The sequence below is a fragment of the Podarcis liolepis genome (assembly GCF_965112155.1).
Source record: "Podarcis liolepis genome assembly, chromosome: Z".
Classification (NCBI taxonomy): Eukaryota; Metazoa; Chordata; class Lepidosauria; order Squamata; family Lacertidae; genus Podarcis; species Podarcis liolepis.
The window spans coordinates 38,503,618-38,790,528 of NC_139570.1; the positions used below are offsets into that span (position 1 = coordinate 38,503,618).

Consider the following 286,911-nt stretch of genomic DNA (forward strand, 5'->3'; position numbering starts at 1 on the left):
CTCCTCTTGTCAAGGATGCTTTCCTGTGGCTTCCAGTTCTCAGTTGTTTACCTCTTGCAAAGATAAATGTTGCTTCTCAGAGTCCCATTCAGAAATGCCAGGAAATGTCAAGAGGATTGCTTTAATAATCCTCCCTCTATTTCTATTTCTATTGTTTATGTGTGAGTACCAAAGTGAACATAGCTGGAACTGCTCCACCCATGTGCAAGAGGGGAAGGCTCAGCAAGGGCCCAAGATTCATAGATACAACAAAATCTGGTGGGTGGGTTGGGGACAAAAAAACAACAACCCAATGAGGCCTAAGTGTGCTCAGCGGCTACAGAATGCTGACTGACAGAAGGGTGGTGGAAAACACGGGGGATGGAATAGAGTATCCTAGAGGAGATCATAATTGGCTGCTGGAGCCCTCGGCAAGAACGCTCCACACTGTTTTTTGGTAGACACACATTTCCCCAATAGAATTAAAACTGGAGGTGTGCTTTTTATACTTGGAAATAGTTTACAAGTGTAGAAGAAGCAACTACCAACACTCAAAGGGCATGCTGTTTTTCTGCATGACTCTCTAACCTAGGTGTGCCTCCAGATTGGAAGGCATACACAGGCATTATGAAGAGACCATGTCATGCTTGTCACTTTCATTAATGATGTTGATGCTTGGGGGGAGTGAGGAAATGAGTTTATTTGCTGGATCTCCCCACTGGAAGTGTTTAGTCAGTTATACCCAGTCCCAAAAATATGTAGAAGCAATTTGACTTTGGCAAAAGCTGATTGGCCTGCCCTGCTTCCTGCGACTCATGCAGAGATCTAACCAACAGATTCCTGTGTGGTTGGGTCTATCTGCCGCTTTGGGTTTTTAAATATTTTTTAATACTAATTTATTTCTCAGGGTGCGCTCACACACACAGTTTGGGAATTGGCGTTTTAAAACAAGTTGTTTTCTGTGCTGTAGGATCTTTGGATTCCTTACTTCATCATCACAACAGATATCACTGCCTCAGCAATGAGAGTCCACACAGATGGTAAGTATATCTGTGAAGGGCTCACAGTGCTTGTCTCATTTAAAGCAGCTGGACCCTTGGACCACTTTCCCACTGTACTTACAGCATAGGTTTGAAGTTCCCACAGATGCATTCAAGGGCTGGGTCTCGGGCTATGTTGGCTATGTTCTCTCCCCACTATCAGAGGCAGTGCGTCTCTGAATGTCAGTTGCCAGGAATCACAAGTGGGGAAAGCTGCTGTTGCACTCAAGAAGTGGGGCTGGTTGGGTTAGAGAGGAGCAGTTTGGCTGCTGCTGCTTTTCCTTCAAAGAAGATGGATCCTTTCTCTGACTTCCCCCCTGCCAGGCTGCCTGTGGCGGTACATCCGGGCCAGCATGTCACTTTCCGGCTACTTGCCCCCCCTCTGCGATCCAAAAGACGGGCATCTTCTGATGGACGGAGGCTACATCAACAACCTCCCAGGTACTGATGTAACTGCAACCTATTTTCTGCTTATTTGCAGCCGGATCCTACTTCTAGCCCCAACCCCTGAATTTATTTGGGGGGGGGGTTGCAACTCGTGGAGACATAAATTCAAATTTTGAGACTTACATATGGTGGGAAGAGAAGATCAAACTGTACAGAGGCTCTAATTGCTTCCTTTTTTAAAGCTGCCTGGTTCAGTGTGTTGGCTTTGTGTCTCTGCTGATCCCCAACACCCCAAATATTTGTGATAGGTGTCCCCTTTAACTTTCACCCACCCAGTCTTTTCAGAAACAAGTTTGCAGCCAGGGAAATGAGAGCAGGTTCCTGAATGAGATTGAAGACTCTGAGTAAGGAGCGCAGCTGCACACAAAACACACACACACACACACACACACACAAGTTGAGTGTGGTACCTGTTCCCCTCCAGCCCAAGGATGCTTCCTTGCCCAGTTCTCTGACTCAGAGGACTCCCATCACAGAAGCCTCAGTACAACCAGAGTTTCCCACGGGCACCAGCTTGGCCACTGTGAGAACAGGATGCTGGACTGAATGGGCCATTGGCTTGATCCAGGAGGGCTCTTTTTGTGTTCAGAGTCTTCCCCATGCCATCTTACTGGAGCAGGATAGGCCCCCTTTACCATCAAAAGGCACCTTTCAACGAAGGCAGGGTTTGCAGCTGGGACCGAACTGCTGCTCCTTTATAAGGCTCAGCCTAAAGTCGGCTATTGTTGATGTATTCAAAACCCTATGAAAGAAGGTTAGCCAACGGAAAAACTGTGTGTTTATGTGAGAGATTGGCTCTAGATCATTTAGTGAACTTTATGATTGAGTGGGGATTCAAATGCAGGGTCCCCTTGTTCCTATTCCAACACTCTAACCCAGCCATCACCAACACACCAGTCATTGTTGGTCTGCAACTCCCACCAATGCCCACTAGTACAGCCAATGGTCAGGGGTTGATGGGAGTTGTAGTCCAGTAACATATGGAGGGCTACTGAAGTTCCCAATCTCTCCCTATGGGCTCCCTCTCTTTCCCTGTTTTATCGTCACAACAAACCTTGTGGGGTGGGTTAGGCAGAGTGATTGTCCCAATGGTGCATGCTATGAGCTTCATGTGTCCAAGTGAATATTTGAACCCAGGTCTCTGCATTACCAGTCTGACACTTTCATCACACCAGCCCTCAACTTGGTTGTGGTTAAGAGGAATAAATAGCAATGCTGAGTGCTCTTGAAACATGCCAGTATGGAAGCATCTAAAATTAATACTTTTTTTAGTGTTTCCTCCTTTTTATATAAAACTCAATTCCCACCCCACTCTGAAAAATGGAGCAGGGAAAGGGAGGGTACAAGTAGGCTTATCCAAATGTCTCCTGACCGCTCACAGTGATGTTCCAGGTACAACATACCCTGGTAGCCTTTAAACCCTGCTGAGCATCTTCTCCACCAAGTGGAATCGAAAATGACATACCTGTCACGATTTTGTGGGCCTCTTTCACTTCGCTGTTCCTCTTGTCTTCTCACCCTCGCCTCCCTGAGGGATACTGAGTCACTGTTCTCTGCAAAGGGCCTTTTCTTTCTCCCGTCAGGAGGAGAAATGCTTTTTCATGTTTGGGTTTAGAAGTGAATTACTGGAACAAAGAAGACCTATAAATTACCCTAATTCTGCTGAGAGGGAAAGAATCTTCTGAGAGCATTTTGGAAGGTAAAATTGCCCTCCTTGGAGCAGCGCCCACAAATGTCCAGCGTGGATGATGTGTGGCAAAGACCCTGCCAGAAATAATGAACTCATGCCAAGCAGTAGGCTGCCCAGAAAGCAGAGTAGAAGGTGTTCTAGGAAGGGGGCAGGGTATGGTAGAGAGCAGGGGATGATTCTTTGTTTTTGTCACCTTGACAGCGGATGTTGCTAGGTCTATGGGGGCAAAGGTGGTCATTGCCATTGATGTGGGGAGCAGGGATGAGACAAACCTCACCAATTATGGCGACGCACTCTCTGGCTGGTGGCTGCTGTGGAAGCGGTGGAACCCCTTGGTGGAGAAAGTGAAGGTATTCCTAGGATAGAATTGCCCCTAAATAGCTGCTAGCCCAATCATCTGTGGCAACTTGTGGTTGATTCCAGGGGATCAGGTAAAGGTTTGGTGGGGGCTTTTTTAGTGTTATACCTGGAAAGGTTTTTAACAGCCTGAAAGAGAACTATGCCTTTTAATTTTCCCAACACAGATTTGGGCTGGTTGTTATAATTTCTTTCTGAGCTAGTGACCATTTGTGATAATATATTTGCAAGGCTGCATTAGAGTTCACAATGACCCTTCAAAGCTTTGATTGCACAGATGGAAAATAAGGCCATACATGCTGTTTTCCTCCACACCATGCCATGATGAGGCCAGACAGACATGGTTGTAGCCTGTGTATGTTGTGCCATGGCACTAAATATCTGACAGAGTAGCCATGTCTTCACTACCCACCCACACAAGCCAGTTTCAAACCTGCTTTAAATGTCATGGCTCCATGCCTAGAGTTGCAGTCCTCTGAGAATTACTTTCATTAAAGGGATTAAGGCTCTACCATGACAAATCCTGTGTAGATAAACTGCAACACCCATCATCCACAGCAGGTATAGCCAGGAATGACTGGTTGTTGTTTGGCAACATCTGGAGGGCTGATGTTCTCTATGCCTGATTTATAGCACACTCACTAAACAAATTCCCAGGGTTTGGGGTATGGGAGGTTATAGAAGTTAGAATTTTGGTCAGCCAAGATGGGTGGTGCTGCCCATTCTCTTGTGGGAGCTTAATGATATTTGACGTTTTTGGCAGGTGCTGAACATGGCCGAGATCCAGACCCGGCTTGCCTACGTGTGCTGTGTCCGGCAGCTGGAGATGGTCAAGAGCAGCGAATACTGCGAATACATCCGGCCACCCATCGATCGCTATGGCACCTTGGACTTCGGGAAGTTTGATGAAATCTGTGTGCGTTGGGGTCAGAGGAAGCTAAGGCAGTGGGGGAGAGGGGTGCCTTCTTGGCTTGGGGGCCTCAAATTACTTGCTTGTCACAAGATTCCCCCCCCCCCCCCCCGTATATCATGCCTTTTTAGTTTATTAGCCTGATGAGAGGGAATGCCCCCGCTTTTTATTTTAAAGTGATCTTTAAAGTAACCCCAAGGATCAGGATTAAAATTCTTTAAATAGATTAATCCAATAAAACCAGTCTTAATAGCTGAAAAACATTCCAGTGAGAAACTTGTCAGCAACCAGTTATAAAAAATGGAGCTATTTTGAATTCATCAAAGAGCCATCAGCAAGCATTGGAGCCACCCCACGTCCCAGTCCCATGCAAAAGGGGCTTATAGCAACAGGCTTGTGAGCAAGAGTCTTTGCAACAGAGACCTTTTTCTTCTTAACATAGTTCAGCAACACATTTCAGAAGAGCCATGAGGCAAATGGACTCCATTTCTGTCCTCTGGGGCTGCCACAGGAAACCATCTTAGCTACAGTGGCTGATGGTTTCCTTCCTTCCTTCCTTCCTTCCTTCCTTCCTTCCTTCCTTCCTTCCAGGAGGTGGGCTATCAACACGGGAGAACAGTATTTAATGTCTGGTGCAGGAGTGGTGTCCTGGACAAGATGCTGAAGGACAGACAGGAACTCTGCAAATCCAAGCTTCCAGGAGTGAGTATCCCAGTGGCTCTTCCTAGCGTCCTTTTTCAAATTATTGCTCCCCTAACATGATTGCTTCGCAAAGCTCATAGTGGTTTTATGGCAGAGGGTTTGTTTGTTTTTAAATATGCCTCTTGGGTCCTCTGGAGAGAAGATCCTGGATTGCAGTGGTGACTGGCACCCCTTGAGAGTGGTAGTGTGGAAGGCAGGGAGACCAACAGTAGGTGGAGCCAGCCACTGATTGGCTGTAAGTAAGAAGGCAGGCAGGTGAGGGCTGATTGTGGTTGGTGGGGCAATGCCCCATTCACTTTAACAGACCAGTTTCACCTGCTGGACCATGTCACTGATTGCCTTAAGAGCCTGTGCTGAACCAACGCACTAACACATCCCTGACTTACAAAGCCAGTGTGGTGCAGTGGTGTTAGAGTGTGAGGCTAGGACCTGGGAGACCCGGGTTCAAATCCCCACTCGTCCATAAAGGTCACTGTGTGACCTTGGGACTGTCATTGCCTCCCAGCCTAAGCTACCTCCCAGGGTTGTTGTGGTAATTAAATGAGGAAGGGGAGAAGTCCTTGGAGAAAAAAGGTGGGACATAAAAGGAGTATGTATGTATGTATGTATGTATGTATGTATGTATGTATGTAAGTAAATAAATAAATAAATAAATAAATAAATAAATAAATAAATGTTATCACAGTCATCTAATTGCAAGCTACCTTCTGACATGGTCTTGTTTTGAAAAACAGGCAGAGATTCAGAGTAAACAAACAAATAAATTCTTCTTTGTGTATTCTGCACTATCTCCAGAGGCTTACAGCAAGTAGCAATAGATTGTGTTTAGAATGATGGGTGGGGTGGGGTGGAGATCTCATTTTAAAACTGAGTTTTTAAAATACAAAAGATAAATACCTCACCCTTCTCTTGATTTAGCTACAGGTCTTCCCTGCAGAACTCAGGGCTCTGAATCTCCATAGGGAGCTGCACGCTTGAGAGGCTGCTGTTGAGAGCATCTGGCTTTACGCACCTCCGTTAATTGAACATGGTGCACAGGAGGTGCTGTGAAGAGAGAGCTTTCATTTGATCTCTTTCAGTCATGGTAGGATAAAGTAGACAGGGAAAGAGGCTGATGCCCCAAGTGATCTAATTTTCTCTGTGGGTTAGAGTAGCCTAACCCATTGAAAGCACATGGCTTCCCCCCGAAGAATCATGAGCTGTAGTTTACTCCCCAGAGAACTACAGTTCCCAACACCCTTAACCTACAGTTTGCAGGATTCTTTGGGGAAAGCAATGTGCTTTAAATGTATGGTGCATATTTGCACCATATCTCAGTGAGGCTTGAATGTCTTGTGGATTCTCCACTCTTCCACCCCGTCTCTCCATAACTGCTTCTGGGTTTAGGGAACATAATTATTTAAGTGATTGCAGCATCTCCTGTGTGCTTCCCTCTCTGCCGGTTGTGACTCATCCAGTTGCCAGGGGTCTCCTGCAAGCTCAGCCTCCTGCCACCCCTTTGACTGTTAAGAGCAGGCCCCAGACAGAGTGCCATGGAAATGAAATGGAGACCTGGAAAGTCACCCAATATACAACTAGCTACACACACCAGCAGGGAAATGGGGGCTGCCTTGCACCGGAGCTGATTCAGTGGCAGCTGGTTCCACTGGCTGTGTGTTGTAGGGCATGGCATAATTAATGCTAAAAATAAGTTCCATGCCCAATCAGATTTTTATCCCAAGAAATGCTTAATTTTATAACACATTGTTCACATTGAGCAACTTTGTAAAATTTATCTTACCTTGCATCATTTATCTTGAATAGTTAAGGGAAGGAGGGGCAAGGCCTTAGAGCCCTAGTCTCTAGGGATCTCTTTGAGCTACCCTTTGGCTTCTGAAATGGCTTATCTTCACAGCCATGAGATCTAGAAAGTTGCTCCTTTTTTATAAAGGAGATGTTAGAACCTGCTGCGCTGGGTTCTCAGGTAGATGAGAATCTGCTTTCAATCTCCCATGTCTTCTACATCAAAGAAGTAAAAATGTCGTGACTTCTTCAGAATTGCTGAATAACACAGCCCTGGATGCAGTGCATGAATGTTGACAATCCAATATAAATTTAGTGGCAACTCAAACCTAGATATGTAAAATATATTCTCCTCCCCCACACCCTTCATGCTTGTTTTCAATTTTTTTTATATGTGCAAGCGAATGCCGTTGACTGTCAGCATTCCCCGGCATCCCTCTGAGTTCTTGACAGTGAACAATGTGCCCTGGATTGGAGTGTTGAGTCACCACATTTTGAATGTCCGCTGTAATACGGAGATAACATATCTCATTAAAGGACCTGCCCTTTGTGGCAGGGGATTGATCTCACTGCCTCGTGGCTCAGTTCAATAGCTCTCAGCCAGCCAGCGGAGTGGCCTCTGTAACTATTTTTAAGATTTAGTGACTCTTGGGCTGGCAGCCTTTAATTAATGCTCCTACAACCAGATGTTCCCTTCCTCCGCTGCAGGGCATCTGATCCTGGCCCTCTGGCATTGCCATGGCTCTGTGTGGCTTGGCTCAAGCGCTCCCAGTCTCCTAGATAGGGGCAGAGGAGCAGCTTGGTCAGGAGTACAGCCTTCACCCAACCTGGTGCCCTCCAGATGTTTCAGCTTGCAACTCCTATCCCTTGTGCCTTGCACCCGAAGCATCCTAGTGAGCTCGTAGCAGATGACATTTTTCACGTATCACTTTCAGTCTCCTAGTCCCTGCACTGCCCCAGCCCTCCCTGTTAGGCTTCGTTTTCCAGCATGAGGTTGAGCATGCTATTATAGGGGGCGGGGAATATATTCGTATGAGGCCTTCCCCCAGGTGCCTCCTCTGAGGGAGGTTCAGAGGGTTTATCATCTTATTTTCATTTCTTGCCTTTATATCAAACCTTATTCTCCAAGGCACTCAGGGTGTCATCCAGCGTTCTCCGCTCTCTTCATTTAATCCCCACAACAACCCTGTGAGGTGGGTGCAGCTGAGAGGCGGTGACTGCCTCAAGGTCACCCTCGGTGAGCTTCATGACAGAGTGGGAACCCTGGTCTCCCAAGTCCTAGTCCAGCTGCACCATCACTGGCTCTCACACTGGGTTGCAACAAGGGGAAGGGCCTTTTCAGTTGTGGCTCCCCTGCCTGTAGAACACTCTCTCCAGGGAGGTCAGTGTGGCGCTATCCCAAACACCTTTTTGGCTCCAGGTGAAACCTCTTGTCTCACAAGCACTTGACACATCATAATACTTTGCTGCCTGTTGATGCTGTTGTTTTTGCTGCTGCTTTATCAGCTTCAGGCTTTCTTCGGGATATTTTTTTTGTTATTTCATTGTAATGCAGTGCTCTTTCCTTGCAATCTTATGTCATGCTTTCTGCTTTTAAAATTCTGAAAGCTGCTTGGAGGCTCTTCACGTGTGTCAAGCGACTAATAAATTGAATTAATAACAATAAAGAACGTAATGGATGAAGACACCCTTGGCGGTGGCAGCATGAACAACTGCCAGCGGGCAGAGGGCAGCTGCACTCAGGTGCACTTTGGGAGCTTCCTCTTTGGGGCATCTAGTTGGCCACTGTGCGAACAGGATGCTTGATGAGACGGGCCACTGGCCTGACCCAGAAGCCAGGCTCTTCTTAAGCATCCATCTCTTCTTTTCCAGGTAGTGACCTGTCCCACAACTTCTTTCACAGACCTGGCGGAAATTGTCTCCCGAATTGAGCCAGTCAAGGCTGTCATTGTGGATGGTGAGTTGCGGGTGGGAATCATGGCTGCACCAAAACCCAAAACTTCAGTTCCTTTCTTTGTTGTGTTTGTTGCTCAAGGATCCTCAGGAAATCTGTTCATGTTTTTAGGGGGAGGGTTGAGGCAGGTGGGCGATGCCCACCCACGTAGCCCTTGGGTTCCTGCTTTTCCTGCTGTCCCCTCCCCCACAGGTGACCCAGCCATCTTGCCGCTTGAGATGAAACAGGAATTGCCACCTCCCAGCCCACTAAACTGCACCTGACTTCCACCCCCAGCCCTTGCCAAGCTCAGTGGGAGCCAGGGTGCACCTCAAAGTGTTGCCATTCATTTGGCAGGGAAGACAAGTGGCAATGCCACACACTGGAACACCTTCCTCTTGGTGGCAGTGGAAGCAGTTGGGCAGGCAGAGGGCTGCCTCTTGTGCTTCCTTCACCTGAGGCAGGTGCTTCACCCCACATCATGGGGAAACCATATGTGCCTTCCCCCACCTCTGGGCTGAATGAGTCTCTCCCCCTTACCTGCCTTCTGTTCAGATGAGTCCGACTATCAGACGGAGTATGAGGAGGAAGTTCTCGGCAGCCACAAGGACGACTATGTCAATTTCCTGAGCAACCACACTGAAGACGACTCCGACTCCGTAAGAGCTCCCCTGGGCCCTACTGGTTTGGCCACTGTCTTCCCATAATGCAGTGGAGCCAATACAAGAGGGAGGCGGAGCTTATCTTGCCAAAAGGGGTCTTAGACATCATTACTTGACTAGAAGGCTTCCACTGGCTCCTCAGTTGCAAGGGAAAAAATACTCTGTAAACATTCAGGGGTAATCTTTATTTTATATCTTATAACATGTTCTAGGAGTGGGATTCAGAGATGGAAAGGGTAGAATTCTGTTCCTGTTATGCTGCTTTGTGACCTTTAGAGCTGTGAAGACACACTTGCTACTGTGTGAGCTATATCTAGTGAAAAACTACACACACACGCACACCGCTCTAAACCTATAAGGAGTAGAGGCAACAGTAGGGTAGCTCAGATGTGGCTGCATTTACCTTTGCAATTATGAGGACTAGAAACTAATGTGTACCTATGAGAGGTGTTCTTTTTTTACAAAAATGAAATCTGCAATTGTGGGCTGCTTGAAGTACCTTCCCAGTGACTAGAGGCTGAAGCAAGTTTTTTTGAACTTGGTAAAAGATATCTGACAGAGAAACATGATAGAGATGGTAGGTGTTATGTGTAGTATGTGGCGAGAGACAGAAGTTTTTTCCCCTTCTCCCTCTCTCCAAATAATTCTACCCTGCATCACCCACTGAACACAGGTTGATATAACAGCTAGAAAATTCAGGATGCTGACCTAGATTGGGGCCAGGGAGCTGCCTTGCGTTGAGAAATTTATTCTGTCAGGGGCAACATACCTGGGATGCTCATGGGCAGAGGCAAAAGTAGGCCACCTTTGTACCACCACCCTGCGCTTTCTCTCTCCCTCTCCCTCTCCCTCTCCCCGCCCCTCTCTGTGCTCTGCTCCCCTGTGCTGTGCTAGGAGAAAGAGGCCTCTCTTTCTCCCCACTCAGCAAAGAAACACTGCCCCTTCTCCTCCTCTGGCAAGTTGCTTGGCTCTGGCAGGGTAAGACCAAGCAATAGAGCTTTGGCAGGGAGACCACTTCCCAGGTGAGAATGTCAAATGAGCCAGGTTCAGCAGCTCCTCACTCTTGGTGGGGGGGATGTGATCCAGCAGGGTTCTGCTTTTTACAGTCTTAACGATGCCAAATTGCACACAGCACACTCCCAAGAAGCTCAAGAGGCATACAGCTCATGCTTGCTCCTCCCCCTTACATCTGAGCTTTTGGCCCTGGACGGCAGAGCCCAGAGGGGAGCCCATTGTCAGTGACCTCTGGGGCCTAACAGTGTGAGTGAAAACCTTTTGTCTTCTTTTCTTGCTCCTAGCAGGACCAAGAAGTCCGGCGCAGAAAACGTATCAGCATCATCAGCCAGGACAGCCAAGGAAGCAGTGGTACCGAGCTGAGCTGAGCTGAGCTGCTTTGGGGGGCTCCCAAGTGGCTCAGGAAATCCTTTCCCATTCATTACAAAGCCTCCTCTCTTTGCCATTACAACGCTTCCTTGTTCTGAGATGAAAGTGGTGCCTTTTTTTCTTTCTTTCTTGCCTAAACCCAGCATGGGTAGCAAGAGTGAAAGGGCTCCTGACCATGGCTAAACTCTCCCCTTCCACCATTTCTCAAATGCAGCTCTCCAGAAACCTTTCACCAGCAGCTTGGCCCAAACAGATCCCAGGGCAGCACTGAATTCCTGCAGGCTGGGCGTGTGGAGTGAACAGTGCATTTTGTATGCCTGTTTGTCCTGTGAACAAGATGGCGATAGCAGAGAGAAAGCGAGTGTGCATGTCTGTATTTTTAAAGGGTGGGTGGAGAAGTGGGTTTCAGCACTCTTAAATTATTGTTCACCCCCCCCCCCATTTAGTTCTTGAACCAGCATCTGCAATGGGAGGGAGGGCGTGTGTGAAAGGTTTTGCCAGCAATTAGTAAGAAGCCTAAATGTTAGCATGCAGAATGAGTCTGGATGTTCCTTGCTCGACTCCGACATGGTGTGAAAACAAGACCATCTGTTGGGAGCTGTGTTGCCCAGCAGTGGTTGTGGCAAGCAGTCTCGCTAAGAAGACGCCACCGATTGAGACGCCTTAACTGGTCCTGCTCTCCACAGCAGAGCAGGGAGAAGGACTTTTCTTGCCCTTCTGCCTTTCTCTGAAGCTCCGTCTGGGAGTCCTTGGCTGACTTGACACTTGCGGCATTTCCACACAGAGGGGGGCACTCCTGCCTCTGGCCATCTGGACAACCTTGTTCCATCTTAGCAATGTTGGGCTGTCTTGTTGCTCTGTGTGTTCAGATGTTTTTTTAAAAAATAAAAATCCAACAACTTGAACCTCTTTTGTGCTGTTGGCCAAATTCACTCTCTGCCCTGAGCCTCGGCTGGCAAGGCATGTTGGTGGAGAGGGGGTGTCTCTGTGGGTTAAGGTGGTATAATATATTATGGGGGTTGCTGTTAAGGGCTCTTGCACAGCTCCTGATCATTGGGCTTCCACAGGAGAACCTCCCAAAGGGCTGTGTCCCACCTTAAAGGAAATGAAGAGGAGAAGGACTTATTCCCTCTTGCCTCAGGCACCAACTTACTCTGAGCCAGCCCCTTTGTGGGTAGATATAGCTTGCCTCATTTATTCACTCCCCCACCCCATCCCGGTTCACTCCGCATCCCTATCACTATTCTGTGAGGTTGGCCAGTTCTGAGCAAGGGTGACCAGCCCCAAACTTAAACAGCAAGCATTGTAGCCAAGCAGAAATTTGAATTCTCATCTTCTCAATTTAATTCCTGTGTTCATGCTTCCACATCACACTGGCCCTCATTACTTTTGGAAACTGTGGAGCAGGGGTGGGGCTGGGGAGTTCTTGGAGCATCAGAGGGAGAAACTGTGGTCACCTGCTCTTCCAAGAGACACTGAATGCTGCTCTTACCTGCTGGTTATAAGAGTCTACGTGCCCGTGGACTGTCTTGCCAGAGTGGTGTATGCTCTGGTTGTCTCCTGCTTGGACTACTGCAATGCGCTCTATGTGGGGCTACCTTTGAAGATGACCCAGAAACTACAACTAATCCAGAATGCGGCAGCTAGACTGGTGACTGAGGGCGGCCGCCGAGACCACATAACACCGATCTTGAAAGACATACATTGGCTCCCAGTACGTTTCCAAGCACAATTCAAAGTGTTGGTGCTGACCTTTAAAGCCCTAAACGGCCTCGGTCCAGTATACCTGAAGGAGAGTCTCCACCCCCATTGTTCTGTCCGGATACTGAGGTCCAGCACCAAGGGCCTTCTGGTGGTTCCCTCACTGCAAGAAGCTAAGCTACAGGGAACCAGGCAGAGGGCCTTCTCGGTAGCGACACCAGCCCTGTGGAACGCCCTCCCATCAGATGTCAAAGAGATAAACAACTACCTGACATTTATTTATTTATTTATTTATTTATTTATTTATTTATTTTATAAAATATTTATTGCAAATTTTAATCAAAATAAAGGTTAACAAACATACATACTGCCATCACAAGAAGAAATATCAACTACCTGACATTTAGAAGACAAATGGTCAGGGAAGTTTTTAATGTGTAACATTTTTATGTATTTTTAATCTTTGTTGGAAGCCACCCAGAGTGGCTGGGGAAACCCAGCCAGATGGGCGGGGTACAAATAATAAATTACTATTACTACTAAAGATACAAATAGAAGCATGTAATATGGGCATAGCCAGGGGGTGCAGTTGCCCCTACCTATATCAAGTAAATAAATAAAAATACTTAACTAACTGGTGCCAATTGCATTGTAGATAACTGAGTTCCACACACCCAAACATAAAAACTGCCCGCCCCCAATAAATCTTGGCTATGCCCATGGCATGTAAAGAGGAACTGCAAAAGCAAATTAAGGCAAATTAACCCTGGAGAATAAAAATTCCTCTATTCCCAAAGCATGCAGTTGCCATGCTGCCCAGTGGGAAAGGGTGCTCTCTCTTTGTAGCTGACAACCTGCCTCACCTGAGCCTGAGAAAGAAGCTCCAGAGGGTGGGGAGTGAACCAAATTATGCAGTGGTGGAAATAATATCCCAGCTTCTACCTTTCTTTTCCCCTCTCCAGTTTGCTACACGGATGGCACAATCTGCCTCCACCTTTAGGTGCGCTAAACACATTAGTAAAATGCTATTTCCATACACTGCTTTGTTGGGGGCCTTCAGCATGAGAAGCTATGTCAGGCTGCAAAGTCATCTGTCTGTCACCTTTTCAAGACTGCAATACCCTGCCCTCAACACAGAAAAAGGCAACTGAAATGATCAAGGCGATGGAGCGACTCCCCGTCTCCCATGAGAAAACGTTGCAGTGTTTTGAGGCAACATGATATAAGTTTATAAAATGATGTGTGGTGTAGAAAGAGTGGAGAGAGAAAAGTTTTGGTTCCTCTCCCTTAACACTGGAACTTGTGAGCACCCAGTGAAGCTGGATGTTGGAAGATTCAGAACAGATAAAAGAAAACACCTGCCTTACTTCTTCATGCAACGTATAGTTAAAACTATGGAACGTGTTCCAGCAGGAGGCCGTGATGCCCACCAACTTTGGAGGGCTTTAAAACAAATTGGGACACCTCCATGGAGGGTAATAAGCTTGTCAGTTGCTACTAGCCATAATGGTTATGCTCTGACTCTTGGGAAGCAGTAATACTTCAGAAGATCAGTTGCTGGAAGCAGTGGCGTAGCGTGGGGGGTGCCAGGGGTGCCGGCCGCACCGGGCGCAACATCTGGGGGGGGCGCGAGTCCAGAGGGCCCAGCCGCGTCGTACCCTGCCCCCTAGCTCCCCCCGTCCTCCCTCCTCCTCCGAGATCCCTCCAAACCTCCAAACTCAGCGCGCGCGATCCACCCCCTCCGCCGAGTTTACTTCCCCTGTTCCCCAGGCTCTGCCGATCCGCGGGCGGCGACCCGAGGAAGCGGGGAAAGCGCCGTGCCTTGGGTGGAGGGGCGCAGCAAGATGCCCGCCTGCCCCCGGCCATGAGCCCGGCCCGCTCGCCTTCCCCGCCTCTCTGCCCTGCCCAGCCGGCAAGCACGGAGGGAGGGCGGAGAGGCTCGGAGCGCGCCGGTAGCCAACGACAACAACGGGGAGTAGAAGGCAGCAAGCGCCGGCAGGCGGCGGCGGCGGAGCGGGTGGCCGTAGCCTCCTGGCGCCGATGGGCGAGCAAGAGGCGGGCGAGAAGCCCGGGCCCGGCGTGCCCGGCCCCCCGGACGGGGTGGCCGGCGGAGAGCGCCCCCACGCCGGGGCCGGGCGGCGACGCCGAGGAGCCGTGCACGCTCTGAGCAGGCTGGCGCGGCGCCTCTTGCAAACTTTGCACGGCGCCCGGCAGCAGCAGCAGCAGCAGAAGGCGCTGAGCCCGAGGACGACGAGGGCGGCTTCAAGCGCCCGCCCGGGCCCGAGCGCGAGAGAGGCCAAGCCAGCGGAGAAAATTTGGAGAAAATTCTCAGAGTGGAATGTGAAACAAAAATGTCTCAACACTGAACCTTAAAATGTGGCATGCGGTGGTATAAGGAAGGGGCTAGATTCAGCCCCTGATTCAGCCCCTGAAGATGATGACATACTCTCACCTTCAGACTTACGGTATTTCCAAATTAATCATACTGAAGTTCATTTAAAATTCCTGTTTTATGTTGGATGCAAAAAAGGTTTGGGTAAGGAGAATGGTGGTGGAAAGACGATGTGCTGGGCAATGTTGGGTGGTGGGTTTGAGCCCCACATTGGGCAAAATATTCCTGCATTGCAAGGCTTTAAACTAGCTGACCCTCACGGTCCTTTCCAATTCTACAATTCTGTGGTTCTGTGGAAAAATGCTGGGGCAGCCACGTCCTCACTCAATGATGGCAGCATCAAGACAGTTGCTTACTTATGGTACATCTTGAATGTGCCATCATAGCTCTAACGCCACAAAAAACCCAAAACCCCCCAGTAAGGCTCACTTTTGTGGTGCCTTAAATGCAACTTGGTGGCGCCTCAAATGCATCACTGTGGTGTCTGTTCACACACACGTATCAATGGGCCTTCTCAGTGGTGTCTCCACACAGTGGCGTAGCGTGGGGGGTGCAGGGGGGGGGCGGCCGCACCGGGCGCAACATCTGGGGGGGGGTACGCTCGCACTCGCAGCTCTCTGCCCCTACCTAAATCCACGGGTTAGGGGGCGCAAATTACTTGCCTTGCCCCGGGTGCTGACAACCCACGCTACGCCACTGGCTGGAAGCCACAGGAGGAGATAGTTGCTCTTCTTTCATGTCCATTGTGGGCTTCCCATTGTTGCATCTGGCTGGCTCCTGTGAGAACAGGATGCTGCACTAGATGGACCACTGGCCTGATCCAGCAGAGCTCTTCTTATGTTCTTGTCATTGGCTCTGACTCCTGCTCTTCAGGCTCCCTGCCTTCTGTGCTACCAGACTCAAGGTGCACCGGTCACTACTGCAGCCATCCCTACGTGGCACCAGCCAGCTTGACTTAGGGGAAGGTTCTGTTCTGCCCTCTGATGCATTTAATCGGGACGTGAGTGAAATCTATCCATATTCAGAGACTGTGCCAGTGTCCCAACTCATCCATCTGTTTCTTTAGGGTGGGAAGAAATGTCACATTTGAATTCCATCTCCCCATTGCCTACACACTGATAATCTCTGAAGTACCATATTCTTTGTGAAAACACACACATACTCACATACACAATGTTCCCCTGCTGTTCAGCATTTGAAGACTTCCGGTTTCGTCAAGCTGCACCATAGAAGCGTTTCATCCCACGCAAGACACCACACAACCTTGCTATGCTGCCTATGAGCATGTAACATGATGCACCTGTAAGCATATCTTCATGAGGACCAGAAACCTGTTTAAATTTAAATACACATGCACATAAACACATTTCAGAAAACTGATCTCTTCCTCCATCCACCATTGCCTTATATAGTCTAAAGCCGGGGTAGACCAAGGTGGTGCCCTCTATATGTTGCTGGACTGTAGTTCTCATCATCCTTCATGCCAGCTGGGACTGTTGAGATCTGTAGTCCAGCAACACCTGGGGGGCACCCCTCCCCTAAACTAATAAATTCACTGCAGGTGTGGGGAGCCTGTGGCCTTCCAGATGTTGCTGAACTACAATGCCCATCATCGTGGGCCATTGGTCATGCTTGCCTGTGGCTTATGGGAGTTGTGGTTCAGCAACATCTGGAGGCAGCTCTTCATTTTAACATATTTGGCTTTCCTCTTCTACCATTTCTAATAATCAAAGATGTCAACATGAGAGATTCCTGGTGGTTGTTTTTTAAAAAACAAACAAACACACATTCCAGTTTGTTGGTATCTTTTTGTTGCCTCCAGCACTCTGCAATTAATAATTTTGCTGCAGTCATTACATTTTAAAATGATTCCCACGTCCTCTTGTCTTAATATATCCTCAAGGAGATCCATCAAAACAATGTTGACATCCAGTGCCCATTATCCTTTTAATTTCATTGGGAGGTTTATTAATGTTGCTGGCAATGAAAAGCCAGCTATGTCAGGGCTCAGTGACCTCTTTCCTTGTCTTTCAAGCTGATTGAACCCAATATGAGCAGCCAAAGCAGGGGTGGGGAACCTTATCCATCCCGAGGGGCCACATTCCCTTCTGGGGGCCGCATGCCAGGGGTGGGTGGGACTAGAGGCAAAAGTGGGCAGAGCAACAAATACAGATTTTACTTTGTACAATAGGCTGCTTTAACAAACACACACACACACACACACACACACACACACACACAAAAGACCTCTGTCCTGGCAAATGAAGGACAAGTCCCAGCCAGGCCGGAAACACTAAAGGAAAGTGCGAAGCAAGACTGGTGAGAGGTGTGGTCTGGGGAGGGGCCTGAGAACCAGACAGAGAGACCCGAAGGGCTGCATTTGGCTTCTAGGCCTGAGGTATTCCCCATCCCTGTGACCACAGCAGGACGCCTCTTTAAATTTTTAAGAAAATAAAATGGAATTTGCTAATCCTGAGCTGATCACTTTCTCTGCAGGGGCTTCTATTAGGGAAGAAAGGGGCAATACCATCTAATTGCAAATCAATTTGTTGTTGTTCTGTTGTTAGGCAGAAGCAGGTGGAACAAAGAATGCGAAGTTTCCCTTTTGTACAGTAGGCTAGTTTCTACAGACACGCACATGTCTCTGTCCTTTGTCCAGGCAGCGAGAAGCATTATCAGAGCTCAGGGACAAATTCCAGGTATGCGAAACCTCTCAGTGCATGGCAAGGCTTATAACCACTGTGATATGGCGACAATTTTGAAGAAAACATAACTTTGCTTATCTGTCACGACCACCGTTTGCAAACGGTTTCTCTTACCCTCCTCCTCCTCTTCCTCCTCCCCTCCACCCTCTCATCCTCTGAAGGACTGAGATCAAGTTAATTGCTCCGTTGGCCGTTCTCCCCTGGAGAGCCGAAGCGGAGCTTGAAAACCGGGAAAGTGAAAAGAAATATAAGGAACGCCAGACAGGAGGAGGGGCTGGTACTCTTCCAGGCCATCCTGCCAATTTTAGAGGGCGAGAGATGTTTACGTTCTTGTCCAGAAGAGGCATAAAACAGTAGGGTTGCCAACTGACCAGAAAAACCATGTGGTTCGTTCGAGGTGCTCTGCCTCCGACACCAGCTCAATGGGCAAAAAAGTCAGTGCCCGGAGCCTGGAGCTCCAACATTTGGTTTGAGGTTCAAGCTCTATCACGTAGGACTTGTGTGGGCACATTACTGTCTGCCAGACCTTGGTCCCCAATCTGCAAAATGGGTGTATAATGGAGTCCTGTTTCGTGTGGGCTGAGAAGAACAGAGACTCCCGCCTGCGATAAATTGGGCGAGCAAGGTTCCTTTGGTTTTTAAAAACAAAGACTTCAAAGCTTGTGCAAAGGGCAGAAATTCATTAGGGAAAGCTTTTGCAGATAGAAGCCTTTGCCCTTTGAATTTCTGCCGAACATGCCATGGTAAAGTTAAAGGCACAGGGACCTTTGTGAAAATGATGGCAGCAATTAGAGCCTACCTTTCATTATCCTAGCATAGAAGATCAAAATGGCTTTGAGTGGAGAACGGGATGTCCAGGTGGCAGAATTCACAAGGTTCTGTCCACGAGGCTGTCACATTCTACCTGTTCTGCCTTGGCCCCGCCCTCTGGCCCCACCCACCCGATTTTTGGCAACCCGACCTTGTGAGACCACTCGCTCCCCTTGACCCATCTCTCTGTATCATCGCTGTTCTCTTCCCCCAACGCCGAAACAACCCAGAAAATCACAACATGCAGAGTAAACAGACGCACATTTCCCTGATTGGCATAATTCCCTCCCAATTATGATATTTGGGTGTCTGCTAATGAGCGGGTTTGGAGCACAGCCGCGTCTCAGCCCTTGATTGATCGATCGTGCCGCCTCGCTGGGAACGAGAGAGGGGGGGGTCGTCTTGGGGGAACATCTGCTCAGGGGGCGTGAAGCCTGATCAGCGGGCGGGGATCTATTTGTCTGAAAACTTCGGCTGTGACTGGCAGGTAGCAATGCGGATGCTCTGGTGGTTGTCGTCGTCCCGAATAAGCGATTCAAAGAAACAAAAGTCCCCCTTGCAGCCACTTTGCTGAAGTTTAATTGGGCCGAATCTGGTCCATAGGATCCAACTCCTTGGGGCCGAAGGGGCCTCGCCGGGACCCCCCAAAGTTGATGAGCATTGCGTTCAAATTACCTCACCTCACCTCCCCCTTTATTCAAGGCACCCCTGATCTGGTCAGTGCTGAAGGCAGCCTGAAAAGGTCCATGCAATGCCATATCGTATTATCAGGTTGGCACAGGTTTCCTCAGGCAGCTCCCTTCTTCTGTTGGTGGGGTCCTGGCTAGGCCAGGTGCCAGCGGTCAGCTAGGTCAGACACTGGCTGAGAGTCCAAGGGCTTGGAAGCCCCACCACCACCAGCCCTGGCTAGCCACACCACCGTTCACTGACCTCTGTGCCACCATAGATCAGACCACCAGTCCGCTTAGCACAGTCTAATTTATTTGTTGTTGGAAGATTCAGGACAGATAAAATGAAGTAGTAGTAATAGTAGTAGTAGTAGTAGTAGTAGTAACAACAACAACAACAACAACAACAACAACAACAACAACAACAACAATAATAATAAATTATTATTTATACCCTGCCCATGTTGCTGAGTTTCCCCAGCCACTCTGGACAGCTTCCAATCAAGTGCTAAAAACAATACAGCATTAAATATTAAAAACTTCCCTAAACAGGGCTGCCTTCAGATGTCTCTTAAAGAGAAGATAGATGCTTATTTCCTTCACATCTGAAGGGAGGGCGTTCCACAGGGTGGGTGCCACTACCAAGAAGGCCCTCTGCCTGGTTCCCTGTAACCTCACTTCTCGCAATGAGGGAACTGCCAGAAGGCCCTTGGCACGGAATCTCACACAGTGCATAGTGAAACCGCATTGGTGGCGGTAATGGACCACCAACGTGGATGGCTTTAAAAGAGGATTACTGTAGACCAGTTTTTGGAGAAGAGGGCTGTTGATGGCTACTAGCCATGATGGCGAAGCTCTCCCTCCACAGTCCTGGGCAGCAGTGCTTCTGAATGCCAGCTGCTGGAGACTGCAGGAGAGTAGACTGCTCTTGTGCTCAGGTCCTGCTTGCTGGTTTCCCGTAAGGAGCATCTGGCTGGCCACTGTGAGAACAGGATGCTAGATGGGCCATTGGCCTCACCCAGCAGGCTCTCCTTATGTTATTATTTTCTATTCTGACCGGTACTCTGTCACCAAGACTAGGCTTGCCATACAGAAACAGAGAGAGAGAGAGAGAGAGAGAGAGAGAGAGAGAGAGAGAGAGAGAGAGAGAGAGAGATAGCAAATACTTTTGTAAACCAAGAAAATCTTTAATAAAAATACATTTTTAAAAAATAAGCTAGCTTTGGCATTTGTTACAAGACTAGAAGCTTTATTGCTAGGCATTGCAGGTCAAAAAAAGTGGGGAAAAAACTATTTATGCTAGAACAGCGGCTTTCCAAAAATGGAAAGAGGACAAGATACCAACAAAAGAAGAATGGCAAGTAAAACTAATGGAATATGCTGAAAAGGCAAAGCTCACTGGAAAACTTAGAGACAAGGACAACAGAGACTTTTAAAAAAGACTGGGAACCATTTATGATGTACTTACAGAAACTGTGACAGGGACGCGGGTGGCGCTGTGGGTAAAACCTCAGCGCCTAGGACTTGCCGATTGCATGGTCGGCGGTTCAAATCCCCGCGGCGGGGTGTGTGCCTGTCGTTCGGTCCCAGTGCCTGCCAACCTAGCAGTTCAAAAGCACCCCCGTGTGCAAGTAGATAAATAGGGACCGCTTACCAGCGGGAAAGTAAACGGCATTCCGTGTGCTGCGCTGGATCGCCAGATGCAGCTTGTCATGCTGGCCACGTGACCCGGAAGTGTCTGCGGACAGCGCTGGCTCCCGGCCTATAGAGTGAGATGAGCGCACAACTCTAGAGTCTGTCAAGACTGGCCCGTACGGGCAGGGGTACCTTTACCTTTACCTACAGAAACTGTAAAGAAGTGGACTCACTAGCAGGGTTTGACTAAGCACTTACAATTCAGCAAACAAGCATAAAAATTAAGAGGCAATAAGTGGGAAAATAATCAAACGTAAGATGTAATTCTGGAAAATATGGTATAAAAATGACAATAATGCAATAACATTTAGCTAAAAGAATACAAAGTTAAGGCAGAACAAAACAAACAGGAGAAACTGATATTTAAAGAACCAGAAGAGGAAGTTGAGGGAAGTCAGGGGAGGAGTGGGGGGGGGAGAGATTGGGACTTGTATATGTCCCCCCCCCCCGTGATAATGATGATTGTGTTGAAGTCAAAATGTAAAACTTAATAAAAATTATATAATAATTTATAATTATATTATAATTATCTAATAAAAATAAAAAAACCAGCTTTGGGTTAGGTTCCCCCCCCAAAAAAAACCAATTTGGGGTTGTTCCCCCCAAAAAGCTATGGGTTCACCATGTTTAAACAATAATTTATTTAAAGTTTATATATAGGGACACGGGTGGTGCTGTGGACTTGCTAGGCAAGAGCCTAGGACTTGCTGATCAGAAGATTGGCGGTTCGAATCCCTGTGATGGGGTGAGCTCCCGTTGCTTGCCAACCTAGGTCCCTGCTCCTGCCAACCCAGCAGTTCAAAAGCATGTCAAAGTGCAAGTAGATAAATAGGTACTGCTCTGCTGGGAAGGTAAACGGCGTTTCCGTGCGCTGCTCTGGTTTGCCAGAAGTGGCTTAGTCATGCTGGCCACATGACCCGGAAGCTGTACGCTGGCTCCCTCGGCCAATAAAGCGAGATGAGCAACCCTAGAGTCGGTCACGACTGGACCTAATGGTCAGGGGTCCCTTTACCTTTATATATGTGTGTATATATATATATATATATATATATATATATATATATATATATAGGTTTTGGTGTCTTCGGGTGTCTTCCCGTGTAAGAGTTGGGGTGTCTAGGCGACGTTTCGACGAGGTCTCACTCGTCATCTTCAGGCTGGTGCTTTCGGCTTCTTGTTACTGGAACAGAGCAGGATCTCAGTGTTTGAGTTCCTATAAATACTGTTGAGGGGGTGTGGTGTATAGCCTCCAACGTTCTGGGCAGAGAGGAAGTTCCCAGGTTAGTGTGCCTTTTCTTCTTTTGTTCCTTAATTACTTGAGGGATATCTTGAGTGATTTCTTGAGTGATATTCTGAGTACCACTTAGGTGGGTCATTAAGTGTGGATTAGTTGCTAAAGCTTTCGTGTCTTGACCTCTTGAGCTTGTGAAGAGTTTTTCTGAGAAGATGGCTGTACTGCACTTAGTTGTGCTCTGGCTTGGCTTCGTGTATAGGGGCGAGCTGTGGTTTTGTGCCCTGTGCCAGCCAGATCTGTGTAGGGATTGCAGGGGGGTGCAGCATCCGGAGGTGCTACTATGGTTTGGCTACTGGATGGTGTCTGTAATTTATCTGTGGAGAGGGTCTGGGTTTGGGTCTGGTGTGGTTGATTGGTGATGGCGTTCTGTGTGCCTCTGGTTCTGGTGTCGGTTTTTGTGGGGAGGGCTAATTTCCAGATGTCTGGCAGGCGGGACGTGTCATCACGCTTGTTCATGTTGTGAGGGTGTTTCTCTATCTCGATGGCTTCCATGATTATTCTCTTGTGGTGATGTTCCATGTTAAAGAGCAATTTGGAATCTGCAAAACTAATTTCGTGTCCTGTTTCTTTCATGTGTTGGAAAAGAGAGGAAGTTTTTTCTTCTTTTTTGACGGCATTCTTGTGTTCTGCGATACGTGCATTTATTCGTCTGTTTGTTTGTCCAATGTACGTGGCTGGGCAGACTTTGCAGGGTATTTCATAGACCCCTTGGTTTTCCAACTGGATTTTATCTTTGGGGTTTCTGAGGATATTGGCTATTTTTTGGTTGGTGCAAAAGGCTGTTTTGACAAATAAACTCCGTAGCCAAGACTCTCATCTCCAGAACCAAACGCCTGACTGACAAAGACCACTTGACAACTGAGTTACAGAATCTCTCAAATGTGTTAATCGCCAATGGATACCAGCAAAACAGGGTTACGAAGCTAATCCAAAAAGAAACACCCCCCAAAAACCAAGACACAGAAGAAAACAATGGCATGGCCCTCCTTCCTTATATCAAGGGCACTACAGATAAAATTAGCAAAATCCTCCATAAACACAATATCAAAACAGCCTTTTGCACCAACCAAAAAATAGCCAATATCCTCAGAAACCCCAAAGATAAAATCCAGTTGGAAAACCAAGGGGTCTATGAAATACCCTGCAAAGTCTGCCCAGCCACGTACATTGGACAAACAAACAGACGAATAAATGCACGTATCGCAGAACACAAGAATGCCGTCAAAAAAGAAGAAAAAACTTCCTCTCTTTTCCAACACATGAAAGAAACAGGACACGAAATTAATTTTGCAGATTCCAAATTGCTCTTTAACATGGAACATCACCACAAGAGAATAATCATGGAAGCCATCGAGATAGAGAAACACCCTCACAACATGAACAAGCGTGATGACACGTCCCGCCTGCCAGACATCTGGAAATTAGCCCTCCCCACAAAAACCGACACCAGAACCAGAGGCACACAGAACGCCATCACCAATCAACCACACCAGACCCAAACCCAGACCCTCTCCACAGATAAATTACAGACACCATCCAGTAGCCAAACCATAGTGGCACCTCCGGATGCTGCACCCCCCTGCAATCCCTACACAGATCTGGCTGGCACAGGGCACAAAACCACAGCTCGCCCCTATACACGAAGCCAAGCCAGAGCACAACTAAGTGCAGTACAGCCATCTTCTCAGAAAAACTCTTCACAAGCTCAAGAGGTCAAGACACGAAAGCTTTAGCAACTAATCCACACTTAATGACCCACCTAAGTGGTACTCAGAATATCACTCAAGAAATCACTCAAGATATCCCTCAAGTAATTAAGGAACAAAAGAAGAAAAGGCACACTAACCTGGGAACTTCCTCTCTGCCCAGAACGTTGGAGGCTATACACCACACCCCCTCAACAGTATTTATAGGAACTCAAACACTGAGATCCTGCTCTGTTCCAGTAACAAGAAGCCGAAAGCACCAGCCTGAAGATGACGAGTGAGACCTCGTCGAAACGTCGCCTAGACACCCCAACTCTTACACGGGAAGACACCCGAAGACACCAAAACCTACATTCCTGTACCCGTGAAAATCTACGAAAGCATATATATATATATATATATATATATATATATATATAGTCTGAATGTATGTCAAAAGATTAATTAAAAATGTGGTATCAGACTGGGAAATTTTTATAGAAATATATTCTTATTTTTCATTTTATGTGCAATTGCTGAACTAGATATAATTTGTAATATGAGGACAATACTGCATCAAGGTTGCGGACAGGACTGAGCCCCTCAGCACGTAACACCTCAGCTCAGAGGCCTGCACTGGTTGCTGATTTGCTACTGGGCCAAGTTCAAGGTGTTACTATTAGAATATAAAGCCCTTAACAACCTGGGACTAGTTAGCCGGAGAGGTTGCCTTTCCCCACATGTGCCCACTCAACTGCTTTGACCCACATGTGCCCACTCAACTGCTTTGACCTGCAGAATTGGCCCTACTACGGGTGCCGCCACATAATAACTGTTCCACATTTGTAAGAAATCGATAGGTGGCAGCACCTATTGACAATCAGGCAGGTGCCTCACTGTTACTCGTTTTGGAGCCTGCATAAAACGTTATTGCTTAGACAAGCCTACCCAGATATGTAGAATGTTTTAATTTTTGTTTAGCTTATCACTGATTTTAATTATTATTTGACTGTTTTAAACTGCTTTTTTAAAAAATGTTTTTACAGATAGTCTCTCTTTTCATAAACTCTTTAAGGGTTTGTTTGTTATTGACAATCAAGCAGTATGAAATAAATAATATGATTAGTAAATAACATGAATTAACTTTAAAAATATTTTATCTATTTCTGCATCTATCTATATACAGTATTAGCAAGTGCCCTTCCTGTTAGAACCTAAAAATAAAATATTTTTTTGATCCATTAATGGAGCTCTTAGTTTTTCTGTGCAACAACTCAGAAACCAATTGTTTTATGTTTGTTTGTTGGGAAACTAAAATATCCTGCACTGATCATTCTGTATGAAAGCAAAGGCAGGTGTGTTTGGTTTTCTTTGGGGCTCTCCCTCTTTGCACAAAGGGGAGGATCCAAATCACATCTCCTCTGGCTGTCTTGGACACTTCCCATGGGATCTTTTGTTTAGCTCTGATGTGCACCCGAGATGTTTTAGCTGGGAAAATGTGAAGACTGTGAAAATGTGGCATGCAAAAGGGACAACTGTGTGTGCTGCACACAATTGATTGGGTGATGTGCTGCTGCTCCCTTGATTCATCAACCTATTGGCCTGCTTAGAGATATGTTGATTTCTATTTATGACAGTGATCATAGAATTGTAGAGTTGGAAGGGATATCAAGGGTTCTCTAGTCCAACCCCCTGCAATGCAGGGATCTCAAGTAAAGCCTCTACAACAGATGGCCATCCAACCTCTGCTTAAAAACCTCCAAGGTCCATTCCACTGCTAAACAACTCTTACTGCCAGAAAGTTCTTCCTGATGTTTAGTCGAAATCTTATTTGTTGAAACTTAAAGCCATTGGTTTGAGTCCTACTCTCCCGAGCAGGAGAAGACAAGCTTGCTCCATCTCCCCTGGGACAGCTCTTGAGGTATATTCGAAGATGGCTATCACATCTCTTTCCCAGGCTAAACATACCGAACTCCCCCAACCTTTCTTCTCAAGGTGTGGTTTCCAGACCCTTGGGCATCTTGGCTGTTCTCCTCTGCACATGTTCCAGCTTATCTAGTTGCAAGTTTGGGGAAGGAGTGGACAGGAGCCAAAAGTTCATGGGGTCAAGATTACCGTGGAAGAAGAGTCTGTCATGGTGGGCACAGGGAGATTACAGATAAACAGCCCACAATGAGTGAAACAGGGAGCTCTTATCCCTCCAGACTGTGCCCCTTGGGACTAGTTGGGTGGAAGGCAGATAAAGTGGTGACACTGAGACTGAGGAGGAAGAAGAAGGAGAAAGCCAGGGCTATCTACCTGGACCGGTTTAACGTAAGAAGGCAGGTGGGTGGGAGCTGGCTGAGAACATTCTGAGGTTGGTGGGGCAGTGCCTAACCTCATCAGCTTTGAGCAAATCAGGACAAGCGCTCCACAGCGCCAAATTACCTGCAACTGGGGTGTGGTGGTGGATATGGGTGAGCATATGGCTTTGAGACAAATAAGACTCTCTGGAGGAGAAGTGTGTGTGTTTGAATAAGAGAGCAGGCTGCTTCGTTCTGTGAGGAAACGCAGCACATGAGAAGCTGATCAGAGGGTGAATAATTTATTTTTGCGTGAGAATACAGTGGAGAGACCTGACCCTCACACTCTTCTATTTCTATCCAGTGGTTTAATCCTTTTACAGAGGTCATGAAACTGTACTGGGGCTGCTGCACTTCAGGCTGTGAATGGGGGCTCTCATGAGGGATACATCCACGTCTCCAAATACAAGCGCTCCCTGCACATAGAAAAGCAGCAGAATGCAGCACTGTACAGTTAAAGAGACTTGCTAATCTGCACTAACAGCCATACTTCACATTTTCATATAATGTTTTGAGAGTATTCAAACCACATACTTGGTGATGCAACCAATAAGATTATAAGCAAGTCTTTGTATGTGCAATCCATTGAGGGGGGTTGTCTATGTTACTGTGGTAAGAGAATTCTTTGTCCCCCATAAATCCTACAAATTGGATGACTTTGCAGAATGTCAATGCTTTCTCTTAATTGCATAACTTAGACTGGTTTTGCTAGCATAATTGGGAAGGGAGAAGGAGCCAGGAGTCTTATTCAGCCATATTGCTTTCAGATATATATTTGCAGCCTTAAGGACTGGAACTTTGTCCCTGGTTTTGAAAAAAGCTGAGATTTTTCAGGCTGAAGAAGTAGTCCCCTATCCTGTGACTTTTTTCTCCCGCAGCGGTGAAGAACCAAGGCTTTATCCCACCCCCGTGTGTATGATTTGTGGTAGCCCACAGTTTAATGAAGTGGAGCAGAGAGTGTCAAAGCCAGTTTCTGTTGCTGGCAGTGCTGAAGAAAGAACTGAAAGAATGACTCTTTGCATGTTCACAGGGGTACTCTTCCCTGTATAAAGACTTTTCGTGCAGCCTAGGGTGATGAGCCTAGGACCTTCTGCATGCAAAGCAGATGTTCCACCACTGAGCTACGATGCTAGTTCAGTGCTTGGATGTAGTCAGTGAGGGCGCCTATCTAAGAGACGGCATTGTCCTTTGCACAGGACCAAAGTCGGTCTAGCTTTATTTAATTCAAGCATGCATCTCCTCAGGGGCACCGCGACTGCCTTGCCGCCAACGCACCCAGCCGGCTCGGAGCTTCCGCGTTGAGCCAGGATCCTCGGATCCCAATATCACTCGGCCGCCTCCTGTCAAGGTGGTGCCAGGGCACTCTGCACAACCTCAGAAACACTCCACCGATCCCACTGCCGGCGCTTTCCCTCCCTGCTCCAGAGCCTCCCCAAATATAGGCATGGCAGAGCCTGGGCTTCCTGCACCCCGCCCCGCCAGGTCTCTCCTGTGGCGCCCGAGCCGCAGTCAATGAGCAGCCGCGATGCGCGCCGAGGGGCGGCTAGTCGTGGCGGCGGCTCCTCCTCCGGCTCCTCCTCCTCCAGCGACACTCGCAGGGGTCTGCCTGGGAGGAGGCGGACTCCGCTCGGCCCGCCGAGGCAGCAGCAGCAGCCGAGATCGCAGCCTATCCCCAGAGTTGGGGGTGGGGGTCGGCATGGGCGGTGGTGGCAGCGGCAGTGGCGGATCCGCGCGGCGGTGGCGGCGATGAGCTTCGAGGAGGACGATGGGCACGGCCGTCTCCAAACGCCGCTCGCTCCGCAACGAGGCCGTGGCGTCGGTGGCGGCCAAAGTCAGGTGAATCCGAGCTCGGGTTCTTATTTGGGGAAAGGAGGGGGCGAGATCGGGATGCAAAGCGAAGGAGCAAGCTAGCCCTAAAGAAAGAAACCTAGCGGGGCGCTCTGAGGCCGTGCGTAAAAAGGCGGCGCGTAAAAGAAGAGCTGCGGGCGCAATGATGGTGATGGTCGAGGGATGGGGGGGGGGACGAGGGGGTCATCTCTTTCTCTCCGACCCTCGTTACTCTAGCGAGAGATTGAATCCTGCACAGGGTGGAGTTGGGGTCGTGGGTGCAAAAAGCAAGGAGTGTGCAAAAGAGTGAGCGTGGAGGAATTTGATACAGTCTCCGCGTCGTGCATGGATGAACATTTATGGCAAGGGAGGTTTGGGGTGAAGGGGCAAAAAGAAACACACCGGGCGCGTGTCTGTGCAAGTACCAAGAGACCAGGTTGGAAGGGGCGCGCGCCTGGGATCGTGCAAGGGCTGGGAAAGAAGAGCGAGCGTGCAAGGGAGACGTGCGTGTTTCCAGAGGAGCACGTCGGTGTCTTGTTCCGCGCTCGGAGGAGCTCGCCCGCCTCTGATTGACGTCAGAGGCTGGGGAGGGGGAGGGTGCACAGTGGGAAGGGGTCTGCCACAAACCCGGATTCTGTATTTCCTTTCTGACTGCTGGATCGGGGCTTTGGAGTATGCTGGATCGGAACGCTGCGCTCCTTCGATGCTCCTACCCATCGCTGTACGGATTTTGTCAGAAAGCGGCAGGCCTGGTGTTCTGTGCCCTGCTACACCTAGGGGAGAGGGGTCTGGAACATTTCAGCTGTTCTCTCCAACAAAACTCCCCACCACCACCAAATTGTGTGGTCTGAGATGAAGTAAAAACATCACCATGTGCCAAGTTTTCACACAGAGAGAAACACACATACTGTACCTCTAGCACTTTTCCTTCCGGCAGTGCAGACAGCCTATCCCTGGTGTGCTGCATCTTCTCAGCCTGCCAAAAGTGTCTGCTGTTGAGCGTGGAGGGTAGGAGGACAGCGCTGCTGCTGCTGCTGAACCCCCGCCTTTAGTCTCCCACCATGCCAGTGAGCCAGAAGTGCTAACTCTGTATTTTTAGTCCGGCTGGCGCTGGGTTGAAATAGCAGATGACGTGAGGTGCGAAGTGTTTTGGCATGCTGCCCAGCCGTGGACCACTTTTTCTTTTTCTTTTGGCAAAGGCTCAAAGAGCCCACGGCTGCCCTGGTGAACTTCCAAGCTCTGGGAATGCAGCAATGATGTTGTGGGGGGACGGGGGGGGGGACGGGACCGGCAAGCTGCCTGCCTGCGCAGTGGTGACTTTGCCTCCGCAGCTGTTTAACTTCTTAGCCTTGGAAGATGCTCTCTGCTTGTCTTGGACGATCTCTCTCTGGTAGCCGCGTGCTGACCAAGAAAAGTGAGCCTTTGGGGAGGGGCCTCGTCACTGTGTTGTGTTTTGCACCTAACGTGCTCCTGTTCCTTAGCGCCAGATGAAGGAGCATATGCGGCTTTTGTTTTCTACTGGCGACACTAAACCAAGGAGAATTGCAAGCATCACAGAGGATGTTTAAAATGTAGTGACGCCTTCAGACTGCCGGTATTTGTGGGAGGGATCCCAGCACGTATACCGGAAGTTTAGGTTTGTGCATTTAAAATGAAATTAAGCGGTCTTCTACCCTAGTGCAACAAATCCACTTAAAAGAAATCGCAGACTTTGGTTGTTTGGAAAGTGAATGGGAAGTGCATTGAAAAGTGTGAAGTGAACAAATGATTGATGGGAAGACATCCCGTCTGCAAAGTGGGACAAATGCCCAATAAACAGGTTCCCTGGAGATGCCCAAACTCCCTACTGTTAATTTAACCTTACTGAAAAATTGAAATTATTTTCCCTTTAAACAAAAAACCCAAACCACACACTTTTGCAAGAGACATTTAGTGTGGTTAATTTTGATTGGTGTCATTTTACAGAGTGAGGTGACGGGGAAAGGATAAGCAGCAGGTTCTGATTGTGGGGAAAGGACCTCTTTGGAAACAGAAGGAAGAACCCGTGAGACAGACTTTCCAGAAGAACGGGCAGAACTCTTGTTCATGAGCAGGGTTCGCAAACAGGAGTGCATGGACCACTGGTGATCTACCACTGTGTCCCCGTTAAATATTCACGTTGATTTCTTAACGTATTTGTATTGCTTCATTTATTTCTTAGATTGTAGGACAAGAGAATACAATTTGAATTCTGTAGAATGTGAATTGTATTTTGCCAATAATAATAATAATAATAATAATAATGAATTTATACACTGCCCTTCAACTGAAGATCACAAATGAAACAAAATATATGAAAGAAAAGGAGCAATAATTTTAAAAAGAAATCACGTAGCATCTAGCACCAGCAAGCACGACAGAAATTGTAGTAAGTGGTCTTTGGATTTTCAAGTTGTCCATGGGGGAAAAGAAGATTGGGAACCACTGGTCCAGAGGGTGGGTTGGATCCTGTGGGAGCCTTTTTCCGACAGACTCCAGGGTGCTGATCAAGGTGACCCTTGAGTTTCTGCCCATCTTCAAAATTCTAGGCTATGCTTTCTACATTAAGCTGTGAGATAGGATGCTGGTCATGAACAGGAATAACCTGACTCCAACCCACCAAGAGCAGGGATACTTTATTCATTTTACTTTGAGCACAGGATTTGGTACAGGGGTGTAAAATTTTCAAACTACATAGAACCTTTGTTTGCATTCAGACCCAGTTCCCAGCCTTTGTTATTTTGGCAACAGTCTTTCAAAGATCTTAGGAGTGTTTACTTGAAATCTCAGGAGCTGAGGCAAAGGGACGGGGGGTGTGTGTGTGTGTGTGTGTGTGTGTGTGTGTGTGTGTGTGGATCTCAGAGGTTTCCCCTCTTCTCTTTTAACAAGCAGAAGAAATGGTTCCAAATTAGCAAATGTGCTAGATATTACAGATTCTCCCATTTCTGAATGACTCCTTTTTCTCAGTGCGGATTTGACCCGACCCTGCTCCTGAGATTAAGTGCTGCAAGCCTGCCCTCAGAACAATGAGGACTAGAATGCTAGTTTGCTTAAGCATTGACACTTTGCACTGTGTTTCCAAAAAGCACTGGTCCAGATTGCATAGATGCAGACACAACTGCAAAGCATTTTACTGAATCACTAAAATAAGGTAATTTTAAAGAACAACTGTGGGAGGCTTAGTTTGACTCAGGGAGAGAATGTACAGTTGCTGTTATTACCAGTATTAAGCGTTCATTAGGAATAAAGTTAAGACAAGACTATTTCGTAAAACAAACATACCAAAATGATTTTTTTTCTGTGCCTTGGGAGGTGTCACAAATCCATGTGGTCTAGACCCATAGGTGATCAGGGGGTGCATGTATTAACAAGTGGATCTTTGTATTTGGCTCCCCTGCATGCTCTTATTAGATTCCGTAAGTCTTTCAGCCAGCTCTATGTCCCAGAGCTCTGTGGGAGATTTGCTGGCTTTATGAAGCACTGCCTAATCTATAGATCTCAGCAGAGCTTTCCTGCTGACAAATGGACAATAATTTTCTCACTTAGAGGCTGGTGATGCTGAAATTGTGAGAGGTGTGTGTGTGTGAAGCTTTTGGGCTGCTGGAATAGCTCAATTGGTAGAGCACAAGACTATTAATCTCAAGGTTGTGGGTTTACTAAAGACTCTGTTTTGTGTTGATGTCAAATAAGCCCCACCAACTTAGTGGACAACAGTAGTCCTTCAGCGATTGAGCTGGGACATAAGGGTTTGGGTGGTCCCTGGCGTTCAGGGCGTTGTAAATTAACGGAAGGCCCTTGAACCTGGCTCAGGAGTTGATGGGCAGCCAGTGTAGCTGTTTTCATAATGGTGTGCCACGTTCTCAGCTAGATTCCCCCTCCAGCAGCCTGACTGCCACCTTCTGCATCACCTGGAGCTCCCACACCAGGCCCAAGGGCAGCTCCACATAGAGCCCCTTGCAGTAATCCAGCCTCAAGGTTACCAACTCATGGACTGCAGTGGTCAGGTTATTCGTGTCCGGGAATGGCCACAGCTTCACTTCTCTACCATTTCCTCAGCAGTTTGCAATTAAACACACACACACACACACACACACACACTGTGAAGACATGGCAGCCGATTTCTCCTGACAGACCTGTTTGCGTCCCATTTTGCCTTATGCGCATTTTTGCAAAGCATCTTCCTCTAATATAATGTAGTATTGTACATGTTATTTTGACTATTTTTTGCTGTTTCATGTGCATATTATGCTGGCATCTGTGTTTTTGTACACATGACTTGGCCAGAGAATTGCATTGCAAAATTCGGATAAGGGGTGAATTCTGAAGAGTGGCGTCTGTTTCAGTTTGCAAGCTGTTTCAGAAAGTGTTAATTAGGTAGGTTTGTCCTTGAATGCAAACTGAATCAAATCTTTCTTATCTGATATACAGGGTTCTGGACCAGATGGGCCGCTGGCCTGATCCAGCAGGCTCTTATTAATACCCCCCATCCCTACCAGAGATAAATACATCTCTGTAGGCTGCTGGTATCTGAGATGCTCAAAACCACAGCTCAAAGTCTCTGGGTTTCTTCCGAGAAGCTCTTAATTTCAGTCCCAGAGCACCTGACCCAGCTCTTCCCAAGATGGTTAATTAAGCTCTCTGCAACTTTCATTCTTGGCCTGGATCCTTGTAAACAACTGCAACACCCGTTTCAACAGGGGATGTCTCTGAACGCCATCCGTTAGTATAGCTTTCCTGCTGTTCTGTTCTGTTTTGGCTGGAACGGTTTAACATTCGCAACTGTTCTATCTGTCTTTAGAACTGCGATATACCAGTAACTGTGTGACCTGTCCTGGAACCTTAATGGGTGAAGGATGGTGGGAGGAAATCTTACAAATACAACAAATGAAATAAATACCCAATTGGTACAATGTGCTGTGCTGAACATAGTGGTGGTGGAGACACTTCTCCGATTTATTTCCTGCAGACCTAAAATGAGGAGAGGCCAATGGGGCAAGACCATAGCTCATTGGTAGAGCACCTGCTTTGCATGCAGAAGGTCCCAGGTTCAATCCCTAGCATCTCCAGGTAGGGCTGGAAAAATACACCCTGAATGAAAGAAACCCTGGAGCTGCCAGTCAGTGTAGACAATACAGAGCTGGATGGACCAAGGGTCTGACTCAGCATGAGGCAGCTTCCGATGTCTGTCTCTTCCTCGATTTACAAACTGCATATCTGAAGCATGTGAATAGGTGTAAGTAAACCTTGGCTCTGATTTAAATGGATCAAATCAGGGAGGGATGAAAGTATTTGGATCATTTTCAGACATGTCTCCTGCCCCTCATTGAAGGAATAGGTATGTAAGGTGGCAGAGAGAGCAGAGGATGGAAATATTTGGGAGTTGCTGCTTCGGTCAGCTTTTCAAAGTTTTCAGATTTTTATTGAGGACAACAAAGAAAATGGATGTTTTGCAGCTTTCTGCTCTAAGACAGATTTATCTCTTCTCTCCCCAGCTCCCACTCAAATCTGGAGCTACTGGAATTTTGAAAGTGTCTTCTAAAAAGTTCAATTTCCTTTCTATGAGCCACCAAAGACTGTGGCAACTAGTTAAGTGTTCGTGGTGATTGGTGTAAGTGTATGAGTTGTGACCGACTCTGGGGTTGTGGTGCTCATCTCGCTTTACTGGCCATGGGAGCCGGTGTACAGCTTCCAGGTCATGTGGCCAGCGTGACTAAGCCGCTTCTGGCGAACCAGAGCAGCACACGGAAATGCTGTTCACCTTCCTGCTAGAGCGGTACCTATTTATCTACTTGCACTTTGACGTGCTTTTGAACTGCCAGGTTGGCAGGAGCAGGGACCGAGCAACGGGAGCTCACCCCGTTGCGAGGATTCGAATCGCCGACCTTCTGATCAGTAAGTCCAAGAGGCTCAGTGGTTTAACCCATAGCGCCACCCGCGTCCCCATGTATGTAGTATGTATGTATTAAAAAAATAAAAAATAGATAAATATTATATGAACCAGTTGACAGTGGAGAAGACTTAGAAGGCAATGAACTCTACTTTGTTTGTGGGGTTGAACTGGATGACTTTTAGGGTTTCCTTCCAACTCTCTCTTTCTAAACGTGCATACACAGAAGTGATGTCATCAGTGTGGCATGGGAAAAAAGAGTGCTAAAGCTGCATAGATACTATACACCTAAAGCACACCAGTTCCCCCAAAGAATCCTGGGAGCTGGGATGGTAGGGGTAAACAGCTGTTCCTAGGATCCTATTTCCAGCGGGGCTTATGAATCATCTAGAAGTCTTCCTTGAGAACAAGGGTCCCTCTGGAGGTATTTGCTGGCTCTCTTCCAAAGACGGTGTGGGTGGAATCTTGGTCATCCTTATATTAAGTGCAGTGCATATTTCATGCCATATTAATTAACATATTAATTTGATTTCACCCGATTTGGGTGATGGGTGAGAAGAGATGGTCCAAAGCTCTGATATATTCTGGCTGTGTCGAATAGGGTTTTGTGTGTGTATGTCCACAGATACCTTTGGGGTTTCAAATTGCTCCTGCATAGGTTTGGGTGACTTCCACGTCAAAAGAATAGAAAAGGAATGTATAAGATGCTGTAATTGGGCAGAGTACTGATTTTAATGTCAAAATGCAGTACTTGCCAACCTGACGCCCTCCTGGTGCTTTGGGCAACGATTCCCATCAGCCCCAGCCAGCACACCTGGCACTCTTCAGAGGTTATGAACTACAGTTCCCAGGCTGGAGATTGATGGGGTGGAGGTTGACAAAGTCTGTTCTAATATTACTGCTGCTGCTTAATTATTTTTATTATTTTAAATTGTGATAGTTTTATTTAGTTTTTAACTGTGGTATTTGTATGTTGTTACAAATGTGTTTAATTTATAATTGTTGCAGCATTGCAATAAAGTATTTCCCTTCCCTGAAATGTGTTTAAACAAATGGTAAATACGCCCACAAAAATAACTTGCCTGCAATGTATTTATTAACTACTTGCCTGCTGTGAGCTGGAGCAGGAACGGATGGAGAGATACATTTGAATATTGGGTACCAAGGAAGGGGTGATGTGACTCATCCTTCCTCTGCCAGTGTCTTCACTCACTTGCATGTGCATTTCTGGCAGCGGATGGCTACCAGGCCAGTTCTTAAATGCAAGGCTGCTGTTATAGAAAAATAGGCTCCTATGTTCTTGGCATTCAGGGTGCAGCAGGAGAAAGGACAGATGGGTTTAAGCAGGAGAAGAGATGGAGGATAAGGCTATGTTCCACCTTCACTGTCAGAGGCAGTATGCTGCTGACTGCCAGTTGCTGGGAATTATGTTTGGGGAGAGTTGCAGTTGTGCTCAGGTGTTGCTTGTGGACTTCCCTTTGGGGCATTGGGTTGGTCATTGTGAGTACAGGATGCAAGGCTAGGTGGGTCTCTTGCCTGATCCAGCAGGTCCTTCTTATATTCTTCTTCTTATATTCTGATTCCTCTGTCCTTCATCTATCCATCCAGATGCAGGGATGAGCACTAACTTTAAAAGGGGATTTGATAAATTCATGAAGAGTAAGGCTATCAGTTGTTAGCAACCCTGATGGCTGTGCTCTCCCTTGGAGGCAGTAACGCTTCTGAATACCAGCTGCTGGAAACTGCAGGAGGGGAGGGGGCTCTTGCACTCATCACCTGCTTGAGAACCTTCTGGAGAATCCCAGCTGGCCACAGTGAGAGCAGGCTGCTGGGTGATGCTAGGCCTTCGGCCTGATTCAGCAGGGCTCTTCCTATATTCCTGGGAGAGCTTTGAGGGTGGCAGAGTTGGAGGAGTAAAGGTCACCAACCAAAGAGTTGGAAGAGATCATGGTGGAGAATTCCCCCTTCCATCCAGTTAGGTTGAATTGGCTGGTAACCCCCTCCCTGCAATGCCCACCCTGTGCATTTGCTTTCCTTGCTCTTCTAGCATGCAGCATGGCTCACTTGCTTGAGCCATTGAGAAAGATTTTCTCTCCATGAACTTGCTTCCGAGATGAGCCTGGGGTGTGTTTTATATCCCACCTTGCTTTCAAATTGCTTGTGGTGCTTCCAGAGTGGCTTCTGTGGCCCTCCCTCTTCTTCTCCCATCCCCACAACAAAACTGTGAAGTAGCTTAGGGTCTGGGATGTGGGTTAAACCACTGAGCCTAGGACTTGCAGATCAGAAGGTCGACGATTCAAATCCCTGCGACGGGGTGAGGTCCCATTGCTCAGTCCCTGCTCCTGCCAACCTAGCAGTTCGAAAGCACGTCAAAGTGCAAGTAGATAAATAGGTACCACTCCGGCGGGAAGGTAAACGGTGTTTCCATGCGCTGCTCTGGTTCACCAGAGGAGGCTTAGTCATGCTGGCCATGTGACCCGGAAGCTGTACGCCGGCTCCCTCGGCCAATAAAGTGAGATGAGCGCCGCAACCCCAGAGTCCGCCACGACTGGACCTAATGGTCAGGGGTCCCTTTACCTTTACCTAGCTTAGGGTCAGAGAGACCACGACTGGCCCAAAGGTCGTCTTTCATGACCAAGTGGGGATTTGAATCCTGGTCCTCCAAGTCCTATCCCAACAACTCCACTCTGACTCTCTCCCTGGGCAGTGAGTGCCTTGTGTGAGGATTTCTCAGATGCGGAAGCTTACGTTTTCCTATTTGTTTGCCGCGGTAGTAGCAAACAATTCCTTCTCACGGCTTATTCGCTGGTCTACGGGCAGCATCAGACTCTCACGCCCATTTTCAGGCTCCTATATGTTTGGGGTTTTTACTTGCTTGTAACAGGGAATGCCACATGCAGGCAAACTCTGGATTCCAGAAGGTTAACCGCATGTCTGAAATCCACCCCACCCGCGTCATTACATGCCCTCTGTGGCTTCTGGTCTTTGCCTTGAGCTGCTGTGCTTTCAGGCGTGCAGCGCCAGCGCTCAGTAACGAACCTGCCTCCCGCTTGCTGCGTTATAACTGCATCGGTTGCATCGGAATCTCGGCGCTTTGGGTGCCTCTTCGGTCGCCTTTTGCACACCTGCTCCATCCAAATGGTTCTTTCCTTAACTTCACTGCCTTAGCTGCTTCCTTCAAGTGCGGCAGTGAGGAACCTCGGAGCTGAGGGGCGGGCGTCGCTGGAGTGTTCCCCCCTCTGCTGCAGAGACGGGGCTGCTGTGTAGTCTTTCTGGAAGTCTGGATAGAGAGATGCTCCGCAAAGCAGAAGCCACTTTTGCCCAAGTCACGGCTCTGGCGTAATAAAGAGCTGGGGAGGAAGCCCTGTCTTCTGCATGATTTCCACCCACATTGCTTTAGAGACGCAACCGCGGTCGGTACTGACACCACCAGCAGCCCCGGAGGTCAATGGGACAAATTGCAGAGGGCGAATAAAGAACACAGAGGTCGAACGGGTGTCAAAAAGGGCTGGGGGCGGGAGAAAAGTGCACAAAATTTAATCAGGCTAATTAATTTAATTGAATTAGCCACCTTTGTCACTATTGTTAATTTCTGTGAACAGAAGTTGGATTACCACGGTTGCATCATTGCCATACTTGCCTGCATTGGAGATGAGTGGCTTACCTGTACACAGCATATGGGAAATAAATAAAAAAGCTGAAAGGAAGCTAAGTGCATGAGCATGTACAGAGTGCACATCCCTTGTCCAATACAGCAGTGTTCTCATATCCTGCTGCTTTCTTGCTTTAAAAAAAGTGTGTAGCTGCAGAGTTGTTTTGCTTCCTTTTTTAAAATTTAATGCATCCTAGTAATGTGGTTGACAATTAATAAATGCATTTATTTATGTATTGATATATCTGGACTTTATTTCATTTGCATTCCTGAGTTTGGGGTTGATACACAATTTTATAAGCTCTTTAAGAGATCAATTAAAATCAGATGTCATCAAAGTCCTGCTTTAGAATACTTCAGTCTATCTACCAAGCTCTAATAGGTTTCTGACTATTCTTAATGTTTATGGCTATTTATTTATTTATTATTTTTATTGCATTTATATCCCACCTTTTCCTCCAAGATGTTCAAGGTGGTGTACATGATTCTCCCCCTCCGAATTCCCACAACAACCCTGTGAGGTAGGTTAGGAAATTCCCAGCCTCCCTGCCATGTGACTTTCAGCTTATTCATGTTTTACTGTATTTGATTTATCTTGCTCTCAGAATGGGTTCCAGCACTGGATTTGTGTGTTCTTGTGTTAAAATGTCACACGGGCAACAGTCACTCTCTACATATCCTAGAAACTTTGATGACATATCAAAAATGATCTGGATGGCACTTTTAATTTTTGTATCTGTTTTTTTTAAAATTGCATTTATATTACACTTTCCCCCCAAGGAAAGGCAGTGCAGGTGGTTCTCCCCATCCCTTTTATCTTCACAACAATACTGTTAGGCTGAGAGAGACAGTAACAGTCCCAAGTTCATCCACTGATTTGAAACCCTGGGCTGGGTCTGGACACATCATAGAAGCGTTTCAGTTACGCATTGTAAATTTAAACAGGGAAAAACGAGACTCCGCAGCGCCACCTGGTGGCACAGTGTTATATCTCATATACTGTACAACACATATAAATTGCTTTTTCTTTCCCAATTTAGCAGAGTCCCTGGGTTCTTGTCTCTGTGTGCTATCACTGTATAAAAAGGGTTTGTGCAGAGAGCATGTGCCAGTACTTCCAGGTAGAAGTTGAGTGAATCACTGCTGGCTACGTCACAAGTTTTTGTTTTTGTTTTGCAACATGTACGTGATGTTGCCATCCTGCACTTCTAAAAATGTTTTCATCCAGATTTCTCCTTGCTGCAGAAAATCCAATATGCAAAAATAACCGATTATCATGACCACAGCTGCTGCGGGTGTGGAAGCACATTAGTGCATTTTTGCAAGCTGGAAGGGAGTGTTGTCACATGCGTGGTGACATTTCAGTGGTGGTCACGATTGCTATCATGGTTGCCAGAGAATTCCAACAAAAACAGAAAAGGAAGTGGGAATCACTATAGGTCTACTGGTTCATCTATGGTTAGGAACAGCAATCAGTTAAAAAATGCAATCAGTAGACACAGATCTCACTATCCGAACACAATGCATGATCACGAAAACGTTTGTTAGGGGAGCATTCGCATAGCAAGTCAACAATTCTCATTGATTCCTATGGCAAAATTCCTAATGTGTTTTGGGCCATGTTGGCTGGCAACTAACAATTCCTTTATTTCTACATTGTTTTTTCCAATCAGAGCAGTCAGCATTGGTCTAGATGGGCTCTAGTGAACTGAGTCTGCATAAGCAGCTTCACACATTTAAGTCTAGGATCTGCCGATCAGAAGGTCAGTGGTTCGAATCCTCATGATGGGGTGAGCTCCCGTTGCTTGGTCCTAGCTCCTGCCAGCCTAGCAGTTCAAAAGCACGTCAAAGTGCAAGTAGATAAATAGGTACCGCTCCGGCGGGAAGGTAAACAGCATTTCTGTGCGCTGTTCTGGTTCGCCACATGACCCGGAAGCTGTGCGCCAGCTCCCTTGGCCAATAAAGCGAGATGAGCGCCACAACCCCAGAGTCAGCCACGACTGGACCCAATGGTCAGGGGTCCCTTTACCTAATGCTCTTCCCAGTGCGGTCTGCCAGGAGTCTTCCCTGACATCTTTTCAGCACCAGTTGACCTCCCCACCCCTGGCTTTCGATTAGACTGAAAAGATGTTGCTTTTGTCATTAGTGTGCTGCCAAAGGTTTCTGTGGCTGTTATAGGGGGTTGCTTTGGTTTGTGTGTGGCTGTACAAGCACACATTGACAGTACATTTAACCCCCCCTAAAAAAAAAGAATACCAGGAACTGTATTCCACAGTTAGTAAAGGTAAAGGTAAAGGAACCCCTGACTACTAGGTCCAGTCGTGACTGACTTTGGGGTTGCGGCGCTCATCTCGCTTTATTGGCTGAGGGAGCCGGCGTACAGCTTCCGGGTCATGTGGCTAGCATGACACAGTTACAGGGCTACAATTCCCAGAGCCCATAAACTACAGTTCCCAATATTCTTCTTTTGAGGAAGGGATAATATGCTTTAAACGTGATTTAAATGTACACAGCCTTGGTTTTCAATTGTGTTGTCAGTCACTGGTAGACCTTCGGGGAACTCACCACTAACAAGCCTAACAAGTAAGAAGAAGGACATAAGAAGAGCCTGCAGGATCAGGCCAGTGCCCCATTTAGTCCAGCATCCTGTTCTCACTTGCAGTATGTATGTTCGTGTGTGCTAGGCTCCATCCCTTAGCCCTGGCTGAGCCAGTTGTTGTTTAATGTTGCTAGAGAGAGGCATTATCGCTTATGTATGAAAGGTCAGGATGCAACCCTGTGACATGGACAAAGGAGGACCATTTTCATTTTTTAATTTTTATTTTTGCAAAGCTCTGGGTTTGCAAATTGCCAGTTAATGTTTTGAAATCGTTGTATTTCCAAAGAACGTCACCCAGACAAAAGCCTCGTCTCTGAGCACAGCCTGGTTGATGATGGTGAAGGACTTTGTTGGGCTGGACGCCAAGTTCTCAGGCTGTCTCTGTTTTTCTCCCTCTCTTGCTTTACTTTGTCTGTTAATGGAGCTGCTGGCCAGTGTGCCTACCTGCAGGGACCAAGCACGTTTAGCAAGGGAGTCAAAACAAATCTGAGTGAGAGCTCGAGAGGTCAGGCATATGACCAGAAAGCCGTCTCATCAGTTAGGGTGGACAAACCATCAATTTCACTTTCCGTTTCTCACTTTCCTAATTGTTAGCATCACATTTCAGTATCAACTAGCAATTAATTTTTGTTTTTAATTCTCATGGGACTCTTTCTCTCCCCAGCAACATTATTTGGAGCAAAATTCTAACACAGTGGTACCTTGGTTTTAGAACAGCTTAGTTTATGAACAACTTGTATTAAGAACGCTGCAAACCCAGAAGTAGGTGTTCTGGTTTGTGAACTTTGCCTTGGAATAAGAACATGTTTCGCTTACTGTTGAGTGTGTTCCATTTGTAAATTGAGTCCCCCACTGCTCCCTGTTGAGTCTGTCGGCTGCTGAGTCCTGAGCACCCACACAACACAGAGGTGATATTTGGAGCTTTTGTTTTTGCAATTTTTTTGCATTTTTGTTTGTGTGGCTTTTTTCAGTTTTTTGACTGTGACTTGTTCTTCGTTTTGTGGGACTGACTTGTGACTGTGGCTTGTGACTTTGTTTTCGTGACTGTGTGGAACCCAGTTCAGCTACTGATTGATTGATTGTGTGACTGCAGAAATGGAACCCAGCTCTGAAAAACAAATAACGTGCACATAAGAAAAATAATAATTTTATTTTTTATCATCTACAATATTGTCTTATTTATTTTATAGTACAGTTCACTGATTATTGCTTTCATTTTATGGATCAATGATCTTGTTAGATAGTAAAATTCATGTTAAATTGCTGTTTTAGGGTTTTTTAAAGTCTGGACTTGATTAATCCATTTTGCAATACTTTCTATGGGAAAGCGCGCCTTGCTTTTGGAACGATTTGGTCTTGGAATAGACTTCCGGAACGGATTAAGTTTGGGAACCAAGGTACCACTATAGATCTGTACAAAACTGGACCAACAAATGCAAAACTCTTACCATCAAATATGTAATGGTCACTGATGTCTTTAATGATGCTGTCTCCATAGTTTACCAAAAAAATGTACTAAGAATAAGGAGTCAAAATTCTCACTATTTTATTATTCTGTGATATCTGATTATGGCCTTCCAGGTTATTATTTTTAATTTATCAGTTGATAAGTTGTGGAAGGCATATACCCATTTCTATATGCAGTTTTGCCTAATATACCCATTTTTGCATGCATTTCACTAATACAATGCATTTTGGGGTATATTATTTTTGCATACAGAATCCATTTTTATCCATATTCTCACCTAACATGCCTTTTTGTACCCCAATATGGCTGGAGAACTGTATTCCTAAATTCAGAGAAATGTTGGTTTGCATATTGTTTTGAGCAGTACAGTCTTAGAACAGTTTGCAAATGCAAACCAGCTTTCTTTCACCATGCTTGCCTTCTGGCTTACCTTAGGCAGAAACCCATTTTGCTGCAACATTTTGGAGCAAGCCCATACCCTCAAACCTTCTTGGTTTAAGAAAAACAACAAGTGAGGAGCCCAGTTCTGAAAAACAAGGATAGCAGAACTGGGTGTTCTCACACTATTTGCAAAAGAAAACCTGCCAGGAAAACCACACTCCAGAAAGCTAAATAGAGCAACCAAGCAAATAGGAAGGAGGAGTTAAGTGACCCAGTCAGTCCTCCTTTCATCTCCATGGCAGTTGAAATTGACCATTCTCTAGTTAATGTCAACTGCTTAACCGCTTGGCTGCAAAATGTCCCAGGTTCAGTTCCTGGAATCTCCAGATATGGCTGAGGACATGGGTGTAGCCAGAATTTTTGTTAAGGGGGGGTAGGCCTTTTGTTTAGGGGGACAGAACCTCAGTTTGCTATGTATTTTTATGTATCTTATGATTTTAATCATTTATTTTAAAATATTGATTTATTCAAATCGTCAAATCATTTCAAAAATCATCAAATCATTTCAAAAACCATCATTCAAATCATCGATTTCAAAAAATCATAATCCTCAAATTCAAAATATAGTGGGACCTCGGGTTACCTACGCTTCAGGTTACAGATGCTTCAGGTTATAGACTCCGCTAACCCAGAAATAGTACCTCGGGTTAAGAACTTTGCTTCAGGATGAAAACAGAAATTGGGCGGCAGCGGTGTGGTGGCATTAGCTAAAATGGTACCTCAGGTTAAGAACAGTTTCAGGTTAAGAACAGACCTCCGGAATGAATTAAGTTCTTAACCCGAGGTACCTCTGTAATCATGATGAAAACCACTGATTTCAAAACAATCATGATTCAAAAACATTGATTCTAGAATCAGCATGATTTAGATCACTGATTTCAAAAATAACAGTGATTAAAATCATTTATTTCAAAATAACGATGATTTAAAATGATTGATTTTTTAAAAATATTGATTTAAAAATCCCCTTGGCTATGCTCACGACTAGGAGAGATACCCTAGGGAGCTGCTACCAAGGCATGTGGGTCAGTTGTCTTACACAGTAAAAGGCATCCACCTAGGGGCCCTTGAGCCTTCGGCAAATAGCTGTATTGCCGTCCTCCCCACCTCACCCCCCCCCCCAAATCTGTGACACAGTCGAGGTTGCTTGTACAGGAAGATGCCTCCTCATGGCTGGGCAGGATGCCTGCACTGGTCTCTGCCTGGAAGCTGCCCCAAGGACCACTTTGTTCCCACTCTTGCAGCAGGTCTCAGCAGAGTCCTTCCAAGGGCAAAGCAGCTGGGGGATGACGATGCTCCAGGTGTTGTGGGAGGGTACCAATGCCTGATACTGTAGGTGAATATTGCATGCCTGGCGAACTCCTAGGTACACCTCTGCAGCCACCTGTGTTCATAAAAAGCATCTATAGCTCAGTGGTTAGAACATCTGCCTCACATGTGGAAGGCCCAGGTGCATTGGACGAGTGGTCTGACTCTGTACAGGGAAGCTTCCTGTAGTCCTATCTAATCCATCCCATTATTCAGAACAATGAGGGCTAGAATCTTTCTTCATTTTCATAGCTTCCTGGTAGAGCACATGCTTTACATACAAAAAGTCCTCAGCGTGACTGGGAAAGACTCCTGGGGAGTTGCTGCCAGCCAGTGTAGGCAGTATTGAGCTGGGTGGACGAATTTTCTGTATGCTGCTTCCTAATGCAACTGCAGAAGGTCCGAGATAAAAATGCATCACTAGTTTAAAATGTTGTGGGCAGGAAAGAGTGTGAAAAATCAGCTGCTAGTCAGAGGAGACACTACAGGGCTACCTGAAAGAATGGCCTGACCTGGTGCAAGACAGGTTTCCTATTCATTATCACCAGTGGTGGACCAGTCCATCTGATTCATCTACATGTTGTCTGTAGAGACTGTGGAAGCATTTTGAAATCCTAAGTGCTGACATTCACATTGTTTTGCGCACATTACTTGCCTGGTGACCCGCATTGCAAAATGAAGAGAAGGACAAAATTCCGAAGGATGGTTTTGCTTCAGTATGCTTATGGTTTTGGAAAGCGTACTTTAAGTAGGCTCTCCTTCAAATGCAAACTGAATCAGATTTCTCCTTTAAATCTTAGTTCAGCAAGAGCCCTAAATCCGCTTTATTTGCAGCACTTGGGTTTTCCAGTATGTGATTGAATCCCACCTGCAAAATAGTGACACCCTGGATGTGCCCTCCAACTGCCTCAGCTGGATTTCCATCTCTGTCACCGTCCTTTGGGTTATGACTGGAGAAGGTGCAAGCTTTTAGCTGGTGGAATTTTCCAGTGGGAAACGACTCTCTTTTTCTCCCCCTGGGCTGTGAAAGAGCCTCTACATAGTCCTTCGAGAGATGGCGCAGCACACTTCTGCAGTCAAGCATGCTTGAAAAGGACAGAACAAAAGGTGCCCTTGAGCATAGATGGTTCAGCGCAGTGCTGTGGCAAAGAGGTAGCATCTTCTCCTTGATGCGTTCAGTGATGGTGGCAGGGAAGGATCGAGTTGGTTCTCTGGGATTGCCCTTACCAGATCTATCTGTTTTGGTTTGAAGCCTGGAAGTGACGTCCCTCTGATCCACATCTACACCCTGCACCTAACCTACCTCACAGGGTTGTTGTGAGGATAAAATCAGGAGGAGAACTATGTAGCCAACTTCGGCTCCTTGAGATGGGATGTAAATATAATAAATAGCATTTTTGTACCACGCTAAGAGTCATGGAGAATCCTGAAAACTGTACTGGTGACCTCTACAGTTGCAAGCCCAACTTAACAAACCACAGTTCCCAGGACTCTCTGTATGTTAAAGTGATATAAGAATGCTTGACCTCTGTATATCACTGGACTACAACTCCCATCATTCCTGACCATGGACCATTCTGGCTGGGGCCAATAGTATTCATAGCCCAGCAATTTCCAGAGGGCACTCTGTTGGCTTCCCCTGCTTTAGGTTTTCTTGGTACAGGTCCTGGATGACACAATTGTGATTGTGCGGCAGAGTGGATGACTCATTTTTCTAAGAGGCTGCAGTTTTGGAATAGCTAGGGACTAGTCTCTCTCTCAGTTTCTCTGTCATTTCCCACCCCCTCTCTCTCTTACACTTTGGGTGATCCGCAGCCAATTGACAGAGGTGCTTTGCCCATCACATCAATGAACCGCATCTTGCACTTACCCCCCCCCCCATTAATACAGAATGCAAGAGTCCCCCGATGTTGGACTACAACTCCCACAATCCCTAGCTAGCAGGACCAGTGGGTCAGGGATGATGGGATGTTGTAGTCCAACAACATCTAGAGACCCAAGGTTGAGAAAGGCATTCTTGGATCCAAATGAAAGCAGGCGAGTCTGATTTCCTGACATTGCTGTTTGTTCATTTTTATCTAAAAGCAGCTGTGAGTTGTGACAGAGAGAGCAGTCTCTCACCGGAACAGAGGTACTGGGAGGAGAATAACTTAACCTTTCTGCCTGTGTGGTTTCCACAGTCTGCCTATCCCCCACTTCTAAGTTGCTTTTTTGCCACCCAACATACAGGTATATTCCTCCACTATTAGGATAATGGCAGCTTTGAGGTGTGTGAGTCAAAGAGTGAGTGGCTTCTCTTTGTGGGTTGTGGGTGGGGATTTCCCTCATTTTTATGAGGGTGACAAAACACTTTGGAGCTGGATTTTGCTAGTTTGCTTTGCTAACAAACTCTCTCTCTCTCTCTCTTTCTCCCCTTTCCCCTCTTTCTCTCCACCATTTTGTGCTTCTGCACACCTGACAATTTGAAGAGCGGCGAGGGCTTTTGGAGATTATCTCTCTCAGAACCATCCGGAAGGCCAGAATGGTTCAGGTAGGAGGATGTGTTGATTTTTATGTTATACTCATGTTTAAAATTATTTATAGGCTACGTGAGGCACATTTTCCAAAAGAGCCCTGTCAAGGTTGTTTGTGTGGGTGTGGTATTGTTCAAAATATTTAATTTAATTTATTTATTTCATGCAATTTATAAGCTGCTTGATTGTAAACAAAAACAAAACCTCAAAGCAATTTACAAAAAGGATAAAACATATGTTTGAAAGTGGGCAGGTAATATGATCTGAAATTTCAGAAGGAAGATTCAGAAGGCTGAATATGTTTCCATTGTCAGGACATGGGGCTTTACTATCTTATGAACATCAGAAATGCCCTGCTGGAAATGTCTGAACTCAAAGTCAGAACAGCTGTCCATCTTCAGATCCTGGACTCCAAATTTCTTTTCACACTGGAGAAAAAGAAAGCTGGCATCTTTAACTCAGGTTCTCATATGCTCCTTTCCTTCCAGATCACCTGCTTGCTGAATCCTACGTTGGGCAGGAGGACTCCCCAGATATGCACCAGGGAGCCCAGAACAAGCGCCGCCTTTCCCTCATTTCTGACGGCAAATTCGAACGCAGCTTCTCAGAGGAGCGTGGCGAGAAGCTGGCAGGCGAGGGGCCCAAACCACGGGTCTACACTATCTCCGGAGAGAGGCCTATGCTCTCCCAGCACCAGAGTGAGAGCATGGAGCTGGTGGTCATCAAAGGGGCTGAGGCTGAGGAGGAAGAGGAGGAAGACTGCTCCCAGGGCCAGCCTCTCCAGAATGCGGTCAGCTCCCACAACATTGGGAGGCACTGCAAAGGGAGCTGGGCAAGCAGCCGCCAGGTCTCCAAGGAGTGCCCCGGCTGCACCCACCTGGCTGCTCCTTCCCAGCACGCCTTTGACATAGAGCATCCTCACCCCCACCACCCCCATCACCACCACCACCACCACCAGGCCGGCGAGACTGGCTGGCGCCGGAAAAAGCTGGAGAGAATGTATAGCATTGACCGTGTGTCAGGTTAGTAACGGAATAAAAGAAATCAATATAGAAAGGCCTGTGCTCTTGTCTTCAACAGTGGGTAGTCTGATTTCCCTGGGAAAAATGTGGGTGGGGTGACACCCAGCTCCTGTAGCCAGTGTGGTGTAGTGGTTAAGAGCAGTGGACTCGTAATCTGGTGAACCGGGTTCACTTCCCCGCTCCTCCACATGCAGCTGCTGGGTGACCTTGGGCCAGTCACACTTCTCTGAAGTCTCTCAGCCTCACTCATCTCACAGAGTGTTTGTTGTGGGGGAGGAAGGGAAAGGAGAATGTTAGCTGCTTTGAGACTCCTTAGGGTAGTGATAAAGCAGGATACCAAATCCAAACTCTTCTTATTCCTTGCAGCTAGCAATTGGAGGGTGAGACAGTTTCTGAAAGTGGAGGTTCCACTTATCATTTACACTGCTGCTCCACTTACTTTTGGCTCTTGCTCCACCCACTGCAGGCATGTGGCCCCCAGAAGGTTTGCTAGGAAAGGAAATGTGGCCCTCGGTCTGAAAAAGGTTCCCCAGCCCTGTCACCTAGGATTTAGCTCCACGCCTAGTTAGATGTTGTGATCTGCATTATGGTTGGATGGCTGACAACTCTCTGGTTTTGTTTATTAAATGATAAAGTAATGTACAAGTCATGAAAATTCTGTGGCGGGTAACTTAGTAAAGGAAGGGTACTGGTGGAACAAATAGCAAAGTGCCTGTTACAGAGTTTTAATTAATTTTGGATTCTGAAGCTCTGTAGTCAAAGGATAAGAACATAAGGAAAGACTGGCTGCTAGAATAGGTTAGTGGGGCATCTAACATCCTGTTCTCACAGTAGCCAGATGCCCATTATGGAAAGCCCCAAACAGGAGCTGAGTCCAATAGCACTCTCCCACTTGCGAACCCAAGGAACTGGTATTCAGAGGAATACTGGCTCCCTTGGTGAAAGGGGAACAAAGCCATTGTGGCTAGTATCAGGTTCATATGGGGAGATCTTTCAGGTATCCTGGGCTCAAGCTACAGAGCCAGCATTGCTAATAACCATTGATAGATCTGTCTTTCTCCATGAAGCTCTCTAATCCGCTTTGAAAGCTTAATGAGGCTGAAGTCCATCACCATCTTTTCGTTCTCCTGCTGTCTGAAGTGTTTTCTTTTGTCTGTCCTACTTAATTTCATCAGATGATCTGCTCTTCCTTTCATTCCATGATAACTCTGGTGAGGGAAAAACATATCTCTTTATGCTTTGTCCACACCATGCGTATTGAACTTCAATCGTGTTCCCTCTTTTCCCAGGACTGAATTCTCATTGCTGTGACTGCTTACCTCTCTTGCAGATGATGTCCCCATCAGAACTTGGTTTCCCAAAGAGAACCTCTTCACTTTTCAAACAGCTACAACAACTATGCAAGCGTAAGTTAGAAAACTGGTTGGCTGGGCATGGAGGAGAGCATGTAAAATGTCTGCATGCTCATTCACTTAACCAGCCATTCTTCTGGGTTCACATAGCATTGTTATAACAGAGACATCAAGCTGCCTTATCTGAGCCAAGCCACTGATCCATCACATTCAGTATTGTCTACAATAACCCACAGCGGCTCCCTAGGCTTTCGGAAGCAGAGCCTCTCTCCTAGCCTTACCAGGGGATTGAACCTGGGAATCTTCTGCATGCAAAGTATATGCTCTGCTGCTGCAATTCATTTAAGAGAGAGAGCAAGGTTCTAGTCCTCATGGTTCTGAATGCAGGGCTGAATTAAACAGGAACACTGGAAGCCTTCCCTTCATGCTTGCTCAACACAGCTTCTTTTGCATGAAATATATTGCCCTTCTTTCTCTCAGTGGCTTCATCTCCACATACATGTTTATATGTGTACATTTTTGCACTCTTTGAAAATGGCCACAGCTACAGCTTTAGTAGAGTCCCATGAGCATGACTTTGTGCTAAATTCACACTTTTAAACTGCCTCATCTTATTAACTTATGAAGGCATGGTAGGGACCTGAGACTTTGCCTCAGTGTTGGTGGAGCCACAGCTTTGGAAGGTCACACTTCGAAAATGTTTTGTTTTTATTTATTTATAATCATTTGGTGTCAGGTTAAAAACACACGCACACACATGGAGCTGCTGTCTATCTGCAGAGCATGACAATACATTACGTTTTTATGTATATAGGAATATATGTATACACCCACCCACCCACCAACCAACCCCACCTTGCTACTGCAGAAAAGTTCAGCTTGTATTTCTTCACTAATATATATTTTCTCTCACTCTTTCTCTCTGCCTCCCCTCTGCTTTTCGTGGGACCATCAGCATCTCGTAAGTACAGCTGCTACCACCCCACAAATTTGTAGCCCCATTTTGACCCATGTTTGTTGGCATCTTTGGGTAAAACCCCCACATTTCCCCGGTATCTTGTCCATATTTGGATGCACAAAAAGGTGACAAGGGCCTTCCAGCCTTCCACCTATTTTTCTTTGAATATGATGTTGTTCCCAGGGTCTCAGCAGTGGAAGACTCAATCATCAAAGATTTAAACCCAGCCAGCAAGCATCTAGCAGCTTGCGTATTCATCCAACCCTCCTCTCTGTTTTCTCCTTTGTTCTTTTTATGATTTTGTTTTTATACCTGTGATCCGTTCTAGGAGACTGGGGGTGGAGAGAATCCCTGACCATGCATCCTTGTAACCTCTTGGTTAGGGAGATGGGGAACCTTTGGCCCAGCTCCCAAGAAGCCACACCTGGAGGGTCACAGGTTCCTCTTCCCTGTTCTAGGTTATTTGTAATGCAGATGGGAAGAATGGGCAGCGGGGGTGCAGGGTGTTGAGGCATGGCAAATGACAAGAGAGAAGTCGCCTTACTTAAAATACTCAGCAAACTGAATTTTTGTGGCCCCCCTCCCCAAGAAAGGCCTCTGCCTCAGACATTTCATTGTTAAGGTCCAATTTTTCAGTGTCATTTCTGAAGCTTTCTTCTCTTTTATCCTCTAGGGGTTAGGAGGTAACCATTAAATTATTGCTCGTTCCTTCTCTGAATGCTGTTCGCACAGTAGGCAGTGCAAAACCTTCCTTTACTGATATTGTGGGTTCCATGGTAGGGGGAACATAACTAGAGGGAGTTAGCCCATGATAGGGGAGTGCAGAATGTTAGGCTGCTGCCAATTTATCCGTTCTGGACATAGTCCTTTTTCTCCAGGCTCTTACGATATGCCACCTCCTGATCTATTTTCCTCCCCCTCCCCAAAAAAACTCAGTGTGTGACATACACTCAACATTCCTCCTGATCTATTTTGCCCCTCCCAAAAAAACACCAGTGCATGGTATACACTCAACATCTCTTCCTAATCTATCTCCCAGTGCAAAACAGGGTATGATACATTCAACATCCCTATTTGCTCCTTCAGCCTCTCTCCCAACTTGTTTGTAGTTCATTTTGTGGCTTGCGTCTCCTTCCTCTTCCTCAAGAGGTTTGCCTCTTGATTGGGAGTCTGCGCTCTCCCTTGTCCTGTGTTGCTGTCCCCCCTCAATGTCGTCTCCCAGTTTCGAAGCTGTTGTAGTTTGGTTTTAATGCCTTAAAACTGGTTTCCCAGGGCATTCAGGGGCTACGCGGAGAGGAAGAGGCGGAAGCGGGAGAATGATTCTGCGGCTCTGATCCAGAGGTACGAGGGCGACTCCTCCTCGCACGAGTTCAATCCTTGCCTTGTTGCATGGGCCACCTGCAAGGGGCATCGGCATTGCTTTTGAAAAAAATAAATGCTGGCAGCGAGATGTTTCAGATGCTGGTACAGAGAACCGAAGAAGCTGATGGCAGTCAATTGGGCAGGTTCTTTGTTCTTAACAGGGCACAGTCCCTCTGAAAGCAAACTTGGCAAGAGCTTGAAGGCCAAATATTTACTAATGTGGTTTGGTTCCATCATGCAGGACTCGTCACTGATTTTCTGTCCTCCCAGCAAATAGAGATAACTAAACACGGGGTGGGGACCTTTTTCAGCCCAAGGGCCACATTACCTTTGGGGAAAACCTCCTAAGGATCACATTCCACTGGTGAGCAGGTCCAAGGCAAAAGTAGGCAAGACAACAAATGCAAATTTTACTTTGTACAAGAGCCTAGTTTCTACTCACACCACCTCTCTATCATCCATCCAGGCAAGCAAGAAGCAAGATCAGAATTCAAGGCAGGGCCAGCCCACCCACGAAGCAAGATGAGATGACTGCCTCTTGTGGCAGGTTCCATAGGAGCAGCAGAACTGGCCCCCAAGGAATCATTGCCTGTTGCCACAATGGTGGCAACAATAGCTGTAGTGCACTCCTCTGAGGCCAGCTCAGCCTCCTCTTTGGCAGTCTCCCTCACCCCCCCCCCCCCATAGCAGCCTCTTGGCAAATTGGAGGCCTTGCTAGGCTCCTTCAACCCTTGTTCCTGATGTAGATCTTCACCCACCTCTTCTTCACTGGCTGTGGGGAGGCACTATGTTGTAGTTCGCCTCAGGTGCCAAAGTGTCTTGGTCCAGCCCTGATTCAAGGACACATTCCATCCACACATAAACACACAAGGAGGGCACAGAGCAGGGTCAGTGACGGGTGTTTTCTAGGGAGAGTCCCAAGGCTTGGAAGGCCACGTTTGGCTTTTAGTCCTGAGGTTAGAATCAGAACTTTGCACTGAAAGAGGGAAGGCAACCCCTCCCAAATAGGCCCACACAAAGAGGGCTAAATGTTTTGTGTTAGGGTAGTGTTCAAAGTCCTTTGCATACATTAACTCCACAATTGTTACAATAACCTACTAAGGCAGATAGTTGTTATTTTACCTCCCAGTCCTGCAGACTGGAAGACTGAGGCTGAGTGAGCATGAGACTTACTGTGGCTGAGGTAAGATTTGGAGAGGGGGATGTTCCAGTTCACACTTGTGATCTCCAGCCCTTCTCTAAAAGGAGGGGAACCACATATACTCCTAGGCTTTGCCAAGTTTGCTTTTGCTGGGTGAAGTGGGGAAATGGTGAAGAAGAAGGAAAAGTTGGAGGGAGTCAACCTTTGCAAGAGATGTCCTGTTAAGAAGGCTGTTGTGTTGTACAGTTCCATCTTGGAAAAGTTGGGACGCCTCCCAGCGAAGTGGTTGTACTCTGGACTTGAGCCAACCTGAGATGCGAATTTCCCTGCTTTGTTTTTCTGGTTGCGGGAGAAGGTGGCTGAGTGCATGTTGCTGCGTGGGGCTTTTTTTCCAGCAGGTTCGTCTGCCGTCTGGCACCCTCTCCTGGAGCTTCGCAAGGGCAGACCTTGCAGGCGGTTGAATGTGGTTCCCATCTTGGGTTGATGCTGCCAGTTTCCCAGGCTGGCCTGGTCTTTCCTGCTGCCTCGTCTTGGCAAGATCCTGCGCTGCAGTCCTAAGCAAACCCCCCCCTCCATCCCTGATCCTTTTGCTTAGAAATTGTTGCATGTTCAAGGGGAATAAATGCTTTTCTCCCACCCCCTTTGGTGCTAGGCTGGCCTGCTCACTCTCCTTGGCTCAGAAGGAGAAGCTTGGTGCCAGCAAATTTTGGTCTCTTGATGTGGTGCCCAGTCTGGCAGGGCGAGGGACTCATTTCAAGCTGCTTTCTTTGGTAATCAAACAGTGGCTTTTTGCTGCAGCAAGATTAGGGGGGGCCTTGCTTGAGGCTGGCTGAGGAACTGGGTGTGGTGGTGGCTTATTCTCTTGAGAAATTGTGGGGCAGGGGAGCAAAGCTCTTCATGCTACTACTCCACATGAGGACAGGATCCTGTGCCAAAAGACACCATTGTCACAGGAAGGGAAACAAGCTACTAGTGAAGTGGGGGGTGGTGTAGCTTTCATTTTTTCATTCTTTGGGGCATTTTGAGAGGCCAAGGGTAGTGCTTTGATTGCAGTGATGCCCCCTTGCCCAGTTTCTGTAGTCTCTGCGGCAGAAATGGCTTCCTGTATGGCTGCCTTACACTACAGTGTTAAAGAACACTGGGGGTGGGGAGAGAGATTAAATGTTTGTGGCTCTGTCAATGGAGGGGAGATTTTTAGGGGGAAGGTGCAACACCCTCCTCTCTATGGAGGGTGGATGAGTGTAGAGGAAAAGAGACATAGAAAGCCTCCCCCCGCACCATGTTCTCTAGGTCCTTGCGCCGTGCCCTGTTTTTGTCCACGGTGGGACATTGCCTTTCCTTGAGGGCTTTGGTGGCAGCTCATAGCTCCCCATTGGTCTGAGGGCCCCACCCCTGGCCTAATGTGTGTGTTCCGTGCCTCCTGCTGGGTCCAGCAATGGGCCTGTGAGTGTCTCCATGGCAACCAGGCCTAGTGTGGATGGAGTCAGTGGTTGGGCTTTGTGTGATCTTGGAAGATGAGTTTCTGTTCTCTTTCATACAAACGCACACGGAATCCTTTCTGTGACTGAAATCCGTTCTTTGTGCTTGGGTTGCTAAATACTCCCACCCACTCACCCCTTGTATATAGTGAAAGAATTCCTGCACTATTATAGAGTGATTAATTGACTGGAGGAACTTTTATCCAACTTCATGGGAGGGCAGAATGGAGCCTGGGCTGTGTTTGTGGCTGGCTGGCTGGCTAGTTGACTGGTCAGCTGGGGTGAATTCAATGCCACCCCTACCCCCCTCCTCACTCACTCTGTTCAGTTTGTTTTAGAGCCAAAATGCAGCTTTTTCACATAACTGCACCATTCAATGATTTGCTTTGCCATTTGGCGTTGTACATACAGTCTCTTTTGAAATCTAAATTTGTTTTAAAAACTCCTGTCTCACCCATCTGCCTTAAAGGCCAGGGTGTGGGTTACAGCAATAAATACATTTTTTAAAATAATAATAATAATAAAGATTATCAAAGAAATAAGAGCAGAATTTGCCAAGGCCAAAGAAGTGCTAGACTAGGTTTCTTTTTACGCTCTTGGTTTTAAAATAAAATTTGTGGGGGAATGGAAAAAGAAATAAAAATATTTAAAATCAACTATACATCAAAATAGGGCCATCTGTAAGTCTACCGCAATCCATTTTGAAAAACCTGATGGAAAAGGCAGGTTTTCAGCTGGTGCCTAAAAACAATACTGATATAAATCAGATGTTACACAATAAATCAGATGTTACACAATTACATTTAATTATCCTTAACTAATAATTCTTTTCATAGTATTTCTTGTAATATTTCAAATAAACCACCTAGCGTAATCTGTTCATCACAATTACTTTTCAAATATTTCATATATTTACTCCATCCCCAGAATTCTTTTGGGGGAAGTCATGACTATTTAAATTGGTATCATACTGGTATAAAATATATGTTGTGAATGTAGATTTTCATGGCTGCAATTTACATTAGCTACAATCTCTGGACTGTTGCTCTTTCATCTTCCTCATTCAGCTCTATGTACTTTTGAAGGAAGAAAATGCTAACCAGCCCCACTACCACATCACCAAGAGTCCAATTAATATGTGTGTACGACACTCAGAGACTTAGTGGGTGTCAAGAGAAGACATCCAGGGTGCTATGGGCACCGTATTGTTGGCCCCCTTCATTTTAGATTCTGGTTTGAGCAATGGATTTGTATTTGGATTACGTGGCCTTCAAGATGTCCTTCCGAGTTCTATGAAAATGAATGAAATTCTAAGCATGGTTTGTCCAAGAATATTTGCCCACTTTAATTTTAGCTCTAAGCTGTTGGGCCCGTTCTGAGTTTGGAGCTCTGTGGTTGTTTGCTAACAAGCAAAGGCAAAATTATTATTTCTCCTTCCAGAAGGAAAACCAGCTCTTAATTATACATGCCTTGCTGGATCAAACAGAAGGTCCACCTGCTTGCAATGGTGGGGTGTGAAAGCACCAGTTGGCCCCCTGTTGGAGCCCCTGGATCTGGGGCTCAAAGATATGGATGTGCCTCTACTACCTTTGGAGAAATGCCTGTTAATTCTGTTCAGCATTCCATAGAAAATAACTTCATAGATGTTTCCTATTTTGGATTTTCAGAGGCTCTTTGCAAATAAACTGGCCATGAATAGATTTTTGCCCTACATTTATACAGATTTACTTGGTAGAAGAGGAGGCTGGTTCATTTGGGCAAAGGGGACACTGCACCACCAACGTCAGTCTATCTCCAACCAACTCCCTCCTGCCTGCCTTCTTACTTCCAACCAGTCCTGGTTGTAAGCTCTGCCTCTCAATGTCCTCCTCTGTAGTCCCGGTGTTGACCTTGTAGGGAGTAAAATGTGGGAGGATTGGGGGGACATCAGAAGTAATGGTTATGCCTGCCATTGGTCTGGCGCCATCTACTGTTAGACTTCCTGCCTTCCACCCTTCTGGTCCCAGTGGGCACTAGCCTCCTCTGTCTGGTAGAGTTCCACATTTCTAATGCCTGATAACAGGTAACCTTTGTGCCTGATTTATTTTGCTTTTGTTTATTTCATGAACAGTTTATATTTATGTGTCTTGTTTTCTGAAGATTCTGGGATGCCATGCCCACAGTAGCAATGTGCTATTGGGTACAGTCCAAGGCACCATGGGCATAGCCAAGGGGAAGTTGGGGGAAGTTGCTCCCACCAAATCAAGTAAATCAATAAAAATACTTAACTGAGGTTCGGCACACACCCCGCCTCAACATAAATCCTGGCTACGCCCATGCAAACTACTTTGATGCCCAAAGCAGAAAATTCAAAATGGTGCTTTACCCTTAGTGTTTTTAAAAATGTTGTTGGGGGCAAGTGCCTGGCAGTGTGTGACAAATAGGGCTAACTCTGATTGGGGTGCCAAAAATATATTCTTTCTCCCCCTACCGACAATCCATAGTGTGTTCATTTCAGTCTCAATTACGGTGCAGGCTATGAAAATTCTTCCTTCTCTCCCTGGACTTTGAAGAAGACCCTGCATTTTTGAAGCTGTGGTAAATGCCACAGGAGATGTACTCCCATGACGGACTTCAAATTTCTTTTTCTAGGTCATATCCCTTATGGGCATTTTAGTCCCTGAGAGAGAAAATCCAAATCCTCTTCTCTTTCTTCCCAAGGTGGTAACAACCTAATAATTACTCCCTGTAATAGCGAACTTTGTGGTGAGGGCCGGCAGAAATTTGAATCGGGGCCCACTGAGAAACAAGGAGTTACGTATCAGCATTCTCGAGGGAATGCATTTACCCCTCCGCAATCACAAGAAACTTTTTTTAAAAACCTAAGAGGGTAAAAAAGAGGGGGTTCTTTTGGGAGGAAGGATGAGATATAAATCTAAAAAATAAATCGACAAACAAAACACATGATTGGCATCCGTTGGAAGTTGTGTGTTGGGAGTGAGGTGGGTGTGCATAAAATGGGGATGGGGTGGGGGGAGAACGACCTTCTTCAGCTGCTTATAGCTGTGTTCCCAAACTTTTCCCCTCACAGACCACTTGAAGATTGCTTAGGGTGTCAGCAAATCCATTAGGTTGCATACACACCGTACATTTAAAGCATATGCCTTTCCCCCAAAGAATTCTGGAACCTGGAGTTTGTTAAGGGTGCTGGGGGGCTTGTCGCTCTGTGAGGGTTGAACTACAGCACCCAGGATTCTTTGGGAGAAGCCATGTGCTTTAAGTGCATGGCATGTATGCTATATGATTTTTAAAATTTTATTTTTACAGACGTGCCGCTGACCACCTGAATGAAGCTCATGGACCACTCTTGGTCCATAAATCACAGTTTGGAAACTCTGGTTTATAGTATTGGAGAAGGGTATGTCTGACTGGCTGGAACCTAAACGAGAGCACACCTCTGTTTGGCTGTAAGGGCAAACTGCAAGCTTTTTTGCTGCAGACCCGACTTGTACATTCAAATAATTTACAGTTGGCTACCCTTCAGTGGTACTCCCAAATCTCCTGCCTGAGGTGAGCATCCTCTCCCTGCAAGCTAAAATTGCGCCTCTGGGCTTCTTTATGCCATTACTGAGCCAGAATCACAACACTCATTTAAAGTAGTATTGTCATAACACTCATGGCTTCCCCAAATAACCTTAAGAACTGTCATTTGTGAAAAGCTGCTGGGACTTCTTAGGAGAGGACTACAATACCCAGAGTCCCCTGGGAAGAGGGATTGAATCATAGATCATAGAACTGTAGTTGGAAGGGACCCCGAGAGTCATCGTCCAACCCACTGCATTGCAGGAATCTCAGCTAAAGCATTCATGACAGATGGCCATCCAATGTCTGCTTAGAAACCTCCAAGGAAGGAGAGTCCACACCACTTTCCAAGGGAGTCTGTTTCACTGTTAAAGTGCATTCAGTTTTGTGGAAAACGATCCAAAGAGTAACCATGACGGTTTTGGGAGGGCATTTCAGAGCCACATGAAAGGCCATGCACTCTACTTTCTTTGGACAAGAGCTCCAAATCCTTCCGCCAGTAAGGCATAAAGCATCCTACAGGGAATAATTTTCAGTAGAAAAGCTCCACTTGGGTTAAGGGCTCAGAAACCCTTCTCTCCTGCATTACTGCTATTCCTTTTCAAATTTCAACCTTGGCATTTGCATGGAATAAGCATTAAGAATCATCCCAAAAATTATAATTGTGGAACAGTGTTCTGCCAGCAATGGAATTCAGAGCAGGTTTTCCCTTACTTAGCAAACACTTCTGCACTGGATTCCTAAAGACAGATGTAGCAATGGCAACCCCCAAGTGGCAACTGTGAATGTAAACATTCTGGGGCAAGTTGTGGCCAAATGGTGCACTTTCAACTTACCACCACTTGACATCCCTGCAAGATACATTCAGATTTTGCTCCCAAGATGTTAGCTCACATGTTCTCATGAACAGTTGCTGCTCCGGATGTGATTTGTTTATGTTTCGATGAGCATTTATTCAGGATCCTGAGCAATTCCAATAGTGGTGTAGACATACTTTTATTTTATTTTTAAAATAATGGTTCTGTTTTGCAAATTGCAGCTCCCTAAAAAAACAAAACGGCTACCAATTCCTTCTGTGTCATTGCTACAGTATATACTTGGAAAGAAGGTGATAAATGTTGAAATCAGATAAACAATGAGTAAAACAGCTATCTGATATCACCCCTTCCAAAATCTGCATGGGTCATTGAGAACATGAATTCTCAAGAGAAGTATTTACAAAAGTTAGGAACAGAAACTGTATTGTGTCAAATTGATTAGGGCCACATTCACACCACACATTTAAAAGCTACTATGACTTCTCCCGGGATGCGGGTGGCGCTGTGGGTTAAACCACAGAGCCTAGGACTTGCTGATCAGAAGGTCGGCAGTTCGAATCCCTGCGACGGGGTGAGCTCCCATTGCTCGGTCCCAGCTCCTGCCAACCTAGCAGTTCGAAAGCGCGTCAAAGTGCAAGTAGATAAATAGGTACCACTCTGGCGGGAAGGTAAACGACGTTTCCGTGCGCTGCTCTGATTTGTCATGCTGGCCATGTGACCTGGAAGCTGTACGCCGGCTCCCTCGGCCAATAAAGTGAGATGAGCGCCGCAACCCCAGAGTCGGTCACGACTAGACCTAATGGTCAGGGGTCCCTTATGACTTCTCTCAATGAATTCTGGGAGCTGTAGTTTGCTATGGGTGCTGAGAGTTGTTAGGAAATCTCTCTTCCCCCCTTGTTATGTACTGAGTTGAATAGGATCCAAACTGCAGCAGTCTGATTGGTCCTAGAACAATAGGATCCAAATTGCAGCAGTCTGATTGGTCCAAGAACAATGCAGCAGTATGATTGGTTGGCAGGAACCACCCAATCATGCTCCAGATATAAGTGAATTCACAACCTGATTGGCTTACAGTAGAATTCCAGAATTAACCAATCATGTGCAGCCCATTGTGTAAATAATGTATATAAAGCAGATACTTTGAGGGGACTTTCTTCATTCCTCCTCACCACTATGAGCTGAATAAAGAGCATGAAATCCACTCTCGACTCTGAGTATATTTCACTGGCGACGAAGTATATTTCACCCCTCATGGAGCTCACTAGAAAGAGGGATTGACTGTTAAACCACTGTGGGAATTGTAGCACTGGAAGGGAAACTGGGATCTTCTAACAACTCTCAGCACCCTTAACAAAGTACAGCTCCCAGAATTGTTTCGAGGGAAACCATGACTGTTTAAAGTGGTATCTTAGTACTTTAGATGTGTGGTGTGAACATGGCGTCGATGTAGTTTGCCCTCTTGCATTCCGTTTATCATGCATCACTCTTTCCATGAGCGCATAACGCCAAACATGCTTCTGCCAATATGCAATTAAAACACTAGAAGATGTATTCCAGCCTCCAGCTATGGTTGATCTAGCTACGTCAATAGGAAGTTAATAAGATACTCAGGGAGCTGTTTAGTGCAAAGATTCCTTGCTTTTTTTCTGTGGCTGATCTCCACTCCACAAAAAAAACACACACCTCCAAATCTCTTTCTATATACAGCTTGATGTATTTACCACCATGGTACCTTCTGGGAAATGGCCCACATCACAGTCTTCTTGGCTCCTCAGTATTGACCACCTTCTCTTTGTTCTGCTTCTTCCAGAAACTTCAGGAAGCATCTGCGGATGGTGGGGAGCCGCCGCATGAAGGCGCAGAGTGAGTGAGGGGATGGAGGTGGTGCAGGGTGTGCTGTGTTGAATCACGTCCCGGAGCCCTAGATCTCCTAGACTGGGGAAGCAGAGGGGAATCTGTGGCCTTCCAAATGCTGTTGGACTCACAACTCCCTGCAAGCCAGCAGGGCTCAACAGTCAAGGGTGTTGGGAGTTGCTAGCTTAGCAAAACCTGGAGGGCCATAGAAGTTCCCTGCCCCTGCCCCAGAGAGCTGCACTTGCCTTGCTTCACTTTCCCCCCCTGTGCCTCGCTTTCTCATCCAGACCGATCCATGAATGTAGCCTCGTTCACCTGTACTAGCTGTTCTCGTTCACCTGTACTAGCTGTTACAGAGTGTGCCTAAAGAGCATGAGATTGTGAGCCAGGGCGGTGTGGTGGTTTTTCTTTTGGCTGGTCGTATAGAAAGCTGTGATAATTTAGTCCCTTATTGCCATTATTTAATTTTTTTAGCCTTTGCCGAGCGCCGAGAGAGGAGCTTCAGCCGGTCCTGGAGCGACCCCACTCCCATTAAGCCCGAAAACCTCAATGATTCCCGAGAAAGTACGTTCCTTTGTTGTGTCCTCGATGAACCTCCCCTCTCGTTCCCTACCTTCCAAAACCCAAAGTCAAACTGGTTTGGCATGGGCTTAGTCACTGGGCCATCCGTGTGAACAATTCCAACTAACCTTTAGGTTTCCCCAGAATCCTGTTCTGTCTGATTTGCTGTGGGGATTAAGCTGTGATGCTGCTGTCTTAGGGTGTTTAAATTTGCTGGTCTGTGTGTGAGTTGCAGAGGGCGGCCTCTCACAACAGCTAGAATGGAGGTGAGAGAGTGTCTGTCTCTCTGAGCTTCCTTGTAAGCGGGTTCTGCTTGGGGACAGGTCAAGGGTCCCAGGTTCAGGCCCCAGCTCCTCCTATTCAGAATCATGAGAACTGAAGAATAATGATTCAGTGACAGTGTGTCTACTTTGCATTCAGAAGGTCCAAAGGCCCCCAGCAACTCTAGGTTGGGTTGATACACACATTCTTCCTCTAATCCTGGATAGCCACTGCCAATCAGTGTAGAGAATATTGAGCTACGTAGGCAGACCAATGGTCTGATGTGTTGTAAGGCAGGCAGCTATGCTCTTATTTGGTAAGGGCTGTAGCTCAGGGGCTGAGGTACCTGGTTCAATCTCTGGCATCTCCAGGTAGGGAACCCGGCACATGGCCTTCTCGGTAGTGGCGCCCGCCCTGTGGAATGCCCTCCTATTAGATGTCAAGGAAATAAACACCTATCTGACTTTTAGAAGACATCTGAAGGCAGCCCTGTTTAGGGAAGTTTTTTAATAGTTGATGTTTTGTTGTGCTTTTAATATTCTGTTGGGAACTGCCCAGAGTGGCTGGGGAAACCCAGCCAGATGGGCAAGGTATAAATAATAAAATTATTATGATTGTTGTTGTTATTGTTACTGTTATTATTAGGACTTGTAGTGTCCCCTGAAAGGAAATCCTGGAAAGCAGCTGCCAGTTGGTGTAAACAGTAATGAGCTAGACGGCCCAATAGAACAGACCGTTTCTATGAGGCCAAGGTTACCTGCACAGCCTGCTTTCATTTTCTTCCCACCTGAGAGCTGAAAAGAGGCTGGAGCTAGATAGGACACCAAAAACATGCAGCCTTGCCTCTTGTTATTTGTTCTTTATTTATTAACCCATCCTCCATCTGGGGAACCTTTGATTGTACAGTTGTACAGACAATCCTCATTTTGCGCTGGGGCTACAGAGCGCACATCAACCCATTCTGACTCCACTCCACCCCTTTTCATGACATCTTTATGGTGCTTTGGGGCTACTTCCAGGTTTGGTGCCATGATGTGCAATCACACATCATTCAGATGCGCCTAAGCCGGGAATTGGTAGTTCATCAACAACTCCCATCATCCTCCCATTCAGTGTTGGCCATGATGTCAGGAGCTGATGGCACGCAAAGCCCAACAACCTCTGGAGGACCAAAGGCTCCCCAGCCCCGGTATATAGAGATAGCAAGAGGTATCACACATAATATAAGCAAACCACACAATAAAATTATAATACCACAAAACTTTGCATCAGAGTAAATAGAGACAGCTAAGTACAGTATCAATGGCAGTAGAGTAAAAACCTTTTTAGATGCTCAAGTGGTTCTTCCACTCCTCAATTAATTTCCACAAGTACCCTACAAGGTAGGTGAGCTGGCCCAGGGTCACCTAGTGAGCTTCATGCTTGAGTGTGGGATTCGAACCCTGGTATCCCAGGTCTTAGTCTGAAACTCTAACCACTACATCACACTAGCTATCATTGTGATGATAGCAGTGCCAGTCAGAGTGACAAGGGGAGACCATTCCACCAATGAACCTCTGTGGTATCACCACTTTATTCATTTATAAGATTTCTTACTTGCCTTTCATCCTATGCTCCTAGAGTGGCTTGCAATTTTAATATATAGGTATAAAAACAGATCAAAAGAGTTAAAGATTTTAAAGAAGTTTGAAACATTCCAACTGGAACAGAACAGTATGAATTCAACTCAAGATTATGGGTTCCTCAAAGCAAAGGAATCTTAGTTGTCAAAGACCAGAGCAAAGAGTTTCATCTTCAGCAAATGGTGAAAGCTCTGTGACAAAGGTTATAATACTTTTATTACTTAATAAATTTATATCCCCCCCAGAAGCCCAGGGCAGTAAACAGATTTAAAGATGAAAACAAAGCAAAACAAAACACATTCTGATTAAAGCATTCTAAAGACAATTACACCTAAAACATTCTAGAAGCAAATAGAATTAAAAACATCCATCCATCCAGTGATCTTGAAGATACCAGAAACAGTATTCTTCAGCCACCAAACACCTGTGTAGACAGGAATGTTTCAAATCATTCCTGGAAGTTAATAATGCTGGAGACAGATGCCCCTCTCTAAGGGAGGACATTCCACAAAGGGGAAACCACCACTGAAAAGGTCTATTCATGTGTCGGTGTCAACCGGTCAAGTCCAAGATGATGGACACCTCTGTATGGGGAGGGAGTTCCACCACAAGGGAGCTTCCACAGAGAAAGCTCTCACCCATGCCGTCATCCCACATGCTTCTGAGGAGCCGTCTCTAAAGATTAACCCTGCTGTAAGCCCCCTAGGAAGTCCTTGGTATTAGGCAATGTGGAAAAGACGCAAACTAAGTAAGGCAGGAAGATAAGCATCCTTGAATTGGGTTCAAAGGGGAATGCTCAGCCAACATAACTCTTTCAGAATCTGCATCCTAAAGGCAGCAACCAGCCTCTGATGTTTTGGTCTCCCCTTTTTACAGTTTCGACAGCAGGCATCTTCCGGGCTTCATCTCTGATCATCTGTTGGGGCCTCTTAATTGCTGGTCTGATCATGTGAGGAAGGAGGCCAATGTGCATGTGGGCCCCTTCTTAACCAGGACACTTTAGAACATTGTATGTGTGTTTTCATGTGCATAAGGACCCCTCTGCAATGCTTCTCCCTCTGTATCTCACAGGCCATGAGCTCCAGGATTCTTGCTGTGCACTTGACAAGGGTGTTGACTTGAACTGGGAGGCAGAGAAAGAGCTTGAGGCTGCAGCCTGCAGCGGGGAAGACTTCATCCCACCCAAGATCATGGTGAGCAATACCCAAAAAGCAGTACGGGCAGCTGCCAAGGGCAGAAGTGGGGAACGATTATCAGTACAAGGGCCACATCCCATCACAGGAAAACTTTGGGGGTACACATGCCAGCAGTCCAAGAGGCAAAAGTGGGCAGAGCAGTGGAGGGAAAAAATCATTTTTGCTAGACACACTCAGAGATGCTCACCCCTCTGTGTCCTCCAGGCAGGCAGGAGGCATGATCTCAGCTAGGCAAAAGCCTTATTCAAGGAAACAGTGAAGCAGGGCCAATGAGGGGTATGAGCTGAGGAGACAAGTGGTTGTGGGGTTGTCCTGTAGAATAAAGAATTAACCAGTTCAGGCCTCCATATATGGGATGTGGCCCTTGTCCATTGCCCCTGCCACTCCCCACCTCCCTTCGGTGCCCATTTTAATTGTCTCTCCTTCTTTCTTTCTCCTTCAATTTTTCCAGCTCATTTCCTCCAAGGTGCCCAAAGCTGAGTATGTTCCGACGATCATCCGCCGGGATGACCAGTCCATTATCCCCATCCTCTATGTAAGTCATAGCACAAGACCTCAATGGTCCATTCCATCTTAGTAATTTTCTGAAGTGGCATCACTTCGCCAAGTGCCAGAAAGCGTATATTGAGGAATTCCCTCCCAAGGGAGGTTAGTCTGGTCAGAAAGGTCTTTGGAACCTAAGGAGCAGGCAGTGCTGATCACTGGGCTGCTGTCAGGGCAAACCATGACAAATTGCTGGTTCCAAATGTGTTCTGATGTATTTTAACATTGTTTTCAATTAGTCTGGTTGTGTCGTTTTGCATTTTATAATGTAGCGTTTAAATGTTGTAAGCTGCGTTGAATTCCAACTTGGGAGAAAGGCAGGTTATAAATCCATCAAATAATAATAATAATAATAATAATAATAATAATAATAATAATAATAATAATAATAATATATCTCTTTTAGGGAGATTCCCGGTAAAGCTAAACCAATCATCTGCACTCTATGCTGATTCTATTATTATAACATTTTATCACGCTGTTCTATGTTATTTGAATCTCCATGCTGTTGGCTGTTTCTGAGTTCTATTTTGGTTGGAGAGTGGGATAGAAGTATCTCAAATCCATAAATAAATTGTAGGCAGAAGATTGGTGGAAGATCACATTAAACGTGGGCATTGACTGATAGTTTATGGGAGAACTCGGCCAGTACAGTGGTTGTTTTCCTTCTCTTCCTGGATTATTCCCATGTGACAGAGGTTGGAAACGTTAGCTGTAAAGAAGAGTCTGTGCTGTTACTAATAAATAAATAATATTCCATCAGTGGCATGTTACAGCATAGCACGAGCAAATATAATAATAATAATAATAATAATAATAATAATAATAATAATAATAATAATAGCAGGGCATGCTCAAAATTCAACTCTTTTTTGGCTCTATACCAGAGGTAGCTTAAATAATAATAATAGTAGTAGTAGTAGTAGTAGTAGTAATTTTATTATTTGTATCCCACTCATCTGACTAGCCACTTGGATGGTTTTAAAAGAGGATTGGATAAATTCATGGAAGAAAATGCCATCAATGGCTGCTAACTACAAGTGCTTCTGAATACTAGTTGCTGGAAATCAGAGGAAGGGAGAGTGCTCCTGTTCTCAGGTCCTACTTATGGGTTTCTGGTTAGCCACTGTGGGATCAGAATGCTGCACCAGACGGGCCATTGGCCTGATCCAGCAGGGCCCTTCTTATGTTCCAACTCATTAAAAAAGTTAGTATCACTTTTTTTCTGCCTAGCACAATGCGCTTTGTGCCTTTCTGATGGATTGAAATGTGGTGTGTTTTTAAAATAAAAAAGCAATGCCTCTCTGTTTGTTTGCTTCCAGGATCACGAGCATGCCACCTTTGATGATATTTTGGGTACGTGAGTGTTTGGTAATTAAGCTGAATTGAACGGGACTGGGACTGGTGGGTGGGTGACATTGTGCCCTGAGACAAATGGCTAGAACCTTTGCTTCACTGTTAGTTCTGAATGCAAGACAAAGGTTTCTTCACAACGCACTGGCTCCAAAGGAAGCTCATCTCTAGAGAAAAGGGGAAGGAAGGGCTGGGGTGCCTTTTGCTGGCCTCCTTCTAATCTTCTTAGGCCTGATGGACTGCAATCCCCTTCAGCCTCAGTCAGCACAGAGGGTTTTAAAAGAGGAGCAGACAATCAACCAACTTCTCTGTTGTGGCCAATGACCAATACAGTGGTACCTCTGGTTACGAATGCGTCTGGTTACAAATGCTTCAGGATACGAGCTCCGCTAACCCGGAAGTAGCTGTTCCTGGTTGCGAACTTTGCCTCAGGATGTGAACGGAAATCTCACGCCAGAGGCGCATGCACAACGGGAAGCCCCATTAGCAAAAGCACGCCTCAGGATAAGAACGGTTGCAGCTTAAGAACAGACCTCCGGAACGAATTAAGTTTGTAACCAGAGGTACCACTGTATTCAGAAAGAAACTTTTTACATGCATATACAAAGTAATGCAAAGCAAAATAGAAAACCATAGCAGTCAAATTACTAGTAAATGCATTGTGTTATAAAATGCTGGGTGCAAAAAAAATATGAAATTATAAGTTTGTTAAAATTAATTCCTGGCAAATTTTACATGCAGGAGAACATTAGCCACCCTCGAAGAGGTGAATGGATATGTTCTGATCTGGAAGCATAAGATGCATCTGATCATCCTGGCAATTTCTGTAAAAAGAGTTCGGTAAAAAATCTTAGGTACCGTATTTTCCGTCCTATAGGGCGCACCGGCCCATAGGACGCACCTCATTTTTTGGGGGGGGAAAATGAATAAAAAAAAATTATTTCCCCCCCCCCAGCCGCGGCTGCTGCCCCAAGCCTTGCGCACACCCGCCCGTGCTTTGGGCTGCAGGCTGCCGCCCCAAGCCTCTCGCGCCCGACGGGACCTCCTGCCAGGCGCGCGAGGCTTGCGGACACTCACCCGAAGCACGGGGAGCCCTCCGGAGGGGGGGCGAGAGGGGTCGGTGTGCACCGATGCCTCTTGCTCTCCAGGCTTCAGCGAAAGCCTGCATTCGCCCCATAGGACGCACACACATTTCCCCTTCATTTTTGGAGGGGGAAAAGTGCTCCCTATGGGGCAAAAAATACGGTATATCATGATAAAAAGAACTCTGCATAAGAACTCAAGTTATCAATTTTACCTCTACAGATTTGCAGGGGTATTTATGCTGACATTTCTTTAACCTCCCCTCCAGACCTGCTGACGGAAAAACATTTAAATGCACCACAGAAAATGCTTTACTTCACACAGCACATAGTTAAACCATGGAACTCACTCCCACCGGAAGCAGTGATGTATTTAAAAGAGAACTGGACAGATTCATGGAGAAGAAGGCTATCAGTGGCCATTAGCCATGATGGCTTTGCTTTGCCTCCATTTGCCAGAGGCAGCAATTATTCAGAATACCTGTTGCTGGAACTCACAGGAGGGTAGAATTCTGCTCTTGTGCTCAGGTCCTGCTTTTGGGCTTCCCAATGGGGAATCTGGTTGGTCGCTGTGGGAACAGGATGCTGGACTAGATGGGTCATTGGCCTGATCCAGTAGGACTGCCATTAAGTTCTTATGGACCAGCCCTTTGATTCCACCATGATGGTGATATCTGCACCTTGGTCAAAGCCTTTTCCTGCATGCTGTACATGTCTTATATACCCTTCTCTTCCCTCCCTGCCCCCCACCTGCCCCTTCCCTTTCTTCCATAGAGGAAATTGAGAAGAAGCTGAACATCTACCGGAAGGGCTGCAAAATCTGGAAGATGCTGATTTTTTGTCAGGTATATAAATGCCCCCTGGTCGTTCCTTTCCTTCCCAAATTTTGGATTCACTTACCACTGCCTCATTCACAACTTTCCCCCAGCCCTTCCCCCTATTGGCTTGTTCTCAAGAAGCTGGACTGAAGAAGTCCTTTCAGCCCGAGGGCCAGATTTCCTTCTGGCCAGCCTTCTGAGGGCCACATGACAGTGGTAGGCTGGGCCAGTGGCAAATGTGGGCGGAGCAATGAATCACAATTTTGCCTTTGTGCAGTAGGCTAGTTTTCTACAGAGATTGACATACACACACTCCTTTCTGCCCTCCATCAGGGCAGGCAAAAGGCGTGAACAGGGTTCAAGGACACATTGCAGCCAGGCAAACACACTCAGGGGAGGGGACAGTGAGGGGTGTGGCCTGGAGTGAGTTCTGAGGGCCAGATGGGGCGTGTGGAGGGCTGCATTCACCCCCCTGGGCTTGAGGTCCCCCATCCCATCATAAACTCCCCTCTCTGCTTCACCCTCCCAATTTTTGAGAGATGCTAGACTGCACAGCACCATCTTCCAGGTCTGTTCCCTCCCCTTGGCAACCACCAACAACAGATTTTTTTCCTGGAGCCTCCATTTTTGTTGGTGCTGATTCATGAAGGAGGTTGGAAAGTCTATACTTAACCCCCACCGGACTGCCACCTCCAAAGGCCTAGAAAATGTGTCATGTTTCTTAAGCACTCTGGCTTAATCAGGACTGGCTATTCTCATTATTATCTTCTAAATGTCAAAGCCCTTGTTTGTGTGTTGCCTGGTCCACCTCCTTATCCTTTTTCAATTGTACGATGTTGAAATTTCCAGAACAAAGCAGAGTACACAAAAGGCCTGGAGTTTTCACATTTCCACCCCATCAGACACACGCCCAATACCTGTGGGCGTTCTCTTGTTCAGCAATACCTTCTTCTCTGGGCATATTTGGAGTTTTATTGGTCCGCATTCACACTGTACATTTAAAGCACAATGATACCACTTTGAACAGTCATGGCTTTCCACAAAGGATTCTGGGAGCTAGAGTTAATTAAGTGGTATGAGTGTTGTTAGGAGACCCCTTGCTTCCCTCACAGAGCTCCTGTTCCTGAAGTGGTTTTACAATCAGCCCCACATTCCTGGAATGTCAACTTTTCCTCTGAAATTATTTGCAATATAGAGATCTGTTAAAATGTAATCAGTGAAGCCTGTAACATGTAATCAGTGAAGCCTGTAACATGGGGTGCACTTTCAAGTAAGTGAACCCTGCTGAACTCAAGCGGGGCTTGTTTCTGCATAAACATTAGCAGAATTTCAGTGTTAAATCACTGGAAAGCAAGGCCTTTAAGAATGATAGTTGACTGATTGTATGGTTTTTTTAATTGATTAATTTGCATGTTCAAACAAAAGTTCTAAAGCAACAGAAGACACACTTCCTTTGCCTTTTGAGGATGCAAGCAGCAGCTTAGTAGAGGTGTTTTCTCTTTTGTGAGAGAGCAGGGGGAAGCCTCTTCTAAGACCGCATTTGCACCATGCCATTAAAGCTCTATGATATCACTTTCAACTGTCATCACCCCCCCCCCAAGAATTTTGGGAGCTCTAGTTTGTCCAGGGTGCTCGGAGTTGTTAGGAAACTCCAATTTCCCTCACAGCTACAATCCCCAGAGTGGTTTAACAATCAGTGCTTCCCAGAGAACTCTGGGAATTGCAGCTCCGTGAAGAGAACAGGGGGTCTCCTATTCAGCTTTTAGTAGGGTGTGGGGGGGTAGGATTTGTCCACTGAAAGATGAATACTTTTAATAATTAATGGTTCTTTTATTTATTTGTTTGATGCATTATGTATGTTTTTATAATGGTAAGTCACTTTGAGACGTTTTTGTTGCAAGCAGCAAATAAGTGTAATGAATAATAAGTGCCTCCCGTTAGGTGAAGCTGGCCAAATAATAAAGGAAAAGCAGTAACTGCAACAGCTCTACTGCAGCACACGCAGGCTGTTTCTCCAGACTCTGCCTCTTTTCCCCCTGCAGGGCGGTCCAGGCCACTTGTACCTTCTGAAGAATAAAGTTGCAACCTTTGCAAAAGTGGAGAAGGAGGAAGACATGATCTAGTGAGTGAGAGGATCCTGGGCTTTTTGCTTGTTTCTCATTTGGGAGCCACAGCTATGTGTATCCTGCATGTGTGGAACTTTGGACTAAAGTTTCAACATCTCAGCATTCACTGTGAACTATACTGAGACCAGCTGGTATAGGGCAGTATATAAATTCTAATAATAACAACAATATAGTTTCCACTTCTTAGGGCTGCAGAAAATTGCCCGTCCATTTTGGCTGTCTGAAATCTCTACATGTGCACAGCAATGTGCACAGGGTTTTGCATTTGGAATCTGGAGAAGCTTCCAGATTGTTGTTGATTGGGAGAAAGCAAGCTTTCATGACTTCCAGTAGAACTCTCCCCTCCTGAGTAGCAAAATAGAATCGTAGAACTGGAAGGGAATCCAAGGATCACCTAGACCAACCTCCTGCAGCGCATTAAACAGCATAAAATAAATAAGCAAATACATTCATGTTTGTGGGATTTATGTATGGATCGCTGCATTCAGATCTCTCTGGTGCAGAATCTGGGATGTGTTAGCCCAGAACCAATCAACCTTGGCTGAATGTCTTACATGGTTTTTGTCCTACCCTTCAAACACATTTATTTATTTAAAATCTTTCTACCCCACTCTTCTCCATAGAAGATGATCCCAGAGCGAGCTACAGATTGATTGCCCATAAAATAAAACTCATTGCCAATAAAAATACATAGCCAACAAAAACACACACCAAGTAACACATCAATACTAAAATCATAACAGCACAACTGAGCAAACCTCAAAGCAGCAAGCATAGAGGCCAGTGAATCACTCACAGGCCCAAGTGAATAATTAAGCCTTTATTTATTGGTGCTGAAAGAGCAGGCACCAATCAGTTCTGGGATGGAGCACTTGGGAGACAACAGTAGCTCTGTGAGCTTTGTAGAGGTTTGAACCCAGATGCTTAGCCAGTGGTGGAGCTTCATGCTCCAACACCAGGGGCAGAGAGCAGGTGGGGGCGTGGCTGGCGCATGTCCCGGGGTGTGTGGTGCGCGTCCTGGGGGTGTGGCACCCAGTGGGGGGGGCAGCCATGATGGCACCCCACCAGGATCGTGATGCCGGGGGCGGTACGCTCCCCCCGCCCCCCTCTTCCTCCGCCAATGGGCTTAGCCTGACGATCTAATCACTGCACCACACTACCTCTCTGTTATATGCCAAAGCTTGACGTTACCTGGGGGTTGAGGTAGGGGAAGGTTAGCATCAATCTGTGCTGTTTGGGGCTGTTGGGAGTTGTAGTCCAAAGTGCCTGGAGGATGCCAGCTGGCCAAAGGCTGGTGCAACTAGTGGGTAAAGACTTCAGCAGACCAGGCACCAGTGAATGATCTGCAAAAGTGGACATGAGAGGGAAACAACTATTTGCATTCAGAGGTGAAACAGTGGGTTTAAACAGGGGTTCCCAAATTCCACTGGGTGGTCAGTGGAATTACTAAGAGGCAAGGGGTTGGAAGGGCAATGCTGATGGCATAATGACTATCAAACTTTGAAAAACTGGTGTCACTGGATCAAGTTCATCAATTTTGTTGAATTAATTAAACTAGATAGTTTTCATTGGATTTTGAATAAACGTGCAATTAATTGCTGCTGTTTAGGATTTTTGTTTGTTTGTTATTATCTTCCTGAGTGGGTTGTGAATCACTGGGTTAAGGCATGGGTGGGAAAACCTTTTTGATCCAGTGAGCCAAATATTGATATCCTGCCACCCCAGCAGACCAGCTTTGACCACTCAGCTGTTGATCATCTGTCATCACTCTGGTGCCAGGTGGGTGGTCCTTTGCACCTGTCAATAGAGTTGACCCACTGGGGGAGGCAGGGGAAATACCACGCAAAGTGGGACTGAACTCCCCACCAATCCTGTTTTGCATGAACGTTATTGAAAGTGGGAACACGTATAACTGCCCCAATACCAACATAAGCACAAATCATTGTGAACACACCACAAAAAAGGAGGGCTCCCAAAATGGACTGCCCACACATGCTTTTGGTCATAGAATTGTCCAACCCTCTGCAATGCAGGAATCTCAGCTAAAGCTTAAAAACCTCCAAGGAAGGAAAGTTCACAGCCTCCCAAGGAAGGTTTCAGTGTGTTTTGTGTTGGTGGTGGGTGTCTCTGAGCCCAGGCATGGTGGGGGCAAGTTCCATTCGCCTGCACTTCACACATTAGGCAACCAGCCAGCCAGGAAAGGTCATGTGGCAATTGACAGGACCCCTCTGTGACTGACTAACGGGTTCTTCCATCTTCTCTCCCCCCCCCCCCAGTTTCTGGAAGCGGCTGGGCCACCTGATGAGCAAGCTGAACCCGGAGCCAAACGTCATTCACATAATGGGGTGCTACGTGCTTGGGAACCACAATGGAGAGAAGGTGAGGCCTGCTACCTTGTTCCCCAGAGAGGCTCCAGGTGGCTCCAGCACAGTGTTGGGGAACCTGTTTCAACCTCTGAGGGCCACATTTCACTGAGAAACCCACAGGCCAGTGGTGGGTGGAACCAAAGGAAAAAATTGGGTGGGGCAATAGATGTGATTTGTACCTCTGCACAGTAAGCCACATCCCAGCTATGCAAATCAGTTACTACATGTGCACACACATGTAGTATTCCATCCTCCCTTCAAAGCAAGCAAGAAGCATGACAACAGTTTACAACAGTTTACATCCCAGATAGGCAAAAGTTTCCATGGAGCATGCAGGCCAGGCCTGGTGGGGAGTGGGCATGTCCAGGGAGAGTTCCAAGAGCCGGATAGAGAGCTCTAGAGGGCCGCTCTAGCAGTTCTCATCCAGCTCTGTCCTCTGTGCTGTTCTTTTCTGGAAATAACTTCTCAAAGTCTTCCTGTCTGATATCACAGTAGTGAAACATACTGGGTAGTGGGGAAGAGCCATGGCTCAATGGCAGAGCATCTGCTTTGCATGCAGAAGGTCCTAGGTTCAATCTCCAATGGCATCTTTTGGTAGTGCTAGGAAACGCCTTAAACCCTGCTGACAGTCAGTGTAGACCATACTGGGCTAGATGGGCTGGTGGCCTGGCTTAGTATAAGGCAGATTCCTGTGCTCCAACAGCCGTGGGCCCTGGCAAGAAGCTGTGCAATTGGCAGCTGCCCAAGGCTGCCAACTGCAAACAGTGACCCTGGCCAGAAATCAGTGATTATGAAGCTCCTTTGCCTTTCAGCTGTTCCAAAATCTGAAGAATCTGATGAACCCCTGTCGGGTTACTTTTGAATCTCCTCTCGAACTCTCTGCTCAAGGTAGGTTGCTCTGTTGCTTGGTGTGGGGGCTGATTCCAGAGTCCTCTGGGAAGGGGGGCTTATTGTTGAACTTTTCTGGGAATTGTAGCTCATTGAAGACAAATGGGGAATCTCCCTAACAGTTCTCAGCACCTTTAACAAACTACAGTTCCCAGGATCCTTTGGGGGAAACCATAACTGTTTAAAGTGGCATAGCAGAGCTACAAATGTTTAGTTTGCAGATAGGGCCATGAAATGTGGACTCCAAGGGGTTACACCAACATAGTTTCCATAGACGTTGACCTAACCTTGCTACGTGGTATTGACTCGGCCTTCTCTGTGTTGTGTTTCCAGGGAAGCAAATGATCGAGACTTACTTCGATTTCCGCCTTTACCGCCTCTGGAAGACCCGCCAGCACTCCAAGCTTTTGGATTACGATGACATCTTGTGAGCCAAGCGAGCAGTGGCTGAGAGTGGGTTGGTTTTATTGGAGTCCCAAGTGTCGTGCAGAGGGAAAGAGAGAGACCTTTTCGCAGGCACAGGGGAGGCCTTAGGCGCCCCGTCTGGGGTGGTAGTTTGTGCTGCAGAGCAAAACAGGAGTGTTGTCAGAACGTCGGGAGACTTGGAGAGTGCAGCCTGCTTACCTGGAGTGCAGTGTCTGATGGAGGGAGCGCTGTTGGAACAGGACAGGATAGGAATATCCTCATGGAACTGAGCTGATTTTTTGATCACAAAGGGCCAAACTCCATTGCAGGTCCTTTTTAAACAGACATTCCAAGCTCAGGTTTTCTTAACTACAAAAACTCAACTGATCATCTTTTATTCCCCCGCCCCCTTCTTCTCGTGCTACCAGAATGGGGGAAGCATCGCCTGTGTGCAATGCCTTGTGGTTTCATGTGCGGATGTTGCCTCTTCTTTCACAGGCAAAGGAACACCATGCTCAACCCTGCGTGCTTTTGAGATGTGAGGTCTGAAATGGTCCGAAATGGATTAAAGGAAGTTCAGGCTTTAAAATCTTGTCCATTTTAATAGGATATATATACATATATATGTATATGTGTTTGTGCGTGTATGCATACACACACACGCACACACACACACTTTTTATATGAATAGAGGGAATATTTAATTAGCTAATGCTGTAAACACACATCAGTAACTAATAGATGAGATATTTTTGGTCTGCTTGAAAATATATTTGAAATAGGAATATATCTTCTGTAGACATATATATATATATATATATGTAATCACCAGCAGGATGGTTTTCTCACGCTTTTTTCTTGCAGACCTGCATGTCTGCTGTTACTTGGTTTCCAGGTTAGCTGTGGAGGGACACTTTTCAACTGTGGGCTCTCTTAAGAGGGTCAAGGTGTCCTTTCAAGCAAATTTCTGATTTGCAGCTTGGCGAAATGTTCTTTTGCCAGCCGTTTTTTTTTTTCCTTTAGATATACAACAACATGGCCAAGAAGGATCTTGGTCTGTTTCCGCAAGTAGATATATTGCAAACTAGAAATGAATAGCCATCTTTCGAAAGACTCTCTCTTGCTGCACTTAACCTAGTTGTTTGGGTTTTTTCTCTCTCTGAAAGATGGCTGCTGTATAAGGAATCGGGGAAATGTCTGCTGGAACAGCTTAGTTACAGAGGGAATGTCATCTGCTTGTGTATGGTTCAGAATTTCAACATAGGGATATGGTGTCCCTTTCTCCCCCCCCCCCCTTCTTTTGCACAGAGAAGGGAATTTGCTGGTAGCAAACTGGCTCTTACCACATACTGGGCTTGTCTATTATCTGTGATTGATCGTAGTTTGGATGATCCAGACCTGTGCTTATTTACCTTTTGGAAGAAGTGCTGTGACATAGCCACGTTTTAGGTTTTTTGTGGTCCTCCTACCTGTTCAGGTGATATGAATACCTGAGGAACCTGCACTTTGTGACAAAGGTGTAGTCTCCCTGGTTATTTTGGGTGGAATTTCCTGGTCTTACTTCTTTCCATGAAGCGAAGTACTTTGGAAGCACTCAGCTGGCCTCCCCTATTTTTCTTAGTTTCTAAGAAGATTGTGAAGTGAAAACAAGTATATATGCACTATAAATCTTTCTTGTGGTAAAATGAAAACCCCACTTTAACAAGTCCACCACCCCATGTTCTCCATTGTTGTGATGGTCTCCATGCACCCTTGCTATCTGTACCATTGCCAGGGCAGATGACGGAACCGCAACCCTCACTGTCTGCCCATATTAATGCTACAAAAGCTGTTCAGAGAAGCGGCATTAACGAGAGCATCCCAGGTAGCAAGAGAGTGCTGTTGTATAATCCACACTGTTCAAATGGCAATGGGTGTTTTAGATTTTGGAATTTTCCTGTTTCAATCATAAAGAATTTTTAAAATATTTTTCTTTTTAAAAAAACAAACCTGAAGGGTTTTTCTTGTTTTTGTAAATCTGTACAGCAACTGTATTCTACAACCTGTCATTTTATCTGTCAGTGGCAATCCTTCACTGAGAACCGCACACAGGAGAACATAAATTTCAATATTGCGCTGGGGGGAAAGATCCAAGTGAGGGAATTTGTGGATTTTTTTTTTTGTGTGTGTGTGTGTGTGTGAGTGTGTGTGAGTGTGTGCGCCCCCCAAAAAAACCCCTAATCATCAAAAGATCTGAAGCTGAAGTGGGAAAGTAGTTGGAAATAACTATTCAAAAACAAAAGTTAGACAGTTTAGGAAAAACATAAACTCAAGACTGTTTAACCCACACAGTTGGCTCATTGCTGTTTGTTATGCAAAGCAGGGGACAAGGCTTTGATTCTATTTTTTGATTTTCACAGACACTGTCGAGCAAATACTTAACTAAGCAAAGGACTATTTTTTCTTTAAAAGGGGTGAGGGGGTGGGGAGTGGGAAGTTTTACCATCTTAGCTGTGCCACTAGGTGGCAACCAAGCACTTTTTCCCTAGCGCAAAGCCTCTGCGTAGAGGTGAGGGTAGTGGCAGCAGTTTGGTGGGATGGGGACCGCTTCATACATGATGCTCTTCACACACAGGAAATCTCAGCGTGAGAGAAAGCTGAGTACAGAACCTGCGTTGTGCTGTATGTCGCAGATCAGGCAGCCAGCATGGCATCTGCCTGGTCCATAAAAAAATTTTGGCACAAGGAAATCACACTTGAAGAATTGTATCACAGGGAAACAGAATAAAGGTCTGTCTGATCCAGCAGTCAATCTCCCAGCACCCACCCCTTGAATGACCCTGCAGAGAAGCTCGTAAGCAGGGTGTACAATGGAGGAGGCAGCCACTGCAACTTCACCTCTAGTATCCAAATATCTATGGTAGACTGCTTGCAAACATGGAGGCTCTCTTTTTAGTCCTCGTGGCCGATAACCACTGATAGACTTGGCCTCCATAAATCTGTCTAGGTCAGGATGGTCCAAGTAGGCTGCAAGGGCACTTTGACACAGAAATCACAGGCCACACACTGCCCTTGCCATACAGAGCGGTGAGGAGGCCAAAATTTGACACACACACACACACACCCTTAGCATTTGCACTGCCTTCCCAAAGATGGCTAACTGGGGGTCCTAGAGCTAGGAAAGCACTTACTAGGCTTTGGGAAGGAGGCAGGAGAACTCTAGTACCCTGTCAGAGTAGTCATACTTCCTACCCAAAGCCGGGTGGGCTTTGGGAAGGCAGCAGAGTACTGGCGGGGGGGGGGGGGAGCACCGAATGTTGCCATAGGCCACCCAGAAAGGCAGACCGCACATTGGACCATCCTGGTCCAGCAGTGAAGCAAGCTGATCAGGTGCCTGGGGCGGTGCCCCAGGGCCAGGGCGAGCTGGGGCAGGACGCTCCACGGGGCCTCAGAGAAGTCTGCCTGCCTCCTCCCACTCAGCTGCCCTACAGCTGGGGAGGAGGCAGTGGGCGGACTGTTTGGGGCAGAGTGGAGCCTGCGGGCACCCAAGCCACTGCGTCACTCCCAGGAGAGATGCGTGGCTTGGGCGTGCTGCAGGCCCCACTGTGAGCACCGCCCAGCATTTTGTCACCCCCCTCAGTGGTGACACCCGGGGCAGCCTGCCCCCACTGCAGCCCCGTTCCTTTGCCCCTGCCCTGGTCTAGTTCCTTTAAAAAAAGAATTTAAGCCCTGCCTTCTAGCTGTTTCCAGCTTCATGTGACAGTTGTATGTTCTGATTTCCCAGATCTTAATGTAGGGGAGAGTTGTGGGTGTGTAACAGCCCTTAGAGACGCCTGCTCTCTCTCTCTCTCTCTCTCTCTCTCTCTCTCTCTCTCTCTCTCTCTCTGTGTGTGTGTGTGTGTGTGTGTGTGTGCTGTAGAGTTATGCCATTGGAAGGGTCTCGTCAGAGCCAATGCTTTTCTTTGAGAACCACCCAGGAGAGGGATGCATTGATATCCCTCCCTGAGTACCTTGCTCTATCCATGAACCTCTACTCTTATTTGCGGTAAGAAAGTGTTTCCTTATGTTGTAACCAGATCTACCTCCCTGTAGTTCAAAGCCATCGGCTCATCATTTTCTTGGAGGATGTGGTGAACAGACACTCGTCCTCATTTCTGCCAGTCTCTTACATAGCCCTACTTTTAACACTTTGTCCCTTCAAACGTGCTCACCCACTTCAAGCTTCCCTTGATCCAGTTTGCCTTCTGCAAAAGATCCCTTTGCAATCTATCGGTCAGCATATCCTTCCTGAAGTCTGTGAATCTGGGGCCAAATTCAGTATTCCTCTCCCCAAAAATTCTTTCTACTGGCACTCTTTTTTTAGCCCTCCTTTTGGCCACTGCACACTGGAAGCGTTTTGTTAAAAAGGATGGGAGCAGGGTTCTAGCCCTCGAGGATGGGATGATAAGGTTGCTACTTCTCAGGCCGTGCTCAGTGATTAGAACTGAGGGAGAGGTGGTTTTTCAGGCCATGTGGCCTCCTTGCATAGCTTTTGTTCCCCTTTGTGTGCAGTGAAAACAGGATGCTGTAAAATACAAACACTGAGAAACAGTACATCATCCATGTGGTTTGCAAAATCCAGCTTTCCTTGAGCAGAATACAATGTCACCTCTTTGCAGAACTGATTTTTATTTAATGAATGTAAAGTTCAAAAACAAGTCTATTGATTGATGGTGTGAGAAGCCACAACAGCACCATTTAAACACTCCCATGTTTACAGGACTATTTGCCAAGAACCCTGAATTAAAAATAGTAAACGGCCTTATGCTGTGTCAGACCATAGATCCATCCAGCTCAGTATTGTCTATGCCAGTCTTTCTCAACCTTGGGTCACCAGATGCTGTTGGACTACAACTTCCATCATCACTGGCCCTGTTAACTAGGGATGATGGGAGTTGTAGTCCAACAACTTCTGAGGACCTCAGGTTGAGAAAAGCTATACTGACTGGCAGTGGCTCTCTAGGGTTTCAGACAGAGTCTTTCCCAGCCCTGTCTTGGAGATGCTGGGGATTGAATTTGGAACCTTTAGCATGCAAGGCAGATGGTCTAGGACTGAGCTACCACCCTTTCCCAAAAGCACGGTCCTGCCCATGCATCTTTTTCAGATGCACCACTGCCTGATCTATGATCCCTTTCAGTACTTGTTACTCATTTAAATATAATCTTTACAGAACGTAAAATGCCTGCAAATCTTCAATCATTGATGCAAAGAACTACCGTATTTTTTGCACCATAACACTCACTTTTTTCCTCCTAGAAAGTAAGGGGAAATGTCTGTGTGTCTTATGGAGCGAATGCCTGCGGGTGGCGGGGGGGAATCTGCTGCAGTCGTGAGCAGAGGATCCATGGTTCCCCTTCCTTCCCTCCTCCGTGGTTACAAAGCATGGATCCACATGGATCCTCAGGATTTTTGCATTGGGCTACTCCAAACTCACTGTCAAACTCACTGTCAGATCACATGTCTGTGGCCACAGCATGAACCACAAAAATCATATATCCACTATTTCATTTAGAATATTTTTTTTCTTGTTTTCTTCCTCTAAAAACTATGTGCGTGTTATGGTCTGGTGCGTGTTATAGAGCGAAAAATACGGTAATTCTTTGTGCTTCAGAATAAATACTTAGAGCCCCACACTATGCATTTGAATATTTCATGAAAGACATACCCTTTAGTGAAAAGAGAAGCAAGGCAAATCAGAAGGTCTCTGAGAAGTCAGGTCTTTATCTGCCTCCTTCCACTCTGCACTATAAAGTGGCATTGGTGGACTTCCTTGTGCAGGGAATGCTATGGAAATATGGGAACTCATATAAGGAGATGCTGTTACTAGGTAGGGTACTTTCCTATTTTAAAAGTAATGCTTTCTCTTGTGATGCAGTTTCAGCACCACCACCCTGCATGACATGAATCTGGTACAGCCACCATAATTCTTGTGGGTTTTTTAGTACCAGCAGTGGTCAGTTTGGAGCACCATGTGGACATAGGGCTGATGGGGATACATCCTGTCATCTTCTGGGAGGACTTTGGTAAATCTACAGTAGCCCCATTCACTGCAGTGATCCTGGGCTTTCTCTGAAATTCCCTCTTAGCAAGGCAGAAGAAAAAATTATCTTGCACAACTGCCTCTTAATGCAAACCAAGCAAAATCAGAATGTTCTGGGAAAGAGATGAGTGTCCAACCATTGCTTCCCACTTCTTTGCTCCTGCAAAATATATACATGCCTTTGTGACATAAGTAACACCCCAGCTTAAGTCAGACCACTGGTCTGCCTAATTCTGAATGCCCTCAGTTTCCCAAGTTTCTCAAGCAGAGAAGTCTTTCCTAGTTCTACTTCTGAAAATGTCAGGAACTGAATTTGGAATCTTCGGCATGGGAAGATGTTTTCCTCACTGAGCTATAACAAATTACCATTCAATACAGTCAACTGCATTCTTCCCAGTGCCCCATTGTGTTTCTGCGCTTCAGTTCTGGAAGTCCCCAAGCAGAAGGTGGCCTCAATGTGGACACAATTCTGTTTGGGCACCATGTACCTCAGTTTTTGAGCTTCTGGCATGGAAAAATTGTGTACGGCAAGGAGTGCACTGCATTCTAAAGCCATGAACCTCTGAATTTTGTCCCAAACCTAATCCTTAAAAAAAATAAAATGAAATAACTGATTAGCTGACATGGTGGCATTTTATCCTCACTTCATTGCTCATTACAATTGGCAATTTGTACTGTTCACTGAAGACCAGGACTGTACTGGGGTTGCATTAGAACTTACCTATTCCAGTATACAGCAATAACACATCAGGTGGGTCTCCTGTGACAATAACCCCATTCTTTCTGGCCCTTGGTCTTCTCCAAGGAAGTCCATTTTGTGAGGCCCATGCCATGTCTTACCATCTTGATCTCCAGGATCATTCTCTCTGTTGAGCATAAATAGCATCCTGGCTCCGATGTAGCTATGAGCCTCAAGCTTTGGACAGGGGAAATATTATATTTGGCCAGATTCCTAGACTTTTGGATGGGCATGTGCCAAATTCTGTGGTTACTGTTAGCTTGTTTTGCAGCCTTGCCATTTTTTTGGTGCAAAAAGGGATGATTGGGTTGGTCTGAGCATCTATAGTGCTCTCCACAGTGGGTTGTAGAGTGACACTGAGGCCTGGGATAGAAAAAAGATGCTATATGTCAAGGGCATTTCACCAATATGACAGTTAGCTAAATGTCTTCACAATGTCCCAATTTGGAGGGTAACTAGAAAGTTGGATTGATGCAAACTAGTGGCACTGATAGATTTCGTCTTATCACAAAGGATGCTGTGTTGGTGAATAGATTCAGTTTTTGTTTTTCACAAACAAGTGGATAGTATTACCTGTCCTGCATAATCTGAAGGAGATATTTGTTGACTGGGGGAGGCATACAGAAGACATTCAGTGTGGTGTAGTGCTCACCACTGCAGGTAATGACCAGGGAGTCCCTCATTCAAATTCTTACTTGGCTATGAAACTTATTGAATGACCTTGGGCCAGTGACTATATCTCAGCCTAACCTACCTCACAGGGTTGTTGTGAGGATAAAATTGTGTGCTTAAAGGCAGAAGAACCTTGGGTGCTGCTCTGAGTTTTGTTTTTAGAAAGGGCCATATAAAAATGTAACATAAATACAGAAGAGCAAAGCAAGCTCTAGCTTCTTGTGTCTAATTCCCCCAGTGAGAGAGATATTTGGAACATCACAGATGAAGCTCCTGAAACTGGAAAGCTTTTGAGTGTTGGAACTGGGCTGCTTTTTAGTTTTCTGTTATGCTTTTGGTAAAAGACACAGGCTGTGATACATTTAAAGGACAGAGAACGAACTCTGCATTTAGGAATTGCTACTTTCAACACAGCTGCTTCCATTGCAGAAGAAACTTGCCTCCTCTGCAGTGGGAGATGCTAAAACAGAAGTGCAAGGGTAGACAGCAGGGTGCCCTCATTTTCTTGTTTGACCACAACACCCATCAGTCCCTCCCATCATGGCCTGTGGTCAGGATGGTGAGAGCTGCCTCCCATAGCATTATGTGCAGTTCTCTCTGTAGCAGCCGCCGACCTCAGGAGTATAGGGTGAGGTTTGTGAGCATAAGAATTATCTTGTTGGTTCCCACCAAGGCCAATGGGTTGTATCCAATGTAGCGCTGAATTAAAATCACTTAGCAGTATACTTGTCTCTGCTACTGAAATGTTTTGCACCAGTGTAACATAGTTGTGCAAGAGGCATAAGTAGGTTGCTCACCTCTCCACTACAGCCTTGGCGCTAGCAGGCAGCGAATGTTGGATACAACTGGAGCTTTGCTTTCAGTCCCTGGCTCCATCTGATTTACCACTGTTGGGAGGAAGAGGCTGGGACCCTGGTGTGATCCAGCAACACAGTTCTTAGTTCCTAAACCTCCTTCATTGTCCTTAAGTAGTTTTAAGGCTGGCCTTGTTGGTTCATCACCGTGCAGGTGGTCTTTCGCCTCCCGCCTCTTCAAGCTGGGCTTCTCATCTCCTGTCTCACTCACCTGTATTCAATTATCATTTCCGAAATAAATGAAAGTTTCTAGGTTTTCAGATGTGATTTAATAAAAAGAACCCTTGGGGATGACTGACATTTGGTGTCCTTTGTTCTTTTCACCACACATACCTTGTTTGCTATGCACCTTGTTTATCAACCACCCTCTGCATTGTTCCCATTATACAGGAATTTAGGAGATTCATGTTTTCATTACACGGAACACAATTTACTTATTTGGAACATACAGTGTAGTGGTAAGAATGTTAGACTGGGACCTGGAAGACCAGGGTTCAGATTCCCCACTGGGTGACCATGAGCCAATGCCTGTCTCCCAGCCTAACCTACCCCACAGGGTTGTTGTGAGGATAAAATGGGAAGGAGGAGAACCCTGGGTAACACCTTGAGCCCTTTGAAGAAAAAGTGGGCATAATCAGATTTTAATGAAAAAGCTATGTTGGTCAACTTTTCAATCTGTTAAAGCAACTCACAGGAGGATAGTATGATGATATAATTTGCAAGTGCGGACCTATGTTTTGGTTTTGTTGAGAGCAAAGCATCTTCAAGTCCATGCTGAAGCATCTTTCTGGGCATTATGTGTTTCCAGGATCCAAACTGGTTCTGCCTACCTGACCATGCTATTGGGTGTTTCTAGACAGGAGGGCTTCCTGTTTGGCCTGGGACTTTGCACGCACAGCAATAGTCTTCCTGGCAAGGGTAACTAACATGGTCCCTCCAAAATTGGTGGACTCCAGCTGCCATCAGTGCCAGATGACCAATGGTGAGGAATGATGAGTCATTCAGCAACAGCAGGAGGCCATCATATTAGCGACCCCTTCTCTAGTGTATTTGTTTGCTTCTGACTTCATTGTTCCTGCCTTCTAGCATCCCTCAGTTGCCTACAGCTTAGCCCTCGCAGACCTGCACTTATTCACATGGCAGCCATTTATATATCAGTCTTAAACACACCATTCACGTGCACCTTTTTTCTGTGGCTTTCTCTCTCCTCACCCTAGGAAGACCCCACTGCCTTAGGACTTGTAGAGTATCTCTAAAAACAGCAACACAGGTGCAGCCGCAATGTTAGCGGATATTCCATTGTATTCCAATGTTTGAGTCAGTGACCCTGGAGCCCTAGAACTAGCAAGGCTCCAAACATGACCGCTGGTGTTTACTTCCACCCCACCCCCTTTATTTTATCAAGCTTCTCTTATCAGGAAGGGACTGTAAATTGGCAGAACTTCTCGTTTCCTGTAAAGTGACACATTTACATGTCTTTAAGCCAACATGCCTTAATCTGATACTTCATTTATTGTTATACTTGGTGCCTAAAATAGAATCCAAAGTTGGCTTTGCCTTAGTGATCTAGAAACAGACTAGATTCCAGCTTGTTGACAATGCAGAAAAGCTTACATGTGGCTTACTGAAACTGGGTTGACCTTAGCAAAGGTGTGGCTTCACTGACCCAGTGGTTGCTTCCATCTGTGAGCTTGGTTTCAGAGGGCGAAGCAGAAGAGGATGAAGGGAATCCCTTTTGCTGACCTGAATCTGGAATGCTAAGTGGCTTCGAGTTGAAGCGGACCTCCTGCTCTTCGCCCTACAGTAGGCTTAGCTGCCAGATGTTGTCTTCCAGTGGTGTCTCTTGACGAAGCATAAAGAACCATTGGAATACGACAACACAATATTAATTTGCAGATTTATCAAAGAAAGTGAAAACGGGGGTTATTAAGGAAATAAAATTGAACGTTATAAAATAGAGAAATAAAAAAAGTGAATACTAATACTGTAGTATCAAAACACACACCATCAATTCACACTATGGATGCAGTAACCATTAGTACATTCTTCTTCTTTTTTAAAGATATTTATTAAAGTTTTTAAAGTATAACAGTAAAAATGAAAAATAAAAAGAAACATACAAAATAAAGACAGTTAAAAAACACATTGATTTTACATAACATATCTTCCTTACACTTATTTCCCCGGACCTCCTCGTATCTCCCTTTTTTGTATTCCACTTCAGTTTGTTAGTTCAGCAAATCCTTACCATTAAGCTTTTACCCTTTTGTAAACCTTTTTTCCTATCTCTTAAAGCATTACAGCTGGAAACCACTTAGTTTCTATCCAACATCCTTCTAGCATTCATTAATTTTACAATATTTCTGTAAATAGTCTTTAAATATCTTCCAGTCTTACCTGGCAGGGGAGACACCTTGATCATTCAGTTTAAGAGAAACAGACACGTTAATATAAGCCCACATTCATACCACAATCATACCGTGATGCCGCTTTAAATAGTCCCAACAAATTCAGGGAGCTGCAGCTTGCTAGGTGTGCTGAGAGTTATTAGGGGACACACACACACACACACACACACACACACACACACACACCCTGTTCACCTCACAGAGCTGCAAATTCCCAGAATTCCCTGTGAGGAGGGATTGATTGTTAAACCACTCTAAGAATTGTAGCTCTGGAAGGGAAACTGGAGTCTTCTCACAACTCTCAGCACCCTTAACAAAGTACAGCTCCCAGGGTGCCTTGTGGGAAGCCATGAATGCTTAAAGTGGTATCATAGTGCTCAGTATGAGCAGTGTAAATATGGCCCAGATGTCCAAATAGGTGTCCACATGAAACTCAAGTTGATAAGAGATAAGTTCAAATGTGGCCAGGGCTGTGACAATTCTGACAATTCTGTAGCAGATGCTTGTTATTTATTTTTCCAGGCTCACAAGTGTGTATGAGTTTCTTAGCAACCATAAGAGCTAACAACGTCCTCTTTTTTTGTCCTGCCATTTAATCCCCATAGTACTGGGATATGATTTTTAATGTACATATGTGAGGGTTAATAATTTTGCCAATAGCTACATAATGGATGTGGATAACCACATTGTCTGCCTCAACACATCAGCTGCTTCAGCGAGGCATTACAGCATAAAGAATCCAAGTTTACGCAGTGGTAGAGAGGAGTTTGTGGCCACACCAGATACTGTAAATTAAAACAGAAGTGCTCCCCGCCCCGCCACCCCAAATACTGCTAAGGGTGGAGTCTCACAGGAGGTAGATGATGTGAAATTGTCTCATTTGGGAGGTGGAATTGATAGAGGATTCAAAGGGCAGTAGATATTGGACACAATATCAAAATCTCAGCCTGGCAGAAACTATGGAACAGAATGATAATTTTTTTGGCTTGCTCCAGATGAAGGAGAATATATTAAAGATGGTGTATAAGTGGTACCTGACACCAACAAAAGAGCAATGGTTAGATAAACTGACCAGAGTTCACAGAATTAGTGAACATGACCACTAAAATAAGGGATTGTGATGAAGGGAGGACAAGGGCTGAGTGGGAATACTTCAGAGAATATTTTAAAAGAAATGATATTACAACTGATCTGCAAGAAGGGGCAACATTTTGAACAACAGTAGGATAAAATCAAGGAATTGGTAGAATTAAAATAAGGTGAAGAGAACAATGGAAATGCAGCAAACCAAGACTTTATTAGAATGCCACTGAAGGTTAGGTTGGGAAGTCTGAAAAAAAAATAGTGTAAGATAAAATGAGTAAGGCACACTGTAAAAACAAAAAAAGCATAAATAAAAATAAAAATACACAGTGGGGGGGGGGGTGAAAGGATACTCTGAGGTAGGGATGGAAGGACAAATTGGTTTCTGTTAAATGCAAACTGACCTAATTTGCACTTCCTGAAACTAAATGCTGACTGGAAAGGCAGCTATCCTTGAAATTTCTCACTTTGCCAGATTCTACAATGTGACTATCCAGCCCAAAAATGTGCACAGTAACACACATTAGGGGCAGTGGGGCATATGAATGCACAGGCGGGTGAGAATCACATACATAAAATGTTTTATACCAGGAAAAGTCACTTGGAAAAATGCATATATATTAGGAGACAGGGTCATTAAGATGCCGATGAATTTTCATGAGGATTTGGAAAAGGCAGTGTGTGTGATGCAGAATTGTGGCAAACAAGACATATTCATCCACCTGTATTCTGAGGGTGCTCCATGAGGGGATAATGGTGCTTCCCCATGGGGCATCTGGTTGGCCACAGTAAGAACAAGATGCTGGACCAGATGGGCCCCTGGGTCCTCTTACATTGTTAGCAAGCACAGGTGAAATGTGGAAGGGTTGTAGCCCAGCGGTGGAGGATATGCACCTTGCCTGCAGAAGGTCCTGTGTTGAATCCCCAGCATCCCCTGGTAGGAGTGGGAGAGACTCCCTGTCTGAAACTCTGGAGAGCTGCTGCCAGTCAGTGAAGACAACACTGTGCTAGATGGTCTTATTCAGTATAAAGCCGTTCTTAAATTGTCAGTTCATAACCGCAGGACATGTGTTAATAACCCTCCACAAGCCAGTGTTACATGCACTCTTAAAAACAAATGTGTAACACAGACACCTTTTGAAGGCAAAAGCAGGAAGAGGAAACTGGTAAAAAAAATGCACAGAATGAATAGGAAGTATCAGGGAGGGGGAGTGCATTGGTTTCTGCTCCCTACCCTCTTATCATACATCTTTCAGCGTCTTTATGTAAATCCAGTGGAGCGATTTGAATTGCCAGGTGGCCAAGTTGAAAAAGAGGCATCCCAGAATGCTGTTGGCTGGGCCTACGTGTCATTGCTACCGTCTCAAGCTAAGCTCGCCTTACAGAAAAGGCTTTTGTGCCTGCTTAGAGGCATTGTTGTCCGGCCACACTCCAGACACTCCCAACTAAGAATTTATTATCATGCCACCTCACTGTACCTACAAATCTTGGTCTTTTGAAAAGGGTTGTCTTGTGGCTCAGATGATGAGTCTTGGACCTAGGCCATGGGATGAGTCTTCTGAGAGCTGCCATATTTTATCAGGTTACACACACACAGAAACAAATTTTTGCTGAAAGCAGACCCATTGAAATTTGACCCATTGCAGCAGTTTTTGTTCTTTTAGTAAAAACAAAATGAAGCGCTGGTACTCATCTACTGATAAAAGTGCTGTGGGTGCCAGCACAAAATGGCTGCCATGGGCTGCATAGAAAGAGGTGGCAGTGAGTAGTGTCACAAAAAAGCCCTGCATCCAAGTTAGTCACATCAATTCCAGTGGGTTTACTCTAAGTAGGACTAACACTGGATACAGCCCTCCAGGTTGCCTCCAGCTATATTCTACTCAGAGTGAACCACAGACTTGTTTAATCTAATGGACCTAGTCCTATTATTACAATTATTAGGGTTGTCTCCAGCTAAATTGTACTTAGAATTGACCTTGTTGAATTTAATAGATGTAGTCGTAGTAATAATAATAAAAATAATAATATAATTTAAATATTTCGTGTAAACTGCTTAGAATTTTGTCACAATCAAGTAGCATATAAATGTTGTTAACTACATAACTGTTGTTGTTAATTATTATTTTTATGATTTATAATCCGCCCATCTGGTTGGGTTTCCCCAGCCACTCTGGGTGGCTTCCAACAGAATATTAAAATACAATAGTCTATTAAACATTAAAATCTTCCCTAAACAGGGCTGCCTTCAGATGTCTTCTAAAAGTCTGGTAGTTGTTTTTCTCTTTGACATCCGGTGGGTGCCTGGTTCCCTGTAACTTGGCTTCTTGCTGGGAGGGAACAGTCAGAAGGCCCTCGGCACTGGACCTCTGTTGTTGTTCTTGTTGTTGTTGTTCTTGTTGTTGTTGTTGTTGTTGTGTAACACAGGGTAGCCACTTGACAGTGGAAAACATCAAAGCTTGCAGGACATCAGTTGAATTGACATGAAAGTACATACGTGAGGCTGGTGGATGATAAAACTAGCTTGCTGATATATCCTTGAAGAACATGGGTGCCTTTTGCTAAAAAAAACAACCCAAGCACCTTTTCTGTTTTAAGGCAAAATATATTTTTAAAATATTTTATTTTTCTTTATCCGCCAGACTAAGAAGGGTTGCTACAGTCCCTAACTAAAAAGAAAATGTGCCAAGCAATAGTTTGCTCACACCCCTGTGCGTTATGGTTAATTAAGGGGTTAATTAATGCTGCCTCGGTGACTGTAAATGCAGGAAGTCTGCCTTCATGAGCTAATGAGTGATAAATGAGGACACCCTGAACTAGTCTAGACCTAAATTACCTATGAGATGTCCTTCCCATTATTGAAGCTCTGTGGAGCGTTCCTTCTCAAGGATTCTACTTTGCACTTTAAGTCTGAACAGGAGTAATAGAACCCCTGGTGTCCTTGGTAGTCCCCCTCCAAGTCTGACCAAGAATGGGCATTCCTGCTAGTAACTCACCTATTTAAAACACGGTCTTGAAGTCCTCCAAAGTGTGAGCCTTTTCCTCCATCAGAGATTGAGTACATGTTGTTTTACCTGTGCTAACTGCTCACATTTTCCCTTTCATCTGATTCCTGTAGTGTAAAGGCTTGAACCCTCAATAGAACTAGGTTGTTGCAAAGGACAGATCAGGGCCATAAAATACATGCTGGCATGGATGAATGGGCACTAGATTTCCCTATTTAAGAAAACATTCTTTGTGGGGGCTGGCTTTTTCTGCTGTGTTGGTCAATAAAACAGATGGGCAATTCTATAATCGCTTGCATTATACAATCCTTGCATGCTGGTTTCTGTACCTTAACTGGCCCAAACTACTTCCAATACTGGGTAGAGTGAGAAGGCACTTAGGCATGGGGTGAATAACAAAGCCCCAGACAAAATTTCTCTAAAACAAGTTGTGTTTTTCTTAATAATCTAGTAAGGCAATGTTTAGCAATTTTTGAGAAATGTATATTAGAAATAATATAATTTTACCCAGAATAGCAAATATTTTTTTTTAAACCCAACAGAGATAAATTCATCCAGTTACATCAGTTCTATACTATTTTCAGTGTTCCAGTTCTCATACGGTTTGAACTATTTTTTATTTATTGCAGCTATTCGGTTCCAGCTATGCAAGTTTTCATCTCTCTGACTTCATGACTTGCATAAAAATAATTTATTATTTATACCTCACCCATCCGGCTGGGTTTCCCCATACTAACTACCCTGTATTCTACCTTTTATCTTCACATACAAAATATTTTCCTCCCCTCTAACCTTTTAGCCAAACAGGACAAACGTAGACTTCTGGTTAAATTTCTGTTTCTCCTTGATTGTCAGGTTGCTAAGATGGACTTTTGACCCTCCTGTGTAAAACTTCCTGAGCAAGGTATCCTCTTAAACTTAACCTTCCTGTGAATTTTTGACCGTCATATGCCCGAGAATATTTTAAGCCAAAAGGAACCATTTTATAAGCCACATTTTACAAACAAAAACTAACAGAAAATGGTCTATATACCTTCACAACACCCACAAATCTTCTCCCCCTCATTCATCTCTCTATTTTTGTGCAGGCACATTTTCACACACTTGTTTGGGAATTGTAGTGAAGGCGCAACGAAAGTCAGCATGTTGCCTAAGCAACCCTGGGATGCTCCTTTTCATTCTGTGTATGTAATGCCAAGAAGATTGGAACAGAAGTAACGAAGTCATGCATCTGGGGTTCGGATGCTCAACTTGGCCAGGAAGATCCAATCAACTAGAACCAGAGTATACCTAAACAAGTTCTAAACACAAACACAAAACAAAGAATCCACTCAATGAACAAGGAGAGTCTGAAGTGGCTTAGTAAGCAATCCCTTTATTAGGGAACTCTGAGAATTGTAGCTATGGAAGGGGAATAGAAGATATCTCTTAACAACTCTCAGCTCACATCACAAATTACAGCTCCCAGAATTCTTTGGAAGAAATCATAACGCGGCATGGAAATATCTGCCAATTTCAATTCTCTGTTTTTTGTTTTTCCATTCTTCAGCTCTCTGGATTCAACAACATTTTAGTGTGATTTTCTCACAATAAACACATTTTTATATGCAGATTTGATGAATATACACATTATTTGCAACACAATGTTCACTAACAGTACATTTTTGTATGTTATTTTCTGTGCTTTTTTTCTAGTAAAATAGCACTAAACCAACACCATGTTGTTACCGTAAGTGACACACTTTTAACAACAACAAAAAGAGGTGCCAGTACTGCGTATCCTTGAGTAGCACTGGTTTAGGGGAGTTTTTAATGTCTCAGGTTCTATTGTGTTTTTAATATTCTGTTGAGAGCTGCCCAGAGTGGCTAGGGGCCCAGCCAGATTAGGGGGGCATAAAGAAATAATAATAATAATAATAATAATAATAATAATAATAATAATAATAATAATAATAATAATAATGTTATTTCTCTAACACCTTCATTTTTATGCACACTTACCGCTAATGTATGCATTTCTGTGAACATTGGTTGGAGAATTTCACTGCAAAGCTCAAGTAACTATGAAGTTTGAAGGATAGCTGTGTTTCAGAAAGTATGAATGTGATAGATTTGGCTTTAAGTGAGCACTGGATCAAATTTCTCATCCATGCCTAGCCATGACTGTCAAAGCAGAGTAAGAGTGCTTTAAATGTCTGATACAGAAGTGGCCATAGAGGGATGAGTTGGCTCAAGAAGCCTGGTGGTGATTGAGTGGTATATGATGGGGGTGGCAGCCTCTCCTCCAAATGCCCCCTGAGCCCTCTAACCTCACCTGTTGGTTTCAAGTGTGGTGAGGATACATTCAGATCTGGGGAATATTGGGCTAGTTTCCCTGAATATAATGCTGGTGCTTCTGTCCTATTTTCTAACATTCCTTTCACGCTGTAGCACATTTTGTCTTACAGAACCATGGCTTTTCGACTGATATGCTGGCATTTTAAGCTAAATTTCATCCACACCTTTGTGACACATCAATGAGCATCACTGGAGAATGCTGCAACTCCCCACACATTTTCTGCCCAGAGGTGCTTCCATTCCCCCAGGATGTTCCCACTGAAGTGGGAGAAAAGAATTACATTACACGCTGGTATGCCACCCGAATTCCTGCAATGTTCTGGGTTGAGGCAGCTGCAACTGGATCCCCCCCCCCCCCAGGAATCAAATGGCACAGAAAGGAGTGTTAAGCATGTACTGTATTCTGTTAACATGTTATTTATCTTATTATTTATTTATTAAAATTGTATAAAGATCTCAGGGTGGTTCACAGCACAAAAATAAAAAATAAAAACACAGAATAAATCATAAAAACAAGAACGAAAACAAAACAATACCCCCCCCCACAAAAAACCCCATTTAAAAGGTCACACAATGATAGTCAGCCAAAGGCCTGGTTGAAGAATAATGTTTCCAGAAGTGATTTTTACATCATGGGAAAGCTCATATACAATCTATCCTAGTAGATAGGTGCTGAGGCTATTCTCGTCGAAGAGCAAGAAGGATTTAGGCAAGGCAGATCTACTCTAGATCATTGCTTTGTTCTAGCTCATCTCATTAAGAGGTTCTTTAATTCCTCCTCACTTTCTGCCATCAAAGTTGTGTCATCTGCATATCTGAGGTTGTTGATATTCTTACGGCAAACTTAATTCCGGCTTGGGATTCATCCATTCCAGCCTTTTGCATGATGAATTCTGCATATAATAATCAGGGAGACAATATACAGCCTTGTCTTATTCCTTTCCCAATTTTCCAAGAGGAGAGCACAAAATATGGTCTGAAGCTCAACATCAAAAAAACGAAGATCATGGCCACTGGTCCCATTACTTCCTGGCAAATAGAAGGGGAAGAAATGGAGGCAGTGAGAGATTTTACTTTCTTGGGCTCCATGATCACTGCAGATGATGACAGCAGTCACGAAATTAAAAGATGCCTGCTTCTTGGGAGAAAAGCAATGGCAAACCTAGACAGCATCTTAAAAAGCAGAGACATCATCTTGCCAACAAAGGTCCATATAGTTAAAGCCATGCTTTTCCCAGTAGTGATGTATGGAAGTGAGAGCTGGATCATAAGGAAGGCTGATCGCTGAAGAATTGATGCTTTTGAATTATGGTGCTGGAGGAGACTCTTCGGAGTCCCATGGACTGCAAGAAGATCAAACCTATCCATTCTTAAGGAAATCAGCCCTGAGTGCTCACTGGAAGGACAGATCCTGAAGCTGAGGGCACAAGGAGAAGGGGACGACAGAGGACAAGATGGTTGGACAGTGTTCTTCAAGTTACCAACATGAGTTTGACCAAACTGCGGGAGGCAGTGGAAGACAGGAGTGCCTGGCGTGCTCTTGTCCATGGGGTCATGAAGAGTCGGACACGACTAAATGACTAAACAACAACAACAAGCACATTTCATAGATAAGTATGCTAAGAAACCACATGATGTGATCTACGCAGCTTTCATTGACTTGAAAACTGCATTTGACTCAATCTCGCAAGTAAGACTATGGGTGAAGCTGAACTCAACCATAGGCAAAAGATTACTGTACCTGATTAAATGCTTATACAAAGATACTGTGCTGAAAGTGCACCGCTCCACAAATGGTCAACTTACAGGATGTGTACCAGCTACAAAGGGAGTTAAGCAAGGGTGTATTCTAGCACTGTTCAACTTATATATAAATGACATTGTCCAGTGCCTAACATCTCCAGGGTATCATGCCCCACTGGTCAGAAAACCCATCTCAATTCTACTATATGCAGATGAAGCGATTCTCCTATCTCATACAAAAGTAGGCCTAAAAAGACTGATCAGAGCATTTTCAGGGTATTGCCAGAGAGAACAGCTGGCTGTGAATTACAAGAAAACCAAAGTAATGGTTTTCTCAAGAAACTTTAGAGCCCATAGATGGCATATGGACAACCAGCCAATCAAACAGGTCAAAGTTTTCAAATATCTTGGCCTTATTTTCCAGTCCACAGGGTCATGGGGAGCACACCAGAAATGTGCAAAAGAAAAAGCGCCCCAAAGCACCAAAATTCTGACACGCTTTTTCCACACAAAAGGTTGCAAACATATAACCTCAGTTCTGGAAGTGTTCCAAACTAAACCCCTAGCACAGCTATTATATGGGGCTCAGATTTGGACTGGCACTCAACTGGTCAAAACTCAAATCTCTCTGGTCTAATACCCCTAGTGCAACAAGACTGTCACAAGAGTGCCTGGTCTAAAACTGTCAATCAAAAACTTCTCTCTTGTGGTTTATCCCCACAGCCTAAATGATATCGAACGTCAGAACAACTTGGCCACAATAAGGAAATTTTGCCCATGGTATGACCATTTTCCATCCTCCCACTTTGATTCTCTGGCTCCCTATCTAGCAATTTAAAAAATACAGACGTGCCTTTACCCTCACAAGACTGAATGTACTGCCCTTGGCTGTGCTTGAGGGACGATTCCAACAGATTCCATACAAAAAATGCTTATGTCCCTGCGGAGATGGCAGCACCAAATCAGTGGTGCGTGCCCTCCTAGCTTGCACTCTTTACAAAGACCTGAGGAACGAGATTATCGCCCCTCTTTTACTGTCCATCCCGGGTTGCCCAACCACTGCCACAGTGTCTTTACTCCTGGGAGATCAAGAGGAACAGATCACTGCAAAGGTTGCAAGGTTTCTAGCTGGGGCAATCAGAATAAGGTCCACTATTTATCTGCTCATTCAGGACTCTAAACTGTGTTTTATATAATCGACTTTTTATTTTGTTCTGTGTATATTGCAATGTTCTTTTGTTGCTATGGCTGATGCAAATAAAGTTTCATTCATTCATTCATTCAAAATGGAAATTAAGAGTTACAGAAACACTGGGGAAATGCAGTAAACTGCCGTGTGAGTGCAGCCTAAGATTCAACTGTAAATCTGTCTTCCTGACACTGACTGGCAGCAGTTCCTCTGGGTTAAATTATTATGAATATGGTTATGATTATGATTGTAATTATAATTATAATTATAATTATACATTATTAATACAGCGCCCATCTGGCTGGGTTTCCCCAGACACACTGGGCGGATTCCAACAAAAGATTAAAAATACATTAAAACATCAGTCATTAAAAAGTTCCCTAAACAGGGCTGCCTTCAGGTGTCTTCTAAACGTCAGATACTTGTTAATTTCTTTGACATCTGATGGGAGGGCATTCCACAGGGCGGGCACCATTACCAAGAAGACCCTGTGCCTGGTTCCCTGTAACTTCGTTTCTCGCAGTGAGGGAACTGCCAGAAAGCCCAGTGTCCGGGCTGAACGATGGGGGTGGGGACGCTTCTTCAGGTATACTGGGCTGAGGCTGTTTAGGGCTTTCAAGGTGACCACCAACACTTTGAATTGTGCTCGGAAACGTACTAGGAGCCAATGTAGGTCTTTCAGGACCGGTGTTATATGGTCTTGGCAGCCACTCCCCGTCACCAGTCTAGCTACCGCATTCTGGATTAGTTGTAGTTTCCGGGTCACCTTCAAAGGTATCCCTACATACAGTGCATTGCAGTGGTCCAAGCGGGAGATAACCAGAGCATGCACCACTCTGGCGAGACAGTCCATGGGCAGGTAGGGTCTCAGCCTGCGTACCAGATGGAGCTGGTAGCTGCCCTGGACACAGAATTAACCTGTGCCTCCATGGACAACTGTGAGTCCAAAATGACTCCCAGACTGTGCACCTGATCCTTCAGGACCAGGGAGTCCCCCACACCCGGCTGCCCTCTGTGCACCCAAACAGTACTTCTGTCTTGTCAGGATTCAACCTCAATCTGTTAGCCACCATCCATCCTCCAACCGCCTCCAGACACTCACACAGGACCTTCACTGCCATCACTGGTTCCAATTTAAAAGAGAGGTAGAGCTGGGCATCATCCGCATATTGATAAACACCCAGCCCAAACCTCCTGATGATCTCTCCCAGCGGCTTCATGCAGATGTTAAAAAGCATGGGGAAGAGGACGGAACCCTGAGGCACCCCACAAGTGAGAGCCCAGGGGTCTGAACACTCATCCCCCCCCCCACTTTCTGGACACAGCCCAGGATGAAGGAACGGAACCACAGTATAACTGTGCCCCCAGCTCCTCTAGATGGTCCAGAAGGACGTTATGGTCGATGGTATCAAAGGCTGCTGAGAGATCCAACAGAACTAGGAAACAGCTCTCACCTTTGTCCCTAGCCCACCAGAGATCATTGCCCAGCGCAACCAAGGCACTTTCAGTCCCATGATGAGGTATGAATCCCAACTGGAAGGGATCCAAATGGTCCGCATCCTCCAGATGTGCTTGGAGTTGTTCAGCAACCACCTGCTCAATCACCTTGCCCAAGAATGGAAGATTTGAGACTGGGCGATAGTTGGCCATATTGGCTGGGTCTAAACATGTGGGTTTTTTTTATGAAGCGGTTTAATGACCGCCTTTTTCAGCGGGTCTGGGAAGGCTCCCTCACAGAGCCCATTGCCCCGCAGAACCCTGCAGAGTCCATCGCCCAGCCCTTCCCAGCTCGCTTTTATTAGCCAAGATGGGCAAGGATCAAGGAGACAGGTGGTTGGTTTCACTCGTCCAAGCAGCCTGTCCACATCCTTGGAGGTAACAGATTGGAATTGATTCCATGCAACTCAACTAGAGTTGATTCCATGCAACTCAACTAGAGTTGATTCCATGCAACTCAACTAGAGTTGATTCCATGCAACTCAACTCTCCTGCCCCGGCCCTGCTCCCACGGCAGAGTCTACCTCTTTCCAAATCTGAGTGACTTTATTTGCAAAAAACTTTGCAAAATTGTTGCAAGAGATCTTGGGGTCTTTACCAGGCCAGAATGCCAAAGATGGTTCCATTAAATTGCAAACCACCTGAAAGAGTCTCCTGCTGCTATTTTCTGCAGATGCAATAGAGGCAGTGAAGAAAGTCCTTTTCGCTGTCGCTATCGCCACTTGGTAGGCTCGACATTGAGCTCTAACCCGTGTCCAGTCCAATTCAAAATGAGTTTCCTGCCACTGGTGGAATTATTATTATAATTATTATTATAATTATTATTACAGACAGGGCTCCTTCCCACCCTACCTGATGATGCCTGGTATTTGAATCCAAATCTTCTGGCACGATAAGGCATGTGAGCTTAGCTATGGGCCTCCTTACCTAGGGAAAAAGGCTGACTTTGTCTGTCACTGGAGCCCTCCCTCCCTTCCCTCCCTCCCTCCCGGTTTGGCACAGGTGACTGCTCACCTGCCATACTTAGAAACAGGAAAAGAAAACACCATCTCCTTGACCCTCAATTGTGCATGCATCAAGGAAATTCTTGCTTGACATGCTCCACTAGGGAAATCGCCTTGCCAAGGCCCCGGCTTGTAAACAAAACCTGTGGGCAGGATGTGCCAAAGAGGTGTTGCTCAACTGGGCGTCCACGACACAGAAATGGGCAGGCAAAGCAGAGTCCCAGTTCCAATGACAGGGAGGGAGGGAGGCGGAGGCGGAGGAGGGCATGATTGGCTGCATCAATATCTACAAGAAGGCAACCTTTGTACAGTGGCACATCCACCTGAGTAAGCTTTGTTTGGTGGCGACGGGATCAGACGGTTCGCTAGCTGCATTCCTGCTCGGGGTCATCCAGCTTGCCTCTTCTGCCCCCTGGAGGTAAGTGGAGAGGGGCCCCCTCTTACCACGCACACACCAAAGGCAGGTATGGAGAAATTGAGTAGCAAAATAAGTTTTCTCTTTCTCTCTCTTAATCATTACTGAAATCAGGAGCCCCATCCAGGAGGTTCAGAACAGCTGTAGGAAAGGACTGCCGCTCCCAATTATCTTGCGGAACATGCTGCCACAAGAGGCTTGTTCACACATCATACTGAGCTCAGCTACAAACTTGCCCCTAGACATTTGCAAGTGTTTGTGTGGAACAGTGTGTGCCCCCTTGATTTGTACAGCCCAGCTATTTGCATACAGATTATACACATGTTGGGTGTTATTGGAACACCTCTAAGGTGTGGCTGTGGCGACGGTAGCCCCTAGGTTTTAGTGATCTGAAAAGAAGTTTGGGTTAGGATCAGAGTTCTGTCCATGACTACTAGTCATGATGGGGAAATGGAACTTCCACGTTCAGGGGCAGTGTATCTCTGTGCATTCAAGGGTGCCAGTTGCTGTGCAGCAATATTAAGATGTGGCTGTTGCTTCCATGTCCTGTTTATTGGCCTCAGCAGCCAGCAATTGGTTGGCCGCTGTGTTGGGGAGCTCTTTTTATATGTCTGTGTGTGTGTGTGTGTGTGTGTGCGCGCGCGCATTAATGGAGGATTGACTATTGGCCAAGCATGCTGCCTGTCGGTTCCCTCAATATCAACATGGCTTCTAGCCATGACAGTTATAGAGCATCTAGGTTCAGGAGCAGTCTATCTTCAAATGCCAATTAGATGGGAAGCAATGGTGGGAGCAGGCAGTTGCTTTCATGCCCTTGCAGGTCGTTATGGGAAATGGGAAGCAGATATTTCATGGGATCTGGGTCTGATCCAGCATGGCTCTTTTATTTTCATTCATACAAAGTGGTGCTCTGTTTGTTTGTTTGTTTGTTTTGTTTTGTTTTATTGATTTATTTAATTTATTTTATTAATTAAATGTTTATACGTAATCTGAACTTTTCATAAAAGTGTATCAAGTCAACAAAATCATAATCAGTAAAAAGCAAAATAAAACATAATAAAAAAACCCAGTAAAACAACGTAAATACCAGTAGGTTAAAAGAAAATTTCATCCTGCAGACGCCTGTCTAAGTGGTATAGTTTTCAGAAGATGTCTGTTAAGAACTTTGCTTCAGGATGAGAACAGAAATCGTGCGGCGGCACACGGCGGCAGCGGGAGGCCCCATTAACTAAAGTGGTACCTCAGGTTAAGAACAGTTTCAGGTTAAGAACGGACCTCCGGAACGAATTAAGTTCTTAACCTGAGGTACCACTGTACCTTGAACCTGGTATGGTAGCAAAATGGCAATCACTGTAGTTTTCTTCCTGCTCTGATTTGCAGAGAACGACTTGTGTCTTGGCTCCACTGTAGGCTGAGATAATGGCAGCATTCCTTGTCAAAATGATGGCACACCTGCCATGTGTCCCCAGGCAAAGCATTTATTTAGAGCATTTGCGCCCTGCTCTAGAGGAGAAAAGCAGACTCAGGCACCAATTCTTAAACTGAGTGCCACAGCCACCAATGGCAGTTTTGTTTATTTAACTACTACTACTACTACTTTATTATTTCTATCGTGCCCTTCTGGCTGTGTTTCCCCAGCCACTCTGGGCGGCTTTCATCAGAACATTAAAAACAGAATAAAACTTCAAACATTAAAATATTCCCAAAACAGGCTGCCTTCAGATGTCTTCTAAAAGTCAGATAGTTGTTTATTTCCTTGACATTTGAAGGGAGGGCATTCCACAGGGCGGGTGCCACCATCGAGAAGGCCCTCTGCCTGGTTCCCTGTAACCTCGCTTCTTGCAGTGAGGGAACCGCCAGAAGGCCCTCAGAGATGGACTTCAGTGTCCAGGTAGAACGATGGGGGTGGAAACGCTCCTTCAGGTATACTGGGCCAAAGCCGTTTAGGGCTTTCAAGGTGAAAATCGACACTTTGAATTGTGCTCGGAAATGTACTGGGAGCCAGTGCAGGTCTTTCAGGACCGGTGCTATATGGTCTCAGAGGCCGCTCCCAGTCACCAGTCTAGCTGCCGCATTCTGGATTAGTTGTAGTTTTACAACTATAAATTGCACAAATATTTTGTGCATCCGTGCCTAATCTCGCCCTGAATGAATGGATCTTTATTTGCGTCAGCCAATGACCATAGCAATAAAACAACAATACGATATACAAAAAATAGAAATAAAAAGCTGATTATATAAAATACATTTTAGGGTTTTGAATAGTGAAATAGTGGATCTTATTTTGATTGCCCCAGCTAAAAACCTTGCAACCTTTGCTGTCACCTGCTTCTCTTGATCTGCCAAGATAAAGGACACTGTGGCAGTGGTTGGGCGACCCGGAATGGACAATAAAAGAAGGGTGATCATCTCGCCCTTTTCTACATTTTTTTTTATTAGTGTGTGTTTTTCTTTTTGTAAATCTACCAAAATATAAAATAAAATTGGGATTAAGGTTTTTTCTCAGGACGGTGGAAGGCGTGTGTGCTGTGTGCCGTTGGTGAAGTGGTGCTGGTCTTCTTCTTCTGATAGGACATGCTGGGGGTGTGTGGAATGGGGGTTTGAGGAGGGTTAGCTAAAAATGTCCCTATTTTCACCTGAGGAATGTTGGAGGGAATGTTAGACCGGCTTCGTCTTTGTTATCCTTCCACAGGTAGGCTAAAGCCTTCCTGTCCAGACAGACCTTTGGAAACTTAAGGAGCAGGCGACACTGATCACTGACTGGGCTGTGGTCCAGACAAGCAGGATTTTAGTAACTGGTTCCAAATGTGTTCTGATATATTTCAGGTACTATTTTTAACTACAGTGGTGCCTCGCAAGACGAAATTAATTCGTTCCGTGAGTTTTTTGTCTAGCGAATTTTTTGTCTTGCGAAGCACGAAATCGCATAGAATGCATTGAAATTCAATTAATGCGTTCCTATGGTCAAAAAAAGTCCAAACAAAGCCAAATTTGGTACAACAAGAGTTTATTAAGTGCTCTTTAAAGTCACACATACGATAAAGAGCATTTCAAAAATTGAAGGAACAATAAATTAAGTTTCTAAACATGACAGAAAAACATTTAAAAATCAACAAAGTGTACAGTACATTTTCTAAGACTCTGGGGGACAACTTGAAGAAGGTTCCTCTTCCACTCTTTGCTTCTTGCTGAAGAACCCCCTCCTCAACTGTTCCCCCAGCCACCCACCACACAGAAATTAAAATCCAGAATTTTTTTTTTAAAAAACAGCAGTGGCCCAATGGTCACAGAAAATCATAAAAATGCAGAAAAAAACACACAAGCTTCCAGATTCTTGCAAACCCCTCCCCAACACCAAGTCCTTGAATTCCAAACACCCCAACCCAAAATCCAAAAAACCCCCAAAAAAGTTTTAAAAGTTTAAAAGAAGTTTTGGAAAAGCTTCAAAAATCACCAAAGTCTTCAAAAACCTCAAAAAAGGCTACCACACCGCGTTCTATGAGTTGCTCCTCGAAGTCAAGTCGCAACTGTATTAACGGTGTTAAGAAAAAGGAAACAAACTTGCAAGACGTTTTCGTTTTTTGTCTTGCGAAGCAAGCCCATAGGGAAATTCGTCTTGCGAAGCACCTCAAAAAACGGAAAACCCTTTCGTCTAGCGAGTTTTCCGTCTTGCGAGGCATTCGTCTTGCGGGGCACCACTGTAGTCTGTTTTTATGACTCTATATTTTATAATTGAAGTTTTTAAATGCTGTGATCCACCTTGAATCCCAATTTGGGAGTAAGGTGGGATAGAAATGTAAGAAAGAAAGAAAGAAAGAAAGAAAGAAAGAAAGAAAGAAAGAAAGAAAGAAAGAAAGAAAGAAAGTCTGGGGAAATTTCCTGAGGGCCAGACAAAAAGGTATGGAGGGCCGTATTTGGTTCTCAAGTCTAAGGGATACAGCAAACATCCCACACACATAGCAGCAACACATTTGCCTCCCCAATGTAATGAGAGTATAGCAATGCTCTACCCATCTCTTAAAGCTCCATCATTTTAACACTCTCATAGAAAAGAGAATTCTGGCCAGGGCAGATTCTCTAGTTTCTGTAGAACTGAGAGGTGATAAACCCTATCTGTAAAGTTCCCTCATCCACAAACGGCGAATGGTTCCGCACCTCATATTCCAGGCAACTATTCCGCTTATGTTTCCTCTCCTTGCTACTATTTCCCATGATCTTTTTGTTTATATGATGTTTTATTCTGATTTGGTTTCATCAATTGTTTGTAGCTATAAAGAGAAAGCAAGATACGTGTTTATTATAATAATGATTTTAAAAGTGATTTCCAAATAAGTCATGTGCAGAGGAAGTAAAAAATAGATGGGCTTAAGTGTGACTAACATCTGGATATGATTATGTTGATACAGTACAAATAAATCATTATTTGGATAAGATTATGTTAGCATACAGTACAAATAAATCATATACAGAGCAGACCCATGGAAATCAAAGGGAAAGTATGACTCACATTGCCAATTACATAATTATTATCATCATTATAGGAGCTCTGTCCTCCTTCAGGTGTATTCCTGCCAATCATTTTCTCTACATAAAATAAAAATGGTGAGTGATACCATGGAATGAACCGGCTTAGGTCCAGGGTCTACTTAGGAAGCTGTCATGATGACAGCTAGGTAGACTATTGATCTACCTAGCTCAGTATTGTCTACTCTGATTGGCAGCAGCTCTCCAGTGTTTCAGGCGGGGAATTTTTCCCAGTAGTACATGGGTAGGAATTTAACTTGGGACTTCCTCCGTGCATGGCAAATGCTCTGCCACTGAGTAATGACGCTTCCCTACTTGTGTGGGACACCTACCAGTTGACTACCAATTACAGACCAGGCCCATAGCTCAGTTGAGCATGAGATTCTTAACCCCAGAGTTTCAGAATCGTGGGTTTGTGCCCCATGTTGGAGGAAAAGATCCCTGCATTGCAGGGAGTTGAAGCAGATGACCCCGTGTTCCGTTCCAACTCTTAAGATTCTGTGACTTTCTATGACTGAGTGACTCTGTGGTTGATATAATAATAATAATAATAATAATAATAATAATAATAATAATAATAATTTTTTATTTATACTCCACCCTTCCTGGTTCAAAAACTGGGCTCAGGGTGGCTAACAACAAATTTAAAACACTTAATTGTAAAAGCAGCATAAAATACAGTATAAAAACACGAATAACAATAAGATTCAAAGTTCAGAAATCACTTTGGGGGAAATCCATATAATAAGCATTGGATAGTCACCAGGGCTAGCTGGCTGAATTAGTCTTACTTGGGCCAGCGAGGAGGCCAGGGGAGAATTAGCTGTGGGGTCTCAGAATGGGTGATCTTCATAAAAGGGGAGGGGGAGGGAAGAGAAGGGAAATAAAAGATCAGGCTAAGTACAAATTAAAGGCCAGGCGGAATAGCTCTGTCTTACAGGCCAGACGGAAGGAGATTAAATCCTGAAGGGCCCTAGTCTCCTGGGACAGAGCATTCCACCAGGTCGGAGCCATCACTGAGAAGGCCCTGGCCCTGGTGGAGGATAGTCTGACTTCCTTAGGGCCTGGGACCTCTAAACTATGGTTATTCATGGACGTTAAGGTCCTCTGCAGGGCATACCAGGAGAAGCGGGCTCGTAAACACAAGGGCCCTAAGCCACAAAGGGCTTTAAAGGTCCATAAATTTAGGCTGCAATCTTGTACACACTTACCCAGGAGCAATGGAGACTAGTCCATTAGTGCAAATATGGCACAGTCTCACTGACTTCAGTCTGCCCTCAGCCACTTCCCCCCTCCCCCCCCCACAAACACACACACACACAAAGAGAGAGAGAGAGAGAGAGAGAGAGAGAGAGAGAGAGAGAGAGAGAGAGAATCATAGGAACTGTTGCTTGTCAAGGTCTCTCTCTCTTTCTTTGCCTCTCCAGCAGTGCAATGGCAGATTCAGAAATGCAGGGTCCCTTCATGGTAATCACCCAAGCCTTCTACAATTACCAGGAACAAGCTTAAAACTTTACTCTGCTTATATTAGAACCGGATGTTTAATCCAACTCTTGCAGAACACCAGCCAGCAGTCTCAATCAAAAACAGTGATAGGCTGATCAGAGAGGAGATAAGCATTCTTTCTAATAAAGTCCTTTACAAGGTTGGATATCAGTGCAAGTAAAAGAAAACGGGGTGGGGGGGTGGGGAGAGAGAGACAGTGCTTTTAAAAGTGAATTATTATACACAGCATATATGGGTGCTGTTTTGCATATCGTTCCGGAAGCAATATTGTCCACCAAGGCCAGCCTCCTTTCAAAATGCAGAATATCACCTCTGTAGGAGGACAGATAATATTACATGATATGCACAGGAGTCAGCAGCTTGATGAATATCACATGTTTTTTCTTGTCAGTCTGTTACTAAAAGCACACCGGCTTCTAAGGCCACGTTCATACATTTAAAGCACCACTATACCACTTGAAATAGTCGTAAGTTCCCTCAAAGAATTTGGGAGCTCTGGTTTGTTCCCTTTCCAGAGCTACAGTTCTCAGAGTTCCTGTCAAGAGATACTGACTGTTAAACCACTCTGTGAATTCTAGCTCTGGGAGGGTAATGGGATGTCTCCTGACATCTCTGAGCACCCTTAACAAACTACAAACTTCACAGAATTTTTGGCAGGAAGCCATGACTGTTTCAAGTGGTATCATAGCACTTTAAATGTATGGTGTGGATGTGGCCCAATAATGTATTGATTCTGCCTTCAGATTCCGATGATGATCCTTGAAGAAAGTTGAAGCAGAAGAGCTTGTAAGAGCAAGACTGGGGTTGATTTTGGGGAAACTTTCCTTAAGAGATTATTTTTTAAGGGTAGAAGCATCAGTGCAGCCCCAGGAACAGGCCTGTTTCCTCAGCACCCTCATACAGTCACTGTAGACACATTTACCTGGGAGGAAGTCCCTTTGCACTCCATGGGTCTTCTCCATTGAGTGCAAATGGACTTCCTCCCTGGTACAGAAGCTGTTTTAGGGCAGCTCCACCGGTTCCCCCACACTGGGCACTGAGTGGAGAGTGTGCCCAGTAACCACTCACCTCCTTCCCAAAGCCCAGCACAGTGGCCTAGCTCAGGGGACCATAGTACCAAAGTCCAGCCCTACCAGGCAAATGTGATATGATGATTTAATGCGTCCATAAATACACTCACGCATCTCTTTATCGTCCAGGCTGCCTGCTTGTTGATGTTAAATGTCAGACAGGTGCCTAAGGTTGAGTTTTTACTCAGTAAGGACTGCAGGCTGCATTTTCTTTCATTTGTTTGGAAGATGAGTAGTTCAAGGGCACTACGTTTGGGGGTCGGCATTGTACAGGAGCAACAGGCCCCTTCGGAACAACACACACTCCAGTGGGGGGCTGGATGACTGCAATTCTGCCCTTCTTCCCATGGGCATAGTCAAGTGGGGGGGCAGCTGACCCCCCCAATCAATAAAAATGCATAAGTAACTGAGGTCCTGCTCCCCCCCCTTTCCTACTTCCTCCCCACCCAGAGATCTGAACTGATTACTTGCAGAGGGATTTTGGGTAGGGGATATCTCCCAGCCCCACCTGGAGATTGTGAGAATTGGGAATTTCTGCATCCAAACTACTCCTCAGCTATGGCCCTTCCACTAAATATAATTTTTTATAAAGCAAGATTCTCATCCTCAGAGTCCTGAACAAAGAGCTGTTTCTTTAAAATAGGAACATAGAAAGCTGCCTAATCAGCATCAGTCAGACCCATTGGTCTTCCTAGCTCCATATAGTGGACACTGACTGACAGCACCTCTCCAGGGTTTCAGGCAGGTGCCTGTCCCACCTGTTACTGGAGGTGCTGGGGATTGAACCTGCAACCTTTTGCCTGCAAAGGAGAAACTCCCCCACTGAAGATTCCCCCCCTCGTGCCAAAGATCTGGATGGATGACAGTGCTTGCGGAATAAGGTTTCAGTCTTCATGGTTCTGAATAAAGGACTGGTATGAATAGAAAGCTGCCTTGTACCAAGAAAGACCATTGGTCCATCTAGTGCAGTATTGTCTACACTGACTGGCAGTGGCTCTCCTGGCTCTTTTCCCAGTCCTACCTGGAGATGCTCCTGGGGATTGAGCCTGGGACCTTCTGCATACAAAGCAGATGCTCTACCGTTGAGCTGTCCCTTCCTCAGCATTAGGCTATTACTCATATCACAGGTGATTTAAGTATATGCAGGTGTGGTTTCAGAGTAAATTTTTTTTATCCCTACCACCCCATGTACCTTCAGCCTTCCTCCCTACACACACACACACACAGAGAGAGAGAGAGAGAGAGAGAGAGAGAGAGAGAGAGAGAGTCCTATATTTTCTTGCTTTCCATGTCTGCCACTGAACCAACCAAACTTCCTGTATTTTTCCATATACCTTTGTTTCAAGTGAAATGACGCAAAAACGCACTGCACCTAACCTTTCGAAAGCGAGACTTGAGACTTATCGCATGATCCATCTTCATTAAATAATAATAATAATAAAAGTAGTGACAGACCTCAGCTGACAACGTGACTGTGTGCATTAGACATTTAAAGTGTTTTTTAAAATATCCTGCTCTCGCAGTAGAACAACCTGCCAGGCCGCTGTAAACTTGTTCAAACAGCAATGTTCTTGTGCTCTAAGAGATGTCAACGCCACTATTTTAAAGGGCATAGGAGGCTGTTGCAGCCCAGATGTTATCTTGCAAACTCCCCTGACTGAACCCTGAGTCCCAATTAAAGGGGATGTCATGCGTGCCATACCCTTAACTGGAAGGGCAGGATACCAAAGGATGACCAATTCATTTATCATAAATTTATTTACATTATTACATGTGGTATTACAGTATTTATGTTTACTTGTGGGATTAACTTACCCCATACATGCCAGCTTGATAACTTCACTCTCACAAATCAGCACTGTTATAAGTGCCATGCAATACTTGTTCCACACTTGAAAGAAATTGAAATTTTAGCTTGGGGGCACCTACACTTTGGAACTCCCTGCCTATTGACATCAGGCAGGCGCCTTCCACATCTATTTAAAACATTTTTGTTTAGTCAAGCCTATCCAGACATGTAAATGTGACTTGTTTTGTTTTTAGCAAGGGTTGATTTTAATCATCTTTTGAATATTTTGAATACCTGGTTTTTATCAATAATTTCAATGTTTTCTTTTCTATAATTGTAAATTGCGTAGGGGTTCTTGTTTTTCTGGACACCACAGTTTAAGAAAGATATTGACAAGCTGGAAGTTTAGAATCAGAGTTTTCCTTCTCCTATATGGGCTGCCTTCCCAGGTTGACAAGTTCCATCCGCCCCTCACTTCCCTCTACAGCAGATGCAGAAACTGCCTTCTTGACCATTGGACCCAGTATTGGTCTGATCCACTCAATCCACCAGAGTCTGTCTTCACATGCAGGGGAAGTCCCTGACTCACCAAGGGTTTGAGACCCATCAGCTACCTTCACCAGGTTTAGCTGGCCAGTTGAAGCCATTCCTGGGTTGTGGCCACTGTCACATGCTGACAACTTCTAGGAGCCACACATGAGAGCTAGGTGCAGAGTCAGGGCCAAAGGAGGACAAACTACCCCAGAAGGAACATGATGTGTCTGTCACCCACCAGAGGTTCTACCTCTCCCCTAACACTCCATACACCCCATTGTTAGATATAATATAATTAATAGAATACTGGGTGCAGGTGGCGCTGTGGTCTAAACCACTGAGCCTCTTGGGCTTGCCGATCAGAAGGTTGGTGGTTCGAATCCCCATGACGGGGTGAGCTCCTGTTGCTCTGTCCCAGCTCCTGCCAACCTAGCAGTTCAAAAGCATGCCAGTGTAAGTAGAAAAATAGGTACCGCTCTGGCAGGAAAGTAAACGGCATTTCCGGGCGCTCTGGTTTCTATCATGGTGTTCAGTTGTGCCAAAAGCAGTTTAGTCATGCTGGCCACATGACCTGGAAAGCTGTCTATGGACAAACGCCGGTTCCCTCAGCCTGAAAACGAGATGAGTGCTGCAACCCCATAGTCGCCTTTGACTGGACTTAACCATCCAGGGGTCCTTTATCTTTTACTTTAATGAATAGAATAGAATCGAAATATGTGATGTGGGGCTTCTCCAAATGGCCCATTCATTCAGAATTAATCCCAATTTCCTTACACAAAGTTTATGTGATGGTTAGACTAGGTCTGGCTTTTACTGAGTATTTGTCCGGCTTTGTTTGTAGGGAAGTTACATGACAATGAGCATTCATTCTGAGTTAATCTTGTTCTGCTTACAGATTATTTACTTGTCTTCCCATTAGTCATTTGTTCATCCCACACTTTCCAATGTGTTTTTCTGTCACTTTCTAAAACATAAAAAGTCATTGGGAAAAAACTGAAAACATAGGAAGCTGCTTTATACTGAGTCAGACCCATTGGTTCTTCTATTTCAGTATTGTCTACACTGGCTGGCAGTGGCTCTCCAGGGATTCAGGCAAGAGAACATTCCCTGCCTGAAGATGCCACTGGGGATTGAACCTGGGACCTTCCGCATGCAAAGCAGGTTCTCTGCCCCTTCCTCACAGGACTCCGTCATCAGGCTCCCTCAGCATTCTCTTTGCCAATCTTCCCAGGGCATGTTAGAATAGGTGTACAGGGCCCCTGGTCTGCTGGCTTAATTAGTGTGCCTCCACCCTGGCCATTTCATATATATATTTTAAAGAATATTCATTGAGATTATACAAAAAATTACACATAAAGAAAAAACAAACAAAAACTAACAAACACAAGCTAACAAGAAAGTTGACAAAAAGGCAACCTAGAAAGAAGGAAAAAAGGAAATAGGAACAAGAAGGGGAAAAAAAGATATTTTAAAAAAGGATAAATCCATTTTTCAGCATCTTTGATCTCATTTGCTTATTTCCTTGACCTCCTCACACCTCCCCTTTTGTATTCCCGTTTTCCAAGTCTTTTCAGCAAATCCTTACCCTCTTTCATTTGACTTTGCTCTATACTTAACCTATTATAACTATACATTTTCATCCATATAACTATCTATATTTACCTATTCTTATTAACCTTATTACCAAAACCACTTCTTTTCAGTCCAACATCATTTTAACATTCATTAATTTTACAGTATTTCTGCAAATAGTCTTTAAATTTCTTCCAATCTTCCTCCACCATTTCTTCTCCCTGGTCTCAGATTCTGCCAGTCATTTCTGCCAATTCCATATAAGTAGTCCATCAGCTTCATCTGCCATTCTTCCAGAGTGGGTAAATCTTGTGTCTTCCAGTACTTTGCAATAAGTATTCTTGCTGCTGTTGTAGCATACATAAAGAAAGTTCCACCCTGGCCATTTCAACCAAGCCACATCAAGTGTTGGGCATGTAAGGATGCAGCCAACCCAAAAGGGGTTTTTCAGGAAGTATCAATCAGCTGACCAGTGGCACATGCAAAGTCCTGTGCACCCAGATACACAACTCCGAAAGACCCATCAATCAGCTGATTTCAAACCCTGCAAGAGGGGATGATGTCATTGTGATACCAGGTGATTGACAAGTGGCCAGCACCACCCCCTGTCAGACTTCACCTGCCAAGGGTGGGGGAGGTAACAACCCGCTGGCTATCCAGATCTACCTCACCACACTTGGTTTACACAGACCAATGGGAAGGCAGCATATTTCATGATGGGCAGGTGTGGCTGGTATCAAATCCTTCAGGTGCTCCTCCATCCACATCCTGCCCCTCCTGCCCACGACTGGCTCTTTGGAATGTGCTGGTGCTGTTTGCCAAGGTTTTATTTCTGGGCAGAAGCCCAAGGCCTTGTTGAACATATGGGTGGATCCCTTTGTTGATCCTGTTTTTGTGAGCTTATTTATTGGCAGTGGGTTTATCTAAGGCCTGTTATATATAGTTTCTTTGAAAGGGAATGTTAGACAAGCTATGCCAGCTGTCAAATGGGTGACGGGCTAGGAAGCTGCTGAATCAGACCCATTAGGCCATGGGTCAGCAAACTAAGGTCCGCGGGCCGGATCAGGCCCAATGGCCTTTTGGATCTGGCCCATGGACGGTCCGAGAATCCAGGCAGCCGGCATAGCGTGCGCAATGGTTTTTGCAACTCAACCAGGCTTGGGGGTCAAAAGTGAGGCAGGCGGCTGCTTGAGGCAAGCCCCTTCTCCGTCTGTCATGCGCACGCAGCAATCTTTTCTTCCGGGGTGGGGGGTGGGGAAGAGGGAAAAGGAGCCACAGTTTGAATTTCCACAATGGAACTGCTGGTGACTGACCTCAGGAAGGGCAGTTGCGGGAGGTGCCTTGGGAACGACCACCGGCCAGTGTCTGAGGCGGTACTTCCCGCCGGAGGAAGCAGGGAGCGCCTGGGTGGCTGCACTCCGAATCAGTTCTGCGCTCTGCTGGGAGGCCTCTCGCTTGTTAGCTACACTGTGCAAGCCATGGAAAGGTAAATAGCTGCTGCCGCCTCATCTTCCCTCACACAGGGAAAAGAAGGTTTTTGGTTGAGTGGCGCTGGTCTGACATAGCATGGCCAATGGCATTTCCCTGCGCACATGCATGCGCACACGCTCTCCAGGGCTGACAGGAATGGTGTGCTTACCTCAGCCCCCCACCCCGCCTTATGAGAGAAATAATAACTGTCAACGTGTAAAACGCAAAGGAAGCAGCATGGGTTTATGAGGGAACACCCCCCCAAAAAAAGAATCACATTTGGGCAACATTGGGGTTGGTCCCAATAAGGGTTTTTGCCAAAAATGCGGGTCATAATCATGGCAACATATATTCCGGCCCCCCACAAAGTTTGAGGGACAGTGGACCGGCCCCCTGCTGAAAAAGTTTGTTGACCCCTGCATTAGGCAATCTAGCTCAGTACTGCCCACACTAACTGGCAGCAGCTGTCCAGGGTTTCATGGAACTGTGTGAGAGTTGTTAGGGGTCCCTTATCCCCCTCACAGAAATATAATTCCCAAAGGTCCCTGGGAAGAGGGAGTGTTAAACTACATCCATAATTGTAAAGGAACAAGGGTCTCCTTTTCGCATCCTTAACAAACTACAGCTCACAGGACTCTTTGTGGAAAGCCATGCCTGTTTAAAGTGGCATGATACTGCTTTGATTGTACAGTACACATGTGGCCTCAGTTGCTTCACTAACTTTAGGTGGCTTGGGAAGAAATGGATGGAGGAGAGAAGAGCCATCAGCCATAGTAGTTGAGAGGAACCTCCAGGCAAGGGACAGGCAATTCTCATACATGAGGTCCTTTGTGAGATTACAGTGTCTCAATCTTTTTTAAAAAAAGAAAAGAAAAGAAACACTTATGATATGTGAACTGCCAAATTCTACTTTTCAAGCAAGGGTAAGCCAGGAAATAAAACGCAGGCAGAGAATACCTTTCAGAAATTGGCAAGGTCTGATTGGGGAGGTGGGTTAAGGTAAGGTTACCAGGTTTTTCCCCCCAGTGAATCCAGGAACACTTTTCAACTTCAATGGATTTTGTCAGGGGACTGATTTGTAAATCTGGCGACTGTCCCTGGGAAACGGGGACGTCTGGTAACCTTAGGTTAAAGTGCTCATTTGTTGCATGTTATGGAGGAATGTCCTCTATTTGACAGCGCCCTCTATTTCTCTATTTAACAAGCCATCCCATACAAGTCAACAACTCTAGGCGGGGATGCCAGTCATTCAGTTCCCAACTAGTTGAAATTCACAAGAGGGGCATAAAGCCAACATTCTGTCTATAGTTCTATGCTCCCACCACCCGATAGAATATAGAGGTAGAGGTAGATTGCATTTGAACATAGATGCTCCATTCTTAACTTTCATGACTAGTAGGAGTCCTGTTGGATCAGATAAATAGCTTATCTAGTGCAGCATCCTGGATCTCCCAGTGGCCAGCCAAATGCCCCAGGGAATTCCACAAAGAGGGCATGAAACCAAACAGTACTCAAAAAGTATTGATTGATTTTAATATTATCAACTTCTGTTCTGTCCCCTGCTGTTTAACGGAATTTGGAGGAAACCTGAAAAAGGCACGGCAGTTATTTCCTTGAAGAGAGGATTGGCGTAACCTGTCAAGCCCCCCCCCCCCCATATTTATCTTGCCACAACATATAGTAGACTTCAGGTTCGTTCTCAGCTAAGCCACACAGCAAACTCTGGTGTAGCCACCAAGACTAACACATTAACCTTCCTTTTCAAAGCCAAAAAGGCACCCACCATGTCTGTCTATGTTCTATCCTAGGGTCGCCATATTTCAAAAAGTGAAAATCTGGACACAAAGAAATTGTTTTTGACCCACTTTTAAGAAAATTCACCAAAATCTACATTTCCGACATGGGTTGCCATATATCTGGGTTTTCCTGGACATTTGAGGGATTTCTGCCTGGACATGACTGCCAAATCCCAGGAATGACCAGGAAATTCTGAGCGTATGGCAACCTTATATCTAAGGGTGAAGGCATTGCAACTCTGGATAACAGTTCCTGGGAATCACCAGTGGGGGAGAGTTGCTCTAGCGCTCACTTCCTGCTTACGGCCTCCCCATGGACATCTGTTTGACCACTGTGGGAACAGGACTGGATGGGCCTTTGTCCTAATCTTGCAGGGCTCTTATTATTTGCTTCTGAGGAAAAGTGCTGATTCACATGCTGCTTGGTAAACAAAGAGCTGGTGTGGTATGAGCTGAGTAATCACTTGTTCAAATGTCACTCCCACCATAGATGCATTAAATTACCTTTAGAAAGCACTTATATGGCCTCAGACAACTCACTCCATTCTCAGTCACAGCTACCTGCCAGTGAGAACTAAGAGCTTTCTAGGTTCCTGCTGCTGCTGCTGCTGCTGTTGCAGCAGCATCAGCAGCACTTACAGAGTTAAAAGAAAAAGAAAAACCAATTGCACCTGTTTATCTACCGTGTGGCCTTGGGAGCTTTCCTTTCCATTCGAATATCTTTAGTGATCCATGTAATTGATTCTGGCACAAAGTCAAGCAGCAATCAGACGTGTCGGCCAGAGATTCACACACCCATACACACACATACCAGGGCTTTTTCCCCCCCGGTTTCAAAATTTTCAATAGTGAAAGAATTGGAGGAATCGTCATTTAGAAGCAAAGTGCAAAAGCTGTCCAGATGTGGAAGTCATCAACTGCATCCCCCAGGATCCTGGGCTCAGTTACAACATAAGAATTTCCCCAAAATTTGCATTTGTTACTGATGCCCCAACGGTACCTGCCGTTGGGCAAGTAACTCACTTGGGAGTGATCTGCAGAGGGTTGGATTAGGTGATCCTTTAGGTCCCTTCCAACGCTACAGTTTTATGTTTCTGTGATTCGTGTTTGCCTCCAGCCATACAGAAATGCATTGCCCTGGTATACAGTGGTACCTCAGGTTACAGACGCTTCAGGTTACAGGCGCTTCAGGTTACAGATGCCGCTAACCCAGAAATAGTACGTCGGGTTAAGAACTTTGCTTCAAGATGAGAACAGAAATTGTGCAGCAGCAGCGGGAGGCCCCATTAGCTAAAGTGGTGCTTCAGGTTAAGAACAGTTTCAGGTTAAGAACGGACCTCTGGATCGAATTAAGTCCTTAACCCGAGGTACCACTGTAATGCATTTACTGTATCAAGCTTTCAAAATATGTACGTCTCCACCCCCATCGTTCTGCCCGGATGCTGAGGTCCAGCGCTGAGGGCCTTCTGGCAGTTCCCTCATTGTGAGAAGCAAAGCTACAGGGAACCAGGCAGTAGGCCTTCTCGCTAGTGGCGCTTGCCCCGTGGAACGCCCTCCCATCAGATGTCAAAGAGATAAACAACTACCTCACATTCAGAAGACATCTTAAGGCAGCCCTATTCAGGGAAGTTTTTAATGTGTGACATCTTAGTGTATTTTTGGTCTTTGTGGAAGCCGCCCAGAGTGGCTGGGGAAACCCAGCCAGATGGGCAGGGTACAAATAACAAATTATTATTATTATATTATTATTATTATGTATGAGGAAATGGAAATAAATCCACAAAAGTTCCTATCTCCACCCACCTGCAAAAATAAAAACCCAGACTATTTTCCCATATGCCCTTTAGTCATTCATTCACTCATTTAATCTTGACTTAAAAGTGGCTATTCAGGACTGGTAATAAGCTTACATTCTAAAAGCGATAGAGGGGAGGGGGAAGGGGTAGCAAGCTCAGGGACCAGTTCACTTGCCCAGATATCCCTGTGACAGAAGGTGATTATGGTAGGATTGCCATATTCGCAAAAGTGAAAATCCGGACAAAGTTGTTGTTAAGTTGTTAAATCTTTGGGATTTTTACAGCATTTTTCTTAAGAAATTCGTCTAGTTGCCATATATCCAGGTTTTCCCAGACATCTTGCTAATTCGATGAAAATCTGCCCAGGTGCCATTTTGACAGCCTGATTCCCAGAGATGTCCAGGAAAACCCAGGTGTATGGCAGCCCTAGATGATGGACTCTCCCTTTTGGAGCTTGGTTGGTTGATCTCTGTCAGGGATGATAAAATGTCAAGATCCCTGTACCAAGAAGGGAGCTGGGTTAGAGGACTTCCCAGATCCCTCCCAACTCATGAGTCTATGATTCTATTATCTTGATGGATGGACAGGAAATTCTTCATGTTTTTATATATTTAGCTATGGGCAACAGATGGAGCAACTGGTACCTCCCAGCAGCCCTGGTGATTCTGAGCATGTTCTCCCTCACAGCCCTGCTCCTCATTGTGGTGGGAAACCACAATGTCACACTGCCTCCAGATAATAAGGTGAGTGTGCAGCCATATCTGATACCATGGACCTTTCTCTGAGGCAAATCCACTGAGTCAGTTGTTTAAGAAATAAATGTCTTCCTATTATATAGGTGTGGGGAACCTCGGGCTTCTCCATTTGGCCTCCAGGACTCTCCCCAGGCCATATACCCCTCTCCAGTTCACACCCCTCATGGGGCTCTTTGAACTTTTCTGCCTGGCCAGAACATGTCCCCTTGAACTCTGGTTATAACTCTTCTTTGTCTGGATGAAGGGTTTGTGGGTGGGGGGGGGGGGGTAAGCTAGCCCACTGTACAAAGTGAAGAGAAACACTCATTGCTCCACCTACTTGTTGCTGCTCACCCAGGGAGTTACCCAGAAAGAAATTTGTCCCTCTGGCCAAGGAAGTTCCCCCACTTCTATCTTAAACTCTGATGAGAGTTCAGTGGTTTGTTTGTTTGTTTGTTTTGCATTCTAACTTAGCAGCTCAGGTTTTGCACTACCTGACTCTTTCATTCTAAATGTCTCCCCCTCCAGTACGGGCTGGTGTTTGATGCGGGCTCATCCCACACCTCGCTGTTCGTCTACCAGTGGCCAATGGACAAAGAGAACAACACAGGCGTGGTCAGCCAAACCTTCTCCTGTCATGTCAATGGTCAGCTTCTCCTAGTTACATAAAAACATGGCAGGGGCATCTGAGGAAGGTGGGAGAGGGATCCAACTGGTCTAAAATATCAGCTGTATTCAACTCCCAGTGACCAATACAACATTGATTATGGAATATTGAATACAGTTGACTCTCAGCTTACATGGGGGTTATGTTCTGTACTACATAAAGACAAAATTGCATAAAGACAAAATACTCTCTCTGCACCTCCGAATACCCTCCCAAGGTGAGTCTCATGGTGGCTGGGATTGCTGACCTTCCCCCTCCCATACAGGCACCTGCCCCCTTTTTATTTATTTGTAAAAAAAAAATTGGCCAAGCATGTAAAGCTGACTTTGCACAATTTAAATGTGCCTAAGTTGTGAGTTGACTGTATATAGGTCACAGAGAGAGAGAGGGGGAGAGAAAGAAGGCATGTCAGAGAGGGGGGAGAAGCGATGTCACTCAGAGAGGGGGCATCAGAAAGAGGGGGGTATGAGAAAGAGAGATGGGTGTCAGAGAACGCTGGGGTGTCACAGAAAATAGAGGGGGTGTCATGGGTGGGTGGGTGGGTGGGTGAAAGAGGGAGAGTAGGGATAATGGGGATTCAGTTCAGTTTGCAATTAAAAGGGAACTTAACCTAATTCGCATTTTCCAAAACAATAAAAAGCTGTTTAAAGTGCTGTCACAGTGCTTTTAATGTGTGGTGTGAATGTGGTCTAGGTTAAGCAAAATTACCTACAAACACAGGGATATTAGGATAAATTTGCACTAAAAGCCTTGATAGTGACTTAAAAAAATAAGCTGAAGATCTGGATATATGGGGAACTGAAATTAAGACGGGGAAAAGTAATGTGTGGACAGATTTGCCCATCTCTATGCGCTTTTTTGTGTTTCAGGGAGCGGGATATCAAGTTATGCCAAAAACCCTCCGCTGGCAGGTGCCTCCCTCAAGGAATGCCTGGATGCTGCTATGACCGTGATCCCCCCAGAAAGGCAGCAGGAGACGCCAGCTTACCTGGGAGCCACAGCCGGCATGAGACTGTTGAGGTACAAAGACAAAGAGCCAGGGTTTACAGAGTGAGGTGAAACCAGTCATGTTAGCAAAACAGCTGTACAATAACAATAACAATAACAATAACAATAACAATAACAATAACAATAATGGATCTCAGATTAGGAGTCTCAATTTTGAGCTGCTTTTTTTTAAAGGAGCAAGTATCTAGACTTTACGGATGCAAATACAGTATAGGCTTGAAAGAGCAGCAGTTCTAAGGGTATAAGGCATGGTTTAGGTCCAAGCTATCTGAAAAGCTCCATTCCATCATACGAACTTGGCTGAGAGCTCAGATATTTAGGGGAGGCCCCTCCCACAGTCTCACCACCCTCACAGGCATGCTTGTTAGGGACATGGGAGAGGGCCTACTTGGTGGCTGCTCCTGGACTCTGGAACTCCCCCCCCCCCAAAAAAAACCAACAACAAACCTAGACTGGCCCCCTCTCTGGTGTCATTCTGCCAGCAGATGATGACCTTCTTGTTCCAACAGGCTTGGGAGAACTGATTGCTTTTATGGAAAGGACTTACGCTGTGCTGTTTATATTGTAACTATCTACATGTTTTTAATCTCTCTCTCCCCACCTCGTCTCTAAATTTTAATCCTAACATCATTTAATTGTTTTTAATTAAAAAAAATTCTATGTTTATAGTAATTCTTATTTTTATATGTAAGCTCCCTTCGGTAGTACTATCAGAGGGAAAAGGTGGGGTACAAATAAATATATTGTTGTGCATCACCCCAATACCTCAGCAGTGTGAGATTCCAGGGTTTCCGGTTGGCTTACTCAAGGTTAATGTTTCGTTTCTGGAAAATAAGGCACAGCAGAGGCTGTGGTGTCTTGATGATATATGGTTTATTTACACACAAATACAAACTGGGCCTACAATGGAGGGATTCATCATATCAGCGCTGCCAGAGGAACTTGCTTCTCCCACAGGTACAGCCATGATATCAGCCATTGTGCTCTGCCTCTGGCGTTCTATGTCACATAACTCCTAACTCTAAGCTCTGTGCTTTATTTGTAGGCAGAGGCCGAATCATTTGCCACCTCACACCTTTCCTTTGATCCTCTACTGTCCTAATGGCCCATTACCTCAGGCTATCATCTCATGGGAAGCACCAGCTTGGCTTAATGAGCTTTTTTAGCACATGCTGATTCCTGAGTCTATAGAAATATCTCATACACAGCTTAATAATACACAAGGTCAGGGACACTATAAGTTTCTAGCGCACAGCCTAATACACATGGGTCTGACTATTTTGACACTCCAAGCATTGATTAAATTCTGCTCAGTCCAGAAAACATAGTGGTCTAGCATCCACAAATTCATAAACTATAGTAGTAGTATCCAGAGTCCTACGCAGAGTAGACCCATTCACATTAAAGAGTCTATGTCAGGCCCCATCTACACTATTCATTCAAAGCTATATCATACCATGTTAAACAGTCATAGGGACTGTATTTTGTTCAGGGAGCTGAACAGTCTATTCAAAGGTAGAGTGTCCCTAGCTCTGGATGTTCCTTTCAGCCACTGTGGATAGCTCTTCTGTCCTCCATCAGTTTCTTCCAATGTTGTCCTCAATCCATCTAAAGTTAGTAGAGCAACTCAGGACCCAGCTTCACTGCACATTTAAAGCATACCACTCTAAACAGTCATGTGTCTCCAAAAGAAGTGTAGTTTGTTCAGGGTGCTGAGAGTTGCTAGGAGACCCCCCCCCCCCTCAGAGCTACAATTCGCCAAGTGGTTTTTTACAGTCAACCCCTCTTCCCAGGGAACTCTGGGACATGACTAATTTCAATGGTCCTACATTACATTGCCTGCAACCTTTCATTTTCAATCTTCTACTTTCTACACTACTCAGTTTTATTTGGATATACAGTTGTACTTTTTTAAAAAATCTAGCTTTAAGTAAATTCTGTTGAATGTTGTTTGCATTTTTTATAAAACACATTGAGATTGATTGATTGATTGATTGATTACTATATTAAGCAGTATATTTTTTAAAAGTACACACACACACACACACACACACACACACACACACACACACTCTACTTAATTTGAAAAGTTGTTTGCCTGTCGGTACTCTGTGCATTTGGACAACTCTTAAGATAGTGTAACCAAATTTTGGACGATGGTTCAATGAATGAGCACTTCTGCATTTGATTACAATTGGACACCATTTTGCTTCAAGATGGCAGACTGAACCTTTCAAAACCACACCAGTATTTGGGTTTCTTAGAATACCTGAGCAATGCTGGGTACAAAGCTGCCAGTAAATAAATAAATCAAAAGAACCCCGAACTCCAAATTAGCCTCATGCTTCCAAATTCACAGTTCTTCTTGGCAAATTACCCTACAGAATGGAGAATGAGTCTGCATCAAAACAAGTTCTGGAAGAAGTTGGCAAGACTATCAAGCAGTATCCTGTGAGTTTCCGAGGCGCTCAAATCATCAGTGGAGAGGACGAAGGTGCTTACGGCTGGATCACCATCAACTATCTGTTGGACTCCTTCACCAAGGTGGGGCTGATTCTACAAGACTATGAACAGGTTTAGGATGCATAGATCAGGCATATTGTTCCAGGGCTAGAACAAGAATAAGCTAGATATTTCTGGAGTACAGCTGCCATCTTCCCTGGCCATGCTGGTTGGTTCTGATAGGAACCCAATAAGGATAAGCTATGTTGTGAACTCCAAATACTGTTGTGCTCTCCAATCATTCCTGACCATTGGCTATGTTGGCTGGGGCTGGTGGAAATCCAACAACATCTGGAGGTCACTATTTTGGCTACTTGTGGGCTAGAGCATCTTATTAGAACTAGGAAGAGCTGGGTTTGAACCCTTCCTCAGCTCATGAAGCTGATCTTGGGCCAGTCACACACTCTCACGTAAGCCTACAGGGTTATATTAAGCATAAAAGGATTTGCACTAGCTCAAGCTCCCTTTAGCTAGGGTGGGACACAAATATAATTCTTTATCATCATGATGCTGGCTGAGGCTTGAGAGATCCTATTCCACCATGAGCTACTACATTCTCTGTGCCTGCCATGGCTACTGTTGCTTAAATATTGCTTCTGGTCCTGCCCATTTCTCTAAGTCAGTGGTTTCCAACCAGTGTGCCGTGGCACCCTGGGTGCCTTGAATGATGATCGGGGGTGGCGTGGGCAACCCTAGCCTCTGTCCCTCTTTCTTTCCCTCTCGTGTCTCTGCCTCCCAGAGGCTTGCACAGCTGCTTATTGCAGCAGCCCTGTCTATAAGCTCTGCAAGCAAGCACTCTACAAGGGTGGGTGTTCGAAAAGGGGTGAGAGGTTGCCAGCTCTACAGGCAAGGGGTGACATAACTGGGCTCTTGAGCCCCACAGGGGTGTTGCAGAAAGAATGTGGTTGGTCAAGGGAGCTGTGGACTCAAAAAGGTTGAAAACCTCTGCTCTAAGGAGCCAATAACAGTTGAGTAGTGGGACATTGTCAAGATGGCAGATATCCACCAGCTGATTAAAGGGGAACATCGAGCCATTTGATGTGGGCCAATTTAAGAATGCAAGCCCTGGTGGATCAGATCAAAGGCCTGCCTCTGGTATGGGGACTCTGTAGGCCCTCCAGATGTTGCTGGAGTTCCAATCCCATCAACCCCAGACTTTTGTGCTAAGGGTTTCTGGGGTATAGTAAACTAATCAGGTATGTTTGTTTTGAAAGGTCTTTAAGAGCTTACCCTTGTCTAGTCAAAAGACCATAGTTAATAAACTCCAGTTAAACCACTGGACTGGGTTCTCACGTAATGCTAAACCATGGTTTATCAAACTATGGTTGTTAAATCATGGTTCAACACTGTGTCTGAACAAGGCCATAGAGCATTAGGAAATGCTAACCAGAATAAATGCAGAGGTGGGAAGATTTTTTTTTCAAAAGTGGAAAGGAGCTCAGTCCTAAAATCAGGTAGATCTCTAAATGATCTGCCCCTTGCCAGGCCCCACAAGTGCTAACCTGTTGTGGTATCTCTGCAGTATTCTGCTAAAGACAGAGAATGGATTCACCCCACTTCAACCAATATATTGGGCGCATTGGATCTCGGAGGGGCATCGACCCAGATTAGTTTTGTTCCAGCTGGCAAGATCACTGATCCAAACGAAGCCGCTCACTTCCGACTCTATGGGTTTGATTACACCATCTATACCCACAGCTACCTGTGCTATGGTCAGAACCAAGCCCTCCAGCACCTGACCCGGATTATAATCGTAAGTCACCCATTGCCATTCAGAAGCTAGCCCTGGGCAGAGAGACTTGGCCAGTGGTGAGAGGTGTTAACTGAAAGGGACAGGAATATCATCTAGGAATATCATCTACAAACCCCTTGAAATCTCCTGAGATTCTTGGCAGACCACTTAATGATTTTTCTACCTGTTGTACCCATTGAAATGTGCTGTGCTAGATGCTGTATGACTTTTAACGGTATTTTTATTGCTACTTTTATTTCTTACATATTTTATTTTATTGTATTACAGTTTGTTGCATTGGATTAAAATCGAACTAAAATAAGCAATAAAAATACACATTAAATCAGTATGAATATTTAACATGAACGTGCGACAGACCACCTGAACAATGCTCACAGACCACAGTTTGCAAATCCCTGATCTGGGCTACAATAAAACAAAAATAGGGATCAAACCTTAAATAATTTCATGCACAGTGTGGTTTTTAGATGTTCTTAAAGAAACTTAAAAAGCAGGCACCTTCATTGTATGTACACTTTTCAGTGCCTTATAAAACCATACTTATTTAGGCAAGCCTATCCAGACTTTTCTGGGACGCGGGTGGCGCTATGGGTTAAACCACAGAGCCTAGGACTTGCCGATCAGAAGGTCAGCGGTTCGAATCCCCGTGATGGGGTGAGCTCCTGTTGCTTGGTCCCTGCTCCTGCCAACCTAGCAGTTCGAAAGCACGCCAAAGTGCAAGTAGATAAATAGGTACCGCTCTGGCGGGAAGGTAAACAGTGTTTCTGTGCGCTGCTCTGGTTCGCCAGAAGCGGCTTAGTCGTGCTGGTCACATGACCCAGAAGCTGTATGCCGGCTCCCTGTCCAGTAAAGCAAGATGAACGCCGCAACCCCAGATTTGGTCACAACTGGACCTAATGGTCAGGGGTCCCTTTACCTTTGCCCAGATTTTTAGAATGTTGGCTTGTGTTTAATCTGGTTTTTAATTTATCATTGATTCATTGATTTTATTCTGTTTACGTTTTAAGCTGGGGGGAGGGGTAATTGTAAAGATTTATTATTATTATTATTATTATTATTATTATTATTATTAAATCAAAAGAAGATAAATCATTTGTAAATTGTCCCCCCCCAATAATTTTATTCTTTGATTTGCTTTGTAAGGTTTTATGAAGCTATTAAAAATAATTTTGGATAACAAATGCAAATGAAAAGGTATAATTAACAGGTTGTAGGTAAACTTAAAGTTTACCCCAGCTCTAATTGTCTTTTTTGCTGGAGTAGAATTGATTTGTTTTCAATCGCATTAGCCTCATCTGTGCTACATACTTAAAACAGTATTATACCACTTTAAACACTCATGGTTTCCCCAGAACATCCTGGGATGTGTACTTTACTAAGGGTTTGAGAGATGTTAGGAAATCCCCTATTCCCCTCTTAGATATACCATTCCCAGAGTTCCCTCTTCGATTGCTAAACCACTCTAGGAAATGTAACTCTATGAATGGGAAATAGGGATCATTCCACTCCTTCAGGAAGTAATGATGGCGACCAACTTCAATGACTTCCAAAGAGGATTAGACCAATCCATAGAGGAGGATACGGCTATATGTTCCACTTCCACTGTATGCCTCTGAATGTCAGTTGCTAGGAATTGCAGATGAGGACAGCATTATTGAGCTCAGATCTTGGGGCGTCCCATTGGCACATCTGGTTGTCCATTGTGTGAACAGGATGCTGGACTCGTTGTGCCATTGGCCCAATCCTGCACGGCTCTCCTTATGTTCTTATGAAGGTACATCTGGACTATGGTTTCACTCTGTGGTTCTTGTCTCCAGAATTCAAGCTCATCGGATCGGGTCGATCATCCTTGCTACCCAGAAGGCTACATTTCATCCTTTACAACTGCGTCTGTCTATAGCAGTCCGTGTGCCAAGCAATCAATGCCACCTCCAGCCTCAAAGAACTTTACTCTGGTGGGCACAGGCAATGCCACCCTATGCCGGGAAACCTTCAAGAGTATTTTCAACTTCTCAAAAAACTGCAAATATAATGGCTCCTGTGGTTTCAACGGGGTCTACCAGCCTAAGGTCAACGGGAAATTTCTGGTATGAGAGCATGCCAATTCATGCTAAAAAGTTGGGAATAGGGATGTTCCTCTGTGTGTCTGTGTTTGTCATGCCCTTGGGTTCACACAGAAGTAATGAATAGTCCAAATGCACATAGGTGTAGCCGGGGGGGCAGCTGCCCCCCCAATAAAATAAATAAATAAAAATACTTAAGTTAAAGTAGAAATTGCGACAGATTTTTCTGAGTGCTTTGGGTCAAAAGAAAGTAATTTAAAACAGCTGATGTTGAGGCATTTCATTCCAATTCTGCTAGAAAGAGCCAGATAGAGGATGATGACAGGTGGGTGTCCTGCCCCCCATAACACAAATCCTGGCTACACCCATGCAAATGCAATGTATCAGTCGAATAATACTGGAGTGTTTATTACTTTTGTTTATTGTTTGCTTATTCCACTGAAACATAGTTTTGATTTTTTTTGTTATCTCTTTTTCTGCTTTGTAAATGAATTTCATTACTGATTTATCATCTGATTTTATTTTGTTGCAAGCTTCATTCAAGGACCTCATCCTTCGGTTTATTAGCTAAAGTGAAAAATAAAGTAGAAAACTGCTTTATATTGAGAGGAACTCCAGGCTTTCAAGCAGGGTTCTCTCCAGCGCTACCTGGAGATGCCATCAGAGATTGAACCGGGGACCTTCTGCATGCAAAGCAGAGGCTCTACCATTGAGTGATGGCCTTTCTGCTAAAAATAAACTAAGATCCTAGTTCTCAAGGTTCTGAATAATGGGCTGAATTAAATAAGAACATTGGTCCATCTAGTTCTCTCCCAGCCCTACCTGGAGATGCTGAGGAATGAATCTGGGACCTTTTGCATGCAAAGCATCTGCTCTACCACTGGTCCACACCCTTCCCCAGGCTTCTATAGCCATTGCTGGTTTGATGTCTCACCTGTTCATGTTTTATTTTAAATTTCAGGCTTTTTCTGCCTATTACTATACCTTCAATTTCCTGAACTTGACTGAAACTCAGCCACTGGCCACTGTTGAAGATACTATCAAGACGTTCTGTGCCAGGAAATGGGATGAAGTAGGTATCCTATCATCCTGGTGTGGTTTGGAAGGAGGTCACAAGAGACTTGTTGACCAATCTGTAAAATGAACATATATTTACAAATATATCGGTTGAGGCACTCCAGTTCGGTAGCCCAAATTCTGCTGCTCGCACACCAGATCTCTTGGGCAGAGTTGATGAAGGACCTTTTTCTGCCTGAGGACCACATTCTCTACTGGGCAACCAGACAGGGGGCCACATATCATTGATGGGTGGGGCCAGAAGTACAAGTGGGCATGGTTAGAGAGGCAAAGATGGGCAGAACAACCCATTAGAATTTTCCCTTTCGTACAATAGCCTCTTTCTGTACACATCCCTATCTATCCTCCATCAAGCAAGAGGCATGATCAGAGTTCAAATGACACAGCCCAGCCCAGCCAAAACACTCAAGGAGGGCGCAAAGCAGAGTTGTTGAGATGTGTAGCCTGGGGAAGCAAGTGTGGCTGGAGAGGAGCCAGTGTGGTGTAGTGGTTAAGAGCGGTAGACTCGTAATCTGGTGAACTGGGTTCACTTCCCCGCTCCTCCACATGCAGCTGCTGGGTGACCTTGGGCTAGTCACACCTCTTTGAAGTCTCTCAACCCCACTCACCTCACAGAGTGTTTGTTGTGGGGGAGGAAGGGAAAGGAGAATGTTGGCCGCTTTGAGACTCCTTCAGGTAGTGATAAAGCGGGATATCAAATCCAAACTCCTCTTCTTCTTCTTCTTCACCTGGCAAGAGGCCTGAGGGCCAAATACAGAGATTTGAAGGGCTGGATTTAGCCCCTGTACCTGAGGTTCTCCACCTTTTCTCTAGGAAGACAGCCAACAGCCTTCAGATGCTACCAAAGCCCCAGACTCAGTTCCCTGGGTCTGTTCTCAGCCTGCTCCAAAGTCATCGACAATGCTTTTTACCTACACAGAAAGGTATTTTAGCAGGAAGACAGTTCGACACTGTGATATGAACTACACCTGCCAAAACCTTTTGTACTATGCAACTATGAAGAACAAACTGTAGCCCATGGTTCCTTATCCCAGATGAGGCTTTGTTTGAGGTACTGCCACTGGGGGGCCGCCCAGTTGGCATTGACCTATGCTCATCCTTAAAGGTGTCACAAGACCCAAAGCTGTCTTTGCTGAAACACAGCTGCCCTTCTGGAAAGTCCTGAAGGTTCACACAACAGCACCCTTCAGTCACCTTAATCCAGGCATGGGAAACCCTGTCACCCTCCAGATGTTGCTGAACTAGAATTCTCACCAGCCTCCAGACAGCACAGCTCATGGTCAAGGGTGGTGGAAGTTATAGTCCAATGACATCTGGAGGGCCACAGGTTCCCCATCCTTGCCCTCAAATGATTTCAGGTAGTTGCGCTGAGTTGCTGCTGGTCAGTGTAGCCAATGTGGTGCCCTCTAGATATGGTCAGACTCCAACTTGCATCAAATCAGGCAGTATATCCAATGGTCAGGAAATGAACACTCTCCTACCTCAGCTGCTCTTGAAATGCTGTCTCTCTCTCTCTTCCTATCTTTCCTCAGTTGAAATCCAGTTACTTCAATGAGAAGGAGGACCATCTGAAAAACTACTGTGCTAGTGCCAACTACATCCTTACTATCTTGCTGGACGGTTATGGCTTTCGAACAGACACCTGGAACAACATTGCCTTCCGGATGCGGGTGAGGGCAGAGCTGGAGGTCATGTCACTATATATGGTTTAGGTCCAAGGTATCTGAACCAGCCCAGGTTTTGAAGGGACTGATTGTTTGCAGAGAGTTTGTACTTATCCCTTCTGTCTCTGCCCATTTCACTTCCCCACCCCCACATAAGCCATTCCTTTCTCCTCCTTGCCAATGGTCTGAAAAAAATCACTTACACAAGGGCTTCTGGAGGTGAAAATAGATATAGATCACCTGTGTGGGATAATTAATAAAATACTTAGCTGGAACTCTAGATCCAAAGCACAGGACTAAACACTTTCTCCAGCAAGAGAGAGCCCCCAGCAACAGAGTTTAATTTTCCCCCCAATTTTTTTAATTGATTTTCCAAAGATTTTAAACAAACATACATACATACATCTTAACTGTACTTAATCCAATCTTAGTAACATTGTTAAGTGACTTCCTCAAATCCCCGACTGAATTTCAGTATATATCATTGTAAGTTTTCCAAAACAAGTTTCTCATAAAATTTACTTAATCACTTAACATCTTTCTTTCTTTTCATCTTTACTTTAAACCTATTGTTCTATAACTTCACATATTTAAATCCTAAGCCTATCTGTTATTTGCAAGTATTTCTATTTTATTATTATTATTATTATTATTATTATTATTATTATTATTATTATTATTATTATTACGGCCATAGGCCCATACAGATAAAAACAAGACATAAATAACAGCTTGTGCACGTGGGAAAAAACAGCCGCTAAAACACCACTGTAACAATAAAATACTATAAGATGGAATGACATACTGCGCCTTAATTAGCTTGTAGTGCTCCTTGGCAACGCTTTTGGGTAAGGACAGCGACCAGAAACCTAGCCACTTTCAGGGTCGTATGAGTATCCTTATCCTGCAAGATTTGGGCAAGGTGGAATTTTGGTGGGGTACCCTCTAGTTTCTGCATGTTTGATCCCAACAAATTTGCCCGTGGCACGTTGAACAAGGGGCAAGTGAACATAATGTGCTGAAGCGACTCCGGCGTCTCCTTATCACATTCGCACATGGCGGAGGCTTGGCCCTTTGAGAATCTATGTCTCAGGACATTGGAGGGAAAAATGTTAAACCTCGCTTTGGTGAAGGCCAGCCTATGGGCAACAGTCGAAAGGGAGGAGAGGTATGATGGAACGCAGTAAGTTAAAGTAATACCAATGTTCTGGGGCGAACAAACACCTCCCCCCAGCGTATAATTTCGCTGTAAATCGATGTCATCCAGTCTTTGGCGGATCAGTCTTTGAGCAGTGATTTGATATTTCTATTTAAATTATCTTAGCATATTTTACTAAATAGTCTTTGAATTTAATCCATTCCTCCTGGTACTCCTCCTCCTTCCGGTCGCAGACTCTTCAGGTGAGCTCGGCTAGCTCCAAAAAGTCTATCATCTTCATCTGCCATTCCTCCACTGTTGGCACTTCTTGTGTTTTCCAATTCTTAGCTAATAAAATTCTAGCTGCAGTTGTGGCATACAAAAACAATCTAACATCTTTTGGGGCAATTCCAAACCTGTTATTCGAAGAAGAAAGGCCTCTGGTTTCTTAATAAATGTATATTTCAACTTTTTCCCCCAATTCATTATAAATCTTCTCTCAGAAGTCTTTCACCTTAGGGCAGGTCCATCACATATGATAAAAGGTACCCTCTTCTTCTTTACACTTCCAGCATAGATTATCACTATTGTGATATATCTTTGTCCAGCAACAGAGTTTAAAAAGTCACAAAAGAAAGCAGCAGTGTAGTGTGAAGATAGAGGCTGTTGAAACCATTTTAATATCCCATTTAGTCCACTTTCAGAACTTCCCTGTTTCTGCTGCTCTTAGCCACAGACCACACACCTTAGTGAGTTTTGAAATGGTTTGCTTACAAAGTTCAAAAAGTCAGGTTCATGCATTTATCTATATAGCAGCAAGTAAACACGGGTAGAAATCTTGGGATACAAAATATAGTGAAATAGCCCTAAGTACTGGAGCCCCAGGTTCTTTCCCAACCCAGGAGATGCTGGGGATTGAACCTGGGACCTTCTACATGCCAAGCAAACACTGTTCCTATGACAAGGAAGCTCACCTCTGCCTGAAATGCCAGCTTTGTGTTGGCTCATGGCAAGGCTATTAGCATTAAGTGGTAGGCACTGTGTTTGCCTTCCTTTGTGACTCTACTCTCTCTCTTGCAGGCTGCCAACTCGGAAATTGGCTGGACTCTGGGCTACATGCTGAACCTCACCAATATGATCCCCGCAGAGGCCCCCCGACAGCTGAGAGGTCACGAGGAAGGGGTGTGGGCAGCCAGCATTTTCTTCATTGCCGCTGTGCTGGCAATCTGTATTGCCCTGCTGGTCATGTATTTACTGCGCTGAGAGAAAGGGGCTGCCATTTTGGACTGTTCACCTCCCCGCAGCCTTTGTGTGGGTTAGGGTGGGGCAGTCAGCACCAGCCCCTCAGGGGACCCACAAGCAAGCAAACACTAAACAGATTGGCAGGCGCCACCAAGCCAGACCAGCTTCAACTCTCTAAGACCCAATGGGACAAACATACACTACTTGCCCAACTAGCACTGATTATGCCTTTTCTTTTCAGAAGTACATGCAGTATATAATTTATTGTACCGCAATCCCCCCTCCCCAGCAGTATATTAGCTATGTAAACCATAAAGTCCCTGGTTCGAAACTTATCTCTTCCGTGAGCTGTTGCAAAGGCCAGAGGCAAGCTGCTTTCTTTCTCATCAAACCCTCCCCCCCCCAAAAAAAAATATATGGGGTGATGATAAAACTGTTCTGTGTTGCAGGAATCTCCTAAGACTCACAGGGCATAATGGAGATAGGGTTTTGACCCCCCTCAAAAACACTCTAGCAATATTATTATTAATGAAAATTAATTGTAATAGGAATGAATTTACAAGTACTATTAATATTGTTTCTCATCCGCTGTTTACTGGACCAGCAGTTCACTGGTGCCAACCTGTGGGGCCCATGCAAGCAACTGGCAAATGCAGGCGCCTGCCTTGGTGGGCAAGAGAGCGGGACTTCAAGGCTGCTTATCAGGTCTTAAGATTGATCTTGGCACCAAAGTGAGAGACCAGTTTAAAGCAGATGATAGATTCTCAGGCAAAGGAATTGCAGGGTGCCAGGAGTCAGTCGGACAGGAGCTACAGTGGTCTGATTCAGGCCTGGAAGAGGAACTGCCTGGGATGGGATCCCCAAATATGCAGCCACGGACAAAAAAAGCGTACTAGAAACACCATGCAAATACTGTAAATACTTGGGGGAGTTGATTCTATGGGGCTGGTTCTCATCTCCCTGTTGTGGACAACTAGTTACATTCTTTCTTTCTTTTTTGTACCAAAATATTTTTGTGGGTGAAAGGATCTCTCTCAACCCCATCAGGAACAAACTTTCCACAAGACTTAAGGCATGTGCAGGCTGTCTTCATTTTCCAGTTGGGATTCCATCACATACCAGCAAAATTCAAATTTGAAATGAAATTGAATATGAAGTACTTGGGCAACAAAAAGAGACCTGGACCTTTTGTAGCAAGAAATGCGATGGGAAAATGCGTGGAATAGCACTTACGTGACCCAACACCATAAAAGTTCCCTGCAAACAAATTGGAATGAGTGTGCAATAAACAGCTGGACATTGTATGACCTCCCTGCGAACTCTGCACAAACAAATCAGGACAAATGTTCAATAAACAGGTCATCAGGAACTGACCTCACAGTGCTCGCTAGAAAACTTTATAATTCTTTTTATTGCACATTTCTCAAATAAAAACTTTGCTAAGTGTTTACTGTGGACTTATGAAACGAGGAATTATCTGCAGTGCTCTGCTTTTATTGAAGGATTTGGTAATGAAGACCAAATTTGGCTTTCAAAGAAACTTATCTTTCTTGAAGGAAGCTTTGCACTAGTCCTCATGGGTTTATGAAACCAAGGATTAACTAGCAGCACTTTTCCTTTTAGTGCAGGATTTGGTATTGGAGGCAGGGTTTGGCTTCCATGATTGGCTGAGGATGATGGGAGTTGTAGTCCAAAAGAGCTGAGGGCGCCAGGTTGGGGAAAGCCTGCCTTACAGGCTTAGATGGATGTAAAAAAGGGGAGGAGACAAGTTCAGGAAGCTAGATCCACAGCATACATTTGAAGCACGCCTAATGCATACTTAAAGGTTGTAACTTCTCACAAAGAATCCTGGGAACTATAGTTAGTTAAAGATGCTGTGAATTGTAGCTTTGTAAGGGGGAAACCATAGCTTCCAGGATTCTTGTGGGGTGTATGGGGGTCATTACTTCAGTCGTGCATTGGATGTGCTTTAAATGTATGTTGTGAACCTGACCTTAGTCATGAGGTAGGGACACGGGTGGCGCTGTGGTCTAAACCACTGAGCCTCTTGGGCTTGCCGATTGGAAGGTTGGCAGTTCAAATCCCCCTGACGGGGTGAGCTCCCGTTGCTCTGTCCCTGCTCCTGCCCACCTAGTTCAAAAGCATGTCAAAGTGCAAGTAGATAAATAGGTACCACTGTGGTGGGAAGGTAAATGGCGTTTCCGTGCACTCTGGCACTCATCATGGTCCTCCGTGCGCCAGTAGCGGTTTAGTCATGCTGGCCACATAACCCAGAAAACTGTCTGTGGACAAATGCTGGCTCCCTTGGCCTGAAAGCGAGATGAGCGCCACAACCCCATAGCCGCCTTTGACTGGACTTAACCATCCAGGGGTCCTTTACCTTACCTTACCTTTACCTTTTACCTTTTAGTCATGAGGTCTAAATTCACATTCAGCAGTTCACTGAATCACAGTTGCTGGGGAAAGCTGTCCTTGGGGAATGGTTGTTGCCTTCCAGCCCTGCACATATAGCTTTGGTCTGATCCTGCAGGGCTCTTCTCATGTTTTTACTGTTAGCAGACCTTGCAGCTTGGAATTAAGAGTGGAACAATCACTTCCAATTTCTGGAATTCAAAGGCTTTATTCATGCAGAAACTGTTTACAGAATGAGTGGAGATAGAAGGAGAGAAATAGCATATATCTTGTCTCAAAAAGTTAGGACAGAGCAACAAACAAAATAGCTCAGCTTTTAGGGGTGGCATTAAGGATGACAAAGCAAAGCGATAAGCAAGTGCTGGCAAGATTGCTAGACCAACAGTGCCCTCTGGTGGTTTAAAGTAATTCATGCATTAACTACAAACTCAAGAGAAGGAAATATATTTGCTTTTCAGCAACACTCCAATCCAATTAACTTTATTGTACTAGCCATTGGCCATGACAAATGTGAATCAGAAATAAATATAAGCAAAAGGGATGTTGCGCCACAAATAATAGTCTCTATTTAGATCTCTGAGTTTTCCTTACATTTCACTGCTATATTGTCCAGGGTATTCTTTCTGATCTTTTCAGCCAGCAAAGCAAAAAGGGTGACCTTATGAGTCACTGAAATGTTACTAAGAAGCCAACACTTCACCAACACTTAGAAGCATTTTAAGCATGTCTGAAGGGCAACACAGCACCTAATGGCAAGGGAAGGGTCGATTGTAGCATCTGTGATTGAATGGGTGCGTGATCTAGGGGACAAACCCCCTTTTTTCTCCTCTAGGAGCAAGTGTCAACAGCAGTCTCGCACAGCAAAGCATTTTGGGAAAATGCCAGTGGTTCCATTGCAGCGTCCTTCCAGCCACTCCTTGTTCACTGTGAAAACACAACCAAGGCGAAGGCAGGTGGGTTTATGGCCAAAGGCACAGATCAAGAGAAGGGGATGAGGAAGGTGCCTCTGGTGCCTTTTAATCTGTGGGGGGTCATTTTTCCCTTCAGGGACCATCAAACATCCATCTCTGCCCTGCCTACCTTCAGAGAGGATCTCCAGCTTGTCACCTTCTTTGAAAGACAGATCCTCCTGGCCCTGAGCAGTGTAGGGGTGACACGCAGTCATGTGGTAGAGTACTGGCCTGCTCGTGGTATCCCTTTGGGCCTTCAGAACACACACAAATGGGACTGGATCAACACATGCACTGGAATCAGAGGGTTGGTAAGGAATCTCAAGAGTCATCTAGTCAAACCCCCTACCAATGCAGGGAATCCACTAGTGCAGCACCCGTAATAGGTGGCCAGCCAGCTTCTAACAAAGAACAGCCTACCCACTTACAAGGAATTTCGCTTCCACCATCCAACAGCTTTTACTGTCAGAATGAGGTCATAGAGGGAGCTTGAGCAAAACAATTAACTCTACCGCTTCAGGTTGGAGGATACCATTTCTGAATATTAATGTTATTAATAAAAATAATATCTCACTAAAAATTGAAAACAGCAAGGCAGGACTGGTGTGCTAGCCTCCTGCTTGCAGGGAAAGTTGTTGTTGTTGTCCAGTCTTTAAGCCCGATAACACAACACCAATCAACGCGTACCTGGCACCAGAGGGTCAGTTGACCACCTTCCATGCTTTGCCAGATGTTCCTCAGTTCTTCATCATTGCTAACAGGGATCAGCTCATCACTACCTGAAATCTTGTACCTGAAAAGGATCAGTGATGCAATCATCCACAGGTACATAGGAAGCTGTTAGGGCAAGAGTGGCATGGACACACCATACATTTAAAGCTCATGGCTTTTCCCAAAGAACCCTAATACATATGCATTTTTGTAAACATTGTTGAGTTGGAGAACTGCACCACAAAATTAGGAGAAGTGCAAATTTCAAAGGATAGCTGTGTACAGTGGTACCTCGGGTTACATACGCTTCAGGTTACATATGCTTCAGGTTACAGACTCCGCTAACCCAGAAATAGTGCTTCAGGTTAAGAACTTTGCTTCAGGATAAGAACAGAAATTGTGCTCTGACGGCACGGTAGCAGCAGGAGGCCCCATTAGCTAAAGTCGTGCTTCAGGTTAAGAACAGTTTCAAGTTAAGAACAGACCTCCAGAACGAATTAAGTACTTAACCTGAGGTACCACTGTATAGGTTTGAAGATTGTGTTGGAAAGCCACAGATCAGACAGATTCAGCTTTCATCCCTACCTAGTGCCAGTTCTTGTGTATCTCAGAACCTACCTCACTGACATCCGTGTAGCCTGCTGGCAGCATTCTTCCTGTAACAGGTTCCTAAAGTCAGCCAGGGATGGGGCAGGACTCATTTTCACCTTGATGGAGTAGGAAGTGTGAATCTTCAGCAGGATGAACTCATTGGTGATGTCACCAGCCTCCCCAGAAGAGGATAAGTCCTGCTCAAGAGATGGAAAGGTATGGCTGAGCAAAGGGAACATCTGAAACAGTGTGTGTGTGTGTGTGTGTGTGTGTGTGTGTGTGTGTGTGTAGTATAAATAAAAATATAACAACTCCCCTTCCTGACACCCCAAACAGCATTTTCGGGTACAGATTGCATTTCATGGAAGCACAATATATAATCCTACAAATAGGATTAAGAAGCTTCTATTTTAACTTGGTATTCAGTCTCCTGTAACAGTATTTTTCCCTTCACGGTGCTCATTGTTTATTTATCACCTACAATCAAAATAAATGACTCTGTTATTTAGATCCACATCTCATTTTTCTTAATTTATCTAACTTTTCTCCAGTTAATCCTATTTCCCCTTGCAAAGACCATACCATCCGAAATGTAGTTGGCAGGGGTGGCCCATCCCATTTCACCACCTGAAGTGAAACAGGAATTGCTGCCCCACCACCACCATGTACCCTACTTCCACCACTGCTGCACCCCAGTTTTTGCCAAACTCCTCAAAGCATTGCAGTTCAGCTTCTCCGCCTTGGGGCAGTGAGGATGAGTAGCAACACTGTGCATCCAAACACCTCCCTCTTGATGATGGCAGTGGTGGGAAGAGGACCGCCTCTTGCTCTGAGGTGGGCGTTTCACCCCTCCTCATGGATGGGCCAGCTCAGTTAATTGGAACCATTCTGCCAGATTCCTGACTATTTATAAAACCAATAAACAAACACCAGTCTGCCAAAAACATGTCCGCCTTTCTTTGACCTCTCATTGCTTGGATTTTGTGAGACAATCTTTCCAGGACAGCTGGCTGGCAAACTTTACAATGCCAATATTATAGATTCATACAACTTACAGTTCTTCTGAAGCAGATTTTAGGGCTGTTCATGATGCAATAGCTAAAGCCCTTTTGCAACTACATTATATTACGTTACATCACATTATTGCCATGGCAAATACAGAGTCTCACCTCTAGGGATATATTTTGACCAGTGATGTTCATGTCTGCCCTGTCGTCATCTTCCTTGGCTGGTGCTGCAAAACAAGCTTCACCCACTTACTAATAAAGCTGCATATGCTTTTATATTTTATTTTTATTTTAGTTAATATTTATTTAATGTTTAGATTTTAAAATTTATACCCGACTCTTCACCATATGGCTCTCTTAAGGTGGCTTACAATAACAAAATGCACAATATGCAATTTAAAGAATCTCCCCTCAAGAAAAAAATATTAGGAACTGAAGTTTATTAAGGGTCTGGGAGCTCTAGCTCTGGGAGGTGTAAACTATAGTTCCCAGGAATCTTTGAGGAGAAGATGTGTTTCAAATTCTGGGTGTGTACACAGCCTAATTCCATTAGTTAAACCCTGCCTTTATCACATTACTTTTATACCCCACGCCATGGTTCTTCCCCCTCCCCATTTTGCCCTCACAACCCTGCTGGATAGATTGGGCTGAAAGACAGAGAGAGGAGTTACTGGCCCAAGGTCACCCGGTGAACTCTGTGGCTGAGTGGGGATTTGAACCCTGAGCTCCCAAGTCCTAGTCAGACACTCTAACCAATATGCAACAATGGAGAAAGGAAGCAAACTGGTTCCTTCTCCCTCTATCTCCTTTGCTGTAGGCTCTGTAGCTCTGCGCACCCACTGGGAGAAACGGGAGGATATAAAGGGTCCCTCCAGACATCTGACAAATCCCCTTCTTGTGGCTGACCTGATTTCTGAATATTTTGCCTCTCGCAGGGCAGGGTGGGGGGTTCTTTTCCAGGTGGTGGGGGAATCCCACTGCTGCCTTTCTGCAAGAAGTGAGAAGTTTCGAGATATGCCAAATCCCTTGTATGCACACACACAAAAGGTTGCTACTCTCTTTAGCTTGGGGTGGGAACAAAAGCAGATGATAACCAGAGGAGCAAAGCAAGGGGTGCTAAAGTTCAGGAATACCTAATACAGGGTTGCCAACTTTTCCAGCCAGCCTCTGTAGCTGTGCCTTTTAAGAGCAGTTTCCTTTGCATCTCTGAGGTGGTTAATATGTTGATCTACGCACTGCAATAAGTTTCTGCACATCAGCAAATATTGTATTGAACAGCGCAGGCACTGGCCACTTTCAGGTCAGCTGGCCACCTTTATGGCTGTGAGAGAGAGGCAGGCTGATGTGGCAATCAGGGAGGTATAGGTGGTTTAGGGCAGGCAATGCTTCTAGAGAGAAGCCAAGGGAAAGAAATTGCCAGCTGCTGTCTCTGCGCCAGGAGCCTGTGAGCATCCCACATACTTCCCTTGCTTCCCCCCCTTCACCTGGGGCTGGGGATCATGAAAGCGGATGCCACAATCTTCCTTAAAAGCAGAAGAGATGACCTGTGAATGGAAGGAGGGTGGTATAAAATGAGCATTTCTTTATTTATGATTTTCAATTTCATACATTTCACTGATTTCACTATCATTTTGACACTTCAAAACATGACTTCCTCCCCCCCCTTTCTGCTGTTCCTTAAATTTATTTTTAATATTTTCTGCATATCCAAATTAACTTAATTTGCTCATTTATTCATCTATTTTAAATATATACTCTTATAAAACTGCAGGTTATTACAATAATCCTGCCAATGTTCTTATCTGTTTACAGTTTATCTGTAAATATTCAATAAATCATTTCTATTCTTTTATAAAAAGTTTGTTATCTTGATTTCTTATTTTTCCAGCAAGTTTTGCAATTTCTGCATATTCCGTAAGTTTTTGTATCTATTCTTCTTTTGCTGGGTCTTCTTCTTCTTTCCATTTTGGGGCAAGTAACATTCTTGCCGCTGTAGTTGCCTGCGTGAATAAATTTCCATACAGCTTGGGTAGTTCTGACCCTAAAATGAGCATTACAAGCCAGAGGAATGCAGTGTCAACTACTGGCTGTTATTTGGGATCCTGAGAACAAATACATGTTAATTGGCCTTCTCTTGGAAGCCTCTCATTTATGGAATACTCTTGCTGAGGGAGGAGTTTCTGGCTCCAACCTTGTCATTGATTTGGCACTATTTTTTATTTCCCAGGCATTGGGGCAATGCCTATTATTTGCTATTGTACTGTTAAATTTGTGTTTTGCAACGCTTACGTGACTTTATTGTATGTTATTGGTTGTAAAGCAAAGTATTCATTTAACAAACCTTAACAACAACAACAACAACAATTTTCTCCCTTCTGGCTTGGCTCATCCATCTATCTCTCTATCTCTGCCTGCCTGCCTGCCTGCCTGTCTGTCTGTCTATCTATCTATCTATCTATCTATCTGTCTATCTATCTATCTATCTATCTATCTATCTATCTATCTATCATCAGCATAAGGGGCACCAGCTGAATGCAAGAATGGTTTGGAGTAAGGCAGACCTGGTTGTGGGTCGTGAAGGCCCTTTCCACCTGGCCTAGGGGGCGGGGCCCACACTCACTAGCCCTACTGAAGAGGCCGGAGGAACAATAGCCCAGCTATTGTTTTATTGATTTAATATGCTGTAAACCGCTTTGAGATTTTTTATTAAAAATATAAAGCGGTATAGAAATTTTAAAAATAAAAATAAATAAATAATTACTCTGCAGTTTGTGCAGCCATAGGTGGCCATGCCAATTCTAGCATGAGGAATGGCAGGCAGGCACATGCAAGCTATTTAACAGAGGGGAAAGCAAGCCACTGTATGAAGTGACTATCCCCTCCCTTCTTTAAAAGGGCATAGAGCAGAGAGGAGGGGCTTGGGACAAGTAGGATGAGCAAGGGTGGGAGCCCCTAGCAAATCCCTCTACAGAAAGTGCCAAAACGATTTACAGCCAGAGTGAAAATGCAATCAAAAACATATACAAGCATGTTTTAAAAAATACTCAAAATGCAAAAATCCAATAATTGATTATGGCCAAAAGTCAAAAAAAGAAAGAAAAAAAGAAAGGGTGCTTTTGTCTGTTGCAATACAATGGCAAAATTGGTGCCAGATGGGAAAATTTTGTAAACAGGGAACCTCCCCGACAAGCTTTATTTCTACATGCAAGGTTGTTGGGGGAGGTGAGTTGTACAGGAGAACATTCCAGCATGTGAGCCCCACCCCTCTCCTTTACCAAAGTAGTTCAGCCCAGAAACATGCAGACTCCCTTTGGGGAAAACTAGCCCCATCGCACCAGAAGAACATCACCCCTTTTATCTGCGGAGTCAGAGGTTCTACCTTGGCCTGGCCCAGGAAGTCTTTTTCTTCTAGCTCTTCCACGTCCTTCTTTGGGGGCTTGAAGATCTCCCCCTGAGGGACACTCCGGGGTTCCAAGAAGAGATGTTCCTAGGACAGGGCAGGTTTAGGGTAGACTATTCACAGCAGGGTTATCTTGTCTTGGATATACACATTTACCTGAAGCTGCAGAAAGGAAGTTCATCTTGTCTAGGCAGAGGAAAATCCTCTGTGTAAAGAGTTGCCATAGGGCAGTTCTCTCTTTCAGGGGTGGGGAACCTGAGGCCCAGGGGCCATATGTGGCCCTCCAGGCATCTCCACCTGGCCCTTGCAACTCCCCAAATGACACACCCCTTGCTGGCCTCTCTTTGCACCTCCCTTGAGTGTTTTTCCTTGGCTGGAATGTGTCCTTGAACTCCAGCAGTGCCTCTTGCTTGCCTGGATGGAGAGGTGTGAGTGGGCAATAAAAAGGGCACCTGGAGACGCCCTGTGTGTGTGTCAGCCTCTGCTAAGCAACCTCTTCCTTGGAAGGTGGATCTACACTTCCAGGAAAAACCGACTTCCTCAGGTTAATGCAACAAATCATACCTGCACTTGCTTCAGAGCACTATCAAGGTGGTGGATTTGACCCTTTGGGGTCTCTCTAGCAGCCTCCTTCAGTGTTTGCTGAGCATCCTGCCACTGTCCAAGATGGCAGTGAGCCGCAGCAGTGTTGTACGCCACCTGCATACCACACAAGAAATAACATTTCTGCTGGATGCAAGCCTCAGACATTACACTGGGTTTTTCAGCAGGAAGGAACGTCCTCAATTACCAACTTTGTAAGACCTCTAAATAGTAAACTCTTATCATTACACAGGTTTCACAGCAGAGAATCATAGGGTTGCATCCAGTGCTAATCTTACTCAGAGCCTTGGACCCTCTTACCTACGGGACTGCCTCTCCTGGTATGCCCCACGGAGGACCTTAAGGTCCATAAACAGCAACACCTCAGTGGTCCCGGGCCCTAAACAAGTTAGATTAGCTTCAACCAGAGCCAGGGCCTTTTCAACACTGGCTCCGGCCTGGTGGAACGCTCTGCCTCATGAGACCAGGGCCCTGCAGGATCCGATTTCTTTCCGCAGAGCCTGTAAGACAGAGTTGTTCCGCCTGGCCTTTGGCTTGGAGCCAATTTGATTCCCTCCCCCTCTTTCTTTTTCCTTTTCCTCCTGTGATGAGGCTGCATTGTAACATTTCAATATTTTAATCTTCAGTATTTTAATCTTGTTTTTAAGTTGTATTCATTCAATTTGTTTTTATCATTGCTTGTTAGCCGCCCTGAGCACGGCCTTGGCTGGGAAGGGTGGGGTATAAATAAAAATTATTATTATTATTATTATTAGAGCAGACCAGTCAGATACCTCTTGTTGGAAGACCACAAGAAAGATCTAATTGCAACCACACTTACATGATCCCGATACATGAGTATCTGACAGTAGAAGTGGAACATAGCCATTGTGGCTAGTAGCCACTGGTAGCCTTATCGTCTTCTTTGAATTTGTCTAATCCTCCTTTAAATCCACCACCACTACTTCCTGTAGGAGTTCCCCCTCACAGAGTTACAATTTCCAGAGTGGTTTAGGAATCAATCGCACTTCATGGGGATCTCTGAGAATTGTAGCTCTGTGTGGGGAATGTGTATTGGGGGCGGGGGGGAGGTTGTTAGACGTCTCGGCATCCTGAACAAACTACACTTCCCAGGATCCTTTTGGCTAATCCCTGACAGTTCAAAGTGGTATGCTACTGCTTTCCAGAATGGGAAGTCCATGTCCCAGGGGATTCTGGGAGTACATGTGCACATGTTTATTTGTACCGTTCAGCTTCTGTGTACACAGGTACACAGACTGTTTGGGCAAGCTGTGAAGGGAGGGGTAGAGGAAGTATGAGAGGACAGGCTATGAAAGGGGAGGTGTGAGGTGAAGGAAGTGTAAAGGGAGGGGGGGTTGGCCAGGTGTAGAGGAAGGGGGGGTTGGCAAAGGGGTTGGTGAGCAGAGCAAACAGGGGCAGCAGTCCCTAGTTATGTCTATTATGGATTGCTTTGCTGCTGCGTCATCATCGTATGATTCTCTTAATATCACCTTACCTCCCAGGCACACAACACAAACTTCAGACCCAGCTGCTTATAATCAATGCAGGGGTTCTTCCTGAGGTGCAGCAGGGCAAGCCTGAAATCATTCAGGGCTTCTTCATATCTGGCAGGGGAAGAAAACAACAATGTCTGTGTTTAGGAAAGTAAAAATACGGTACTGAGATCAGGAAAAGAATTACACTGTTATTGCTGTTAGATATATCCTAGGTGTAAGGAGCCCCCGTGGGGCCTGAGGACCCTCCAGACCTCCCCCTTTGGCCAACATCCCCTTAACCATGCCCACCTACCCCACCCCTGATGACATATGTGCACAGAACAGGATTGCAGAGACAGAGCCGGATTTACAGAAGCCGTCCTGGTTTCTGATTTGATTCTGGAATGTCCCACTTTTCCTTAGGACGTCCCAACATTTCATCAGAGAAATGTTGGAGCATATGGTGTGCAACCCTCAAGCCAAGGAGATAAGTAACTATACATCCTTTAGAAGACATCTGAAGGCAGCTCTGTATAGGGAAGTTATTTTAATATTTTATTATGATTTTTATATATGTTGTAAGCCGCCCAGAGTGGCTGGATGGAGCAACCCAGTCCAATGGGTGGAGCATAAATCATAAAGGTAGTAGTAGTAGTAGTAGTAGTAGTAGTATGGAATCAGACATCCCTATTTTCATTGGAGAAACGTTGGAGGGCATGGGATTGAACTCCACTTTCCGGTTTACAGAACCCACAGGATTTCTGTTTCTCCTCTCTACATTTAACAAATCCCCTATTTATCAGAAATTCAGCAGATGAACATCTTTCTGGCATGGAGCGAAGCTGGAGGTAGCTGAATTATCTCCACCATTCCACGGCTGTTAAAGGGTGGAGGGGCTCCACTAAGAAGAAGGTGGCAACTTGACATCAGTTTCTGCCCCACATATGCTGCATAGCTTGGCTGGTTGTTTGCCTTCCTTTTCCCTGCTTGTGTGCTGGATTCATTCTGGCTCCTATAATATTTGTGTGAGCTCAATTATTGTACCGTTTGACAGTGAAACAGCAGACACTCACCTCTCCAGCAACAGGTAAGCATATCCTCTCTGGAAGAAACCCACAGCTAAGCAATTGTCTTTGGAAATGGATCGGTCAAATGCCTGGAGGCAGAAAAATAACATTAAGGTTGCCAGATTTCTTTTTTTACTCCTGTGCTTTTTAACAGCAGGAGAAATTCAGCAAGAAATGCTTTTTTCCTGGCACAGAGATGAAACAATGAGAAAAGGCATCACTTGTTTGCTTTTACTGGGTGTCAGGCTGTTTAGAGGCAGAGAAATAGAGCCAGCCATAAAAAGTTGACAGCTTTTTCTCAGCAGGGCAAAATGCATTTTGAGCATGTTGTTTGATTTGGTTTGATATAAGGAGAATTCCTTGGATGTCTAGATCCAGATTTGGGGCAAGTGTTCTTTGGTGAGAGAGCACATGCAGTGATTTAAAATCTCAAAACATGCAGCAAAGTAAAGCGTGGAAATGCAGGATGTTAGACGTTTAAAATAATCCCCTAAGTTGCTACAAAAGCTCCCCACTTTCCTTAGCATATACAATATGTTTGGTAAGATAAATATGATTTACTTACAAAACCATTCAAAGATCAGATTCATGTGCTTTTCCATAAAGCAGCAAGAAAAGCCAGGCAGCAAAACTTAGGTTAGTTCTAAAAAGGTAAATGTTTCTAAAATTCAGCTTAGGCACCCTTACTGGAAGAGTTAACATGGTAGGGGAAAATGGTGGAATGTAGGAAAACAAAGAGTTTGGTAACCCTTCCTCCCAGTCTGAGGGGGTGTGACCTAGTTAAGTCAGGTAGGACAGCTCACTCTATGTTTTTAACTCCTTCATGCATTAATTATAGTTAAGCATGTTGGTTATATTAGGTGAGATATTTCCCACAGAGAAAGGGACTGCAGCTCAATGACTTTGAACCCACTTGCTTTGCACATGGATGGGACTGAGTTCAAAACTGACCCCTGACATCTCCAGTGAAAAAGCGGGGGGTGGGGAGATCCCAAGTAGAAATAGCGAGGGAAAAGTCATATTTTTGACCAAGACCCCAGAAAGCTGCTGCCAATCAGAGTAGGCGACACTGGTCTAGATGGGCAGATATTCTGACCTGCTGGCATAACAGAGCTTCCTATGCAGGAACCAGGTATAAACTAACTCAGCCCACCTTCCCAAGCTTGGTGATTCTGAGACAGAAATGCAATGTCTCTTCCGCAATTTGTTACCTTAAGCTATTGCTGCACTTAGAGGCTAATTCTGTTTTTGCTTGCAAAGTAGGTCAAGAATTCTTCCAGGGATAAAGCATTAAGGAAGAAACTTGCAAAGTCATTGTTTCTTCTGTAAAAAGGTATTCCACTGAGGCTTAACTAAAGTTGGACAAATCAATCAATTTCAGTTTCTAATCTTTCCGAACTTTTCAGTTTGCCAAATTTCTGGATCAGTTTGCAGATTACAAAAAAAAATGTTCTCATGAAAATTGGGCAGCTTTATACACATTTCTGCCAACATGCACCTCTCTTTTTTGCAAGTGATGTCCCTGTTACGGAAATTACCGGGGTGGGGGTGGGGGGGGCACATCTTTAAAGTTAAATATTACAAATATTATGCCTGAATGTATCCTTTCAACTGGACAGCTCAGGGAAGTTACCTAGCTTTAAAAATAATATAAAATCATCTCATTTCTCAGTTTCCTCCATTCCAAAGCTATTTTCCCCTTGAAAAAGGACTCCAGGAAGTTCCCAGAGGTGACAATTGCTGGACTCATTGTTAGCCAAAGGAAGCCAAATCTCATCACCAGACTCGCCTCAGGCTCCAGACATGCAAAGGAACTTCTATTGTACTTTTGGGTGGTGGGTACTTAAGACATATTTGTCTATGCTAATCTTATACCTGAGTCTTGCCCTGCCATGTCTGCTTATGCTAATCTTGTACCAAGGACTTGTCTGGACATGTTTGCCAAGGTTAACCCTTCCCCTTTTGTGACATGTCAGTGATGTAGCAATGACGTAGCAATGATGCTGTACGAACTGTATTCTGGGATATGGTGGGAAAGTTTTAAAAGTCTTTGTCACCCCATCCTTGGGGTTCAAATTTGCTCTTTGAACCTGTTGCGCAATAAACTTTGGTCTACAGCTATTTGCTCCGGTTGGCTGGACTCCTTCCTTTATTCCGCAGGGACCTGCGGGCTCTGCCTGACGAGCTGGGTGACTGAGCAGCCTCACACCTAGATTTTCCATAACATCCCCTAATATTTTTGTATGTTATTTTCACTAATATTTTCATTATGTGTTCTTATGGCTGGAGAATTACATCACAAAATTTGGTGCAAATATTTATGTGTGTGAATTAGGTATCTTTGCATTAACATGAAAACTGAACCAAATTTCTTTCCGTCCCTAGGCTTAGCCATATCAGAACACTTTTTCTGTTTTGGGTTTCTTGTATTCTGCCTCACCAGTCCCAATGGGCACCAGCTAGTTCTGGAATCTGAGGCATGTTGCTGACTCATTCGTTCTGGGAATTGCTCAACAGTTGCTTCCTGCTGCGATAACCTGGTTCTCCAGGAAGTGCTGAATATGAATATCCTTTGTCCTCCCCACAACACTTTTTATACCTGCATTGATTTACTTTATGTGAGGCACTTCACACGTTACATTCCTTACGTGCACAGTTTAAATACTTCTTTCCTCCCACAAGTGTATACCTATTGATTTATATTTTTTTAGTGTCATAGTGCAACCCTGATTTATTTATTTAACAACATTTGCAGTAGACCACTTATTTGATTTTTTAAAAAATCACATGCCTCTAAGGCAGGGGTTGGCAAACTAAAGTCTGCGGGCTGGATGAGCTGCACCTGGGTCATAAATCCGGAACCTGCTGCGAAGCCGAGACTCCCAGCGATGGCAGCGGGAGGAAGAGGCCGAGCAGCGGCGTCTCTGCCACTTAATTGCTGTGCCTGGTTTACCTCAGCGCAGCGCGGGGACCTCTCTGCCAATCAAATGCTGAGGCTAGTTTACCTCGGTGACGTTTGATTGGCAGAGACATCCCCACGCCATGCTGAGGTAAACCAGGCGCGACGTCTGTTTTGCAGAGCTGCTGCGACTCGGCCTCTTCCTCCCATCGCAAGGAGGCAAGGCAGTGCCCACCACCGGCTCTGGCTCCTTCCGCCTTGCCACCTCCAGACAGTGGACCGGCCCGCTACTAGTAAAAATTGCTGATCCCCTGCTCTAAGCGATTTACAATGGGCAATCTAAAACAGTCATTTAAAAATACCAGTTAAGAGAAGCATGGAAAACTAGTTAACATACATTTTAAAAATATAATAAAATCAGCAGCCATAAAGCCATTATGCATAATAAAAACACATGTAAAAATTGGTTGTTAAAATGACATGCCTGGGTAGGTTTGCAGAAGTAAACAAAACAAAAAAGTAGAGTGGTACCTCGGTTTATGGACTCAGTCTGTTCCGGAAGTCTGTTATTAAACCAAAACCGTTCTTAAACCGAGGTGCACTTTCCCTAATGAGACCTCCCAACGCTGGTGCCCTTCCACCATTCGGATTCCGTTCTTAGACTGAGGTAAAGTTCTCAAACCGGGACACTACTTCCGGTTTTGCGGAGTTCGTTAACCGAATTGTTCTTAAACAGGACTGTTCTTAAACCGAGGTACCACTGTATTTAACAATTGTTGAAAACAATATAGTGAAGGCCTAATCTACCTCACAGGGTTGTTGTAAGGATAAAATGGAAAGGGGGGCTGCCACCTTGAACTCACTGAAGGAAAGTTGGGATATGAATGTAATAAATAAGCAGATAAAATATAAATATCATCAATACATATGAATATGCCATACAGGCAGGTCTGGCTCTGGGTTTGAGAGGCCCAGGAGCAAAGTGTGCTCTAGTGCAGTGTTTCCCAAACGTTTTTGGGCAACGGCACACCTGTTTACCGGAAAAAAATCTCGCGGCACACCACCATTAAAGCCCCGCCCCGTGACGTCAGCGCGCAGCGTCACGCCGGGAGGGACGCACAAAAGTGAAAGTTTTTTCCCTCCCCCTTGCCGGGGTGGGAGGAGGCAGCAGAGCGAGGGACTGAGGGACGGCGGCAGCTGAGGCGGCCACCCCTCGACGCCGTCCCAAAAGCCGCCAAAAAGCCCTAAAAAAAGAGGAGCAGCACAAAAAACACACCACACACGTGTTCTAATTTGCTTCTAACTCCGGGTTAGAGCGCAGCACGTGGAGGATGGGTGGGGAAAGAGAGAGGAGGCGCACTGATAGAACGTCAGGCACAAGGGCCGCCAGGGAGAGCCAGCGCGCGCCCCACCCCGGACGCTCGCAGCCACCGCCATCCCTCCCTCCCAGGGAAGGCGGGATTAGAGCAAGCGCCCGGGCAGCAAGAAGCGCGCGCGCGCCGGCCCTGCCCTGGATCCCTCAGAACCGCCAGTCTCTGGGAAAGTGGGCGTGGCTTCAGAACTCTCAGGCAGCAGCACCCGCCGCCCGGCAAGGCTTCCCATTGGGAGGCGCGAATGCTTTAGTGGGCGGGGATTGGTGCAAATATAGGCAGGGCGGGCTGAGAGGAGGAGCCGCCGCCGAGGAGCAGCGGCACCAGCAGCGTTTCCTCTCCCCCCTCCCCTCCCGTGTCAACAAGCGGGGCGCCTGCGCCGGGGGTTTGCTCGTCAGGCAGGCAGCCAGGCAGGCAGACGGCGAGAGCCCCGCGCTGGGCGGCCGCTGCTCGCCGCCGCCGCCCCGCGTCTCGCCGCCCGACTCGCCCGCCTCCCTCCCACGGCACACCAGCCGGTGTCTCACGGCACACTAGTGTGCCGCGGAACACCGGTTGGGAAACACTGCTCTAGTGGGCTATACAAGCATGACTTTCTTGGTGGTGTCAGTATCGGTGGCTAAAGGACTGCCACCTTCAGTTCCCACAATGCTCTGGAGCGTCCAATCTACTGCCAACCCATGACGTTGTGGGAAATTAAAACAGAGGTAGACCAGCCTTTTTCAGCTTGGTGACTTCAGGATGCTTTGGACTACAACTCCAGTCAGCGCAGACAGTTCTGTGTTCTGTGTATGCTCCATGGAAAACCCGAGTTCGAACCTGTCATGTGTGAAATGGTCTTAACACCTACCTCCAGAGCTTGCTCCAGGTCTCCCCTTGAAAGATGCAGGCAGCCAATGTTGAAGCTGATCTTTGAAGGAGGGTTTTCAATGCTGCAGAAGATGCGTAAGGCAGATTCCCAGCTGCCCTTCTCTAGAGCTAAAACTCCTTTGTTCCAATGCCTGACCAGGTTACTGTAAGCCATTGTCCTTCCAGTATGAGAGGAAGCAATCTGATTTGGAAGGCCTGGCTCTTTAGAGCTTGCTCAGAGTATGCGCTGTTTGGCTTTGCTTCCAGAGACAAGCAGACCAGGAAGTTGAGCATCTCTCTCTCTCTCTCTCTCTCTCTCTCTCTCTCTCTCTCTCTGGTCCCAACTAACCTTTATTGCTCAAACAGGGAAATGCAGGCAGAGGAGGAGCCACTCTGGCAGCAGGTCAGTTTACAGACAAAGTCTTTTCTGTGCAGAGCCTGGGCAAACAACAAACCCTCTGTCCCAACTTTTTTATCATTAGGTGCACTGTCTCTTTTTCCTTATCACAATGTCCAGGTCTGTAGTAAGAACTGGAATTTATGAAGTAATATTGAAGGAGAGCCTTTGACCAGGTGTAAAGTGCCTTCATCTCCACAGACTGCAACCTTTACTGCCCTTGAGCCATTTAAAAGAAATGCAGATTTTCTGTGTCCCTTCTCCACCCACCCTGTCCTCATTTCCATTCCCAAATCCTGTTGAATAAATGGGATTAAGATCAGGAGTTAGTTACAGACTGCTATGAGCTGTTCTGCCTATATCAATGACCATTGAAATGTGGCTCATGCTAGCTGCTCCACTCTATAACTAATCAGCTGCATTTTGCACTAACTGGAGCTTCCATGCCATCTTCAAGGGCAGCCCCAGCTAGAGCACTTTACAGTAGTCCAGAGCATGAATTATTAAGGCCAATCTAGGAATGGCCATATGTGGCAAACCAGCCCATAGCTGGTCAAAGACACTCTGCACCATCAAAGGCCTTTGAGCCTCTGGTGACAAAGTTGTATCTAGGACATGGGTGGGGAACATTTTTCAGCCTGATGGCTGCATTCTTAATGGGGTCCTTAATGGGTTATAAACCTTGTCAGGTGTCGAATGATGCCAACCTCTAGTCTCTTCTTTCTGGTCCCTGGGGTGTCACTTGTCCCTGTTTTTGGCCTTATGGCCTTCTTAAATTTTTTTGTGAGAATCGGACACTTAGATAAAGAATGAACCTATATTCATCTTCGAAATGTTGGGAACTATAAAGAATGACTGTTTATTTACCAAATTTTCACTCTATAAGACGCACCAGACCATAAGACACACCTAGTTTTTGGAGGAGGAAAACGAGAAGAAAAATATTCTGAATCCCAGAAGCCAGAACAGCAAGAGGGATCGCTGTGCAGCGAAAGCAGCGATCCCTCTTGCTGTTCTGGCTTCTGGGATAGCTGTGCAGCGTGCATTCGCTCCATAAGGCGCACACACATTTCCCCTTACTTTTTAGGAGGGAAAAAGTGAGTCTTATAGAGCAAAAAATACGGTATTTAATTTATATACTGCCCTTCCTCTGAAAGGGTTCCATATCTTTGAAGAAAGACCATGGTGAGACCCCAATGCACCAGTCTCAGAGGGGCTGCCTGATGCATCTTTGTAAGATTCTCTGCTCTTCTGCCTCCTTCTGCTCAGCATCTATCAGAGACAGTCATTCTGCCTCATCTCTGCATCAAGTTGGGTGTGAATGGAGCATTCAGTCACTGCAGATACCAGGATGCAGCAAAAATTTGAGGAATGCTGGGAAAAGTTAAGGAAAGGGAATGCCTTGTCCCAGATGAGCCTCTCTGTACTCTGAGATCATCTGACAAAGGGATTTTGTTCTAATTACCTTCATGTCTAAAAATGTACATTGTTAAGTCTCACTTTTCTCCAGGGCCTCAAAAAAACACTTCAGCAGAAATTTTTGCAATGCAGAAACACACTAAAGTATGATCAATGAAGGCTGAAATGTGTTGTACACTTATTTGATAGTCAGCCCCACTGAACTCAAGCGGGACTTGCTTCTGAGTAAGCATGCGTAAGATTGCACTGTAAAGTCACTGGAATGAAAAGTGTTAAAGAAATTGTTCTATGGGTTTTTGGTTGATTGATTTGTATGCAGTAGTTCAAATAAGAGAATACATCTCTCCTAACAACTCTCAGCTTCCTTAGCATCATCATCATCATCATCATCATCATATTAACAAACTACAACTCCCTGAATTCTCTGGGGGAAGCCATGACCATTTAGGGTGGAATTGAAGTGCTTTAAATGTGGGGTACGAATGTGACCTAAGATGGTCCTAACCACCCACTGGAACGGCACAATGCTTATCTGTGTCGCAGCAGACATCATAGTAAAAGCTTTCCATCCTGGGTGAGAGGAAGAATGACTCTTCTATGATAGCCTCAGTCACACATTGGTACTGCACCCTGATATGGGTACATATCACAAGCAGACATCACAGGAAAAGTGTTGCCTCCTGTGTGAGAAAGAACAGGGAACGCCTTCTCTAAGATGGCACTAGGCCACCTGTTGGATTGGATGATTGTGTGTCTATGCATCACATGAGCCCACGTGAGAGAAGAGGCAATCCCTCCTGTGTGAGAAACTGGTGGTGCCTCTTCGAAGATGGCATCTGCTGAGGGTAGCCAAAAGAAACAAGGGCAAAGTTAGCATAAAAAATGACAAATGCCAATTTATATAGATGTCGGTTTAGAATTATAATGAAGGGGGTTCGACTAGATTTGCCTGAAATCCCTTCCAACAATTTTATGATTCTTGGATGCCTTCAAACAGAAGACAGACCTTTACAGGTTTTATACACAGTTGCATTAATAATATTGTTTTCTCTTTTTCTTTCTTTCTTTCTTTCTTTCTTTCTTTCTTTCTTTCTTTCTTTCTTTTTCTTTCTTACCTTCTTTCCTTCTTTCTTAGCAACTTTCTAATTACTGTAGTCTGGACACAATTTTTGTCTATGAAATGTTTTAAATTCATTAATCTAACTGATTAATCAATTAAATGTTTGTGGGCTCTCTCAAAAACCAGCTCAATGCATTTGGTTTTGCAATCCCATTGGGAATCACGGGAAATAAATCTCACAAATTGCAGAAACAGGGAGAGAAAAGAAACCAACAGAATTTATTGGTCATTTGTCAATGTAAAAAAAACAAAATGAAACAAACAAGACAAAAACAAGCCTCCATGGCAAAGGTGTGTGATTGCAAAGGAGATGCTGGTTAAATTCATATATATTATATTATGTACACATCTGAATGCCATTTCTAAATACAATATGTACACAGTCATACAACAGCCGAAACAAACAACATAAATCTGAGCTTGGTTAGCAAAAAATAAGGCAGCAGTGGGGAGAGAGAGAGGGGCCTTGTTTGAGGGAATTATATGTGCTCTGGGACAAAATGGTTGATATATCCACAGTTTCGAACTTCAAGTAACATGGGAAGAAGGTGTCCCAATTCAGGCTGCCCTCAAAAGATGAGGCAAAAGGTGCTCTCTCAACAAAATCCTTCATTCCTATCTTCTGTCGCTGGGTTATGCACTAGAAAGGCCTGGCTGCACCCTGCCGTGGTCATTTGCTGGGTCATTTGCAACATTTAACCTAGCAATTGACTCCTAAAATGGCCAGAGGACCATGGGATCAAAAGCAAGAACATCCTAGCCTGTTCCTACAGCCTACAGTTGCAGGGTTGTAGAACAGATGGCCTTCCAGATGTTGCACTGCAACACCCATCAGCCCCTAGACAGCACAACCAGTGGTCAGGAACAATGGATGTTGTAGTCCAACAACACCTGGAGGGCCAGAGGTTCCCCATCCCTGGAGAAATCAGCCCGTGAGGCTTCCCTTACCATCTCCTTTGCATGTCACAGCAGAACAAGCTGCTGTTCAAGGCACAGGAGAAAGGGGACCCTACCTGTTTCTCACATGGCCAGGGATTTAAGATAGCCAGTGGTGATGCCCCCAAAATGTATGGCAAAGTTCTCTCCAGTGCCAAAGCTCCTTTGCCATACATTTTTGGTGGAAGAGCACCTGGTTGGAGTCCCTAAGACTTCATTTCAGTCCGTCACATCTCCAGTTCTCAGTGCTGGGAAAGATTTCCTTAACACCACTGCCCAGCCACTGTAGACATACTAGGCTAGAGCAGGGATGGGGAACCTATTGTCATCCATAAGTTATTGGACTCAAACTTGCATCAGCTGGCATGGCTAATAATCAGGGATGATGGGTGTTATAGTCCAGCAGCTTCTGGAGGGCATCCCTCCCCCGCCCCCAGGCTAGAGACAGCCCTGTGGTCAGGCCTAGTACAAGGCAGTTCCTTTATAGCTGTTAGTCTTGTCATTTTCATGACAGCTGGGGTAAAAAACAGAACTTCTGACGCAAACTAGTATTTTACATGGTAAAACAAGTCCAGTGGGATCCAATGACTAGAAACCAAATGGTTGTCATTCTGACTGTAGAAAAGCCATTAAAAATCCTCCCTATAAAATGGAAATTATGTCCTACTTCATATGGCTGTTGTGACAGAGGGAAGCTGTAGGGAGCGAGGAGCACAGAGGACAATAATAATACCACATTGGGAAGGGGAGTGGCACAAGTAGTGAATTTTCCATGTGAACATCTCACTTAACATCAAGTGGATGATAGCATGGGCACCCATAGCATGCCATGGAATGTTTGCTAACATTTCTAACTTCAGAGGGGAAGGCTCAGTCATGGAATGTTGAAAATCAATACACTTGCTGCTAGGAAAGTGGTTTTGGGGTTTTCTGGTGCAGAGGGGAACTTCACACCAGAGTTAGGGAGAAAAGCAGCTGTGTAGTGCTGGGGAGGAATCTAGGGAGGTGAGATGCTTGAGAATGGCTGAAAGCCTGAGTTTTGGCAGTAGGGGGAGCTAAAAGATGGGGAGGAACAACATCACACATAGGCTCTAGGAGAGGAGTGAAATGAGAAAAAAATTGGCTGAAATTTCACATTCAGAATGATGAGACAAACAAAAAAATTTGGTCTCCAGTTTAACACACCAAGATAAAAAGTCAAGCCTGAGAAGCACTGAAATTGCTTCAGAGGCTCTAAGAGCCATGTCCAGAGGAGCAGATGCAAAAACAGCAAAGAATCTTCTGGCACTTTAAAGCATAAGCCTTTGTAGACTACAGACCACAAGTTCATCAGTTGCATGAAGGTGTCATCCTGAGTTTTAAGCATATTTCACACACAGTTTGGGAGGCGTGGGGGTTGTAAAAAGTGAGGTCGGAGGGAAATGAAAAAGTACAGACAGTGATAATCATGTTCTTAACAGTAGCAATTCACTAAACAGTTCTTGACAACACAGAAATCCTGGCATTGGCAAGCACATATAATGTGCTAAAGATCCTTTTGTCCAATATTTCAAGCACTGGATGACGCGAGCTCTAGTCCACAAAAGCTTATGCCATATAAAGACTCTTTGTTGTTCTAAGATTTAGGACAGGGTGGAGCTGGAGGGGGGTGGTATAGGACAGGAGGGGCCACCAAGAGCACTGAAGATAAGCCACTGCTGCTTAGGAAGGACAGGTTCCCATAGTCAAATCTGGTTGGCTATTGTGTGAGTTCCAGAAAGGATCACTATGGGCAAACCCATTTACTTGCATTCAATATGTGCATGACTGCACATATGTGCATCAGCCCAAACCCGGAAGTAACCTAAGAAGTCACAAAAAGGGGCGGAATGGGGCATTTACAGGCTTTTTCAGTGGTGTTTCAATTATAAGCGATTTCACGGATGCACACAGTGCCTCGGAACGTAACCCTCGCATAAATGGGAGGTTGCCTGTGCTTATAATATGCCATCAACAACCCAGACTGCAGTCATTTCCAAAAACCTCTTTGCTACTTAACAATGCTACAGTCAATTATATATCTGATGCTCAGGTTATCTGAATTCCAGTTATCCCCAAATTTCTGGCTCCCTGAATATACTGCTGCAGGTTTGTAATAATCTTTTCCTAGGGGGTGAGGGCTTTTTGAAAGCTGCTTCTTCAACCCCCACCCACCCCTTTCTTTTTGGATTGCAAACCATTTGGTGCCCCTGACACTCACCCACCCCAAAAAGTGAGACAACCCCCTTCCGCGGGAGATTAGTTGTCTTTCCGCCCGCCCCCGCCCCCATGATTAAGCCCCGGGCTTCACTTTTAATTCCCTTTTGGTGCCTTAATAAAGTGGTATCTGGAGACAGAGGGAGGTTTCATTTACAGCATACATTTAGAACACATTTAAAGCGCATGACTTCCCCCCAAATAATCCTGGGAACTGCAGTTGGTCAAGGAATGGCAGCCCTGTAAGGGCTAAACTACAATTCCCAGGATTCATTCAAAGGAAGTCAAGTGATTTAAATGTGCTTCAGTTGTATGGTGTGGATGCAACCAGATATCTATGTCAGTCCGTTTTGGCAACAAGCTCATTAGCACACAAAGCATCAGCATCATCATGACAGTAGTAACAGTGTCCACTATTTCCCCCTAACAGATCCTCCACCACAAAAAAGACCTCTATTTACCAGAGAGCCCTCAGTGACCTTCCTTTGACCATTAATATTCTTTCGCCTCTTTTTAAAACAATTTAAAAAATCCAGTGTGTAAGAATTCACACACGTGCACCCTCCCTGCGAACATGCAGCCACAACAACCTTCCTCAAACCCCTGAAAATGAAGCTGTGCAACTCTTTGCTATTGTTCTGGTCACAAATGGCTGCCCTCCTGTTCCTTGTAGGGTTCCTTCAGGGAGAACAACACACCAACATGACTTCCAGGAAGAGTGAACACACCCCTGAAGAACTGAGCTTTCTTGACAGGTGGAATAAAACCCCAACTGTGTTTTGAATATAGCAGTTGCTGAGAATCACGAGTGCGGAAAGCGCTGTTGTGCTCAGGTCCCGCTTCCACCACGCTTCCCACTGGGGCATCTGGTTGGCCGTTGTGAGGATACTGGATTAATGGGCCACCTGGCCTGGCCAACCAACAGGACTCTTCTTACAGTCTTCAAAGAGAGTGTTTTTTGCCACTTTTGTGAGGAGAAGAAGAGAATGGGCTGATACAAATACCCTCTCCAGGAAGGAAGGCCCATGAGAAGATGTTTCCTCAGCCCAGAGAGTCTCTTGGCCATGGCTGAGGGAGGCAGCAGCTGCCATGGCTGCCTCCTTGGAGCAGAGGTCCCAGGAAGTGGATTTTGACTAAGGCAGTGAAGCCCCCTCAAGTGGGGCCGTATTTCTTTGGTCATGGCAAACATCCATGCAAACTCTGTGGTAAAATACGCAGCAGAAAGGGCACGTCACACCCAGTTCCAAAGGAATCCCAAGAGATAACCACCCCAGCTGTCGCCTCAGTTGTCTGTTGAAATCCACCTGGTTTCAAACAATGTGGCAAGGGGGCACAACCAAAGTGCTAGGATGTTTTAGGCCAAGAAGAGGCAGGTGGGTATCTCGACTGTGTCCCTTGGGTGCTTTTTGCAGGTCAAATGCTACCGTCCATTTGCTCCACCAGAAACAGGTGGATGGCCTCGAATGCTGGGCGATCTTTGATGTCACGGCTCCAGCATTTCATCATCAAGGAGAACAGAGGATTGGGGCACAGGGGCGGCTGAGTCAGATAGACCTGTGTGAGCAGGAAAAGAAGAGTGAGGGTGGCGAGGGATTTTGGAACCACAGATTTCTGGGCTGAGCTGAAGATGCTACCCATCTAGTTACTCTTTAATGGACTGTTGCTGTTTTACTGGTTTAAATTTGTATATATTTCTCCATCCTACATAAATAAATGTAGAACTCATAGGCTTTGGCTTGGAGCTCTTCCTCCAGTGAGCAGCAGCTGGCTGTGATTCTGAAGTAACAGGGAGAGGTAATAGTAGCCAGAACCACTCACAGCATCACACACAGGAAGAGGAAATAATGATTTCCTGCCCTCTTAAGCAACCCAACCTCTGGCTTTGGAGCTCATCCTCCAGAGTGGATCAGAAGCCAATAAAAGAAGAGAAAGAGGTGGCAGCTAGGAACCACATATAGCAGCACACAGGAGAAGAGGAGACACTGATTTCCCCCCTCTGATCTCAGAGCCATTCCTCCAGGAAATAGCTCTTGGATGTGATTAAAAACTGAGGAAGTGAGAGAAGAAGGTAGCAAGCAGGGCCCACACACCACCAGCAGCACATACAAGAGGAGAAGAAACCAACTTCCCACCCTCTTCAGCCCAACATGTAAAGCACCAGCGTCAAAAGGATCCCCACGTTCCCACCATGCAAAACATCTGTTTTGGGTACCTGCCGGCCTTGGTCTCGGAAGAACTCCCCCGTGTTCTCAATGACCTGCTCATCAGAGAGCCAGCTGTAAGGCTGCTCCTTGCACAGTGTGAACATCTCCCATAATGTCACACCAAAAGCCCAGACGTCGCTGGCCGTGGTGAACTTGCCCTATGATGAAAGAGAAGAAGGCCACAGTGTCAGAAGACCATGGCAGTGTGACATCCCTCCCCACCACAAAGAGTCCTGGAAACTGTAGTTTACCCCTCACAGAGCGACAGTTCTTAGCACCCTTAACAAAATATAGTTCCTAGGATTCTTCTGGAGGGAAAATGTGCTTTACATCTATGGTGTGTGCACAGCTTATATCAAGACTGAGCTACTTTTGGCCCTTGGTTGGGAGTTGTCATTGCCACAAACCCTGAACCTAGGCAACAAAGTCACACCATAAATAGCATTAGTGTGCAGATCCCCCATCAGTCACTAGCTTTCCTCAAGACCTCCCTGCTGCAGATTTGATGCATCTAATCTAGAGCAGTGTTTCCCAACCGGTGTTCCGCGGCACACTAGTGTGCCGCGAGACGTTGGCTGGTGTGCCGTGGGAGGGAGGCGGGCGAGTCGGGCGGCGAGAGGCGGGACGGCGGCGGCGAGGATCCGCGTCGAGCCGGGGGCGGCTCCGCGGTGGTGGTGCCGAGGTTTCTCTCTCCATTCTCCCCTCACACACACACACAGGAAATAACACAGGATCAGCTGACAGGACCCGGCCAATGGGGCGGCGGCGGGGCAGCGCGCGCAAAAGGGAGGAGCGCGAGACAGTGGACGAGGAGGAGGCCGGCATATCCGGGCAGCAGCAGCAACAACAGCAGCAGCAACTCCCGGCGACGGCTCCTCAAGCCCCGGGCAACCCTACTCCCTCACCGGCCTCGGCCGCCCTGCAGCTCCACCCGCCGCCGCCTCCCCCGCCGCCGCCGGCCACCGCCCCCTCCTCCTCCGCTATCGCCGCCACCACCACAACAGCCGCCGCCGCCTCAGCTGCCGCCGCCCCTCAGTCCCTCGCTTTGCTGCCTCCTCCCCCCCCACCCCCAAAGCTTGGAGGTTCCCCGGCAAGGGGGAGGGGAAAAAATTGAAACTTTCACTTTCGTGCGTCCCTCCCGGCGTGACGCTGCGCGCTGACGTCACGGGGCTGTAATGGTGGTGTGCCTCGAGATTTTTTTCATCAAACAAGTGTGCCTTTGCCCAAAAAAGGTTGGGAAACACTGATCTAGAGATTTAGATGCGGTTTAGCAGCCATTACCTCTCTCTAGGACTGCCAGGTAATTGTTGTTCGGGTGGGGCCCCCCGCTAGTGATCTCTAATAGATAATTCTCAACTACACTACGAATCCCAGGATCCTCTGAGGGAGCAAAACAGTTGCAGTGGTATATAATGAAGTTAAGTTCATAGGGCAGCAGACATGAGGCGAAAACCTTCAAAGCAGGGCTGGTAGAGGGTTTGGGCAGGGGAGAATTCCGAGGGCCAGACAGAGAGGCTTGGAGGGCCATGTTCACCCCCGATGCCTGAAACTCCTCCCCAATCCTGTCTTAAATACATTTGCAACAACAGCAGAGAGATATTGTGCCTCTTACCAGCAGGATGCTTTCCCAGGCCATCCAGCGGATTGGCAGCACAGCCCGGCCCTGGATCCGGTAGTAGTCGCCACTGTACAGGTTCCTGCTCATGCCGAAATCGGCAATCTTAATGGTGTAATTGTTCCCAACCAAGCAGTTGCGTGTGGCCAAGTCCCGGTGCACAAAGTTCAGGGAGGCCAAGTACTTCATGCCAGAGGCAATTTGGGTAGCCATGAGCAGGAGGTGGAGACAACTGAGAAATGAAGAGAAAGGTGAGATAATCAAGGGAGGATCTTTTACAGTCCCACCAAACCTCTGCCATATCTGCAGGTCAAGATGGGAAAATCTGTCGATTTCAGTTTCTCTCTTTTCTCATCATAAATTCAGTTCTCCACACCTACAAATATAGGTTTGGAATACTGTATATATATTCCTCGTGAAAATTATTTGGCATTTTAGTGCCAATTTCTCCCAATATGCATGTTTTTTGGTATGCAATTTTACCCCATACAGACTCTGCATTTTTGCTGGAAGCTGCCCAGAGTGGCTAGGCAAGGTATAAGAAATATATTGTTGTTGTTGCAAAAAAATTCCATGTATGATCTTTTAAGTAATATATGCATTTATCTGCACACTTGGGTAAAATGCATTTTTGTACCGATCAGCTGGTTGGGGGGTTGCACTGCAAAATCTGGAGGAACTCAAATCTCCCAAAGTTGGCTGTGTTTCAGTTCCCGAATTGTTTTAGAGAGCAAGTATTTTGCAGGCTCACCTTGATATGTGAACGGAATTGAATTTCTTTTCTATCTGTAGCCATGAGGGCTACATTCAGCCTCCACCTCCATAGTTAGCACTATGTGGTGGGGAAGGATGTGCACTTGCCACTAAATACCAATAGCTGGGCTTCCCACAGGCATTTTGTTGGCTACAGTGGGCTTCATTCTGTCTAATGGCAGGGTTGACTCTATTGGCCATGATTGCTATATGCAGCCTCCACATCTGGAATCAGTATGCCACAAAACACCAGTAGCTATTTCCCTTATAGCTTGTTTGTGGGCTTCCCAAAGGCCAATTTGGCCACTGTGGGCAGCAGCATGGTGGCCTAGTCAGGCCATTGGTCTGGCCCAGCAGGAACAGCACAAGGGGGGGCTACCCGCTCTTTTCTCCCCCCGGCCCACTGCCCCTTCCCCTCCATCACCTAACACAGGGAATGTTGTTGGAGAGTGTGAAGGTGCTTCTGCTCTGGCGTTGCAGCAGGAACTGGTGGAGATCCCCGTTCTCCATGTACTCGGTGATCATGCACAGCGGATCGTCCCTCACGCACACACCCAGCAGGCGGATGATGTTTGGGTCCTTCAGCCGGGACATGATCTTGATCTCCTTCAGGAAATCGTTCCTTGGAACAAGGAAAAGACACGTAAAGCGAGTAAGCCAGTCACCTGATGAAAGACATCTTAAGTCAATTTATCAATGTGTTTTAGCCAATCAAGAGACTGCTCAACGACACAATGTGCAGGGGTGGGGAACCGCAGGTCCAGGGGCTAAATGCAGCCCTGCAGGCCTGCCTGGCCTTCAGAATTCACAGAGGCCACACCCCTTCACTCTGAGCCCTCGGAACTCTCCATAGGTGGGTTTGCACTAAAATTATGAACAACAGCAACATACTAATTGTCACCTGTACAATTGTCTCAAGGCAATGTTCAACAAAAACTGCAAACAACAGCTCAAAATACACACAAAAGTAAGTACATTTGAAACAAAACTAAAACTACACAAAATGTAAACAGCTTTGCAATTTCTCGTAAACCACTTTGCTTTGAGCTTTTTTACATTCAAGAGGTGTATAATTTTTTATGAAACAAAAGATAGATACTAATGACAAAGACTAGTTTTTCAATCTGGGAAAGTCTGTCAGAACAAATATATCTTATTTTTGGAGGTGGGTGGTGGGTGGGATGTAACTATGTACACAAGTTCTGGGAGCAGGTTGCTCAGCTGAAAGGACCATCTCTCCCCATATAAACCAACCCAGGCTCTGTGTTCATCATCTGAGGCGCTTCTTCTTGTGCATCCTCCACAAGCAGTCCAGAGGGAGGCAACACGAGAACGGGCCTTTTCGGCAGTGGCTCCCTGTGTGTGGAATGCTCTCCCCAGGGAGGTTCATCTGGTGCCTTCATTATACACCTTTAGGCACCAGGGGAAAGCATTCCTCTTTCCTTTGGCTGATTAATATTCTACAGCCTTTTTAATGTGTTTGTGGGAGTTATTGTTTTTGTTGTTTTCGTTTTAACTATTTATTTGTGCTTTTACCTTGTTTTCTTATCCTGTGGACCACCCTGAAATCTTATGAAGGGCTGCACATAAGTCCAATAAATAAAATAAAATAAAATAAAATAAATAAAATATGAGCCTATTTGGCAATATTCATGATTATTTTATATGTTTGGTACAAATAAGAACTTTGTATTCCACTATGGGGTCTCTTTTACACCACTCATTCTTTTTAATGCTTTCCATGATTTTTATTTTATTACCCTGTAATTTATTCTTCCTGCTTTTATGACTGTTTTTATTATTGCTTTTAGGCTTAGGGTTAGGGTTTTTCCTTTGTTTGAATAATTTTAAATACGTATATATTCAATTGTTTCTGGGAAGCGCAGTTGGTGGGTTCCTGTTGTTTCTCGACAGGAATTACGTTCCCACAGACTAGGGGCAGCCACACTAAAGCCACTGCTCAGAGTTACTGCAGAGCAGGCTTCTGAGATCTTTGGAACTTGCAGCAGCAATAACAAGTGAATGGATTTCTCCCAAACCCCCATCCCTCATGAGAGCAGACTCTCTCTGGAATTGGCACCACAGCTTGTGCTCACCTGGCTGTCTTGGTGACATTGGCTCTCAGCATCTTTACAGCTACCAGAACTGCCTGGCTGGAGGCTTCTGAGGAAGCACGACCCAAGAATTCCAGGAGACCATCAGCTTCGCACAGGTGGACCTTCGTGGGAGAGGACAAAATCAATTTTAGAGTAATTGTCCAGCAGAGATGGAGAGAAGTAGACTCCTCTCAATGCCCTATCCATACTGTCCATTTTACCCACTGTTAGGTGCATATTAGAGCAGACAGCTAATTAACACTCTTGCAATCTACCTGAAGAATAATTCTTAGACTATTTGGAAATAATGGTACAGGCTAGATCTAGCTAGGAGGGCCCAGGGTGCAAAAGAGTCCAGTAGTTGTTCACAGTTGTTCTGTCGGCTATTTTTCCAGACCCTGTTTCTTAATCACGACTGCTCCAATGTGTGTGCTTTGCAGATATAAGGAGGCAGAGATTTCCAGAGTTTGTCGCTGTCAGCACTGTTTCTGTTCCACTATGGTTCAGCTTCTGCTAAATCCTATGTTACTTGTCATGCAATTCGCAAAGGTTAAAATGAAAGTAATTAATTTCAATGCATTTCAGTGAAAGAGGGGCATCAAAAACAATGCAAAAAGTAATGCAATTATTTCTGTAGTGTTTGTGGATTAAAAAACAACGATGAAAGTGGATATTGCTTGTGTCCCCTTGAGTGATTTCTGTTTCTGACCTCAGACGAATATGTACAATGTGGCAAATTCTATTCACCGTTATTGTTTCCAGGGGAATTCTCTGACAACCCTCATGTACTCTGCACTAATTCGGCACACATGCAACCCAAATTCTGCACCAAGAAAATCTGGACTCTGAGACATGAATAAATTATGTGAATAGAGCAGATTTGCTCCCGCCCCCCCGCCCCCCGTGGTTATTCTGCTAGTGATAAGGAGTTAGGGACAGGGATCAAAGCTTCACCCCAACCATGGGGCATGAGATTCAGCTACCCTTCTGTCTGGCTGAGAGGATTTCTCTCTCACCCTCTTAAGGACAGAAAGCTGCTCTCTTTCAAGGAGAGCTGGCATTTGCAAGAAGAATGATCTCTGAGCCGGCTATAATCCTCAGGGTTCTTTTTCTGCTCTTTGGGGAAATGCAGCTTGCACAGCCTTGTCAATTGGCAGCCCTCAAGCCAAATGGTGCCAGCTTTTCTCATACCTGGTTTGAAGTATATCTGGAAAAAGGAATAAACACACACCTCCCCAAACTGCCCTTCTCCCAGCTTTTCCTTGAGCCGCAGCTGCTGCCTTGGGAACTCAGCCACTGTGATGTCCTTCTTGGTCAACGAGTCCACTGTGATGGCTGGCACGGCATATGTGTTGTTTCCCGTGACGCCCTGCAGGCTAACAATGTCCGTCTCTGCATAGTGGGGGACGTTGTTCTGGAATCCCTGGTGAGGGGTGCACTTGGTGATGTCTGGCTCGGCATAGTCACCACTACATGCTAGAACAACAAAAAGGGGGGTTGGCAGATGAAGATGTTGGACTTTTTGGAGCTGGCCGACCTTACTGGAAGAATCCGCGATCAGAAAGAGGAACATCAAGAAGACTGGAATAAATTTAAGGAATATTTAGCTAGATATCATAATATAACATAAGTTGAAATACTTGCAAGTACTAAATTGGCCTAGGATTAAAGCATGTTGAATTGTATAATACTATGGATTGAGAATATTATGAAAAGCAAGGAAGATAGCAATTTGAACAAGTTAATTTTATTAGAAAGTGGATATTGGAAAACTGCTATAATGAGATTTATTGAAATTCAGTTGGGGGGATTTGAGGAAGTCACTTAACAATGGAAATAAAATTGGATTTCTAAAAGTTAAGTGTTTTGCATGTTTGTTTGTTCTTCTTTTCAATATTGTAATGTTTTTTTTTTCTTTTCTCTGTGTTATATCTGTTATATCTGCTAGAGGCAGAGCACATAAGTATATGCTTCACCCTGCCTATTGGTAGAGCCAGCCATAGTTCAGAGTCCACACAGTCCAATCTGTGTGCTCTGAAATGCATTGCTACCACTGCAGGTGGTCCTACCTGAGTCCTCAGCGCTTTGGGAGAGCTCAGGCAGTTTCTGAAGGAGAGTGATGGGCTGGTGATATTCCAGGTCCAGTGGGAAGACCCTCTCATAGGTGGGGTTAGTCTGGTGGATCTGTGTCTGGCCATTGACAATTCTGGAGCTGTAAAAGGACAGCCGAACGGTGGCGTCTTCTTCCAGGATCCGCCGAGGAGCCTAAGAGCAGAGAGGAGAAAGCTGGTGAACCCTCTACATCAGGCATGTCCAACTCCCAGGAGACTGCAATCTACTCCCACTATATAAAAAAAAAAACTGGCAGTGATCTACCCATTGGATTGACCAAAGTTGTTGAGTTTTTTGGAGGGGAGGATTGATCAGAGCTGTTGAGCTTTTTTGGGAGAGAAACCCTCATGACTGCATGATCATCCTTGAAAGTGTACAGTCAATACCTGATGATATTTCAGAAGCAAAGGGGCATGTATCCTTGTACTCTTTTGTTTGCTACCTTATCCTTGTACTTAAGTGTGTGAGCCTATCAGCCAACAGTCTGCCATTCTGAATAGTCTATTTGGTTAATTGGTTAATAATAATAATAATAATAATAATAATAATAATAATAATAATAATAAACCCACAAAAGCAGGGCTTGAAGGCAATAGCCCTTTCCCATTGTTGCTCACTAGTGGATGATGTTCACTGGTTGACTTTCTCATGCTCAAAACTAGAGATCTCCTTGCCTCCTCCATAAATGTGTCTAACACCCTTTGAAAGCCATCCAGATGCTCACACTGCATCTCTACGACAGTGAATCCTGCACAGAATCATAGAATTGGAAGGGACCCCAAGGGTCATCTAGCCCAACCCCTTGCAATGCAGGATTCTCAACTAGACCATACATGACAGATGGCCATCCAAGCTCTGCTTAAAAGCCTCCAAAGAAGGAAACAGAAGTCATTCCTTTCATCTGTCCTGAACTGCCCCCACAGGGTGATCCAGTTCCCCACCCCGATCCAAGTCCTAGAACACTCAGTGTGGGAGATGCTCATGTGATTCCTCAGTTCCCCAAGCAGGAAGGGTCACAGGTGCAATCCCTGGCATCTCCAGGTGGGTCTGGGATAGGGTCCTTTTCTGAAATCCTGGAGAACTGCTGACAGTTAGTCTAGGCAGGCACCTTTCAGGTGGGTACCATTGCCATTATAAGAGAACAAGGGAGGCGTTCATGATGAGTTTCGACACTTCTTTTTCTAGAAAAATAGCATTGAGTGTAGGCATTATTGAGCTAGATGGATCAATAGTCTGGACTCGGTATAAGGCATCTTCCTACCTATACACTCAATCAATGGGGCTGGCTCCTCTCCTTCCTGGAGGATAAGCTTGGGTTGCTAGGACAGCCTTGCATTTAAGCACTAGCCTGGTTACCACTGGTGAGAATGAATTCTACACTGGTGAGTGTGCTGGCTGGCAAAGGAGAAACACAGCCCTCTGTCCCCCATTCTGATAGTTGAGGAAGCTTGTTTGCTGGCTGGTAACATTTGTGGGCTTATTTACAAGGTTGTGCTAGGAAGTTTTCCCGCAGCCAGACAATCTACCATAGGACACAAGATACCGTCTCCAGCCGCATCTGGACGTGCTGCCTCCACAGGATAGCAACAATGACGAAAAGCAGCAGCAGGATAATGGCCACAAGGCAGCTGACCAGACTGGAGGTGTTGGAGTCCTCTGCCTTCGGAGCCACCCAGGGACTCGTTGCAGCAGGTGGCGAGGTGGTCCCTGCAATGGCAAGGAGGTGGTCAATCAATCAGTCAGTCAGTCAGTCCGCTAATCAAATAATTGTACTTGTGGCAGATTCCACAGTGGTCCTTGAAAGGGCAGGCAGTAGCAGTAGATATAAGAATAATTAAATAGGCTGAATGCTAGTCTTACTCAGAGCAGACCCAACGAAATTCAGGGATCTAGGTTTTTATGTTTTAATTCAAATTGCTTTTAGAATGTTTTCAGCTGTAACTGCTTTCTGTTATTTTTGTTTGCAAGTTTTTCCAGAATATTTTAATCAGTTTTAGAAGGACTTTGCTTTTTGTTTTTTAACCAAGAGCTGTTTAGGGGGAAGAGGGTATAAATGCAATAAATTAGCCATGACCATTATTTTCAATTGGTATACTCTGGATTAGGGCTAACTTTGAAGAGTTATTTATTTCTGTGACTTGCATTTTGATGCTTAGGATGCCTCAAGTCTGCTGCAGCCATACTGGACCATCAATACATCATTCCTCTTTATTAGTTGTTCCCAAATGCCTCCCCAATGTTATTAAATTATTGATGTCTGGAGGGGCTCTCTTGAGCTATAGCACAATAGACGTGGGGGGAATTACAGGATTTCAGCAGGAAGTTACAGGACATGTGCTGATTGAAAATGAAGCTGGATGTCTGCCCCAGGGAATGGTAATGAAATCAGTACAATGTATAAGTGTTCCAATATAAAGAATGCACAAATGATCATGAATGCAGAATAAAAAAGGGTGCCTGGATACCAAAAAATCTCTAAGTGGATCGCATAAAATGCTATCATAAAAGCACATGCCAGAATGCAAATGGTAAAAAAAATCAATAGAATGTTAAGCAAAATATTGCAACGAAAATGCTGAGCAGTGTGATCAGAAAAGTAATAATAATAATAATAATAATAATAATAATAATAATAATAATAATAGTTGTTGTTTTGCTGCTGCTGTTGTTGTTGTTATTTTATACCCCGCCCTCCCCAGCCAAGACCGGGCTCAGGGCGGCTGAGTAAAAGTAAAGTAAGAGCCAGTGAAAGCAGTAGTTGTAGAACAAGCAACAATCTCGGCTACGTAGCTTTTATTCCTTTAAATTGAAAAAGTCCCAGACGCTTTCAACTGGGGAAATGCCCTTTGCCAACCTAGTTGCTGACATTCCTAAATCCTTGGCAGGGACACCAACTCCTTGGGGTCCGAGCCCTTTTCAGCACCCTCAATATTATGGAGGTAGAGGCCACCCCTCCCCACTATCCCACAAGCGCAGAGCACAGAGTGGTGCAATGCAGCTCAAGTGGCTGGCTCCTTCTCCTCCTCCTCCTCCTCTTGCCGCAGAGGGGAAGGAGGGTTGATGCAGCCTCCTGCCAGTGGAGCTGTCAGGAGGAGGCAAAGGAGGAGCCACCGGCCATTGAAACCGTGCAGCCAAAGCGTTCAGCTCTGCCCCTGGCTCCACCAAACGTCCACTGGCGCCTCTGATCCATGGACATGGCAATCGGCCTCATACTTACACCAAGTCCCCTCTGTTGCGTTGAGTTCCTCTGACGGGAGTATCTCTGAGGTTGTGCTTGAGGCCAGAGTGACCATGATGGGGTCACTGGCATCCATATCTGCTGGAGAAGCAATGACAACAGGGTGTGGGCAAGAAACACATTAGTCTGTCGCTCAGAGCCTGGCCATTTCACATTGTGGAGCCAGGTAGAGAGAACTTGGCCATCCAGACACTCAGCTGGAGAACAGCAAGATCTCATTTTCTGTGGGGTTTATCCACAGGGGGGCCTTCCAGCTGTTATTGGACTCCAATTCCCAGCAGCCCCAGATGCCTGCACAGTCAACAGTCAGGGATGAATGGAGCTGTAGTCCAACAAAATCTGAACAACTACAGGTCTCCTGTCCCTAGTGCCTCAGACTGGTCATACTGGCTAATGGCACTCCAGATCAGGCCATCTTCTGTAGCCCTCTCCCTTTTTTTGATCATGCATATTTTCAGCCATAAGGGCTAGATACTTCTTTAAATGAAAGCTTACATTATAAGAAAACTGAATTCTTCACACACCACCTATACCAGTGTGGTACAGAGGACAGCATATTAGAATAGGCCCAGGGAGACAAAAGTTCATAACCTCCACTTAGCAATTAAACTTTATGACATATAAGACATAAGGTCTCTAGCCTGGGAAGTTTCCAGTGCATAGTTTGGCACAAAGAGAAGGAAAGATGAGGGAGGAGAGGGGTGGAAAGGCAGGGATTGACAGAGGAAGAATGGGGTTATTTCAATTACACCTATTTAAAACTTTGTTCTCTTGAGCCTGTCACTCTTATATCCCGCAGTCCAACCAACCTCACAGGGTTGTTGCGAAGATAAAGTGGGAGCAGGGGTGGTACAAAAACCCAATAAATAATAAAATAGGGGCGCGGGTGTCTTGGGCTTGCCAATCAGAAGGTCGGTGGTTCGAATCCCTGCGACAGAGTGAGCTCCCGTTGCTCTGTCCCAGCTCCTACCAACCTAGCAGTTTGAAAGCATGCCAGTGCAAGTAGATAAATAGGTACCGCTGCAGCAGGAAGGTAAATGGCGTTTCTGTCATGGTGTTCCATTGAGCCAGAAACAGTTTAGTCATGCTGGGCACATGACCCAGAAAGCTGTCTGTGGACAAACGCCAGCTCTCTCCGCCTGAAGCGAGATGAGCGCCACAACCCCATAATTGCCTTTGACTGGACTTAACCATCAAGGGGTCCTTTATCTTTTCTTTTACCCAATAAATAATATAATCATTAATAATCTGATACTGTTGAGGCGCATCTGGAAGAAACACAGTATATACCAGGCAAAATATTATTCTGCACTTGCAAATGAAGCTATTCCCAAGGCTGCTCACCTGATTGGAAGGAAATTTCACTGATCATCATCCAGGTGTCAGCAAAGTAGAAGTGGCAGAGTATGGCTTTCCCCACACGCTGACTGAGGGGGACAGTCACAAATCGTGCGCTGGGGTTCTTGTCGTCCAAGACGGTGTCCACGCCCACGGGGTCTGGCTCCCACTCAGCGATCAGCCGTGGCTTGAAGAAGCACTCCACCCTCTCAAAGATCTTCACTCCCTTGGAAAACATGTTGTTGCAATGGACCTGGAGTTGGAAACAGCAGTGGCCACGTTCAAGCACTCTTTTCTCCCTCAGAGGACCGGGAGGGTTATAAAATGGCTACCAATACAGGAGGCAAGCAACATGGCTGCCAAGGGCCCTACCTTCATGGATGTTTGTTATTTAAAACATAGTTATTAATTTTTCTGACGCAAAGTGAGTTATAACAGGCTTAAGACATAACATAACATAACATAACGTAACGTAACGTAACGTAACGTAACGTGACGTGACGTGACGTGACGTGACGTGACGTGACGTGACGTGACATGACGTGACATAACATAAAACAGGCTTAAGACAGTTCAATAACTATACATACGGGTAACCTTATTTATTTATTATTTATCTTACCTCTTTCTTTTTTCATATATATACAGTATATGGGTTACAGGGTTCTGAGGTGAAGATATAATCAAAAGGTCCACTAGTGTTAGAGTACATTGGAGGCAGAGAGCAGGCATTTTTCTTATTTCTGTGTTTTCTCAAATGAGTTCTTTGTCTTTTGTCCCCTGGTTGCCTTTAGTTTTTGTGTTAATTTCTCTAAAATAGCACATAGCCAAGCCTTTCGGTACCACTGGATGTTACAGACTTTCCGTAGTGTCCATCGGTTCTGAGCTCAGGCAGCCAACAGTAAACGGCTCAGCAGCACTTTATGGATGAGATCTAAACTTCTGTCTAGAAACGTATTTAACAACACCAACATCAAAGTTGAATGTATCCATTGACCAGTGATCTCAGTGATCTCCAGGCATACCTTCATGGATGTGAAGTTCCTTTGCCGATCGAACTGGAACTCCATCTCAACAGCACCGCTGCTGAAGCTGTCGTTCTTCCAGCCAACGTAGTCGTAGCCTGGCCACACACGGTACTGGTGGCTCTTGGTGAAATCGTCCAAGCCCAGGACGCCATCTGTCAGCTGGCCCAACCCACCATGCAGGAGCCTGGCAAGAGAGCATTTGCGGTTACACGCCAGCAAGGAGCATCCCTAGACTGAGAGGTGCCGTCTTCAAAGACATGCCAGGCCTTTCCGCTGAATGATCAGCTTTCGTTAAAAGGAGGGGAGATGAGAGGATTAAGAAAGTGGACAAAATACACTTAGAGACAGTGGTTTTTCCCAGGGGGTACTCAAGGGTATGCAGTACCAGCACCGCTTTTGTTGTTGTTAAAAAGTGTAGCACTTACTGTAACAACTTCATGGTGAGTACCGGTGCCTATTTTTCTAGGGGGGAAAGCACTGCTTAGAGGGAAGTAGCTAGATAAGGGCAAAGCTAAATGGGTTGTTAAATTGCATGCATAGAAAATGAATGTGCATTATCTTTTTTGCTATGCAAATAGCAGCTGGCGGGAAAAGAGGAATTTAACTCATTGGGCCTGCCAAGAGCTCCTTATTTAGTGTACATTCATGATGACTGATGCTCTCGATGGGCCTGTGAATGTTTCTTCATTTCCAACTGGTGCATGTCCTGCTACTTCCTGCTGAAATCCTGCCCCTTTGCATACCACAAATGTTCAGGGTGGGGTGCCCCGCTTTTGTTGTGTCATAGCACAAGAGTGCCCCACCGGATGGCAATAATGCAGCAATGTTGAGGAAGCATCATGGAACAACTCATACAGCAGAATGGTATGTGGACAGTCCCGTATAAATCCAGCACAAATAGTCTATTAAACCATCAATGGCACACGGCAGAATACACCCACATTTAAGAATGAAAAACACCACTCTGGAGGTGCCCTTTCTCTCCCTGTTGTGCCCCTGACCAAAAGATCCCCTGTCAGAAGCTCTGTTGGTGCAAACCAAGCGAAGTGTCTCTTGAAATGAAAAGCAACTTCAGAGAGAAGAGATTTCTGTTGAGACCGCCTGAGGCAGTGAGAGAAAGAGCTAACCTCTCCCCCACCACCACCACATCCCCGCTCACTCTCATTAGTCCTGGGGCTGCTTAAGATTTCCCTTGGGTGCCATTTACAGGGCAACAAAATGTACTTTTAAACTGCATTCCCACCATTAACAGCACACCCAGTTTAGCCCTAAGATTTCCAGTGGCTGGACAGTGTGGCTGCAGCCTGACTCATTTGCTCTCCCCTGTGACTAATAGAGGTCAAATAAGTTATGCAAAACATATATGCATATTTTCTCAATCTGTTATGCAGATTGCGAAATGCAGCTTCGTTGCATCACACAATTTTTGTTGTCATAGTTTGAGTACAGTCTACCCGCTGTGCAACTATTTAATGCCTTTTCTGAGCACCCAGAAAATCCCAGGCACTGATCTCCTTCCACTGCCCAGTTTGGAAGGTGGCCTTCAGGGTGAAAAAGGTTCCCCATCCCTGTTTTAGAGAACTGAGGGAGAAAGGGATATTTCACCCACCCACGCAGGGTGCTTCTTACCTGCGCTCCTGATAACCATCATAGGTTGAGTCGTTCAGATAAACGATGGGGTGGCCGGGAGCTGCAATCATCTCCCCCTCAGGCATGCTATAGGATTCCAAACCATCTAGGAAAGGAGACAACCAGGGGTCAGTTGGAGGCTTTTGAGCCCTCTGCCTGCACAACCTACCTGAGCAAGACGAACAAGGGTCTTTCCCCCATCTCTTCTTGGCCACAGGTGGCCAAGGCAGAAAACAAACAGGCTTTCAAGCCAGACAGTGAGAATGAGCCTTCTGGTGGCAGCTCAACCGATACCTGAGCAATGATTTGCTCAGTGTTGTGGATCTAGACCAGGGTCAGCAGCTATATAGTGCGAGTTGGGACTCTGACCAGTGGTGCTGCTGAAGAAAGAACCCAGCAAGCATCTCCACCTTAACATACCATATGGAGTAGCCTTCTTCAAGATGGTGCCCTCCAGATGTTTTGGACAATAACCCCCATCATCCCTGACTGTTGGGGCTATTCTGGCCAGGGCTGATAGGGGTTATAGTCCAAAATATCTGGAGGACACTGGGAGGAGGACAGCTGATACAAAGAGTTACAAACACCAGGGTCCTACTACCAGAATTCCCTGGAGCCTTATCAGGGACTTGCTGAAGTTCAAGTCCTTACCAGACCAAACACAACCATAGAGTTCCACCCGCATGCAGACAGTCATGGGCTGCTCAGTCACTGGGATCACTCGGATGTAGCGGGCAATGACAGGCGGGCGAAGGTCTTTCAGGACAACGTCATATGTGTCAGTGTTGCCTTGAATCACCTGGATTGGAAAGAGGTCGTGATAAGGCTATTGTCCAATCAGCATCCGATAAGCAGCAAACACTAGAGCACTGATGAAGAATCGCAGGCCAAGGGGTCAAATGTGGCCCTCTGGGGCCCTCTATCTGGCCCTAAGGACTCTAACCATGCCACACCCCTCACCAGCCCTACTTTGCTACCACACAGCCTGTTTATTAAGCATTCCCCCTGATTGGTTTGCAAGGGGATTAGATGACATTGGCTATTTAACGAGCATTCCACCTGATTTGTATGCAGGGAGGTTAGATGATGGTTGCATCAAAACTAGGGTTATGCCTGGAGAGCCACTGCCAGTCACTGTGGACAACACTGAGCAAAATAGGCCAGTGCTCTCAGTATAAAGCAGTTTCCTATGCTTCAAAGTAAATACCTTGACATCCGCTGTCAAATTTTCAACCAGAAACAGATCCAGAGATTGGTCTGAACCGAGCGCAACAAGGAGTTCAAGGGCTGAAGTTAAAGAGAGTTTGGAGGTCACATGGATAGGTGACCTAATTATTTTTAATGAGGTTTAGTAACTTTTGAAGATTTTCAAGGGCTCGTCACTCTTCTTCAGAGATGTCCTGACCACATCTCACCCACCTGCTTGTTCTGACGATCTTTCCAAGAGAGCCATCGCTCCCCGTTGCGGCTATAGTCAATCCGGTAGGCGCGGGCAAACTCTTTCCCAGTTGCCCGGGCGTGTCGACCTTGCGTCCCCACCAGTGTGATGAAGAAGAGTTTATGTAGGTCTATCTGGAGAAACTGCACATCTTCAGGTTGCAGGAGACCGGCTGGACACCATGCCCCATCACCCTCTTCTCTCAGCAACCTGAGAGATAGAGAGAGAAAAATAATGTCAGAGCTCAAAAATCAGGTATGAAAGTGGGAAGAACATGCAAGGCCAGCCTGAGCACAGAATTCATGTGTTCTATGTGGGGCTGCTCTTGAGATTGGTCTGGAAGCTGCAGCTAGTGCAACATGCCATGGCTTGAGTGCTCACTGGGGCAGGATATCACCACCATGCTCTACTACTGCTGGGGGAAAAATGCACTGGCTGCCAATTAGCTACCAAGTTATGTTCAAGATGTTGGTTCTGTTGTATAAAACCCCATACAGCTTGGGACCAGAATATCTGAAAGATTGGGTCATCCATAATATACGTGATTGATCACTGTGCTCTGCATGAAATGCCTATGAATACCACCTTTCCAGGAGGTTGTTATGCACAATATAGGAACCTTTGGTATAACACAACCTTTTGGAATTCCCTCCTGTTAAATATTATGACAGGTATAATCTCTGTTGTCTCTCTGGCAGCTGCCAAATAGCTCCCTCTTTCAACAACAAGAGGTATTTCCCAGTCTGTACTGGATTTTTTCTTTTAGTTCTGCTTTGTTTTATAGCTTGCCCTGAAGCTAAGCCCCATAGGTCATCCTGCTCACCGTGCATACTGAGGCCCCGTGGAGTCATACCACTGGCTGGAAGCAGTGATGTCCTCATCTCGGATGGTCCCTTCGTGCATCCCCAGAGGGTATCGGCATATCGCTGAGGGAAGAAGAAGAAGAAGAAGAAGAAGAAGAAGAAGAAGAAGAAGAAGAAGAAGAAGAAGAAGAAGAAGAAGAAGGAAGAAGAAGAAGAAGAAGAAGAAGAAGAAGAAGAAGAGGAGGAGGAGGAGTTGTTGTTTGGATTTGATATCCCGCTTTATCACTACCCGAAGTGGAGTCTCAAAGCGGCTAACATTCTCCTTTCCCTTCCTCCCCCACAACAAACACTCTGTGAGGTGAGTGGGGCTGAGAGACTTCAGAGAAGTGTGACTAGCCCAGAGTCACCCAGCAGCTGCATGTGGAGGAGCGGGGAAGCGAACCCGGTTCACCAGATTACAAATCCACTGCTCTAAACCACTACACCACACTGGCTCTCAGGGAGGGAGGGGACGGGAGGCAAAATGGTCACATTAGCATAAAGGCAGAGAACTTTTAAGAAAGCAGAGATATGCCAGGTTATCACTCTACAGGATCCACTTTCATTTTATCACTGCTCAGGATTGATTCATTGTGGGTGGGGGGGAATGGTCTCATGTTAACAACACTGGGAGTAGCACTGCTTTAATTGACCGCTTGCCACTGCCCTGGGCCCATTCTCCACATAAGTTGCAGAGTCGCCAGTAAATGCCTCCTTGGGTACTGTGAAGTCATAAGAGTGCACAAACTGCCCTGCTAAATTGCGTTGTCAGGGGGGCTGCAGTTCAGGGGTGGGGAACTTTTTTTAGTCCAAGGGTCACATTCCCTCATGTGACACCTTCTGAGGTCTATGTACTAGTGGATGGAGCAACAGGTATGGCTCCTAGCTCTGTACAGTAAAAGCCAGAGGTTTCTACATGCAGCCAACCCTGCATGCATCACACAGTCTGCTATCCATGCAAGCAAGAGGCATAACTGCAGTTCAAAAGCGGGCAAAAGCTCTTTGATAAGAGAGCAGAGCAGGGCCTTCGAGGGATGGGGGCGGGAGCTTGGGAAGAGTCCCAAAGAGGGCCACTTTTGGGGCCTAAGCTTGAGGTTCCCCGCTCCCCTTGTGGCTGCAAGATTCCTGCCTTGATCAGGGGTCAGGCTAGATGGCCTCTGAGTTCCCTTCTAACTCTTATAATTCCTTCAAACCAAGCATTTGAAATCCAGTCACCAGAGCTCTCTCCATCAAACAAGATGGAAAGGGTGCCAATCCTATGAAGGCCGCATTTGTCGGGCTCCCATCCCAAATCACGACCATAGCAGCTTCTGCTTGAGAGCAAGGAGCAGATCTTTATTCAAGCTGGTAGTGGTACAGGCTCTGTGACAAGCGCAAGGCTCCAAAGTCAAGATTCCAAGGTCTATGAGCACGGCAAGGGGTTCATCACAGCCAAGCAAAATCTACAAAAGTGTCCCGACAAATGACACACCCCTCCCACCGAGCTTTTAAATATGAAGTGGGTGAGGTTGCTTATAGAATTCTCTTACCATCCTAAGCCTGATGCACATGCGCCCATGCATTCCACCTGGAGAGATGTGTCTGATTCCCACCTAGGAAGGCACAAGACTGTGTCCTGCCCCACCGCCTCCAGCTCCACTGCCCCCTCCTCCTATTCACCCCCTCCCTCTGGCTAGCCAAAGTCCCCCTCCTCTCCAATGAAGAAGAGTTTGGATTTGATATCCCACTTTACCACTACCCGAAGGAGTCTCAAAGCGGCTCACATTCTCCTTTCCCTTCCTCCCCCACAACAAACACTCTGTGAGGTGAGTGGGGCTGAGAGACTTCAGGGAAATGTGACTAGCCCAAGGTCACCCAGCAGCTGCATGTGGAGGAGTGGGGACGTGAACCTGGATCACCAGATTATGAGTTCACCACTCTTAACCACTACACCACACTGGCTCTCAGACAGGCGTAGAAGAGAGCCACCGGTTCTGCTTCTCCCTCTTTGACATCTAGAGGCACAAGGCAAGGTTCTCCCTCCCGCCCCAATCCCTGGGGACCAGCCTTCCAGCCTTCCAGCCCTCCATCTGCTCCTCCTCCTTTGTTTTCTTCCGTCTGGGGCAGCCAAACCATGCCAGATCCTGACAGAGCTGAGGAGCCAGTGAAAATTCAATACTTGGCCTGATATTCTTCACCTATAGATAGTCCCTGGGTAACATCAATATATCCTTATAGCTTCCAGCGCCACTAATAGGCTGGTAACTCCCACCTAGCCCTACATTGCCACCCCAGAACTTCCTCTCACTCTCTTGTCCTGCAATGCCAAGCCTGTCCATTTCTGGCACCACATTTTAAGAAGGATGCAGGAAAACGGGGTTCAGAGCTTTACCCCACAGTCAAATCTGGCCTGTGAAGCTAGATCCTGATAAGCATCTGGCCCATGGAGCCAAAAATGTTTCCCCACCCTTGTTGTCAACCAACCATCTCATCTTTCCTGCCAAACCCTGCCCTCCTTGTTCATTCTCCTGCGTTTACTTTATTTAATTGATTTGATTCCATTTATGAACCGCTTCCCATAAAATATCCCGAGGCAATGTCACCATAAAAACACCACTAAAAACAATTTGAAATAATTATATATGTGCAAACATTAAAAGCAATATATATATATAAATGCAATTAAAAGCTACAGTGGTACCTCTGGTTAAAAACTTAATTCGTTCCGGAGGTCCGGTTCTTAACCTGAAACTGTTCTTAACCTGAGGTACCACTTTAGCTAATGGAGCCTCCCGCTGCCGGTGCACGATTTCTGTTCTCATCCTGAGGTAAAGTTCTTAACCCAAGGTACTATTTCTGGGTTAGCAGAGTCTGTAACCTAAAGCGTCTGTAACCTGAAGCGTCTGTAACCCGATGTACCACTGTATTCTGAATATAAATCCAGTTAAAAACAATTAATTAATGCAATATATTGATGCAATTTTAAAAACTTGCATACAGTCATACCTCGGGTTGAATGTGCTTCAGGTTGAGCGCGTTCGGGTTGCACTCCGCAGCAACCCAGAAGTAACGGAGCGTGTTACTTCCGGGTTTCGCCGCTCGCGCATGCGCAGACGCTCAAAATGATGTCATGCGCATGCGCGGAAGTGGCAAAACGAGACCCGCCACATGCAGGTGCACCGTCGCGTCTTACATTCCAATCAGAATGTGAACGGGGCTCCGGAATGGATCCCATTCGCATCCCAAGGTACCACAGTATGTAGTTGCAAATTTCAAAGTTAAAGGCATAGAACAGGCATACTAGCCTTGCCTTTATCTTAACTCCTCTTCTCCTTTTGTTACCTATATTCTGTCCACTGTCAAGTCAGGTCAGGTCAGGTCACCTTTTACAAGAAACATAGCCAAACACAGTGCCTTTCAGAGGCTGTGGACTACAACTCCCAACAGGCTTGGCCCTCACCCTTGCTGGCTGCTGGAGTCCCAACGTCACCTGGAGAGAATCGTGCTGGCTACCACTCTTTCACAACATTGCAAAAATACAGCCCTTCCTCTCTGTTTCCTTGGCAGAAACCAAAACAAGCTTGTCTACACTTTGTCACCTCTTACTTAGGCCAATCTTCCCCAGCCTTGTATCCTACAAAGGTTTGGACTCAAGCTCCCATTAGCCCAAGCTAGCATAGCCAATAGTCAGGGATGATGGGAGCTGCAGCCTGCCTGTTCCAGTGCCTGAACCTCCAATTGCCCCATGACCTGGCATGAGTCCGACACTTCTGATCCCAGCTGCTGCCTAAGAAGGTAAGGAGAGTCTGCTGGATCAGGTGAACAGAATGGCCCATCTAGTCCAGCACCCTGCACTCACAGTGGCCAACCAGATTCCCCAGTGGGAAGCCTGCAAACAGAACCTGAGCACAAAAGCGCTCTCCTTTCTTGTGGTTTCTAGTCACTGGTATTCATTGATAGCTACAGGTGAAACTCAAAAAATTAGGATATCGTAGAAAAGTTCCTTTATTCCAGTAATTCAACTTCAAAGGTGAAACTAATATATGAGATCGACTCATGACATGCAAAGCGAGATCTGCTTCTACTTCTCAGAGGTCCAATCCTGCTCGATTTGCAATCCTTGTTTTGCTGATTTCCTTGAATATTCTAATTTTCTGAGATGCTTAACTTGGGGTTTTCATCAGCTGTACGCCGTGACCATCGCAATGATAACAAATCAAGGCTTGACATACCTCGCTTTGCATGTCACGAGTATCTCATATTAGTTTCACCTTTCAAGTTGGATTACGGAAATAAAGGAACTTTTCCACGATATTTAATTTTTTGAGTTTCACCTGTAGAACAAATAAAGGCTTGATATATCTTGCTTTGCATGTCATGAGTCTATCTCATATATTAGTTTCACCTTTGAAGTTGAATTAGTGAAAAAAAGGAACTTTTTCACAATATTCTAATTTTTCAAGTTTCACCTGTACATCCTCCATGAATTTGTCCAATCCTATTTGAAAGCCATCAAAGTAGGTGGCCATCACAGCCTCCTGTGGGAGTGAGCCCCATGAAGTTAACTATGCACTGTATGAATTTATTTCTTTTATCTATCCTGAATCTTCCAGCATTCAGCTTCACTGAATGTCCACCATGTAGTAGTGTTTTGAGAGAGGGAGAAACATTTTCCTCTATCCACTTTCTCCATGCCATGCCCCATTGTATAAACTTCTATCACGTCACCTCTTACTCATTTCCCACCTCTAAATCAAAGTCCCAAATGCCACAGTATCACCCCAATTTCTGTCTCATACAAGCTGTGCTACGGCCTCACATTTTGTTATAAAACACAGCTGCTAGGGTAGGATGGGGGAAGAAATTAAGTTTGCACCGAGAGGCATAGCAACATAATCTGTATTTTCCAAAAGAAGATGGCAACTAAAACACAGCCATCCTTCAAAATTTGCACTCTTCTGAATTTTGCAGTGCAGTTCTCGTCAAATAATGTGTGCAAAAAATTCAGACGCCAGGGTGTAAGTGTGCATAGAAATGCATTCAATCCTGAAAATAGCACAAAATTGAGCGAAACTTCCTTGCAAATGTTTTCTAGGCCAAACTGCAATTAAAAAAAATGGAAGAATTTGCACTAAGATGCTAACGAATTTTACTGAGGGCTTTTAAAAAACAGCAACCACAGACTGATGTGGAGAACTGAAAGTTACAATGGATACCGAAATTGACAGACTGTTTTTCCCTGAGGGTCTCATGAGCACCGCAAGTGGCAGGAACCCAGAAGCCCCTGGCTGTTGGGGTACAGAGATTGGGATGGCTCACCCAACAATTTAACAACACACCAAGAGCTTCCTACCAGGGTTGACTTCAGAGCTGGAGCAACGAGAGAGGCTGGTGAGCAGGAGGAGTAGCAAGCAGAGCATCCTTGGAGATGTGGGAGACGATGCCCACAGCCCGCGGGGTCAGTCGGGCGGTCCTCCCTGGCCGCCAGTCACTGCCATTCAGATCTCTGAGAAAAGGAAGAAAGACATGATTGGCTTGCAGCTAGATTTTCAGGCGATGTGTACCTATGGTGATATAAAAGTGGTGTCTAACCGTTTTTTGGGTTTTTTTGGTCCAAGATCTGCATTTACCCCTGGCCAACTCTTTAAGTAAACAGAGATTTATGGACACAGGGCATGCAAGTTTACTATCTTATATGACAGGGATAATCATGCATGTAAATTGTATGCAAATTACCCAAGGGCTGCAAAGGCAAGAAAACATCATAGGGGTGGCTTAGCTGGCTATCATAGGTGCTGACCCTTGATTGTTTCATTGGGCATGTTCGGACTTGCTATTTTGGGGTAGGATTCAGTCACATACTGGGAAATTCAGTATGATTGGGAGGTCACTTCCCCCCCCCCCCAAAAAAACTTGACTTTTTGCGATAAGGAAGGTGACGGGAAAATGTACTGGAATGGTAGGGAGGCACTGCTTTCACATGCCATCAGCTAACCTTCCTACAAGCAAAGCAGAATGAATGCTCATTAAATAGCCAATTTAATCTAATCTGCCCAGAAACAGATCCGGCTGATCAATAAAATCAGGAAGCACGCATTCATAGAATACCTCCAAGGTGAATTTTTATTTTAAAATATTTCCAGGTTATAAGAACATAGTGAGCTGCCTTATACTGTACCATGTCAGACTATTCATTCGTTTAGCTCTATATTGTCTACACTGACTTGTAGCAGCCCTCCAGGGTAGGGTTTATTTATTTACTTATGTAGCCGAAGCCAAGATACATAAAACAAAACAAAATTCATGACAGGCAATATAATTATTAAAACTGTGCATTCCGCCAAATAAAAATCTGCTGCAGTGAAGAATTTAACATGATTTCCACAAACACTTCTCTGAAAGATTTAAATCTTTGAACAAGGCTGTTCTTAAGTCCTCATAAACATGTGCAGACTCTCTCTTTCGGAGGAATACAGGAAGCTGCCTCATATTGAGGCAGGCCATTGATCCCCTTAGACAACAAGGCTCCAGAAGATTCCTACCCCAGTCTGTGCTGATTGCAAAAGTTGTGCTAGGGGGTGGGGGCTGGGTTTAGCAGCCCTAATTCCTTTCCACCGTTTTCAATGTAATGGGATTCCTTTGCATCCCTCCCATCGGTAATACACATTTGTCCCGAACCTCCTCACTTATGCCCAAGCACAGATAGGAAGGTGAAACCAGAAGCAGTCCAAATTGTCCAGACGGAGAGCTCATGAAAGTGTTAAGATCTCCTCGCCGGGGGCCCGGGGTGGATCTAGTTGCTAATTGCTAACAGCTGGCAAAATGTACATTAAAAAAAAAAATCCACCACAGCCATTGGATGAACAGAAACATTGGGAGCCCATCACAGAAAGAAAGAGGCGGGCTAGGAGAAGAGGAGACAGAACAGCTGCTTGAACCTTGAGTTGGCGGGAGGGGTGGGGGCAAAGGCACCCATTCCATGCTGGAGAGAAGCCACTCGCTTATTCTTCTCTCATCTCTCATTCTGTTGCATACGTGTGCACTGCCTCTTGTGTGCCCTTGCACATGCAAGGCTCCTGGTGCTCATGCTCTTGCACACTCAAAACATTGCTACATGCGTACCACTCTTGTTAGCACACAACACACCCCTCCTCCAAGTCCTCTGCAGGGAGCTGTTTCGAGGAGGAAGTGGGCCCCTCAGCATCTGCCCACCTCCTGCTCCTCTCTCAAAATCTTTGTGGAGTGACTAGATCCATACAAGCTCCTGCCCACTTCCCACAGCCTGGTGCGCCCTCCACAGACGAAAGGATGCTTGTTATTTGTTCTGCCTCATTCCACCCCTTTGCCCACATCTCTAGATTTCTCCCCAGTTTGGAATCGGCTGAGTTGGGCCCACACATTTCACCTGCCAAGAGAGTGCTGGCTTTTTCAGCCAGAGGGTCACAATGCCTTCTGGATGACCACCCAGGGCTGTAAGCCAGTGATGGGCAGGGCCAGAAACAAAAGTGGTTGGAGCAATAAATGTAATGTACAACACGAGTTGGGCAGCTCCAAGTAGTGGCACCACCATGTGGCAAGTCAAGCACAGATGCAATACACCAGACAGGCCATTTCCGGGATTAAGGGAGGTCAAAGTGGAGGCAAGTATTTTCAGCTAGGTTAAAGGGACTCTTATCATGGCAGAAGCTCCATGTTTGCCAGTTAAGAAATGGAGCAGAGGTAGCTTTTCAACTTGCAAGCCAGGGGTGAAGAAACTTCTTCACAACTTTTGCACAACTTTTCAGGGGCTTCATGCCACTGGTGGGTAGGGCCAGAGGCAAAAAGCAGGGGCAATTAATGCAAAAAAAATAAAATCCCTTTGTACAGTAGACACGCCTCTCCAAAACCTCAATCCAGGCAAGCAAGAAGCATTATCAGAGCTCAAGCGCATATTCCAGCTAGTCAAGAACACTTGGCCTGGAGATAGTTCCTAGGGCCTGATAGAGAGACCTGGAGGGCCACACGAGGGCCCCAGCCCTCAGATTCCCCACCAATGTAGGCATGTGGGAGGAGGGGCATAAATGTGGATTAGAAATTAATTGGGCAAGCAGAAATGATGGATTTATGACAGCATAGCCACCCATGTGTCATCCAGACCGTTTCAAAAAGCAAGAAAGTGGATCATGCTCATCATTATCATCATGGCACGCACATGCTGCATATTGATTCCCCAAACGTCACCAATGCTTCTGCGTGTCTTATGTTCAAAGGCCAAGGCCTGCTTTTGTTGCAAGAAAACATGGTACACTTTCACCAAGTAACACATTGCACATCGGCTCTCCTCACGTGAGAAGAGAACGTCATGCATTTCCTGCTCTTGTTTGACCAAGAGAACACTGTGCATCTCCTGCACACTCGAAGCACACCAGTTCCTGCCCTTCCGAAAATAAAAGAGCCTGATCCATCTTCCCCACACACAAAGCGAGGACGCCGACACCCCTTTCCCTCCTCCCAGAGGAAACGCGAAGCATCCTTGCGCCCCTCCTGGCCTCTGCGTTGCCCACTCCTGCCTGCTGTGGCCAGGGCACCCAGCTGAGCCCCCTCCCTCCACAGCCAGGAAGCACAAGAGGGCACGGCTGGGCCTCAGTGGCTCCAGGAAAAGAGGGCAAGCAGCCAATATTGTCTCGAGCCCGAACAAAAGAGAAAGCATGCAGGAGAATTTTCAAAGGGGGCTGACCAGAGTTGCAGAGAAGGGCCCTACCTGACAGGCCTAGCCTTTGTGCAGCTGCCGCAGCTGCCTCCACCACCATAGCAATCCCAGCCTTCCTACTGCCATGGATTCCGCTGCGCTGGGCTTCCCAGCATCTCTCCCAACACCACCCCGCTTCGCAAGCAACTTTTCCAGCAGTTTGGAGATCCGCTCAAACTTGTGGCTCAGACTCCTCCTTCTCTCTCCCTCCAGTCCTTCCACACACAGGCCCAGGAGACTTCCTTGCCTTTGTCACTACAGTTTCTATGGCAACACCCTGACGGAGGCCATGGAAAAGAGATTTCTGTATATGTGTGTTAAAAGAGGGAGAGAGGCGGGAAAGAAAAAGCTGCTGTCTCCTTTAGCCTCTGTCCCTCCTTCCTTCTCTCTCTCTCCCTCTCCCCACCTCCCACCCCCTTTCTCTTTTCCTCCAGCCCCCTTGGCTGGGAGCAGCCTCCATTGGTGACGGGGCCAGGCTTCAGCCTGGAGTCAGGCCAAGCATTGCATACACATGAAAAACCCACAACATTAAGGGAGGGTTTTCTCCCCCCCCCCAAGTAAAACAGAGGCTGTGTGGTGTGCACATGTTGGTGTGCTTCAAGGCTTTCTTCTCTCTCCCCACCCCCCTTTGACTCCCCTCACCCTCAGTTTATTTCCATATCCCTACAAAAAAACTGGGAAGTCCCACACCAAGGCTGGAACCGGCCCAGAGCTGCTGCCGCCGCTCCTCCTCCAGGATCAAATCTCAGCTCGACAATGCCGAACTTTTGCCCTTTGCAAATGTTGTGGTTCATCAAGAGGGTTTTGGCCTGAGGGTGTCCAAGGCATGCACAAGCAAAATGAGTAGTATATCATGTAGGGCATCTTGGGGATACGGCCACTGTCAGAGGGAAGGACGTTGGGCTGTGCAATGTCAGGATTAAAGGCAATATGTGGTTGTTCCCTTCCTCAATCCCCGCAACAACCCTGTGCAGTAAGTTAGGCTGAATGAGGCTGTGACTGTCATCTAGTGAACTTAATGGCTGAATGGTGGTTCAAACCCTGGCCTCCCATGTCCTAGTCTGACACTACACCACACTGGCTCTCATATGATGCCCACTCTTTACGGAGCATCTATTCTGATTTGTTTGCAAGGATGTTGTTGCGTTACGTTACGTTATTGATCTCCCACCTTTTTCTCCAAGGAGCTCAAACTAGTGTACAGGGTCCCCCCCCCCCAACAGCATTTAATCCCCACCACAACCCTGTGAGTGAGGTCAGACTGAGAGGTAGTGACTGGCCCAAGGTTGTCCAAGTGGGGGTTTGAATCCTGGTCTCCTGGGTCCTAGTCCAACACTAACCATTTTACACACTGGCTCATTGTTATAGGACAATGGGTGTTCATCCTGATTTTGATCCCATTGCCCTATACATATAAAGCAGTATTGTACTACTTTCATGATCATGGCTCCCCCTCTTGCCACCAAAGAACCCTGGGAAGTGTAGTTTGTTATGGGCACTGAGCGTTGTTCTGAGACCCTTATTCCTCTTCCTAGAGCAGGGGTAGGCAACCTAAGGCCCATGGGCTGGATGTGGCCCAATTGCCTTCTCAATCCGGCCCGTGGACGGTCCAGGTATCAGTGTGTTTTTACATGAGTAGAATGTGTCCTTTTATTTAAAATGCATCTCTGAGTTATTTGTGGGGCCTGCCAGGTGTTTTTACATAAGTCGAATGTGTGCTTTTATTTAAAATGCATCTCTGGGTTATTTGTGAGGCATAGGAATTTGTTCATTCCCCCCCCCAAAAAAATAGTCCGGCCCACTGCATGGTCTGAGGGACGGTGGACCAGCCCACAGCTGAAAAAGGTTGCTGACCCCTGTCCTAGAGCTACAACTTCAGAGTGCTTTAACAACCAAACCTACACAGGGAACTATGGGAATTATAGCTCTGTGAGGGGAATAGGGGGTTGCCTAGCAATTCAGTGCTTGGGGGGGGGTACTAAAGGGTATGCAGCACCGGTACCTTTTTCACCCAAATGTTAAAAGTGTGGTACTTACTGTAACAACTTCATGGTTCATACTGACACCTCTCTCTCTCTCCCCCCACTGCTCAGTACCCTTAACAAACTACAATTCCCAAGGTTTTATGAGGAAACCATGACTGTTTAAAGTGCTATGATACTGTATGGTGCAGATGGGGCCTAAATCTCAAAGCGGGAAAGTGGATGTGTATTTCACATTAAAGGCACACAAAGGTAAATAATGTGTGTAAATGAACATGAAGCACAGTCTGCCGTTTCACATACCCTGCAGCTGTTGAGGTGTGTTTTGAACTGTAGATAACAACATTGTCAGGCAATGCTGGCTCCGCCCGCCCGCCCACCCAAAATTAAAAACCAAGGAGTCATCATCCTGTTCATCTTTAACTTGGTAGGGGACATAATAAACCAGACTTCATAAACTTGATAGCCTCCAAATGTTTTGGACTACAAGTCCCATCGGTGCCAACCAGCAAAACCATACTAGGGGGCAGCTATCCCCCACTCTGGGTTGCCTGTTTCCTTCCTAATTGTCTCCCTCTGTGACATTGGAGTCTTTTTGCACAGGATCCTGCTGTCTTTTTGTGGACTAGAAGCATGAAGGGCTTCTTTTTTCTTTTACAAATTCTTCAGAGAACAAGCAACCACCACTCCAAAACATAACAACATAGGAAGAGTCCTGATGCGGGATCAGGCCAAAGGGGGCCCACCTAGTCCAGCATCCTGGTCTCACAGTTGCCCACCAGATGTCCCACCATCCCGATCGCTCTTCTCTGCACCATTCACAGCTGTACAAAGTCATTTTGGCGAAGTGGCAGGGTAAAGTCGTGAGCCTCTGATATAATGTCTTAACGCCCATCATGCATCTGGTTTTACATGTCTGTGCAATGGGAACAAGAAACATCCATTCCTCTACCACTGCCACCACTGCCCAAGATTTAACTTTTAGGAAGAACCCAAGGCACCAAAACTGCTTGCAAGTCATCACACTAACAGCATTTTAACAAGGCAATCCCCAAGGGGGGGTGGGGGGGTGGGTTACGGAGAATAATTTGCCAGTTATGTACACTCTGTGGGGCAACTAAGTAATTTTAGACCCTGAACGTTTACTATTCTATTCAGGGGAGGGGAGGCCTTTACAGTCATGGTACTACTTCAGCAATGAAGTGGACAATTAGCATTTATTTTCTCCCTACAACCCCCTGTCCTGCTCCAGTACCGCTGACCACCATACCACACTTGATAGCTGCTTCTACATTCTTGATATGTTAGAGTAGGGTTGGGAAGCTTCAGGCCTGACAGACAGAATACAGGCCTCCAGACCTCTCTATCTGGCCCACAGAACTCTCCCATGAGATGCACACACACTTCACCAGTCCATACCCCTCTCCCCAGGTCACACCTCCTCCATCCAGACCACACACCCTCTCTCCAAGACACACCTCTTCCCCAAAGGAAATACAGTGGAACCTCGGGTTACAGACGCTTCAGGTTACAGACTCCGCTAACCCAGAAATAGTACCTCGGGTTAAGAACTTTGCTTCAGGATGAGAACAGAAATTGTGTGGTGGTGGCACAGCGGCAGCGGGAGGCCCCATTAGCTAAAGTGGTACCTCAGGTTAAGAACAGTTTCAGGTTAAGAATGGACCTCTGGAATGAATTAAGTTCTTAACCAGAGGTACCACTGTACCCTCAGGTTCGCGTCTCCGCTCCTCCACATGCAGCTGCTGGGTGACCTTGGGCCAGTTACACTTCTTTGAAGTATCTCAGCCCCACTCACTTCACAGAGTGTTTGTTGTGGGGGAGGAAGGGAAAGAAGAATGTTCGCCACTTTGAGACTCCTGAAGGGGAGTGAAAGGAGGGATATCAAATCCAAACTCTTCTCTTCCTCTTCTTCTCCCTCTCCCCAGGCCACATGACCACTCTGCAAAACCTAGAGTCTCCTTAGTCCACACACACCTGCCTCCAATACAGACCCTCTCAGGACATACCCCTCACTGGCCCTGCTTTGCATCCTGCGTACTTTCCCCCGGCTGAGATGCATCATTGAGCTCTGATCATGCCTTTTTCTCGACTGGATGAAGGATAGAGAGGGGCAGGCAAGAATGTGTGTAGAAACTAGTGTGACCATGGCACAATCTAGATGTTTCACTTTGGGAATGTAGCTGCAGAAGACAAATCCCCAAAGGCCTTGGAGGCAGCAATCTGATTACATCAACTGACTGTGTTTGTGTGTGTGTGTGTGTGTGTGTGTGTGTGTGTGTGTGTAATACACAAACTGGCCAGCAGCAACAGTTCTTACATAAGGAAGATGGGTGGGGTGGAGAGTTAGGGATGGCGGGGTGGGGAGGGGGGAGAAATTCAATTCAGTTCGCAGTTAAAGCCGAACCACCACCCCCAATTTCCAAAACAATATGAGAAACGAAGCCCAGTGACCCTTCAAAAATTGCAGTTCTCTGAATTTTGCGAGGGTACCCACCCCATGCATTGAACGTGGGACCTTCTGCATCTGATCAGACACTGAACTACTGTCTCGTATAAAAGCGAGGCTCCAGTCCTCATAACTGTGAACAGGAACTTGTGCCAAGTCAGACCTTTGGTCTTTCGGAGTCCGCATTGCCATCACTGACAGGCAGTGGCTCTCCAGGACTTCAGGCAGGAGTGTCTCCCAGTTGTCCCTGGGTATATATGGACATTAAACCTAGGGCCTTCTGAACCTGGGACCTTCTGCATGCAAAGCAAGTGTTCTGCCCCCACCCCTTCATATCTTTTCCCCACCCCAGCTTCTCCTGCTTTCTCAAGTTAGCTTCTGGAAAGGCAGCCTTGCTGCGTATCCTCCCCAAGCAAATAGGATTAACCAGGAAGGACAGCCAAGCAGCCTTCAGCCTTGCTGGGAACAGCATGTACAACAGTGCGAAACCTCACACCCCTCAGGGCTTGAAGACTCTGAACTGCAAAGCAAATGCAGAGAGGAGGAGCACTGGGGTGGGGGGTGGGGGACTTGCAGGCCAGGCACTCTCCACACAGATCAGGAGACAATGAAACCTCCATGGTCAGGGGCAGTCTGCCTCTGAATACCAGTTGCTGGCAATCACAAGTGGGGAGAGAGCAGCTGCAGTCAGGTGTAAGGTCCTGCTTGCAGGGTTCCCAGGGGTCTCTTGTTGGCCACTGTGCTGTATGCTGGACTGGACAGGCCTTTTTCCTGACCCAGCAAGGCCCTTCTTACGTTCATAAGAGGGTTAAGGGAAGGGCCATAGCTAAGTGGTAGAGCATCTGCTTTGCATGCATAAGTCCCAGGTTCATTTCTGGATATTGTGATAGGAATTTTGAGATCTTAAAGGTAAAGGTAAATAGACCCCTGACCATTAGGTCCAGTCATGGCCAACTCTGGGGCTCATCTTGCTTTACTGGCCGAGGGATCCGGCGTATAGCTTCCAGGTCATGTGGCCAGCATGACTAAGCCACTTCTGGCGAACCAGAGCAGCGCACGGAAATGCCGTTTACCTTCCTCCGGAGCGGTACCTATTTATCTACTTGCACTTTGACGTGCTTTCAAACTGCTAGGTGGGCAGGAGCTGGGACCGAGCAACAGGAGCTCACCCCGTGGCGGGGATTCGAACCGCCGACCTTCTGATTGGCAAGCCCTAGGCTCTTGTGGTTTAACCCACAGCACCACCCGCGTCCCTATATGATAATGTTCATAAGTGTACCAACCAAGCACGTACATAGATCAGCACAGGAAGAACGACCTGAAAGCATTTTGATTCCCAAACTGACCAAATGTTTTCCCCGCAAGGGGTGGTGGTGGTCAGGGAACCTTCCCGTTGTCTCAGGAATTGAGTAATCAGCATTTTAATGGGTGACAGACTATCAGGAGAGGCAATCAGATAACCTGGCAAACAGGAAAAACAACATTTAAATTTCTGTTTCAGAACGCCTTTTCTGTGATGTAGGTATGATGTATCTGAGGGGTGGTCTTAGGTTACACCCCTTCTGTGATGTATGTATGATGTTTCTGGGGGTGGTCTTGATCTACAGGGTGGCAATTTCAAAAGTCTTTATAAGGCCTTGCGCGCCATTGTTCTGAGTTCCTCCTCTCTCCTGCGGGTGAGGGGAGCACCCTGTTGCAACAGATCAATAAAGATCAAGCTTACTAGTTGCTTTGCTTCTCAATATTCTCTGGTGGGCCTCTGTTATTTTCTCCTACCAATAGGGAACCTACATAAGGACTCTATATGGGCTCTTAGATACCCCATAAGGGAAAAGGGAAATTTTTGTTTAAAACAGTAGCGCTAGGACTCTCTCTCCAAAATCCCAGAGATCTGTCCCAGCCACTGCAGGCAGTACTGAGCTTGATGGGCCAGCTCTGTATAAGGCGGCTTTCTCTATTCCTCTGCCTAAGGGAAGAGCTGTATCTCAGTGTTAAGAGCATCTGCTTTGCATGTAGAAGGTACCAAGTACAGTCTAGCCGTCCCATCAGATTGCAGCCAGCAAGGCCAGTGATTAGGGATGATGGAATTGTTTGGAGGATGCTGCATAGGGTCCACTGAGCTGGGTGTAGCTAAGGTCCACTGAGCTGGGTGGACCAGTGGCCTGACTCAGTATAAGCATAGCTTCTTGGGCTAGGTGAAAATGCTGGAAAACAGATAAAAAGAAGCTGAACAGAGGTGGAACTGTACCAGTGCAGGGCAGCACCCCAAAGTTCTCATTCCTTCCTTCTGCGCAGTCCCTCCATAGCTACACATCAATGACTAGACAAAGAAATAAAGGGGCATTCTCTAACCAGGAAGCTGGCAGTCTTTGGTGCATCATTACCTGGGTAACTCCTGTCTCTAGGCCTCAAATTAGGCTCATTAGGTGGCTAATTTGAGGAGGCAGAAATAGCTCTTGCTAAAGAGCTCTTTGGAGGAAACACCTGGAGACAGAGTCCGTGCGTGCAAAGAAAGTTCCTCTCCCACGCAGGCACGGGCAAAGCCTTCCACCCTGGCGGGACAGGGACTTTATGAGAAGTTGCTCAAGCTCTGATTGGCCAGCACTTGGCACACAGCCACAGATGAAGGGCGGGGGGCTGCTCATAACATCCCCAATTACAGGGAACATAGGGAGCTGCTCTCTTCTTCCAAGTCAGACTACTGGATCCATCAAGTTCATTGTTGTCTACTCCAGGGACTGAGCAGGAAGTAGATCTGGATTTACTGGAAGACAAGAGCAGAGGAAGGTGATTTATACTGAAACAGACCATTGGTCCATCGGGCTCAGTATTACCTACTCTGACTGGCAGAGTCTTTCCAAGACTTTCTCAGCCCTATCCGTAGGTGTTGGAGATTGAATCTAGGACTGAGCTATAGCCCTTCAGAATATTTCAGATTAGCTACTTTGAGCTCCACCGGGGGTGAGGGGGGACACATCATATATTCACACACAAAATATTTAGAAGGTGTGTGTTCTTTTTAAAGTTTTGCTTACAAAATCTAAGACAAATATGCCTAAACCAGATACCAACTGATTTAGAGCATCAGATCTCCACACTACCCAAAATGTGTTTTGATGAAAGATTTCCAGAAGAGCTACATCACTGGCCATTGGCCCATAGAAAGGTTACACAGAGACCCAGACCATTGCTCAGAAGTACAATGCCCTCAGAGCACTGTGTACCTACTGGACAACTGCTTAGACCGCATGGCCCAGCAAAAGCCATCCAGCAGGAGGTTGCTTTAGCAAGTACAGATTCACACTGCATCCATGGAGTTTCAAGCAGTGCTGGATATAATCTCTGGCACTTTTGAAAGACCCAACCCCAAAATTGAGATTATCCAACTGGTCTTAATATTTAACCAATTTAAGGCTCTTGGGGCATTCACCAATGGATCACAGTGTCCTCTGTTCATTGAATGTGAAGGGACCCCTGACCATTAGGTCCAGTCGTGGCTGACTCTGGGGTTGTGGCGCTCATCTCGCTTTATTGGCCGAGGGAGCCGGTGTACAGCTTCCGGGTCATGTGGCCAGCATGACTAAGCCACTTCTGGCGAACCAGAGCAGTGCACGGAAACGCCATTTACCTTCCCACCGGAGCGGTACCTATTTAACTACTGGCACTTTGACGTGTTTCAAACTGCTAGGCTGGCAGGAGCAGGGACCGAGCAACGGGAGCTCACCCTGTCATGGGGATTCGAACCACCAACTTTCTGATCGGCAAGCCCTAGGCTCTGTGGTTTAACCCACAGCACCACCCGTGTCCCCCTCAGTTCATTAGGGATGGGCAAATCTGTCATTTTCTCAGCCGTCACATTTCCACAGTAGTTCACAATTTTTTTGCTTTACTAAAGAAATTAACCAGCATTTTAAGTGCACATTACATGCTTTTTGGTAGGCATTTTTATCTAAGGTGCATATTTTCACAGTTTTTTAAAATGTAATTGGGGTTTTTCTGTATTGTTTTAACAAATGCATGCATTTTTATGCACACTTTATTGTGGCACATGTTCACTTGGTTGGAGAGCTGTATAGCAAAACCCAGAGAAGCATGGATTTCAAAGGATAGTGTCATTTCATTTTGGGAGCTGTTTTGAGATGTGCAAATTAGGCAGAATCAGGGCTTTTTTATATATAGAAAAGGAGGTGTCAGAGGTTGTTGAGCTATTGAGCTTTTTTTAAGGGAACACCCACCTTCTCTTCTTTGCACCAACACCACTTTTGGCACTAATCGTTGCAACCACATGCTTGCTGCATGATCACTGAAGAGGTGACAGAATTCAGAACAAATTCATTCCCCATCCCTACTGTCCGTTGACACGGCTACTGATGATGATGCCCACTGGGTGTGGAACCTGCATGTAACACAAAGGATCTGGGTCTCGTTTCAGACATATTCTGTGAGTTCCATAGGACTGGGAAGTTGTCAAAGACTGCATTCCCTCAGAGCCATTCTGTGTGGAGCTACATGCCAGCAGTGGATGGGGCAAGGTCTTAAAGGGTTGGGGTGCCCTTTTTTCTTTTTCTCTTTTGGTGCCCCATTCCCCCCCCCCGCTCCCTCCCCCACACACTGTTGCCCCCTTTATCTCTCTCTCTCCACCCCATTTTATATTTTTCTCTTTTGACACTCCCTTACTTTCTCTCTCCCTCTGCAGTGCCAGCCACTTTTGTACCCATTTTTTCCATCCTTAAGGGGCACAGGTGGCGCTGTAATCTAAACCACTGATTCAGGGCTTGCTGATCGGAAGTCCGGCGGTTCAAAATCCTCGCCACAGGGTGAGCTCTTGTTGCTCTGTCCCAGCTTCTGCCAACCTAGCAGTTCAAAAGCATACCAGTGCAAGTAGATAAATAGGTACCACTATGGCAGGAAGGTAAATGGCATTCCCATGTGTTCTGGCTTCCGTCACAGTGTTCCATTGCACCAAAAGCGGTTTATTCATGCTGGCCACATGACCCGGAAAGCTGTCTGTGGACGAACACCAGCTCCTCAGCCTGAAAGTGAGATGAGCACCACACCCCATAGTCGCCTTTGACTGAACTTAACCATCCAGGGGTCCTTTACCTTTATACCTTTACCATCCTTACCACCCATCCAGACCCACATATAGCAACAGGGCTGCATGTTGCCTACTCCTGGCAGAAGTCATTAGCCGTGGCAAGAGAACCATGATATGTGGTGGACTGGTGTGAGATTTTGAAGTGCTGCAAACTTACCTCTACAAACATTAGGATTATCCCTCTAACACTGAACTGCAATGTCAGAAACTGCCTAGGAACCCTATGGCTGTATTCAGTGTTTTTTTCCTTTAAAAATGTTTAGGGCTACTCTCATTTTGACTCAATAAAATCACCATTTTATAGTTCAATCGGGGGGGAAATAAAAACAATAAATGGACAAAAGTACAAAGATTCACAAAATGTGTGGAGGAATGCGTACCCCTGCGTATCCCCAGAAAAAAGCACTGGCTGTATTTATATGTTGTGTTTTCTGTCCTCCAAATCCTCCTACTACTCCCTTGTCCCCCACTTCTTATTTATTTATATTTATAAAAGTATTTCTATACCGCTTTAATGTCAAATATCAGGGTGGTGTACAGCTTAATTCTGCACTCAGCTTGATGGGATTGTTCTGGTTTGATCAGACCATAGTTTGCTGTTACGTCCAAACTGGCAAACTGTGTGATTTGAGTGAACCCTGCTAACCAGAATTGCTAACAAGGATTGCAAACTATACTTTTTAAAAAAATGTCAAGAGCATCCAGTAATATTTGTTAGGATTTATTAAGCACCTAAACTACTCAGTGCTGCCCTGCCAATCAACAACTTCAGACTTCCCCAGCCTGGTGCCCTCAAGAAGTTTTGGGTCACAGCTCTCAGGAATCCCAGCCAGCATTGTCCAAAACATCTGGAGGGCACCAGGTTGGGAAAAGCTGAAATACAATAATGCATAACCTTGGCTACTGCATTACAATTGGAAGGAGAATCCAGGAAAAGACAAGAGACTTCCGAAGTTGCTCAGGTAATACCAAAGTATTTATTTATTAAAAAAAACTTAACATTCTGTTCATAAAAGATATCCAAGACTCTTCACAGAAGCAAATAAAAAAAACCTTTTTTAAATCTGTGCAAAATTTTTGTGAAAGTATATTCTAACTATGGATGGTGTGTGTGTGTGTGTGTGTGTGTGTGTGTGTGTGTGTGTGTGTAGAAGAGAGGATGTCCCTTGAAACACAGGCAACACAGATGGTGGTAGAAGATGCCGCAGTTCACCCTGCTTGGCACCATCACTGCAGGACTTTGAGGCAGATGCCCAGAGTCCATTCAGCAGAATGAGCAGGAGGGTCTCCAAAAAACAGCAGAGCTGGCTTATCACATTTTGAAGTGAAACCATGTGTATTACCATCTAAAGAGGAGGATATAAGACCATTAAGTGTTTGGAATGGCTAGGGGATGGACGACTGTCAATTTCACTTTTTCACATTTCCAATCTTAGCTTAGTTCAGTTTGCAACATTTCTGCACAGTTTGCTTTTTTTTTTTTTAAGTCATTGTGAAAATTCATCATATTATTTCGAAGCAAATTTCTTCCAGTATACACATTTGGGTATGCAATTTCCCCTGATATATACATTTTTGCAAAGCATTTTTTTCTTAATAGAATGCATTTTTGTATGTTATTTTCATGAGTATAAGCATCTTAATGCACACTTTCCCCTCAATATACACATTTTGCAGATGTGACGTGGTCTATAAACTGCATTGCAAAATCCGGAGAAATGTGCATGTCAAAGGTTAGACAAATTTTGGTTTGCACATTATTCTGGGAACTGTGAATTAGAGAGTTTCTCTTTAAACTGTGAAACAAACTGAATTTTTCTCCCATCCCAAGATTGCACCACTGCAGCCCCAAAACAAGTATAGATTCCACCCTGACGTACTTAAAAGCTGGAGTAACAACATTGGTCTATCCAGCCCAGTACTGTCTGCACTGAATGGGAGCAGCTCCCTAGGAAATTAGACAGGGTCTTTCCCAGCCCTACCTGAAGATTTTGGGGATTGAACCTGGGATCTTAAGAATCAAAGAACTGTAGAGTTAGAAGGAACCACGAAGATCATCTAGCCAAACCCCTGCAATTCAGGAATCTTTTTTGCCCAATGTGGGTTTCGAACCCACAAGCCTGGTAGAGTCTCGTGCTCTACCAACTGAACTATCCCTCCTGTGTGCAAAGCAGTACTCTGCTACTGAGCTACGGTAGGTAGAATTGGTTGGTACTATTCCACCGGAGCTCTTTTGTTTCAGCTCAGGAGAAACCCATTATGAGTTAGTGATCCAATAAAAAAAGCACAGGACTGAGTGTTTTTCCCCTTGCCTCATTTCTTCCCAAGGGAAAACCGGCTCTTTAGCAATAGAGCAGAACAAATGGCAATCCTAGAAGACCCAATTTGCCATTTGCTCTGACTGAGCACTAAAGAGCAGCTTTCCCTGGGGGAAGGCACTGGGACAAGAGGGATTGTGGATACATCCCAAGACACACAGCGCTCCCCTTGGGCATTTGCTAGGCTTTCTCCACATAACACCAGGTACAGAACCGTGAGCATAGGCATCTAGTTGTGTGGTGGTAAATTTTGAAGTGCAGGAGCTCCTCATGGCAATCCCCATAACCCTGCCCCTCAGGAGAATCCAAAAAATGCAACAAGAGCTATTGATTCTATATTGTAGATCATTATAGACACACATATACAAAGAGCAAACCATACAACATACTGCCCAACTTACAAGTATCAGCCAGTCTGCAATCCTACACATACTTTTCTAGGAGTACACTCCATTAAAAGCAGTGCTGACTGCATAAGTTCAGCTTGCAAAGCACTCTAACCAAAGATCTTCAGGCTTTTAATTAGAAGTGCAGTGCGTTCCTATTTAAACTGCTAGTGAGAAGAACTCTATCTGAGAAAAGGGGAAAAAGTGTCCAAGCCTCTGCCTGAATGTGGGCTTCATTTGCTGACTTCCTCAGATTTGTCACAAACTTGAAAGACTCATTATCACCTTCATTCACCTGCCAGAGCAAGAAGAGTTCATCAGTTCCCCTGGTGCACCAACATATGGTTTCATCACTCTTGCTCTGGGTGGGGGGGGTGGAGTCCTGAAGCTGAGCTCGCACTGTGTCCCCCGTTCACTACACCATTGTCAACATCTCTTCTTGTTCCCTGGATTCCTGCCAGGCAGCTCTGCGAGCATGAATGATCTAGGACCCTCTTTCCCTCCAGAGTCCGGGGGCCATCCAGCACATTTGCTGGCATGGCACTGTCCTGTCTCTCAAGCTGGGCTCTCTCTTGAGGTCCGGTGCAAAGGTCACAGGGGCTGTCCCTCTCTGCACACCTTCATCTCCTGAGGAATTCGACAGGATCTTGAAGTGATGGGTGCCTGAAGACACACCAAGCAGCAAGTCCTCAGTGAGGCCCTCCCTCTCGTGAGCAGGCTCCTCCATCAGAACTTGCAGGAGAACAACTCCAACGAAAAACAGAAGCCACCTTTTGGCAGGGTCCGTCTTCTCCCTCAGGCCGCGTCTTCTCACAAGAGGTGGGTACAGTATTCGGCTAGGCTTTCTTCCCCTCCGGGATGGGTGGCCAGGAGACCTCTCTGATGATAATGCTGGAGAGCTCACCAAAGTACCAACTGCTGAAAGCTCTCCAGCAACAGGTGCGCCTGTAGCAATGGGCATTGTCTGGCTGGCCAACATGGTTCCTGTAAAAAGAAAAGCCCCAGGAACAGCACAGATACGGCTGCACCTGCTCTCACTTCAAAAGGGTGATGTTTAGGGTAGTAAATCCCTATCCGAAGTCTCCGTTCCCGGCTTGTCAAGGCACAAACTGCAGAGATGGGTGGAGTGAGGCTATTGCTGTGATTTTTAGCCTCTCCAAGGCCTCCTTATCTGCTTTTTATTTGCCCTTTTTTGCCAACCCTTCTTAGGCTATAAATACTTTATTTGCCAGGGAGGAGCCACTCTGACTCATAGGTGACTCTGCCCCAAACCACACCCATAGGTGGGGATGGCTAGTGAGGCCAAGGGGTTCCTGCCTCCAGCTTTATGCAAAATGCTCAGCCTCAGAGAGCTCTGTTGGAGATGATGGGTGGACTTGGTACCAAGCTGGAAGAACAACAGAAACTTTTACCTAGGGACAGCCAAATCAGTCAATTTTATTTTCTCTCATTTTCTCTTTTTGCCAGTCTTAAATTCAGTTATACATGTCAGCTCGCATTTTTTTAAAAAAATCCTTGTGAAAATTCGCCAAGTTTCTCTTAATGCAAATAATTTTGCAAAGCAATTTCCCCTAATATAATGCATATCTGTACATAATTTCCACTAATATATATGCATTTCAATGTACACCTACTCTAGTATTTTTAATACATTTACTAGGCTGAAGACCTGTAAATGAATCTAGAGAAGAATGAATTTCTGAAGGATAGCTGTGTTTCACTTCACATGTTCTTTCAGAAAGCGAAAATTTGTAGATTCATCTTTAAATGAAAGTTAAATTGCATACCCCATCGGCAATCCTGCCCACATATATCCTGCATCATCTTATTGCGAGGGCAGCGGCAGCACTGCTTCTGTTCCCCCTTGGAAACTGAATCCTGGGGTATTACAAGGTTTCTTAGTGGCCCCAGTTCTCTTTAACATCTATATATCTTCTCCAAGGAGACTGCCTGTTTCTGTCAGTGTGTGGCACCACCAAACTGTGATCCTATCATTAAGTAGTGGTAAAATCTGAATAATTTAAACATACCAGCATGGTACACAATTTGGATGTTATCAGTAACAAAGAAAACTACACATGAAATCTGGGATATGCAAAGAAAATAAAACCTGTACAGTAATCATTTTACACCACCTGGCAGAATTTGATCACATATAATTCCAGCAAAGACTTACACAAACACACAGCGATGGCAGTCATGGACATTTGGCAACTTTAACAGATGCAACAAGAACCCTGGAACCTTTTATTCCTTGAGGAGTGGTAACCCTTCAAGTATTTGAAAGCCACTACTATCATGTCAGGGACGTGGTGGCGCTGTGGTGTAAACCACTGAGCCTTGGGTTTGCTGATCGGAAGGTCAGCAGTTCGAATCCCCGTGACAGGGTGAACTCCTATTGCTCAGCCCAAGCTCCTGCCAACCTAGCAGTTCTAAAGCACGTCAAAGTGCAAGTAGATAAATAGGTACTGCTGTGGCAGGAAAGTAAATGGCGTTTCCGTGCACTGATCTGGTTTTGCCAGAAGCGGCTTAGTCATGCTGACCACATGACCTGGAAGCTGTCTGCAGACAAACATCAGCTCCTTTGGCCAGTAAAGCGAGATGAGCACCGCAACCCCAGAGTCGTTCGTGACTGGACTTAACTGTCAGGGGTCCTTTACCTTTACCTTTACTATCATGTCATTTGAGTCTTCCAAAGCTAGGCACATGCAACCCTTTCATGCATTCCTCACAGAACTTGTGGTGGTGTATAAAGCAGCTTCATGTGTTCGTCAGGAGCATCCATTGCTCAATGAAAGAGCACATGTTTTGCATGCAAAAATGTCCCAGGGCCAGTCTTCAGCACCTCCAGTTAAAACCTTAGCTGATAGGTGATGGAAAACATTATTTCCTGTATAAGATCCTAGAGAACTGCTGTGATGCAGTGGCGACTGGTGCCCACTTGGACTGGTAGGATAGAAGGCAGGGAGACCAACAGTAGATGGCGCCAGAGAGACCACAACAGGCAGGTCCAGAGCCAATGACATGCAGAGTCAACTTATTCTAGTTTTGCTCCCATCCTCCCCGCCCCACCCCCCTGCTGTGTTCTACAAAGGCATCACTGAGGCTAAGGAGAAGGAGGAAGCTGACAGTTGGTGCCACCCGCTGGACTGTTGTAATTAAGAAGACAGGCAGGTGGGGGCTGTCTAGGGGCAGACTGGGGTTGGTGGAGCAGCGCCCCATTTGCCAGCCTCCAGTGCCTGTGCTTTTATATATGCTGCTTTTCATTTATCTAAATAAAATTCTGTGTTTTCTTAACATAATGTGAATTGTTGAACTTTTAATGATGCGTATCATTGTGCTGCTTGTGAGGATTTGCAGAAAAGTTGCTGGATTGCACATCTCTCAAACAAGCCAGCAAGTCAATAAATAAAATATCAGCCCTTTGGTTCAAAAAAACCAACCACCCCACGCTGTCAAAAGGCGCAGGAGCCCTGCCGGAGAAAAGGATTTGGCAACCTTAATCTTACAACAGTGCTCCAGCATTCCCACAGGCTCCTCTTTATTATCCAATTATTCTCCGAGGTGCTAGTTATGCCTATATATGTATATTCTAACAGGGAGTTGGTTTTGTTGGGTATCTATGTTTTTTCCTGTTTTGTCTTGTTATCATTTTTGCTGAGCCTCAGGGGCGGGGGTGCGTTTTCAGTTTTGGAATAAATAAGAGCAACAGCTATCTCTCAGGCCTGCGGCCAAGGTGGGGGCGCGGTGGAGCAGATGTGAAGGACTCAGATGTTGTTGCTAACAACGCTTGTGTGTTAACAACGCTAGTGTGGGTCGCAGGAGGAGGGAGAGCATGTTCGGCCTGCTATGACCTGCTGAGGCCCCAGGGCGTTTTGAGGCACTCCACCCGTCCCATTCCAAGCTCCAGCAAGGTCTCAGTGGTGAAATTTAATTTAGCAGAACACCTCTGAGCCATTAAACCATTAAATTGATCTCTTTCTTCTCTTTTGTCTGATGCCAGCTATTATCAAACAGGGGCAGACCGGGTGATTCCCCAGCTGTGACTGATACCAGCAGGTGCCTGGCTTTTGTTGACAACCCTTCATTGCAGCCGCTCACTTGGGTTCCCCTTCTTCTCAGCCCAATCCCAAACGAGAATAGGGGATAAATCTGATTCACTGCATAACCTAAGGAAGATTCTACCGAAATGACTGGGGGATAGAGCAACTCCCTTATGGAGAAAGTTTGCAACATTTTTGGTTTAGAGAAAAGCCAAAGAGGTGATACAGTAAAAGTTTATAAAATTATGAAAGTGGATAGAAAAAAGTTTCTCTCCCCTTAACACCATTAACACTAGAACTTTGGGGCATCCAATGTTGGAAGGCTCAGGACAGATAGAAGATACTTGCATGCATCTGTGAAAACAACAGGCATAAATGGTCTATATTAGGAGAAAATGCTTTGCAAAAATGTGCACGTTAGACAAAACTGCATGCAATAATGTGTATATTAGGAGAAATGTGCCCAAAAATGTTCATGAATTTTAGGAGGACTCTATCTATCTATCTATCTATCTATCTATCTATCTATCTATTAAAAGCAAAGTGATTTGGGACTGAATTCAAGATCAGTGGGGGGTGGGGTCCAAAACCCATTTAAAGAGAATAAAATTACATTGTTATCTAGTAATACTGGGAGTCAGACCATTGTTCCATCAAGCTCAGTATTTCAGACAAGCAAGTTTCCCAGTCCTACCTGCAGAAGCTGCTGGAGATTGAACCTGAGACCTGCAGGCAAGGCAGATGCTGTCCACTGAGTTATGGCATGCACCTTAAGACATAGGAAGTTGATTTATAGTCAGACCATTGGTCCATCTAACTCAGTGACTTCAATGCTGGTTCTGTGTGTTTTAGACAAGGGTCTCTTCCAGTCCTACCTGGAGATGTTGCCAGGGATTAAACCTGGGACATTCTACAGGCAAGACCAGGGGTCAGCAAGGCTTACAGGGCATGGGCTGGTTCACTCCCACGGGGATTCTCTGTGGGCCAGGCCAGCGCAGCGTGACACCGGAAATTGCATCTGCACATGCCCAGATGCCAAAAATCGCACCTGTGCAGAAGTGATTTTCAGCGCCTAGGCATGCGCAGAAGCATTTTCCAGCACTGTGGACATGCACAGAAGTGATTTCCAGAGCTGTGGAAAAGAGTCCCTGCATTGCGCTGCGCTGGTTTAGTACAGTGTGCGGGGACTTGTCAAGCAGGCAGCTTGGTTCGGGGGCAACTCATGGGCTGGTTAAGCGACCCTCATGGGCCGCTTCTGGCCCATGGGCCTTAGGTTGCCGACCTCTGGGCAAGACAGATGCTCTACCAGTGAACTACAGCCCTATCCCATGAAGACCACCACCACCCTGCATAAGACCAGAATATAAGATTACTTGACTGTACCACAGTTTCCTGTTTTAAAAGAAAGGTGGGAGGAGTATTTACTCCAGGTCCAGCCAATCATAGGCCTCCCACTGCTGATGGGCAGAGTGCGCAGTGACCAACCTGGCAGCTATCAGGTGACACTGTGGGCCAAATCAGGTTCTGCCTTATTGATGGCCTGGCTTTTTCCTCTAAGCGACAAACCTGAGCTGATCCAACCTTACCTCCAAGCCATCCACCAAGGCTGCTAGATTGCATGAGGTCCCAAACATTTTTTCCTTGCCATGAAGCTGGAAATTATTTGCAAGGTGAATTAACAGTAAGAAAAATCAACACACACACACAATCTTCTTGGCAAAATCACTTTGCCTCTTCTGACTCATTTGTTTGATAATTATTGCCGTTAATTGCAAAAGATGGATGCCCTCCCATAGGATATAAACTGTTGTGCTTGACCAGACAAATACCTTGTGCGTGTTCTTAAAACACATGCATTGCTATTTTTAGGGAGAAGTTATTAATAGACCACTGCTGGTTGAGCAGAAAACTCTGCACATAAAAAAAGAATATATATGAGTCAACAACACACCTGCTCTATCATGCCAACTGTCCCAGTGCCCAAGATTATTTTCATAAGTAGGTGTAGGTTGGAAATAAGGTATTTGAGCGAGGGGGGGGTAGGCTGTATGTGAGATTTTTCTAACCCCTGGATCCAGCAACCATTAAAATATAAGGTTTCCTGTGTAAAGGTCCTGTGTATCCTGCCATCCCATTTAATCCAGATGGGCTAGCTTCCTGTGTAAAGGTGATTGCCTGTGTGATGGGCCATCAAGAGAGCAAAGGAAAGGGGCTCTCTGGGAGATGGCACATGGGTGAGGCTCCCCCAGCTCATGGTTAGAAGGAAAAGGCAGAGTAAGAGTGATGTGACCTAGAGGTAAAGCAGCAAGCTGGAGAGACTCAGAACAATGTTTGAGAGCAATGTTTGATTTCTGTTTGAATCCAAGGCAAAAGCTATGAGAGAAACAAGACCCTTTTGGGGTGTTGATGCTGTGAACCCTTCCATTGTAGGCTCAGGTTGTATATGTGTGTAAATATCATAAAGACACTACAGTCTCCGCTGTGCCTCATTCCAAAAGGAAAAATGGACTTTGGGTAAGCGCTGGGAACCCCTGGAATATTTGACTGCCCAGAGATTGGGGTGGCAGGAAACATTTCTTCAGAATTACAGTGCTATGGGGCAAAGCCTGAAGCCGCTTCCTAATTCAGGGCCAAGGGGCAGAAATAGAAAGAGCTGACAATGTGAGATCTTGAAAACACCTGGAGAGCTGGTGGGGATGTCTTTACCCAATGCCCATTACCTGTTTTGTTCCCAGGACTGAATTCCCATCCAGTGAAGTGGTGTGCTGTTATCTGCACATGTGTAGCAGCTCTCTGAAATGAGCACACCTCAGCTTAACCGTTGCTTTCATGGGCCCTGGGTTTCAAATAGGGTTCTCTCCCTGCCCTGCTTGAAGATAATGGGGATTGAACCTAGGACCATCTGCATGCAAAGCAGAAGCTTTATTACTGAGCTATGGCACTTCCCCTAGAAATAAAGTACAATTCTAGTCCTCGTGGCTCTGAATGAACAGCCAACTTACACAGGAAGCTGCCTTATACTAAGTCAGACCACTGGTCTACCTAGCTCAGTTTTGTCATCACTGTAAGCAGTAATGTGTACATGGCCTTAGGGCTCGTCCCACTTGTCCCATACCTAGAAAGCATGGGTCCAAGCAGTTTTCCAATTGACATTTACTCTGGTTCAGTGGCAAAGAGTGGGTTTTCCCAGGGAAAGTGCTGGGACAAGCGGAAGTGTTAATGAGTCACATTCATGCATTTCAATGTGTCTGCTCTGAATAGCATTGACTACAGCCCATTTTGCTGCTTATTTATCAAAGAATACTAATAAACCAAAATCAATACAGTGCTCATAATATGATTAGATTGACATTTTTTCCAACTTTTTAATTTGATTTTTGACTGTGTTTTCGAGAAAACGTTGCTGCTTTTTAAATTGACAGTGTTACGGAACAGCAAAGAACTTGGGGGCTTCCAGACAGAATCGGTGCTGCTCATCCATTCAGGCTTTATGTAGCATCCACATGACAACATCCGCATCAAAATGTCAGCTTGTATCCTGCCATCCCATTTAATCCAGATGTAGAGGCTGCAAATCCAGTAAGTCTTTTTAAAAAAAATAAAATAAATTTTTTTGCCAACAACTCATTTGCAATATCTGAATGATCTGTTTACAATATTAAGCCTCCATCTGGAGGCAACTTTTATTTAAAACCATCAGAATTAAATGCAGTTATATTCTAATCTTTGTTTCTCCTTGTAATTGAGTAAGATTTTCTCTTTTACCCATCACTCAAAGAGGCTTTCTTCTATTTCAACCCTTGGGAGCCACCAGTTCAAGATTGGAAACTTACTGGTGCCCCTTCAAAGGAAAAAGCATCATTCAAAAGCATTTATAGCTGGGATGGTGAACCTCAGGGCCTGAGGACCAAATGTGGCCCTCAAGTCCTCTCTGTCTGGCCCTCAGAACTCTCCCCTGGCCACACCTCTCACTGGCCTTGCTTCACATTAACACCCTGAGAGTTATGCCTTTCCTTCAACTCCAGTAATGCCTAGGGCTCCATCCACACTATACACTTCAAGCAGTATTATATCACTTTAAACAGTCATGGCTTCCCCCAAAGAATCCTGAGAGTGTCGTTTGATAAGACTGCTGAGAGTTGCTAGACAACCCCCTATTCCCCTTCCAGAGCTACAGTTTTCAGAGTGGTTGAAAAATCATCCCTCTCCCCAAAGGCATATTTATTTATTCATGGCATTCACACCCCAAAGAAAGAAAGAAAAAGAGCAGCTCACAATAATCAGTACTAAGGCAGTCCTTTGCCGTCAGGCTCACAATCTAAAAAGACATGACACGTGAGGTAAAAAAGAAAGGGGAGGGAAGAGGAAAAAAGCAATCTCAAGTGTAAGTCCTTCGCTTCCTATATTCCTAGCTGTACATTCTGGTGACCAAAAGCCACGTTGCTCTCATCCCTATACATTTGCAAACAAGTCTAGACATTGGTCAACCCAGTACACATGAGGGATAATGAAGCCTAGAAGGCCACATTTGGCCCATGGGCTGAAAGTTCTTGACCCCTGCAGTTCACCCTTCCATAATGAAAAGAGGGGGAAGGCAGCCCTTTTGTCAGAAGTTCCCACTTGTCCTTTACAGTAGATTCACCTTGGCTATAACTTGCTTACAACCGGTGATGGCATACTGTTGGCCCCCTTGAGTGTAATAGTTGATCTGGCTGGCTAAGCTCTCCACGTGGCTCGGATCAGGATAAAGGCCTTCGCTCATCATCTCCTCATAGAAGCAGCTCAGGATGTGGCTCTTCTCCAGCAAGACGAAGGGAACGATCTCCGCCAACATCCAAAGAGGGTGGACTTGGTCAAGGACAGGACGGAGAGCAGCCTGCAGCAACTCCACCTTCTTCTGGGGCTGCAGTAGGTCGCCAGAAGCATTCTGAAGGAGAACATTGGCGACCTCGTTGCCCCCCAGGTTGCTTATCAGGATGTACACGGCATTGAGGAACTCGTTGGTTTGGTTCGTCTGGAAGAACCCGCCCAGTGTTTCCAGCAAGGCCGTAGACATGAACTCCACCTCGTCCAGGATAAACACGGGGATCTTCTCTTCAATTTCGGCTTGGGTGACCATCTCACTGATCGTCTTAGATAAATCTTGCTGGCAGCCTGATGTGGAAGCGCTGTCCGGGCAGTGGTGCATGGCGAAGTAATGGAGCACAGAGCTGTGCCCCATGACTGACCTGAAATGTTTGGCTAGCAGCCAACCGACGTGGCTCTTCCCAACCCCGCTTGGGCCGTTGAAGGAGATGACCAGTGGTTTGTTGTGTATGTGGGTTGCCAGGTAGTCCTTGAGCAACGCCACAATGCTCTCGACTGCTAAGGCCTGCCCAAAAACCTCTCGGTGCATTGTCTTCTCCAGCCCATCCAGATCATATTTCAGGAGGTTATCGTCCAGATTCTCAATGGCGTTCAGGATCTGGAAGCAGACAATTCCTACAAGCAACAGGAGGCACCTCTTGGCTTTGCTCTTGTGCTCAGCAGGGAGGTATTTCCTGGAGTTTCCTGGGTACAGTACCCTGGGGTTCTTGGACCTCTTCCTTCGCTTGCTAGATCTGGTTGAGGGCTCCTGCACCGAGGTATCAAAAGTGAAGTACTGAGAACTCTCAAAGCTCGCTTGGCTCAAGAGGGAGGTGGAGGCACTGCCCAGTCTGGCCTTCCCCACGGAGATCTGCCTCTGGAGAAGCTTTGCTTTGGAGTCCCCAGGCAGGAAGTTCTTCTTAAAGGCATGAGCTGTCCTCCGCAGGCGAATGGCAGCCCGCACTGGGGATGAGAGCAGAGAGAGCTTCTGGGGGCTTTTCAAGGCCTGCTTCCGGCCCTCCATTGTGAGCTCTTGCTGTGGGTCTCGCTTTCCCGCCTTCTCTACAGGAGAAGAAAAATAAGCATAAGAACACAGCAGGAAAGGCAGCATGGTACATTGGTTTGCTTCCTGTATCAAAATGCCACAGAGTTGTTGTGAGAGGAGAGGGAGATGAGTGGGACACATTTGTGGAAGAGAGATCTCAGATTTTTTACTCAAACTGTACCATAAGCATAGGCGCCGACTCCATGGGGCCTGAGGGGGCCCGAGCCCCCTCAAAAATTCGTTTGGGGGGGCTCTGCCCCCCCAATAATCTCGGGCGCCCCTCGAGCAAAGCGCCACCGACGCCCCTCCCCCAGCCCAAAATGCACAGGGTCGGGCTGCATGCCTCCTGCCCTCCCTCCCGAGCAAAAGCTCCACCCAATTTCCTTCGGAGCTGATTAATAGGCGCAGCACGCTCTCCCCTATTCGCTCACAAGGAGGCGGCGCCACTTTATCTGCATATTCATGAGCTTATTTATTATTCATGAGCTTTCCCGGCCCCCCCCCCAATATTTTTTATAAGTCCGCGCCCCTGACCATAAGGTCCCAGGGCACATTGTAACATTAGAATATACAATTATAAAACAAATACAGCCATCAGACAAGAAAACAGCTCCATGAATAAATCCAGTAAAAACAATTCCATATTTAAAAACAGCTTATGTTCCTGCAAACACATAGAAACAATTCTACATATATAAATATAAGTTAACTATGCTGGCAGGCCTGGTGCCAGCCGTCAGTCTAGTTGCGCACTAGTCAAGGGCTCCAAAGGGATGCTGGTGACACTGTGGGTTAAACCACTGAGCCTAGGACTTGCCGATAAGAAGGTCAGCGGTTCGAATCCCAGCGACGGGGTGAGCTCCCATTGCTCGGTCCCTGCTCCTGCCAACCTAGCAGTTCGAAAGCACGTCAAAGTGCAAGTAGATAAATAGGTACCGCTCCGGCGGGAAGGTAAACGGTGTTTCCATGCGCTGCTCTGGTTTGCCAGAAGCGGCTTAGTCATGCTGGCCACATGACCCGGAAGCTGTACGCCGGCTCCCATGGCCAGTAAAGCAAGATGAGCACCGCAACCCCAGAGTCAGCCACGACTGGACCTAATGGTCAGGGGTCCCTTTACCTTTACTAGTCAAGGGCTCCAGGGGCTTGGAAGAGCTCCTAACCAGCCCAATCCAGCTGCACCACCATTCACTGGGCCCCAAATTATTTTCATTAGTGGGCAAATAAGAAGGCATGTGGTGGCCCTCTTAAGCAGCACTGTGTCCTGTCTGTGGGTGGGTGAAGGTGGCACTGTGCCAAACCCCCTTCCCCAAAAGCGTCTGGCACTGACCCTGCATGACAGTGATTGGAACCTTCAGGTCCAGGGACAGTCTACTTCATGGGTAGGCAAACTAAGGCCCGGGGGCTGGATCCAGCCCAATCGCCTTCTAAATCCAGCCTGCAGACGGTCTGGGAATCAGTGTGTTTTTACATGAGTAGAATGTGTCCTTTTATTTAAAATGCATCTCTGGGATTTGTGGGGCATAGGAATTCGTTCATTCCCCCCCCCCCAAAAAATAAATAGTCCAGCCCTTGACACAGTCTGAGGGACAGTGTACTGGCCCCCCAGCTGAAAAAGTTTGCTGACCCCTGGTCTCCTTCCAAATGTCAGGTGGGGGAGGGGCACTGCTTGTTGGTTTACCAGAGGAATCTGGGGAAATGTTTGGAAGAGGTCACCATCAGAAGAGTTGGTTATTATCAGCACCACACTTTGTGTGTCTCTAAACCCCCTTTTAAAAGTACGCAATCTCGACATAAGTATCTGTTTCACAAGACCAGACCAGAAAAACCAGCATGTAAGTTTTCTGGGTTGTGTTTTTTTTAAAGTCAAAAGCAATCCCCTTTTCTTGGAGAGCAGTGCCATCTAGAGGCTACTGCCTTTCAAAACACATACTCCTGTCTGCTTTTAACAGCCTACTGCAAAATAGGATTTGTTTATTTTTAATAATGATAATAATAATATTGCAATGTAAAAGCATGGATCCGCTGAACCACAAAACCTTTTGTATTCAGCCTGACTCTGAAGCATTAGTATGTAGCAGACAGGAAGATAAAGGGCATCAGTAGATGGCCCAACTCACTGTATTTAAATGACTAACAAATAACAATGCTGAAATATATTTTTAAAATTTAGAAAATTGTCCAGTAGCACCTTAGAGACCAACTAAGTTTGTTCTTGGTATAAGCTTTCATGTGCATGCACACTTCTTCAGATAGCAAATAACAATGCCATTAATTTTAACAACTTCATGAAGTTCAGTGATGAATCACTTCAATAACTATTGGTTTGTTGATGGGTAGAGCAATCCAAACTAAAGGAAGCCAACTTAATCTATGCTGGGGTAAATAATGCCAGTGTAACTAACCCTGATTCAAAACTCCATTAAGAAGAAGGGCTGGTGACACCTGAACTCTCCAGGGGAGGAGGGGAAGTCTTTAAAACACACATTGACTTACACCACCTTTGTACTAGGGAACTCTCACTGGGTTACCAGGTCACATGATCAATCTGAACATGTTTTGAACAGGGCTATGTCTCTTCCTGCACCAACCTACAACACACCCCATCACACCTGTAAAACACCCCTGTTTCGGGACTTATCCTGGCCTCAGCTCAGTTGGCTGACCTGGGATGGGCGACGTCATCCAGCTAAGGCCAGGATCAGCTGGCTCAGAAACCCACCACCTATTCAAATTACCACTCATCCCCCAAGTTATTAGGTTTGGTTTGTCCCCTATTTATTTATCTCCCCCCACTTCTTTCTCTTTATTAGATCCAGTAGAGTAAATAAAGACAACTATGGACACAAGCAGTAGGGATTGCATCTTATGCACATTTAACTTGTGCAATTTCAACTATATAGGCTGACTGGTCAAAACCCTGCCATTTTATTGGGGTGGGGGGAGTAAATAAATCCTGCATGTTGAATGCAAAGCTGGTCCATGAAGACTTTGTGGAGCGGGTGGGGGGGAAATAGTACTAATGATAATAAGAATAAACTGGTTAGACGGACGAATGTCCTGACTATGCATAACACAGCATTCATTCCTAGTTTTAGAACTGTGTGCATATATATAATGGGCAGTTTGGATTGTGGACTGTTATAAATTCCATTGGCACTTTTGAACTCGAGAAGCAGGATGGGAATATGAAAACAAGCCTCTATAGACAATAGGGAGAAGCTCTGCCAGACCCAGGGAGAAGCTATCAGGAGGGCAGCAGACAGGCCCATCCCACCACCAGGCTGCATTCATTCACTCATCAGCACTGATTTCAGTGCCAAGAGGCCAATTGTTCTTTGGGTTAAACTTCTACTAGAAAAATATGTTTGACCCAGTGAGAGCAGGATGCAAAACAGCAGGATGGGCGCTGCCTAGATCAAGCATGCAGCAAAAAGAAGGCATGCATTTTCAATCTCAGTAATTAACTTCTAGAGATCAGCAAGTCACCGAGTTGGTGGAAGGGACCTTAGAAATCATCCGATCCAACCAGCTACTCAGTACAAGGTCTGAAATGCAGGAGGCGACTGCAGGATCCCTGACAGGTGAGCCGTCCAAGCGGCTGTTTCAAACACCTACAGCAAAGGGGAAACCACCACCTCCTGAAGGAGGCTGTTCTATCGTCAAACAGCTCTTACCGTCAGGACAGTTCTCTTAACGTTCACCTGAGCTCTGCTTCCCTGCCATTTCCAGTCACTTGCAATCTCCAGAGGAAAGAACAGTGGTGGCTGGTACACATTGGGGCTGGTAGGGCAGGAGGCAGGGGAGGGGGAAACAGTAGGTGGAGCCCAGAGCCCATGATAGGTGGAGGCAGAGCCAATGACAGGCAGGGCCAAGCCATTTTATCTTCGGCCCCGTCCTCTTCCTCTCTGCTGAGTTCTGCAAGGGCAATGCTGACAGTAAGGAAGAGGAAGGTGACAGGCAGGACAGCCCTCTGGACTGGCTGAAAGAAGGCTGGCGAGTGAGTGCTGACTGAGGTTGGTGGGGCACTTACCCATTCACCCTAACAGACCAGCCTCCACTGTAGGGCAGGAGGCAGGGAGATGAACATTAGGTGGAGAAAGAGCCAGTGACAGGCAGAACCACCACCTGATTGGTTATAAGAAAGAAGGCAAGTGGGTGGTATATATAGGTAACATAGAAAACTGCCTTTGCCAAGTCAGATCATCGCTCTACCTAGCTCAGCATTGTCTACGGTGAATGGCAATGGCTCTCCAGAATTTTAAGATACGCGGTCTTTTCCTGTTACCTGAAAATTTCAGGAAGTGAACCTGGGATCTTTTGTACAAACTCATTACGGGCCGCACAGAAGCAAATGCACAAAGGGCTTACTCCGAATATAACTCAGTCCAGGAGTGGGGAACTTTTGGCCCACCAGATGTTGTTGAACTACAACTCTCATAAGTCCCATCAAACATGGCCAGTAGCAAAGGATGGTGGGAGTTGTAGTTCCCCACACCTTGAAGCATAAGAACATAAGCAGAGCTGTATAAAAACATTAATATAATAATAATAATAATTCCATTGTCATGTTGGCCAACCAGGTGTCCCAGTGTATCAGGAACCAGAGTCAAGTGTAGGTCAGATGGTGTCAGTAAAATTAACTCTTTACAGTGGTACCTCGGGTCAAGTACTTAATTCGTTCTGGAGGTCCGTTCTTAACCTGAAACTGTTCTTAACCTGAAGCACCACTTTCGCTAATGGGGCCTCCCACTGCCGCTACACCGCCAGAGCACGATTTCTGTTCTCACCCTGAAGCAAAGTTCTTAACCAGAGGTAATATTTCTGGCTTAGCGGAGTCTGTAACCTGAAGCGTATGTAACCTGAAGCATATGTAACCCGAGGTACCACTGTATTCAAAGCAACCAAAACAGTGCAGGCCAGTAATCCTACCAATTCTTCCCGGTATGTGTTGCCCCAATGAGGCAGCTGCAAGGACTGAAGGTCCCCACCTTCTCATAGCTGCCTAAGTTCCATCCTCTCCAGGGTTTCCCCCCAAGCAATCAGAGACTGCCTCTGAGCCCAACCAATCTCTCTGCATGTTCTGGGGGACCGGGTCGGTTCGGGGGAGCTGGTAGCAGCAGGAAGGGGAGACTCCCTGGATTCTTCAGAGGTCTTCCTCATCGCTGCCTCTTGTCCCACCCCACTCCTTGTCCTGCCTCCTTTTCTGCCTCTGAGCCTGGACTGCTCTCTGCCCAGCTTCTTCCTGCTCACTAAACCCTGTTGCCTCTTCAGCTTCCAGCACCTCCTCCTCCCAATCTGCTCCCTCTTCTCCTTCTGACCACACATCACTGTCCCACCACCAATCCCCTGGCTCTGAGCCTTCTTCCCCTGGGGGTTCCCTTGGAGGTACCCCTAACTGATGCCTCCCACCACTCTTTTGCATCCAGCCAGTTCATGACACAATGGGAATCCTGCAAGCAGGTCCTAAGTGCAACACTCTCCCCTCTGTCATAAGAGAATCAGGGTCAGAGAGGGGAATAAAGGAAAAATGATCCTAATGATATCATCCTACCCCAAAGTCCCACAACAATAATAAACTGTGCCTTAAAGAACGCATTGTTGGGAATATGCCATCTCACTGTGTCTTTTCACGTATCATTGAATGTAATATAATGTGTGCCTTTTTAATGCATCATCTTAACATAACGTGCCTGTTGCCATTCCTGTGTACCTCTTTCTCCATGAAGCTATCCTTTTAAAATGTATTCGTGGATGTATCTTTAATGAAATGCCGTACTATGCTGTACTTTTCTGAATGTATCCAAAATGTAGTTTTTAAAGAATGTAACAATCTAAATATTTCAAAATGTATATACTTGACTCAATATTGTATCCAAAAGGCTGCCAAAACTCAATCCACCACACTGCCTCCTACTGGGTCTGCAAACCATACCATGAATACACACAGATATGAGCTCAAAATAAAGCAGTCTTATTTTCCAAAAAGTATGCAAACATCAGGCTATCACACCCGAATTGATAGCAATGCAGAATAGGATTTCACATTAACCTTTAAGTCATTTCCTGAACATCTTCTCAAACATCCAGCCTCACATCTGCATGCTGATTATCAGCAGTTGCGGAGGTTTTCTTGTAGATAAAGGAAAAGCCATTTTAAGCAGATCCAAAATTAAATAACACGAAGATCGACACATATCATCTGAGCCCTTCAGCAAATTGACACCTCCAGAAAGTCTTTCAACACCTCCTTGCTATTGATCTGAATGTAAATCAAAAGGTATAAGAATCAAGGCAGTCCTTTTGTTCAGGGTCTCTGACTTCGTGTCATTGCGTGAGCAGGGACCCTGTTGCAACAGTTTTTTGTGTTGTTTTTTCTGTTCTTCCAATAAAGATCGGCTTTTGCTTTTTCCAAATCCTGGTGTGGTCTCTGTCTTTTCCCGACCAGTACAGAGCCTTCATTTGCGCTCCTTCCAAGGCCCTGGTCCGCCTTCTGAGGCAGGGGCCCCTTGGGGAGGCAATTAAATATTTATTTCACCTCCTTCAGCTTCAAACACCTGGTATTTAGAAGCATTACTACTTATGATTATGGAGACAGAACATAGCCATCATGACTAACAGCAACTGATAGTCCTATGCTCCATGATTTTGCCTTATCCTCTTTTAAAGCCTTCCAAGTTAGTGGCTACCAGTGACTCCTTTGGGAGAGAGTTCCAGAGTTTAACAATGCACTGCAATGTGAAACAACAACAGTGCATTGGTAGAGGGTTTATACTGGACGGGTCATCATTCTATTTTATTTCTTGTTCTGTGATATGCCCCCTAAATGGTACCACATTATTGCTGCCGGGCGGGTGGGCACGCTTGTTCTACAGGGGGAACAGAAGGAGGACACTCATAAAATTAAACCAGAACAATTGTGGTATGAAAAGTTACAGAATTTCAGCAGAACGCTATGGAACATACAGGAAACGAAGCAGGATATCTGCCCCAAAACTTTTGCAGGCTCAAATAGGATCAAAAGCGGGTGGCTGATAACAACATGAGCACAAATCATTATAAATATACAATACAGAGGATACTGGGAGGGGACCTGGGTAATAACAACCAAGGGACCATTTCTCTTACCATGCCAGGCTTGTGGAAACCGGATACTTTTACTCAATGGACTTTCGGTTCAATGCTACAGAGTTCTTCCTCTGTTCTTAAAGTTTAACCCCCTTTAATCATTTTCTTCCTGTTACACACTGCACAGGAAGGAACAAAAGGGGCTTCTAGTGTTCTTGGTAGTTATATTTTGAGGAAGCCAGTGAATCCATGCAAGGGCTCTGTTCTTACCACATAAACCCAAAACATGAGTCAGATGCTACAGAATCAACGATACACTTTCTGTACGTTTGGTCCGTCATGGCAGCCAGGAAGAGGAGTTCCAGCCAGTGGCAAACAGAGGAAATAAACCAGTTCTCTCTCAGATTACTAGAAAGCCCCGGCTGTGGAGGCTGCTGCCCATTGGCAGAAGTTGGGGAGCCCAGAAATAGGTGGCACCAGAGACAATGAGAGGCACAGCCATCTAAATCTAGTTTTGTCCCCACCCGGCTGAATTTTACATGAGCTCAGGTGTGGGTGAACCTGTCAGTTCTGATTTCTCTCAGGTAGAATCCACACCATGCATTTAAAGCACTCTTATACTACATTAACAGCAGTTGCCTGGTCGCAAATTCAGAAGCAAAGGGTCCCTTCATGATAGTCACATCACGCCTCCACTCCTCCTAAGATTGTACAATAAAAATGACCTTTCAGAACTCATTGTTCTGCTGAGGATGACAGCGTGGTCACATTCTTAAAAGGTAAAGGGACACCTCACCATTAGGTCCAGTTGTGGCCGACTCTGGGGTTGCGGTGCTCATCTCGCTTTACTGGCCGAGGGAGCCGGCGTACAGCTTCCGGGTCATGTGGCCAGCATGACTTAAGTCACTTCTGGCAGGCCAGAGCAGCGCATGGAAATGCCATTTACCTTCCTGCCAGAGCGGTACCTATTTATCCACTTGCACTTTGACGTGCTTTCGGACTGCTAGGTTGGCAGGAGCTGGGACTGAGCAACGGGAGCTCACTCCGTCACGGGGATTTGAACCGCCAACCTTCTGGTCAGCAAGTCCTAGGCTCTGTGGTTTAGACCACAGCACCACCCGCGTCCAGGTCACATTCTTACCATACATTTAATAAACTATGATACCACTTTAAACAGCTATGGCTTCCCTGAAGAATTCTGGGAAATGTAGTATGTTAAGACTGGTGTTAGAAGACCCCCTAGTCCCCTCACGGAACTACAGTTCACAGAGTGGTTCTACTGTCAATCCCTTTTCACAGGGAACTCTGGGAATCGTAAGTCTCTGAGGGGAATTAGGGTCTTCTAACAACTCTTAGCAACTTTTTTTTATAAAAAAAAACCCACAGCTCCCATAATTCTTTGTGGGAAGCCATCACTGCTTAATGTGGTACGATGCTGCTTTAAATGCATAGTGTGGATGTGGCCTATGTCCTTTTGAGATCCAACAAGAAGAAGATGATGATAGAGAGAGCAAATGGTTGTTGTTTTTCACAGAGTAAATTACAGCTCACAGAGAGCAAATCAGGCACACACTTAGAAAATGGGTTTCTTTTTGTTTTTTTCAGAGCAAAGTGAAACAGCTTTCAAAAGTTTCAATAATGCAGCCCACAGGGTGTATTATTGTTTTTTTAAAAAAATAATAAAAATTACAGTGTAGAGACATAAATGCACAGAAATGAAAAGCCCCCAGTTTCAAAATGCCTGGTCCCTTACCAAAGTAACAGCAATTTGCCTTCAAATGAAAGCCATTTCAAGCACTTCTCTGAAGAATGGAGCAGGGCGGGTGGGTGGGAGGAAGAAGAAGAAAGCAGAGACCTCGGGTATCCCAGAACATCCTTGGCAATGCCCCTTGCAATGGACGTTCTGGCACAAAACTGCCTGAGCAAAAAGTATTTAGTACTGCAAATAGTGGGCTCATTCATTAGCTGCCTAGAGCCAATTAACACCAGAACTTTGCAGCATCAAGGAATAAGTCAATGCAAATCAGTCTGCGGGAGCTTGGGTGTGTAGGATGTTGGCATAGGAACCCTACTCCCAAAAAAGGAAAGGTTCTACAATCCCCCATGACCCTGTACAACCCCCATTCACCCCGTCATCAGAATTGTAGTCTGTTAAGGGTGCTGAAAGTTGTTAGGAGACCTTCAACAAACTGCAATTCCTAGGACACTTTGTGGGAAGCCATGTGTCTTAAAGTGGAATAAGAGTGCTTTAAATGTATGGTGTTGGTGTGCCTCTCATTTTCTACATCAGTTCTGCAACCCTTGAAAAGAAAAGAAAAGAAAAGAAAAGAAAAGAAAAGAAAAGAAAAGAAAAGAAAAGAAAAGAAAAGAAAAGAAAAGAAAAGAGAACACATTTTTGGAAATCAACTTCCCATAATACAATGCCTTTCATATGTTATTTTCACTAATATATGCATACTTTACCCTAGTATATGCATTCTTATACACATTACTTGGCCAGAAAATTGCACTGCAAAATTCAGAGAAGTTCAAATTTTGAAGGGTTTCATTTTGCATATTGTTCCATGAGAGTGTGAATTAGGTTAAGGTCGCCAGTAGCTATGAACTGAATGGGACTTCTCCCCATTCAGTGAAAACACTGACACTCAGGGGAAGGAAGCTGACAGCCATTGCCACCACACCCTGCACTGGATGCCAATAAGATGGCAGGCAGGTAGGGGGAACATCTCATGCACTCTAATGGAACCGCCTCCACTGAGCCTAGGTCATCCCATGACTGGTGGCATGTTCCAGAGAAAGCAAAAGGGAGTTATTCCTCCTTGCAACCTATACTTAACTGGAGGAACTCTTGTTCTTGTTCCCAGACATTGGCATTCCCTCCTGACCTAAGAGAAGTTAGACTGGCTCCCTCCTTATTGTCCTTCGGCCCACAGGTGAAGAAGACCTTCTTTTTCCAACAGGCTTTTGGGAACAGAGTGCTTTTAATGAAAGGACTGGTGCTGTGCTGTTTTTGTTGTGGTTGCTTGTATGTTTTTAATAGATCAGGTAGGTAGGTAGATGATAGACACTTTTAATTTTATTAATGTTTAATAGTTTTAAAATTATTTTTCCTCTATGTTTTTAGGGATTACCCTTTCTAGGAACAGTCCACACTTTAAAGCTCCATTTCTGAGGGCTCTATCTCTGCTCTGGAGCTTTCCCCATGAAAACCCACTGACTCTGTGGAAAATCAGAATCGTCATTTGTTGCGCTTCAGGCTTCCAGAGGCAGCGGCATCGGCAATGGCTGATTCCCTCTAGTCTCGAGGGAATAGCTCCTCGGAAATCGGGTCTTCCCGCTACGGCGAAGCGGGGACCCTATCGAAAACCACAGGCGGGAGAAGCCTGTGACCGTGGGACTCGGCGGGCACCTTCAGCGAGCCCCCAACTCGCAAGGGAGCCCTGTGAGGGGCTTCGGAGCAAAACGGGGGGTTGACGTGGTGCTGAGAGTCGATCGCTACTTCCGTGGAGTGAAGCCGCACAGCTGTTGCCGGAGAGCGCTGACCTTTTTTTCTGGGACAATTCGGCTATTAAACAACAACCCGTGAGTAGGTCAAGCCTTAAGATTCGAAGTTAAAAGAAAATAAGGATTAATTTGGGACCGAAGCGGCAAGGTGCAAACAGGAAGTCCACCTTCCGTTTTGTATATAGATCAAAGCAAAGACCGACTAAGCTAAGACCGGGAGAGGTGCGCTAAAAGACTTAAACCCAAACGTCAAATAAATAAAGAACTCCCTCCCTGAATTGAGAGAGGAGGGAAGAAGGGAGTATTTTCTGCCTGTTAAAAAATAAGAGAGGAAGGAGGAAGGGATATAAGACCACCACTCAATCCCTGGGAACGGATTGCCAAGACTAATAGAACTGTTGCGGCGAGAGAGAGAGAGAGAGAGTGCACTCAGATACAGAGCTTTAAAGCACAGATCTGTGCCTGGAAAGAGCAGGCAAAAAGGTAAGCGTGGATAAGCCCCTGTTTTACCTGTGTCGCCTTGAACAGCAGCCACTATGCAATTCACTGGTAGCAATAAGGGCTAACAGTGGATCTTTTATGTTCAAGGTAGCATATGGCGGATTACTGGCTAGATCTAGACCTTTTCAGGCTTCCCAAGAGGTCAGCTTCCCAGAAGCATCAGGCTGGCCCACCATGTCATATGGTTTAGCAACAGATGCACAGCAATTTTTTTCTCAGCATCCCAAGCTCACCTCCTTTTGATAAGTAGAGCTCAGCTATTCAAGGGTTTTGAAAGCATCGCTCTGAAACTTACCCAAGCTCTCTGGGACAGACAATCCCAGTGAGGGGGGGGGAGAGGACACTCAGAGGCGACATTATTATAGAAATGTTTAAAATTATGCATGGCATAGAGAAAGTGGATAGATAGAATTGCTCCTCCCTTTCTCATAACCCTAGAAGTCATGGGCACCTGATGAGGTTGAACGCTGGAGGATTTAAGACATGCGAAAGGAAGAACTTCTTTACACAGTATAGTTAAACTATGGAACTGCCACAGGAGGCAGTGATGACCAGTGGCAGAGCACGCCGATTGGGCACCTGGGGCAGTGGGGGGGGGGCAGCCACCGGCAGGGCAGGACAAGCTGGGGCAGGACGCTCCATGGAGCCTCCAAAAAGTCTGCCTGCCTCCTCCCACTCAGCCACCCTACAGCTGCGGGGGGGGGGGAGGCAGCGGGTGGACCGTTTGGGGCCCCACGGTGAGTGCCACCCAGCATTTTGTCACCCCCCTCAATGGTGACACTTGGGCAGCCCGCCCCCACCACACACACCCTGCCTCTGCCCCTGGTGAAGACCTTCAGCTTAGATTACTTTAAAAGAGGATTCATGGAGGAGAAGGCTATCTATGGCTGCTAGCCATGGTGGCTATGTTCTGCCTCCATTGTCGAAGGCAGTGTGTTTCTGAATGCCAGTGGCTGAAAACTGCAAGAGGAGAGAGGGCTCTTGCGCTCGGGACCTGCTTGCAGGCTTCCCATGGGGCATCTAGTTGGCCACTGTGAGAACAGAATTCTGGACTAGATGGGCTATTGGTCTGATCCAACAGGTCTCCTCTTTATGCCCTTCAAGGGACTTAGCTCAGAGGTATACTCCATGTGCCAGAACCCTTGAAAGTCAGGGCATGCAGCACTGAGCTAGATGGACCAATAGTTTGACTCCCTCATAAAAGGCAGCTTCCTAAGTTTAAAGGGAAAGACCATAGCTCAGTGGTAGAGCACCTGCTTTGCACACAGAAGGTCCCAGGCAGAGCGGCGAAGGACCCTGTGTCTGAAAACATGGTGAGCTGCTGCCAGTCAGCATGGACAGTACTGCGCTAGATAGACCAATGGTCTGAATGGCGTGAGATGAGGAGGGGGCTTAATCCCTGTAACTGAAGCTTTATGGTTTTAACTTTATTGGTATCCACCATCACCCTAAACCCTCAGCATGGGGATTGGAAGGGAAGAAACAAATAGCTCAGGAAATGGGTTTAAAAGTAAAGGATAAAAGGACCTCTGACCATTAGGTCCAGTTGTGGCCGACTCTGGGGTTGCGGCGCTCATCTCACTTTACTGGCCGAGGGAGCCAGAGTACAGCTTCTGGGTCATGTGGCCAGCATGACTAAGCTGCTTCTGACGAACCAGAGCAGCACACGGAAACGCCGTTTACCTTACTGCCAGAGTGGTACCTATTTATCTACTTGCACTCTGATGTGCTTTCGAACTGCTAGGTGAGCAGCAGCTGGGACTGAGCAACGGGAGCTCACTCCGTCGCGGGGATTCAAACCACCGACCTTCTGATCAGCAAGCCCTAAGCTCTGTGGTTTAGACCACAGTGCCACCCTAAGCCCTCAGCATGGGGATTGGAGGGGATGGAACAAATAGCTCAGGAAAAGGGTTTAGCAGCTCTCAAGTAGCTGCTTATGAACACTGGCATTCCAAGGGCCCAGGAAGAGCAAGCAAAACTTGTTGGGCCTCATTCTTGAGCAGAAACACTTCACGCCCGTACTGATGGAAGGTGCTCACCCCCCCACCCCCCACCCCGTTTGCTGCTGTAAATCTCCAGCAGGGCTGGCAACAGGAAGGGAGCAAAAGTATTTGCAGGCTCCTGGTTAATGTTTCCCGGGACTAGTAGGGCAGAATGCTTCAAAATTTCCACATGTAAGGATCACAAGCATTTTTCAGGATGTGGAAACATCTGGTCTTTGCAATCAAATTGCAACCACACTAGTCAGGGAATGCTTTGCAGAACATTATCTCACCACCATTTTCTCCACTGATATCTGGGCAAACAGCGACCAGCAGTCTTCATATGGTTTGTGGATGTCGGATGTGCTGAGTCACCTCATCTGACACACACAAATTCTGGAAGTAAGGCTACCAACTTGTTTTACTGATGGGCTTTTAATTGCAGCAACCGCAGGGGAACCTTTTCAGCTGAAGGGCCACATTCCCTCTAAACAACCTTCTGAGGGCCACATACCAGTTGGTAGGCAGGGCCAGGAGCAAAGGTGGGTTGGAGCAATGGATTTTACCTTCGTACTGTCAGCTTATTCACACACACACACACACACACACACACACACACCTCTATCTTCCATCCTGGACAAGCAAGAGGCATTATCAGAGTTTAAGGGTACTGGCCACCCAGGCAAAAACACTAAAGGTGTGAAGCAGGGTCAATGCAAAGCGTTAAGTAGGGAGAGGGGGTGTGGTCTTGGAAGAGTTTCGAGGGCCACATAGAGAGGCCTGGAGGCACTACTCCTGCTTTGTAGGCACAAATTGAGCAACTGAAGCTTTTCCTAGCATAGAGCTGAAGCAATGGAGAAAACGTCAGCTGCTCAATTTATCCCATTGCAAGCAGCTGTTAAAAGCATAGGAATAGGCAGAAAGGTGGCAACACTAGCCGGAAACCCTCTAAGTGGAGAAATGGTTCATCAGATGGGTGACCAGTTGATCGCCAACGTGGTCATGCTGTGTGCACTGCCAGAGAATTTTCAATAATCTGTTTTGACATGTGCATTTCCCTTGAAGTTCCAAAGCAGGAAGTGCATCTTTTTATGTTTGAGCGCTGCACGACGTGCGTCTCATTCCTAGTTAGAGAACTCATTTCCAGAGATTCATGACTTGCCATTGAAGTTGCAAACTACTTCCAAAGAAAGATGTCCTGATAAGCCACAATATCACTCCCAGGCACAGTACATGCAAGGGGAAGTCTGTGCACATGCACTTTCCACACCAGGAAATAGTTTCACTTATAGCTTTCCTGCTTTTCATATGGCTAAAGTGCAGGAGCCCAACTAGAAAACAAAACTAATGACAGCCTTAGAGTCACCAGCTTTTAAGCTAACCCTGCTCATCTGCCTTTAGCTGCACCTCAACTGGCATACATTAGCAGATGGCAATGCTGTTTTGAAAGGCTTTGCCAGCAGACAGATCAAGTGACTTGTGAAACGCAGGCCAGGTCCGGGTTTTTTCTGGTCAGCTGGCAAACCCAGTCCCACATCCCTCACTCTTTCCCTGGCCATTACAGAAGAAAAAGATGATGCCAACCCAAAGCAGCCTCATACAACCCCTAACAGTTGAAAGCATTTTTCAGTTACAGAAATTCAGCAAAGGCCATTTCACTGCCATCCTTTTCAGCTCTGTACCAGTAAAAACTTAATTCTCTTAAACCAACTGCATGCCAGCCAGTTACTCACAGCTTGGGGCATTGATTTCTCTGCATGGTTGCAAACTTCATACAGTAGACTTTTGCTCCTCTGCAACTTGATCTGAAGACCACTACCAGGCGATTATAATCCCTGCCCCACTCCCAATACTGCAAAGACAAGTTGTTGCTGCTGTTGCAAATTAAGATACTCTTAAAAGACAGTGACACAGAAGGTTGTTTTCTTCCTTCTGGAGCAGCCAGCAACTTTACAACCCTGTACTGACCCCATCAAAAAAATAATAAATACTGGACTCTCTCCGCTCCACCCCTCCAACCCAGCCCCACCACAGACAGACAGAGAGCATTACCAAGCATTGGGCCTTCTTCGGAGCTGCACCAGCAGGGAACTTGCTTCCCTCCTCTGAAGGAGCCGGGCCAGTCCCAAGGAGCCGGCGTTAGCCATGTGGCATTTTTTTTGGAAGTCGCGTCAGCAGGGTTGAGAGTGCAGCCACTTGTGCAAAGCTGATGTGGCCTTGCCTCTCTCTCTCTCTCTCTCTCTCTCTCTGTGTGTGTGTGTGTGTGTGTCAGAGAGAAAGAGAAAAGAGCAAGAGATGGGAGCAGGGCCCTCCTCCCTCCTGAGCTTCCTCCTCACACCCTCATGAGGCCTTATCGCTAAAGCCCTGTGCAGCTGTGTTTGGCTGCTGGCCTGTCTGTGTTGCAAGAGTTCAGACACACACACACACAGAAACATAAACACCACATACACACACGGAGAGAGGCAAAAAGCCCATTCATTGGCTGCGTCTGGGTTGCGACAGGAAACCTGACTCTGGTTATGTGAGGCAGATCAGGCCACTGTCGCCACCCATTCCGCTACGGGTCTCTTGAGTCAAAGAGAGGTTAAGGGGAGGTAGGCCAGCCGGCCTGCACCACAGGATAGTCTGAAGCTTCTCACTTGGCCCCCAATTAAGGTGGATGACTTCAGACAGGCTGCTGTGCTCCACTTGGGGCACGTGCTCCAGCTGCGACGTCTGAGGCCTTCATTGCATGAGCCACATGACCAACTTTTACAGAGGACAATCCTCTATTTGAAGGGATTTGGACTATCCCTGTCTAAGGCCACATTCACAGCATAAAAAGCACCATGATACCACTGTGGACAGTCAATGGTTTTAGTTTACAGGAACTGTAAACTTTTACAGTTTACAAGAGTTGTTAGGAGACCTCTCTTGAACCTACAGCTCTCAAGAGTGGTATAAGAGTTGATCCCTTTTCTCAGGGAACTCTGGGAATTGTATCTCTGGGAGGGGAATGAGATCTCCTAACAACTCTCAGCACCCAGAGCAAATGACAGTTCCCAGGATTCTTTGGGCAAAGCCATAACCTGTTATCAGAGTGCTTTAAATGTGTGGTATGAATGTGGCCTGCCCCTGGTCTAACCATCACACCAAACATCCAAGCCCTGGAACATAGGTTGTTGCTGGCACTGGTCTGCCTTGAGAGACAATGGAAGAGGATGCTTTCGGGGGTAAAGTCAAGCGGTTGGAGAGTTACAGTACCTGCTACGGCCTCCCACCTTTCCTCCAAAAGGCTCAAGGTGGTTGTACAGTGTTCTCTCTCTTTGTCCAATTTTATCCTCACAGCAACCCTGTGAGGTAGGATAGGCTGAGAGACAGCAACTGGCCCAAGGTCACCCAAGTGAGCTTCATGGCAACTGGTGGTGTAGTTGTTAGAATGCCTGTTGGCCAAGGACCTGGGAGGCCAGGGTTCAAGTCCCCACTTGGTCATGAAGCTCACTTTGTAACCTTGGGGTTGGCAAAAGGCTTGGCAGATAGGCAGAGGATATGAATATAATAAAATAAAAAAATAAGCCACAGACCTTCCCCATCCCAGCTTTTTGTCTGCTGAAGCAGCCACCCAGCACAACAACAAAATCAAACCAGGCAAATAATTACAGGGTTGCCAGTTTGTTTGTTTTTGTTTCTTTTAAAGGCTGCTGTAGGTATGCCTTGAATAGCTCTTCTCCCCTCATTTACAGTTCCTAAGGCCAGTCACTCACCACTGGAAGGGTCTCTTGCTGCATCAGCTGAAAACAGTCCCATGTCATTGCCCCTTTCAGGCTCTGGCTTCCTCGACCAAACTTCCCAATGTTCAATGAACGGTTTCGTTTTTCTCTTCTGACTTTACGCAGGGAAATGAGCCCTAGAGTTAGGAGTATGCAAATCCCTTTGAAAGACGCAACAATGGGCAGGTGTATTCTGTAATTTGCATAATTGTCATACAGACCAGTGTGTGTGTATGTGTGCGGACGCGTTCGCGTGTGCATGCATGTGTGTGTGTTGTGGGGGGAATACAGTTGTAAAACAATGCCAAATAAAATATGTGCAAATCAATACAAAACGGCCAAAGATGCACAATATGTGTGTATGCATCCTGCTAGGGCTCACTCCAATTGCCAACCCTGCCTGCCGGGTCCTTTGCCAATCACATTTCCCCCACACCCGACCGACTTCTAATTCCTTTACACCTGATTAAAAAAACACACCATCTCTTTATACCTCAGCCCACCCCCTTACAGCTCAGCCTAACCACCAGCTGCAACATGGTGATAGCCATGGGCTTAGACAGGATTTATGTTAGTGTTGAGCTATCTGTGACACAATTGGTCAGTTAGTTAAGTATTTCTATTTATTTATTTATTTGATTTTTTAAAGTGCATATTAGGAAGATGCTACACTTTGATGCTAATAGCAAGCTCTGTAAGCATGGGTCCTTATGTGATCAGAAGTGTGAGTGTGTTCACACATTACTTTCAATGAGTGTACAATTTGTGTAGCTGTGTGGACAAATAGTTGAACTGTAAGCTTGTACTTACATGTTACTCACCTGTAACATTCCATGAGAATGCAGTCTGTGTACTGGTGTGGAATGACTTGGATGTGTGTAGGCTAAGCTTGTACGGGTGTTCAGTGGAAAATGTGGACAGGGCCTAGTATCAGCCATGCACGAGGGAGGAACTGGCAGGCTTTGGGGAACTTCCAAGTTTGCAGAAGTACAAATAACATTAGCGGATGGGATGCTAAGGGGAGAAATTTTCTAAACTGACCAGTGAGGACTAACCCAGGTCATTGGCCCAGAATGTGGATTGACTGATAGAAGGCAGAGAATAAAAACAGGGGAAGGAGATGTAATGGTGTACCCTGGAAAAGGGCATAGCTCACCTGGCTGGCTGTCACCTTGAAGGAGAGCATTCCATGCTGTAACTTTGTCACATTAAAAAAATTAAATTTGAATTGCTGTTTTAAAAATTAAATATTGCTAAAAACCCAGTGAAAGGTAAGGTATATGCAGGCCCTATTTAAAGAGGGGGTGGTATGGGAGTTTCATACACTGAGGCATTTCACACACTGAGGCACTTGCTATATCTATCTATCTATCTATCATCTATCTATCTATCTATCTACATATCCATCCATTTCAAAACTGCCTTAGACTCCGGCTGCGGAAGAAAGGCAACATACAGTAATCTCCAAAACAATACCTGGAGGGTATGTCCCCCACACCTGCTCTCCAGTCTGGAGCATGCCATATTGCATATTGCAGCATCTTCAGCTAAACAAACCCGGGGGAGAAATCTCTGGCACAAAGTACAAGGAAAGAGGTGCTTTCCCCAAGCTACGTGCTAACATAAGCTTTGCATGTTTTCCCTATTGCCTGCTGGGTGGGGCCAACCGTCAGATGCTGAACAAGATAGAATTGCACCCAAGAGCAAAAAGATGCTTGAGCTGTCCAACTGGATCTGACATTGAGTTCAGTGGTGTAAAGGGGAGGGGAGGGGAATGGCATGGGACAACACAGGGGAATTATAGATTTTCCTTGTTCCAGCAACTGAATTAGGTAATAATGTGGCTTTCAAGTTTGTTGGTGGCTGATTAGCATAGAGAATGTCAAAGAACCAAGCAGAGGCTGGATACTTTTTTCCTTTGACAGGGTTCCTACTACTGTACTGGCTAGCAGATCAAACAGTAATGCTTCTTTGCAATGTGGTCCACATTTCTAAATAAAAGCTGGAAGTTGCATTTTGGCTAACTAAAGATAATATTGTTAAAGCCCCTAAATAGGGGGTGGAGGACCTTGGGCCTGAACGTTAAATGCAGCCCTCCAAGGTTCTCCCGCAGGGTTTTCCCCACACTGCCTCCCACTGGCGCTTGCAGACATCTTGGGTGCTTTTACCTGACTATAGTGTGTACCTGACTATAGTGTTTTACAAAGCGTAAAATTTGCATTCATTGCTCTGCCCACTTTCACCTCTGGCTCTTTCAACCACTGGGCTACTGTCCAAGGTTGCCCAGAATGGAATATAGCCCTCAAGGCTGAAAGGTGCCCCCCGCCTGCCCTAGACAGCCTAGGAATGAGGCAGCATATGAAGAACCTCTAAGTCCCATTCACATCTCTCTGATCATTGAGATAATCATTGGAGTCCCCAGTCTGAATCCCTCCACCTTCGGAGGTGAGGTGGATGGGTAGCAGCAACAGGGTCCTTGGGTGCTCCACTTGGGCCATGTGCTCCAGCTGCGACGTCTGGACTCATTTCTGCTACCAAGGCAGATAGTCAGGGTGCAGAAAGGGGTGAAGTGAGAGGATGTGGAGCTGAGGAACTGAACAAAGACAGACCCTCCAAAATGAATACAAACAGAAGGAAGCAACTGAATTTTTGCCTTTCCACCAGTACTGCTTAAAATTTTAACTAGCTGCTTTCAAGCCAGAATTGTTTGGTCTGCAGTGGCAGCGGGCAACTTACAGCATATATAAAAAATTGTAGCACATCAGACATTAAAAATTTCCTGATACAGGGCTGCCTTCCAATGTCTTCTTTTATAGCCAATAGTTGTTTATTTCCTGGAGATTTGATGGGAGGGCTTACCACAGTTTCATATTAACCTGCTGCAGATTCTTGTTTTATAACAGAGTTGGGGGGACCTTTATTCAGGCTGGGGGCCACACTCCCCTGAATTGAGCTTCTTGGGGTCTGCAAGGCAGTGGTGAACAGGGCTGTAGCAAAAACAATCAGTGTGACTTGTATAGTAGGTTTCTAACACATACCTCTTTCTGCCTCCTTCCACTCAGGAGGCACCATCAGAGCAGTAAGGAATGTGGCCTGGGGAGGGGGCATGGCTTATGGAGGTCCCAAGGGCTTGAAAGATGTCTTGAAGGCGTAATTTCACCCATGGGCCAGAAGTTCCATAGCCCAGTATGCAGGTACGTCAACTCCTGGGGGCCTGCGGACCCCCTCAGTATCTCTTGCAGGGAGCCAGTCCCCCCCCCCCCGCCTCAATGTTGAGGAGGCTGAGTGTGGAGCGAAGCATGGAGCTGAGTGCAGCATGCCTCCAGTGGCCAGCTCCTTCTCCACCTCCTCCTGCTGTGGAGGGGAAAGAGGGTGGAAGCAGGCTTTCGCTGGTGGCAGCACCAGGAGGCAGAGGAGGAGGCGCTGGCGATTGAAGCCACACGGCCACCCATGGCTGGGGAGGGTTGTAAGTGAACACTTGAGCATGAAAATCTCAGGACGCTGAATTCCACACCTGCTGTTGGTTTCTGTGTTTTGCATCATGAAGTAATGGACGAGACATGGTGGCTACCCATCTCCTAGGCCATATCCCCTGTTGTTTCACTCCAGTCTGTTCTCCGAACACTATTGTTTCTGGGGTCAGTGCTACCTAGAGTTCTGTGTGAAGCCTTTCCCATACTCCTAGCGCTTGAGCAGTTTCTCTCCAGAGTGGCCCCAGTGGTGCCTGTACAGGTCCAAGCACAGGCTGAAGGTCTTTCCACACTCCTGGCAATGGTACAGCTTCTCCCCTGTGCAAATCCTCTGGTGTTTGGTGAGGACCTGGCTTTGCCGGAAGCACATCTCGCACTCAGTGCACTGGTACTGTTTGCGGGCACAGGTGCTAAACCCTGTCTGTGGTGTCTACCCCTTCCCCACAAAGAATGAGACAAGAGACCAGAGTATGGGTTCAAATTGGCCACAACTTTATTGAGCTTCAGAAGTGGGAACTTGACACAAGCCTTGGCAGGTAACCCTCTCAGCCTGTCTGGCTGAGGATATGCAGGCTGATGAGGTGTAGTGAGAGGGGACTGCAAAGCACAAACTTACACAGCATGCCCTTTCACTAACCTCAGCCTGGGAGTTTGACCTACATGCCACCGCTCTAAGGCCAGGGACTCCCAGTTTTTGCCCTTTAATAGGCCCTGCAAATGCCACCGCTTGGGAAGGGAGCATGAATGCATCCCCCACAACTTGACGATAGACTAAAAAGGATACCTTGCCAAGGCCAACGTTGTGACGAAATGCTACGGGGAAGCGAAACCTGCCAATGCAGGGAAAATTCCTTCCCGGTTCTGAATACAGCAACCATCTTACGACAGCAGCAGCGCCTGCTGACCTGGAACGCAAAATATTAGTCTGTAAGGAAAAAGTATCGTTCACTTGATGACCGCTGATCTAGGATGAAATTATTTGGAGGCAAGAAATTACCGTATTAATTTGAGGGAGGGTGGGTGGGTGGGTGATCCTGGAAGAAAACCAAGTGAGGCTTGGTCAAAAGGGTCAGCTTCTTTTCTTTGGCCTTAGCCCCACCCCCGGCTGGCCGTCCATTGTCCTCCCTGGCCAAGGGCGGGTCAAAGGCCAACCCAAGCAGGTGGGAGGCACCCGTCCAGGTGAGCCCGAGTCCCACAACCAAGGACCAATCACCCATGCTCTGCCATCAAACCGTTGTCTACCCAGTCCTTGAGGACTTGTTGCAAGTCGTGCAGCCAGAGGTCACTACCAAGTGGGGTCAGGTGTACTCCATCCGCCCTGAATAGGCCGGCCTTATCTGCCCTGATGGTGGGATGTGGAATAGAGAATCCACCAATTAGCCACACGGTATTGCGCATGCCCCTGTTGATTTTCCCCACAGCGTAATTGATGCGAGAATGATTGGAAGCCCCTCTCCAGCGCAGGCGGGGGAGGAGATTGGACCAACAGATAGTCCTTGTTGGATACAAGGCATGCAAGCTTTCTATATCTGCCCTTGCAGCAAGGGTCAGGGCAATGCCTTTTTGTTCCACTAGATCATTCTCTCCCAAGTGTAAAATCAAGACCCTTGGAGGGCCATGCACCGCTGCAGCACTACGCAGCATGGGCATCAAGCTTGGCCAATGCATGCCCTGCTGGGCCATCCAATAAATGCATACCTTGGGGTGGGTGTTAAGGTAACGGCCTCCATTGTGTGACCAGGCATAATCTGCCACCCAATGGACAATGCTATGCCCTACAACCCAGATCTTCATGGTGGGCAAACCTGTAAGAAAATTAAATTGCAAGCAATAAGGAGGAGCTGGGTCGAATGTAGCTTTTCTAGTGGAAGCTGTCACAGGGGTCCGGCCAACAAAGGAATTTACAAAAGAATAAGATAGCTGCCCTGTAAAGCTTACAGTGGTACCTCGGGTTAATTACTTAATTCGTTCCGGAGGTCCGTTCTTAACCTGAAACAGTTCTTAACCTGAAGTGCCATTTTAGCTAAAGGGGCCTCCCGCTGCTGCCGTGCTGCCGCCGCACAATTTCTGTTCTCATGCTGAAGCAAAGTTCTTAACCCAAGGTACTATTTCTGGGTTAGTGGAGTCTGTAACCTGAAGCGTATGTAACCCAAGGTACCACTGTAAAGTTTTAATGGCAAGGCCCTTGCACTTTAGGAGCACCAGGAAGATTTGGCAGATTGCGAAGATTCTTTTTAAGCTGGATGCTGGGTGGCTGATCCGTGCGCTTGAAGTTTGATGCCTGCACCCTCCCTTTTGCATCCAGCCCATCCTCCCCACATGGCTCCCTGGCCCCAAAGACGCGGCGATGGTGCCAGGTGCAACGTTCCCAAATCCAACTAGGCAGGCCAGGGGCCTTGTGGGTAGTAACCCAGTACCCCTTGCAGAGTTCTTCCGACTCGCCACAGGAGGAATCACACGTACCTGAAAGATCCGAAGAATCCAAAGTGTCCCTCTTGCACTTACACCCATGCTTCCTTGATCTGTATGACCTCTTCTTCCTGCGTCGTGTTCTGCGCAAATCAGGGCTGTAGGAGTTGTCTGGTGAACTCGAAACAGGTGACCTATGCCTACGCCTACCTTCACAAGACCGTCGACAAGGGGACTTAGACCTATCTAAACGCTCCTCAACCGGGCCAGGCGACGCTGCAGGCTGCGGTTCTGGCGCAGTAGTTCCTGCACATCGTCCCCACTGGACTGTGAAGCATCGCTCCCAGCAGCGAGCTGCTCTGGGGACACACGCTTTTTATTCTTAGGGTGGGCCCTGTAGGGCCTGCCATCAGATGTACATCAAACTGATCATCCCTCACCTTCTTCTTAGTTATTATGAGCTTCACAGGTGGGACCTTCCTGCCGGAAGACAAGGCCCTTTTTTAATCCTATTGGCTGCTTTTACAGCGTTGCTAGGGGTGCCCTTCGCTGCGGCTTTAGGGGTGCCCAGCTTCATGTATGTGAGGGAGAGAGCCTTCCCTTTGTTCAGCAGCCGTGGCTAGAGACATAATGCACCTTGAAGCGAGCCACTACAGACCTGAGTAAGATGGGCAGGTGGTGTGGGGTTTTTTTTAATACTTATTATACTGCTATATTGGTTATTTTCCTACAAGAGTATCTTGATTAAAATCAGAAGATGGGGGGGGGGGTAGAGACAAAACCAGCCAACCTAACTGCGCACACATGCTGAAACTGCAAAAGAAAGTAACAAGTTAGCTCACATCCATATGCTCTGGAATCCTGTGGAGTAGACCCTCCAAGAATGGAATAGGGGCACCCCCATAACAACGAGGGGGGGACAACTTCCACCCTAAAAATGCACCACACATGAAGCCTGTAGCCAGAGCGATTGCGAAATATTAAGCACTGCAAATGCAGCCTAAACATGCCCCCCACAGAGCTGCCTAAAAGAACAGCCGCCATGTGGCTTATGGTTGAGAGCAGTGGCAGCAGAAAAAAAGCTGTCATGCGGCCTACAGCTGGAGTTGCCCCCCCCCCATGGTGAGCAGTGGGGCAGATGGGCCCACGCACCCACCCCACCCCAAGGAGAAAAAGGGCAAAGAGGCTGCAAATGCCAAAAAGAGGCTGCTGCCCGCTGAACCAAAAGCCACCATGTGGCCTACTGCTGGGGCGCCTGCCGCCCTCTCAGGCCTGGCAAGGCGCCCCCACGGCAAGCAGCAACCACAGAGGGGGCTTACACCCCCTCCCCAGCGCCACTGCCGCTGAAAAACAATCAAGGAAGGCTGGCAAGCAGCCTGGCAAGCAGCCTGTAACAAACAACGCAAAAGACTTACCTCAATCTGGTTGCTCACACGTCCTGCAAACTGGAAGGAAGAAAACCAAGTGAGGCTTGGTCAAAAGAGCCACCCTCTTTTATTTGGCGGGTCAAAGGCCAACCCAAGCAGGTGGGAGGCACCTGCCCAGGTGAGCCCCCACTCAGTGCCACAAACCCCGCCCACCTGTAGGGAAGGGAGGGCAGAAATTCTAGGCAGCGTGACTCTTGAGATCCTGGTGTTATAAGAATTTTAAGGTCATAGAATCATAGAGTTGGAAGAGACCACAAGGGCCATCGAGTCCAACCCCCTGCCAAGCAGGAAACACCATCAGAGCACTCCTGACATATGGTTGTCAAGCCTCTGCTTAAAGACCTCCAAAGTAGGAGACTCCACCACACTCCTTGGCAGCAAATTCCACTGTCAAACAGCTCTTACTGTCAGGAAGTTCTTCCTAATGTTTAGGTGGAATCTTCTTTCTTGTAGTTTGGATCCATTGCTCCGTGTCCGCTTCTCTGGAGCAGCAGAAAACAACCTTTCTCCCTCCTCTATGTGACATCCTTTTATATATTTGAACATGGCTATCATATCACCCCTTAACCTCCTCTTCTCCAGGCTAAACATGCCCAGCTCCCTTAGCCGTTCCTCATAAGGCATCGTTTCCAGGCCTTTGACCATTTTGGTTGCCCTCCAAATGGTCTTTTATATACAAATTGATGTTCATAAATGTACCAAGCAAACACATACAAATATGTAAACCACATGTCTAAAACCCATAGAAAAGTCCTGGAACCATTTTCTCTCTCCCAAAATGACCTCAAATATTTCTCTGCAAGGTTGAAGGAAATGGGAAATCTCCCCATTGTCTCTTTCACAAATCCTGGCTTAAGGGCACATTTAAGATATGAATAGGGTGTGAGCCTGTGACCTGTGACCTGTGACCTGTGACCTGGATTCAGGATTTGAGTAACAAAAGAGTGACCAGGATACCCAGGTAATCTAATCAAGCAACCTAGCAGTCAAGAGGAAAAACACACACACTCAGATTTCTGTTGTAGTCCGCCCCTTCAGTGATGTATGTATGATGTTTCTGGGGGTGGTCTAAAGATCTAACCATTTGGCTTATCTCCTGCAGCAGTGCTGGAGCCCTGAATCTGAGGGTGCCCTGGGTCATGATGGACAGCTGAAGGGTTATGATGGGCAGCTTAAGAGGCTAGATCTTTTGCTGCCATAACCTCAGAGCACACTCCTGCTCCCTGTCATGACTCTGGAAAAGGATGCCATTGCCTCTTGCCTCTTGCAGGGGAACTCCTTTTCAGCTCATCATTCTTCTGAGAGGGAGCCTCTACCTCTTTTTCATTGACGATCACCTCACTATCTGCAATAAGAAAACAAACTATGATTCAGCTCCTGTCCCTGTTCTGAAAACAAAGGAGTAATGATCACAGAGAGGGTGGAAAGCAATGCCTGAGCTGAGGGTGGTGGGTTAAATATTGGTGTTATAAGAATTCTAAGGTCTCAAATATAAAATAAATGTTCATAAATGTACAAGACAAAGACATATATAACTATATAAACCACTGAAATAGGACAGGAGAACAACCCTGAAGCCATTTTGACTCTCCCAAATTGACCTCAAATATTTCTCTGCAAGGAGGAAGGAGATGCGAAAAGCTTTCCAATTGTCTTTTGACTGTAGGGGCTTACACCTCCTTTTTCAAATACAGTCCAGCAAGGATCTGTTAATCTGAGCACACTATCAATATGCGTAAGAGATTCAGGAACTATTTACCATCTCAAAGGAATGGCCAGGCTACCCAGAAAATGCAAGCAAGTAAGGCATTATCAGGTATCCTGGCAGACAGGAAAGAAGCAACACTCTCAAAATTCTGCTGGATGATGTTTTGTGGGTGGTCTTGGGCTATAGGTCTTTATATAAGTCTTTATAGGGGCTTGCACACCATAGTTTGGGGTTCCTTTGCCTCCTGTGTGTGGTGAGTGGGGGCCCTGTTGCAATAATTCCTTGAATAAAGTTACAGATAGGTAGCCGTGTTGGTCTGCCATAGTCAAAAATTTAAAAATTCCTTCCAGTAGCACCTTAAAGACCAACTAAGTTAGTTCTTGGTATGAGCTTTCGTGTGCATTTCGTGTGTATCTGAAGAAGTGTGCATGCACACGAAAGCTCATACCAAGAACTAACTTAGTTGGTCTTTAAGGTGCTACTGGAAGGAATTTTTTTATCCTTGAATAAAGGTCAGACTTACCAGCCGCTTTGCTTCTCAATATACTCTGGTTGGCCTCAGTTATCTTCTCCTACTGACATGGAACCCACTTAAGTACTCTATAGGGGTTCTGGAATACCCCATAAGAGAATGGGCGCAGTTTTTCTTATAACATTGGTATCTCTCGGTTGTTTTAATTTCAGCAGACATCAACCATTAACTGTAGTAAGTTCTCATTCACCATTTTCAAATACCATTACATGTCAAATATAAAATACTACATATCATTGCATGCCATCTGTCATATCAGGTACGTAAAGGTAAAGGGACCCCTGACCATTAGGTCCAGTCGTGGCCGACTCTGGGGTTGTGGCACTCATTTCGCTTTATTGGTCGAGGGAGCCGGCGTACAGCTTCCGGGTCATGTGGCCAGCATGACTAAGCCGCTTCTGGCAAACCAGAGCAGTGCACAGAAATACCGTTTACCTTCCCGCCAGAGCAGTACCTATTTATCTACTTGCACTTTGACGTGCTTTCGAACTGCTAGGTTGGCAGGAGCAGGGACCGAGCAATGGGAGCTCATCCCATTGCGGGGATTCGAACCGCTGACCTTCTGATCGGCAAGTTCTAGGCTCTGTGGTTCAACTGTTTAACTCTGTGGTTTAACTCTGTGGTCATATCAGGTATCAGCTTCTAAATACAGTGGTGCCTCGCAAGACAAAATTAATCCGTTCCGCGAGTCTCTTCGTCTAGCGGTTTTTTCGTCTTGCAAAACAACCCTATTAGCGGCTTAGCGGATTAGCGCTATTAGCGGTTTAGCGGCTATTAAAGGCTTAGCGGCTATTAAAGTATTAGCGGATTAGCGGCTAAAAGGCTATTAGCGGCTTAGCGGCTTAGAAAAAGGGGGGGAGCGGAAAAAAATCGGAACACTTGCAAGACGTTTTCGTCTTGCAAAGCAAGCCCATAGGGAAAATTGTCTTGCGAAGCAGCTCAAAAACGGAAAACCCTTTCGTCTAGCGGGTTTTCCGTCTTGCGAGGCATTCGTCTTGCGGGGCACCACTGTACTACTGCTTGTAACCTCTCATATACTGTGTGATACTGAGAACTATTTCATGTAATTTATCAAATATTAAATACCATCGCATGTCAACTGTAATATATTACATGTCACATATTTCACATTAAAAACCATTCTTCTTCTCCTTTGGCGATCACTCGTAGCTGAGTAAGATTGTCTTCCATAAACACGGTTTTAACAATGAGTCCGTAAGTGACTGTGGAGGCCAATTCTGGATCCACACGTCCTTCCACAGTGGAGACATAGGTTTCCGGGTGGGAGTTGATCACAGTGTGGATTTACCAAGTGTGCCTTCCTCTTAGCACGTTTCTCCCTTGCATCCTGATTTCGAGTGTCTTCAAAGCCTATGACACCTTTGGTAAAGGCTGTTTTCCAACTGGAGTGCTCACAGGCCAGTGTTTCCCAGTTGCCAGTGTTTATACTACATTTTTCTAAGATTTGCCTTCAGACAGTCTTTAAACCTCTTTTGCTGACCACCAGCATTACGCTTTCCATTTTTAAGTTCGGAATATAGTGGTTGTTTTGGAAGCCGATCATCAGGCATCCGCACAACATGACCAGTCCAACGAAGTTGATGTTGAAGAATCATTGCTTCAACACTAGTCACTGAGTGGGATTAAAAACCATTATAAGCCATCTATCAAACATTATAGATTATTATAAAAAATAAAGCATTAATATTTAAGTATTCAGTACTAAATGTTGTATCCAATGTTAGTCCCACTCAGTGTAGGCCTATTGAAATATTTGAATTTGAATAGGCAAGGTGGGTCTATTCTTAGTAAAACTTGGTTGGAGACAACCCAGAATATCATTGCGTGTAAAGCATCAAATTCTAATACTGCATTCATAACCCCATTTGGGAGTAAGCCCCACTGAATTCAATACAGAGCTGGCCCACCCATGAGGCAAGGTGGGGTGACCACCTCAGGCAGTAGGATCCACAGGGGCAGCAGATCTAATCTCCAAGGAATGCCTCATCCGCTGTATTCAATAGCACTTACTTCTGAATAAATACAATCAGGCCTGTAGCTTAATACTGATACGGAACGGAAGGGGGGGGCTCCTTTCCCCCTTCCTTCTAGGAACATCCGAGGCCCCGCTTATTCCTATGGCCCCGCTTTAGCCAATCACAGACCTCCTGTTACAATGTATCCATTCTGTTTCTGCTTTTGCCCTATAGTACAGAATGGGTTTGAAATCATTGAAATCTTTAGAAATTGATATAAAATCAACCGTAACTCCGATTTCTTCGCTCTCAGTGTCATTCAACTCAGTTCCCCGTGGACTCCATGATGCTATCCCTACTTCCATAATCCCTGAAGCGGCAGGTCACGTACGCAGGAACTTCTTAATTCACCAAACCTTCCCTCTAGGCAATATTAGGTGGCAGACGATGCATATCTCTGACCCATTGTCTTGCCACCACCGGTACTCAATAAATGTGTATCTATGTATATTTCCCGCTCCGCATATCCCCCCTCCCTCATCCGAAAATGCTAATTAATGTAATCCCACCTTTTCATAATGTATTCATGACGTGTAAAGTATATTCATGATGTAACTTGTGAAACCCAACCTTCCCATAATGTATTCGTGACGTTTCATGCACTGTATTCTGGGATATGGAGGAAAATTTCAAAAGTTCATGTCACCCCTTTCTCTGGGTTCAATCTCGCCTTGAACCTGTTGCGCAATAAACTTGGATCTTCTGCAGTTTGCTCCTGCGTCCGGCTGAGCTCATTTTCTTCCGCAGGGACCCACGGACTTAGTCCGATGAGCTGGGTGGCAGAGTAACACTGCACCCAGATTTTTCCGTAACAGTTGGCGCCGCAATGTGGGGCTTGCGGTTCTCCCAAGCTGCTGACTGGGGGCCCCGAAATCTTCAGCCGGCTCCGGGCCATTTTGCCTGGGAAGATCCTTTTGGACCCCCAGCCATCTTCTGGGCGGTAATCGAAAGCCCTAGGAGTTCAGCCGGGGAGCAAAAGAGGGATCCAGCCGGCTTATTCATCGATCCCGGGATCATCATAGAAGACGCGTGAGTATAAGGAAAAAGGAAAATCCAGTGCACTGGTGGGAAGGGGGTGGAATCTCCTGGCAACTGAATTCTCTGCCCTCCTCTCTATCGCTCCTTCTTGCCTTTCTCTTGGTCCGGTTAGTGAGAGAGACCGTGGACCGCTGCTCAACCCGAAAGGGGGGTTCTGAGCTCTATCTCTTTTCCTTAAAATCTCCAGCCAGCCGCACCAATTGGGAGCCCGAAAGTAAGACGGTGAGACCCGGCTTGGAAAGACAGCCGACTCTCCGCAACGGGCATCTCAGTTGAAAGCAAGGGGTTGGAGTTCTCTTTCCGAACTTCCCGAGCATCCTTGCTAGGGGGCAGGAAGTGGTCTTGCTTTCTATCCCAATCCCAGCCGCACTGGTCGGTAACACGTGTATCGTGCGTGAGCCCGCTTCCAAAAGCAAGGGGGATTTTCAGTTCGAAATTCTATCCAGGGATCACCCGATCTGGCACCGCATGGCGCGGGCGTCCAGTAGGGCCCCTTTTCCTGAGATGTGACGATAGGTAGGAGGTTGCCAGGAGGGATAGCCCATGAGGAATTGGGCAGGACCGGCAGAGTGGAAAGAGACCCCAGGTTATAGGAAATAAGGAAATAGGAAATAAGGAAATAGGAAAGGGAACGCAAGGAACCGGATAGCTAGAGCTCTCTAAAACCCACTAAGGAAGTTGCCAGGCAACTAGAAGCCCCTTCTCCTCTTTACTATACGTCCCTGTACTAAGCATACCAAACCCCTAGACATACCAATCCTAATCAACCCCTCTCTTTCCCCCTTCTCTATCCCAGACACACACCCCCCAAAAAAAGCAAAAAGCAAAAAAGCAACAACAGCAACGCATGCATCTATAAAGGGGTACCCAGTCGACCAAGCGTTATGAGCCCTACCAGTTTGATTAACTGGTGGTGTGTTTGAAGAGGCAAGGAGGCTCATAAAACCATGTGGGACCTTCCTACTAATTTCACTTAATGAAGCCAGAGGTAGTGGCCCAACTCCTTGCAATAACCAACTAAAGGATGAGAATATATCTGTTTATATGTTACATGTTGTCTGTTATGTGTGTTGTCTGTTAATACATATATGAGAATATGTATGTTTACATGTTGTCTGTTATGTGTGTTGTCTGTTCCTTCTGTCTCTGGCAGACTGCTTTTCTTAAGTGTGCATAGTTTAAACTGCAAGCTTGCTTCAAAATTTAAATCTAAGGAAGCCATGCTGGATCTTAGCAGTCCTAAATAAGACAAGATGAGAATGAAGTGTGCAAATGTTTACCCCACCTCTTGCTTTGCCCCAACTTTTGAGATTGTGAGTCTACAGTCTTATTTTGGAAGGTGATGATAACCTAATGTTTCTGCTGCAAAAGCCTAGTTGAGCACAACTGCTCGCTCAAGCTAAAATGCAGTGTATGTATTTCATTAAGCGTATGCCTATAAAAGTATGGTGTTCATTCTAAGAAAAAATATTTGAGTCCAGTTTCAACTTTGATTTGGTTGGACAGAAGAGTTATTGTAAGGCTCCTGATATCAGTCTCTATAAGACTTCATGGCCTCTTTTGTTAGAAAATGCCCCCCCCCTTGTTTCACTCTGCCTCTTTCAGTTGGTTTCTCCCTTCTTACTTCTGTGCTAGGTAAATTTACTCCCGAGTAAGCTTCCTTTAAAGGAAACTGCAAAGAGGGGAGGGGGCAACACTTGTGTATTCCCTTTAAAAAAATCAAATCTAGGGCTGCTTTAACTGTGCTTTATAAGAGATCCTCTCGGGAGTATAGATGTTTCCTTTCCCAGCTGTAAATCTGTACTTAAATGTGTATGCCTCTTTGGTAGTACAAATCTTGCTGTGAAATCTTGCTGTGAACCCTATATTTTGGAGGGTTGGACTAGATGACCCCAGGGTCCCTTTCAACTCTCCCAATTTGTGGCTGTGTGGAAGACCATGTGTCTGCAAGCATTGGAGGGTAATTCTTAAATTCTGGTGTGGTAATGGAGTTGAAATTCAGCCTAGCTTTGCTCTTTAGTTTTAAAAGGTGAGAGGTGAAGCCCAACTGGTAATACCAAGCATTTGAGTGATTACAGTGTTTATCATTTTGTCTACTATTTAAAAATCAGACTTAAAAGTCTACTCAAAGTTTAAGCACATACAAATGAATAATCAAGTAGAATTAGCCTTGACCATTCCTGTAAATAAAGGGCAGGAAATAATAATAATATTAATAATAATAATAATATTTTTTGTCTGCAAATGGTAAGGCTGAAATTGCTGAGAAGTTAAAAAAAAAAAAATCCTATGAATTCTAACTCTGGCCATTTTTACTCATAAATAAGAGAGCGGTTGATTGTTCCGCGAATGGCCAGAGGGATATTAGCCCTTTCCTGTACATAAAGGAAGCAGTCTCAGTTTGCTTGGGCTGAAATTGCTAGCTTTGGTGAATACTTAAATTGCTGAGTTTCTTTTTTTTTTTGTTTAAAATCAAACCCTGTTTTCAAAGTCTACTCCTTACCCTTCCTTTCCCTTATTCAAATGGTAATTTAGCCAAAGGATGCAACATTTTCAATAGTATAAAAGGTTTGCTGAGACATGAACTCTGCACATGCACAGAGGCTAGATCAGCTAAAGAAGAGAGAGAGAGGAAGGGGGGAACTGTAAGGGGGGAGAGGAGGTTTCTTCCAAAAAAAAAAAAAAGGAAGAAAAGAAAACTTGGAACCATTGAGGAACCATTGAGGGAAATCACCCTTAATCTGTCTTTGCTCCAGGGGCTACAAGACAAAAGGCTAAAAAAAACAAAAACAAAAAAAAACAAAAAAAACCACAATAGAAAAAAAAAACCAAAAAAACTAGCCCATCGAAAGTCAAGAGCTTTCCAGGTTCCAAATCTTAACATGCCAAATTCTTTTCACAGGTAAATATCAAAGCATTCCCCCCTCAATGGGAATTTTAGGAACAGCATTTCCTGACAAGCTTCTCACATGAAATAATTTTCCCTTTTAACAGGATATGTGAACCCCGATAACAAAGTGTTTGTCCCTTTTTCCTCCCACAGCAACTTTCTTTCTGTTCTGTGAAACAAGTCTGAATCCCTGCTATATTAGTAACTCCAATCTCTTTGTGGCCTTGACACTTTTTTTTTTAACTTACAAATAATCTGTTTTCATTTATTTAATCCGTTTCTCCATGATGTCTATGAAGTTAATCGAAGCACAACCAAACATTGTTTGTGGAATGGTACTTGTTTACCTTCGGCCTGAGCATCTCTTATTAATTCTGTCATTTTGGCTAGTGCAAGGTACTTACACAACTTTAAATTGCCATTCATTTTTTCTTGGTATTAACTCATTTCCCAGTATTAACATTACAGCTGATGATGTCACATCAAGAAACATTTTTATTTTCATTTGGGATGTTAGAATGCCAAAACAGATTACTTATTAATTGTGTGTCTTAGCATTTATTTATATTTGGTTCCTCATAGCTCATTTTGTGTGTTTGTGTTTTACTTTGGGGACATGTTCATCACATGTTGAAAGCCAGTCTCATGAAGTTCTTTTATTGGATAGCACATGGTGAATTTTAAGTTTTCCCCATTGTTTTCCCTTTTTTTCAGTCCAGTAGTAATATGTGTGATTTTGATAATATCTTTGTACTATTTAATAATAGTTATTTTCTGAATCTGATGTCTTTGTGTCAAGTCCATTTTCATCTAACTGGTAATCTAATTTTTTTTGCTTCCTTTTTATTTTTTAACCTTTGTATTTTTACAGTTCTCTTTCTATACATGTGGAGTAATTTTTTATTTTATAATATGAAAAGAACAACAACAACAAAAACTAAGTGAAGAAAAGCAAACAAACTTAGCAGATAATAACAGTAGTTATAGGAAAATGTGATAATAATATTGGAATGAATGAAACGCTTAATTCGCTAAGATTTTATTATTTGCAACTTCCAACAGAAACCGAAGGACATCACATCCTTTTCGCCTTTTGCCCCCTCCCTTTTCTAACTGTCTTTAAGCCCCAAAACCCTGCCCCTTACAGGATATCACTTCTACAGATGTGCAATGATGAAAAGCAGCAACAACCCCTCATGGCTAAGGGGAGGAGTTGAATTGCAAGGACATTTTCTCACTTTTGAACCTTAAGACTGTGCTCCAGGATTCAAAAGATACATGCATAAAAGATCACAATTGTGTCAAGATATGTAACTGATATTTAATTAGTTTGTTTTGTATTATGTGTTATTATGTAAGAATGTTGAAATGTGTCTGACAGTGTGATTTCCACAAAGGGGGGCAATTTTTGTGTGTAATTGTTTTTATGTTTAATGTCTTATTGCTTACATACCAATGGAGAATTCTCATGCATTTTATACTTTCTAATAGCTCACACTATTGTGTAGTCCAATGTTTAGATCAACTTGTAACCACATTTAATTGTTCCACCGCCAACTTTCCCTATCCATTTTAAAATGTGTTAAACCTCGTTTTGCCAAGGACAAGCTTCTGGATCCATAAAACACCAGGTACATGAAGGTGCGTATGCTTTGGTTTAGCAGGAATGATCCCTTATAGAGTTAAATTGACTTATTTGGACAACTGCCCTTGTTAAGAATGGTTTTCTTTTAACAGATTGGTTTGAAGAGTTGAGAACCATGGGGCAAGATAAATTCAAATTGGACTCAGTTTGAATTGGGCAAGTGTATCCAGGCTGCAATTAGCCTTTTGGTCCTTTAAGTGCAAGTGAGCAACCCCCATGCGTGCAAAACCACAGCCTATAATAGAATCCCATAGCTAAAGGCCAAGGCGAAGACCTCTCCCTCACGAGATGCCCAAACCTGTGCCAGCTATGGTGAATGCCAGGCGACATGGTTAAATGAAAGCCCTGAGGGGATTCAACAGACAGGATGTGTTGCTGTAGCACTATGTCAGTGTGAGACCACAGAAGAGCTACCTTGACACCTGAGAACACACAAATGGCGGGGGGGAAGCCAACTGCATTTTTCAGTCAATTAGACCTTCCTGCTAGGTGTAAAGCATAAAACACTATTGAGAATGCCACAACTAATTTAGCAACAAAATACAAGAGGTGTTCTTTATATAATACCCTATATGCAGCTACCTGCACTGCTATACTTGCAAATGACCGTAAGAGGCATGGCTTGCAAGTCCCTTTCAGGTTTGCATAAAGCCACACATCCCATTCACCGAGATTTAGGGTGCGGAGAAAAGATTTGCAAGTTCTTACAGAACTTTAATGCAAATCTATCTCCGAATGGGGGACTGATACGGAACGGAAGGGGGGGGGCTCCTTTCCCCCTTCCTTCTAGGAACATCCGAGGCCCCGCTTATTCCTATGGCCCCGCTTTAGCCAATCACAGACCTCCTGTTACAATGTATCCATTCTGTTTCTGCTTTTGCCCTATAGTACAGAATGGGTTTGAAATCATTGAAATCTTTAGAAATTGATATAAAATCAACCGTAACTCCGATTTCTTCGCTCTCAGTGTCATTCAACTCAGTTCCCCGTGGACTCCATGATGCTATCCCTACTTCCATAATCCCTGAAGCGGCAGGTCACGTACGCAGGAACTTCTTAATTCACCAAACCTTCCCTCTAGGCAATATTAGGTGGCAGACGATGCATATCTCTGACCCATTGTCTTGCCACCACCGGTACTCAATAAATGTGTATCTATGTATATTTCCCGCTCCGCATATCCCCCCTCCCTCATCCGAAAATGCTAATTAATGTAATCCCACCTTTTCATAATGTATTCATGACGTGTAAAGTATATTCATGATGTAACTTGTGAAACCCAACCTTCCCATAATGTATTCGTGACGTTTCATGCACTGTATTCTGGGATATGGAGGAAAATTTCAAAAGTTCATGTCACCCCTTTCTCTGGGTTCAATCTCGCCTTGAACCTGTTGCGCAATAAACTTGGATCTTCTGCAGTTTGCTCCTGCGTCCGGCTGAGCTCATTTTCTTCCGCAGGGACCCACGGACTTAGTCCGATGAGCTGGGTGGCAGAGTAACACTGCACCCAGATTTTTCCGTAACAATACAATTGATTACCAATGCTCAGTGCCATTGCATGTCAAGATACTGAACACTGTAATATCAAATATCAGCAGCCAAACATCAAATGACTGGAAGGAAACATCATGCTTGCAAAAGATTTTGAAGAGGAAATTCATTTCAGCTGAATTCTGGGCTGTTTCTGTGGATGGTTTATCTTGATGGAAGCTGGAGATTGGTACTTCCTTCCCACCGGATGTAAAGATTATCTGAGTCTGCATTCCTAGCGTTTCAGAAACCAGGGAGACAAGGAAATCTAAGCTGAAGCCAGCCCAGAAAACTTACCACTCCCTAACTCCAGAACCTAGATCTCTCTGCAAATTCTGGTCCAAATCACTCTTCGGCTCTCCCTCTTCCTGAGAGTCAAAACTCTCTGGCAAATTCACAGCCAGCTCCCAGAACAAAACAGAGCGCTGTGTCTAGGAGGGCTGGCTGAGTGAGCCTGCAGCAGTCACCAATACAAAATTTGGATCTGGGCCATAAGTTTAGCTTTGTCTCCCATGCAGGCTTTCCAATGTGACCTCCATTGCACTCCAAACTGCTATGGGCTACAGCAGGGGTCTGCAACCTTTAAGACAAAAAGAGCCACTTGGACCCGTTTTCGAAGAAAAACAACAACTGGGAGCCGCAAAAGCATTGTGACATTTAAAACAAATATATATCCGGAGCCGCGATCTGACAGCACGCACCGCCCCCATGAGACGTCACAGCCAGTACAGCGCCTGCCACAGTGGGGAGTGTCGGGGCGCACAGTGCGCCTCCTCCCCTCGCTAGTATCTGCCCCGGAGCCGCAGCAAAGGTGTAAAAGAGCCACATGCGGCTCCGGAGCCGCGGGTTGCAGACCCCTGGGCTACAGTGTGAACTGTATCATGGAATCAGTGTGGAAGGGAAAGGGTTAAAGAAGGCATAAATCCATCCAGATTAAATCCTAAAACACTCTGTCTAGCCCATTTTAAAAGACTGCAGACTGGAGCTACACTAACTTTTTTCTTTTTTTCGTTTTAATCCTGTTCTTAAAGTGGACAACCAAATGCTTGAGGGAAACCTGCAGGCAGAACCCAAGCATAAGAGCGCTATCCCCTCAGGGGCGGACTTTCTGAATTTCAAATTTCAGTGGTGTCCTGCGCAAGGCCAAAATTGGGTCCCCACCACAGCCTCTCGCCTTCAATTCTGCTCAATTCACTACATCATAGTTATGATGTCCTGCAGCAGCTGCTAGGCTCGGCCTACAGCATGTTCCACCGTGCTGCCTTACCAGCAGCTAGTATTCAGAATCATTGCTGGCTCCAGCTGTGCAGGCAAAGTGTAGCATCTCCATGAATACATCTAGTCCTCTTTTAAAGCCATCTAGCCTGGTGCCTCCTGTGGGAGTGAGTTCCATAGGTTAACTACCGGTATGTGCTGTATGAAGAAGTCACTTTCTTTTAACTGTCCCAGATCTCTCAAAATTATGCATCAATGGATGTCCACAAGTTTTAGTGTTTTGAGAGGAGAAAAGCTTTTCCCTACCCCTCTGTTTCCATGCCATGCATAATTTTTTTAAACTTCTATCATTCCAACTCTTAGTTGCCCTTTGTCCAAACTAAAAAGCCCCAAATCCTGTAATGTTTCTTCAAATGGGAGCTGCTCCCCCCCTTTTCCTCCACCCCTTTTTGTTGGTTTATTTGTTTGTTTGTTTGTTTGCTTGCTTGCTTGCTTGCTTAACATCCACTCTGAGTTAGAGTTCTGCTTTACTCAAAAGGCTGCAACTTTCCTTTATGATACTTGAGAAACCCTGTAGAATAGATGACTGTGGTCTGCTGGAGATTCTCCTGCAAGTTTCAAAGATCCCAGGAACCCAATCTGCAGTAACTTGGAGCAGGGCTTTTAGTGTGGCTGCCCCTGTTCTGTGGAACAGCATTCCTGCTGAAATATGACAGCAGAGATGGACTTTGGTAATATGGCGCCCTGAGCGAGGACAAACTAGAGTAGGAAACCGTATAAATATAGGCGTTGTTGTTGTTGCTGCTGCTGCTGCTACTGTTGTTGTTATTACTTTGTGCCTCCTCAGCTCAGTGTCCTGTACGGGGGAACCACCTACATCACCCTAAATCCAGTGCTGATGACAAGGACCCACTTTCCAGAGACAGCTGAGTACATTTTTGTCCCAACAAGTTTTCTCAGGTGGATAAATGGGTCTGTACCATGAGTTAGGGTTTGTTTGGTAGGGTTTTGATTTAGTTTTAAATGTATTTGTTGCTTTTGTTTTTGAAATACTTTTAATCACATTATGTGTAGATTGTTTGAGAACACGGTTGCTAAATCAATGACAATAATAATTAAATAATACTAATTTTGTGCTGGTCCTAATGAAGATGTTGTTTTACCACAGCTACTTGGAATTCCACTTTGGAAGGTGGATTTGAAATTTACTGCATGTACAATACTGAAAGAGAACTATATGAAAATGATGTGTCGTTGGTACATAACACTGGTAAAACTTGCAAAAATGTATAGAACAACTTCTAATAAGTGTTGGGAATGTAAAGAAAAAGAGGGTACTTTTTACCATATGTGGTGGGAATGTAAAATGGTTAAAAATTACTGGGAAATGATATACAGTATAATGAACTGAAGAAAATGTTTAAAATGACTTTTACCAAAAAACCAGAAGCGTTTTACTGGAATAACAGAAAATCAAATCCCAAAGTAAAACAAAAAAACTGTTTATGTACACAACAGCAGCAGTCAGGATCTTACTAGCCCAAATGTGGAAGGAAGATAAGATAAGAGACCAACAATAGAAGAATGGCAATTGAAAATGATGGACAATGCAGAAATGGCAAAACTTTCAGAAAAGCTCAGAGACAATGACATTGAGAAATTTAAAAAAGAATGGGAGGCATTTATTGTATATGTACAAAAATATTGTAAACAAGTAGAAACATTGGCAGGCTTTGACTAAGCACTTGCAAGTAGTTAAAATAAGATAAAGTTTATGGAAGGAAATTTGAACTGAAACAATAAAAACTGATGATATGTAATTAGGATAAAATATTAAGGATAATAAAAAAGAGGTTTAAGTATAATTATGCAGAAAATATATATATTCAATGAACCACTAAAGGAAGTCAGGAGGTTAAAGAGAACCTCTGAAAAGATGTTTTTTAAAAAATAATAATTAAATTTTAGTTCTTTTACTTCATGTTGGATATTTTGTATTTCTCATTCTTTTTTTGATGGAAAATAATTGTTGAAGTTGAAATTGTAAAACAAAACAAAAAAAATTACCAAAAAGGGGGTGGGATTCTACTGTCAATGACTGACAGCCTTTATCGAAAGATGCCTGGGTTTCACATCCCTGCCTGAGGAGGACTATAGAGAACCAAGCCTAAGGTGGACAGGATTGGGGCTGGGGCTTATCTGCCCCCTCCCCAATATTTTTATTTAACTTGGCACCCCTTACTTGCACAATAACAATAATCCTAAAGTAAACTACCTCAACTCTGTGCAGAAATGCAAGCTGAGTCACACAAGTCTATCTCACACAGTTTAGGCAAGGATTTCAGCAGTTGGAGTAAGGATTAGGTGTGGTTCATTTGGCTTGTGTAACAGATTTCTGTTTTGTAAGCTTTGGCTTCTTAGAAGGAAAGACTTGTCTTCCCCTGACGAGAAGCATATCCCTCTTGTGTTCATACTAGAGATGGAGGGAAGGAATCAGGTTCCGTTAAAGGAAAACCTATACTGTACGTAACTTGCAATTTCCGAAACAAGGCCAGAAGGAAAATATGCACCATCTTTCAAAACTCTCACTTCCCTGGATTTTGCAGGGCAGTTCTCTTAGCCAACTCGTATGTAGGAAAATACATCTGCTATAGCAAAGCACGCATAAGGATGCCCTGAAGGGCTAAAATAACATGCATTATGCTAGGGGGGAATGCTGTGCAAAACCAATGTGTATATTAAGCGAAATTGAGTGGCTATTAGTATAAATTCAGTTTAAAATGCTGATGATTTCTCAGGAGAATTTAAAAAGAAACAACAACAGTCATGCCTCGGGTTGAAGTAGCCTCGGGATAAGTATTTTCGGGTTGCTCGCTGCAGCGACCCAGAAGTAATGGAGCGCATTACTTCCAGGTTTCACCACTCATGCATGCGCAGACGGTCAAAATGATGCCATGTGCATGCGCAGAAGCGGCGAATCATGACCCACAGACGTGCAGACACATGGATGCAGGTTGCATTTGCTTCTGGATGCGACCAGGGCTCCGGAACAGATCCCATTCGCATCCAGAGGTACCACTGTATAAAGTTTTCAAACTGGTGTGGAAATGTGAAGAACCAAAATCAAGACTGAAAAAGTGAGAAAATGAGAGAACTCCTAGCAGTGCTGGAAGCTTGCCTTATACTGAATCAGATCACTGATCCTTCCAGCAGAAGGTTTCCGTGGTTTCAATCATGGGGGGGGGGGGGGCGTGTTCCCAGCCCTACCTACAGATGCCAGGGATTGAACATGGGACCTTGTGTCCTGGACTCCCCAGCCAAGGAAGACACACCTCTGATAGTTAACTCTTTATTGACAAGAAAAGCACTCACAGCAGCTTCCAAGGTGCTCCAGATACAGGTTCAAATCCCTGCGTGGCTGTGAAATTCACTGAGTGGCCCAGGGCCAGGCACTCACACTCAGACTAACCTCCTTCACAGGATTGCTGGGGAGGAAAAGGAATCATGTTTGCCAACTTGAGCTCCTTGGAGAAAGAGGTGGGCAAAAGTGTAAATAAGTAAAACAGGGCTGCCCACTCTTAAAAGGATCTGATACCTAGGTAGGAGTTGGGAATGTGACCCACAACAGCAGCTTGAACAGAAATACATGGTGATTCAGACTTTCTCCCCACCTTCAGTTTAATCAGCAAACAAGGAAAAAATACTTTGAAAAGCAGTTTAAGGCACTGTCCCCAGGAGGAACAAGAAGGAGGAACTGGCAAACCACTTTAGCTCAGAAGGGCAGCCTAGTTTCATTTAGCTGGAAGGAACAGGAAGCCATTCCTGTCTGTATAAAGAGGCAGAACTAGGTTGGCCCAAGACATTTTGCTACCTGAGGAAGAACAGTGGTATAGCAATTAATCCTTCTTCACAGAGGACTCCAGGGACTATATATTTGGGAGAGGAATTGGGGGTCTCCAAACAAACTAGGATTCTTTGGGGGGGGACTCCATGACTACTAAAGTGGTATAAGAGTACTTTAAATGATGCTTTAGTTATGAAATAAATAAATTAAGGTCTTATATATATAATAAATGTTCATAAATGTACCAAGCAAACACATACATAAATATATAAACCACATGTCTGAAGCAGCACAGGAAAACAGCCCAGAAATCATTTTGACTCCCAAACTGACCAAATGTTTTTTTCTGCAAGGTCAAAGGAAAATGGAAAAGTCTCCCCATTGTCTTTTCATTCACAAATCCTGTCTTAAGGTTATGTCTGTGTATGAATAGGGTGAGCCTGTGACCTGGCTCTCCATTCTGAAGGAAATCAGCCCTGAGTGCTCGCTGGAAGGACAGATCCTGAAGCTGAGGCTCCAATACTTTGGCCACCTCATGAGAAGAGAAGGCTCCCTGGAAAAGACCCTGATGTTGGGAAAGATGGAGGGCAGAAGGAGAATGGGACGACAGAGGACGAGATGGCTGGGCAGTGTTCTCGAAGGTACCAGCATGAGTTTGACCAAACTGTGGGAGGCAGTGGAAGACAGGAGTGCCTGGCGTGCTCTGGTCCAGGGGGTCACGAACAGTAGGACACGACTAAACAACAACTTGACTAGGCTCAGGAATTAAGTATTTATCATTATTAAAGACTGGCCAGACTCCCCAGGGTATCCAAACAAATACCATAAGCATTGTCGCCGGAAATCACCCCCCCCACACACACACTAACACATGTTCGCACAAGCACCACACTCACACGTACACGCATCTTCCCTCCCTAGCCCAGAGGTGTCCCTCTAGAGGGCCATCTCTTGTAAGCCTTCCGTAAATAAGGAAGCGCTAGCTTGACAGCTTCGCGCCACAGCACTCTGCATAGGCCTATCTTTATTGCGAGTAGACCGGACGACCGAGATCCGCTGTCAATCGGCGGCCGTCTCAGCCAATCAGTGTTATCGAACAGCGCCTCTTGCGGCGGCCACGCTGGTACTGCAGGCTACTACCGCACTTCCCCCTTACCTTTGACAGTTCTCAATACAAAGTTTCCGAGTTCAATTGACCGTGACTGATCTAATCAAAATGTAGCAAGCCGCTTCCTGAATGGAAAGTGCTTTGAACTTCAAGGACAATATTCTCTATAAATTCGCCAAAAATCAGCCGTACACTGGATTTTCACCGGACCGCTTTTGTTCAGCAGGATATTACAAGGACCTTCAAAGGGGGGTGGTCTGATTCCGAGCGGCCATAATCCCTTGACCGAGCAGTCACGTACCCTGTGTTCCCTCCAAGCGGACGTGACAACCTTGAATAGCCACAGGTGATGGGCTCAGACAGAAGGCTATCAGGGACACAATGAACTGCATATCTCAGTGTATTCTGCACAGACTCTCACAAAGAACTTTAACTGGATTCCCCTCAGGGGGCAGGAAACTTCACCCTTCTTCTTTGTTCTTTAACGTGACTCATATGGGGAGGGGGAGTGAGATTCCGGCCAGGTATCTGGACACTCGGATTACCTGTGTAACCCCACCCCTGCTCCTCCTATTTTTAATGTAATCATGATGTAAATGTGATGAAATTCTGAGGGTGTAGCTTAGGGGATTAGTAACTAATAAAAGTTGGGGTCTCCCTTGATTCGGGGCTTCCATCTTGCTTCACCTCGTGGGCGGTGGGAGTCCTGTCGCGACAGTCTTTTCTTTAATAAAGACCGAGCCTACTGGCTGCTGTTTTGCTCTGATTGCTCTAGTCGGTGCCTTCATTTATCCAAGTGAACCCTCGGATTTTCCGGTAACAGTTTTTGGCGACCAGACTCAGGGACCCTTGGTTCTCCTGCAAAGGTGAGAGGGGGAGATAGAGGGGATCGGGCGCCACCGGGCAACCTTAGCCCGGGGATCCTTTTTTCCTCTCCCTGCCTCCTCTTTGCGGGCGGTAATCAACCGTCACCAGAAGCCCGACCAGGGAGAGCAAAGGCGAGGTATAGCCGGCTAAGGGGAAGGATCCCGGGATCCGCGAGGGACACCTTCGAACGTGAGTATGGTTTGAAGTAAAACACATTGGGAGGGGGTGGAAAAGTTAAACGTACCACGACAGCCAAACTTTCCTTCCTTCGTTTCTGACGTTTCCCTTTCTCTCCCCACAAATTCTTACGCGGTGTTGGGCCGGGGAAATTGTGGCACCTTTTACTGTTTTCCGGCGTTACCTTTCGGAGTCGTCCAGGAACGCCTTGGTCTCTCTATCTCCTTTTCTCCCCCGTTTTCCGTCTTGGAATTGAGTCCGGGAAAGCGTGGCTCTTTACTGTTTTTCTCTGATGTCCCTCTCTCGGAGTCGTCCAGAGGCATCCTTCTACTTTCACTCTCTCCTGACTATGCAAACGAAGCCGCCCCTCCTGCTCGGCGACCTTTGTTAGGGATGACCCGAGCATGTGAGAACGCAAGGTCGTTTGTTTTCCTTTCTAAGCTTTCATTTTCTCGGACCTTGATCTGGCATTGCATTGCGCAAGCGTCCAGTAGGGAGTTCCGAACTTAGTCTCAAAGACTAGGCAGGAGGCTGTCGTGGAGGGTAGAAGGGGCGGTTCACGAAGTGGGGCCCCACACTAGGACCAGTTGTGTGAGTAGTACTGCAGTAGAAAAAAAATCAGGATCCGTGGTTGTGTATCGGGTGAAAAGAGAGACCCGTAGGATTGAGGCAGATGTTAGGGATAGACTGAACTTAGTTCAGTGGTAGGCAAAGCTACGTTAAAAAGAAGGGAAAATAGAGATAAACAAAGGTACCTTAAAATTACTGAAAGAATACTATTTTTCTCTACCCCCCCCTCTTTTTTCCTGTATCGTGTTCCTTGTCTCCCTTTCTTTTGTCTACCCAACTTTACACTCTAGTGTGCATCGCTTACGAACCACCCTTTAGATTCACAGAGTAATGGGGGCCCACGCTTCCAGACACTCTGACTGGACTCCTCCTGGCGATAAAGCTTCCATGAAGCTTTCCCGCCCTGGAGAGGACTCCGATACCCCTCTGCAGTTCGTTCTTCATAGCTGGAAGGAATTGAGAGGGAGGAAAGGACTCTCTAAGTCTAAGCTGAGAGACCTCTGCAGTACCTCGTGGGTCGCTTTCACTCACCATCTAGACCCGGACCAGAGATGGCCACCTCATGGCTCCTTTAACGCCACAAGGATGCAAGCACTTAAGTCTTATTTAGCCGATGAGAAGCCCCGCCAACTTTACTATCTGAATGCCTTTGCCGAGGCCCGTGAATTGTTCCAACAACAGCAGGCTAGAATAGTCCGGCAGATGGCTGTCTTAAAACCAACCAGACCCCCCCCATATGACGAGATCAGGGCTCAAGAGGAACAGCTGAATAGGACCCTCGTCCCTTTCTACTACCCAGAACCGCGAGCCCCCCCTTCACCGGGACCTGGAGCAAGGGCTGGAGGGGGAGGCGCGGGACCCAGGGAAGACACCACGAGAGCCACCCCGGCCCCTTCTCCGAATGCATCAGATACACAGCCGATAGTTACCCAGCCGGCTAAGCCCCTTCCGAGTGTGCCCAACGTAACCGAAGACCAGGCAGATTTAGACGTGGGTCCTTTACTTAATGGACAACTCCTAAACGGGGAAAGAGAAGGTCCCGTCGCCAGCAGAACCCGAAACAAAGATAATCCGCCAAATGGAGAAACAGAGGGTGTTTTTCCCCTGCGAGCATTACCCATACCTCCGGAAAGGGCAGGAGGTCCACCCCGCATGGTCTTCACACACCAACCCTTTCTTACATCGGACTTAATGAATTGGTCCGACAAAATGCCGTCCTTGCGGGACGACCCTGACAAATGCCACCGCCAGGTGGCCACCATTTTCTCAACCCACAACCCCACATGGGCAGATGTACACATGCTCTTGGGGGCTCTCTTTAATGAGGCAGAGAAAAGAGAAATCCTAGCAAAGGCAGGGGAAGCCCTGACTCGAGAGGGCTACCAACCAAATCGACCGGCATCTATGACCCCTCTAAATACTCAGACGATCCTTAACGACCCGGAATGGGACTATAATACAACGGACGGGATATGGGGTTTAAAAATCTTCAAAAAAGCCATCCTAGATGGAATCAAGGCTGCTGGTCAGCGAACTGTAAACTGGACAAAAGTCCAAGCTGTCCTTCAAGGACCTGAAGAACACCCGTCCGACTATTACTCCCGCCTAGTTTCTGCCATCAAAACCTGGGGCGGAATAGACCCAGAGAGTCCGCAGCATGAAGTAATAGTTAAAGGTTTCTTTAAGGACCAAGCATCAGCCGACATCAGGAAAGCTCTAAATGCACACCTCGGCTATGACGGAAAGACTATAACCGAAATTCTTTCCATTGCTAAATCAGTCTTTAATTCAAGAGACGAACGGAGAAAGAAAGACCAAAAACCCGATTCTCCAAGAGTTTTAGCATATGCGGGGGCAGTCCCTTTCAAGGACAAGGGCAAATCAAGGGGACCCGACTGCCGAGGCCCGCGCATTTGCTACAACTGTGAAGGGATAGGGCACATAAAGAGATTCTGCCCCCTCCTGACTGAAAATGTAAGATCTGAATTCAGAGACTTCGACCCCTACAGACCGGATTACCAGGAATCTACTAGACCCAGGGAACCTAATCCCTCATACGGACCCATCAAACCTACAACTCAAGCGACATATCGAGCAGGTCCTCCCCCGCAACCGAAACCCAGAAACCCCACACAAGACCACCTAAACCCCTTTAACCCGACCGCCCGTGCCGCAACCCCTGCTCATGAAATGGTAATGGACGAATACCCACAACATTGACAACCAGAAGCAGATCCCGCCTCCTTCTCCTTTCTTTGTCCTGTCTTGCAATTATCACCGTCTGATCCGATTTGCACCATGCAAATCGACGGGCAGTCCTACGACTGCCTTCTGGATACAGGAGCCACCTATTCAACACTCACTAACAGTCACTTGAACCCCGGGGAAGAGACCAGAACCGTAATGGGACTGGATGGGATTCCTCGAAACTGCCCTCTCTCCAAACCAGCAAAGGTCTCGGTTGGACCTTTATCCGTCAAACATACCTTCCTATTGACATCTAGCCCTGTAAACCTCCTGGGGAGGGATCTGCTTTGTAAACTGAATGCAACTATACAATGTGGCCAAGAAGGAATTTATTTGCATATGCCAGACGAATCTATCTTTAGATTTCAAGGAGTCTTACAAGAAGCCCATAACACGGTCATCGATCTCCCGTCAGAATTGCTCAATAGTGTTTCCCCTTCCCTATGGGGAACTGAATCTACTTCTGTGGGGCTCTTGAAGTCCGCAACGCCAGTAAAGATCAACTACAGAAGGGACCTACCCTTCCCTTGCACAAAGCAATACCCCCTTCCTCCGGATGCAATAGACGGACTGACCCCGATGATTGATGAATTCCTGAGAATGGGAGTCTTAGTCCCGTGTGCCTCTCCATGCAATACCCCTCTTCTTCCTGTCAAAAAGCCCAATACAAACCCCGTGAAATGGCGCCTAGTCCAAGATCTCAGGCTCGTAAACTCTTTTGTCATCCCCAGACACGCGGTAGTTGCCAACCCTCATCACCTCCTAAGCACTATACCGGAAGGAACTGTAGTCTATTCTGTTATAGACTTATGCTCCGCCTTCTTCAGCATCCCTGTAGACCCAGAAAGCCAATTCCTCTTCGCTTTCACTTGGCAGACGGGGCAGTTAACGTGGACCCGATTGCCCCAAGGATACGTAGAATCCCCGGCAATTTTCTCATCTATATTACACCAAGATCTATCAGACGTGGATCTGCCTAGAGGCTCAGCCCTGAGGCTTTACGTTGACGACATCTTACTTTGTGCAAGGGACCTAGAATCCTGCAAAGAGGACACTATAGCCCTCCTGAACATACTAGCACAGAAAGGACATAAAGTGTCCCCAAAAAAGATCCAATATTGCAGACAGGAAGTTAAATATCTTGGTCACATCTTAGGAAAAGGCACCCGCGCACTAACAACAGACAGGATTGAAGCAATAACCAAATTGCCCCTACCAAAAACTAAAAGACAGCTCCGTGGCTTCATTGGAATGAGCGGATTCTGCCGAGCCTGGATCCCGCGCTACGGGGAATTCACCCGCCCCCTCACAGCTATGACTCACAACAAAGCCCCTGACCAATTGCAATGGTCTGCAGAGGCGCTGGAAGCCTTCGAATCTATCAAGAGAGAGTTAAGGACTTCACCCGCCCTCGGACTTCCAGACTATAGATTACCCTTTTCCCTATATGTGCACGAAAACAAAGGAGTAGCTTCTGGCGTCCTCACTCAGCCATTTCAAGGGAAAAATAGACCTATCGCATATTACAGCCTCCAGCTAGACACTACCGTACTCGGGAATGTGGGGTGTCTCAGGGCTGTAGCGGCGGCAGCCCTCCTTTTAGAGAAGGCGCAAGAAACTGTCCTAGGACATGACCTGACCGTTAACGTTCCTCACGCTGTCGCTACTCTTCTTAGTTTACAAGGATGCCAACGGTTCACAATACAACGCTTAAACAGATATGAGGCCATTCTCCTAAGCCCATCAAACGTAACCATAAGAAGGGTGAACTCACTTAATCCTGCAACACTCCTACCCCTCCCCGAAGACGGCACCCCACATCATGACTGTTCTCAAATAGTCCGCCATGTAGAAAAACCACGCGAGGACCTTGACTACCTACCTTTAGTGAACCCGGACCTAATCCTGTATACTGATGGGAGTTCTAAAGTTGTAGAAGGGGAACGCAAAAGTGGATACGCCATAGTTTCCGATGCCGAGACCTTAGAAGCACGACCCGTCCACCCAAAATACAGTGCACAAGCAGCAGAACTCATCGCCCTCATCAGAGCCTGTGAACTAGGGGCAGGACGGAAAGTCACTATCTATACGGACTCTAAATATTGCTTCGGGTTAGTGCATGCAACCGGACAAATCTGGTTACAGAGGGGTTTCTTGACAGCAGCAGGTACCCAGGTAGCACACGCTCCCCTAGTACGGCGCCTCATGGACTCTATACACCTTCCCGAAGCCATTGCCGTAGTACATTGCAAAGCACATACTAAAGGAAGGGACGCAGTCTCAATAGGGAACCGACGTGCTGACCGTGCAGCTCAAGAGGCAGCCCTTCAGCCCCTCCCCACAGACAGCGAATTCCAAGGGCCACAAATCTTGTCAGATGTAGATTTCACAGAGATGTATAAAACAGCGACCCCAGAAGAGATAAAAGGATGGGAGGAACAAGGGGCACAATTAGACAATGGCATTTGGTATTTTCCAGACAAACGGCTCATAATGCCCAGGCTATGGGTACCCAAGCATCTGAGAGTCCTACACCAATGTACTCATTGGGGGAGAGATAAACTAATTGACACAATTCAACGCTGCTGGTATGCCCCAGGCCTCGCCCTTGCCGCTAAGGCTGCCGTTAAGAACTGTCATACTTGTCAAAGCTTCAACCCAAAACATACCGCCAGATGCCCACCAGGAGCCAGGCCATGGGCTTTCGTTCCATTCGAAAGCCTTCAGATAGATTTCATAGATCTACCACCCTGCCAAGGATACAAGCATGCCCTAGTGATTATTGACCAGTTGACCGGGTGGGTGGAATGCTTCCCAACACGTAAAGCGACCGCACACATCGTCGCAAAGATCCTATTACAAGAGATTATACCCCGCTTCGGGATCCCACGACACATAGACAGCGACAGAGGCTCACACTTCACTTCCGATGTAATACAACAAATAGCTACTGCCCTTGGCATTAAATGGAAACTACATACCCCATATCACCCCCCTTCCTCAGGACAGGTTGAGAGAATGAACCAGCAACTGAAATCGCAACTTGGGAAACTTTGTAAAGACTCTGACATCAAATGGATTAATGCTCTTCCATTAGTCCTTCATAACCTTAGAGCATGCCCCCGCGGCAATCTCAAACTATCTCCCTATGAACTATTGTTTGGGCGACCCTCTCCTGTGTATAATACCCAATACCCAACATCAGAACTAGAGGTGGGCGAGTCCGAGTTAACAAAATATGTAATACAACTCCAGAGGCAACTAATTCTTCTCCACAAATACGCTGCCTCAAGCCAAAACATCCCCCTCGACGAAAATGTCCACCCTTACCAACCAGGGGACTGGATACTAGCGAAAACCTATCATAAGATACCCCTACAGCCCACCTGGGAGGGCCCCTACCAAATACTTTTAACTACTCCAACTTCTGTTAAGGTAGCAGAAAAGACAGCCTGGTTACATCACACCCGCTGCAAACCCGCCTCCGCACCTGAACCTGCCTCAGACGACTCACCATACTGTACCCCACACCGGCCGCCAGACGACGACTCCGATACAGAGGACCCCCAACAGACCGGACCAGATCGGGGCACGAATCGAGCCCAACAGACCGGACCAGATCGGGGCACGAATCGAGCCCAACAGACCGGACCAGATCGGGGCACGAATCGGGCCCAACAGACCGGACCAGTTCGGGGCACATATCGGGCCCAACAGACCGGACCCGACCAACCGCCTTCATCAACCCATTGGACCTCCGAAATCATCCCAGCACCCGACCACAACCACCAACACCCAATTCGCCTCAAACTCCGCAAAACACACGCAGTTTGACAGCTCCACCGCTCCCCATTTGACAGCTCTCAGTTTGACAGCTCCACCGCTCCCCATTTGACAGCTCTGCAGTTTGACAGCTCCACCGCTCCCCATTTGACAGCTCTCCGTTTGACAGCTCCACCGCTCCCCATTTGACAGCTCTCCGTTTGACAGCTCCACCGCTCCCCATTTGACAGCTCTGCAGTTTGACAGCTCCACCGCTCCCCATTTGACAGCTCTGCAGCTTGACAGCTCCATTACCTCTCCTACGATGCCGACCATCACCATACTCACCCTGCCAATCTTTCTTCTCACCACAGTTTCTACTCAAAACACCAAGATCGCACATGCTTCCTGCCCTGGATTACAAACTGAACACAAATATCTTGACTTTGGAATAGTTGATATGGTAAAAAGAGGAACATTAGACCGCCTTGGAGATTTCGAGTTCTGCTTGCCTGAGACTCGTGTCCTCCTTCGACACTCCATATCACCAATCCTTGCAGCACACCAAGCATGGGAACTTTTTATTCGCTCACCCTCTTACAAGCCTCTTGGCAAACTTATCCTCACCAGAGACGGCCCCTGGAACCGTGCACATTGCCTCAACGGTTCCTACGTACTCTTCTCTGATGGTACACCACAACAAACACTTAACTGGACTCTCCTTAACAATGGTGGTGGCGAGTCAGTGTATACTGACCAGAACCACCAAACGGACCGCCTAATCCATGGATTCTACTGTCAAAGAGTAGATTCCGCCCCCCGCCAAACCATTTTACAAGGAGTCTGCCTCCGAAGATACTGCTGCGTTTGGGATATTGGACTAGCCTCCAACTGGGACGGCAAAGCTTATCTGGAAGGCTGGCATTATTCCGCTACAACCCCAACAGAATGGGATACCACTGGACCTCAACGTTGCGGTGGTATCACTACAAACCTCACTTATCTACTTCGTCAAGATCCACTACACCCCGCAGGCACCGCACCTCGACAAAGGGGGGAACTGTCGATATCCGAAAACCCCACAAATAATGACGTTCTGTCCACATGGCACTCCAACACCTATGTGAAACTAATCTCTCAGATCGCTAAGCAAACAGCCGCCAGTGAATGCTGGATCTGTGCCAATGCTCCTGCTCATCTCCACAGCGGCCTGCCTTTCCTCGGAGTGCCCCTTACCCTTCAACAACATCTCTCCGCTGATGTACAATCCTGGAACCTGACTGCCATCAACTTCACTCACCAGTACATCTACCTAACTGGACCTACAACAGGAGATCTTTGCCGGAAGTTCAGCGGCACTGACAAAGTCATCGGCGAGAGCACCTGTAAGTACACCATTGACATTACCTTGACCGGGAAAATTACCTTATGGCACCAAGGCAACCCCTCCTCCCATCCCAATCTACTGTCTGCATGGAAGCGTGTAATGGACTTACCCGAACCCTGGGACCCGTCCCCAACCTCCCAATGTGTTTTCCGCACCTTCCTCACTGGCCGTATAGACCCGTGCCTGCAAGGGCTGTTCTGGATTTGCGGCCACCGCGGCTATGTATGGGCCAGCCCCCACTCCCAGGGCACCTGCTACCTTGGACTAATTCTTCCGGGGATCCGGGTAACCCAAAAACTCCCCCCCGGAAGGATGCGTAATAAGAGGGCAAAGGATTTATCAGAACTCTCCGATGTGGCAGCAAACGGAGAAACCTACGGGCGAGCCCTTTTCCCCGCGTACGGAGCAGGCTCCAACCATGTCGACATCCTCAAATTAACAGACATATTACTGAACTTTATGGAAGAATCCAACGCAGCCACCCAATCCATTCTGACGGAACTGACAGAGGTCAGGCAAAATTCGATACAAAACCGCCTCGCTTTGGACTACGTCCTTGCGTCGACTGGAGGCGTATGTGCTCTTATCGGAACCGAGTGCTGCACACACGTCTCTGACCAGACCCTGAACATCACGGGTCATCTCAACAACATCCATAAACTAACAGAAGGGCTTCGGGGCATCCAGCATGAGGGCTTGTCGGACACACAGTTCTGGAGCTGGCTACCCGGGTCCGCTTGGATAAAACAACTATTAGGAAACGGCCTTTTAATACTAATCACTGTCGCCATCTGCATTGCTTTCTTCTGCTGCGCGATCCACTGCTTCCCGATCTGCTGTCAAACTTGCGGCTCTTGTCTTCCTACCCTCCACCCGCGATCGACCGCCACCTACAGATCACCGACCCCAGGAATTTCGTCGACTCCCATTGAGATGGGACCCTTGCAGGACTTCCGGAATCAGGACTCTAGGTACTGCATGTCAGATTTCTATTGATTTGTGCGGAGAGAAGGATTGCGCGGTTTCCCTACCTTCGCAATCTTATCTCCGAAGGGGGGAACTGTCGCCGGAAATCACCCCCCCCCCACACACACTAACACATGTTCGCACAAGCACCACACTCACACGTACACGCATCTTCCCTCCCTAGCCCAGAGGTGTCCCTCTAGAGGGCCATCTCTTGTAAGCCTTCCGTAAATAAGGAAGCGCTAGCTTGACAGCTTCGCGCCACAGCACTCTGCATAGGCCTATCTTTATTGCGAGTAGACCGGACGACCGAGATCCGCTGTCAATCGGCGGCCGTCTCAGCCAATCAGTGTTATCGAACAGCGCCTCTTGCGGCGGCCACGCTGGTACTGCAGGCTACTACCGCACTTCCCCCTTACCTTTGACAGTTCTCAATACAAAGTTTCCGAGTTCAATTGACCGTGACTGATCTAATCAAAATGTAGCAAGCCGCTTCCTGAATGGAAAGTGCTTTGAACTTCAAGGACAATATTCTCTATAAATTCGCCAAAAATCAGCCGTACACTGGATTTTCACCGGACCGCTTTTGTTCAGCAGGATATTACAAGGACCTTCAAAGGGGGGTGGTCTGATTCCGAGCGGCCATAATCCCTTGACCGAGCAGTCACGTACCCTGTGTTCCCTCCAAGCGGACGTGACAACCTTGAATAGCCACAGGTGATGGGCTCAGACAGAAGGCTATCAGGGACACAATGAACTGCATATCTCAGTGTATTCTGCACAGACTCTCACAAAGAACTTTAACTGGATTCCCCTCAGGGGGCAGGAAACTTCACCCTTCTTCTTTGTTCTTTAACGTGACTCATATGGGGAGGGGGAGTGAGATTCCGGCCAGGTATCTGGACACTCGGATTACCTGTGTAACCCCACCCCTGCTCCTCCTATTTTTAATGTAATCATGATGTAAATGTGATGAAATTCTGAGGGTGTAGCTTAGGGGATTAGTAACTAATAAAAGTTGGGGTCTCCCTTGATTCGGGGCTTCCATCTTGCTTCACCTCGTGGGCGGTGGGAGTCCTGTCGCGACAGTCTTTTCTTTAATAAAGACCGAGCCTACTGGCTGCTGTTTTGCTCTGATTGCTCTAGTCGGTGCCTTCATTTATCCAAGTGAACCCTCGGATTTTCCGGTAACAGCATTAACAGGTAACCTGCCAGACAGGAGATAAACAATGACAGGAGGTAAACAACATACTCAGATTTCTCTTGAGCTACACCCCTTTCTGTGATGTATGTATGATGTTTCTGGGGTGGTCTGGAGCTCCAGGGCAGGCAATTTAAAATGTCTATATAAGGGCGGGCACACCTTTGTTCTGGGTCCTCCTCCTTCTCCTGCATGTGAAAGGGGCACCCTGTTGCAACAGTTCAATAAAGATCAGGCTTAATAGCTGCTTTGCTTCTCAATATTCTCTGGTTGGCCTCTATTATTTTCTCCGACCGATGGAGACCGTGCAAAGGACTCTGAAAGGGCTCTTGTGTCCCCCATAAGGGAATAAGGGCAGATTTTCATTTATTACAGTTAACATTGCAGGGGGTTGGACTAGATGACCCTCAGGGTCCTTTCCAACTCTACATTTCCAAGATTCTATGAATACCTATAGATAGCAGATGAATTCTTTTTTAAAATGTCTCAAATATGTGACAAGAAAAGATGTAACCCTAGTGGTCGAATGAACTTGTCTGACTAAGATGTGTGTGTGTGTGTGTGTGTGTGTGTGTGTGAGAGAGAGAGAGAGAGAGAGAGAGAGAGAGAGAGAGAGAGAATTGACCTTAGCAGTTATATGGAAAGGGATGTTGGAGGCAAAGCTCTGTTAGGAAGTGAAACAGAATTTGTTGCTATCGCCACCTCTTTCTTTCTTTATTTCTTTTTGGCTGGGTTTTCTTCGGGCAGACAGAAATTCAACAAGGGGAGAGGATGTGAGGCATTGAAATTAATGTGCATTGCTAACTTAAATCCATAAATTTCATTGAGTCTACTCTATGATTATGACCAGCATTGGAAACAACCCATTGTAATGGATTGCTTTGAAGTCATTTCATTCTGTACCAGGTAAAGTAATTTTTATTCCCCCCCCCAACTTGCTATTTATTTTGCCCAGCCAAAGGTGGCAACCCTAATGGGAGCTTGCATGCATGTATTGTTGTAAAAAAAGAAAAACATACACACAGAGAACACACATGCATGTAAATAAGTGTGTCCCACACAAACACATTCACCTAGTGGTGCCTTAAGATAAATGCACCCAAAACTGCGCTAACAAGCTAAATTTGCCTGTCAGTCTGCACAGCAGGGAGTCAGTTGAAAGAGGAAGTCTCCAATTTACAAAGAAGTCCTATTTATACCAGGTGTTCATTGTTTTTTATAACACAGTGGTGCCTCGCAAGACGAAATTAATTCATTCCGCGAGTTTTTTCATCTAGCGAATTTTTTGTCTTGAGAAGCACGGTGTCGGAAAAGTTTTGGGAAAGCTTCAAAAATCACCAAAAACCTCAAAAAAGGCTACCACACCGCGTTCTATGAGTTGCTCCTCGAAATCAAGTCGCAACTGTATTAACGGTGTTAAGAAAAAGGAAACAAACTTGCAAGACGTTTTCGTCTTGCGAAGCAAGCCCATAGGGAAATTCATCTTGCGAAGCAGCTCAAAAACCGCAAAACCCTTTTGTCTAGCAAGTTTTTCGTCTTGCAAGGCATTCGTCTTGCGGGGCACCACTGTAAAACCTACCAGAAACCACCTTTTTGCAGTGGTACCTTGGTTTTAGAACCGCTTAGTTTAAGAACAACTTGGAAATAGAGCACAGCAAACCCAGAAGTATGTTTGCCTTGGAAGCAGAACATGTTCCGCTTCCTGTTGAGTGTGTTCCTTTTGTAAATTGATTTCCCCCGCTGCTGATCAGAGGCTTCCTGTTGAGTCTGTCAGCTGTTGAGTCCCGAGCACCCACACAACACAGAGGTAATATTGGGAGCTTTTGTTTTTGCCATTTTTTGCATTTTTGTTTGTGTGGCTTTTTCAGTTTTTTGACTGTGACTTGTTCTTCGTTTTATGGGACTGACTTGTGACTGTGGCTTGTTTTTGTGACTGTGTGGAACCCAGTTCAGCTACTGATTGATTAATTGTGTGACTGGAGAAATGGATAAAAGCCCTCCATCCAAACATTGACTATCATCAGTGCACATAAGAAAAAAAATTAATTTTAATTTTTATCATCTACAATACTGTCTTTTATTTTATAGTACAGTACATTGATTATTGCTTTCATTTTATGGATCAATGGTCTCGTTAGATAGAATTTTTTTTGTTAAATTGCTGTTTTAAGAGCAGAGGCGGAGCTAGCTGCTCTGGCACTTGGAGCAGCGCACGTGCTGTGCACCCGGGGCTGGGCTAGCCGCCCATGGGGACGCGGAGAGTGGAGAGTATCCCAGGGGGGCGCCGCCTGTGGCAAGTGGCGTGTCCCGGGGGGTGGCACGGCGATATCACACACCCCTTCAGGGATGATACCCGGGGCGCACCACCCCCACCGCCCCTTCCTCCCCCACTGTTCAGGGGTTGTTTTTAAATGCCTGGAACAGATTAATCCATTTTTCATTACTTTCTATGGGAAAGCACGCCTTGGTTTTAGAACGCTTTGGTTTTGGAACAGACTTCCAGAACAGATTAAGTTTGGGAACCAAGGTACCACTGTACTTGAATCCTTTGAGCTGAAATTGTTTTCCTATGACCCTGTGGTTGTAATGAAAACCCTATCAACTCATAAACTATTTTCTGACATGATACTTGCATGAAACTGAAACAAATATATAAACAAATTGTAACCTTTACGAATGTCACAAATAATGTAACAAGGACAAATGACTTTGAATCAGAATAACCTTATTGGGGTACAAAGACAAAACTGTTGCCAACTCTTTTCTGGGGCAAAGGCCCTTCTATTGTTCCACCCTGAGGCTACATTCCTTTTTAACCTTGAAAGCTCTGAAATTGTCAGCAACCTGTTTGTCCCAAAGGAACTTGCTTTGACTTGTAATTTATTTCCCTTATGGAGAAAGGCAAAGCCTACCGGTAAATGTCAACAGGATATCTCACTGCATCTGAATGCCTTGCTTCCGACACCTATGGTACCACTCTGATTGCAAGCCTTTTGTCTGAATCACCCAAAGTTGTCATACCTGTGTAACCGTATCAAATGTAACTATATCTGCACCCAGCACCACAGTCTTTGCACCTCTGCACCCCTGACCACTGTACCTAAATCCCTCCTTCCTTTCTGTGTAATTTGGCAGTTTGTGACCTTACATACTGCCCCAAAAGCTAAGGCATTGGTTGTTAACCAAAGTGTCATGGCACCCTGAACAGTCAGGGGAGACACAGGGTCCTTTCATTAATTGCAGCCCATTATCTTCCTGCATCTCTCTCTCCCACCACCCATTTAAATAAATAAATAAATAAATAAATAAATTAGACATCTCTGACATCAGTTGCATAGGCCTATAACAAATGTTAATTGTTGTTGTTTAGTACAGAATCAGCAAATGTCTAGATTAATTTGCCCAAAATACAAAGGTATGTTGTTGTTGTTGTTCAGTCGTGTCCGACTCTTCATGACCCCCTGGACCAGAGCACACCAGGCACTTCTGTCTTCCAGTGCCTCCCGCAGTTTGGTCAAACTCATGCTGGTAGCTTCAAGAAGCTATCTTTTTGGAATGGTTAATTGCTTCCATTTTTTCATAAGGCCATAAATGACACCTGAAATAAAACAGCATTAGAAGAAATGGGGCAACGTGTTCGCACCACTGTTTCCCTTCTTTAAATCTCCCCCCCCCCCCACAAACAAAAATCCTCCCCAGCTTCAGTAACTAATAGTTCCTTAGTTTTGCACAAAGGGCTCGAGAAATTCAAGAAAATAGCAAAGAAGCTTGATCTTAATATTATTTTGCCCCTTCTGCTTCTGATCTTAATCTTGTTTTCCCTTTCCACCCCCATGTGCACACTAATTTTGGAAAAGGCAGGCTGGAGCTGTCATGTAGTGTGTCAGCTTCGCCCTAAGGAGCAATGGCATTCATTGGGCCGGCACATGAGCTACTACTTACATGCATTCCAAAAATGGTGCCGAAAAGGAGCGGGGCGGAATGTAGCAGGGCAGAAGAACACAGGAATCTCCACTTAAGCGCTATAGTGGAACCCCAGTGTAAGCAGCTCCCTCAGGGGAGCCAGAGAAAGAATGTGGTTGGTCAAGGGAGCCATGGACTCGAAAAGGTTGGAAGCCACTGACCTAAAGCATCAAGGTTAAAATATCTCTTTTCCTGGGTTCTTTGCTGCCTACCTGTAGGAACCCAGTTGCAACTGAATAAACAGGATGCTCAGACCTAACCTGCCCAGCAGCTACCTCCTGCCACACTCCCACCCGCTTTTGACCCCATGCTGCCATGTGCGGCACTGCCAAAAAGTTGATCTGACCCAACTAAAGTTTGCTCAGGGTGGAGCAGGAAGGAGCCTGCACCTGCAGCAATGAATACAGAGGGTGTGTGGGTGGGTGTAGTGAGATGAGGTGAGAATATTCTCTGATAGGAAATTCTCCAGAGAATATTCTCCACAAACTGTAAATTCTAATGTAAGAACCAGTTTTACAAGTCACATTTAAACATTTAGTAAATAATGAGTCAAGCTGTTATATTGCCAGTGTAAGTAATGAATAATGATTTATTTTTTTTATCCATTACTGGGCATTGTGTCATTCACCATTGGCAGTTCTGAAATGTGAGCTACAGAAAATTTTTTCTTTAAAGTTTTAAAAATGCTATTCATTTAATTTGATGAACATTTGAATTCGTATGTATTTCAACTACAGTGGTACCTCGGGCTAAGAACTTACCGGTAATTCATTCTGGAGGTCCGTTCTTAACCTGAAACTGTTCTTAACCTAATGGGGCCTCCCGCTGCACCAACGCTGCACGATTTCTGTTCTCATCCTGAAGCAAAGTTCTTAATCCGAGGTACTATTTCTGGGTTAGCAGAGTCTGTAACCTGAAGCGTCTGTAACCCGAGGTACGACTGTACAGTGGTACCTCGGGTTACATATGCTTCAGGTTACAGTCTCCGTTAACCCAAAAATACCTCGGGTTAAGAACTTTGCTTCAGGATGAGAACAGAAATCATGAGGCAGCAGCAGGAGGCCCCATTAGCTAAAGTGGTGCTTCAGGTTAAGAACAGTTTCAGGTTAAGAACAGACCTCTGGAATGAATTGAGTATGTAACCAAAGGTACCACTGTATATGTAATAGCCTTTTTTCTATTTTGGTTTGACCTTATTCTTAGCAATTCTATACCCTTGGCCATACAGTATGATATTTTTAACATAAAGTAGCTTTAATGCATTATACACTCAAAGTACCTAGGCCTATACAATTATGTGTAACAGCATGTGAGGTGGCCTTGATTTAAACAGTTGACATTTCTATATTTTTATTTAGTGCCAGTACTGTAACATGGATTTTGCAGGGGTACAATGTGCCATTTACCAGAGATTGACATACTGAAATATATTATCATATAATGATAATATATTTAATATTTAGTGGCTTGAGTCATTTACTCTGAATTTTCAATTTCAGGTTTGGTGCAAAAAAATCAAAGAATGCCCCATTGAATAAAAGTACCTGTATAGTTTTTGGTTGCCATCTGAACAAGTTTCCCCATGAATAAACATGTACTGTATATTAACTACCGTAATTATATCATTTTCAGTGCATTAAAATGAATGCTCTATTTTAAATGAAAATTCTCTAATATTCTCATTAATCGAGAATATTATCCAAAACATTATTCTCGATAATTTGACATCACTATGTGTGTGTGCATGCAGCCATGTGCCTGCGCCCACTCAGGCTCACTGTTGTCTTCTCTCTACCAGGCACCCTTTTTGATCTTAACTCTTTAACACTACTCAATGGCATCCTTTTTTAAAACATCCACAAGCAAGGATGCAAGGACTCTTGGGTTTCAAGTTTGTTGCAGTGGATAAGAGTACTGGACTACGACCTGGGAGACCAGGGTTCAAATCCCCACTCGGCCATGAAACTCACTCAACGACCTTGGGCCAGTCACTTGGGCTCCTGGTCTGACCTACCTCACAGGGTTGTTGTGGGGATAAAATGAGGAAGGGGAGAACCATGTATGCTCCTTGGAGAAAAAGGTGGGATATAATTGCAGCAAATAAATTTAATATAATTTAACCACCTCACAGGGTTGTTCTGAAAGTAAAATGAAGGGAAAACTTCTGTATGTCACCTTAAGTTCCTGAAAGGAACGTTGGAATATAGAGGTTATAAATGAGAAATATCTGTGCAGTTGTGAGTTGTTGTGGTGAATAATAAATAGGGTAGAGGTTGTGACAAGGAACCTCTGGCCTCCAGATGTTACAGACCATGCACATTAGGTGGGTATCTCAACAGCTGGAGGACAAGTCTCCTGACTTAAAAGTAGAGTTCCTTACCAAATCCTTTGGAAATTTAAGATAAAATTTTGATAAAACAGGACTGGAGTCACACAGCAGTTCATAACATAAAGGAAATGAACTACAAATTCATGTGCCAGCAATTCAGGTTCCAGTGACAATGTTTCAAGGAGCTGAGGAAGATCCTCCACAAGCAACCATCAACCAGAGGAGAGGAGACAATGCCAAGCGACCTAGATCAAGCAGTAAACATGGTTCCTCCAAATGTTGTGGACTATAACAGTGTTTCCCAACCTTTTTTGGGCAAAGGCACACTTGTTTCATGAAAAAAATCTCGAGGCACACCACCATTAGAAAATGTTTAAAAAATTAACTCTGTGCCTATATTGACTATATATAAAGTAATTCTCTTTAATAGGAATCAAATAAACACAAAGAAAGTATTTTACATTGTCTGGTTTTGTTTTTAACAGAAATGATTGTGCGTGTTTTTGGTACTCAGATACCTGTTGGAGCACCCCTCCTGCTATGTGCCAGGCTGGCAGCTAAGATTTATGGAGGGGTCCCTCCTCCTGGTCCCACTCCTGTGCAGTGTGTGTGTGTGTGTGTGTGTGTGTGTGTGTGTGTGAGAGAGAGAGAGAGAGAGAGAGAGAGAGAGAGAGAGAGAGAGAGATTTTTATTTCTCTGCATTTTATTTTATATATTTTGTTATTAAGAAGATAATAAAAACTGAGGTATAAAAATGTCAGAATAAATAAATACAAATCTTGAAGCTTGTCATTCTAAAACTTAAAATGGTCACTTTTTCCAATAGAACAATTCTTTCCACTCTTACTATTTACTAGGTACCTTTGCCATTGCACTGAGGATCATAAGAGACTGAGTCAGAACGAGGAGTGATGTGACAAGAATGAAGCAAAGGATATTTACCATATTGGCACAATACCTGCCAGGCTCAACGCTGGTCTCGCGCTGCCGCTTCCCGCGCTCTCAAGGCCCCGGGAGGAGGAAGGCGTGAAGGGAATCCCGAAGGCGCGAAAACCTCGCGCATGCGCAGGCCTTCCGCCTGCGACAGCCCAGTAGGCCGGCCGAAGCGAGCTAGCGTGCGGCAGAGCGGCGATGGGATGTGGGAGGGAGCTCGCTCGCCACCCCGCGTGTGCCTATGTGGGGCACGTTACAGCCCCGTGACGTCAGTGCCACGCAGGCAGCCAGACGGCGAGAGCCCCGCGCTGGGCGGCCTCTCCTCGCCGCCGCCACCCCGCCTCTCGCCGCCCGACTCGCCCGCCTCCCTCCCACGGCACACCAGGCAACATCTCGCGGCACACTAGTGTGCCGCGGAACAGCGGTTGAAAAACACTGGACTATAAAATCAGCCCAGGACAGCATGGCCCATGGCCACAGCCGATGAGAGCTGCTGTTTAGATACTTGGTCCATCCCCAGGGTATATGGGCCTATAGGGCAACTCACTCTAAGGTTGCCTCATATGCATTATTTGCTTCCACAGGAAAGTACTTACCCTCCCTGTGGCAACAGATAAATTTAATAGAAAAACCTAGTGGTGTAAATGGACAAGAGACATCACACCACAGCCTATGTCTCTCTTCCCATCAGGGTGGGTGGGTTTGTAGCTCAAGTGTCAAGTTTGGATGTTAAATGTTGCAGTTGAGACCCCTTTACTAGCCATTAGGTTCAATGGACTATCCCTTCTCTTGGGTTTGGATGGTGAAATAGGAAACAGTCCATGAATCTCATTCTTTTTCCTGAACATTTTCTTTTCCTTGGGAGTTTTTTTGGGGGGGAAGGGGGGGAGCATACCCACGTCCCAACCTACTTCCCTCACCGCCCATGTAAAAAATCAGGCTTTTTGCACTGGAGATACTATTAAGCTTAAATTCTTCTAAGCATCTCTATATAAATTGCCTTGATATTGTCTTCTAAACCATGCATCTACTTAATATTGTCATGTCTTCAATTACTGTATTTTTTGCACCATAGGACGCACTTTTTCCCCTCCAAAAATGAAGGGGAAATGTGTGTGCATCCTATGGTGCGAATGCAGGCTTTCACTGAAGCCTGGAGAGAGGGGTCGGTGCGCACCGACCCCTCACGCTCTCCAGGCTTCGCACACCTCTCCGCAAGCAGCGGGAGCGCTCCCGCGGCTTGCAGAGAGCTGCCAGCATGCCGAAGCCTGCGCGCGCTGAGAGCAGCACGACCAGGCTTCGCGCACCTCTCCGCAAGCAGCGGGAGCGCTCCCGCGGCTTGCAGAGAGCTGCCTGTTTGGGGGCTGGGGTCGGGGGAAGCTCGAGCTTCCCCCACCCCAGCCCCGCGCCTGGGGGGGGGGAAATAATTTTTTCCCCTTTATTTCCCCCCCAAAAAACTGGGTGCGCCCTATGGTGCGAAAAATACGGTACTGTGGGCTTACTGTAGTTCTCTAGGACCGAAAACCAATTGTCGATTTGAATATTTAATTCTCTCTACTCCCTTTGTCTCATTCATGACTTGTTAGGTACTCATTAAACGTTATCCTTAAGCACGGTTACTGGTCTACCTAGACTTAGATCACATCCTTGTTGTTGTGCCTTTGGGGGCAACGTCAAACTGTTGGATGAAGTGCCTGCTGTGGCTGTAGAGACATCCACACTGCAGTGAAAGCACATGGCTTGCCTTAAAATTGGGAACGGTAGTCTGTTAAGGGTGCTGGGAATTGTAGCTCCATGAAAGGGCAAACTACAGTTCTGAGGGTTTTTAGGGAAAGCCATGTGCTTTAAATGTATGGAGAGGATGTGACCTTATTTTTTGATTGGCAGGGTCTCCGCAAGGTTTCAGGCAGACAGTGTTTCCCAGCCTCACCAAGAAAAGCTGGGGTTTGAACCTGGGTCCTACTGAATGCAAAGCAGGTCCTCTGTTGCTTGTGTGGAAATTCCACACAAGTTAGATCTTATAACAGACAAGCCTTGGCTCGTGAGAAAGGGAAGAAATAGCACTCTGATCATTTTCTGATGTAACTTCATACAATGCAGGAAGCACTGCTCCCAAGTGTCCGTCCCCCCCCCCCACCGCACTGTCAAGATTTTCTACAGGAATGGTATTATCATCAAAAGCATATCTTTGAAATCTGACCATCTTTCAAAAAACCCTCAGTTACCCTCCCAGAGCTGCAAGAAACCACGTCAATGAGATGCAATTACAGCCAAAACACTTTTAATAGAAAAATGCTGGCCAGGGGATCAGAATGCTGCAGTTAGGGCTCATGCCTTCACAGCATATTTCCGAGGCGGGTACAGGCGCTCTTTTCGTTGCTGCTTTTTGGTCTTCAGACCTTCTTCGTGTTTGTTTAGCCTGCGCCGCATGGCACGTGTCTTCTTCGGCCGCAAGTCTAGAGGCTTGTATTTCTTGCCCTGTTTGCAGAACAGAGAAACTAGGCTCAGAATGGACTTTTAGAAGAGACACAGGAGACCTCATGAACAAAAACAGAGGCAGCTGCAGTTTGAAATTCTGGGTACACAAAAATGTGACCACTTTTGTTTCAGTAAGGCTTGGTGAAGGCTACTTGCCTGGCTGCCTATGGCAAATACAAACACTACAAAAGGACTAGCCATTGTAATGGCTATATGCTCTCTCCAGGATCAGAGGCACTAAGCCTCTCAATACCAGTTGCTGAAGAACAGTGCATGTCTAATCCAGGGATGGAGAACCTTGGGTCCTCCAAATGTTGCTTAACTACAACCCTCATCGTACCTGACCACTGGGCTGTGCTCATTGGGAATGATGGGAGTTGTAGTTCAGGAGCACCTGGAGAGCCAAAAGTTCTTCATGCCTGGTCAACTCAAACTGGCACAGAGAGAGTTGCCTTATACTCAGTCAGTCCAATGATACCTCTAGCTCAGCACTGTTTACACTGAGTGGATGTCCAGGGTTTCAAATGGGAACATTACCAACCATACCTGGAGATGCAGGGGATTGAACCTGGGATCTTATGCAGGCAGAGTAGATGCTCTCCATGCATAATCTGAAGAGCTATAGCCTGAAAATCTTCAGATACTCATACACAGTAAAATTAATGACACTTCTTGTCTAGTTTTTAAAATTTTGCTTACAAAAATCGTATCTCCGCACCACCCAAAATGTGTTTTGATGAAAGATTTCCAGAAGAGCTACATCACTGGCCATCGGCCCATAGAAAGGTTACCCAGAGGCCCAGACCATTGCTCAGAAGTACGACACCCTCAGAGCATTGTGTACCTACTAGACAACTGCTTAGACCACATGGCCCAGCCAAAGTTATCCAGCAGGAGGCTGCTTTAGCAAGTACAGATTCACACTGCATCCATGGAGTTTTGAGCAGTGCTGGGTGTTAGCCTTGCAATCTCTGGCACTTTGGAAAGACGTCCCCGTCCCCCCAATATTGAGATTATCCAACTTGCCTTAATATTTAATCCACTTAAGGCTCCTCCCAGAGTTAATAGGTTGCATCCAACCAAGGTCTACTCATAACAGAACCACTGGAATTAATGGGCCTAACATAAGACATGTGCACTCATTTCAATGGGTTTGCTCTTTTGAGTATGACCAACATTTGATGCAACCCATTATGAACATGCTGCCAACCCCCCTCTTGATCCACCAAAAGCAAAGAAAAAGGGTGGGCCACAGAAAAATAAACTTTAAATGAAACTCCAGACTCACTTTGTAGAACTTCCTGAGGTTTTCCTTCTGGGTCTGGTTAATGACTGTCAGCACTCTGGCAATGGATTTGCGAACCACCCGGCTGCAAGGGGCAGAAAGAGAGACTTACGGTTCAGTGCAAAGTGCAGCCAAAAGCCGGCACTTGAATTCATTAGTTTTTCCAACATACCGGACACTTAAAATTCATTACTGCTGAAGGATAACACACAGTCGGAAGAGTGTATCTGCTTGTTTTTCCTCTTTCCAAACTCATCCATTTTTCTTTTGTGTTGTGTCTTTTAGACTGTAAGCCTAGGGCAGGAACTTCTATAAGCCCGTGTTAGCCTTGTCAGCTAAAAATGTAAGTGGGTAAAATGGCTTCAAGTGAACAAAGTAGTGCTATACTAATGAGCTGTGGTGTCAGTTACTTGGGTGGCCCAACCCGCCCTATTCAGCTTAAGAAATGAGTGAATCCAATGATCCATTTAGCAGTCTCCTTTATTCAGCAGTGACCAACCCATCTCCATAGAGAGAAATCAAAAGCAAGGTGAGTGTTTGCCCTCAATGTCTGGTAATCAAAGGTGTACTGCTCCTGAATACAGAAGATAAATTTAGCAGTCAGAGTTACTCACTAAGCAGAGGTCTGTCTCCATAGATGCAGATACATCGTGCATATAATGCCACTTTAATGGTCGCTTCCCTTTCCCCCAATAATCCTGGGAACAGTAGTCTGTTATGGATTCTGAGAGTTGTTGAAAGAGCCTTAATGAACTGCAGTTCCCAGGCAATGGATTTGCGAGCGGTGTAAGAGTGGATTTGGAGCGGCGTAAGAGTGATTTATATGTATTGTATGGATGTGACCCATCAATTTGTACCAGTCTGAAACAGGCACTCTCCCTGCTGCTCTGAGAGGCTGCCAGTTATGCATAGAAACATTAAAAGCTTGGCAGTTTGGGGTGGGGGGAGGCAGCAAATTTAATCTCTGCGTAAAAACGACAAAGGGAGGGCTGCAAGCTTCCAACAGTGAAAGGCTCTGCCTACAAATATCAGGCACTCAGGTCCCCAAAATGTCAGGGCTTGTACCACACCTGTGGTGGTGAACTCACATCTTTGAAAGTTTGGAGGCTGCTCCACCGGTCACCTTGGCGACCCGCAGCTGAGAGAGTTCCACCTTGAGGTCATCTAGCTGCTTCAGCAGCTCTTCCTTTTTCTTCCCTCGTAGGTCACGGGCTTTGATTTTGGCCTAGGAACAAGATTGAACATGGAATCAGAGCAAGACAAAGGAATTCACTGGGTTGTACCCAGTTCTACTCAGATCAGGATGTGATTAACTAAGGTCCATTCATTTCAATGGTCTACTGTAAGTAGAATGCAGCTGGATAAAACCCAGTCAATTAAGGCCGCTCTCTGTTCTGTCCTTGAAATACCACTGTATAAAATCTTCTTGAGGACCAAAGTTAACCTGCATACCACAATAAAAAAAAAAATATTAAAAGCCCTTTCAATTTATTTTTTTAAAAACCCTCAAGTTGTTGGGAATGATCTGAGATCAGTGGTGCTATTTCCATGGAGTTGTAAGAAAATGCCTATTCCCATCCCAGAGCTAAAACTCTCACTGCTCCCCAGGGCAAGAGGGACTGTTAAACCACTTTGGGAATTGTAGCTCCAAGAGGAAACAGGCCTAACAGCGCTAAGAACACTTAACATACTACAGCTTCCAGGGTTCTTTGGGGAAAGGCATGACTGTTTAAAGTGGCTTTAAAAGTATACAGTACAGTGGTACCTTGGGTTACATACACTTCAGGTTACAGACTCCACTAACCCAAAAAGATTACCTTGGGTTAAGAACTTCGCTTCAGGATCAGAACAGAAATCGTGCAGTGGCAGGCCCCATTAGCTAAAGTGGTGCTTCAGGTTAAGAACAGTTTCAGGTTAAGAACAGACCTCCAGAACAAATTAAGTACTTAACCCGAGGTACCACTGTACTGCATATGGGGCCAAACTACACATTAGTATTACTGATCCCTGGCATCCAAATCAGTGAGGGGCTTTCAAGGCAGCTCATTCTGCTGTCTCAGGCATACAGGACATGAATTCTGTGGTCACCCCTGCATATGGGGTGGGGAAATACATGCATTTCCAAAAGAAGCATTCTGTGCTCCCAGTTACACATTGTGGTGCCCTCCCGATGTTTCACTACCACCAACCCTACCAAACATGCCCAATGGCCTGGCATTACTGGAGTTGCCCCAAAATATCTTCAGGGCATCACAGTGGCTACATCTGCATTAGAAGGCCTAGATTAGGATAACTGGCACAGCACCCACTTAAAGACACCAGGTAAGATTTGAAACAATATTCTCTTAACATGCATTAGTAACACTCAGTGAGGAACAAGGTTTGGATAAGAGATGTGCAAAAAACCGAAAGGCATTAACATTAAAAATAATAACTGCAGAACATAGATATACTCTAGGCTACCTATAACACAATACATCCTGCTCTTACATCTCAGCCAGAGTGAAAATCAGCCCACAGATGTGGCAGAACTTTGTAACATCCTTGGAAAGTGACCCCTCTTTTGTTAGGGGTCTATACAGACACCAGGTAGACACCAGAGACCTGGAAAAGCTGGAAAGGTTGGGTAACTGAACCTGAGACCACCTGCAAGCAGCACCTCTGTTCCACCGCTCAGTGTTGGGCCACACACGCTTTGAATTGATGCTGCAGACATCAGAAGGATCACGTGCAGGTGCAAAGGCGGGTTAAGTTTATTGGGGAACCATTAACAAGGATGCTTGTCACAACAAACCCAGATGTGCCACGATGTAACGTGAGAAAAGGCCTTCACATATCCAACCAGGAGCTCTCCAGCTTCCAACAATAAAATAAAAATCCACTGACATTTCACCCAGACAATCAAGAAAACAAGCTGCGCAGTCCGATACCCTGTAAACTATTATTTTCCTCCCCACATCGGGGCTCTTTCTTCCCTTAAGCCTGACTCGGCGCGCCTACTCAAACCGGACCTCCGTATCGCAATACCGCCCCCGACGTAGCTCCCCATTTCGTAGGATCACAAATTGGAAATGCATCCAAGGGTCATCTAGTCCAACCCCCTACAATGCAATAATCCCAACAAAACCACCCAAGACAAACGGCCATTTTTCTTCCGCTTAAAAGCCACCCAAAACCGAGCTCTTCGTGCCGCCTAAATCTTCCAGCTTTCCCTCGTCCCGTCCCATCCATCCCCGTTGCCCAAAACCTCATTCTAGGGACTGATGGAAGCGGATTAAAACGGCCCCCCCAGCCCCACACTCACCATGGCGTCCACTACGATCCCAGGCTACCAAAGCGAAAAGAAAGAACGGAAGCCTGCAAGGGTCAGGAAGCCGGTAAGGCGGACTCAACCAATGAACGCATAGTGCGCGGGGGGGACTGGGAGGAGAGTAGAAGGTCTTATTCTCGTCTCCCCCTCTCGTAATGGTTTAGCCTATGTAACCAGATGAGTGGCTCAGCTGCAGTTTGTGAATTCTGTTCGCCTGCTCCCCTCTCCTGGGGCTTATGTTAAGCATTTATATAAAGAGCATTAAAGGGATGATCAATATAGTAATCGAATTATTTAGCAATTAGAAAGCAGCGCAATTCAATCAACTAATTGCAAATGAAATGAAATGAAAACCTCCTGATAACGGAGGCATATCAATAAAAATTGTTGGTTTTGATGGTGGTGGTTGGTTTTGTTACATTTGCTATCTGGTGATGTGGGCTTTTTTACATTTTTTTTATTATAACTCATTATTTAAAAAGAGAGCATACTGCTGTCTTTTACCAGATAAGAGTAATCTCCACAATTAATGGATGCAACCAAGGATTAATTGTTTTCTTTACATTATTTATATACCAACAATTGCACAAAAATGCTCAAGACTACTCACAAAAAAGAGAAAGAGAAACTAGTGCAATCCTGGTGGCGCTGTGGGTTAAACAACAGAGCCTAGGATTTGCCGACCTTTCGGCGGTTCGAATCTCCGCGATGGGGTGAGCTCCTGTTGCTCGGTTCCACCTCCTGCCAACCTAGCAGTTCGGAAGTACGTCAAAGTGCAAGTAGATAAATAGGTACCGCTCCAGCGGGAAGGTAAACGGCGTTTCCGTGCACTGCTCTGGTTCGCCAGAAGCGGCTTAGTCATGCTGGCCACATGACCCGGAAGCTCCCTCGGCAAGTAAAGCAAGATGAGCGCTGCAACCCCAGAGTCAGCCACGACTGGGCCTAATGGTCAGGGGTCCCTTTACCTTTATCTAAGTCTCAGTGAGATGAATGGAGTTTACTCCCAGGCAAGCAGGTACTTGGACTGCTACCAAATAGTGTTGTGGCACCTTAAAAAACTGGGCTTTGATATCATACTTTCCAGGGAGTGAGGCCCATTGAACTCAATGGAGCTTCTGAAAAGATATGTGTAGGGTTGCATCCAGATGTTTTGGACTACAACTCCAACCACGCTGACCACACTTCTTCACAGGCATTTCCATCCTGACAGGGGCGGCCCATCCCATTTCGCCTTTCGGTGAAACGGGAATATGCTGCTCCCTGCCCCCCCACTGCTGCCCCCACCCCTTCCAATGCCACTGGAATGCCATCTCCCCCTCTCACTCAGCTCAGGGAGAACCAGAGTGCTCCTCAAGGTGTTGCTGTTCATCTTCTTTGCCCCATGGTGGCAGGGGGGGTATGACAAGTGACAATGATGCGCACCAGAACGCCTTGGTCTCACCTGCGAGAGGGGGGCATTCTGGCAGTGGCAGAAGTGGTGGGGCAAGCAGGACTCCACCTCTTCCTCTTCTGCTACCTGAGGTAGGTGCTTCACCTTACCTCATCGGCAGGTAGGTTCTTCATCCTGAGCTCCAAGGTACTAGAAGGCCCTGTTATTTGGTGAGCTCCCATTGCTTGGTCCCTGCTCCTGCCAACCTAGCAGTTCGAAAGCACGTCAAAGTGCAAGTAGATAAATAGGTACCGCTCTGGCGGGAAGGTAAACGGCGTTTCCATGCGCTGCCAGAAGCGGCTTAGTCATGCTGGCCACATGACCTGGAAGCTGTATACCGGCTCCCTCGGCCAATAAAGCGAGATGAGCGCCGCAACCCCAGAGTCGGCCACGACTGGACCTATAATGGTCAGGGGTCCCTTTACCTTTACCTTTTACAGTACTGCTACTCTTCTGGAGATGGTCTCATAAAAAACACAATGATACAATGCAGTCATGAATATTATCTTCAGAAATCAAGATTTAGCATTTTTTCAACTAGCAACTGTTGACATGCATCTCGGGATCATTGTCTCCTTGGGAATTTGTCATGCATCGGTTATGATATACTTAGCAGGAACATCTAAAATGGCAATGTGCAGTCTGATGCTGTGTGTGTTGTTTCATTGGAATTGAGTTCTCCTGAACATTACTCTTTACATGGGTATGTGGGGGGGGGGGCGGGACCTCAGGCATGGAGTGGGGAAATGTGGCCCTCTGGGCCTCTCTCTCTGCTCCTGAGGCCTCTCAGACCACACACCCTATTCAAAGCACAGCTCTCACCAGACTGGACCTCTTACCAGCCTCATTGAGTTATTTGGCCTGGCTGGAATGTGACCTTAAGAACATAAGAACAGCCTGGTACCCCCAAATCTGTAACATTATGTATTTTTGTGTTTTTATATTGTAAAATGCCCTGTGATCCTTGGATGGCAGGCGGTCAAGAAATTTAATAATAAATAAATCCCACCTCTGCTTGAGCAATTTTGCTCAGCATTGAGGATTCTAACAGGAAGACTACATGAGCTTTCTCACAGCCCAATCCTTGTGGATAACATCATAAGTCATTTATTTATAATTTTATTCGTTAGATTTATATTCCACACTTCATCAAAGGCTCTCAGGGCTGTTTACAATATAGAAATGCAAGATCATTATGATGTGGACAACACTGTGGAATGGATGCACACAAGATGTTGCACTGAGGCTGCATCTCTAGACTGCATTAATGCAACACTGCTAGTGCTCACTGTCAATGGGTAACCAAGGTGTTGTAGGAAAATGGGGGGGGGGGTGGCTTTTGCTGCCCAACTCCCCAGGGGACATACATCACAGGAGGCAGTCTGCAACAGAAATTTGAGTGCGACTTCTCTCCTGGCTGACAGGATACCTGATAATGTTTTGCTGATTGCATTACCTGGGCACATAGCCGTCAACTTTTCCGTTTTCTTGCGAGGCATCCTATTCGGAATAAGGGAATTTCCCTTAAAAAATTGGAAACTTTGACAGCTATGCCTGGGCAGCCTGGCCATTCTTTTGTGATTGTAAATACTTTAGTTCTTGAATCCAGTTCACAAGCCCACCCTGTTCATACACAAATATGCCTTTAAGACAGGATTTGAAGGATTCTTAAGTGAAAATAACTACTGTACTGGGAAAGGTTTCTTCTATATATCTCCTTCTTCATAGGAAATATTTAGAGTACCATAATTTGAAAAGCCAAGATGGCTTTTGGGATTGTTCTGTGTGCTAAAATAATGTGTAATTTTCCTCAATTAATTTTTCTTAAATTTGAAGGGTGAATAATTGGTTTTCTGTGGTGTGTCTGCTATGTGTGTGTACCCAAAATTTTTAAAACAAAGACCAATGCTGCTTTCCCTTCTTATGATCCTTTAAACTGGATTTGCACTGGACAGCCTGGAAGATAGAGAACTGTTCCTTGCCAGTCTTTCAAATAGAGGACTACCCTCTGTACAGCAGGACAAACGGCTACTTTAGAGTAAGGGCTGCAGCTTGACTATACAGCATCAGCTTTGCATGCAGAAGATTCCAGGTAAAATTCTGGTGAATGATTTGTTTTCAACAGTTTTAATTATTGTATTTTTCAATTGCTGTAACTTGCTCTGGGACCTTTTGGTGAAGCAAGGGTAAGAAATTGAATGAATCATTATCATGCCTGGCATCTGCAGTTAGGGTTAGGAGATAAACCTGCCTGAAACCCTGGACAGCTGCTGCCAGTCAGGGTAAGGGACATGTATTGTTTACTTATTTATTTATAGCTCACCTTTCCTTCAAGAAGCTCCAGGTGTATACATAGCTCTTCCACTCTGTAAAATATGCTCACAACAACCCTGTGATGTAGGTTTGGCTAAGAGTTGATGACTGGCCAGTGGGTACCCAGTGAGCTTCATATTGGCCAGGTGGGGATTTCATCTCCAAGCTCCTAGTCCAATCCTTTAACTCAGACTTTCTCAACCGTGGGTCCCTGAATGTTCTTGAATTACAACTCCCATCATCCCTGGCCATACTGGCTGGGAATGCTGGGAGCTGTAGTTCAACAACATACGAATCCAAGTTTGAGAATGGCTGTGTCTAACCACTAAACTAGGGACCCGGGTGGCGCTGTGGTCAAAACCACTGAGCCTCTTGGGCTTGCCAATCGGAATCCCCGCGATGGGGTGAGCTCCTATTGCTTAGTCCCAGCTCCTGTCAACCTAGCAGTTCGAAAGCACATAAAAATGAAGGTAAACGGTGTTTCCGGGCACTGCTCTGGTTTTGCCAGAAGCGGCTTTGTCATGCTGGCTACATGACCCGGAAAAACTGTCTGCAGACAAACGTCGGCTCCCTCAGCCAGTAAAGCGAGATGAGCACCGCAACCCCAGAGTCGTTCGCGACTGGACTTAACTGTCATGGGTCCTTTACCTTTTAACCACTAAACTAAGCTAAACGAGCCAATGGCTTGACTGACTCAATATAAGGATTTTTTTTCTACATTCCTCTGTTCCTAGTTTTTTTCTTTCTCTGTTTCCCTCCTTTCTTAATGTTTGGAAGGGGACAATCTTCTGGACATGGAGATGCATTATGAATTTATTTATTTATAATAATGTTTATTAATTTTTCAAATTTTACATTTTAAATTAAACATATTTTATTATGCCATGGGTTCATTGACTTCCCACACCTTCCAAGGTTCATTTAACTTATCCACCATTCCTGCACATTTAAATATATCCTTCTAATTTAATTTTTCTATCTTACATCAGTTCAAAATATTTATACTGTCGAATTACTTTAATACTGCCAGCGTTTTTAACTGTGCACAATTATTTTCAATATACTCGACAAAATTTTTATACTCTTTAAATACCTGTTCTTCTTGTTCTCTTGTTCTACTTGTTAGATCTGCTAATTCTGCATATTCTATTATCTTAAGTTGCCAGTCTTCCTGACTAGGGACCAATCTCACTTTCCAATTTTGGGCTAACAAATTCTGAGCCGCTGTTGTATCATACATGAATTAAGTTCTTCTGACTCCTGGGAACAGCTGTCTGAACAATTCCTAACAGAAATGCCTCTGGTTTTTTTTTGGGGGGGGGTTGTTTTAAACATTTTTTTCATCTCATTATATATCATTTCCCAATATACTTTAACTTTTTTGCATGTCCACCACACGTGGGAGAAAGTTCCTTCTACTTCTTTGCATTTCCAACATAAGTCCGATTCCACATAATACACCTTAGCCAATCTGAGCTAAATACCATCTATGGATAATTTTCATATAATTCTTTTTCAGTGTGTGGCATGCAGTAAATTTCAGATCATTCTTCCAAAGTTTCTCTCAGAGGTTTAAGTCTATATTATATCCTATATCCACTGCCCAGTGGGTATTCAACACTTTAACCAGCTCATCTTTGGTTTCCCATTACAATAATAGTTGTTAAGCTATGGTTTTCCCAGTAGTGATGAATGGAAGTGAGAGCTGAACCATAAAGAAGGCTGATCGCCGAAGAATTGATGCTTTTGAATTATGGTGCTGGAGGAGACTCTTGAGAGTCCCATGGACTGCAAGAAGATCAAACCTATCCATTCTTAAGGAAATCAGCCCTGAGTGCTAACTGGAAGGACAGATCCTGAAGCTGAGGCTCCAATACTTTGGCCACCTCATGAGAAGAGAAGACTCCCTGGAAAAGACCCTGATGTTGGGAAAGATGGAGGGCACAAGGAGAAGGGGACGACAGAGGACGAGATGGTTGGACAGTGTTCTCGAAGCTACCAACATGAGTTTGACCAAATTGCGGGAGGCAGTGGAAGATAGGAGTGCCTGGCGTGCTCTGGTCCATGGGGTCACGAAGAGTCGGGCACGACTAAATAACAACAACATTAGTTTATACATTTTGAACAATAATTTTTCCATGTTCGTCAATAGCTCTTTTTCAGATTGAGGAGCTTTGGTCCAAAAAAACAATTTTTCTTATCTAATTAAACATATCATGTAATTGGTGATACTGTAGCCGGTCAGTAACTTGGCTTCTTACTTCTTCCAGTGGTTTCATTCTGGGTTGGCTAAGGGGTCCAGGATACTCCATTCAACTTCCCCTTGGTTTTCTTCCCCCCACCAACGTGTGCATGCCTCAGCATTATCTGCCACCGAGCATACTCACACCTCTTTGTGCTGTTTTGGGGTTTCTCTACCCCCCAACCCCCAGATAATTTTTTTATACTTCTGCAAAATTTGAGGGTCCCCCCTCAAGCCTGTTCTTGTGCATGGTGGTTTACGTTTCGGCTGCAAATGGACTCACACTTGGGATAACTGAGTTCACTATATTAGCATATCATGATTATAAATATATCAGATTATACTGTATATGGAAAATCCCACACCCATCCCACTCAGCCATTCCTCCCTGCTGTTCGCAGGAATGATCACCACCACCACCTCCATCATATACATTTATTACCCGCCCTTCACCAGCTTGTCCCAGGGCGGGTTACAACAACTTTTTAAAATATCAAAAGTTAGATATCAAAATTGAAAGAAAAAAAACACCCGTTAAAACAGATTAGCAGGATACGTTAAACCTGCCTCTCCTTTCAGAGCAACGCCTCGCTTTGCCCTCAAGATGGCGCTCTGTGACACCCCTCACCCCCCCGTCCCCCCTCCCGCTTCTCCCTTCTGAGGGCGAGTGCCTGGAGACTCAGAGGCGAGAGCGGCGGCCAGCCCAGCCAATCGGACGCTTCCTCCTGGGCCGCGAGGCCAATGAGGGCGCCGGAGTGGCGCGGCGGGGGCGGGCCGAGCGAGGCCGTGCCCAGGTTAGGCTGAGGTGGAGGCATCGCTCCCTTCCAGCCGAGAGCGAGCGAGCTAGGGAGGGAGCGAGCAGGCTCCGCCGCCGCCGCCGCTGCCGCAGCTCCATCCTCGCTCGGGAGCGCGGATGGTGAGAGGGGCGGCTCGCCAGCCCCGCACCGGCCCGGCCTCCAGGTAAGCGACGCGTGGGAGGGGCCGAAGGTGGAGCGGGTGTGGGGTTGGTTGTGGGAAGCGTCCCTTTCAGCGAGGTTTTTTTTTTTTGGCGTGTGTAAGATGGGGGCGATGGTGAGGGGCAGTGGGATTTCTGGTGCATTGGGGGCGTCTAGGTCGTGTGGACGTGGTGGGGCTGAGGAGGGGAAAGGGTGTGCGGGGGGTGGTGGGGAAAGGGCTTCCCGATGCCTTGAGGGTCTGCTGGGAGCTTGTGGGGCGCAGGGCGTGTGGAAGTTGGGGGGCTGAGAAAGGGAGATGGCGAAGGGTCCGGGGCATGAGAAGGGTGAGCATGGATGGACTGGGAGTCGTCTGGGCAGGGATTGGGGCGCCGGAGTTGGCATGAGGAGGCTGGAGGAGAGAGCGGGCATGGGGAGGGGTATTGTGGGTATGGGGAGGGCTTTGGGGGTATGGGAGGGTCATCTGATTTGAGGGGTGTTGCCTAGTGGGAGGGGGTTAGATACGTGAGAGTAAGGAGTGGAACATTATCATGGGCTGTGGACTATGTTAGGGGATTGTATGCTAACATGGGGGGCATGGGGAGGGGTCCAGGGTTACTGAAAGGAAGCTTGGGGTCTACAGAGTGAATTGCAATTGAAGGCTGAAATGTGGGGGTGGGGTGGGGAAAAAGGGGTATAGTGAGGAGTTTTGGGGTACGAGATGCATGAGGGGCGAAGGGCTATTGGATGGATTGAGGGTTGTCTTGGGATGTGTGAATTAGGGGTTGAGTTGGTTTACGGGCTGTGCTGAGGGTTTATATACTGAAGTATGGAGGGACTTGGCTTAGGCATGAACAGGGGTAGAGGAGTGAAGGATAGGGGCAATGAGAGAGGCCTTCACCTTGAGGGGCTGAGTTGTGGGGTGTCTGGAAAAATGTGGGTTGAGGTGCATGACTTGGGGGAGCATGACTTGGGGTGGTGAGGTTCCTTTGAGGGGGGTTGTGTGCGAGTTAGAAGTAAAAGAGTGTGGTAGGTTGATGATTGCATTCCACTTTTTCCTATGGCCCCAGGCATAACAGGAACATTGCCCCAAAAGGGTGGCTTATGAGAGAATATGGCCCTCACATTTGGAGTCTGTCTGCAGAATTAGGAAGGGTTTGGGGTATGAAGGGATGTTGGTAGAGAAGTGATGGGTTGGAGCCTAGAGAGAATTGGGGGTTGAGGAGCCAGGGGTAGGAAGTGGGAGAAGGCACCAGAAGGGTTAGAGTTGTTTTATGGGTTTGGGGTCTAAAGGGTGAGTAGAGGCTGAGTTGAAAGGGAAGTACATTTTTAAGGGGTTGAGGCTGCCTTGGAGGTTTGTTTGGGTTGTGTAATATTGGGAATTAGAGAAGCATGAGGGTGCTGGGAAGAGTTAGGGGGTTGGGGTAGAAAGGTGTGGGGGAGTGGGGCAATGTGGTTAGTTCAGAGATTTGTGGTATGAGAACTCTGGATATGGGGGAGTGGGGTTGGAAGTTGGGGGCAGAGGTGTTTGAAGTGTTGGAATAACTGTACTGTGAGGGATTTGGATTGAGAGTTTAATGTTTGGGGTGTTGCTTGTAGGTACACTGTATGTGACAGGTGGAATTTATGCAATGAATTATCCTGAATTTGGGGTGCAGAGGATATAGACAGTTTGCTTTGTAGGATGTTGTGGGAACTGGAGGCTTGGGATGGGACCATTGAAGATGATACAGGCTTCATGTGGATGCTGGTGGTGTTGGTAAGGTGATGGTCAAGAGAAAGATTTGGGTCATAGGTATGGTTGGTGGGCTGTCGTTGACCTTGAATAGGTGTAGGATGGGTGCCGAGCTGTGGAGGATACTGCTTTAGGTGTCAGTCTCATTGGCCAAGGAACAGCTCATCTTTGGGTCAAAGGTGTGTGACATATATTGAGTGGAGGTATATTGTTGCACTGGGTGCAAGGTGAAGTGACCTATGAATAGGTATGGGCACTGACGGGTAAAGAGCTTGGAGTCCTCAAGAGGGGGTGGCATGGCTGTTACCCAGTGCCACCTGGAGCAAAGTCACTACAAAATAGGGGCAATGTTCTTGTGGGCTAGGAAAGGTGTAAGTGATCCGTTCTTTGCTTCTGTGTGTATAGGGAAGAAAAGACTCCAAATAAGGGTGACACCTGTCTCATGTGGGAGTCGTATGATCTCCTAAGGAGAGAAGCCTTTTGCTTTGCACCCATTGATCCCCATTGCTCTCCAATCCTTAAGATGTCTTTGAATGTAATGTTCTGTCAAACACAGGCAAGTATGTAAGCTGTGATTGTGGAGGTGGCTGTTGATGTGTGCTCGTCTTGGGTGGAGTGGGGTTGTCGTCCTGTCCTTGTTTGTCCCCGCAGCCCTCTGTCACTGCCTTCTCTCTCTCCCTGCCCCCGCTCCAGAACCACAGGCCTGGCAGAGAAGCCCCATCGCAGACGCAAAAGCAGGTAAGAGGATGGGCATCTCTTTCCTCCAGACCCTTCCCCAATTTAGTGCTGACAGATTCAGTAGCCTCTATTGATTTTGCTTTCCCTGTTACTGTAGTAGTGCCTTTGTGTGTGTCTCTGTGTATGTGTGTGTGTGTTTGTTTGTTTGTGTGGTGGTTGGGGGGGGAGGGGCACAGAAAAGATGTTTGGGATTGGTTTGAAAAATTGAACTGATAGGTGAACAGATTCTGTTTATTTTCCTGTTGCCGTTGCCCTGGAGAAGATAAAGATGGAACTGCACCCCTTGACTGGCTCTTAATTCTAAACGGGGTTGTAACTGCAGAGAGATATTTTACTTAGTGCTAGTTACAGGAAGGTAATTAATTGCCTCACCCCTCAAATCTTGAGGAGGAATCTCTTAAGAGGGAACAATCCATCTTCTTGGATGTATGCTTCCCCCCAAAAAAAGAAAACACTCAAGGGAGTGTGTTTCTCAGTGTTTATGTACACTCATTTCTGCATCTCTCTTTGACTTAGAAGAGCCTTGTCTGGAAATGTACACTGCAGTCATATTGGCTGCACTTCCTGTTGGCTTCCCATTCTTCAGTCTAGGGTTTTAATTTCTGTACCAAAGCATCACTCCCTGGTGTGTAGCAATGGGCTTATTCCACAGGTTTTATCTGCCCCCCCCCTAAAATACGTGTTGTAAACAGCCTCTGGCATGTAAGACTCTTGAGTGTTCTGGAGTCTCCCTCCTCCCCCCCCCCTTACCTACTGCTGGAAAAACATACCTTCCACCCCAGTTACTGAAATGACATCAGCTCCTTGCATGCATGCATGCGAATCAACACTTCCTATGTGAGCTCTCTGCTGAATGCTGGTCTGCTGGCTGGCTGCACTCACAGACTTGCCCTTTTTGTTGGTGTCTGGATTGCTTTGCAAAAGAAGAAGAAGAGAGGCAGCTGTGGGCAATGGCTGAAAAATACTACCTGAAAAAATTGTGTGTGATGCATGCTGTTGTGAACTGTGGTAGGAAAGTCTGTTGGGCAGTGTATGCTGTGGAAAGGCTTGAGAAGTTTGCAACCCCCCTCCCCCCCTAGTCTCTGCTATTTGTCAGGAGACCTTGCCTTGCATTCCTGGAGTGCTCTGCCATAGCTGAAGAGCTTTAGGTAGCAGGTTTGTGTTCCCTCCCACCCCACCGCCATTTGAGCAGGATGCTCTCTCTGTGTATCCACAAAGGTGTAGAAAGCAAAGGGAATCCCGAAGGGTTTGCAGGTGAGTGTGTGTGTGTGTGTGTGTGTGTGTGTGTGAGAGAGAGAGAGAGAGAGAGAGAGAGAGAGAGAGTGCACACACTGACTCCTCTGGAGGAGGAGGCAGCAATGGGGTGGGGGGAAATGCAGTAGATGCTTTTTGAAGGTTTCATTATTAAGCAGATGTTTTGCATGGATTCCTAGCTGCCACTCTCCTTCTCTGGCTCCTTCACCCACCTCTGCTTGATGGCATTATTGATTCTACAAGTGGCTCAGGTTTCTGCATCTTATTTTCTTTCAAGTGTTTGCTGTGTAATTTTACTAGCAGTTTTCCAGCACTGTCAGGTTGAAAATTCTCTTTGGGCAAAATTGTTAAGATTATGACTATTGGAAGCTGTGCTGTGCTGGTGCCCCAAGACCTGAGCAGAACCTCCTGTAGTTTTGCAGGTGCAATTTATAGTTTTGAGGTTTGGGTCCATTTACATGTGGCCCAAGCAGAACTCCAAGAGGCCATCTTGTGAATTCTGTTGTGAAAAAACAGATTGCCCAGTGAATTACATGGGAATGCAGGCAGGTCTGTGTTCTGGAGTTTTTCTAAGACACTGGGCTCTGTTTTTCTGTACCTGGTCAGGTTTCCCGTTCTGAAATTTGTATATTGCCTGATGTGCAATTAATTGAGCTTTTGTACAGCCTAAGATCATAATCCTAAACCTCTGGCCATGTAGCTCACCTGCAGTGCATTATAGGATGTTGGTGGTGTGGAAAATCTCAATGGTAGAGCAATAGTTATAGAATTGTAGAGTTGGAAGGGACCCCAAGGGTCATCTAGTCCAACCCCTTGCATTGCAGGAATCTCAACTAAAGCATTCCTGACAGATGGCCATACAACCTCTGCTTAAAAACCTCTAAGGAAGGAGAGCCCACCATCTCCCGAGGGAGTCTGTTCCATTGTCAGTCAGCTTTTACTGTCAGAAAGTTCTTCCTGATGTTTAATCGGAATCTTTTTTCTTGTAACTTGTAACTTGAAGCCATTGATTCATGTCCTACCCTCTGGAGCTGAATAAAACAAGCTTGTTCCCTCTTCCATGTGACAACCCTTAAGATATTTGAAGATGGTTATCATATCTCCCCTCAGTCTCCTTTTATTCAGGCTAAACTTACCAATTCTTTCAACCATTCCTCATAAGGCTTTGTTTCCAGACCCTTGATCATCTGGTTGGGCTGACCAAAGCAGAATAGAGAGGTACTATCACTTGATCTGGACACTATACTTCTGTTGATGCAGTCTAGAATAGCATTAGTATTTTTTGCTGCTGCATTACACTGTTGACTTAAGCTTGTGGTCCATTAAGACTCCTAGATCTGATTCACATGTAGTACTAGTAAGCCAGAAGTGTTAGAAACTGAGATAGAAAAGCTAGGAGCCAAATGGCTCCTGGAACCTGGGTTACAGAGGTAAAAGCAGAATGGCTAGTCACCCCCCTCCAATTGCAGCAGCACTTTCTATTTATTTTTTTGAAGCACATAAACCAATACACAATTTATATCAGTGACAGGTTGTTAATAACACATTTTTAATAGCAGTTCTTAATTTGACACCACAAACATAAATGGGGCTCAGCCTCAGCAATAGTGGCTAACCGTAAGCATTTATAAATACTTGTGTGTGAGAGAGAGAGAGAGAGAGAGAGAGAGCGCTCAATATGTGTCGCAGCTTCAGCAAGTACTGCAGTCACAGTTAAATATGCCTGTTATAACCAAACTTCTTAGAAGAACAGGCCTAACCGCACAATCCTAACCATTTCTACACTGAAATAGATCTTCCTGAAATAAATCTAAGCAAATGATTGGGATTCATTTTTTGAGCAGTAGTCTCCATTCACAAGATAACTTTTTTTTTTAAACTTCTTCTTTTTTTGCAGGACTGCCTGTATACCTGAGCCTTCAAAGTTCTGTTACATGAAAGGTTCTGGGTACCTGGGATGCCACATTTACTGTGGCAAACTAACTGTGTAAATGTTATTGCATTTTGAAGGCCTTCCTTTTAATATCCTGAATCTGAGAATCTTTTAAAACATTAAAAGATTAATGTAAGCACCTTCCTCCCCCTCTCCCTTGATGGGTGCCCATGTCCTCTCAAGAGTGTTTTCTTGTCCCAGCCAATGGGACAACGAGATGCCAGACTTACTAAGTGGGTTTAAATGTGTTAAGTTTTAAAATGCCATAATATTTCTACTAAATATTGGGGGAAGAAAGGAGGTCCCAAACCTCTCCCAAGGAGCCTTCCAGCACCTCATTATGTAAACAAGAAAGAAATGTCCACAAACAAACAAACAAAGTAAACTTATTGTCAAATAAAGTAAGCTGAAACCTGGTGCCTCATTAACAGTGGAACAAAAGCAAAAAGAGACAGAAGGAGCAGTGGGGGTGGGTGGGCTGTATGGCAGTTTGCTTTGTCTCCTGTTTAGGATTTTAATCTCCCCTCCTGCTCCCTACCCCCAAGAGAGCCTTGCAGGTTGTTTGTTTATTGATGCAAACAGTGCCACATTGGAGTCTCTTTAGCACATCAAAAATCTTTAGGGGAGTAGCATGGAAAAGCTTAGTTGCTCACCTGCAGGGGAGATTTATTTCACTGGCAAACAAGGTGACTGCAAATCTTAATTTGGTTGCTAGATGGCTCTCTTGAGTCACAAAAAATGACTGGCGACTAGTTAATTTCGAACAGTGTAAGCCAGGTGTCCCCCATTGAATATTTGTGCATCTGGTTCTTCCTGCCTAAGTACAGAACCTTACATTTGTCTCTAATCAAATTTATTTTGTTACTTTGGGCCTAGTTCTCCAATCTGTTAAAACCATTTTGAATCTTGATTCTGTCTTCTGGGGCACTATCCCTCCCAGTTTGTTGTCGTTTGATGAGCACCACCTCAATTCCAAATCATTTATAAAGATGTTGAACAACAATGGCTCCTAAAGGTGTATAATGAAGGTGCCAGGCGAACTTCGCTTGGGAGAGCATTCCACGGACGGGGAACCACTGCAGAGAAGGCACCTTGTCTACCTCCTGAAGCCTTACCAACTAAAACTAATCCAACACAACAGGGCTAGATTGTGCTCCAGACAAAAGGCCCTGTACAACCTGGAAAAACTCTGCCAGATGACATAATGAGGATGCAATGGAGGCAGCAATATATGCCTTCTTTGCTGCCTTCAGTGCCACTAGGTAGGCTGTGACACCTCGCTTGACACTTTTTTCCAGGATGACGAGGAACCATTAGGGAGCACTCATTGGGTTTGGTCAGACAACCAGCTACAAATCCACCTAACAGTTATCTCATCTAACCCTCATTTTACCAGCTTCCTTGCAGGAATATATGGGACTCTTTGTCAAAAGCCTTAATAAAGTCAAGATACACTGTGTCCACAGAATTCCCCTGATCCACCAAGCTTGTAACTCCCATCAAAAAAAGAAATGAGATTTGTGTGGTATGACTTGTTTTTGAGAAACCCATGCTGGGTTTTCGTAATCACAGCATCCTTTTCTAAGAGCTCACAGACCAACTCTTGAATTATCTATTCTAGGACCTTTCCTGGTATCAATGTCAATCTCATGGTTGGTAGTTTCCTGAGTCTTCTTTTCTCTCCTTTTTGAAGATGGGGACAATATTTGCTTGCCTCCAGTCTACAGGAACCTTCCCTGTTCTCCAAAAATTCTCAAAGATTATAAACAGAGGCTCTGATATTACATCTGCAAGCTCCTTTAGTACCCTTGGGTGCAGATCATCAGGTCCTGGAGATTTGAATTCTTTGAAAGTAGCTGGGTGTTCCCTTACCACCTCTTTTCCTTGTTTGGGCTGCAGCTCTTTCTCGTATTGTTTATTCTGTTATCACCAGATTGGGCACTGCTTTCCTTTTGGGTGAAGACAGAGGTAAAGTAGGTATTGAGCAGTTCCGCCTTCTCTCTGTCACCCAATAGCATTTCTCCATCTTTCCACACAGAGGACCTACTACTTGCTTGCTCTTCCTCCTGCTTTGAACATAGCCAAAAAAACTTAGTTATTTTTAATCTGTCTTGCAAGCCTCAGTTCATTCTGAGTTTGGGCCTGCCTGACCTCCCTGCAGCTGTTGACTACTTCTGTATATTTTTCCTTTGTGATTTCTTCTTTCTTCCATTTCTTATACATGCCCTTCTTAAATCTCAGCTCATCTTTAAGCTCCTTATGCAGCCACACTGGTTTCTTTAGATGTCTCCTACTTTTCTTTTTTGTTGGAATTGTCTGCATTTGGGCCCTCAATATTTCATCCGTAAGAAAATCCCATCCATCTTGGATTCCCTATTCATTGAGTATTTCTGACCATGGGATTTCACTCAGTGACTCCTTAAGCCTTTTGAAATTGACCTTCCTAAAGTCCAGAGTGCATGTCTGAGTACACTCAGTTTTTCCTTGCCTCTGTATCATGAACCCCAGGAGGACATGATCACTTCCTCCCAAGTTTCCGAGTACTGTACTTCCACTTCATCAATCAGTTCCTCTATGTTAGTGAGGACCAGGTCCAAGATAGATGAACCCCTTGTTGGTACTTCCACCTTTAGGGAAATTAAATTGTCAGTGAGTCAATGAAGGAATTTGTTGAACCTTAGAGTCATATGTGATTCAGTTTTTAGATGTTGCAAGTATATACTTTTAACATGTTTTGCAAAAACTAAATCTGGTTATTTTAAAATACTCTTGAATTTTTAAAAAAGATTAAGAAATATATATTTTTACTTGTTCTGCTGAGTGTAGATTAGAATTCAGTCTAAAGTGTGGGGAACCTTTGGCCCTCCAGATGTTGCTGACCTGTGGCTCAGGCAGGAAGGGTCCACCACTGGGTACTTTGCCTGGGCTCTCTCTACCCTAGAACTGTCCCAGATAGTCTTCACCCATGATAGTCTTCATCCATTGTGAGAAGGGTAGCCAGCTCGTTATATCTGGCCCTGTAGAACCAATTTATCTGACACATGACAACAAAGGAAGCTGCCTTTACAGTGGTACCTCGGGTTACATATGCTTCAGGTTACAGACTCCTCTAACCCAGAAATAGTACCTCGGGTTAAGAACTTTGCTTCAGGATGAGAACAGAAATCGTGCTCTGGCGGCGCAGCAGCAGCAGGAAGCCCCATTAGCTAAAGTGGTGCTTCAGGTTAAGAACAGTTTCAGGTTAAGAACGGACCTCTTCAACAAATTAAGTACTTAACCCGAGATACCACTGTATAATGTGTCAAACCATAAGTCCATCTAGTTCTGTATTGTCTACACTAACTGTCATTAGCTCTCCAGGGTGTCAGACGGGGTTCTCTCCTAGCCATACCCTGAGATACCAGGGATTGAATCTATGATCTTCTGTGTGCAAATCATGTGCTCTGTTGCTGCATTTCATTTAAAAATAAATCAAGATTCTATTACTCATGGTTCTGAATACAGAGGCTGAATTAAACAGGAATGCTGGAAGCTGCCTTACACAGTCAGATCTTTGGTCTATCTAGCTCAGCAGTCTACACTGTCTGGCAAAGGCTCTCAAAAGATTTAAAACTGGGATCTCTCCAAGCTCTAACTGGATATGTCAGGATTGAACCTATTTCCTTTTGCATGACAAGCAGATGATCTATCACTAAGCTGCAAACTCTTATTTAAACTGGCAGCCCTACAGCTTAAATCAACCTGGGGTTTTAAAAACAACAACAACAACCAATCCCCATGCTTTCACAGAGAGAGGGTTAGTGGTGGTGTATTTTTTCAAAACTTTGAAAAATTCCACACTTCAGTGATACATCGCTTTTGGGGTGTGTGGCATGTAATGCCTCAACCAGACCTGAGCTCGTGTTATCTGAAACAGTGAAACCTTCTTTGCTATTTGGCACCCCCCTTTTTCTTAACAGAGCCCAAGTACTCACTCTGGGCAAACATTCAGCGAGTGAAATATACTGTACTATTGTCCTGGAAAATAAAGTGGCATCCAATAATAGAACAGCTCACCATCTTTGCCTTGGAGTCAGCAAGGAAAAGAATATTGTTGGTGTGAGGGGACTCAAATACATATACACTCTGAGCTTCCACATTCTCAGGAAAATTACATGTTTTGACTCCTGGAAGGAACAGCATTTGTTCTTCATTGGCATACTCGTAGCTTTCCATTCTCTAGACTGGGAAAGTTAACCTGCAAAGCCAAGAGAGAGAGAAAGAGAGGACAAACGCTCATATTCGCATTTATTAGTAGGCAAACAGGAACATTATGGCAAGGGTATTTAGAGTTTCTCTAAAGAATGTGCAAGATTGAAACCTGTGCATCTTTTGATTTTTCTTCTTCACTGTCGTCTTTTTGTACCTTTAGGACTTCTCATCTTGTTTCCCCAGCATATTACTATTGAGTGCTCTCCTCTTTCCTGTTTCCCTTTAGAAGAGGGGTGGGGAACCCTGTGCCCACCAGGGGTTCAAATATTGCCTGTAATTTCCTTACCCAAAACACTCCCGCTTGCCCCATATTTTATCAGGTATGAGGCAGGGGGAGCAACAGATTCTTATGTGCAACTGGGAGCCTTAAAGTGCAAAGTGCAGATTGTGAATTAGCAAAGGAAAGCAGGCTTCTGCTGCCCAGTCCCCAGGTGCGTGGCAGCTTGGCTTGGCCCCTAGTGAAGGTCAACCAAATGTCAGTGGCATAGGGAACCACCCGAAGTTCTGCATAAGCGGATCTCAATGGTTGAGGTGGAGCATAAGGCACCAGACTATCCTTAAGCTGCATTTGGGATGAGACAGCTCAAGATACTGAAGGGGGCTGCATTTGACCCTGGGGCTTCCAGCTGCTGACTTCCAGTGCCATCTTACTGCTGATTTTAGCAGGCCAAATCCATGAGAGATGCTCTTAGCTCTTAGCTATCATACAGGCAGAAACTGTCACTGTTGGAGACCTAGAGTGCATTTTGTGACCCAAGATAAACCTGATTGTGTAATGCTTGGATTTTCACATTTCTGACTGTGGCATGAATGATTGGAAATGCTCTGGATTGGATATGTTGCATCTGCTTGCAGGGCAGAGTAGTGGCAAGAGAAAACATTTTTGGAAGTGACATAACTCTTCTTTCTTTATCCCCCACTGTCCCTCTGCTTGCCTTGGGTAAGTTGTTGCAAAGTAACTGACATTTGAACTGAAATATCAAGTTATTCTGGCATTTGGTTCCAGCTCCTTCTATCAGCTGTGCCAGAACTACAAAGGGTGGGATCTGCTCTTGGCAGCAGCCAAGCAAAAAGGAGCCTTGTTTTGGCAACGAGGAATTGAAGTGTGGTGTGTGTTTGTGTGTTCTTATTCCAATAAACTAAAATCTGGAAGGAAAATAGGTGGAAGCATCCAGACGAGGAGCTAGTGGGCCAATCCTATCTGTGAGCACATTTTCTTCCTTATGAATTTCCAATTTTTAAAAAGGTATGTGCTGCTTCCATCTCTTTCTGGAGTAAAACCTGCTGTGGCTTTTTTCAGCAGCAAGAGTGCAGCTTTGGAACCGTCTTATCAGGGTAATAGTGGTAGGGCAGCTGCTTTGCATCCAAAAGGTCCCAGGTTCAATTACCAGCATCTCTCCGTACGACTGGGAAAGAACCCTCTCTGAAATCTTTGAGAGCCGCTACTAGTCAGTGCAGACAGTACTGAGCTAGATGGACCAAAGTCTTGACTCACTGTAAGGGTGTAAGGCAGCATTCTGCAGAACTAGAGCAGTCTTGTTTTTTGAACCATTCACTGGTGATCAAAAGTGACCAGGAATTCTATGTAGGCAAGTGAAATCAGCAGCTGGTGGAGGGACAAGTTGCTTCATTCCTCCTTTGCCAGCCCGCTTGAATCTCCTTTCTGGGGAGGAGAACAGCCAGCTTTGGGCTAGGTCCCGTTGGTCTGGAGTAAGAAAAGCTGTAAGTAGGCTAAATCCTTTGATTCCTCCAAGTCCACCTGCTCTTGCAAGTGATTTCAATCCCATATGGCAGCAGCAGCAATGGGGGGGGGCACCCAAGCTTTGACATTATTTGCACTCCCAACAGCCTATCTCCGCCTGACTCTACTCTGCCTTCTGTGGAAAATGTGTTGGGTGGTCAGTTTTATTCCTCCCTCCTGCCCCCATGTCCAATTCTTAACACCTTCTAATTGCTGGAACCCTTGACATCAGTACCATGCTGTGCTTTGGAATTCAAAGAATGGGGGGGGAGTGTCAGTTCCCCTGTCTCTCAATCCAGTTATACATCAAAGGAATGCAATTGACATTATGCCTGTTCTAGAGATCCACATCATAGAGCCAGTTTCCTCAAAACAGAGAGGTCAGAGTCCCATTCTCAGTGGTGTTAACTGCTCCAAAAAAGTAATAACAGGGAAACATGCACAATTCTCTATCTCAAACCTGCCAACCATTCCTTCACCAAACACAAATTCAGAATGGAGACTTTAAAGTCAATTCTTGTATGTCATAAGTTTTGGTGAGATATATAGATACCAATGGTCTCCCCACGTATCTTCATATTCACATAAGCAGGAGACATTGGTGCTTCATGTATGAGACCTAACGGCTCCACTTCCAAGACTTAACCTTTGGCCTCTCTTCATCTCCAAGGAGATTTACCAAGGTTTATTGCAGGGGTCAGCAAACTTTTTCAGCAGGGGCTGGTCCACTGTCCCTCAGACCTTGGGGGGGGGGGCTGGACTATATTTTTTTTTTGGTGGGTGAACAAATTCTTATGCCCCATAAATAACCCAGAGATGCATTTTAGATAAAAGCACACATTCTACTCATGTAAAAACACGCTGATTCCCAGACCATCTCCGCGGGCCAGACTTAGAAGGTGATTGGGTGATTGGGTGACTGGGCCTTAGTTTGCCTTCCCATGGTTTAGTGGTACCAGGGCAGGAACATACGTACATCGTTACCTAGATGATCTGCAACATCATGGTTTTCTTAAACCTAAAAAAAGAGTTCAATATCTTTTCCACTTCCCAGAGATGCAAACTTTCATCAGGCTTCTAGCTGTTCCTAGTCTTGCCTTTAATCTCTGGCAGCTTGCCTTGGAATTAGGATTTCAACCATCAACACTATCTAATGAGTGAGGTCTCACTCCAGAGCTCCACCCACCCCAGGTTTTCACCTTTAGATGAGCAAGCAAAGGATCAATTGATCAAACCCTTACTAGCAAATCTGCCAGAAAAATCTGAAGTCTCCCATATTAAATACCTTCTGGAGGATAGGTCAAATGATATTACACTGACCATGGAAAAGTTTCTTTCGGAGGTCACAAGAATCAAAGACTATCATGCTCTAGACATAACAAAATGACTACCTTGGTCTCTTTCGCCTGCTGGTTGGTTTTAACTGTATCTTGTTTTGAAACTGTTTTGTGGGTCTATGGACCGCAATAAAGATACTTGATTTGACTTTAGATAATTAGCAGTCTGAATCAAGAGGTATTAGTGCCTTTGATCCAGCACTCACTGAAATGGTGGGTGTCTCCCATGCACCTGTCATAAGGAAGTCCATTTGTAGAACTATCACAAACAATGACAACTGATGGCTCTTTGAGAGATTGAGGAGTTCATCTTGCAAGTCTTGGGGACTCTGGTCTCTGGCAGAAAACTCTTGGCATCAACCTTTTGAAACTTCAAGTCTCCTTACGCCTCTTCACATTCTGTCTACTAGTGTCACAGATGGATTGGATGCAAAAGAATGGTGGGAGGAACCAGCTGGGGAACCCCAAGGGAGGAAGGCTAAGAGCTCAGGGATTGGTGGTGGGACAATGATGGTCAGAGGGAGAAGAGAGAGAAGACTGCTACTGGTCTCCCTGGCCTCTAAGGGGCTGGCGGCAAAGCTCTGCAGAACACTTCCCCTCCTCCCAAGTGAACAAGAGGGGAGTTGTTCTGCCACCCAGCTTTGCTGACGAGTGGGAGGAGAACTGTTCTCTTGCCCAGCAGTGTGGTGCAGCTTTGTAGCAACTTCTCTTGAAGGGAGGAGCCAATAGCAAAGCCCCACTGCTGGGGGGGGGGGAATCTGGCAGTGGGAAGTTTGCCTCAGGTGCTGGAATGCCTTGGACCACCTTGCTGTTTGGCCCTCTGGACTCTTTCTAAGCAAAACCTGCTCCCTTCTCCCCAGTCCATACCCCTCCCCAGTCTGTTACCTACCTTGCATGACTAGAATGTGTCCCTGAACTCTGATACAATGGAGTGTGCCTCTGGGGGTGGTCAAACCACTGGAGAATCACAGCACCAGCTGTGACTGCAGAAACTGGTAACTTGTAGCAGTTGCCTCCTGCATTGTTTCTGCAGTGTTAACAGCACCAACATGACCTCTCCAGAGCTTAAGCTTGGGCACTGTGTATGGAGGTTTTGGGCTGCCCAGAGGACAAGACCCACCTCTTGGCCTCACTGATGTGGTCCACAAGGAAGCAGAGCCATACACTGGGCAACTGCTGGGGGTGTGTAGAAAGAAACCTACTGTGCAAATTTGAAATCACTGTTCATTGTTCCACCCACTTTGTGCTTCTAGCCTTGCCCACCACCCAGAGGGGTGCCTTCAAGGGAATGTGGGTTGAAAAGGGTTCCCTGTCTCAGAACTAGGGTCATTTATTGCTGCTTGTCTGGGAAACCAGAAAGCGACCAGACCCCTCTGCCTTGCCTTGTTCTAAGGCAGGCATCCCCAAACTCGACCCTCCAGTTGTTTTGGGACTACAACTCCCATCACCTCTGACCACTGGTCCTGTTAGCTATTGATGATGGGAGTTGTAGTCCCAAAACAGCTGGAGGGCCAAGTTTGGGGATGCCTGTTCTAAGGATAGGAATGAGGAACCTGTGGCCCTCCTGATGTTGATGGACTGCAGCATACATAATCTCTGATCTTGACCTGTTAGCTAAAGACTGGTGGGATTTGGAGTTCAGCAGCACCTGCAAGGTGACAGGCTTTCCCTCTCTGCCTTAAAACATTT

General features: G+C 45.8%; 7 protein-coding genes and 3 long non-coding RNA genes across 30 annotated transcripts in view; 5 read left to right on the forward strand and 5 right to left on the reverse strand.

Moving 5' to 3' along the window:
• Nucleotides 1–11,790, forward strand: part of PNPLA7 (patatin like domain 7, lysophospholipase) — a 100,635-nt gene extending 88,845 nt beyond the window's left edge. For 4 of the 8 annotated variants that reach the window (XM_083485507.1, XM_083485503.1, XM_083485505.1 and 1 more), the window contains 8 exons: nucleotides 950–1,019; nucleotides 1,344–1,460; nucleotides 3,358–3,506; nucleotides 4,277–4,429; nucleotides 5,015–5,125; nucleotides 8,780–8,864; nucleotides 9,396–9,499; nucleotides 10,801–11,790. In XM_083485507.1, the coding sequence (XP_083341633.1) occupies nucleotides 950–1,019; nucleotides 1,344–1,460; nucleotides 3,358–3,506; nucleotides 4,277–4,429; nucleotides 5,015–5,125; nucleotides 8,780–8,864; nucleotides 9,396–9,499; nucleotides 10,801–10,884 (873 nt within the window). In that variant the 3' untranslated portion in view covers nucleotides 10,885–11,790. The remainder of the gene's footprint in view (nucleotides 1–949; nucleotides 1,020–1,343; nucleotides 1,461–3,357; nucleotides 3,507–4,276; nucleotides 4,430–5,014; nucleotides 5,126–8,779; nucleotides 8,865–9,395; nucleotides 9,500–10,800) is intronic. The other 4 variants (XM_083485508.1, XM_083485504.1, XM_083485506.1 and 1 more) reach the window with 1 other exon arrangement.
• A 120-nt stretch (nucleotides 11,791–11,910) lies between these two features.
• Nucleotides 11,911–29,203, reverse strand: LOC310698468. Its single transcript, XR_014521538.1, has 3 exons — nucleotides 28,918–29,203; nucleotides 16,133–16,309; nucleotides 11,911–12,367 (listed from the first exon to the last, which is right to left on the reverse strand). It is a non-coding gene; the product is annotated as an uncharacterized lncRNA (long non-coding RNA).
• Nucleotides 27,766–73,246, forward strand: NSMF (NMDA receptor synaptonuclear signaling and neuronal migration factor). Of its 3 annotated transcripts, XM_083485566.1 has the most exons (15): nucleotides 27,767–28,013; nucleotides 45,846–45,907; nucleotides 46,379–46,912; nucleotides 48,243–48,318; nucleotides 50,495–50,563; nucleotides 59,393–59,445; nucleotides 59,911–60,000; nucleotides 62,952–63,073; nucleotides 63,528–63,611; nucleotides 64,942–64,975; nucleotides 66,829–66,899; nucleotides 68,915–68,994; nucleotides 71,275–71,377; nucleotides 72,177–72,252; nucleotides 72,586–73,246. In XM_083485566.1, the coding sequence occupies exons 1-15, from the start codon at nucleotides 27,943–27,945 to the stop codon at nucleotides 72,681–72,683; spliced, it is 1,623 nt and encodes a 540-aa protein (XP_083341692.1). In that variant the 5' UTR covers nucleotides 27,767–27,942; the 3' UTR covers nucleotides 72,684–73,246. The 3 variants fall into 3 exon arrangements, with proteins under 3 accessions (XP_083341694.1, XP_083341692.1, XP_083341693.1); XM_083485568.1 differs by lacking the exon at nucleotides 59,911–60,000 and having other exon boundaries at nucleotides 27,766–28,013; XM_083485567.1 differs by lacking the exon at nucleotides 50,495–50,563.
• A 1,407-nt stretch (nucleotides 73,247–74,653) lies between these two features.
• On the reverse strand, nucleotides 74,654–86,324 carry LOC310698471. Its single transcript, XR_014521541.1, has 3 exons — nucleotides 85,367–86,324; nucleotides 78,268–82,823; nucleotides 74,654–77,888 (listed from the first exon to the last, which is right to left on the reverse strand). It is a non-coding gene; the product is annotated as an uncharacterized lncRNA (long non-coding RNA).
• Nucleotides 86,325–95,470: 9,146 nt separating this feature from the next.
• ENTPD8 (ectonucleoside triphosphate diphosphohydrolase 8) lies at nucleotides 95,471–127,012 on the forward strand. Its single transcript, XM_083485572.1, has 10 exons — nucleotides 95,471–95,662; nucleotides 112,332–112,459; nucleotides 112,979–113,096; nucleotides 113,987–114,137; nucleotides 116,510–116,669; nucleotides 118,150–118,380; nucleotides 120,198–120,467; nucleotides 121,405–121,515; nucleotides 123,053–123,190; nucleotides 125,403–127,012. The coding sequence occupies exons 2-10, from the start codon at nucleotides 112,334–112,336 to the stop codon at nucleotides 125,583–125,585; spliced, it is 1,488 nt and encodes a 495-aa protein (XP_083341698.1). The 5' UTR covers nucleotides 95,471–95,662; nucleotides 112,332–112,333; the 3' UTR covers nucleotides 125,586–127,012.
• A 1,152-nt stretch (nucleotides 127,013–128,164) lies between these two features.
• On the reverse strand, nucleotides 128,165–176,389 carry LOC310698465 (discoidin domain-containing receptor 2-like). Its single transcript, XM_083485612.1, has 27 exons — nucleotides 176,015–176,389; nucleotides 172,628–172,780; nucleotides 167,277–167,379; nucleotides 166,435–166,663; nucleotides 165,667–165,814; nucleotides 165,016–165,121; nucleotides 163,384–163,570; nucleotides 162,365–162,611; nucleotides 161,000–161,101; nucleotides 159,326–159,489; nucleotides 157,740–157,935; nucleotides 156,902–157,146; nucleotides 155,671–155,792; nucleotides 153,999–154,196; nucleotides 152,819–153,053; nucleotides 151,215–151,364; nucleotides 137,787–137,869; nucleotides 136,734–136,842; nucleotides 135,200–135,334; nucleotides 134,615–134,722; nucleotides 132,720–132,779; nucleotides 132,142–132,223; nucleotides 131,398–131,462; nucleotides 130,256–130,425; nucleotides 129,614–129,719; nucleotides 129,057–129,180; nucleotides 128,165–128,900 (listed from the first exon to the last, which is right to left on the reverse strand). The coding sequence occupies exons 2-27, from the start codon at nucleotides 172,692–172,694 to the stop codon at nucleotides 128,818–128,820; spliced, it is 3,624 nt and encodes a 1,207-aa protein (XP_083341738.1). The 5' UTR covers nucleotides 172,695–172,780; nucleotides 176,015–176,389; the 3' UTR covers nucleotides 128,165–128,817.
• A 19,482-nt stretch (nucleotides 176,390–195,871) lies between these two features.
• Nucleotides 195,872–215,113, reverse strand: TOR4A (torsin family 4 member A). 7 transcript variants are annotated; one of them, XM_083486087.1, is made up of 2 exons: nucleotides 214,982–215,113; nucleotides 195,872–198,203 (listed from the first exon to the last, which is right to left on the reverse strand). In XM_083486087.1, the coding sequence occupies exons 1-2, from the start codon at nucleotides 215,022–215,024 to the stop codon at nucleotides 196,924–196,926; spliced, it is 1,323 nt and encodes a 440-aa protein (XP_083342213.1). In that variant the 5' UTR covers nucleotides 215,025–215,113; the 3' UTR covers nucleotides 195,872–196,923. The 7 variants fall into 7 exon arrangements, with proteins under 7 accessions (XP_083342213.1, XP_083342217.1, XP_083342214.1 ...); XM_083486091.1 differs by lacking the exon at nucleotides 214,982–215,113 and adding an exon at nucleotides 213,291–213,635 and having other exon boundaries at nucleotides 195,872–198,198; XM_083486088.1 differs by lacking the exon at nucleotides 214,982–215,113 and adding an exon at nucleotides 213,291–213,634.
• On the forward strand, nucleotides 203,685–204,171 carry LOC310697975. Its single transcript, XR_014521277.1, has 2 exons — nucleotides 203,685–203,993; nucleotides 204,066–204,171. It is a non-coding gene; the product is annotated as an uncharacterized lncRNA (long non-coding RNA).
• A 45,395-nt stretch (nucleotides 215,114–260,508) lies between the features above and the next one.
• Nucleotides 260,509–265,437, reverse strand: RPL35 (ribosomal protein L35). The gene is made up of 4 exons (XM_083484572.1): nucleotides 265,312–265,437; nucleotides 263,096–263,232; nucleotides 262,011–262,092; nucleotides 260,509–260,722 (listed from the first exon to the last, which is right to left on the reverse strand). The coding sequence occupies exons 1-4, from the start codon at nucleotides 265,312–265,314 to the stop codon at nucleotides 260,573–260,575; spliced, it is 372 nt and encodes a 123-aa protein (XP_083340698.1). The 5' UTR covers nucleotides 265,315–265,437; the 3' UTR covers nucleotides 260,509–260,572.
• Nucleotides 265,438–272,040: 6,603 nt separating this feature from the next.
• Nucleotides 272,041–286,911, forward strand: part of SCAI (suppressor of cancer cell invasion) — a 91,015-nt gene continuing 76,144 nt past the window's right edge. The window contains exons 1-2 of one of the 6 annotated variants that reach the window (XR_014521525.1): nucleotides 272,078–272,261; nucleotides 274,662–274,706. Coding sequence is in view for 4 of the 6 variants with exons in the window: in XM_083485562.1 (XP_083341688.1) it covers nucleotides 272,215–272,261; nucleotides 274,662–274,706 (92 nt within the window). In the remaining 2 variants the exon portion in view is untranslated. Of the gene's footprint in view, nucleotides 272,262–274,661; nucleotides 274,707–286,911 lie in introns of all 6 variants that reach the window. The other 5 variants (XR_014521526.1, XM_083485562.1, XM_083485563.1 and 2 more) reach the window with 5 other exon arrangements.

Bases quoted from the DNA above. Each gene is read 5' to 3' on its own strand.
- NSMF (XM_083485566.1), top strand. From the start codon at position 27,943: ATGGGCACGGCCGTCTCCAAACGCCGCTCGCTCCGCAACGAGGCCGTG. The intron at 48,319-50,494 runs GTAAGTTAGAAA...CTGGTTTCCCAG, and splicing joins GCTACAACAACTATGCAAGC to GGCATTCAGGGGCTACGCGG. The intron at 71,378-72,176 runs GTGAGGCCTGCT...TTTGCCTTTCAG, and splicing joins GGAACCACAATGGAGAGAAG to CTGTTCCAAAATCTGAAGAA.
- ENTPD8 (XM_083485572.1), top strand. From the start codon at position 112,334: ATGGGCAACAGATGGAGCAACTGGTACCTCCCAGCAGCCCTGGTGATT. The intron at 118,381-120,197 runs GTAAGTCACCCA...TCTTGTCTCCAG, and splicing joins ACCTGACCCGGATTATAATC to AATTCAAGCTCATCGGATCG. The intron at 123,191-125,402 runs GTGAGGGCAGAG...TCTCTCTTGCAG, and splicing joins ACATTGCCTTCCGGATGCGG to GCTGCCAACTCGGAAATTGG.
- LOC310698465 (XM_083485612.1), bottom strand. From the start codon at position 172,694: ATGCTCTGCTTGCTACTCCTCCTGCTCACCAGCCTCTCTCGTTGCTCC. The intron at 157,936-159,325 runs GTATCTTGTGTC...CTCTGCTCTTAG, and splicing joins TCCAGATGCGGCTGGAGACG to GCTCCTCGGCGGATCCTGGA. The intron at 154,197-155,670 runs GTGAGCACAAGC...CCTTGTTCCAAG, and splicing joins AATGTCACCAAGACAGCCAG to GAACGATTTCCTGAAGGAGA.
- TOR4A (XM_083486087.1), bottom strand. From the start codon at position 215,024: ATGGGACTGTTTTCAGCTGATGCAGCAAGAGACCCTTCCAGTG. The intron at 198,204-214,981 runs GTGAGTGACTGG...CTTCTCCTGTAG, and splicing joins AGCAAGAGACCCTTCCAGTG to AGAAGGCGGGAAAGCGAGAC.
- RPL35 (XM_083484572.1), bottom strand. The intron at 262,093-263,095 runs GTGAGTTCACCA...TGCCCCTTGCAG, and splicing joins GCCTCCAAACTTTCAAAGAT to CCGGGTGGTTCGCAAATCCA. The intron at 260,723-262,010 runs GTGAGTCTGGAG...TTCTGCAAACAG, and splicing joins ACCTCAGGAAGTTCTACAAA to GGCAAGAAATACAAGCCTCT.